General features: G+C 38.5%; 1 protein-coding gene, 1 non-coding gene and 1 pseudogene across 2 annotated transcripts; 2 read left to right on the top strand and 1 right to left on the bottom strand.

Annotated features, from left to right (window-relative positions):
- The first annotated feature begins 68670 nt into the window (after nucleotides 1-68670).
- Nucleotides 68671-68752, top strand: trnas-gcu (transfer RNA serine (anticodon GCU)). The gene has a single exon. It is a non-coding gene; the product is annotated as a tRNA-Ser (tRNA).
- Nucleotides 68753-98348: 29596 nt separating this feature from the next.
- On the top strand, nucleotides 98349-204803 carry chl1b (cell adhesion molecule L1-like b). The gene is made up of 26 exons (XM_055160493.1): nucleotides 98349-98422; nucleotides 159336-159515; nucleotides 163021-163129; nucleotides 163317-163507; nucleotides 164019-164141; nucleotides 164413-164583; nucleotides 164806-164838; nucleotides 164975-165086; nucleotides 165189-165370; nucleotides 165613-165744; nucleotides 166257-166397; nucleotides 168453-168564; nucleotides 169894-170060; nucleotides 170146-170311; nucleotides 170415-170539; nucleotides 172522-172623; nucleotides 172942-173139; nucleotides 175910-175980; nucleotides 176688-176910; nucleotides 179011-179126; nucleotides 180185-180389; nucleotides 180561-180683; nucleotides 186774-186957; nucleotides 199702-199823; nucleotides 202164-202236; nucleotides 204438-204803. Exons 2-26 carry the CDS (start codon nucleotides 159416-159418, stop codon nucleotides 204640-204642), a joined length of 3486 nt encoding a protein of 1161 aa, XP_055016468.1. The 5' UTR covers nucleotides 98349-98422; nucleotides 159336-159415; the 3' UTR covers nucleotides 204643-204803.
- LOC129411120 (5S ribosomal RNA) lies at nucleotides 157867-157984 on the bottom strand (annotated as a pseudogene).
- Nucleotides 204804-288358: the final 83555 nt, after the last annotated feature.

Genomic DNA, 288358 nt, shown 5'->3' on the forward strand with positions numbered 1-288358 from the left:
CATAGTGTGGACGGATGAGTGTCTGGAGAGAGAGTGATGTTCTGGAGTGAATTAATTGAATGATGATTTTTGATAAGGATGATGCTTTTAAGTAGCCTGATTCATCACTTTGTAGAATCCGTCTGACCTCGCAGTGTTAGAATTCATTCGCTTGATGGTAGGCAGGTACTTTTTTCATTTAACCAATCGCTGTTATTTGGTTGTGATGTATGTAATGTGCTGCTAACGGGGATAACAGGTATATTAAGCTTTTCCAAATCCCGTAGGAAGAAGAGCAATAACGTCTTTCCCCTTGATAAAATTCACTGAACATTCTCTTTGTTCCAGCTTTAAATCCTCGATCTTGGGAATCATCGCCAACACAGAATATATGGCTCTTTGCTGATTGGCTGGTGCCCGAACTTGCACTTCTGGAGTTTTTGCAAACCGTCTAGTCCAGGGGTGCTCAATACGTCGATTGCGATCTACCAGTCGATCGCCAAGGTGGTGTGGGTAGATCGCCATGTCTTAGTACTCCTCTCGGACGCGATTGCGTTATACTCTGTCTTGTCTCTCACTCAAGGTCTGACACTCAACAAGTGTGATCATATTTCATTACAGCCGTTGCTGTTGGTAATAAACTTGTAGCGGGTGCAGGAGCGTGTGGGGCGTCTCAGTGCAGCCTGTGCGCTCATTTGAAACCCGCGGAGACTCTACGGCACATCACAAACACACACGCTCCCTATGCACGGCTCGTCTGCAACAGCGTGTGCCCTCGTGTACCAGCGTGCATCACAGGGCAGGTTCAACTTCCTAAACATCCTACCTGTCCATCTGCCTCACGTCAGCACGCCGCCCCTCGCCTTTTCACGCTCTCGCTCCTTCCTGCGTACAGCGAACACAAGCCCCTCCCACAGTGCGGCTGATTAGAAGAGCAAGACCAAACGTGAAGCAAAAACCAGTCTAAATTTGTGTTCCAGTGTTGGCACAAAGCAGGTCTACAGCATAGAGCGGATCTACAGAACAGACCTACTGCCACATTTGGCTGAAGTTTGTCTAACAAAAGTGCACAAATGCATCTGTGTTTGTCACGATGTGCGTTTGGTTTGGTAAACGTGCAGAGGCTGGTAAATATCACTGCAAAACCAGAAAGAATGTAACTCCAGTTTGGAACTTTAAAAAACAGGTTTAAAAATCTTCCTTCACTTTTTTCACAGTTTTGTGTAAAGTGCCAGAGGAAGTTCTCTTAAAGAAGAGGTTCTCAAACTGTGGGGGAGGGTCCAAAAAAGGGGCACAGAGTGTTTCAGTGCAGTTTGCTTGACTTTGTATTAGGTAGATCATTTTGACTTGGTCATTTTGTAAGTAGCTCACATGATGAAAAAGTGTGAACACCCCTGGTCTAGTGTATTCTGATTCCTGACCTAGTCGCTGGAGAGAAATGAAATTGAGCAAAGGCACTAGGTGACGCCAGCCTGGCTAGTTTTTAAGATGCTGAGAGAATTTGGTGTGAATGATGATGCAGAATTGGTTTGATGCTCCAGACATTATAAAAACATTCTCTTTGTATGTTTGATTTTATGAACTATAACATCAACCTGCCCACAGACTACAGGTGGAAATTTGCACTGGTGCTATAACCTGCTACAATGCATCTTTCCTGTTAAGGTTAATGTATATTGTGCACTGTCCCTGTCTCAGTGAGTGTGTACACATGCACATCAGTATCCCGGTTATTAGCCATATCCCGGTTATGTCAGTGTTCGTGTTACTGTGTTTACTGCACTGAGAAACCGGGACACTCATATCTGTGCATACATGATCAAATGGAGTATCCCGGTTTCTTGACATAATCTTACAAATACGCAAGCGCAAAAATGAACTTAAATCAATTTCATAAAACAGGAAAAATACAAACCGTGAGCTCCTTTAGCATAAGAAGCTAAGGAGCTACGAGATCTCCCACAATCCACTGCACACATCAAACCAACAGATTCTTCATTAAAATCTTCTACATAAATAAACTCAACTTTACAACATATAAACCAGAACCACTGTAGAGCCACATCAGTCTGTTTGATCAGATCATTCAGCTCTGATCACATTTGTTTACGTTTTACAGAAACCAAACTTAAGACTTAAACTGTTAGCGGTGATAAAAACACTTGCTCCTTGTGCCGCTGATGCAGTTCAGCTTCTTTCGGACTAAAAGACACGACTCAGTGGATTATGTGTGTTCTTTTTGTGACAGAAGAGGTGCTGATGATGGTGAGTCTGTTCTGTGCGTGTACAGTATAGGAGATAGTTCATGTTTTAGCTTTTCAGCGATCACACGAGTGCAGGTCGTACGAGTTCAGATTGTAAGTTTAGCGCAGCTCTTAATTTTACAGTCATTTCACTCGTTTGGTCACTTTATTTATCTTGGTCAATTTATTTATGTCGCTACTGTTGTGGTGAAAAGACTGGAAAGTGTCTTTTGGACGCATGCACACTCAACTTTATGTTGCAGTAACTGGGATACTGTGTATACATGCCACAAGTATCCCGGTTACTATCGGAATAAACCAGCTACAGTATCCCGGTTTCTAATAACCGGGATACTGCCATAACCGGGATACTGAAACCGCGTTACTGTGTTTAAATGCACCATCAAGAAACTGGGATACTCAAAAAACCCGATCATAACTGGGTTATTGATGTGCATGTATACGCACTCATTAAATAAATAAACTAAACTAAACGCAAATAGACCAGAAGTTACTGCACCTTTAAAGGAGCTATATTATGCTAATTTGTGATCTATGCTATAATGTTTCCTCATCAAAATCATACCTGGAGTTACAGTTATGTGCTCTAGGACCTTTAATATTGCCACATTTTTGCATTTTATTGGTTAGAATTATATATCCGATTTTCATTAGAGCTAGAGGAAGAGTTGAGTGCTGTAACAAAATCACCGCCCAAGTGAATGTTTTGATTATTCGCATTTTTGCACATGTATCTTCTCCTGTATGTAAACTGTTTCTTGTTGTCAACCAATTAATTTGAGCCTGAATGCTCGCAGATTCAAATCGATGCCTTGTCAAAACCCAACAGCCAATGAAATATTAATGGAAACTTTGTTGGACTCAAGCAATGAATTGATATGAATGGCAATGAGGGGAAAGAAGCTTCTCATTGAGTTCCTTTTTTGTGCAGATGTTGTGGAGAGCAGTTCCGAGAGAAACCCGATCACTACATTCATGCAAAGGAAGGAAGGCGGTAAGGACATTAATTGGAGTGATTCAGTGAAGCACAAAAAGCAGCTGTGTTTTTGCTTCCTGTTCATGGTGTTGCACACTTGGGAGCTGGCCTGGCTGTAAGCAGAGCATCTGTCTCTCTCATACCTGTGGCGTGCATTCGAGATGGGGGCTATGAAGATGTTCCTGTTGTACTTTTGTGAGAACCTGCCAACCCAAGACTTTTGTTCCCAGGGAAACAGCGTCGACCCGCAAAAACCACCGCCGGAGGAAGAGTGTCAGGTTTTTGGAGACGACTGACATGCAGAAGCAGTTTTATTTGATAGCAGTGTGGCAGAGATTTGAGTGGCTGTCAAGAAAAGTTACGCTCATGTTATACCTCTGTTTTATAATATTGTGTCATATGTACTTTTTTTTATCTAATACTTGCTGATTGCACACTGGTCTGATGCTAAAACTGGATTTCATTGTACAAGTGTATGACAACTAAATGAATATGAATCTCAGTCTTAAAAGTGCACTATGTACTATTTTGGTTGGAGATCTGTCATCTTCTTGTTTCTGTGGATATATCATAGCTCTGCTTCAAATATTCCACAATATGACATTAAACAGCTCTACTTTACATTTATTCAATTACAAGTGGTTTTATTGCTCAAAATCACAATAACAGGGCCATACTGTTAAACATGAAAGACCAAGCAATAACATCTCAAAGGAGAAAAGCAGATGGCGGACCCTCCACCAGAAAAGTTACACAATGCACCTTTAGGAGTAGATTTGTTGTAAAAAAACAAACAAAAAACAACAACAAACAAACAAACAAACAAAAACTGTACAATTTTAACAGGATAAGTAAAGATGCACCACATGACCTTTTGCTGGAGGACCTGCCATCCACTTGTCTCCATGGAGATTGCATTATTTTTCTTGGAATTTTCCACAGTGTGGTATTGAACATATCTGTCTCCACAGAGACAGAGCAGAAGATGCCACGAAGCCAAGTTACAGGTCAGTTCTGTAAGAAGGCGAGCCCCTCACAGTAAGAATGCATGTTGTCAGAAGTATATTTGACAGATTCAAACACCCATAATAAAAAGAAAAAAACAGAATGCACTTTATTTTAATATCATCCAGGAAAATAATCCAAGAGAGGCTATAACATCTCCAGTGTAGTGGAGAAATGTTACACAGTACACCTTTAACTAACTACTTAATAAAAGCCCTGGAGTTTTTTCTGTAATTGGTATCCTGCTCTGCCTCAGTTCTCCCTTGTTGCATAAAACTTATGGATCATAAAAGCATCTAAATAATTTACCAATAAACAATTGAATTTTAAATGTAGTTTGCTGAAAGTGAAATGCCATGGTAGACAATCATTAAAGAACAAACCAAATTGATTTTGCAAGCCAACTCAATACTGCAAAGCTCGACACAAAGGACCAATCAAACAGACTGTTCTCTGAGCTGCTGAGTTTTCACTGGGCACTGGTGTAGAACCCCACTTTTACTTGTCTGTTACAGCACACGGCACAGGCATTAGAGTGTGTGCCACTGGGTTAACAGCTAAACAGCCCCTTCACAGATGTTTACTTCAGTTTGTCTAATGACCCCCGTCAGGTGCTCAGCTGTAGACTTAACCCCGCCCCCTCCCCGCTGTGTACAATCACGCAGGTATAACACACCGCAACATTAATCTCTATAACAGTAATGCAATGGAACAGCTGACTGCGCTACACTTGCACATTTGTCAGTTAAGAAGCAGTCCGGACCCAGGAGGAGAGCTGAGCCAAAGCCAATACTATGAGCTAATTACTGGGTAACACATTATAATACCTACAGCTTATTTAGCCTTAATAAAGCATGAACAAAGACTTAATTAATGATGATTCACGCTTAGTAACTACTTAATTACTATCTGAATTAGCACTTAACTTGCACTTAATTTGCCTGTGCTGTAAAGTCTTTGTTCATGCTTTATTAAGGCTAAATAAGGTGTTGTTATTATAAAGTGTTACCTATTACAGAATGAAGGAGCATGTTCCTGGGTACCACTTTATAATAACTGCACATCAATTAACCTTAATAAAGCAGGAACATTGGCTTAATTCATAATGGACAAATATGGCAGATTTATCAGCCCAAGTGTGAAACTGTGAGTACAAACTAAAATATAGAGAGTGCAGTTTGTAGTGTGTTATAAGTGATTTATTGGGAACTCTCTGGAGCCCTTTTACTGGTTTCAAATGTAGAATAAAATTTAAAATCCTTGGGTTAGGTTTAGGTGTTAGGGTTAGGTATTAGAGTAAGGTTTAGGGGAGGTGTTTGGGTACACCGCAAAAAACAATATCTAGGTAAGTTATAATGACTTAAAATAAGAACAGTTAACTTTATCTGAGTACATTCAACTTGACAAGTAAAATGATCTACCGATGGAATAAGTGTGTTTTTCTTAATTCAAGTCACATTAGATTTAGTTTTTTTTCTTTCTTCTTTCTACCAAGACTTTAGGTACAAAAAGTCTTGTTCCATTGGCAGATACTTTTACCTGGCAAGTGAAATTGACTCAAATCATGATCAAAGTTTCTGAATTCGAGGCATCTTAACTTGGCAAGAATTTAGTTTTTGCTGTGCAGGGTTTCAGTTAAAGGTAGGTTTTAAAGGAAAATGGCCACATGTTTTTATAGTTTTCACCTACAAGGGGCTTTATATCGAGGAACCACTCACCCGTTCACACACAGCATTCAGTGTATACAGTGTATGCAAACACTGGGGGTTAAGGGTCTTGCCCAAGGAACAGCATTCTTCTGTGGGTGGTGATAAGTGGATATACGCTCTACTGGGAGTTGGGGTTAGGGGGTTAGGGTTTGTGGTTGGGTTAGGGGTAATTTGGTGCACAAATTAAAGCAGTGTTGTCTGCATAAAAGTTTACACCTGCTTCACCAATGTCCTAAATCTTCTCACAGTTTATGCCGTCCTCGTCGTGATAAATCAGACAGCGTCCTCTAAAGAACACGATTTGCATTTCCTCCGCCTCAATTTTTGTGCATTGTGACAAAACTGCCCCGTTTTGCATATTCATTACGTCTGCAAATTTATGAGGTAAATTTGAGGCCTTTGCAAGACGCAAATCAAACCTGCATCTGCTTTTTGCTTTTACCACATGCTTTTTTACCACAGGTGCAAATTTTCTTAGTAAATCTGGCCCATAGTCTCGTCAGTTCAGGCATAGTAACTGTTTAATTAAATTAATTTAAAATAAACAGTGAGGGTTGGAGTTTGAGTTGTGGCGTCAATTAAGTCACTACTGAGTAGCTTTTTACTTTTTACTTATTTATTTATTTATTTTTGATTGATTTATTTTATATCACTTTAATTGTATCAATACTCATTTAGATGAAGAAACTAATTTGAAAAAATATTATTGGTTTAAAGTATCAAAATGTCATTCAGTGACACGGGTCACACAGAGAATCAGTAATAACATTTGTTTGCACAAATTATAAAAAATAACAAAATCATAGCCTTGACTTGAACATATAAAACTATTTTAAAAATGAACACAAAACCACTACTTCTAATATCTTAAATAAAGTTGTAACCCAAAGCCTATTTTATCAATGTCATTCAGTAAAACAAAGTTAAAGGGCCATTTTGAACAATAATGTGAGATCTTTCCTCATGCGTCCTGTGATGACGTCACTCTGAGGAGCCTGCAGGACTCTAAAGGGGAAACAAGATTCAGATTTGGCTTTTTTAGTTTTTGCTGGTAATGCCTACAATTGACATAATTTTGGATGTTCAAAATGTGCTTAAAACTGTTAGAATTTTAGAAATGATCCTAATGCTGATGCTTTTGTTTCTCTTTGATGGATAAAGTAAGAACCAGTTTAGAATGAAAATGTATGAAAAATGTCATTTGGTATCACAAAATGTGTGGTTTGGTGAAACAGAGTTTGTCATTGGGTGAAAAAGACCTGTGACTGTTATAGGTAACATTAAACATTTAAGTCAGAAATATCTGAATTTCTATTAAACTATTTTATTTGTATTATTTACCATACAAATAAAAATATTTATTTTGTATTTTAAATGTAAAATAATCACATAAATAAAGGAAACTAGGTTTGGTAGATTGATTTGTAATAATTCAAAATGCAATTGGACAAAAAGGTGGTTAGATAGATGTTGTTGATTTGGAGTTTTCATAAAGTTTGTTTCAAAAGAAAAGCCTTTTTTTTTTTTTTTTTGCATTTCAGCTGAATAGTTATTCATTAACATGAGAGATGTTGTGGAGAAATGCTGATACTACAGTGAAACGTATCAGAAAAAGTTTGGTGTTTTTTTTTTTTTTTTACAGATTTTATATAAGAACTTAAATTTAAAAGTAAATAAATAAAAGTGTAGTTATAATAAAGCGCTATGTGTGAAGAATCCATCAGTCGTCCAGGTAGAATCCACAGGGAGGAGAAAATTCAGTGAGTTAACTCCTCCCTGCAGACAGATGTAAGGAAGTGTCCACCAGCCTCTGACCAGAACTGAAGAAGCAGCTTGGATGAGCTGCAAAAAGTCTTCAACCAAACTAACTTGTCCAGTCGACAAACTGAATTTTCTCCTCACTGATAAAGTGCTATCCACTTTCCTAACTCATTGTAACAGTGATTCAGTTGTAGCGTTTTTTTGGCAAAGTAAAAATCAATACACCATTATATACATGCACACTAGTACATGAGAGGGGAGGCTGAATTATGTGTTGACGTGAACACAGACGTACACATGAATGGGTCGTGTAGCACTTTACACTCATGCCCAGTGGTACCTATTAAAAAGCAGTGAGCACATCACAAGTCTGGCTCAACCCGATCCTCTTCAATTAGCTGCCATACAGACTGTGTTCACGGAGGGCTCTGGGGTTACACATATGCACACACAAGAATTCCAGAGAGGCCTTGGTGTTATTTGTGATGTAGCATGCACAGTTCTGTGCAGCTGTGAGAGAGCTTTTCATCTCAACAGTCTACAAAGAGGAGGAGAAGAGTGCTGGAATTACATTGTACATAGACACAAACTGTTTTGGCAAGACGAGACACTTCAGGTGAATAAGAAAAGAAAAATCTTTCAATATAGCTTACTTATAGAAATGTAAGAAAGAAAGAAAAACATATTTTTTATATAATTTAATATTTTTATATAAAAAGGGCAAAACATATTTTGAATATAATTTAATCTTTTTTTATATAAAAAGGGCATAATAAATGGATAGAACCAGAGTTAATTTCTTTATTTATTTGACAAAAAATGACAAAAAATACAGAAAGGGTTTGAGATATCTTATTTCAGCAAAATATATTGTACTGAACATTTGCAAAGATAAATAAAATAAAAGCAAAAATTAGAAGTACAGTGTCTGACACAAACCCATTACAGTTTTTCGCTTTGGCACATTTTGTGAAACTTTTTTTAAAAATCTGGCAATTATTTATCTTAGCAAAACCATTCACACAAGACACAAGACAATTCAGAAAGCTTGAAAATTAAACTTTGTGAACAAAACAAACAACTCTTGTAAAAAGGACACTTTGTGCTCAAAATACAAACACAGTCGTCAGATTTATAAACTCATGCTCCCAAACCTCTAGATGTGGGGGAGTCAGAGACCTGTGTCACACTCTTTCTGTTGGTTTGAGATTGAGGTTTATGCTCTAAATATGTGTCAAATATTGCACAAATATTTAAAGAACAAAGAAAGCACAATTTTCAAATCTGTATCTAAACTGTGTCACACTTGGACCTTGAAGTCTCTGAATGAAAACCTTGTTCAGACAGAGTTTCACTACAGAAGTCTTTTACATTGTAGTTTCTAGTGCTGTCTATGAAATCTATTCATATTCTGATGTCTGTGTGTTCAGTTTCATCCTTTGTGTCTTTGGTCTATGGACTTTGGTTTGAGTGTGCAGTTTTGAGGTACACAGATTATAGTGCGTGCAGACAGAGTTGGATTTCAAAAGTTTATCATTGTGTTCTAGGTTCTGCAAAAAAACATGTTTTGGAGTTTTGATCCGAGAGTCAGTGCTTGAAAAAGGACATAAGACTGTGCTATCATGAGTGTTTGCTCCTTCAGTGGCGAGTCTTGAAAATGTGTGTCGAAGTCATGGGAAAAACATCAAGCTATGGTCTTACATTTTGTAACACTACACTTACACTCATGCAGGAAAAAGAACAGCCCCCTGTGCATCCTAAAATACAAACAAAGCTGGAAACTTGATATTTCTATATGAGCCACGTTGATTGAGAATTTGGTTTACTTTAGAGTTTTGCAAACTCAATGATGTACTGTGAGAACAAATACTGTGTTATTTAAGGCTCACTCTCAAATAGCTCTGCACAACACACATGACTGCAGCTACTAATTACAGAGTGAAGTGTGAATGAGATGTGAGCTCTGTGTGCTCTTTATCAAACTATACCATCTAGTCTGAAAAATACCTCAATAGACCCATAAACTTGTGATTTGAATGAAATAAGGAGACTGAAATAGTTCCTTGTGCAATCAATCTTTTTCAAACTATTATTGATTAAGATTCATAGATTAGATGAAAACTGCCCATTGTCTAATCAGTGCAAAGCAATTCAGAGCTGTCGATGTGAGACGGCCTAGTACAGAAGAGGTGAACCCGGTGCTTTTGAAGGATGGACGCAGTTGTACCAGATAAAGACAAAAGGATTTTCAGTGTAAACATCTGCCAAATCATGTGTGTTAGGTTTTCTATGACTGCTCTGACAAAAAGAAGTGTCTATGGAAAGAAATTGTTAGCTTTTACACATGAAAAGGAAGTACTCGAAAGCAGTGATCCTCGAGATTTTTTTTCCTCATTTAAAAAGTAAAAACATGAAACATTTTTTTCAGAGACTGTCAAGGGGAGCTTGACTAGTAACAGCGCAAAAGAAAAAAAAAAAAAAAGCTGAAAAAAAGATCTCACTGCTCATGTTTGCTCATTACGAGGTTAATTTACACTATATTTTCAGAGTTGTAGCCGTAGGCAATAAATCCAAAATACAACATTTCAAAACATATAGAAGGTTTTCCTCTGGGCCCAGTAGTAGATGGCCTGTGGCTCAGATTTGGGCTCTGGGCGGCTGGTTGGGGACTGCTGCTCCAAAGAATTGCAAACTATGACTTCTGCAATTTTCAAATGAGCAATGTTGTTATGTAAAAGGTGCACTGCGCAACTTTTCTGGCAACGGGTCTGCTATGTACATATCTCCATGGAGATGTTATTGGGCCTGGTCAAGCAGAAGTAAACAGCAAGGCCAAAAATTCAAGTTAATGCATCTGATATAAAAATGTATTGAACAGATACATATGTACTCTAGTTTATGAAACTGTTGACCTTTTTTCTGTACCATTTTTGGTTCTAAAGTTCCATATGTTTTAAACAGACCATGTATGAAACATGGAACAAAAATGATTTCCCAAATTTCAAAGACCTGAAAATCATGTCAATAAATGGATGTATTTCATCATATCTTGTGTTATTCCATCTTTGAACTGTTGATGAAGGGACATGATTAAAAAGTTGACAAATGATGTAAAATCCTGCACCTTCTACTTGTTTGCACAATTTTCCCTCCGTTACTTTTCCCTCCGTTACCATGACCTTTCTTAATAAAAAATCTCATTAGTCAAAAAGTAAGAGATTTTTCAACCTAATCTTGTACCATATGGTAGAAAACTATATGAAGCAAATATTCAAACCAGTTTGTTAAGGATATGGAAGTGAGAACCACTAGTTATCACTGTTTGGATTTATTGCCCAAAAAGTGCTGCATATTTCATTCCCTCCGTTACCAACATGAGTTTTTTAATTTTTTGTCAAAAACTTGAAAGAATATCACAGGTTTAACTTGACCCTGTTGGAGTGTAACTCTTTCCTACATTCTGATACTTTACTTATTTCAATAGTTCCTCTAGTTTCTGAATAAGAGACATTTGAATGTCAAAAATCTGCCCCTGTTTCCCTCCGTTACCACTTGACCAGACCCTATTACTTTCCAGGGAATGTTCCATGGTATGACATTAAACATATCCATTTAGTACTTATTCATTACAGGTGTTTCTATTGCTCAAAAATACATCAATTCTTTCTATGAAAAGGGGAGACTCTCCACAGACCTGAACTGTAAGGTAGTGTAGTGCTGTAACTTGTTTGTCTCCTTCGTGATAGGTTTAATCTAAACTGTGGAACATTCTAGAAAAAACAATAATATTTCAGAGTACACCTTTAAATTGTAGATACAGAGGTGGTGCTACCATTTGGCAAAAGTAGGTGGCTGCCTAGGGCCCCTAAACCTGGAGGGCCCCCAACCAATTGCCCTCAGTGCCACTAATAGTGGAGGCCTGAGAACAATTAGATTTTCTCTCAATATGACATTAAATGAGTTGTTTACTTCAAAACAAACAAACAAACAAAACGATAAAATAAAACTACTTTCAATTCTGGTTATCTCGTAGGCTACCTAACTAATAAGAGATTTTTCCACTCCACCATAACTCAAATAAATAGAGATGTGAATGTCCCAAGAACAACAGGGAAAAACAAAAACAAAACAACTTAGTGAGAGCTCCAAACTCAAGTTCACCTAAGGCCCCCAAATCTCTAACACCACCACTGTGTAGATACACGCGTGAAACTGCCACTGTCTTATGTCTGTCAGTGGGAAGTGATTTTAAACTTAAATATAAAAGAGATTGTCGAATCCCATCTCCCCCATTATCACACAAAATTATTTTTAATGTAAAGAAGAGTGTGACAGAAGAGACAAAGTGCCGCGCTGTTAGACGGGGCGTAGGCTGCAGGGAGGCAATATGTCCCACAGCTTTCAGACAGCTCTGTTATTTTATACACTGGCACGCAACAAGGAGGGAATTAGTGAATAAAAGAAGTAGAAGTATTCCTGCGGCCTAACTCTTCACAACTAGCAGTACCCAAAAAGCAGTGGTGGAACTTAAAAAAGTAAAAGTCGTGAAGTAAGATGAGTAAAGATTTTAGATATCTGTACTTAAAGTTTGTATGGAGGATTTTATTTTTTGTTGTTTGTTTCAAATCATCAGTGATAGATTATAGAGATGCAGTAGCCTTGTAATTATGATGACCCAAAAAAAGAGAATAAAAATTCATCAACTCTGGACGTGGTGGGGCTAAACATTTGCCAATAGATAACGACACTGACTCGTTATCTGTGACCTGACAGGCTGTCAATCTAACTTCTTAGCGGCTTTTTTGACCTATATCTTCCTCGCAGTTTGCACAAAGTTTGTTGCAGTGGCGACAAGAATCCAGGAGAAGTTCGCCACAAAAGAAAGTCCGTTTTTGAGGTCGCTGAAAGAAGAAGACAAGGGGAAAAACAGCGAAGCCAAACTAAGGTGATTCTTGGAGATTCATTCCAGCGATGGCGCGCACTCAGTGTTGGGGAGTAACAGATTACACGTACCTGGATTACATAATCAGAGTACAAATTATGAGTAACTGTATTCAGTTACAGTTACTGTTTCAGTGAGTGGTAGTTGAATTACAGTTACTTTGTTGAAATAAATGGATTATATGGCGGTATTTTCTTGTTTTCACATTTTGGGCTAAATCAGGACTAAACCAGGACTAATCCAGGACTAAAACCAAGACTAAGACAGGTCTAAACCAGGTCTAAACCAGGACTAAACCAGGTCTAAACCAGGACTAAACCAGGACTAAACCAGGACTAAACAATATGACACTAACAGTAGGTGGACATAATTTAAAGCAGCAGTGATCTCATACAGAAATCATTTCTCTATCAATAATATTTTTAATATGGTTAAGGGGCTTTTTATTTTCTTTTACAGACAAAATATCTTATCTTCAGATCCTCGTCTTTGCTTCTCTACACCAAACAAAATCTTCTTCATGGAGTCTTACGCTCAACAACCACTTTGAAGAGAACAAACAAGAATTTTCAGGATGTGGTTGCTTCATTCATGTAGTTTTAAAAAGCATGACAATATCAAGTAATCCAAAGTATTCAGATTATGTTACTCACTTTAAGTAATTTAATGGATTAAGTTACAAACTACATTTTGGGGTCTGTAATCTGTAATCTGTAGGGGAATACATTTTAAAAGTAACCTTCCCAACACTGCGTGCACTGAAGCAGACGAAGGGTCTAAAGACTGACGCACTGGTCGCCAAATTACTTCTGGACAGGAAACTTCTGCTTATTATGAAAACTTACTTTATTTCCAAGAGCTGGACAAACGTTTTTCAGGACACGAATGCGATATCTATGTCTGAAAACGTCATATTCAATGCAAAGAAAGAGTCCGATTGCTGCTGTGTGTTGCAGTAGTAGCAAGTTCATTCGCACGGAATCTCCACGCACCCGTCTCTCCTCTCCCCGCTACCCGTTCCGCTCTTCCCCTTCTTCTCCGCGCATGAAATACGAAATGTCCGCGCACCCCCTCCCCCGCTCCTCACTTCTCCATCTTGCCTAACCAACACTGTAGTCCGTTGTTTACAAGTCATGAGCAGAGATGAGGACTTGTTTTCTAGAAACAAACCTGTTTGTGGCGTAAGGAGGAGGCGGGAGGAGGCGTTTCTACGTAGGAGCTGTGGGGGAGGGGGGGTGGTTTCATGCATGAACAACATTTGAAAACGACAAACTGTTGCTGGATTTCTCCTTCCTTGGAAAATCCTCTATACAACCTTTAAATGATGGGTGAGGTGAGAGCTCCATGAATTGCATTGGAACACAGTAATCTACTTACTATACTGACTGTATTTTCCTTATTTCTGTATTTTATTTTTACTTACACATATACTTATAAAATGATTCCTTATTTTACACCAATCTCTATTATTACCATTTATATTTTTGCTCTTTGCTCTTATTATATATTGTGATATATTTCAAATTAAAGGTGCAGTATGTAACTTTCTGAGAGATAGGTTCGTCGCCTCCTTGTCTCCATGCAGATGTTATTGTTTTGCCCAGTTTAAGTGGATACTTATTACCTTTACTTTACTTCACTACACTTGAGAGCAGGTATCTGTTCTTCCTGCTCCGCTATTTAAACCTTTTTAACATGACTGAAAAGTAAGTATTGTTAAATAACTGTAGGAGACCTGCTGAAAAGGCTGTGGGGTTTATTTGAACACATTTCTAGTTTGAACAAAATAATAATAATAATTAAATAAATTAATACAAATATTCTATTCTATTCTAACTCTATCTGTTCAATTGTGATTTCAATTTGCTGAACAAAATTCTCTAAACTCTCTACTAAACAAATACTTTTTATATCTTTACTTAAGTATCTTGTTTTATACTTTTTAGTTTTACTTTTGCTTTGGTGTCTGTGCTTTTACTTAAGTAACAAAATTGAGTACTTTTTCCACCACCACTGAAAAGAGAAGTATATACTGAAAGCAAAACAAATATATATATATATGTTCCCAATGAATGGCCTCAGGGTTATTTTTAGAGGCCTTGTCTTGGAACTGAAAACACAAGATTCAAATCAAAAGTAAACTTATAAAAGTAATCAATAATTCTCATATGTCCCTACAAACTTTGTTCAAAGAGGTCTGTACATTCAGATTCATGATACAACATTTGAGATTCCCCTTAGACAAAAAGAAAACATACGCATTAGAATATACTTTGCATATAATTGTAGTGATAATCCATATTTATACAAAACCTATAAATGTGAACTACTTCTGCCGTGTTTTTAGAAGTATATTGTATTTCAAGAAAGTTAAGTCTTAGTAGTAGTAGTAGTAAAAATGCTGGCTGCAGTTCAATCGCAACACTTCCCTCCGGACACAATACTAAACTGCAGTTCTTTAGCACTGAGAAGAAGTACATATTCCACAGTCTCAAAGTACATTCAGATAATAAAATACTTACTCTCCTTTTTACCACTTTTCAAAAAGTGATATATGTACATCCTCCCACCTTGTTATGCCCAGTGGGATCCAAGTTTACCATTTTCCTTTTGCACTTCAGACAAGTGCCAGAGATAGCTGCAACATTTTATGTCACAGTATGCTACAGCCCGGGGCGATGTCAAGATATGGGGTTATAAAAGTATCAGATTTATTCTTTCAATACTTACTGACATGTCTGGTGTGATGAGAATACTGGTGGGTCAAGTCATCACTCCTGCCTCCTGCAAAACTTTCACAAAGATTCAGAAACTTAACCTGAAGCTCTGAAGCATCCATCGTATCTGGGAAACGTCAACGTGCAGCCAGTGTCCCATTCGTGCACAAGAGAGGATAAAACTAATCATCAATGCCCCATTACCCTTTAATGAACTCTGGCTACATTCTCGAGACGGAGCTGTTTGAAACTCCCCTTACTCAGAGGTTCACTCTTTTTCTCTTTTTTTCTACGGGGTTGTCCAGGTCAACAAAGACTTTAGTGTGACAGCATCAACTCAAATGTAAAGAGAGATTATATACTGCAAGCAAGCAGCACGGAAATGATCTTCAATTTGAGAAAAAAAACAAAAAAAACTTCTGTAACCAAATAGTGGGCTTCAATGTTGAATATGGAGAGTTCTTGGACAGATACAGCGAGATGCTCGGGTCAGTGAGGACAGGGCTGTAGTGACAGGTGCTGTAGACAGCTGCATAGAAAGAAGTCAAGATGATTTTGGATATCTCTGTGTCCTATATCACTGACCGTCACTCTTCTCTAGTCCTGAACTGACCACATTAATTCAGCCCCTGCTCTGTCCTGGCTGGCACAGGCCGAGTGCCCACCTCTATGCAGAGTCACTCTGATGAACCTGGGCAGAGTCTGGAATAGACAAACATTGCAGCACTGAAACCATGGCACCCATCTCCACAAGTCTATTTGTTTGCAAACTCAGACACATCCACATCAAAGAACTGCACACTGAGCTGAGTGCAGTTCTTCGCCTTCACTCAGGGTTGTTTGCTGCTGTTGCTCCCTAAATCTCACAATCCAGCTCCCAGCTCCCCCTATGTCCAAGTTCTGTCCAAGTCTCCCCCGTCCCCATATCCTAGCCAAAGTTCTCACAAATTTGTCAGTACAAATATATTAGAAAATATTATCTAAATGAAATGTTATTCCATTAGTTGTGTCGCAAAATGTATTGTGAAAATATGTCATAAATGGATATCATAATATCATGTCTTCATATCTTATAGGTAAAAATAGTATTTAGGAAGAAGTTTCTTAAGCAAATGGAACAATAAACAGGTTACATAAACTATAATCCCCATGTCTGGGAGCCAGTCACCAGTCACAGCAGCTCTTTCTGCTGTTTGACTGAAGGTTGATTGATGCCTCAGAGGGACTATGCAGTGATTTACAGGACGCTGCGTGCCCGGCTGCTCTCCACAATAGAGCTTCTCCGTCATGTTGTAATAGCTGCTTTTGATGTTGATGAGGAATTGTTTGACTCATAAAGTACACCCACATGTCGACTGTTTCGATGCTAATTATGTCTGCTATATTTTGATGTCTCTTACACAGCGGGTCGGCTCTGTTCACCGCTCCATCATTCACTCAGTACCTGGGAAATGCTCATAGTTTTCAAACTCCACAGCCTTGTCTATTAGTGATGTAACAGTGTTTATTATCATAAAACAATTCCAGGTGACAACATCACTTATATTTTACAGTATCTTATATCTGGGGAAGACCCAGGACACGCTGGAGGGACTATGTCTCTTGGCTGGCCAGGGGATGCCTTGGGGTCCCCCCGAGGAGCTGGAGGAAGTGTCTGGGGTGAGGGTGTCTGAGAGTCCCTGCTAAGACTGCTGCCCCCCATCACCCAGGAGTGGATAAGTGGAAGAAAATGGATGGATGGATGCCTTTAGAATAGTTTTTTTAGATGATGAAGCGAGACTTGGGTGGACCTTTCAAGAGCACTGCTTTCAGGTCAAAAAGAAATCTAAATACTAAACATTAATTAATAGCTGCAGACGTTCTCATTTTGCCACAAATGCTGCTTTCATCGTGTACTTGTTGGGAGAAAACACACAATTGATTTATTTATAAAAAATAAACAGCTATAAGGTCTACTTTATTTAGACCTCCACTCTGACATTTTTACCCTTGGGCTGTTTTGTTTGGTCAGGTGAACTGTGACCAAAAGCTCCAGCCTTGGCTTTTAACAAAATACAAGTCTGTCTGCAGTCAAGTGAGCAACCAAGCTAATGATGTATCTGACAAAAAAAAAAAAAAAAGAGCTGGGTCTCATTTCTAACACTTTACTTGTCTTACAAAAAGTTTGCCTGGCAAATCCTGAAACTGCATCTTTGTGCATTTAAACAGATTGATATCAGTCTTGTCCTCATGCCCTCCAGTGTGTCTCAGTCAGCGGTGGAGAGTACTGTATTTAAGTAAACATTTTAAGTATCTGTATTTTTCTTAAGTACATTTTAAAGTAAATAATTTACTTCACTACATTTGAGAGCAGATATCTGTACTTCCTACTGCAATATACTTTTAAACTGGACTGAAAAATATTTTTCTGAGTGTTTGAGACCTACCGAAAAGACTGAAGAGTTTATTTTTAACATGTCCGTAGTTTGAGCAATAAATAAATAAATACATAAAAACAGCAAGAAAAACAGACTGAACTGATTCTGTTGAATAAAATCTAGCACAAATCTTAATCAAAATCAACAAATTTGAAGCCAGATGTCAAAATATGTGTGAAATACTTTTTTAAAGTACTTTTTTTTTTTTTTTTTTGCTCTAGTATCTAAAATTATACGTAAAACAAAACTGAGTACTTCTTCAACCACTGGCCTCAGGCCTGGCCAAATGTGATCACACAATCACATTTGTGTGTTTCAGTGACACGTCAAATAAAGAAGCTCACTGGTCACTTATCTTTTCAAATAAAAACAACAAAACAAGAAGAATGTAATGTCTAGCAAGTCTTTTATAGGTGTCTTCCAAAGCTGAAAACACCAACATCAATAAATCACAAACTTAATATATGTATAATATATGACCATTTTACACTTTGTCGACACAATCTGTTGCAGATGCTTTTCTTAACCACTGTATATTGTATACATTCTGATGCCAAGACCAGAGAGTGAAGTCAACATTTTTATTAAAATAACTTTGACAACTCTCTTTGATCTGAGCAGTAACTCTTCATACACTGAAGCCAACAAGACGAATGGGTCGTCTACTGCCCGATGACAATTCTGAGAGACCAACATGAGGAGAATCGATGTTATAAAAAAGTAATAAACATGGCTGTGACTAAATATAAATATTACATGTAGCAATAATACTTCGGGGTGACAGATCATTCTGTTTCCAGCTCATCACCCGTTTAGTTGTGTCTCTTTAAGTGTTACTTCGCTAGCCTCAGTGACTTTAGTTTTCTTTTTAATTTGTTAATTCATTCCTTTGTAAAATCGTATCTATTATTTTGTAGAAAATATTAAAACTAATATAATATAAATATTAAAAATATACATTTTATCACCTATTTTTTCCTGCCAATTAATAAATTCAGTTTTTTAGTTAACCCTAACCTTGTCTGGTGTATTGTTCCTTCCCTCCTCCCAAGCTGAGCTGGTCCTAACATAAACAACAAGTCTTTTGCTTTAGCACTGACTGCTGATCTGCTTCTCTCTGTCTGTCTGTCTGTTTCCACGACATATGAGCAAATGTGTAAATACAAGTGGATTAAATGGAAATACGCAACCACTATTTCAATACTCATTGTGATGGGATTAAAAGCAGACAATAATGGAAGTGCCGTGTGCATGTGTGTGTGTGTGTGTGTCGCCAGAGAAGAGACCATGTGACAATGTGTCTGCTACATAAAGATGTGACAGTTTTGTCTTGTCTGCATTGTGGCAGGAGAGCTGACATGTGTCTGTTTGGTTTGGGGCGTAGCCTCTAATACTGACTGGATCCATTTAGAACTAATTTGACTGGAGCAAACAGCGGCTTGTGTATTGGTTGATCTGTTGTTTGTTACTTTGTCTAGTAGCTTAACTAGTTTCAAATCACTTCTTTGATGAAAGTCTCTCTGCCTTTTACAAGCTTGCTGGATTTCTACTGCATTCACACTTCACAAAAATAAAACAGTTGTTTGATTGATAAAGCAGTTGTAACCAAGGAGAGGCTCAGGTCCCCAAATTAAAAGGCAAAACAAAACAAAGGCAGCACATAGTGCTAATGTACAAAATGTATTTAGACAATCAAGGGTTTTCTTTCATCTATGAAATTTAAATAAATCAAATCAATGACAAATAAAAATCTATAATAAAATAAAATGAACTGACAGGTCTTGACGTATGAAGTGGTTAAGTGTAATTGTGAGTTGAGTTTTAAATGTTTAAAATGCACTGGTTACACACTATTAAACATATTTAGTACAAGAAACATAACAGCTGAACAAATGTCTGTGTGGACTCAGGCAAACTTCATTAATCCACAAGGGAAATGATTTGGACACTGTAGCTCACACATCACAGTATATAATCATAACAAAGAGCCACAATAGAACTGGTTATAAAATCTAAACAGGTGGCAAAATAACAGACTGGTGTCAAATAAGGCATAATTATATTTTTTAAAAATGTATAATTTTTTGCATAAAAACAAATATATATAGAGAGAAATATAGTAATACAGATATATCTCTCAGCTATATACAAGAACAATTTAGGAACTTGGTTTAGGAACAGAGAGCATGTAGTTATGAAGAGGTCTGAGAGAAGACAGGGACACAGCCATGGGAGACTCAAAGGGAAGAGTTGATAACCAATGCCATGGCCTCATCCAGCTGCACACTCATGTATGCCCACTGCCTGTGTCACTTTCTTCAGCATCAGTCAGAATGAGCAATGCATTTGTAACACAGAGCAGAGTTGCCATGGAAGGAAGTGGAGAACATTGTGGAAAGAGGATTTTCCCGAAACAGCTGGGCGGCATGCTGGGAAGAAATTCATATCGAGGGAAAACAGTGCCTTTGAGGACTATCAGCAGCTGCTCAAAGTGTTGTGAAAGACATCCAATTGGAAAGAGCCCGAATCCTCCAGTGGTTTTCACTAGAGGCAAGAAATGTGGCAGGTACCAATACTCTTCCACCAAATGACTTCAGAAATGGCAAAAGATGAAGTGCACGGATGCAAATGCAAACATTTCAGTTGAATACTTTAAAATAAATAACTATATACATAAATAAATGACTTGTTATTTACCAAATGTAGCAAATATTGTCCCTCGACCTGTACTGTCTTACAATATTATGACACCCAAGAAACACAACAATGGTTTGATTCAATGGAAAACATTCAGAAGTATTAAACAAATGTGAATAAGATAAATCAAAGCACCAACAACTTCAGAAGATGATTAGGGACAGATATGGATGGCTCAAAGGCATGCTTTCCTCAGACTTTTCCAAGAGCAATGCAAGCCATGACATTCTCATACTGAGCACAAAGCAGCAGCTAGATACACAGAGGAGCATAAATAAATACAGATCATCATCTCTGAGTTTAGTTGTGTTGAGATCTGAGTTAGTCAAAAGAGAGTTTGTGCTGTTCCTTATCGTTTGAGTGTCTCTGCTGCCCTGGCTCTTGTAGCGTCTTATCTGCACAGCCCCAGCTCCTGCTATGGCTCATCCCCCCTGTGTGAATGAGACAAGATGAGTCTCATTTCTCTGTCAGGACACAGGCCCAGGTCCTCACACCAATCACCTCTGATAACTCACCAAAGACTCTTCCCCTCGTGTGCTTTCTCTCCAGCTCTGCGTAAGACGCCTCTCTGGCCTTTTATTTAAATGTGATAAATATTTAATCTGTGAACGTGTTGTGAGAGATCACACAAGCATGCACAAAGAACACTCAGCTGAATATGCAACACTCTGATTAATATTTCAGAACTCCATTTCCCCAACCTCTGCTTGACTCACCACGAACGTGGAGCGAAGCCGGCTGGGAATTAAACATGTTTTCATTGCAATATTTATTCTTTCAAAACCGATTGTGACGTACTGAGTCAATGATTGTAAGAGGATATTTTGACATGATCTGATTGGCTAAATACAAAGGCATGCATTAATTACAGGTCAAAAGGAAGTCACATGTGGTCTTCAAATAAAAGAAGCCATTGATGTTCATTTTGTCTTCTTATATACTTTAACTTCTTGGGTTCTTTTTAAAGACAATGCTGTAAAGTGGCCTCCTTGATCCAGCGTTTGAACCAGTTCAAACGCTGGATCAAGGAGGCCACACAAACACAGGACAGACAAACAATCGCAGTAAAAGAAATATATGGTACACATAAAATACAGCTACTAAAAACATAGAAAAACAGTCAAATACTCAACAAGAAATATACATGTCACTTATTAAAAGCCAGTGTAAAAAGGTGGAGTGAAGGTTTTAGAAGTGATTTAAAAACAGATACAGACTCGGCCTGTCTAATCTCTAATGGCAACTGGTTCCACAGCCGAGGGGCAGAAACAGAAAATGCACGGTCCCCATGAAGTTTATGTTTAGTTTTTGGGACAGCGAGCTGGAGCTGATCTGCTGACTTGAGAGTGTGAAAGGGGACATGAGGGTGGATCAAGTCAGTGAGGTAGGAGGGTGCTAGGCCGTGCAAACACTTAAAAGTAAATAAAATCATTTTAAAATGATATACGACACGTCACCACCAACACCGGTGACAGTTCTGAAGATGCTTGCAGCTAGCAGCCGAAACATGTCAACAAGGTAAATACACTTTACTGCATTGTCTTTAAAAAGAACCCAAGAAGTTCAAATAAAAGAAATTGTTGTGGTGTTCAATGGCACTTTGTCCACCTTACCTCTATAAAGGGAACTTTACATGAACTTATTACATGCCCTGAGTGTTGGGAAGGTGACTTTTAAAATGTATTCCCCTACAGATTACAGATTACATACACCAAAATGTAATTTGTAACGTAATCCATTAAATTACTTAAAGTGAGTAACATAATCTGAGTATTTTGGATTAATTGATATTGTCATGCTTTTTAAAACGACATGAATGTAACGACCACATCCTGAAAATTCTTGTTTGTTCTCTTTAAATTGTCTGTTGAGCCCAAATCTCCATGAAAAGACTTTTGTTTACTGTAGAGAAGCAAAGACGAGGAAATCTTAACATAAGATAAATCTGCTTAAAGAAAATAAGAAGTCCAGTCTTTACCTCACCGTATTACAAATATTATTGATAGAGAAATGATTTTTATATGAGATCACTGCTACCTTAAAGTATGTCCACCTACTGTTAGTGTCATATTTTTTTACACCTGGTTTAGTCCTGGTTTTAGTCCTGGTTTTATTCCTGGTTTTATTCCTGGTTTAGTCCTAATTTAGACCTGGTTTAGACCTGGTTTAGACTTGTTTAGTCCTGGTTTAGTCCTAGTTTAGCCCAAAATGTGAAAACAGAAAAATACCACCATGCAATCCATTTATTTCAACAAAGTAACTGTAATCCAGTTACCACTCAACTGTAACTGAATACAGTTACTCATAATTTGTACTCTGATTACGTAACTCCGGTGCATGTAATCTGTTACTCCCCAACACTGCATGCCCTTTCACATAGAATTTATTAACTGTCTTACCTGGCAAATCCACAATGATATTTTTTATTTTTTTATTTTTTTACAGAGATATGGTATCAGTCTGGTCCCCACGCTCTCTGTAGCATCTCAAACCAGACCGAATGCGATCATGTTTTTCAGTGACACATGTAAAACAATTCATTGCTCACCCGTCATTTACAAATAAAGTCAAATTTATGCTTCGCTCATTGATTCTGCAGAAATTCACATTGTTTTCCAGTCTCATGTTTTATTCCTTTATTTTTTCTAACACCAATGGACCAAGCATGCCCCTGATTGGCTTATCCGCTCGTCCACAATGTGCATCTGAAAACTGGAAGCTTCACCAGTGGATCAGACTCACATCTTTGTCAAGTGTTGAAGATGTGTGTATTCTGCATTCTTGGCAAGCGACTGTCATCTGCTTTTATCAAACCTGCCTCTCCGCACGTTGTTTATGAATATTTGCTCTTTATTTAGATCTAGGAAAGTGTGATTTTTTTTCCTTACAATGGCCACTCATCCCTTGCCAATCCAATGTGTTGCTCTCCATCATGTGAAATAAAATCATCAATAAAGCAATTGTTTAAGCTCCCAGTGGATTCCAGCCCTGTTTGTAAAATTTATGAGCAGCAGTACAAACAGACAGTGGATGGATGGAATAGGGTCCCGGAGGCAGCGGAAAGAGAGTCCTTAGCAATAACAACACAATCAATCACAGGAAGCACACGTCACAACCCCCCCCTGCAGCCCCCCACCAGCCACTCTCTATATCCCACTCTCACACCAGACGTGAGTCATGATCGGCCGCGATAATCAACATGCAGAGTGCTCCTGTGGCCGTGTGCTGGTGCAGGCTTTTATCATGTGGGCCGATCTGACCGTACAGCCACGCCCTGTAGAAACCCCCATTCATATTTACATATATTTAGATGACTTTCTATTTGTTGTTGTCTCTCTCAGTTGTCTCTGGAATGAAAATAAATAAATAAATAAATACATAAATAAATCAGAAAGAAGAAAGAATGCAATTATTTTTATTTATTTATTTATTTTATATATATATATATATATATATATATATATATATATATATATATATATATATATATATATATATATATATATATATATATATATATATTTTTTTTTTTTTAAGCACTTGGTGATGCTTAATGGTTTCACTTCGTGGAAACCGTCTGACCTCGCAGCATTAGAATTTGTTCGCTGGACAGTAGGCGGGTACTTTTAAAAATTAAATCTCTGCTATTTGGTTGTGGCGTTTGTAATCTGTCGCTAACAGAGCTAACTGGTATATTAAGCTTTTCCCAAATCCTGTAGGGAGAAGGACAATAAAGTCTTTCTCCTTTATAAAATTCACCAAACATTCTCTTTGTTCCTGCTTTAAATCCTCCATCTCGGGAATCGTTGACAACACAGAATATATGGCTCTTCGCTGATTGGCTGATGCCCGAACTTTCACATTGGTAGATGTTGCAAACCGTCTAGTGTATTCTGATTCCTGACCTAGTTGCTGGAGAGAAATGAAACTGACCAGAGGCAGTAGGTGGCGCCGGCCTGAGTTTGTGGTGGATGGTTTGCCACTTGCTTATTTCCATGGAGATGTTATAGCTTTACCTTTAATGTTAGTAAGACACTAAACTTAAATCTTACATTAATAATTAATACAATAATACAATTACAGGTGTTTTTTTTGCTCATAAGTTAAACAAAAAATGTGCATTCATACTGTAAGCATCTCCACAGATCTGACCTGTAACTTGGCCTGGTAGCGCCACATGCTTGTTACCATGGAAAGAGATATTGTCATACTGTGGAACCTAACAGGCAAGGCAATAACATCTCTATGGAGACAAGCAGGTACGGGGCATTCACTAGAAATGTTCAACGGTGCACCTTAAAATAAAGGGTAAACCAGGTCATTCTAGAAAGGAAATATATGCAACTGAAAGTAGGCAAACCCATCACCTTATTTTATGTTTTCTTTTCTTAATACAGACCAATGGGGAAATCTGCAGTTATAGTAAGAAACATGTTGTAATGAATCACACTGTAAAGCATGTTTTACAGTAATAGTTTCTCCTTCTGTCCGTTGTCACCCGTGGTAAACTTCATGCTTGCTGTATTAATGCTCAGAGAGACACACAGAGGGCACATTTGCCTGCAGCGTGCTCACAGCACCAGTCTGAATCTGCTCATTATTCTCGCCATACAACAGTCACAAGTGCGGCTCACATGAGATCAGCAGGCCTGGGCCGTCCACGAGCTGAGAGCCGGATGAGATTGCCTACTGATCCACACATATGAGCACAGACTGATGCTAGCACACCAGTCACACTCATCATGTATGCATCTCTATATAGCCCTCATCACGCTCACTTTCTAAAGAGAGCAGCCCCTACAGACATTGTGACAGCAGCACCACACCAGGGCCATGCAGGCAGCACCAGGGGGCAGCCCTAAACTAAGACACATGATAAAAAAGACACATATAGAACACCTGTCAGATGTTTTATCTAAGAAGGAAAAATGTTTGTTTTTATATATAACACTGTGTGCGCTGTTTCACATGTATACATTTTCAATAGAGAAACTCAGTAGTGTGCTAAAACAACTGAAAAAAGTTTCTGAATAGAGTTAGACCCATCCTGTTGACAGTCCCCAAGCACTGTAAAAGAATACCTTTACCTTCAGTTTCTTTGTCTTCAGTGCTCTAATCGCTTCAGTCTGCTGTATTAATCATCCACTGCTATAGTTTGGATATGAAATGCATTGTTGCACCAGCTCCTTTCTCCTCCCTGTGGCCACATCACTGAGAGATACAGTTATCACACAAGATTCAATTCAGCTAAGACTGCTTCAATAAAGAGATTAGAATAAAAATGCTCACTTCTAATGAAACACATGCGGATGAGGGAACAGGTTTTTAGGGGGGAAGGGGGGTAGAGACCTCTGTCACTTCAGTGTGAACCAGAGAAGTTTTCATATTCCCTTTAATATTAGTTCAACACTTTGAAACTGCCAAACAGGAAAAAGTCATTATAACAAATAGTTTAGAGCTCTATACACATACTGTGTGGGTATGATTTGATCTACATAAAGCAGGTCACTATAATGATGATTAGTGATAAAAGCAGGTCAGACAATCAGAGCAGGTCAAGACCAAATATAAACATAATGAGAAGATGTCCCATGTTGACTCCAAGACTCCAACTGACTAAAAGTTTGGAATGGTAGTAATGTGATTATACTGGTTATTACCAAAAGCAAAATGCCAAAAGTACATACAAAAATCACAAAGTTCTATCATTAGTGGAAAAACAGAACAAGTCCACATTGTCCTCTGTGCACGTCCCTGGAGGGCACCTGTCAGCTGAGCTGCAGTGGAGGCCCAGGGCTGAGACAGAGAATGCCACTCCTGATGGAGACTAATGTGAATGACAGGGCGACAGCCACACCTGCAGCCACTGCTCCTGTCTACTCACACTTCAGCAGGGCCAACTGCTTTGCAGCATGCACATCTAAACTGCTATTAGTGTAGGAATAGTACATTTGGTAAAACAGCACTTACACAGTGTATTATCTTCAAAAAATAAAACGCATCAGGCGTTTGTACTGATTTAGGTTCTCTCCAATAATACAACCACGTGAAGTGAGAACTTGAGCTCCATATTCTATTTTGTAGAAACAGCAAAAGCCCTCGACATTCTACCAAACTGTCTAAGAGTGTGTTCACATCTGTCAGTGGGGCTAACTGCTCTGATTGGAAAGTAAAAGTTAAAACGTTGTTGCAGTTTCATTTGGTGTGGATCACGTTCTCACCACACTGCAGGTCAAATGAACTGAACCAAAGTCAAATCGACTTTTCCCCACATCTGGGCTGGTGCTACAGGTGAAGGGCTAACAGGCACAAAAAAGTGAAGGAAACAAGAACTAATTTTCGACTATTGAAGGGGTCAGCACTCATTATCTCCCACCCACTATCTCATGATCTCATCTACTTTTGAAAGACTGGGTTGGCTCTTTGATTTTTACATTTTTTTTCTGTTAAAAAAAAAAAAAAAAGAAAAGAAAAAAGACAATTCTATTATTCATTATGTTTGCATTACAAATTTGCAGCCATTTACAATGTACATAGCATACTAAAGATGTATCTATCTCTCCATAAAATAATTTCTAGAGTGTCTCGTCTGTTTGCACTTGTTTGATGATCCACATCTAAAAACTCCAGAATGCAAAAATGGCATATATTTGACTAAAGGTTTCCTGGAGGAGAGCCGTCCAGCTGTGAATGGACTGACCCCACAATATTTCTGTCCTCCCAAGTTCAGTATGGACTGGTGGAGGTGGATAGATGATCATTTATTTACATCACTGTTGTAAATCTCTTTGCCTTGACCGTGGGGCAGTAACCTGCTGAGACTTTACTAACATTATTTTGTTTGTGAATTTGCATTAAAGTATAACATGTGTCACCTACTGAATAGCATTTGTTCTCGCTATTTTCTCCGCTTTGAATGAATTTTTAACTGTGGAAAACAAAAGCAAAGAGCACAAAGGTTTTTGTCCCTGCATGCTTTTAAAAACATTACGCGCTGCATCCAAAAGCTTTCATTAAAAATTGATAGCCCACTGGGAATAACAACACTTTCAAAACTGCAAAAAATGGATGAAAAAGTAGCCCCTACGTTAGTAGGGTGTATAAATAGTCTGGAGTTGGGAGTATTCAAATGCGAACAGAGAATTGCACCTGCATGTTAACTCCAGCAAACAAACAATACAATACAACCAATCAAGAAGAGATGAGCTGCTGCTGAACAGACAGCATCACAGAGGGAAGAGGCCCTTGATACATTTCAATCAATCCTCCCCCCGTAATGATTTGGATGAAATAAATAATTAGAGATGGGAATTGAAGCTCTCTTTTGCAATTAGTCATTCCATTTCTAAATATAATGCGGCTTAGTTAAAATGCCATGGCAGAGATTCCAAAAGGCTTGTCTTTCCATTCTAGTTCATATCTCACCAATGATGGGTTAGCTGGATAACTGAGAGATAGATGACTGGATAAAACCAACAAATTAGAAGTTTGTGATTGTCAATAAACACAACCCTTAAAGTCATGTCTTTTTGTTACCGTACATGGAGATCTGAAGCTTTAATATTCGGATATACTCACCTTGATGCCTGGAAATGTGACATGGATACAGTGCATTTGGCCATGGAGGTTAGATTTGTATTTTACCGATGTCTCTCAATGGCTGCCCACATGGTTCCATCCAGTCTGGCTCTGAAGCCTATCCCCTTACAGTACAGACAGGACATGACGGAGCTGAGGAGCTGTCAGGTAATACAGCCATGATAGATATAACTATTTTACAATGTACAGTACGAGGCAGTTCACCGCCACCCAAAACGCAGAGTGTAAAGGTCCTACATTACACAACAATGAATACAGTGAGCTTGAAGTCATCTTATAATGTTGTTACCTGCAACATGCCTGCTGTTCTGTTGTATTTCATTCACACATGTTTGAGAAATCCTTTATTATTAGTCTGTCTGCATCTCCAAAGGTTAAAATGCTCTGTTCCATCTTTATTCATTTAGTAGTAGTTTTTCAGTTACACCTGGGTCTGGTCAAGTGTTAACGGAGGGAAACAGGGTCAGATTTTTGACATTCAAATGTCTCTTATTCAGAAACTAGAGGGACTATTGAAATAAGTAAAGTATCAGAATGTAGGAAAGAGTTACACTCCAACAGGGTCAAGTTAAACCTGTGATATTCTTTCAAGTTGTTGACAAAAACTTTAAAAACTCACGTCGGTAACAGAGGGAATGAAATATGCAGCACTTTTTGGGCAATAAATCCAAACAGTGATAACTAGTGGTTCTCCCTTAACAAACTGGTTTGAATATTTGCTTCATATAGTTTTCTACCATATAGTACAAGATTAGATTGAAAAACCTCTTACTTTTTGACTAATTATTAGTCATTTTTTATTAAGAAAGGTCATGGTAATGGAGGGAAAAGTAACGGAGGGAAAATTGTGCAAACAAGTAGAAGGTGCAGGATTTTACATCATTTGTCAACTTTTCTCTTCCAAATACTTTAATATTACTTCAAAATGAAAGGAAACTATTTCTATAAAATATGTCAGTCCTTCCAAGCTAATTTTTATTATTTTAATTTTAATTTTTTATTTTTTTAAATCATGTCCCTTCATCAACAGTTCAAAGATGGAATAACACAAGATATGATGAAATACATCAATTTATTTACATGATTTGCAGGTCTTTGAAATTTGGGAAATAATTTTTGTTCCATGTTTCATACATGGTCTGTTTAAAACATATGGAACTTTAGAACCAAAAATGGTACAGAGAAAAGGTCAACAGTTTCATAAACTAGAGTACATATGTATCTGTTCAATACATTTTTATATCAGATGCATTAACTTGAATTTTTGGCCTTGCTGTTTACTTCTGCTTGACCGGGACCACCTTTTATCTTTAGAAACTGGAAATTCCAGGGCTGAAATTACCCAAATGATTCTAGTGAAGCTATATGGAGCTGAACTAAATATGCAGGGTTTGTGTGCTAAACATATGTGAATGAAGCAAAACACAACTCCAGGAAACAACATTATAACACAAATCAGGAAATATGTGTATGACATGGGCCCTTTAAGGAGCGGCACATCACTAGTGTTCATACAGTATTTGGAGTTTGTGCACAGCCATATTGCCATTTTGACAATATGAGTTATCAGAATCTGAATCACTTTTCTTCAGCCCCAAGGGCTTTATATTTAATAATGCCTGAGGAGTGGGCATGTACAAAATTTACTCTCACAAGAAAGAAAAAGGTGGGAACTCCCAATAAACTATTTCAAATCTATAAGAGGACTTGATCAACCGTATAGCATATTGCTTCATTTAGCCACACCACAACTATTCAGCAACACAAAGAAAGTGAAGTTAGAAAATGTCACCTTTCACAGAGCTTCTAACACAACCTTAGTTTTACTGAAAGGTATTTCTTGAAACAAGCCACAATAAGGCTCTTTGAAGTGAAAACGCTCCTCTGTTATTGTAGTGGCTTTAGAATGGTGCAGGGATTACATGCTTGTACCCTCTCAATGGTCGCTGTGAGAAACAATTATCTGATTGTGACTCAGCCTGTAAGGGGTTCAAGTTCTCCAGAGAAGTCTTTTAAAAAGCTCACGCTAAAGCTACATCACCATCCTATAAGCTGGTCCACTACATCAACAGAGTAATGATCTGCTTTCATACTATAACCAAACATTTCAATAGGTCTGATTAAGCTTAAGCTACTCAAGCTTTGGCACACATCTACAGTGTGTTGGCGTGTTCCAGTTGTAGAAAATAATGACTGGAATCGATGGATTGAAATCACAAAAATGTATTCCCTATTCAATACAATTCTAATACAGAGCTCTGGGTCAAACCACTGTCCCTGATGGCCTATTCTACACAGGACTTACAATCAGGTAATCTGACGCCTGCGTCTGTCCCTTCACCCAGTATATATACATTCACAGAAATATGCAAATGATAAGTTGAGCAGGTACATGCCTTGGATCCTCCTTGAAGCCTCTCCATTTATGGGAATGACCACCAGATTTCAATTATAGCCATGTCTATTTAGGTTTGGTGCCAGCCAGGATGACCCCCACATGAGCTGCTCTGTAAAGAATTTCCTTAAAAAGACACAACCTACACAGCAGTTTCTTTAAACACATATTGGTTAAGCATTAGCTATTCAAACAAATATATAATTGTAGTATTTAATATATGCATGCAGTACACTCACAATACTTTATTACTTGTTAAGGCCTTCAAGAGAAAGAATACTACTGACAGTTCACAAACACAGGTCATAGCTCTCACAGACATGGATTCAACCTAGAACTGTCCAACGAAACACAGGCTGTGTCTGATATTTCAGACACTCAAAATAAGTTTGTAGCCCTCGCCTCCACTAACTAGGAGGCTGTAACAGTAAATGACACCTACAGTTTGACAAACTTTTGGTCATAGGCACAAATTGTAAAGTCCTCAAGTCTTGTAGTGCGACATTAAAGATAAAAATATGCCATGCAGTGGACACCGGACTTGGAAAATAATCAATTCAGCTCAACGAAGAACTTTTGGACTCAGCTGCATTGTATCCATATTCTATGTGTGCGCTCCTCACTGAGCTGCTGGTTGCTTTATTTATATAAAATCAATGTAAAATGAAAATGCTGTTTCTCTGTGCTTAGCGTCTGGCAGAGAAGTGATGCAAATGCAAAAAAAAAAAAAAAAAGAATTCTGAAGAAGCCAACAAACTGAGGCGGTATGTGCAGGAATATCATCATGCAGCCAGACATACTGACTCAAGGCTGTGGAGCTGTTCACATGTGGTATTAGTTATTCAAAAACATTAGCCGTAAAATATTCATCTATAGCCAGCTTTACCCTCACTGAGCTTCTGCACCAAACTACTTCAAACTTTACACTCTACACTTTTATGCCAGGCTGTAGGATCTAACTCAATATGTAAGAAATATCACACACATTCTGGGTAGTATCATGGTAGTTAAGCAAGATGCGTGTAGTCTAGCAAGATGGATTATAGCCCCTTAACGCCTGAATTTATATAAATGTAAAAAAAAAAAAGAAAGAAATTTGAATATGTTAAGTATGCAAATTTGTGACAACTAGAAACAAGTGCTTGCCAAAGGTTCCTACATCTGGTTCTGCATATGCACTAACCAGCTTTCGGGGAATGCAGTCAGTATCTCGCCTTAAGTCTTAATCCAAACGGTTTGTTGCATATTTATGATGGTCCTTGTTGAGGGGTAAAGCTCAGTGTTGGGAAGGTGACTTTTAAAATGTATTCCCCTACAGATTACAGATTACATACCCCAAAATGTAGTTTGTAACGTAATCCATTAAATTACTTAAAGTGAGTAACGTAATCTGAATACTTTGGATTACTTGATTTTCTGTAGAGAAGCAAAAACGAGGAAATCATAAATTAAGATGTTTTGTCTGATAAAAGAAAATAAAAAGCCCAGACTTTACTGAACCATATTAAAAATATTATTGATAGAAGAGGAGGAGACACGTCCACACGGCATGATTTAGTCCTGGTTTTAGACCTGGTTTAGTCCTGGTTTAGACCTGGTTTAGTCCTGGTTTAGACCTGGTTTAGATCTAGTTTTATCTCTAATTTAGACCTGGTTTAGACCTGGTTTAGACCTGGTTTAGTCCTGGTTTAGTCCTGGTTTAGTCCTGGTTTAGACCTGGTTTAGACCTGGTTTAGATCTAGTTTTAGCTCTAATTTAAACCTGGTTTAGTCCTGATTTAGACCTGGTTTAGTCCTGGTTTAGATCTAGTTTAGACCGGGTTTAGTTTCCGGCAATGAGTGGAATTACTGAAAAAAAAAAAAAGGGGGGGATAATCCAATTACCACTCACTGAAAGAGTAACTGTAACTGAATACCGTTACTCATAATTTGTACTCTGATTACGTAACTCCAGTACATGTAATCTGTTACTCCCCAACACTGGTAAAGCTACACTATGTAACTTTTCAGGTGGAGGATCCATCATGTGCTTGTTTTTATGGAGATTGTAATGCTTAACCTGGAGTTTTTCTCAGTAAAATTTTAAACCTATCCACTAAAAATAAATAAATACATTCTTGCTCTGTGGGGACTCGCCTCTAGCCTGATTCTTCAGATGGTTTCTAAGTGAAACCGTCTGACCTTGCAGCATTAGGATTAATTCGCTGGGTATTTTATTTAATTTTTTTATTTAACCAATCGCTGCTATTTGGTTGTGACTTATGTAATGCACCAAATCCCGTAGGAAGAAGGGCAATAACGTCTTTCCCCATGATAAAGGGGAAAACATTCATTCACCAAACATTCTCTTTGTTCCGGCTTTAAATCCTAGATTTCAGGAATCGTTGCCAACACAGGATGTATGGCTTCGTCTACATCCATCTCGACCCCTTAGGCCCCTCTGTCCTGAAGGCCTTTTACAGGTGTGCGGTGGAGAGCATCCTCACCTCCAACATGACTGTGTGGTTCAGCAGCAGCACCGTGACAGAGAGGAAAGCTCTGCAGAGGATAGTTAGAGCTGCGGAGCGCGTCTGCGGCTGTGGTCTGCCCTGCATTGAAGATATTTACATCAGCAGGTGCAGGACAAAAGCCCACAGCATCATGGAAGACTCCACCATCCAGCACATGGACTTTTTACAGCTCTCCCATCAGGCAGAAGATTGCGCCACCTACAGGCCAGGACCACCAGACTACGGAACAGTTTTTATCCTGATGCCGTGAAACAGATTAATTCTGTCAGAAAGCCCAGACACTAATGCACCTTACAAAACAGCACTGACTTGGAACACACTTTAGAAAACGGGGGCAGGTGGGGGCTGTGTTTTTTAAAGACTGTATTTGACATACAATATTTTTAACTATTTATTTGTATTATTATCTATGCTGCTGTTGACCTGGACCTGAGTGCAGTGTTTCGTTTCTGTGTATTTTTTATATAGAAATGACAAATAAATTTTGATTCTTGATTCTGATTCTGACCGCTTTGTTTACTGTTGTGCTGTACCACAAAAAGGGACCCAGTCATGGCTTCACAGCTCTTCGCTGATTGGCCAGATTCTGGGGTTCTTGCAAACCGTCTAGTATATTCTGATTCCTGACCTAGTCGCTGGAGAAAAATGAAATTGAGTGAAGGCACTAGGTGGCGCCAGCCTGGCTAACACAGATCTGACCTTTAACCTGGCCACCATTCATGCCTCCAGAGAGATAGATGCGTTTAATGCCAAAATGTGGAACGGGGCAAAACAATAACATCTGCATGGAGACAAGGAGGCGACGAACCCATCTCTCAGAAAGTTACATACTGCACCTTTAATTTGAAACTGATGATTCACATATGACAAACTTTACTGATCAACAAGGTAAATGATTTGGACACAGTAGCACATCACAATATATAATAAGAGCAAAGAGCAAAAATATAAATGGTAATAATAGAGATTGGTGTAAAATAAGGAATCATTTTATAAGTATATGTGTAAGTAAAAATAAAATACAGAAATAAGGAAAATACAGTCAGTATAGTAAGTAGATTACTGTGTTCCAATGCAATTTATGGAGCTCTCACCTCACCCATCATTTAAAGGTTGTATAGAGGATTTTCCAAGGAAGGAGAAATCCAGCGACTGGGGGAAGAGCGGAATGGGGAGCGGGGAGAAGAGAAGGGAGCGGTGCGCCGAGATTCCATGCAAATGAACTTGCTACTACTACAACACGCAGCAGCAAGCGGACTCTTTCTTTGCATTGAAAATGACGTTTTCAGACATAGATATCGCATTCATGTCCTGAAAAATGTTTGTCCAGCTCTTGGAAATAAAGAACGTTTTTATAATAAGCAGAAGTTTCCTGTCCAGAAGTAATTTGGCAAGTAGTGTGTCAGTCTTTAGACCCTTCGTCTGCTTCAGTCGTGCCATCGCTGGAATGAATCTACAAGAATCACCTTAGTTTGGCTTCGCTACTTTTCCCCTTGTCTTCTTCTTTCAGCGACCTCAAAAACGGACTTTCTTTTGCGGCAAACTGCTCCTGGATTCTTGTCGCCACTGCAACAAACTTTGTGCGAACTGCGAGGAAGATATAGGTCAAAAAAAGCCGCTAAGAACTGTTGCGTTGGTGGAGTAAACAGCGTCTGTGCGTCTTGCGTCTGTGGACTGCGTGACAGGCGTATGTAAACCACGTAACGGCAGCGCGCAGGCAAGTCAGTTACACTAGAAACGTAGGGAGTTTGATTGACAGCCTGTCAGCTCACAGATAACGAGGCAGTGTCGTTATCTATTGGCAAATGTTTAGCTCCACCACGTCCAGAGTTGATGAATTTTTATTCTCTTTTTTTTGGTCATCATAATTACAAGGCTACTGCACCTCTATAATCTATCATTGACAATTTGAAACAAAAAAAAAAAAATCCTCCATACAACCTTTAATTTCTGAAACTTTTAAAATGCCCAAAACTCAGTACAAATTTCACCTCATAATACTTGGCTCCAATTATCGTGTTTTGTAACCCTGCTTACACGCACTCATTTTTTCATGTGCGAGTTCCGTAATCTCAGCAGAAAGTGAACTGAATGCTCAGATGTAACACTGGGGATGCTGAGGACAGCAGAGATTATATGCGCCGTGTCATTCTGTTTGCTAAAACCTACTATAAATGTGCCATCTGGGACAGGGGAGCGTGGGAGGTGTGTGATCTCTTCTCCAGTCATTGCTTGGATCCCTTTTGCCATTGTCGTTCTTCTACCAAATAATTTTCATTTAGCGTCATACAGTGGCAGGCGTAAATTACTTCAGAATCAATAGCAACAGTTCAACGCCTTTATAAGTATATGGGCAGAAAAAGGCTTGATGTGGCATGGGAGAGTACAAATAGCAATTACCAGGCTCAGTGAGTTGTGGCAGGCTTTAACAAGATTTAGGACAGAAAGGACGGCGCCAGCACAATTCTGACAGTTTAGCTTTGTAGAGGCTATCATGACAGCAACACAACAAATGACTTCTCTGTGAGGAAAGGGCTTTAAAGGTCCCTAGAAACTTCCCCCGTTACAGAACAATCTTAGAAGACCTGATCTATTCAAAGGTTTCAGCTTCTAACATTTTGAGGACTTTTTCTTATTCAAGATATAATAGTTTGTGTGAATTTGTTAATCCCTATGGCAGCAGTATTTTTTCAACAATTCAAGGACACAAACATAGAACCTTGTGTAAAGCAGAAATAAATTGCTACTATACAACTAATTGCTGAAATACTGACCTTGTCTCGTGATTTACTGCTTGATATATCACAGCTGTTGCCATGGTGATCACCCCGTGTTAATTGTGGAGCAGTAATGATGCTACACAGGTCCAATGAGGAAACCACAGAGCACTGATTGATTAACAGTTAAAGGGGCATTGATTTCCTGGTCTCAGGGTGGATCATAAGCAGTGCTGACACACACTGACTCCAGGATGCTGTCTGGCTCCAAACATAAACAGTGCTAATCCTATGGCTCCAGAGCTAATGCTATGGTCACAGCGACAGCCTGGTCAGACTGGAGAACACAGCGGGCAGTGAGACTGGCACCAGCAGATCTTATTTCATGTGAGTCTCCCCAGGGTGCTGTGTTCATCTGCGTCTGCAAGAGGTGCCAATGGGTTTTATCATGTGTAAACTCTGTAGCCTAATCAAACTGTCAGCAACGCTGCTCTATCATTGTGTTTTATGCAAACTTAGACTGCTTAGTGTCACCATGTTTAGTTATTGAGGGATGAGAAAACATGAATATACCTAAAGGATTATAGATATTTGGTATTACATACACAATGAATAAATGACTTTGTGTGTGTGTGTTTTTTTGTCACAACTGATATTGAAAACTACCAGCCTATTATCCAACGTGTTTATGCTTAGACTGGGTCATCAACATTTGTTGACTAATTATGTACAGCAGCACTTAGTACCTCCCATACCCACACACAGATGTATAGTGAAAGAGTGCCTGTATGAGCTTGGGTTCAGTGTGTTGGCTGCAGAAGCAGCATTTGGCCTGTGCTGTGGTGGGCTCTGCCAAAGTGCAGTGTCTCTGTCATTGAGCAAATCAAAGAGTGGGCGCTGGGATTAGGATTTAAGCTCCAGCAGGAGGAGCGCTGTTTTCATTTCAAACACACAAGGGCATTTTGAACCAACAATACCATGACATAGTCATCACTTTAACACTACTGCTACTAGTACTGATCAAACTTTTACAAGAGCACTAAAGCTGAAACTTTGTGCTGTGCACAGCAAAATAAAGTTTAGAGCTTACATTCAAAGTTTTAGGTATAACATGCTTACTGATCTTATGCACTCAGGGGGGCTTCAGTGACACATTGATACACCAGTATGTGAACTTTTCAAGTAAAATCTAGGAAAATCAGCAAGAGTTGATCAAAATCACCTGTGCACAATCTGTGTGACAATAGATGGAAAATAGCCCATGAAAGAGACTAAATAAATAATAACATATTTCTTGAAAGTAGTAGTAGTACTGAAGTAGTGCATGCAGATGGTTTTTATTCATCTTGGTTCTATTTAACTTGATAAGTTGCTGTGATGTTGATAATGAAACAGTTTTCATGATCATTTGCTAAGCCACATTACTTATCTTTGTAAGTTTTATCGAAGTTGCCTTGTCATATGTATTTTGACAAACAGAAGCCCAGAGGCAGCCTGAGAGCCACACGCATCAGTCAGTATCATATTTCTCTATGACACATTAAGTGTTTTGTTCTACACTGTCATATATTGCTGGAGTGGGGACCTCTGTATAATACATCAGCCTTCTCTGGCAGCACAGACTGAGAGCAAAACCTGCAAAATAAATATTTTACCTGTTGTACGACACTGTGCAATGCATCAAACTCTCACTGGTGCCTGGGGGATAATAAGTCTATGGAGAGGTACTGGTGCATGGTCAGTGTGAGGCGCAGTATTAAGACTGTGGGGCTTCTGGGTTACAGGCTATTTGTAGTATTGGGCTATGACTATGTCCATCTCCCTCTCTGTAAACAAACCAGACATGCCAATGGAGCAGAGCCGATACTGTGGGCTACTGGTCTCCATTTGCCTGCACTAACAAGGGCTTGGAGAAATCCTTCTGCAGTATGATTTGAACATATACAAGATATTTGATTCCCCCTCCATGTTCCACATGCATTTTACTGCAATAAAGAACTTTTTTAACATATTAACCAATAAAGTGAGCTAATTAAGAGCAGTTTAGAGCCTCATTGATTGCGGAGATTACACTATAAATCTGAGTCATCTGACAAAAGTATTTCATTTACATATTTAATCAATTAGACTACAGATACAATACCCCTCAAAATACTAACATTTACTGTTTGTTTGTTTATTGTATTATTTTTAGCAGGAAAAACAAGCATGTTTAAACAAAAATCTTGCATTTTCTTTCTTTCTTTTCTTGTCTTTTTTTTTTTTTTTTTTTTTTTGGCAAGATTAAACCAAAATGTCCTTAATCTTCATAAATGTTTTGTAAACCAATTGGGCCAAAACTTAGCTCTTTAACACCAAACTGAACTCGCCATTAGAGAAATGAGCTGTGAAATTAGCACTGGATTACTTGATATCTGTATTTTCTTATTTCTCCATTTTCCAAGTGACATTTGAATCCACTGTTAGAAATGAAGTACAATTATAGCTCTAAATTGGACTTTGGACTCAGTGGTTGCTGCTGAATCATATCTCAGTGGGCTTCATTTTCACTTGTGTTCTTTGTACTTCACAGTTGAAGGTGAGAGTTGAAAACCTGAACAATTTGTAAAACATGCACTGTGTGTGGGTTGGTGTGACAAACCTGTAACTGCTGTACACCATTCTCTAAACCGGTGGTCTGCTCCTTGTGACTCATGGTTATCTTCCTGCCATTTTTACTGCTCACAGTTCTAGCTCCAAATCGCATGGATGGAAGCAGTCGGGCTTGAGGTGGCAAACCATAGCTCCTCAACTCCTGCAGAGACTCATTTCACATGTGTGCTATTGTCTTAATATAAAACTACATGCAAAACTTAAATGTAAAGAACTGGCTTCCTTCAAAAAAATAAACAAAAAAAAAAAAATAAATAAATAAATAAATAATAATTTAGATGTAGACAGACATAATAATACAGGATTACTCAAACATGTGTGAAACAAAACACAACTTCAGGTATGTTTTTTTAATGATGTGAAAACACATTGACATGGTTTAAAGCTCATAAGAGTCAGTTTTGCTTAACTACACCTTATTTAGCCTTAATAAAGCATGAATAAAGACTTAATTAATAATGAACAAAGACGTAATTAATAATGATTCACGCTTAGTAAATGTTTAATAAAGGATAATTAGTCTTCACTTTAGAAAAGCTCTCCAAAAGTCTTAACTAACAGATAACAGCTGCCTAAATGATCATTGCATTGTATTGTTAGTCAATCATCAACTATGAGACATAGTTTACTAATGATTAATAAATGCTCAAATAGTTAGTCCATGAGTAATTAAGTATGAAATAATTATGAGTAACTATTTACAGCACAGGCAAATTAATTGCAAGTGCTAATTAAGGTAGTAATTAAGTAGTTACTAAGCATGAATCATTATGAATTAAGTCTTTGTTCATTATTAATTAAGTCTTTGTTCATGCTTTATTAAGGCTAAATAAGGTGTAGTTATTATAAAGTGTTACTGGATCTTTAAACCTCATCTTTATTTGTCATGCAAAACACCGATCAATAGCAGAGCAGGATTCCAACGCTTTACTTACAGAATAAGCAGACAGGATATGATGTTGTATATAATCAATAATAAAAACAAGATTAAAAGCCCTATATTACACAACACTGAGTGCGTACACATGCACATCAATAACCCAGTTATGATCGGGTTTTTTGAGTATCCCGGTTTCTTGATGGTGCATGTAAACACAGTAACGCGGTTTCAGTATCCCGGTTATGGCAGTAGCTGGTTTATTCCGATAGTAACCGGGATACTTGTGGCATGTATACACAGTATCCCAGTTACTGCAACATAAAGTTGAGTGTGCATGCGTCCAAAAGACACTTTCCAGTCTTTTCACCACAACAGTAACGACATAAATAAATTGACCAAGATAAATAAAGTGACCAAACGAGTAAAATGACTGTAAAATTAAGAGCTGCGCTAAACTTGCACATGTACAATCTGCATTCGTCTGACCTGCACTCGTGTGATCACTGAAAAGCTAAAACATGAACTATCTCCTATACTCTATATGCACGGAACAGACTCACCATCATCAGCACCTCTTCTGTCACAAAAAGAACACACATAATCCACTGAGTCGTGTCTTTTAGTCCAAAAGAAGCTGAACTGCATCAGCGGCACAAGGAGCAGCTGTTTTTATCACCGCTAACAGTGTAAGTCTTAAGTTTGGTTTCTGTAAAACGTAAACAAATGTGATCAGAGCTGAATGATCTGATCAAACAGACTGATGTGGCTCTACAGTGGTTCTGGTTTATATGTTGTAAAGTTGAGTTTATTTATGTAGAAGATTTTAATGAAGAATCTGTTGGTTTGATGTGTGCAGTGGATTGTGGGAGATCTCGTAGCTCCTTAGCCTCTTATGCTAAAGGAGCTCACGGTTTGTATATTTCCTGATTTATGAAATTGATTTAAGTTAATTTTTGTGCTTGCGTATTTGTAAGATTATGTCAAGAAACCAGGGATACTCCATTTGATCATGTATGCACGGATATGAGTGTCCCGGTTTCTCAGTGCAGTAAACACAGTAACACGAACACTGACATAACCGGGATATGGCTAATAACCGGGATACTGATGTGCATGTGTACACACTCACTGACTCTTCTGAACTTTTAGCCTTGTTATAATGCGGTTACCTCCTCAAACATACACCTGATGTTGTGTTTTGTTTCATTCACACACACGCGAGTGATCCTTTAGTATTAGTCGGTTTATGTCTTGTAGTTAACAGCTACAGTACCTTTCATCTTTTGTTCAGTAGAGATTGACAATTCCCCGTCTGGAAATGTCCAAATGATTTGAGTTAAGGTGCATTGAGTTTAAAAACACAATGGAGCACTTCCTGTATTACCATATGACATCACATATGGAACAGAGTGTTTTCTGTCTGAGAGAACAAACTCAGCGTTTATGTGTTAAACATGTGTGAACGAAACAGTTATGTCTGTGATGAGGAAACAACGTTATAAGATCAGAAAATAGCGTAATGGGTCTTTAATTGCATTCTAACAGCTTTCTAAGGTAAAGACTATGTTCTGGAGCAGAAGTCAGTGTTACAAAGGAAAGGAATAGTGTCAGGAGTTGTGTGAGACCAAAATGTATTTGTAGGTGCAACCATGCTGATTTTTCTCACTCCCAGAGCCAGCACCTTCTCAACTCCATCTACAGCCTTTCAACTCACCACAAGTTGTGAATCGCACAAACACATTCTACTGAAGGTGGTACTGCAAATATTCACGCCGTAATGCCCAGATGGGTTACTGCACATTTGTGTTGAAGTAAGCAGAGTTCAAAATTCTGTAGGTTTGATAATACATTTTTAGGAGAGATGTAATGACTGGAAAACTAAAATCCAAATCTTGTGAAATGTAAACCAAGGTCACACTCCGATGGTGGTTTAGCATTACTGAAGGATTGTAAAAGATGAATTGTCTAAAAGCATTTTAATGGCACTTGGCGATGATGTTCACTGCTTTTTAAATTTGCGATTTTAATTTTAAGATGCTTCTCACCACCTTGAAACTTGTGTTAGGATTTCTTTTTGTGTGTGCTTTTTGCCTTTGAAAACTGCAAATGAAAAGGGATCTCAAGTGGTTCTGTCATTTCCTACTTCTTATGTGAATGCATTCAATTAAACAGGGGGTATTAAGCAACATTATGCATGAAGATGTCATCCATGCATGTTTGAATAAATGAGCGATCTCTCCCAGGCTCTATTCTAACAATCCTAATGGTTGACTGTAAGATTCTGTGTAACACTCAGCCCACAAGCCTACGTCATCCATGCTCCCACGCAACAATTCTCCATAAATACACAAAAACACGATACAAAACTGTACACAGCAACTTGACAAACCTGATGCGATGTGCAGTAGTTTCATTAGGAGGAAGCACGCTGAGAGAGGAGACTCAGAGCATCAAAAACAGAAATTCATAAAACAAGTGAATACACTGTTTTTTGGCATTTGGGCTCGGTCAAGCAGAAGTAAACAGCAAGGCCAAAAATTCAAGTTAATGCATCTGATATAAAAATGTATTGAACAGATACATATGTACTCTAGTTTATGAAACTGTTGACCTTTTTTCTGTACCATTTTTGGTTCTAAAGTTCCATATGTTTTAAACAGACCATGTATCAAACATGGAACAAAAATTATTTCCCAAATTTCAAAGACCTGCAAATCATGTCAATAAATGGATGTATTTCATCATATCTTGTGTTATTCCATCTCTGAACTGTTGATGAAGGTACATGATTTAAAAAATAATAATTATTATTATTATTATAAAAATTTGCTTGGAAGGACTGACATATTTTATAGAAATAGTTCCCTTTCATTTTGAAGTATTCAGAAGAAAAAAGTGACAAATTATGTAAAATCATGCACCTTCTACTTGTTTGCACAATTTTCCCTCCGTTACTTTTCCCTCCTTTACCATGACCTTTCTTAATAGTAATAGTAATGACTAATATTTAGTCAAAAAGTAAGATATTTTTCAACCTAATCTTGTACCATATGGTAGAAAACTATATGAAGCAAATATTCAAACCAGTTTGTTAAGGATATGGAAGTGAGAACCACTAGTTATCACTGTTTGTATTTATTGCCCAAAAAGTGCTGCATATTTCATTCCCTCTGTTACCAACATGAGTTTTTTTTAATTTTTTGTCAACAACTTGAAAGAATATCACAGGTTTAACTTGACCCTGTTGGAGTGTAACTCTTTCCTACATTCTGATACTTTACTTATTTCAATAGTTCCTCTAGTTTCTGAATAAGAGACATTTGAATGTCAAAAATCTGCCCCTGTTTCCCTCCGTTACCACTTGACCAGACCCATATATAACATTTTCAAAACAATGAAAACTAACATGGTGATCTTAATATGTTCTGTGTTAGCAGCACAGAAGTAAAACACAAGTTACAGTGTCAGTACAGGTGAGAGGTACATTAAAAAAATATATTACAGTTGTTGTTTCTGATACATGCAAAGTAAAAATCAAGTGTATTGTCTGAGCAGTAATAGAGTAATTAATAAAAGCACATAATAAAAGCAGATAAAATCCAATCAATCGTTTAATCTTTCAAATTAGTGTATTATTAGTCTGCTCAATCTCAACCAAGACATTTCCACATGTTTCTGATGGATTTCCATTATACTGTTAAAATACCTTTCATGATACTGATATATGCATTGCTCAACCTTAATTTTCCTGCAATTGTATTAAACCAACCAAGATGAAACCTGGCATTTAATGAGACGTTACATCATGCATCCACAATAAGCAGAAATTGCCAGTTTGCACCCACATACTGCACACAGCAGGAGATGCATATTTGAGTCCGTTTCAATTTTCACTGGACATTGTCAAGATCCGATCCATCTGTCCACAAAGCAACAGACTTCATACAATTCAGAAATGTCCGTGCCAAATACAAAACTTACAAATTGTCATCCTTTAAGTTTTAAAAGAGGCCTTATGTTTTAAAGCTTTAAATTCCATCACGACTTCAACTGTGTGATACCAGCCACTTCCTTCCTGCATCCTCCCACATGGATTACACTGACCACGCCGCCCACCTGCTGCTCAATATGAAAGACTATCCTAGACTGTAACTTTAAGAATGGCTGGAAGATACCATTTTAGGCTTTTCTGTGTTGTACTTACAATATTACCAAACCATTTTCTTAATTTAACTGAATCATCTTGTTCGGCCAAGATGGGGATCAACAATATTATTTGACATTTGGGTTCCATATACTGATGATTATTGGTCTTGGCATCTCATAGACAGATTTGACCTCAAGTTACACGTAACAATGATTTTAGTCGTAGCCTTTTGTCGTTTCTGGGTGCGGGTGATCCACATGTTTCAGAGTCAAGGTTCTGATATACTTAAAAATTTGAGGAAAATTCAAAGTTATATAAATGATGATTCTCCAGGATAGGGATGGGCATGATAAGTCGATTAAACGATAATTGATCATTAAGAATTTCATTGATTACGTTCATTTTAATCGACAAACCGAATGTAGGTTGCTGTGTGTAGTGTGACCAAACAGGGTCTGTACATGTGTCTCTGCATCAGAAGGAGCGAGACACAAACAGTGGGTCAGTCTGCAACGTACTGAAGCACAAATGTGTATTTAACGATGATTTGTACAAGAAATTCCACGCTTTCCGTTGCGTTCGGGACAAGTGTGAGTCCATGTGCACAGTGTATAAAGCAGCACATATGTTTCTGTGTCCAGTGGGAAAAAAGTTTTGCCAGGTGAGAGTCGCACAATGTCGATGACGAGTCCCCACCTCCCTCCCCCCGTACGGTGTCCTGGTTTTGACAAATGCAAATATGTTCACACTAACCTGTGTTCCACTGAGTCATGTCGCATCAGCGCACAAGAGCTGTTTTTTTTCTTCACTTAATTTATACAAATTAGCCATGCGGTTTAAAAGGGATAGTTCAGGAATTTGACATGAATCTGTATGTCATCCCCGTGAGCAGTGTCGTGCATCCACACTGACTTACCCCCGACAGCGTCCAGTGAGCCCAGATACTGGCCGTTTTCGGTGCTGATGAAAGTAGTCCGGCAAGTTGGCTGGGGACTGTATAATAAAGTGTTTTTCTTCTCAAAACAACATGTGTTCAAAAGAGTGATACATTTGCATCACAAAACCATCGTCGCCTCAAGTCAGACCTCATAATCGATTGGCACTATTTTCTGTTCGTATCACTGCGCGCTGCTGCCAGGTGACAGCCACGCACAGATCCATCACTTTGTTCAGTTGTTCTGCAGTGTTTACATGCACAGACCACCGCCACGTGAGAAAGCTAACGTGAGAGCTAGAGCCATAAGTATATAAGCTTGTATAAGATACATATGAATATATCTAAAAATGGTGTGAACTCTTGATTATCCAGACTGGAACAACAAAAATCTGTCTGAATCTCCACACACATGTCACCGTTTTCCTGTCACAGACTTTGCGCTGAGGAAACTTTGGCTTCTTGCCTTAAGCTTCAACGTGGAAACCAAACCAGGTAAGAACGAAGAAATGCCTGCTAACTTTACAAGAGAACAGACTCAAGAATCAGCTGTAACTCTGTGTGCAGTAAATCACTCAGTGTCATATCACCAGTGAAGCTTCTACAAAACGTAACTTTATAAGTCGACTGTTATTACTATTGTAAATGTCTCGTACACTGTTGGCAGCAGCTACGTGGACGTGTGGATGATTCATGTTTCTATTAGTCGTCCATGCATCAGTCACAGTGTAGACTCTATGTTCACTGTATACGAGTTTGTAAATGACGTGATGGTGATTGTCGCTCACTCGGTCTCTCACGGCTCCAGCTTCAACTTGTACCACTTCTCTGTCTCTTTTCTCTTCTCTCTCTGCCCGTTCTAACTCCATCTGGTGAATTTCAGCATCAGTATATTCGGGGTCATAAAGATCTCCCTTTGGCTTTGTGGTAAAGGCAAAGTCTTTGTCTGTCGTAATCAGACATGTTGTCACTAACATTCCAAGCAGTAAACACAGTGAACCAGGCGCGGCTGTCACCTGGCGGCAGTGCACAGTGATACGAATGGAAAGAAAATAATGCCAAGCGATTATGAGGTCTGACTTTTTTGAGGTTGATGGTTTTGTGATGCAAATGTATCACTCTTTTGAACACATGTTGTTTTGAGAAGAAAAACACTTTATTATACAGTCCCCAGTCAACTTGCCGGACTACTTTCATCAGCAACGAAAACGGCCAATATCTAGGCTCACCGGACGCTGTCGGGGGTAAGTCAGTGTGGATGCACGACACTGCTCACGGGGATGACATACAGATTTATGTCAAAAACCCAAACTCTCCCTTTAAGTTTAATTTCTGTGAGAGTTGGGCTGATGTGGCTCTAGAGTGGTTACGGTTTATATGTTGTAAAGTTTAATTTATTTATGCAGATTAGTAGTGCAGATAGTAATAATAATGATGATAAATTTTAATAGAAAAAACATTAATGATTAATCGATAATCAATCGTTAATTCTCCCGACGATCAATTAAGAAAAATGTATCGAATGCCCATCCCTACTCCAAGACCAGCTACACGGCAAACGGGGATGGATGCATTTGCTTAATAATATGGAAAAAATGGAACAGTGGAGGCTAATGTGCAGGCTTGATAGAGCAATAAAAACATGTGACCTCCTGTCACCCATGTACCCATGCACCAATGTGTTCATCACCCCGCCCCCTCATGGCCAAACCAAATATAGGTTGCTCTCAGATGTAAACAGTGACCCAAATTCACCCCAACCCAAAAGAAACAGGACGGGCTCCTACGTGATATATTTAGGCAAGTGGTCTGGATGTGACCTCTGCAATTTCTTCAGTCATGTTCACTTCACCAATTAGGTCGTCCCTTTATTGTTACTAGCCAAAAAGTTAAACTAACTTTTCCTTGACTTCTGTTTGAGAGTAGGTGTGTCTTAATGTCCACTGCGCTCTCCCTCCCGCAGACAGCACTACTTGAGTTCTGGTGAGATGTGTGGATGGCCCAGGACTGGTGAGAGGTGGCAGAGTCGTGAGCCCTCTGTTAACCGCACTGTCACTGTTAGAACGAGACAAGTGCTCATTTGTGGACATTAATTATTGCTGTTCAGTAACTGCATCCAAGAGCTGCCACAGTCACTGTACTGTGTAAAGTCAAAAACAAATTATTGTGTGACAGCGTGGTAATAGCTCTAACAAGTCAAGCATGATTATTATTGGACAACAAATTAAGAGAAGATTAAAGGAAAGAAAGACTTGCTCAAAGTTGCCAAGTGTGCAACTACAGATTTTTTGGTTTTGTTCTTCTGTCATTGGCTAATTGCTCGTAACATCCAATCAGCCACAAACATGCTCAAATGTAACAATTAAACATGCTCTAAAACAGTGTTGGAGAGTAACAGATTACATGTACCGGAGTTATGTAATCAGAGTACAAATTAACTGTATTCGGTTACAGTTACTGTTTCAGTGAGTGGTAATTATATTACAGTTACTTTGTTGAAATAAATCGATTACATGGCGGTATTTTCCTGTTTTCACATTTTGGGCTATATCCCTTTATTTATTTTTTTCCCCCAGTAATTTCACTCATTGCCGGAAACTAAATCAAGTCTAAACTAGATCAAAACAGGACTAAACCAGGACTAAAACCAGGACTAAAACCAGGACTAAAACCAGGACTAAAACCAGGACTAAAACAGGATTTAACGTGTCTCTTCCTCTTCTATCAATAATATTTTTAATACTGTTCAGTAAAGTCTGGACTTTTTATTTTCTTTTAGCAGATAAAACATCTTATGTGAAGATGTCCTTGTCTTTGCTTCTCTACAGCAAATCAAGTAATCCAAAGTATTCATTACTGATTGATTACATTACTCACCTTAAGTAACTTAATGGATTACATTACAAACTACATTTTGGGGTCTGTAATCTATAATCTGTAGGGGAATACATTTTAAAAGGAACCTTCCCAACACTGTCTAAAAATCAGGTTTGGATAAAAACGTTTGTATTAGATCTATATGTACTGTCAACGTCAGCAGAAAATGTGTGAAAGACAATAATTACACATTATAGTTAGTTTTATGATAGAATCTTATGTTACATGATGTGTCATTTCCAAATGGATACAGAACAGATGTGATTTGATCCAAGACAAAACACTGGTGGTTTACATTTTGAACTCAGATTTGAGTAGTGAGTTTCACAACTAACTCCTGTTATAAGACAGGACTGCTGTTTGGTCTCTGAATAAATGCACTGAAATAATGAATAAATCTGATCTAAATGTATTTTTTAAAGAACATAAGTTGCCAAACTGTTTATCAATGAATTGCACTTCTTAAGAATGTGGCTGTTGATAAAACACACACCTTCCTCACATTTCTATCATGCTCACTGGTGCATTGTGCTTTCTATAGTGCTCAGGCTGCGTTTGAGTCGGGCTGTTCTGTCACACTGAGTCCACTGTGGCATATTGAGCGTTGTCTCTCTCTCCATCTGGAACACTGACTTCTGATTTCACTGTGGCACCGCAGCGACAGGAGCCAGATGACTGGGGATGACTCAAAGCCCAATTGGTTGATTCCTCTGAAGCTGCCGTCTGAGCTGTGGGAACGCGGCTCTGGTTCCATAGGCTCCATCTGTGGTCCTGGAGGAGGCAGTGGAGAGGTCTGGCTGGGGCCCAGAGAGGGTCTGTGTTCTGCCTGGACCCTTCCCCTCTGCCCTGGGGCCTCTGCTCCACGTGTTAGGAAGACCTACCCTGTGGCCCCATGCCAGACACACGCTCAAAATACCCCCCCATCCATCATGGAGCCTGCCAAGGGAGGGAGCCCTGCTGCATAGGCACTTCTATTCATTTTGGGATTGTCTAGGGGTCACACAGAGCCCGCCGACAACTTCACTAATGCAATTATATCAAAATGAAATCTGGATTCATTCTCTGTCCTGCCCATCACATTATTTCACTTTGTATAGCAGGAACAGAATTAATGTGATTTCACTGCATTAAGGTGCACTATGTTACTTTTCAGGTGGAGCTTCCACCACCTGATTGTCTCCATGGAGATGATTATAAGCCTGGAGCATTCCACAATGTGCTCACTGAATTTCTTACTCATGAAAGATGTTTTATTGCTAAAACAATATCTTTTAAAAAAAGGTCATCTCTCCATAGATCTGACCTGTAGCTTGTTCGTTTGGTGACATCTGCTTGTCTCCCTGGAAACTAAGAAATATACCACACTAAGGACCATTACAGGCAATATTTCAGTGGAGACAAGTAGGCGGTAGGTCATCTACCAGGAAAGTTACATTGTGCACCTTTAAAAGATTTGCTATAAAAATCTTCTTTTTTTTTTTTTTTTTTAAATACAACCCAATTTTCCTACAAATCATCCTTTTCCTCCAAAAATGCATTCCTAAATTGGTACATCACCTGTCAAGGCTGTACCCCCTAAATGAACATGGGCAATGCAATAACCAAAGTACTTCCTCAAAGTGGGTTAAGTTTTTGTTTGTTCACTTTATTTCCAGACAGATCCTAGAACTGTGCTCTCCTAAGGCTGATGATGTCTGACACCACTGCTGCAGACAGATTAAAAGTGTACTGTTAGACTGTCCATACCTGAGACAGGACAGGCCCTAGACCCAAAACTTCACTCATAATGATGGGCCTGTCTACTAACAGTCAGCAGCTTTGAGCTCTGTCTCCAAGTAAGACATAAGACACCAGCCCCTTCTCCTTGCATCAGATAAGCTTGAGCAAACTCTAAAAACTGTGTAAAGATTAAAAAGGCATGCAAAATGTTATGGCAAAACATTTAAAGGTCCTACATTACACACATTTCTTCAAAATTCTTGTGAGCGTTAAGCCATGTTAGAATGTTGTTACCTCCTCAAAAACATACCCAGAGTTGTGTTTTGTTTCATTCACACATGTTTGAGTAATCCTTTATTATTAGTCTCAGTCTTGTCCCATATGGAAAAAAACTGGAATTTTTTTTTTATAAGAATAAGAATAATAACAATTTACCAGTGTCTTTGTAGTAAATCTTTATATAAGGTTAATATGTGTCATGTGTGGTTTACTCCTGAAAGTGTCCCCCTTTTACATTTTTCTCATACAACTATATTATGAAAAACTAGTAAAGATAAAGTGAACATTTTGCATGACATTTACAGGTAATGTGCATGATAAACTACATTTTCTTTGTATGTTCCATGTAATGTTTGTATTCTTTAATTATATGTTGCAGAAAAAACAATCAGAGTCTGAAGGGGGATTTGAACCCAGGTCTACCATGTGGATCCAGTGACTCAACAATTCCAGAAGGAACAATAGCAGATATTGAGGACAGTTACAAGTACCTTGGTATTTGTAAGTGATATGACGTCTTGTCAGTTGAGGCATGTGAAAAAAACATAAGTGTATAGCTGCTTTTTGGAATATTACAAGTCAATATAGACCTTTGTAATAATTAGGATTTTGCAGAGTAAAAATTTTTTTACAGCCTGATGTTTGTTCACTGTGATATCAGTGGAAGATGTTTTTTAAGGTTGTAATGCAATATTTGTATTACTGTGTTTACCCCCATACTGCCAACACACACACACACACACACACACACACACACACACTGTGATAATTTTCTTTCTCACTCTCATACACACACAACACTCCAACACTTGTGAGGACATTGTGTGTGGGATTAATGTCATATTCAGGCCTTGCAGGTTACAAAGTTTTATATGTTTCATGCTGCACATATTTACCAAAGATCTTGTAAGTGTTTTCACTGTCATATACAAATATTTTAAGATTCATATAAAGCATGTTAAAATGGTGTATGATTTGTCTGTACCTTTTCCATATGGGGTGGTAGTATTCACTTTAACAGCTACGTTTAACCTTTTGTTCAGTAGAGAATGGCAAATCCAGGCTGAAATTATCCAAATGATTCAAATGAAGGTGTATTAACGTGTATGAGCTTAAAAACTAAGAGGAGCACTTCCTGTATTAGCACATGAGACACAAAAAGAGGAGAGTAGAAGGTAGAACAGAGTTTTCAGTTTGAGAGAAGAAGTAAATATGCAGGATTTGTGAGTTAAACACGTATGAATGAAGCAAAACATCCAGGTATGATTGTGATGAGGAAACAACATTATAATAGATCCGACACTAAGATATGGTTCACTAAGATAACCATATTTGAGCATGACTCAAATTCCACATTGATCAAAACCCACTTCAAAGTCCAACTGATACATCTGATACTAAAACCTTGGCTGACTTAAGTCCAAACCACAGTAAACAAAGAAAAAAACTAGAATGAAACCCAAGAGCTGTTTCATAAGCAACTTTTTCCGGTAAATGAATCAATACAGTCTCAGAAGTCAAATATCAACCACAACAAAAAAATAAACCACAAACAACAAAACCAGACATATATCCATCAAATACGAGAAACTGCAGAGATGTTACCAACAATTTATGTATTTATTTTTATCATTTTTGTCTGTTTGCATGTTTTTCTGTTGGCGTTACTCTTCCTTATTACAGTGTCTGCTACACTGAGAGACAAGTGTGAAGGTATGTACTGTATTTTCAAAATCTAGGTTAGTCGTATTGGTTTGGTGCCTAAAATAACCTAGTCATCCTTTATCCAATCAATGAGAGGAGCAGCCGATAATAGAGCATGCACCGCGGTTGGTCCAGGTGTGCAGTGGCCAGATGGGTGCGAGGGAAAGGTCACCCACACTTTATTAAGATGTCAGCCAGACTTTATCAGGATGGAGCACGTAGGAGGGAGGGCCAATGTGGAAAAAAATGACAAAATAGGTCTTATAGTCTATAGTGAAAAGGATCGTGACAGGCCCAGATGACCTTCAAATTACTTTAGAAATGAGTGGATCAGTGAAGTAGCTGGAAAATATATCCAGAGTTTTACTATTTGAAAACTCCAAGTGGTGGAACATATAGAGGAGTTGCATCAGTTTTGTCCAAGGGCATTCGGGCTCTTTCTCCAATTGTGAAGGCACAGTGCTGCTGAAAATGACAGCTCATTTCCAGAAAGTTTGTCAGTGACGTGACCATTGTAAAATCACATACAAATCATATCACATAATTTCAACCTATTAAATAAACTAAAAATCAGTTTTTCTAAGTATCTATAATATTCTACTTAGACTGGTTAGATATAATTCTAGAGTTTTTAAATGGATCCATATTACTATTTTCTCAATTGTGTTATAATGTTATAATGGAGTTGTGTTTTGTTTCATTCACACATGTTTAACACACATGCCCTGCATATTTAGACTGAGCTCTTCTCTCAAAGAGAAAACACTATGTTCCACCTTGTCATGTGGTAATACAAGAAGGGCTCCACTGTGTTTTTAAACTCCATCCAGCTTTACTAGAATCATTTGGCTAATTTCAGCCCTGGAATTGCCAATCTCTACTGAACTAATGGTAAAAGGTAAGTGTTAATTTGACTCAAAGATATAGACAGACTGATAATAAAGGATTACACAAACATGTGTGAATGAAACAAACAACAACAATGCATAAAGCTCACAATATAGAACCTTTAATACAGATTTACATTTTTTTATTTATTGTTTTTTTTAATTGCATTGGTCTCTTCTTAAAGTATGTGTCGCAATACTTGGATTTCCTTACTGTGGGACAAACACTAAATGTCTTATCTTACTCAGGATCAATTGTTACTCCTTTTGTCATGAAAAGGTGTCACAGTTCGGGTGAAATTTTATTAATGGTTCAACATAAAATTAATAAGGTTTTATTTTATACAAAGTAAAATCTTACAGGTAAAAAACAAACAAAACAACAAACAAAAACACCAGTGAAAAGGTCAGTTTTCTGTCCAGTTCAGTACAAGGTCTGAGTAGATAGAGAAAAGTATTTATGGACTATGATGTAGCCAGTCCGTTTAAGATTCTAGGCGGGGTTTTCCTCTGATACTAAGTTGCCAAATGTGCACATTTGAGCACGTTACAATACATTATAAATGCCAGCTTTTACCTGTCCGCTGACGCCCTTGCTCCTCCAACACTGCGTGACTTCAGCCAAACCGAGCCACTGTTTCCTGGTGGTTGAAATAGAGGCTTTACACCATCACGTGACCCCTATATCAACGGTACCTATGACACTGGGCACACTATGTCATTAACTTCAGTAGCATCAGAGGAACATGGGCAGGTTTTGTTGTGTATTTGATTGTTCTAAACGCTCTGAAAGGGATAAAACACATCGTTACTTCACTGTTCCTCTGGAAATGACTCATCAGGAGCTCAAACAAGGAAATTATCAAAAAAAAGACACAGATTATGGCTAGAGAACATAAACCGTGAAGAGATTTACCATCAAGACACCTGACGTTTCATCAAGGTATTTGCTATTTAAATTGTTTCATAGTTTATTTAATGAAAGAAGCACATTTACTGAACTAAAATGTCATTCATTTATCCAGGAAAACCCGCACTAGTTTACGATTCAACGAACCCACACTGGGCTCCTATGATCAACATGACGCACGAGTCAAAGAGTCTGTGAGCCGAACCTCGAAAGAATCGGCCATGAAAAGATCCTTGTGAACTTTAAAAAGATCCGCTCACAAAAAGTGATTAATTCTAGAAGACATAGTTGTGGATAAGCAAGACAATAAAGAAAACATGGTCCTACGACGAGTGACATGTTTATATGTGCTGGAAGATCCAGTTTCTACTGCCACTCACACTGCAAATGTTTTCTTTTTACATTTTAGTTCAGTAAATGTGCTTCTCTCATTAAATAAGCTATGAAACAATTTAAATAGCAAATACCTTGATGAAAGTGACGTGAGTGTGTCTTGATGGTACCTCTTCAAGGTTTATGTTCTCTCACCATAATTCCCGTTTTTTTTTTCAATAATTTCCTTGTTTGAGCTTCTGATGAGTCATTTCCAGAGGAACAGTGAAGAAACGATTAGTTTACTCCCTTTCAGAGCGTCTAGAACAACCAAATACACAACAAAACCTGCCCATGTTTCTCCGATGCTGCTGAAGTCAATGACATAGTGTGTCCGGTGTCATGGCAGCGTAGGTACTGTTGCTATAAGGGTCACGTGACGGTGCAAAGCCTCTATGGGCGCTGTTCCCGCCGCCGTGTTGATCACATGATGCGTATTATGTAACCCGTTTTTTTACAAAGTGCTAAACCCTTATTTTTTTGTGGTTTATTGTGTATTATTACAATTTTGTAAATGAAGAATATGTCGCACAGGTTTATTATAAACTAGTTTATTCCTACAGTGATTGATGTATTTTGCTCAGTGGGAGGAGTGAGTGGGGTATAAAGGGGAGCCGTTTCTGGCTGTCAGTCAGTCTGCTGCCCTTTACAGAGCAGGTAACATGGGTGCGCTGTGTGTGACAGAAGCTGAATTTGAAGGGGCCTGAGATGAACCCAATCTGTTTACTTTGGCTGTATATGTGTTTTTGGACATTTTTGGTCACAGTAAATATTTTTCCACTGTTTTGGATGCTTGAGATTTTTGACACTTTGGACACTGACACAATAAATTCACCTGCACTTGGAAAATCGATCGGTTTTTATTTAATTTTTTTTCTCATAGTCTGACAACAGTTGGTATGTACAATATCTGATACAAAAGATAGTGTGAAAAAGTTCTTCTCTAATTAAATGACTGACAATGCACACTTCTTTGTCATTCAGCTTTAACAGGAGGAATATCTGACACATCCAGTCAGCTCACTACTGGTTGGTAAGTGTGCTTCATGTCTAATTTCAGCCTAATAGCATGTGTAATTGAATGAAATTGGTGTGGTATTGGTACAAATGATGATGTAGAAGCGGAGCAGCTGCTTTCACAGTCACACACCACTGTGGGACAATGATGCATGATGAGATGTGAGCGCTCCCACCTTTCTTCAATATGTTGTGCATTGCTGTTATCACACACCCATGATGCTTTTACCAGATGCTTCAAATGCATTCACCCATAACCATGATGTAAATGTGAAATTGTTCTTCAGTTATTATGTCATGCCTAAAATACAGCTTAAATAAAATAAATCTCCATACACAATAAATATCATCATTACTTACTAGCACAAAAATCTAAACACAATTTGTTTTATGTATGCATGTAATAATAATCCTTTGATTTCACAAAATAACTAGTAGTATACAATTTATTTTGTGAAATTCCCCATCTTTTGTCAAAGAAACATCTCAAAACTTCTCTCTTCATGTTAATTTTATGATGATGATTCATGTTTTGATTTGTTTGGATTTTGATTCTAATATCTTTCTGCAGTGAATACCCTTGGGAAACGAAATTTTCCAATGTAAAATAAAAAAATAAACTGCTTATTTTCCCAACATTGTAAAAAAAAAAAATAAATCATCACATACACGACAGAAGGCACTAGACATCTATAAATATATTCAACATGGAACAGATCGTGAGGTTCATGAGTTCTGAAAACTGATAATCTGACCTTTTGGCTCTGGATTGATTTGTGGCAGAAGGAATTTCACAGTGATCTCAGATTTGACTGAGTCAGGCCTCAGTACAGTCTGTATATCATATTTTTATTCCAGAGAATAATGCATTATTATAGTATTGAGTGACTGATATTTAAAGCATGCGTGCAGTTGAGCCTTACTCACTGATTTCAAGGGATATCACATTTGTCTTCTATTTTCTTAGACCACAAATAATTCTGTCAATCTGCCTCTGTTGTTGCTTTTTTCTTACACACCATTTGTTGTTTACTGTGGCGTATTTCTGCCATGTGCTCAAAGGGAATAAAATATGTTAGGAGTAATTTTCTTTCCAATGTAGCTCCATCTCGTAATGGGACTGCACCGGCGAGTTAACCATGATTAATCAGTTAGATTTAGAGAAGTGAATTTATTTATTTTGGCGCGCTTTTCTTGTCCTCCACCTCCTCGTCTCCATGGAAAAGTTACTACTTTGTTTCAGATGTTCCAGTATGGCCCAAAAACTTACAACTACAAACAGGTGACTCCACAAGGCAAAGTTCCAGGTCAGATGTGAGGAGAGGTGACCCCATAAGAATGTTTTTCAAGGTATTTGTTTTTTTACAATAAAGATTATACACTGAAAAAAATGGTCCGAGAGGGGTTGCTCAAATTGCAAAAACGAATAACAATAACATGACTTTTTTACATTTCTCTGTCCAGCATGTTTAAATCTTACAAAGGTCACATTGATTGTGGTCGATGTTAGATCTGCATGTTTTAATCAGGTTGAGGAAGCATGACTTTATTATAATCTGTGGTGAGGCTCCTCCCTCTGGAATTCTCCTCACCAAAACTTTTGGAGGGAAAATTCAAATGTAACAGGACACAGGACAGTTCCAGGAGCAGAGACACACAGTGTGGAGCAGGAGGATTATGAAGCTGATCTGGAGGTGAGACTTTTCAAAGATTTTATATGTTTCTCTGGACTAGAATGTCGTCATTGTTAAAACATGTTTGTGGTGTTTTATTTGAAATTAGAGTTAATGTAAGGACTGTTTCCATGAGACAAATTGTATTTGACTGTCCATCTACAAGAGTGTGACACTTGTACTAAGATGTGAATGTGTTTGTTCCAGAGTCGTCTACAAACAGAGAGTGACGTCCAGAGCTCTGCTGGAGCTGTGGGGAAGTTCATGAATGTTACAGCTGATGTTTCAGGAAAAAGGAAGATGTTTGAGAACCAACAAAACACAGTGCACAGATGAACAAAGTAAGTAAACCAACTAAAATGATTTTATTGAAACAGTTGTTTCAGGGTGATGTGGCACTAGGAGACTTTATACCAGATGCCCTCCCTGTTACTGCGTTTAGAGGAAGAAAAGCAGCACACGGTGAGTTTTGTTTCTGCAGATACAGTTCTAATGTTCATGTGATTCTGTTTTGGTCCATTATAGGTACTTTAAATGTATTTAAACATGTACAACAGAGTAGATCATCAGAATGTGATCATCATGTGTTATTCTGTGTCCACAGGCAGAGACCAGAGCTTCTTCACTGGAATAAATCTTCACACTGTCCAGCTCCAAACTGTGTGTCTCTGTACTTGTGCTCTCTGTGTGTTTGATTCTGTTTAAGACAAAACAGAACTGTGGAAAACTAAAGACTGTTTTTGTATTATTTTACAGAATTAGATCAATTAAATTAAATTATACAGACTTATACATTTCACAATAAGGTAACATGAGATAAATCTGCATATTCAGCATGATTTGATCAAATTTCATCAACATGAAAAAGTGATATTGATGTTCTGAGAAAAATATGTGTAGAGGGGATCGAAATAAGTTTCAAAGCCTAAACATCATTTTATTGCATGCAACCGCTTTCCATAACTTTTTTACGCAAATCCAGCAACCTTTTTTTTCAGCGTATGTTTTATATTACGTAAAATGAACTGTTGTGAGCTTTAAGCCAGGTTATATTGTTGTTACTTTATCAAAAACATGCCTGGAGCTGTTTTGTTTCATTCACACATATTTGAGCGGCCCTTTATTAGTCTGTTTATATTTCCAAAGCTCAAAATGTTCTGTTCCACCTCATAACACTCCATGTCATGTAATGATAGTTTTCAAGGTAACAGCTACCCTTTACCTTTTAGTCAGTACAGATAAGCAATTCCATGGCTGAAATCATCCAAATAATTCTAGTGAAGGTGCATAGACTTAAAAAAAAAAAAAAGCAGCAGAGCTCTTCCTGCGTTACCACATGACATCACAAAGTGGAAGAGTATGTATTTGATGTCGAAACAACATAACATCCATCAGCAAATAATGTAATGTGGGCCATTTAAAAACATCAATGCCAAACTGCAAAACATTCAAGGCTGGGCAATTATTTGGACCCATGTAGGTGCCAGAACACTCCACTAGAGAAGTTACATAATTCACTTTAAATCTCTAAGTAACAAAAGTCCTAACCTGAAAAATCCAGCCTGTAGTGAGCTGAATAAGCCAGTTTCCAGGATGAGAGTACCATTGCACCCGAGCCTTAGGAGTATACTTTATAACCATGCCATAGGAACACCGTGCTGTAATAAATCAAATGTGTTGGCTCGTAATTATTGCATCTGGCCTCGCAGTGGAAACCGGGGACTTCACTCATGAGCCTGCACTGGTCACACTCTCCAACACTAGACCTTGTGTGAGCCCAAAGACAAGTGAGGCTACAGTCAGTTTAATTGGTGTGTTTTCTGCTCTCCGTGCACACTCGTCCAAAACTGCAAATTAGATGTGGTTTTGCAACACAAGGACAAAAAGGGCTTGACTCTTGATTCAAGCACATAAGCATGATCTGCCTAAGTGATACTGCAAGCTGACACTTATAATGACTTACAATTCATTATAGAGGCCAAGTTGTAGAGCTACAAGTTTCAGTAACTCAGTATTTTTCTAAGTAGCCGATTTAGTACTATTTCCTGACATAGGCGAAATGTACAAACTTATATTTAATCATAAGGCAAGCTCATACTAAGCAAAGTGTGTGAAGTGTCTTGCCTAAGGACACAACGACAGATGATGGCCTTCGGATTGGGGACCACTGCTGTAACCACTGAGACACTGTCCACTGTCCAGTTGAATTTTCTATATATTTTCCAGTATGTGTTAGTAGAAAGCAGAGGTGAGACCAAGTTGTTGTTTTGCAAGTCTCAAGTAAGTCTCAAGTCTTTGACCTCAAGTCCGAGTCAAGTCCCAAGTCAAATACAGGCAAGTCCAAGTGGAGTCTCGAGTCAAGTTCAAGTCGTCTGCTTTGAGCTTCAAGTTATTTCAAAATAACAAATATAGCTTAAATTTTTACAATTTATATGAATTTTATATATTATATAAATTGTACTTAAAAAAATCATAGTATATTTATATATGAGTATTTGTAGACAGTGTTGGGAAGGTGACTTTTAAAATGTATTCCCCTACAGATTACAGATTACATACCTCAAAATGTAGTTTGTAACAGAATCCATTAAATTACTTAAAGTGAGTAATGTAATCTGAATACTTTGGATTACTTGATTTGCTGTATGAAGCAAAGACGAGGAAATCGTAACATAAGATGTTTTGTCCGATAAAAGAAAATAAAAAGCCCAGACATTACTTAACCAAATAAAAAAATAATATTATTGATAAAAGAGGAGGAGACACAGTCCATGCAGCATGATTTAGACAGAGTTTTAGTCCTGGTTTAGTCCTGGTTTAGTCCTGGTTTAGTCCTGGTTTAGTCCTGGTTTAGGGTCCGGCAATGAGTGGAATTACTGGATTAAAAAAAAAAAAAAAAAAAGGGGATATAGCCTGAAATGTGAAAATAGGAAAATACCACTGTGTAATCCATTTATTTCAACAAAGTAACTGTAATCCAATTACCACTCAGTAAAACAGTAACTGTAACTGAATACAGTTACTCATCATTTGTACTCTGATTATGTAACTCTGGTACATGTAATCTGTTACTCCCCAACACTTTTTATAGATTATATAAGAGTTGTAGAAATGCTAAGTTTTCCTTTTTAAATGTCTTGACAAGATCTCTGTGTGAATCATTACAGTCAGAATAGAAAGAATTCAGATTTAAAAGTGCTTCTCAAGTCTTCTCAAGTCACAGGCCTCAAGTCCAAGTCGAGTCCCAAGTCTTAGTCCATTTTATCAAGCCAAGTCTCAAGTGCTAAAAATAGTGACTCAAGTCTGACTCGAGTCCAAGTCACAACTTGCAAGTCCCCACCTCTGGTAGAAACTATCTACTTTGAATGAATAATTAAGCCAATTAAGACAAATAGCAGCCTACACACTGTTTCTGATGGAATGTCAGCCACCTGCTTGTATCCCAGGAAATGGTATGCTTTCCTTGGAAACTGTTGAACATATTTTATCTATTTCCATGGAAACAGGCAAGTGACTCCACCAGGATAAAAGGATATATATAGAGATGATTGTGATAAAAAAAAAAAAAAAAGGCAAGGCAAAGCTACACGGAAACTATATCAAACATTTTATTTTCAACTTTTTCTTTTTTTTCCTTTTAACTTTTGCATGACTTAATTGATCATTTAAAAAACACAATTACCAACTTATTCATGTTTAAACAAAATGACTACTGCACATTCAGTCAGTACAATCTGTCTGTACACTTTGTTAGTAAACATGAGAGTTAGCAGGAACGCATTATGGGATAACATATTATTCACTGGCCTTGCACCTCTCCAGCCATGATACCAGTACAGTGCACCTCATACTGGAGTCTCTTTGTGCTCCTTACTGTTAGTGTAGCTGTATTTTTACTTCTGCTACTGACTTTTGACAGCCATGGCTACGAGACCTGTACTTCAAACACTAGTGTCCAGGAGTCCCGCGATGTTGAATATTCCTTTTGTGATTTCTGAACTGAGCTGGAGCGAGGTGGACAAGCCTGGTGCAGGAGAGACTGAAAAAAAAAAAAAAAAAAAAGACTTGTCCTGCAATGCTCTCAGTGTGGGATCCTCCATCTTGATTTTCTTTACGGCGACGGGAGACATAGGGCTGTTTGCATTCATCGGCTGTATTGGAAGAGTGATTACGTGGACATGCATAAAGTGGTTATCTTACAGGCGCAATGATGAGGAAGTGTGACAGGAGCAGAGGCTGGGAGGGCTTTCAGGTAGCTTAAATGTTGGCAAACAGAAATGACAAATGATGCAGGTCTAGTGTATAGTGCAAGGTGGCAGACTGGTGCAACCACAAGTAGAACTGCAATATGACACTGTTTTTTTTATTTTTTTATTTTTTTTTTTATAACAGATAATTTCATTCTTTTTACTCATGGACGACACCTTTTTTCTTCTGCTAAAAATATTTTGGACTGACCTTATAACTTTCTGTTCATTCATTCATGGTATTTTAAAGGGTTTTCTGGCATATTTAGTCTGAGTGCTTTTCTCAAATGATGTCATACGATAATACAAGTGCTGCACTGTGTTTTTAAACTCTGTACACCTTCATTAGAATGATCAGTGTTGGGAGTAACAGATTACATGTACCGGAGTTACGTAATCAGAGTACAAATTATGAGTAACTGTATTCAGTTACAGTTACTGTTTCAGTGAGTGGTAATTGGATTACAGTTACTTGGTTGAAATAAATGGATTACACAGCGGTATTTTCCTGTTTTCACATTTTGGGCTATATCCCTTTTTCTTCCGGTAATTTCATTCATTGCCGGACACTAAACCAGGCCTAAACTTGGTCTAAACCAGGTCTAAACCCAGGTCTAAATCAGGTCTAAAACCAGATCTAAACAAGGTCTAAACTAGGTTTAAACCAGGACTAAACCAGGACTAAAACCAGGTCTAAACCAGTTCCAAACCAGGTCTAAAACGAGGTCTAAAACCAGATCTAAACCAGGACTAAACTAGGACTAAAACCAGGACTAAAACCAGGTCTAAACTGTGTCTCAAACAGGATTTAACAGGACTTAACCATGCTGTGTGGACCATGTCTCCTCTTCTTCTATCAATAATATTTTTAATTTGGTTAAGTAAAGACCAGGCTTTTTATTGTCTTTTAGCAGACAAAACATCTTATGTTGTGATTTCCTCGTCTTTGCTTCTCTACAGTAAATCAGATAATCCAAAGTATTCAGATTACGTTACTCACTTTAAATAATTTAATGGATTACGTTACAAACTACATTTTGGGGTATGTAATCTGTAATCTGTAGGGGAATACATTTTAAAAGTCACCTTCCCAATGATGCGGATGATTTCAGACCTGGAATTGCCAATCTTTACTGAACTAAAAATAAAAGGTATCTGTAAACATGAAACTAGCGCTTGATGACATCGTAAGGTGTCTCAGAGCATTCTGACCTTTGGAGATGTAGACAGAATAATAAAGGATTAGTCAGACTTGTGTGAATGAAACAAAACACAGCTTCATTTTAACATGGCTTAATGCTCACAACAATCAATTTAGTGTTGGACCTTCAATGAATTTGTTTCAGAAAAGGAAAACGTATATGTATTTTCTACTTCACCCATTGGTAATACATAATTTATAATATAATATACTTATTTTCCCTCTCTTTCCTGATCCTTCATTCAAAGGCATCATCATGTATTTCTCTAGCCAGGCTGGCCACCACCTAGTGCCTCCACTCAATTTAATTTCTCTCCAGCGACTAAGTCAGGAATCAGAATACACTAGAGGGTTTACAAGAAGCCCGGGAGTGTGAGTCCGGGCACCAGCCAATCAGCGAAGAGCCATACGTTCTGTGTTGGCAACGATTCCCAAGATCGAGGATTTAAAGCTGGAATAAAGAGAATGTCAGGTGAATTTTATCAAAGGGAAAAAAGTTATTGTCCGGGATCTGGGAAAAGCTTAATATACCAGTGAGCCCCGTTAGCGACACATTACGTCACGACCAAATAGCAGCGATTGGTTACATTTTTTTAAAAGTACCCACCTACCATCAAGCGGACAAATTCTAATGCTGTGAGGTAACATAGTTTCTACAAAGTGAAACCGGCTGATGAATCAGGCTAGTATTTCTCTTCACTAAAAAAAAAAAATAAAATAAATGTTTTTGTTAGTTTCCACAGAAAATACTGTAAAATTATATTTAAAATAAAACTACATATTCTATATTTCGGCTTTATGTGTCCATCCAGGAACAGGGGAGGCTTCATTTCGAGCTTCACTTTAATTACAAGCAGACAGATTTCTTATCTAGTCTTTCCAAACTATCTCACCTCATCAAGTCATCGGTGTGCAGAGTTTTTGCATATTGATTTTATCAGTGACTGGATGGAAGGGAAAATAGTTAAGTAAATACATGAGGTCACGCCACATGGCAGGGAAATTACTTTTTGGATCAATAACTTAATTTTTCCCTATACATTTGGCTTCGCAGTGTTGGGGAGTAACAGATTACATGTACCGTAGTTACGTAATCAGAGTACAAATTATGAGTAACTGTATTTAGTTACAGTTACTGTTTCAGTGAGTGGTAATTGGATTACAGTTACTTTGTTGAAATAAATGGATTACATGGTGGTATTTTCACATTTTGGGCTAAACTAGAACTAAAACCAGAAATAAAACCAGAACTAAGACCAGGACTAAACCAGGACTAAACCAGGTCTAAACTAGGACTAAACTAGGACTAAACTAATACCATATGACACTAACAGTTGGGTGGAAATATTGTGATTTCATATAAAAATCTTTTCTCTTTAAATAATATTTTTAATCTGATCAAGTAAAGACTGAACAAATGAGAATTTTCAGGATGTAGTTGTTACATTCATGTTGTTTTTACAATATCAAGTAATCCAAAGTATTCAGATTATGTTACTCACTTTAAGTAATTTAATGGATTACGTTACAAACTACATTTTGGGGTGTGTAATCTGTAATCTGTAGGGGAATACATTTTAAAAGTAACCTTCCCAACACTGTGGATTCGTAACACCAAATATACAAATACACGACTATATACACTTAGATTTCTGCATTTCATTCTCACACAGTAACTGACATTTTTGATATCCTCAAAGCAAGAACTGAAGTCAGAAAGACAGATTTCTTGAGTCTGGCAGTTAAAAGATTTGTCACTGGTGAGTGCAAAGGAGGTTACATACCTTTAGTAATTGCACATTCTGCTGCTTTATTGGTTGCCCTGACCAACCTATTCAGATTTTATTTCCAAAGACCTCAAGGACACTCAAAAGACAAGCTATTAACCAAAAGTCTCATACACTCCAAGTCTCTGTATAGCCTTGAGGACACTCCAGCAGTAAATACTTTCTATAGATATTTCTTACCTCTGAATCACACAATTAAGGTATTTTACATCAACTAATAAAACAACAAAAACAGGGGAAACTCTCCATGCAACTGTTATGGGATAATTTGAAGTGAACCCATACTACAGGTGGGTTCTTTGTTTATTCTTTTACCTACTAGAAAACGTCTCCAAACTGATGGATAATACCTGCTTTCTTTATTGTTGTGGTTGTTAATTATGCTGTCCGTCTGTCTATCCCAGGCCAGCTGTTGCTATGGTAGTATTTTACCACCACCAAGCGTGTAATGAATGAAAAATGCCATAAATTCTCAAGTGCCTGTTTTTTGCAACATTTGGTAACACTTTATAATAACTACACCTTATTTAGCCTTAATAAAGCATGAACAAAGACTTAATTAATAATGATTCACGCTTAGTAACTACTTATTACCTGAATTAGCACTTAACTTGCACTTAATTCACCTGTGCTGTAAATAGTTACTCATAAGTATTTCTTACTTAATTACTCATGAACTAACTGTTTGTGTGTGCATTTGTAAATGTATATTTAAGTACAAATATGAGCATTTATTAATGATTAATAAGCCATGAGAGAATGATTTACTAGTAATGCATTATTGTTTCTCTGGAATTTGACCAACCTTAACAAATGTTTAATAAATCATAATTAGTCTTCACTTTAGAAAAACTCTCAGAAAGACTTAACTAACAGATAACAGCTGCCTGAATGATCATTGTATTGCATTATTAAATCATTAATCATTCTCTCATAACTTACTAATCATTAATAAATGCTCAAATGTGAACTTAAATATGCATTTGTAAACATGCAAATGGTTAGTTCATGAGTAATTAAGAAGTATTGAGTAACTATTTACAGCACAGGCGAATTAAGTGCAAGTTAAGTGCTAATTGAGGTAGTAATTAAGTAGTTACTAAGCGTGAATCATTATTAATTAAGCCTCTGTTCATGCTTTATTAAGGCTAAATAAGGTGTATTTATTATAAAGTGTTACCCAACATTTTTATTTGCAATTGTTCCTCTCTCCTGGATAGCCATTTGTGTTTTATTGTTTTAAAGATCTTATACTACACATAATTGACTCTTGTGAGCTTTAAGACATGTTAGAATGTTGTTACCTCATCAAAAACATACCCGGAGTTGTGTTTTGTTTCATTCACACATGCGAGTAATCCTGGTTTATTGGTCCATCTTCAAAGCTTAAAATGCACAATTTCACCTTATGATGTCAAGTTAAAGGGATAGTTCGGGGTTTTTGACATAAATCTGTATGTCATCCCCGTGAGCAGTGTCGTGCATCCACACTGACTTACCCCCGACAGCGTCCGGTGAGCTGAGATACTGGCCGTTTTCATTGCTGATGAAAGTAGTCCGGCAAGTTGACTGGGGACAGTATAATAAAGTGTTTTTCTTTTCAAAACAACATGTGTTCAAAAGAGTGATACATTTGCATCACAAAACCATCAACCTCAAAAAAGTCAGACCTCATAATCACTTGGCACTATTTTCTTTCCGTTCGTATCACTGCTGCCGCCAGGTGACAGCCGCGCCTGGTTCACTTTGTTTACTGCTCGGAATGTTAGTGACAACATGTCTGATTACGACACCGACAATAAAGACTTTGCCTTTACCACAAAGCCAGACATGTAAGACATGTGTGTGGAGATTCAGCCAGATTTTTGTTGTTACAGCCTGGATAATCAAGAGTTCACACCATTTTTTAGATATATTCTTATGTATCTTATACAAGCTTATATACTTATGGCTCTAGCTCTCACGTGAGCTCTCTCGCGTCGCGGCGGTCTGCGCATGTAAACACTGCAGAACAACTGAACAAAGTGATGGATCCGTGCGTGGCTGTCACCTGGCAGCAGCGCGCAGTGATACAAATGGAAAGAAAATAGTGCCAAGCGTTTATGAGGTCTGACTTTTTTGAGGTTGGTGGTTTTGTGATGCAGATGTATCACTCTTTTGAACACAACTTGCCAGACTACTTTCGTCAGCACCAAAAACGGCCAGTACCTCAGCTCACCGGACGCTGTCGGGGGTAAATCAGTGTTGATGCACGACACTGCTCACGGGGATGACATACAGATTTATGTCAAAAATCCCAAACTATCCCTTTATTAAGTCACCTTTTACCTTTAGTTTAGTAGAAATTGGCAATTCCAGGGTTTAAAATGAACCAAATGATTCTAGGGAAATTGTATGGAGTTTAAAAACACAGTGCAGCACTTCCTATTTTACCACGTGACATCACAAGGTGGAACAGTTTTCTGAAGAACTCTAAATATGCAGGATTTGTGTGTTAAACTTACGTGAATGAAACAAAATATAACCCCGGGTATGTTTGTGATGAGGAAACAACATTATAACACAGATCAGGAAATATCGTAACATGGGCTCCTTTCATGTCTCATATTTATTGTGCTAGCATGACTTTTCAAACTAAGTAATGTTCAGATTTATGGAGCAGTCCCATTGATTTGCCACACCATTCTGTAGCGTTTATATGAAACCTTCCATCACAGTTAGCACCGCAGTAACATGCAGTGGAGAGCTGGTGTTTAAGAGCCCATGCCTCTGCGTGTTGCTACTCTGATAATTGCTCCTCGCGTTGCAATCGTCCTGGCTCCCATAGGAGAGTGACACAGGCTGTTTTTCAATGCACTACTTGGGACCGAGCTGCACTGTAAATACTGTAATATTCCTCTGTCTGGGAAGGGCTGAAGTGTCAATGTATTCTTTACGGAAGTCGAGAGGGGTCACAACAAACGCAAACGCCTCAACAAATACAAATGCGACAACACAACAAAATGCCACAACACACCAAAAAAAGACCGCGAGTCTCTATTTTAATGCAAACGCCGCAACAAATACAAACGCCAAAACACAAACGCAAATGCCGCAACACATTAAAAAGCCACAACACATTAAAAAGCCACCAAACATTAAAAAGCCACAATGGAAGTGACCGCGGGACTCTATTTTAATGCAAACGCCGTAACAAATACAAATGCCACAACAATTACAAATGCCGCAACACATTAAAAAGCCACAACACATTAAAAAGCCACAATGGAAATGAGCGCGAGACTCTATTTTAATGCAAACACCGCAACAAATACAAATGCTACAACATAAACGCAAATGCCGCAACACATTAAAAAGCCGCAACACGTTAAAAAGCCACAACGGAAGTGACCACGGGACTCTATTTTCCGACAGTAAAAGTAATTTTTTGTTTTATCATTATTCGTTTCACGTTGTAGTTCTTCTTCTTCACTTGCCGCTTGATCGGTCTGTCGGAAAATAGAGAAAATAGAGCGGTCACTTCCGTTGTGGCTTTTTAAATGTGTTGTGGCTTTTTAATGTGTTGTGGCATTTGCGTTTGTGTTGTGTCATTTCTATTTGTTGCAGCGTTTGCATTAAAATAGAGTCCCGCGGTCATTTCCATTGCGGCTTTTTAATGTGTTGCGGCATTTGCGTTTGTGTTGTGGCATTTGTTTATGTTGTGGCGTTTGCATTAAAATAGAGTCCCGCTGTAATTTCCGTTGTGGCTTTTTAAATGTGTTGTGGCTTTTTAAATGTGTAGTGGCTTTTTAATGTGTTGTGGCATTTGCGTTTGTGTTGTGTCATTTCTATTTGTTGCAGCGTTTGCATTAAAATAGAGTACCGCGGTCATTTCCATTGTGGCTTTTTAATGTGTTGCGGCTTTTTAATGTGTTGCGGCATTTGCGTTTGTGTTGTCGCATTTGTATTTGTTGCGGCGTTTGCGTTTGTTGTGACCCCTCTCAGCTTCCATAATTCTTTCTATCACAACACTAGAGAGAAATGAGAAAGTTTCATTTCAAACTCATATTCTCTCTACTCTATTTTCTGATCTTTGTTATAATAATGTTGTTTCTTCATCATAAACACTCAGTAGTTTTGCTTCCTTCACACATGTTTAACACACAAATCCATCCAATTCTTCTCTCAAACAGAAAGCACTCTGTTCCACCTTATCATGCGGTAATGCAGGAAGTGTTCCATTGTATTTTAAACTCCATATATCTTCAGTAGAATCATTTAGATAATTTCAGCTTTGCCAATCTCTACTGAAGTAAAGGTAAAAGGTAGCGGTCAACTTGAAAGCTTCATGAATGTAGCAGAGTGACGTAATTTTTATTGGACTTCAATGTAGCAAAATTACCAACAACGCCACCTGGTGAAACTAGGACACAGTATTGTCTCCACCCACTATAGGTACACAGGTACGAGACTTGAATATACTTTACAATATACTTTACATATATTGCACCTCACAGTAGCACTTCCCACAAGACGAAGATTTCAGATAGCGAGTTCTTTCACCAAAGGCCACGACCAAAGAACAGACCAGGTTCACAGAAAAAGAAAAGGGGAGACTTCCCGCCAGCAGGAACCATATAGATTTCACCGCGGCACACCACCCAAACACCCGAGGACCGCCCAGCGCCGAGCCACAAAACACCAACCCATGTTAACCTCGCGCACGGCGTTACTGGGCCAAAAAGACGATTTCCCCTCTTACCCCTACGATGCCTGCACACTCTCCGCAAATACTGAGCTGGACACCTCGCAACAGTAATCTTTAATGCACCTAAACGTGGTCCACTCGGGGCCTTGCGTCTTGTGGCCATAACAGCTTGGCTCCACCAGCGTGTGACGAGGGGCCAACGTAATGCATAGCGCCCCTTTTATAGGCGGGTTTGTGACCAGTAAACCCGATACTATACAATGACATCACAAGGGGAAACAGAGCAATTTGAGTTTGGGACACGACCCCAGGTCTGTTTTTGAAGAGGTAACAACATTCTAACATGGCTTAAAGCTCATAAGAGGCAAGTTTGTGTAATATGGGACCTTTAATTAAAAAGCAACAGGTGTAGTGTGCGCTCACATGTTGGCAGGAGCAGCTCAAATCCAGTTGCTTCTTCGGTATTTCCAAGCAACACAGCCCTTGTTTTCTACTGTAATAGTGAAATGTGCAATAAATGTGCTTTTCCCATCTGTTCCTTTGGATTCACTTCATCCCTCGCATCTGCTGAAGGAATCTACCAATAATATAGTGTTGTAAATTTAGTATACTTATATTATACTTCACCTGAGCGACACAGTGTCAACAAAGGCCCTTTTTTTTATGCTCACCCTATTCATTATTTGTCTTTTGACATACACAAGTACAAACACCTAATTCATAATGAACAAATGGTTTATAAGAGTGATTCTGGCTTAGTAATTACATAAAGACCCACATCAGATTTTTTCATGTATTTGAGCAAAATTTGTCTGTCCCAGTATATAGGTTCTGGTCAAAATTAGGGCCCAACTGATATGGATTTGTGGCCGATATGATACAGATAAAATGGGAGTTGGAGCTGCCAATAGCTGATATAAAAGCTGATATATTTAGTGATGTAAAAATCCACTGTAAATCTTCAGCTGATTATAAAACTTAGGTCTGGCTCTACTGAATTTTTAAAAGCAGACGAGGTGACCGAGTGGTTAAGGTGATGGACTGCTAATCCATTGTGCTCTGCACGCGTGGGTTCGAATCCCATCCTCGTCGTTCTTATTATTAAATAACAAGTGTGGATCTGTGTGTGTAAACACAGCATATAAAGCATAACCAGTTGTCTGCTACCACTTCCTGTGCACCACCGAAGACCTTCAGAATGGACACAAGGGCACAGAGCCACAGTTTTGGAGCACATGCAGAGCCCCTGTAGTCAACTCAGGAGATCTAAGGAGACACCTTCAGACTCACTAAACTCTTCAAGAAGAGGGGGATTAGCTTAAATGGTAGAGCACTCGCTTAGCATGTGAGAGGTGCCCCTCCCTCTTCAGCTTCATTTCTTGTCCTGTACCAGTCTGGCGTAAAAGCCTCTTCCCAGTCAATCACCTATTGAACACCATTGATTCACTGTTTCAGTCCAATGCCAAACTGAGAGGCACTGTCACTGGGGGTGTAGCTCAGTGGTAGAGCATATGACTACAGATCAAGAGGTCTCTGGTTCAAATCTAGATGCTCACTGTGGGTTTCCCAAATCTATATTTATGTTTCTTGAAAAATAATACAACATTCACATTTGTCAGGCCTCAGACTGCCCAGTGAACTCACCTGAATTTGTCTGAATTTGAAGGACATGCTTTCTCAGGTTTTGGACAAAAAGAGCACTGTAAAAACAGTGGGCAAAGGGATAACTCCTTTCAGGGATAATGTAACATCCTGTGAGACAACAGTTTTTATTACAATTGTTTAAATAGGGTTTGTTTAGGCGACATTTATTGGCAGATGGACAGGTAGGATGTTTAGGAAGTTGAACCTGCCCTGTGATGCACGCTGGTACACGAGGGCACACGCTGTTGCAGACGAGCCGTGCATAGGGAGCGTGTGTGTTTGTGATGTGCCGTAGAGTCTCCGCAGGTTTCAAATGAGCGCACAGGCTGCACTGAGACGCCCCACACGCTCCTGCACCCGCTACAAGTTTATTACCAACAGCAGCGGCCGTAATGAAATATGATCACACTTGTTGAGTGTCAGACCTCGAGTGAGAGACAAGACCGAGTCCAAACGCGAGTCCGAGACGAGACACGGCGATCTACCCACACGACCTTGGTGATCGACTGGTAGATTGCGATCGAACGTATTGAGCACCCCTGGGTTAAATTATAAAAAAGTATCCACTTACCATCGAGCGAACGAATTCTAACACTGCAAGGTCAGACGGTTTCTACGAAGTGAAACTGGCTGATGCATCAGGCTAGTTAGAATTACCATGATAGAAAATCTCATTGTGGTGAATAATTAGGGCGCTCAAAAATCCACACAAAGCAAGAGAGGAACAGCTTTGGACCACTGCAATCTGTTTAAAACTAGAGAGTAAATCAGGTACAGTGCCTTTAATTACCCTAACCCGTTAATTAAGTAGTTACTAAGCCTGAATCATAATTAGTGTTGTTGGTTATGAATTACGTGTTTGCCGCTTTGTTCATATTAACCCTCTCAGGCTCAAATTAAATTTTAGTAACAGGAAAAAATCTGATATTTGGGGGAAATGATCATATGGGGTAGTAATATACAATCCTGACTTTTTTTGAGAGAGACCTTCACCAGTGTGTCTGGGATGTTGCAGATTTGCAGCATTGGTCCAGTGTGGTAAATTAACACTGAAGACTGAAAATGATGCTAACTTTATGTGTAAACCACTTTTCATAACAATGAAAACATAAAGCACAGTGTAACAGCTTTACAGTGGCAGAACAACATCACTTTTTCGTGTGGTTCTCCAAGAAACATTTTTTATCCTTTGTAAACAACAAAAGTACTTTGCACTTCTGGCAGGCAGTTTGTGTGTAGTCATTCTTGCACAGTCTGCATCGTCCACGTTTATCAGCATGGATGGAAAAAAGGCTCCTGAGTAAAAAAAAGCTCATAAAATATGGATTTGGAGTAAGTAGGTAATTGGTATTTAGCTGTTGTAAATCTGCAATGCCTGCCTGGAGAGGGTTAAGGCAAATTTATTTACAAGTTATTAAAAAGCGACACCAAGGCTCGTCTCGATCTGCATCCCTAGAGCTAGAGCACCTCTGCACTCGTCCGGAGCGAACCCCACCTCACAGACATACGGCGTTTTGACGTAAAGACCGAAGCGCGACGAGAGAGATCTTAAAAAACACAGATGTGCACGTTACAAGGTTTAAAATCCAAATTGAAACTCCTCTAAATGACTGTAAAATGAGTGTTCTGTGCGGTGGAAGCCTGCAGGCAGTTGGAGGATAATTAATGTCAAACTAGTGCACTGGTACACGGGGACTTTGGCCGGGCTCTCGCGGCTGTGGGCTGGAATGGCTATAACGCACCAGCGAGCTTCATAGTCTTTGGGGTGGACACACATTCCAGCACACAGCACTGCATCAAGCCTCCTCTGGCCGCTAATGATGTTTGGGACTGTCAACTCTCTCTCTCTCTCTTTTCCCCTGTCTCTCTCTCTCTCTCCCATTATCGCTCTCCCGCTAACTCCCTCTCTCACTCTCCTCCCCCCCCCCATTAATGCCTCTTTTTTCTCTTTTTCTCTCTTGTTATATCTCCCCCTCCTGCTCTCTCTTTTCCAATATTGCTCACTCTCCTTCGTTCTCTTCCTGTCCATCTCTCTCTCACCCTCTCGTTACCCTCGTCCTTTTTCTCTCTTTTCTCTTGTTATCGCTCTCCTCTCTATCACGCTCTCTTGTCCTCCTCTCTCCCTCGTTCTCTTTCTCTCTCTCTCCCCTGTCTTTCCTCTCTCTTCTCTTTTTGTTGTTCTCCTCCTCCTCTCTCTCTTTCTCTCTCCCTTTCCTTCCCTTTCCCGTTTTCCCTCTTTTTCCCTTGTTCTCTTTCTCTCTCTCCCTCCTGTTATCCCCTTCCTTTCTTTCTTGCCCTCTCTTTTCTCTCTTTTTATTGTTCTTCTCCTCCCCTCCCTCTCTCTCTTTCACCCTCACTTTCCTTCCCATTATCCTTCTTTTTCTCTTTCTTTCTTTTCCCTTGTTCTTCCTCTCTCTCTCTCTCCCTCACGCTCTCTCCTCTTCCTTCCTCTTTGTTCTCTCGCTCTATCCCTCTTTCCCATTATCCCTCTTTCCTCCTTGTTTTCTTTCTCTCTCTCTCTCTCCCTCCTGTTATCCCCTTTCTTCCCTGTCCCCTCTCTCTCTACTTCCTTGTTATTCCTCTCCTCTCTCTCCCTCTTTGTTCTCTCTTTCTCTCGCTCTATCCCTCTTTCCCATTATCCCTCTTTCCTCCTTGTTCTCTCTTCCTCGGGGACATGCCACACTCACACTGGCAGTACTAACCATCAAATAAGACTTTCTGATGCATATTTTAAGGGAGCGAGGGTCCTGGCAGTGTTAATAAGTTGGGCCCCTGCTGACCACCTTGTTAGCAGAGCGAGAGCGTGTGACCCAAGTCGTGTAGAGCTGCTCCTGTGTATGCTTTTCCTGCATAAATAGTGACGTTTACAGCGTATGAAACAATAGACAGAACATAAACAGTAAATCTGTATTTCAAAGCAGGTGTTTCTCAGTGCTTTTGATCGGCCTGCTGAGTCTGTGAGGAACACTAACAGAGGCATACTGTATACTAGGGATGGGCATGATTAATCGATAATTGATCATTAAGAATTTCATCGATTACGTTCATTTTAATCGACAAACTGAATGTAGGTTGCTGTGTGTAGTGTGACCAAACAGGTGTGTACATGTGTCTCTGCATCAGAAGGAACGAGACACAAACAGTGGGTCAGTCTGCAACGTACCGAAGCACAAATGTGTGTTTAACAATGACTTGTACAAGAAATTTCACACTTTCCGTTGCGTTCGGGACAAGTGTGAGTCCATGTGCACAGTGTATAAAGCAGCACATATGTTTCTGTGTCCAGTGGGAAAAAGTTTTACCAAGTGAGAGTCGCTCAATGTCGATGACGAGTCCCCACCTCCCTCCCCCCGTACGGTGTCCTGGTTTTGACAAACACAAATATGTTCACACTAACCTGTATTCCACTGAGTCATGTCTTTTAATACGACAGAAGTTGAACCACATCAGTGACACAAGAGCTGTAGTTTTATCTTCGCTTAGTTTATGCACATTAGCGATGTGGTTTTAAGTTTAGTTTCTGTGAGAGTTGTGCAAAACTGAATTAAACACATTATAATGTCAAACGGGCTGATGTGGCTCTAGAGTGGTTATGGTTTATATGTCGTAAAGTTGAATTTATTTATGCAGATTAGTAGTGCAGATAGTAATAATAATGATGATCATTTTAATATAAAAATGTTAATGATTAATCGGTAATCGATCGTTAATTCTTCTGACAATTGATTAAGAAAATTTCATCGAATGCCCATCCCTACTGTATACATTATCTTGCAACGCTTAGTGTCTGCGTCCGGATTATTTACTACATCTTGTTTGGCATGTTATTTCAAAAATGACTAGACTCAGTCAATTTAAATCACAAAAATGTATTCCCCTGCCAGTACAATTCTAATACAGAGCTCTGGGTCAAATCACTGTCCCCGATGGCCTCCACTTACGCAGGTCTTACACCAGGCAGTCTGACCCCCTGCCTGTCCCTCCACCCAGATAAATAACACAACAGTATAAATATGCATATAATATGTTGAGCAGGTTCAGCATTTCTTCTTTGGGGGAAGTGACAACCCCCTCCAAACCATTGTAAATCACACCCAGTCTTCTTAGATAACTCCAGCCTGGGTTATCTCCACAGTCCCAATTCTGTAAAGGAATGTCCCTAAAAGCACACATCTGTTTCCCATTATTTAGGACACACAGAGCATTACCTTTGGGCCCAGTCAAGCAGAAGTAAACAACAAGGCCAAAAATTCAAGTTAATGCATCTGATATAAAAATGTATTGAACAGATACATATGTACTCTAGTTTATGAAACTGTTGACCTTTTTTTTTTCTGTACCATTTTTGGTTCTAAAGTTCCATACGTTTTAAACAGACCATGTATGAAACATGGAACAAAAATTATTTCCCAAATTTCAAAGACCTGCAAATCATGTCAATAAATGGATGTATTTCATCATATCTTGTGTTATTCCATCTTTGAACTGTTGATGAAGAGATGTGATTTTTCAAAAAAAAAATTATTTAAAATGATAAAAATTTGCTTGGAAGGAAATACATATTTTATAGAAATAGTTTCCTTTCATTTTGAAGTAATATTAAAGTATTTGGAAGAAAAAATTTGACAAATGATGTAAAATCCTGCACCTTCTACTACAATTTTCCCTCCGTTACTTTTCCCTCCGTTACCATGACCTTTCTTAATAAAAAATCTCATTAGTCAAAAAGTAAGAGGTTTTTCAACCTAATCTTGTACCATATGGTAGAAAACTATATGAAGCAAATATTCAAACCAGTTTGTTAAGGATATGTAAGTGAGAACCACTAGTTATCACTGTTTGGATTTATTGCCCAAAAAGTGCTGCATATTTTATTCCCTCCGTTACTGACATGAGTTTTTTTTTTTTTTTTGTCAACAACTTGAAAGAATATCACAGGTTTAACTTGACCCTGTTGGAGTGTAACTCTTTCCTACATTCTGATACTTTACTTATTTCAATAGTCCCTCTAGTTTCTGAATAAGAGACATTTGAATGTCAAAAATCTGCCCCTGTTTCCCTCGGTTACCACTTGACCAGACCCCTTTAAACATTAAACCTTGTTCAACTCAATGTATACCTTCATTAAACAGTATTCAAACCACCACTTGATACAGCCTTCAGTGTACACTTTTGCATAATACGCTATAGGAAATCTTTGGTTCGATTTCAAGCAGCACATTGCAACAGAGGTTTAGCACAAATAATCAATGCTCTCAATAAAGCGAGACGAGACTGCCTATGTCCTCTACAGCTTTTGTTGTTTGCATATTCTCTCTGCTGTCTGTCCATTATCATGTGAGCGAAGGCGGTTGTTTAACATTTTCATTCCTATATCAAGCTGTCTGTGAACAGAAAGGCAGGGGGTCTCCTTGATGTGCAATGCTTTTTTTTGAAGAGACACATCAAAAACTATTGGCTATAACAACAAAGAATCCTTTTCACTTCTGTGTGTTTTACAGACATGAGCTACACATTTTTTGGTAAGCTCCTTCTGAAGCCACAGCTGTCCCGGGGTAGACTGATGGGAGAAGAGGCTGCCAGTGCTCCCCTTCCGACTACCACCTATCACTCATTTATACCACATAGGCGAGGTGTTTGAAGTGTCTTGCCTTAGGACACAATGGCAGAACTTTGTCCAAGTGGTCGGGGATAAGCGAGCGTTCTATCGCCCCCAGTGTTGGGAAGGTTACTTTTAAAATGTATTCCCCTACAGATTACATGTCCCAAAATGTAGTTTGTAACATAATCCATTAAATTACTTAAAGTGAGTAACGTAATCTGAATACTTTGGATTACCTGATTTACTGTAGAGAAGCAAAGACGAGGAAATCTTCACATATGAAGATTTCTGGTAAAAGAATATGAAAAGTCCAGACTTTACTGAACCAAATTAAAAATATTATTGATAGAAGAGGAGGAGACACTGTCCGTGCTGCATGATTTAGTCCTGTTAAATCCTGTTTGAGACCTGGTTTAGTCCTGGTTTAGACCTAGTTTAGACCTGGTTTTATACCTGGTTTAGACCTGGTTTAGAATTGGTTTTAGTCCTGCTTTAGTCTTGGTTTTAGACCTGGTTTAGACCAGGTTTAGACCTGGTTTTATACCTGGTTTAGACCTGGTTTAGTCCTGGTTTAGACCTGGTTTAGTCCTGGTTTAGTCCTGGTTTAGACCTGGTTTAGTCCTGGTTTAGACCTGGTTTAGACCTGGTTTAGACCTGGTTTAGACCTGGTTTAGAGTCCTGGTTTAGACCTGGTTTAGTCCTGGTTTAGACCTGGTTTAGTCCTGGTTTAGACCTGGTTTAGTCCTGGTTTAGACCTGGTTTAGTCCTGGTTTAGACCTGGTTTAGTGTCCCGCAATGAGTGGAATTACCAAAGAAAAAAAAAGGAATAGCCCAAAATGTGAAAACTGGAAAATACCACCATGTAATCCATTTATTTCAACAAAGTAACTGTAATCCAATTACCACTCACTGAAACAGTAACTGTAACTGAATACAGTTACTCATAATTTGTACTCTGATTACATAACTTCGGTACATGTAATCTGTTACTCCCCAACACTGATGGCCCCTATAAACAGACTGTTCACATTTGAGACTACATCTCTCTCAGAGGCTGTACTGCAGGGCGTCTCGATATGTACTTTTTAATAGTGCACATGTTGGCCGTGGATTCACATTTTCTAGAACATTATTAGCCTGGCTGCTTTCCCAACCATATCTGCTTGTAGCGTTTGCCTAGTGGTCTATGCTCAGTCTTATGAACACTTTATTAAATGTTTGCAGAAGCTCCAGCATAAAATGACATCTCCCACAGCTCTTTCTGGACCCAGCCGCAGCACAAAACTGCACTTTTTTTAAAAAAAAGGAAATTAGCTTAGAGCCAAACAAGCTGTTCAATTAGCACAAACATTTAGTCTCTCCAGGCAAAAAGCTAATATTCACTTTAGACAAAACACTGCATCACGTTCAACTGTCCCAGTATACCCAGATCAGGGTTTGGTCCCACTTCCTTTTTTAATCTTTGTAATGCTCTTGTGTTATTAAAATTAAATATTAAATATGTGTGTCTGTTCTATATGGTGTAAGTAACAACAGTTAAAGAATAAGGTAGTAAGTTTAAAATTATTAAAACATAAAAACAAAGTACTGCACATGTTAGAATGGTACGATGGCCTCCACGATATTAAAGAAATGAAGCGTACATAAGGGTGAAGTTGTAAACACTGAACAAATAAGCATTTTTACTTCAGTAGCTCACTGATCTGAAGGTTGGCGGTTTGAATCCAACTCTCAACATAAACATCACAGGTTGGCTGGTGTGATTCCAGCTCCCACAGATGAATGCTGCCGTTATGTCTTTGGGCAAGACACTTAACCCACCTTGCCCACAGTGTCTGCGTACACTGGTGTATGAATGTGTGTGTGAATGGGTGAGTGGTTCCTTGTTGTAAAGCACTTTGGGTGCCTTGAAGATGGAAAAGCGCTATAGAAAAATGTGACCATTTACTTCATCTCACTTCATATTTTCTATATGTAGTAATGTGTTAATATATGATATAATATGTATGTATGTATGCTATGCAAACTGAAAAATGTGTATGCTTCTTTGTGACTTCCATAATCTGCTCAAAATAAGACACATTATCATCAATTTACATAAATATAATTGGATTGCTACACCATTTAGCATGAATTGACTTAAAGCCATGTTATTCATAGAGTTCACAGACAATATAACTACCTTCACAGAATTCTCTAAGGGGGAAATGCAATTCTTTTTGGAAGGAAAGATACATCTTAAAAAGAAGACAGTAGCAGGGTTGCCAGATTAAAAAAAAAAAGAAAGAAAGAAAAGAAAAGAAATAAGGGATAAAGTGTTTGAAAAATAGCCCAAAAGAAGTGACAAAAAAATGAAGAGAATGTTGTGTGTCACCACTGAACAAGTGCTGAAGATATTATTATCATATTATCTGTCATCATTAAGAGCTTTAAAAATGTTAACAGCCTCCATTTGAGTCACTAATGACTCTTGTAGCACAAAACACAACAACAAAAAGCTCAAAAAGTGCCAACAATTGAGCAACTTTCCAAAAAAAAGACGTCCAAAGTTGCTATATAGAAGCGGATTTGGCAACTGTGGACAATAGTGTGTTGTTTGTTTATAGAAAAAAAAAGAAAAAAAATGAGAATTGAGTATTTTTCAGTTCAGAACACAGCAACATGCAAGGAGCAGTGCTGTGTCTGTAAAGCCCTTCCCAAGGCTTTCTGTACAAACAAATGGGCGAGACAATGTTTTTTTGTTTTTTTTCCTCCATGTGCGTCATCTTCTTTTTTGGGTTGGAGTCAAATATTGCACCCATCAGAGTTTTAGAAGTAGTCCAAAACTGGTAGCCAAGTCATTATTGTGAAATTACTGTAGCCGTAGAGACGAAAGAGATTCACTCACTTTAGCTCAAAAATAAACGTGAAGCTGCATGTATTGTTCTGAATGACACACAAAGCATGAGATATTTTATAGTCTTGTTTACTTTCTTTTCTTTACTTTCATCTTTTTTTTTTTGGAAACGTGCTTCTAAAATTGACTTACAGCTACCATTCCTATTCATCTGTGTCCTCTGTTGTATTTCGATGCTTATTTATTCATTTTACTGTGTCTTGGAGTGACTATGGCACTGGCACATGTACACAGACTGATGGAAAAGTCCTGGTTGTCACTTAGAAACCAATTAGCCAATTAACAACTAATACTCAGTGTTGGGGAGTAACAGATTACATGTACTGGTATTACATAATCAGAGTACAAATTATGAGTAACTGTATTCAGTTACAGTTATTGTTTCAGTGAGTGGTAATTGGATTACAGTTACTTTGTTGAAATAAATGGATTACAGGGCGGTATTTTCTTGTTTTTACATTTTGGGCCAAACCAGGACTAAACCAGGTCTAAACCAGGTCTAAACCAGGACTAAACCAGGACTAAACCAGGACTAAACCAGGACTAAATCAGGACTAAACCAGGTCTAAACCAGGACTAAACCAGGACTAAACCAGGTCTAAACCAGGATTAAACCAGGACTAGATCAGGACTAAACCAGGACTAAACCAGGATTAAACCAGGACTAAACAAGGATTAAACCAGGTCTAAACCAGGACTAAACCAGGACTAAACCAGGTCTAAACCAGGTCTAAACCAGGACTAAATCAGGTCTAAACCAGGACTAAACCAGAACTAGATCAGGACTAAACCAGGTCTAAACCAGGACTAAACCAGGACTAAACCAGGATTAAACCAGGACTAAACAATATGACACCCAACAGTAGGTGGACATAATTAAAAGGTGAGTTCTGGTTAAGGAGGTCTTTTGAAGAGAACAAACAAGAATTTTCAGGATGTGGTTACTGCATTCATGTCGTTTTAATGGATTCTGTTACAAACTACATTTTGGGGTATGTAATATGTAATCTGTAGGGGAATACATTTTAAAAGTAACCTTCCCAACACTGCTAATCCTGGAATGGAGTGTGTGAAAATGTGAAAGAAAATAAGAAGAATCACTATATTGTGACTAATCGTACAGTAATAATATCTCCCTCACCCACACTGTTTATATAAAAATGCTAATAAAAAGATTTCAAATATATTAATCCTATGAATAATTCTTCTTCCGCTTCATCCCTCTGAAATTTCAAATCTGGCCATTTTTACAGCTCTGTAACTAATTCATGTTTAATTTCTATGCATGCAAAACTGTATAGCCCCAAAGATGATTCCACTTTACTTCCTGCTCTCCCCATGGACCAAAGTCTGCTTCTACTTTAGTTTAAATATCACTGCATGAATCACCAATGATTACCAACCAAGCCCACTTTGCATACTTTTATTTTTTTCCTCTGGCTGCAATTTTAGAGTAAACATCCTGACAAATCCATTGGTCATATATTGTACGAGTTTGTAAACTGTTTTTTTTTTTTTTTTTTTTACTAGAGGAATTAAGGACAAGATTGTGGCTCAAGGGCACGGAAACACGACTCTGTGGATTCGTGTCCCGAGGGCTACAGCACTGACCCCCGCTGACACATTGGGGGGAGGGGGGAGGACTTAATTATATATTCAAGCTGGAATGGTGGGGGGAATAATGGGATACCCCACTGGCAAGGGGAGCTGAAAGTCAAAAACAGGCTCCAAAAGAATGTTAAATTAAACACTATGAACACAATCGCCAATTCAGTCAGTATCTCTAAGGTGAGTGCAGTAATAAATGATAATGCTGGATCATAAAGTGGCTTTTGACCAACGTGGAGCCGGATATGCAAGTGAATATTGAACATAGCCAGAAGATCAAAGCTTGTTCACTGGCAAAGTAACCCACATGTGTCACTTCAGAGCAGGCACATACAAGGAGATGAAGATATTTTGAATTGAAATAAAATACATTAATAAATAAAATGAAAAAAATGTCTATGGGTTTAACATAATTGGAGATTGGAAAGTAATGAATGGATGATTTATTTATTTATTTATTTTTATTATAATTTATTTTATTTTTTTTAAATACAGCAAATCATGTATAGAATAATAACACAACTCCAAATAAGGTTTTGTTTTGAGAAAGTCATGTTGTCAAACTTGATCTTAAAAATAATCTTTTATTTATTTATTTATTTATTTTTTATTATTATTATTATTTTATTGATTTATTTATTTAGTTAGTTAGTTACACAACTCCAGATAATGTTTTGGTTTGAGAAAATCATTTAGTCAAACTTAATCTTAAAAATAATATTTTATTCATTTGTTTATTTATTTATTTGTTTGTTTAGTTAGATAGTTCATTTTTTTTTAGAAACATTACACAACTCCAAATAACGTTTTATTTTGAGAAAGTCTTGTTATCACACTTGACCTTAAAAATAATCTTAACTTTGGTAACACTTTATAATAACTACACCTTATTTAGCCTTAATAAAGCATGAACAAAGACTTAATTAATAATGATTCACGCTTAGTAACTACTTAATTACTACCTGAATTAGCACTTAACTTGCACTTAATTCACCTGTGCTGTAAATAGTAACTCAATACTTCTTAATTACTCATGAACTAACCATTTGCATGTTTACAAATGCATATTTAAGTTCACATTTGAGCATTTATTAATGATTAGTAAGTTATGAGAGAATGATTAATGATTTAATAATGTAATACAATGATCATTCAGGCAGCTGTTTTCTGTTAGTTAAGTCTTTCTGAGAGCTTTTCTAAAGTGAAGACTAATTATGATTTATTAAACATTTGTTAAGGTTGGTCAAATTCCAGAGAAACAATAATGCATTATTAGTAAATCATTCTCTCATGGCTTATTAATCATTAATAAATGCTCATATTTGTACTTAAATATACATTTACAAATGCACACACAAATGGTTAGTTCATGAGTAATTAAGTAAGAAATACTTATGAGTAACTATTTACAGCACAGGTGAATCAAGTGCAAGTTAAGTGCTAATTCAGGTAATAATTAAGTAGTTACTAAGTGTGAATCATTATTAATTAAGTCTTTGTTCATGCTTTATTAAGGCGAAATAAGGTGTAGTTAGTTACTTAGTTAGTTAGTTCATTTTTATATACATAATTTTTTTACTTCTATTGCAACCACTAGAGGGCGACGTAAACATGGTAGATCTAAAAGAGTCTTTTGCCTCTTTTGTTTCCTGCACTTTTGCCTGCGTCCAACAGATAGCGCCAGAGAGCTGTTTTCAAAAGGGTGACTTTAGTGGATCAGTTTGGTGAATGGAGACTCTCAGCGCTCATAAAATTATAAGTTTATTGATGATAAATTTCCATTTTCTGTAAACATGATGTGCTGTATATTTTAATGCAATATTTGACAAGAACTTCTAAACACAAAACACACTGAGGCCTAAAAAGCACAGATTCATCTGCTCTTGGCTTCAATACACTTTTTCAAACTGAAGATGGCTGTTATTTATGATTGACAAGCTTTTAATAAAAAACAACCCTTTTAACAGAGAACATAGATGAAACTTGTGTGATAAATATTCATTATGTGTACTGAAGTGGCAAATAAGTCGACAGAGCGCACTTTGGGGGAGTGTAGTCTGTAGTCTGCACTGAGATGGGGACTGGTGGAAGTGGGACGGGGGGGGTCTTCATCAGAGCTTCATGCGAGCACAAAGAGCAGAGACAGAAACTCAATTACGAGGGGAATGGAAGTCCCCCGTGCATCGTGCGACAGTAGCGGTGTGTGGTGGGGGGGTGGGTGGGGGGGGCTGCCGCTGTCATGATACCATCAAAGTCCTTCTTTATTTGGGCCGATGAGGCAGAGATGGCACGTCCCGAAGCGTCTCGAGACCCCGCTGATGTCATCTGCCTGTCACACACGCTGACAGGAAGCAGGAATGAATGAGAGGAGTGTGTGTCTGTGTGTGGGATCGTCAGGTTCTGTATGGTGGGACCGGGGAGGAGGGGGTGCAAAGAATGGACACCGGACACATTACCATATTCAGATAACTCCAGGCCTATGAGCTCTGCTGTTTTCCTTTATTACCGTCTCTATGACCTTATAAGACCTTGAGGATTATTACAGGGAGCGGGCATATATTGCTTGAAAACCAGACTACAGTCTAACTAAAGGAGCACGGTTTAACTTTTCTGGTGGAGGGTCTGCCACCTGCTAGTCGTCATGGAGATTAAACCTGCGTAGAGAAAAGCAGGTGATTCTGACAGGTCAGATTTGTGGAGACTTGTCCCCGTTCACAGGAAGGGTGTGTGGTGTTAAAATACATTAAACAGAATATATGCACAAAAGATAAGTTTAATGCCATACTGTGGAACTTTCCAAGCTAAGCAATAACATCTCCAGGACACAAACAACTGCCGCATTCTCCACAAGAAAAGCTTCATCCTGCAGCTTTAAGCGTGTGTCCTATATACAGCAATGCCATGTATAGGTAATGTCTTATATGTTGCCATCAAACGTTGTTGTTTTAAATCACAAACTGTCATTTAAAGATTTTTGGGGGGAGAGTAGAGTTATATCTGTGTGACTAAAAGTTACATTCTGTCAAAGACACAAACAACGGGACGTCGAAGCTCACACTGTACAATTTAAAGGTGCAAACTCATCTAAAGCTTAAATGTCTGGATGCAAGTTTTTGGATTATGGATGAGTTTGTGAGATGGCTGCCCTGACATCACTGCAATATTACTGTAAGTTTTGCCTAAGGTAGGTATATCCAAACTATGGCCTGTGGGCCAAATGTGACCCTCAGACACATTTTTTCTTGGCCCTCAGGCTTCGAGGTGAATTGGCCCAAATTACCTTGCATCAATTAAAAATTAGCTTTTTACTGCTGCTTTTCTAAGGTGTTTTTTTTTTTTTTTTTTTTTTTTTTTCTTTTTATCTACTTTGATAAGGCTAATATTTAATATTTAGTGTGTGGTTCTAAGGATCTTACCATGAATAAAGTCTGATGGCTCATTGTAACGTGTTAAACATACACATATTTCAATTATTCACTGTACTGAGCACCAGTCTACAGCCCTCGGACAGCCCTCTGCTCCGTCTGTGTTGGCCTAAGGTCAATAGACGGATTATCAGACAGTCTTATCTGATAAATTAAATGGCAGTAATTTGCCTCATAGCTACAACCGCTTTCACCTTACATGGCTTCACAAAAGTCTCAAAATCAAGCAAAGAAACATTCTATGTAAATTCCTCTCTGATGAATACGTTAATCAGTATTTATGACATTGTTCTTTCACAGCACTGATGAGCTGCTAATATTCCCACTAGGGGTTCTGAGCTGCTCCTGTGTGCTTGTGAATACTTAGACTCCACAGCTCCCTGCTCCACCCTTCACCCTCTGAGACACAAAGAGCCAATCTGCACAACAGACTAACGGGCAACTTCTCAGAACATTTTCAACACCTTTTTTGTGGCAGGGACAGATTTATCACCCTTGGCTCCAGAGCACAGACCCAGGACAAACACATGTGGTCTATCTAGATTATACCTCATTTAAGACGTACAATAGGCGCGTTAGGGCCCGTGAATGGTCAGCCTACAGACTGCTGACAGGTCACAGATGCTAAGATTGTTAACCCACCACTGCTCACTGGACCAAGGCACAGGATCAGACATTCATGAATGCTTCTAAGGGTTGTTCAGCCTGATAAAAATAAATCCAAGTCAATGCCACATAACAGTTAATGAGATGCGGGTAGATTGCTAATTTACTTCCTGGATTCCACGTAGCTTGTATCACCATGGCAACTTCAGCACCCAAGTCTTTTCATACAACCTCTGGTGCTCCGTGTTCTTTCCTCGTTCATGATAATGCATTTGTAATTACCTCTAATCTACTTGTGCATTAGATAATGTTATTAGAATAATATGCCTTAATCAATGCAACTTGTGATTATAGAGATTCTATCTGCAAGCATGAGATGAGGAGTATGTTTGGATGAAGAGGTTGTGAGATGAGGTCATCATACAGAAGATTCTGGGGGAGGAGGTATGACACTAACGTAGCCTTTACTGTTTCTTGTCAAAACGACACCAGACAGATCCTCTCGGTACGACTGGGCCCTGAGAATCTACTCCCCCAGCCCCCCACCCCTCCCTCTGCAGACGTGTAACAAGAACCAGGAGGTATTGTCCAAGTGCACGGTCAACAGGCCAGGTGAATTTGTGTAGATGTTTGGAGGAAGGGCATAGTGCAACTGAAATTTTGCCTGACCACCCAGTCCCTTCTACATCCTGTTTGAATCCAGAAGGGTCTGGAACCGGAACCATATTGCATGGAAAACCGTCATCCTAACATGAGACGATCCAACTACTAGTGTCTCTCAAATGCAGAAGAAACCTCCTCTCCAAAATTCTTGTAACATTCAGAACAAAATATAAAACGTATTTTAGCTGAGTTAAGTAATAGTTTAGTGCTTTGATAGTTGATTGTGCAAAAATCCGCACTGTTTCTCAGTCTTTTATGTTATATCCTTATATGTTAATCCTGTCTGTCAGTCATGCCTTCTGAAATCTGGGAGACACAGCACAGGTCCAGTTCCACTCGTTTTGTAAAGTTTTGTCAAAGATGTGGTTCTTGCTGGTCAGGTAAACAGAAATTTGCACCTGAATTTCAGTCGTATCATTCATGAAGGATAATCACCGCATATTCACTATCAGCTTCCAGTATACATGTCAATTTGAGGACTTCTGACCATTTAAAAATACAGTATTATGAGTTGTTCATTTCAGTTGCACCCCACACTGTTGTCAAACAATTGCCGCATTCTCCACAAGAAAAGCTTCATCGTGCAGCTTTAAGCGTGTGTCCTATATACAGCAATGCCATGTATAGGTAATGTCTTATATGTTGCCATCAAACTTTGTTGTTTTAAATCACAAACTGTCATTTAAAGATTTTTGGGGGGAGAGTAGAGTTATATCTGTGTGACTAAAAGTTACATTCTGTCAAAGACACAAACAACGGGACGTCGAAGCTCACACTGTACAATTTAAAGGTGCAAACTCATCTAAAGCTTAAATGTCTGGATGCAAGTTTTTGGATTATGGATTATATTTAAAGGTACAAACGTCTGACCATTTAAAAATACAGTATTATGAGTTGTTCATTTCAGTTGCGCCCCACACTGTTGTCTTGTGGATGCTGGTGGAGGCAGTTCTCTTGTGGGGTCTCTGGTAGATACTCTACAGAGTGGACAGTGCATTTCTCTCTTCATCCCTCTGCAGGTGTTTACAGCCCTGTCTGTATCTGACATACCACACAGTGCAGTGATGCAGCTGCTCAAGATGCATTCACACAGTGTAATGGGGGATCTGGGGAGGACTCCTCACGAAGTAAAGCGAGATGAGCTTATGTGCCAGCTGTGCTGATGACCAGGTGAGCTCCATCTCCATCTCTCAGATGAACAGCGCCTGAAGGAGGCTGCTCCTCCTCCTCCCCATGTTCCTTATGAAAGTGTCAGGATATGAGACATTTTAATATAGAAGAACACAGGATAGGTGCTGATTGCAATAACCCTAATCTAATCTCAAAAGTAGAAAATTCAATAGTCTCCCCCAGAGGCTTTTGGCTTTAGTGTATTACTGTGTTTAGTGATTATCACAAGTGCAGAATGGCTCTTTTGAGAATAATTTATCATTCCATTAATTATGTATGTAACATGGCATTTAAATTTAATTTTGCAGATGTAATGCATGGCTCATTTTCATCAATAAATATTTCATCATTTGTGACTTTGTAATCATTTATTCCAGAGCATATCTGTGTTTAGTCGCCAAAAGAATTCAAATCAGTGCCATTGTTTCTGGTGTCAACAAAAATGTCTATTAACCAGAAGCATTGCTTCAGTAAATCAGAGACCAAACAAAGGGTCAGAGTTCACTGAAAATCAAATCACCTCCAGCGACCTTTCACAATAGCTCTTTGGTTTGTCCTGGGGCTTTATCTGAGCCCTATACTGTATATATTAATACAATACTACTCACATTATCTGCTCTATGAACAACACACATGGATACACACTACATGACATAATACACTGTGTTTCACAAGTTTAAAACTTAGTAATCCAAATGTGATTAATTATCCTTTGTATCTGCTCAAGTTATGAGAGAGAGAGAGAGAGAGAGAGAGAGAGAGAGAGAGAGAAATAAATAAATAAATAAACATAATCAACAAAACCTGACAAATGATTTTTATCGATTCTCATTGTTTCTCTTTAATTAGCCCCAGGCCTGAAATCTAGATGAGATTGTGAAATGGCTCTAAACATATTGATTTGTTGGTACTCTGCAGGTTATTACCCATCCCCTCAGCTCCCTTGTGATGGCTGTTTGTCCCACAGCCAAACATGTAGTGCCCCCTTTAGATGGCTCCTGAGGACATCTAATTGAAACAGACAGAATAACACCCCTGTTATCCCATGGGCTCCATTCTATTACCTCCTTATGCAGCGCCCCCTGAGCACGCACTCACTGTCTGCAGGCTCAGACAGTATTACAGTGTCAATGAGGGACAGCAGTATTACTCAATATTGTTGTCTTAACATATAAACCTTTTATTTATAGATGCGTGTCTATTGATTATCATGTAGGTTTGTACTTGCATGAGAAAAAATATAATACCAATGAGACTTAATAAGATGTATTCTAATAATGTGTGCAAATATTCAGAAATTTGACAAATGTAAATGTGTCAAATCAAACAGAAAACACATATTGATGTGGACACATGCATTTACTTTGGACCATAGTACAAAAATCTAAATGTATTTAACTATAACAAGCTTAAAATAGAAAAAAGAACAAAAAAAACCCAAAACATTGACAGTCACCTAAACAAAAATAGCGTAAAACCTGTACCACAGATCACAGCAGAAGCCTGGATCCTTGCTGTAATAATCCCACCAGCCTAATGACTTCTTACTTATCCTAAAGCTGATTACAATGTTTACCCATAGCATCCATTCCCATGTTAATGAATAAATACAAACATATGAGCACACATGTCTATGGTGTCCCAGGAGATCTTAAATAAAATAAATAAGACCAGGCATGTCGACCTTATACCACCTAATACCAGCAGAGAGGCAATTATGTGCATGATCACACCGTCATTGTGTTGCATCCAAGCAGAGGAATGTAATTATCTAATGGAGGATTCTTTCACAGAGCAGACTGAACCTGTCGTCTATGATGAGCTTTATTTATGTGTCCCTGTGTGAAGGGTGGAGATAAACTTGACACAGGTTAAGTCATATACAAGAGAAGGGCTTCAGCAGAAACATGTACATGCATGAATATGGTGATAGAGGTTCTTGCTTCACAAAGTGATCTATAATTCATTTATGCTTTGCCTTTATTTATACAGAAGAACATAAGTGAAAAGTGGGTGATTACTGTAAATGTTTTAGGTTGATCAGGTGCAGGGTGGAAACCCACCCAGACACAAGAAAACAAATGGTAAGGTAAGGTTTAATGGTAAGCTACACTTTATTGTCCCTGTAGGGAAAATTGTCCTCTGCATTTGACCCATTCTTTAGTTCCACTGGGGCATCTTGCCAGGAGCAGTGGTTGCACTGTCCCCATGCTTGGGGACCCATCTCCTTGAACTTTTTGCTAGGCTTGGTCAGGACTATTTCAGCTGGAGGATTCTACCTATGGTGCATGTTTTAGGCTGATGGGGGAAACCAAAGTGCCAGAAGGAATCCCACCAACCTGACAAACAGGCAAACTCTGCACCAAAAGGCCTGGGATTGAACCTGGAACCTTCTTGCTGTGAAGTGTGAGTGCTATCCACCACGCCCCATAGATAACTCCTCTGCCCAGGAGTAAAACTACAAACCCTCCTGTTGTAAGTGTTAGTCACTCAGTCACCATGTTTATGCTGTATGAAAGTTTACTTGAACTCTTCATCATGTGAAATGACTTTGAATGAAACCTGTTAAGGCTTACACAACTGAAACTACTACTACTACGAAACTACTGTGAGCGTTCCGATAATTTGGTGTATTTTCTTAAAGACATTCAAAATAGTTTGTTAGTTTTCTTTAACCTCTGCTGTATAAATATTTCATTGTTTTTCTTTGATCTTCATCCACACTGTTGTAGTGTCAGGATTTCATTTAGGAATATTTGTGATCACATCTGCTCCCCATTATCCTGATTTGTATGTAATCTTTTCCAATAAAAGAAGATGAATTTACTCCATAATTAATTTTGATACAGAATATGGCAAAACCAAGCAGCTCATTTCTGTGCATACAATAGACGGATGTACAAACCGACAATTATCCCGTGCACATCTCCCAGCAGCACACAAAGCTCCATGTAATGATAACACTTCATCTTTATCAAGTGGCTATGGCCGATATATTACTTGTGGAGAAGCACAAAGCCATATTCCCCATTTCCTCCTTTGTTAAATGACTGACTGTCTTTTGGCACCTATCCCCCCATCTCCACTCTTGTTTCATACTGCAATATTTGGATTGCTATGGAAACAGCTTTCAATGGGCTCCCCCCGCCTGCCGCTCCACAGACACCTTAGGCCCCTCCCGACTTTTATTGGCCAAGAAGATCCTTGTCACCAGTGTAAGGAGTGAATGATTTCTCACTAACAGAGCTATATGGAGTCTCTGGGGGATCGCCGGCACGTAGTGATCCAACGAAGAAGACGCCCTCTGCGAATCTGGCGCTGGTATTAATTATGAGAAGTGCGTATGGTGATGCCTGGGGGTGTGGGTTGGAGGGGGGTCTACCATTGGCGAGCCCCGGCAGGATACAGATGTCGTGTCTTATATGAGTGCTATAGTAGGATGGGAAGATCGTTTACATGTATTCATCCTCTCCAGTGTTAGCTGCAGGTGGATTAGTGGATTGTTGAGGACTGAGCCACTGGAAGCCATGAAAGTAATAAATCACAGCTGTCCTTGGTAATCACACGACATGCACTCAGCCAAAGAGGCCCCAGTATTCACTCAGTGTGAACGCACAACAGCTTCCTCTGAGTAGTAAATCGGATATATTGTTCTTCAGTTTAAGCACTATAATGTTGAGCACTAATTAAATTCACAGATATGCACTGTTTAGTAACTCTTTTCTTTTTAGATTGTTGCATAGTGTGACATTGAACTTATTTCACTTGCATCTCAGTTGCAGATGCATTATTGCTCAAAATTGTCTAAAAAACAGACTGTTATGTGAGTGGGCTTGTCTGTTGCACTCCCTGTTTGGCTTTGGAGATAGATAAGTATGCCAACATTCAGCAGGCACAAGCAGGTGGCAGACTCTCTTCCAGAAAAGTCACATATAATGTGCCTTTAAGGATTTAATCTATAACTCCTTTAACTTAAGAAAACGTCAAGTTCGTTCCTTTCTGCGCCCCCAGCAATATTTTAATCAGGAATAATCCAGTCTATGTGTATTTCAGACCCACAGAGGTGCAAGGGCACATTAAGTTATGTTACACATGCTACAACATTAGCAGTAGCAGTACTGCATTGCATCTCCACTCTCATAAGCTGCTCCATGCTAGGGGCAATAACAGACCATGTGAATAATAATGAGCCATAATAAAATAAGCTAAAGATGAAAGTGTGTATTTTTATTTGCAGGATAAATCACATTATCACTGTTATATTCACATTTTAGGAGCAGCAGCTGCAGGTGACACACACACAGCAGCATATTAGATTCACACTTGAGAAAGGGGGCTGCTTTCTCTGCATGGACTATAAAAACAAGTCACTGTCGTGCAACATGGTAATGTTTGTTGATATTTACAATGTGTATGTTTAGCTCATGTGGTCTATCATTTTTGGTGAACTTCCCAATAAACTGGGAGGTTCAGTTGTTGAAGTTTGGAGAAAGTAAGTTTTAGGAGTGTGTGTCTGGAGATGTCACCTCATGAACTGAGGAGACAGATGGAGGAAGGAGGCATCCTAAACAGCAGCCTGCTTATTATTGTGTAACAGAGGGTCCTTTCATGGGCCGACATGACACACAACAGGAAGTGGCTCTCGCTTTAGGGGAACTCGTATAACAATATGCTGCAGTCCTGCTGTCAACAAATGTGTCTCTATTTTAAAATGTTTAAAGGGTTATTTGAAAAAATAAAAAATAAATATATCAACACTTAAACTTAAATCCTAACGTGTTTGGGCATTTACTGTCTGGTCGTGAGATGGCTTATATATATTTTTTATTATATTGTAAAATGTGTAAAATGCACCAGTCACAAATGAGGCTAAAATAAAACATAACCTGATGTCATTATGTATTCCTACAAAGTCTTTCAGCATAGCTCACTGCCTGACACATGTTTAGTACCCCCATGTTCTGAAACACATAACATATGCTCTGCTAATTTGAAATAATAAACACAAGTGCTTTGACTGTGAAGTTAAACATCAACAAAAGGAAATCAGAGCAAATGTTCTAGTTTTGAAAAGATTATTTGAAATGCTCTTTGATTTTCACTTTAGATAAATAAAACACTGTTCTGTATTGTATTGTGCCTTTGGCAACATAATCCATCTTCATTTTTGATGAAAGCCCATAGGCTTGCTGGTGTAGAGCGCGAGTACTTCCAGAGCCTGCATATTTACTTCCAGCTCATTTATTCTCATTATGCAGCCCACAGACGTCAATGAGGGGATTTCTGCCCCACACTGATATTCCCTGGTACAGAAGGAGCAGAGGGACACACTGAGGGACCGAGCAGGCTGAGAACACACCAGGGTAAACAAGACGGAAGGCGCTCCACGGGGGGTGCCTTCATTCATGCTCTGTCCATGAACTTTGACACCTCTGACAGAGGTACCCTCTGTCCCACAGCACCCAGTGACAGCACCAGCTCATTCTTTCACTCTCTCTCAGTCTCCATTGGAAATACCATATTGAGCCTCACGTAATGAGGCACTGCCCAGTCTGACTGGGGCGGTGCCCGCCACGGTGGGTGTAGCCCCTTGCAGTAATTATGGATCTTTTGGCCAACAGCGTGTCACTAGAGGAATGAGATTGGCTCAACATTCATTATTTGTAAAGGTGAAGAAGATAAGTCAGACGATGACATTCAGAAAGGCTTTAATATAGCAGGTATTTTCATTTGAGCTACAGCCTGACCCAAACCCTTAACTTCAAAATACAATACAATTCACTTATTGAAATGTAGAACTTTTTCACCGTTTTGAAGCAGACAGCCAGATAACAGATGGGTAGCCAAATAAACGAAAGCAGCAGAAGCAGCAGCTGAGAAAAGCACCTGTACAGTTCCACAGTTCCACATTTCACATACCATATGTTATGTAATATGTATATGTGTATTTCATGATACATATTTTATTGCAATCAATGTCACTAAAGTTCTAAATCTGTCTGTGATTCTAAAATGAAACCATTTATCACTGTGACCTTCCCTTCAGGCTCTCAGTGTTAAAGCCACTGTAACAGGTTTACCCGTGATAGATCAGACACTGCTGCTGGAGGAGGAAGCAGATGTTTCACCAAATCTCATTTGACTGGACGAGAGCACTCACTGTAACATAGAGCACCTCCAGAACATATCTCGTTACATTTATTGCTCCGTCAAGCCTGAGTATAATCTATTCAGTGTTATTATGGTGGACTAAATCAGGTTATTTGGACCCCAGTCAATCTGCTCATTTTTAGCCCTGTGTAACTGACACGACACTTTTCTTCCTCTGAGGTGCCAGCTGGAGCCAGAGGAGCCAGAGGAGCCAGCTGTGGAGCGGAACTGGACCTATGGCACCTTGAAGCCCTAATCTGTCACCTCTCAGTAACATGAGCTCTCTCATCCTGGTGCGTACAACTCACATCTACTCAAAGCACTTTTCAAACACCAAGTGGATTATTATGCAACCGTGCAGAGATTCCTCACAATTAAAACCATTTCACTTGTGGTTGTGGTTACATGTATATATTTATATTCTGTCAGCATTTTATACAATATCCTATTTCTGTAAATGTTGAAATGTCTTCCACTTTGAGATATAAATACAAATATAAATCTCTTAAGCGATCACCAACATGTGAATAAATCAAATCAAGTGCTTGGCTTTTTTAACACTGTACATGAGCTTGTGCATATGTTGGGTTCTAGTATTTGTAATGGTATAAAACTAAAACCGTCCATATATAGCTCCACTAATAAATGTACATTGGTTTGAGGGTGAGTGCAGTCTGTCTCAGAAACTATTATCTTAATGGATGGCACTCTCCAGATAGGGCCCTGCTTGTTTCTGCTGAAACATCCATGGACAGACCATTCATTCACTATGGAAAAATTACAACTCAGTATGTAAAAACGATAGGGAGCTATAGTCTGACACATGCGGAGGTCCATTCAGAGTGATGGAATTCTCATGGATGGATCGTCACCAACACGACTGAACAATTTGCATTTTTACATTATGCTGTGTCCGTCCAGTATGTTTCTGCAATAAGAATATGGAGATCTCCTACAATATATGAGAGTTAATATTGTTCTCATTATCAATGCACTATCATTGTTATTATTATTTAACTTCAAGGGCTCATATTACCCTGGTTTGTGATCTATTTTATAATGTTGTTTCCTCATCAAAAACATACCTGGAGTTGTGTTTTGTTTCCTTCACAAATTTAACACACACATCCTGTATATTTAGGCTTAGTTCTTCTCAGAAAACATGTTTCCACCTTGTGATGTCATGTGGTAATGTGGGCATGCTCCACTGTGTTTTTAAAGTTTATACATCTTTACTAGAATCATTTGGATGATTTCAGCCCTGGAATTGCCAATCTCTACTGAACAGGTAAAGGGTAGCTGAAAACTACCACTCCAGGACATCACAAGGTGGATCTGAGCATTTTGAGCTTTGGAGATGTAGAAAAACAAAAACACAACTCAACACAAGGGTATGTTTGATGAGGAAAACAACATTATAACATGGCTTAAAGCTCACAAGAGTCAATTACGCATAATACAATTTAAACTTAAATGAAAGGCGCTCGCCGGTGGTGTGCTGTTTTAAAGCACTGCACACACTAGTTTGTTGTTGAGCGTCTGCCCTGCCCACTACAGCCTTTGGGATAAAACATCTTAAAAATAAATACATAAATATAAGCAGGAAAATGAGGACCGTCATACGACTTTGTTATTAATAAATTTATTTAACACCATATCTTTTACCCCTCTCCAGGCAGGCGTTGCAGATTTACAACAGCTAAATGCCAATTACCTACTTACTCCAAATCCATATTTTATGAGCTTTTTTTTACTCAGGAGCCTTTTTTCCATCCATGCTGATAAACGTGGATGATGCAGACTGTGCAAGAACGGCTACACACAAACAGCCTGCCAGAAGTGTAAAGTACTTTTGTTGTTTACAAAGGATAAAACAATTTTCTTGGAGAACCACACGAAAAAGTGATGTTGTTCTGCCACTGTAAAGCTGTTACACTGTGCTTTATGTTTTCATTGTTATGAAAAGTGGTTTACACATAAAGTTAGTGTTCATATCATTTTCAGTCTTCAGTGTTAATTTACCACACCGGACCAATGCTGCAAATCTGCAACATCCCAGAACACACTGGATGTGAAGGTCTCTCTCAAAAAATAGTCAGGATTGTATATTACTGCCCCATATGATCATTTTCCCCAAATATCAGATTTTTTCCTATTACTAAAATTTAATTTGAGCCTGAGGGGGTTAAGAAGTGGTTGGACCAGAGTTGTGTTTTGTAAGTCGTCACTACATAGCGATGCCATAGCGACAGGCGTCCACTCTCGCTGACATCCATTCCGTCACAGATAAGACTGGCAGGAGTGGTAAAAAGACATAAGCCAGACATCAATCTCCTGACCATCTTTCGCGTGTGGCGCAATAACAATAACAACGTAATAAAAACATTGACACTGCAAACATCAGGGACTTATAACTTCACAACTGACGTGATGCAAGAGACCCCGCTTTGAGTATATTTCAAAATAGCACCAAATAGCTTTACTACAGCACAGAGACGCTTCCCCACTGTCGTCATTTCCAGGTAGAAAATCCACTCTATTTCGGTGTACAGCTTGGTGGTTATTGGATAAATTGATTTCTGGCTGACCTTTGGAGCCCACTCCTCTGATCCAAAGAGTTCTTAATGATCTGCTGCTGTCAGAGGTGCTGAAATCACCCATCTCCACTGAGACCATTAGCCCATAACGCACAAGGCTGTTTTATGGTGAAATATTTACAGCTGTGAAAGTACCAAAGCAGCACCTGTTAACATTCAATCTACTGAGGAAGAGTACAAACAAATGGTTTGCTTTTGTTCCTGAAAGAGTCTAAATTTCAGTAATGCACATTCGTATATGCCAGTAACAATTAGGGAAACAGTATATAAGCCAAATGGATGAAGCTGCAACACATTAATTTATATTACTGATAATGGAGCATAAAAGGTTTTTATGATACATTATGCACTAATAGCCTGTCCATTTGAGGCTAAAATTATGTTCTGTACAAATAGAGTCCTTGTTGTTTTGCTGCCTGTTCTGGTCTTTACCATTTAAACTCTCAGCTACATTTCTCTTTTTTCTTACTGTCAGAAATTTTTTTTTATTGTTTTGCTGTTCTATTAGTTATGCTTATTTCGCTTATGTACCATTCTGGAGGTAGAATATCAACCTGCAGGATTCCATGGAAATAGAAAGTTAACATTCTCCATGAAGATACATACTGTATGTTTTAAGTCATGCTGTGGAAGTTTATAGTCAAAGGAATAGCAATTCCATGGACATTTTTTTCTTCTTTCTATTTTTTATTGCAATAATTACAAATATATCAAAGATATGCTTTTATTTGTGTTTATTCTATGGATAAAAAGTTATATAGTGTGGCTTTAAAGTTCCTAAACACGATCCTTTAACTGTCATCAGTTGAATGTGTTGACGTTTCTGATTTCTGATGTATTCCCCCTTCTGCTTGGGGCTGCACAACAACTCGCTAATAACACTCGCTTGTAAAAACAATACATAATAATGATTTGTCTTTTGTACTCGTTAAAAGCAAACCTCAGCCGCCCCCTCGTTGATCTGGGTCCCTCCTGCATCACGGGGGGCTATTTCTTTTCTAGGTTACTGGCAGAATCCATATTATTGAAGACAAGACGAATGGACCAATGTGCCAGCAAATTCTTAAGATGAATCAGCTGCCCTCCACCAGACAGTACAGAGGCACAGCTGGTCTCGCAGGGCAGGACGCATCCAATACCACGAAGAGAAAGGATGGCAGACGACACCTGAGTACAATCTACAGCAGGTAGTTTCCCCACTAACAATACAATCATTGGTGTGCCTGTCATACCCTTATATTCCAAATAAACAGACTGGATTTTCACTAGACTTGGGTTTGTGTTTTGGTTATACTGCACTGAAAGAAAACACAGATTAACATAGATATATATAGAAAATAGATCGAAAAATACAGACATGTGTTGTAAACAGTGTTGGGGAGTAACAGATTACATGTAACGGAGTTACGTAATCAGAGTACAAATTATAGTAATTGTATTCAGTTACAGTTACTGTTTCAATGAGTGGTAATTGGATTACAGTTACTTGGTTAAAATAAATGGATCACACGGCAGTATTTTCCTGTTTTCACATTTTGGGCTATATCCCCCTTTTTTTTTCTTTCAGTAATTCCACTCATTGCCGGAACTAAACCAGGACTAAACCAGGTCTAAACCAGGACTAAACCAGGACTAAACCAGGACTAAACCAGGTCTAAACCAGGTCTAAACCAGGACTAAACCAGGATTTAACAGGACTAAACCAGGACTAAAACAGGATTTAACAAGACTAAACCAGGTCTAAATGTTGCTGTGTGGACGTGTCTCCTCATCTTCTATCAATAATATTTTTAATTTGGTTCAGTAAAGTCTGGGCTTTTTATTTATTTTATTTTATTTTTAACAGACAAAACATCTTATGTGAAGATTTCCTCGTCTTTGCTTCTCTACAGCAAATCAAGTAATCCAAATTATTCAGATTACGTTACTCACTTTAAGTAATTTAATGGATTACATTACAAACTACATTTTGGTGTGTGTAATCTGTAATCTGTAGGGGAATACATTTGAAAAGTAACCTTCCCAGCACTGGTTGTAAAGGACATGGGGTGTCGTACACAATTAGGAGACAGTTCTACAGTATTATCAAAGCAGTGAGACCTTTAAAGGTGCACTATGTAACTTTTTGGTTGGGGCTCCATCGTCTGCTTGTTTCTATGGATATGTCATTGCTCTGCCTGGAATATTCCACAGTATTACGTTCACCAGCTCTGCCTTCCATTTATTACACTGCAGATGGATTCATAGCTCAAAAATATAGAAAAACATGCATTCTGACAAGCGGGGTCGCCTCTCCACAGATCTGACCTGTAACTTGGTCTGGTCTGGGCTCCATGGAGACAGAACGGTTTAATACCATACTGTGAAACATTCCAGACAAAGCAGCAACACACAGTGCACCTTTAAGGATTATTTATTGATATTATTCCAGACCCACACAGTTAAATTACTTTTAATTACGCTGTGTATCATATAATGCAGTATATCATTTTAATGTTCAACTCTCATGATTGAAAGAAAGCAAAAAACTAAACAAAAAAACTTTGCTGCGGCACTGATATTACTAATTCTGTATTCTAATGTTCACATAGTGTAGGGTGGCCAAACGTCGTTTTTCCCCGGACATTTTCATCAGGACATGTCCGGGTTTTCATTACCGTTCATTGGGGGCATTAAACTGAGCGTCTCTCGTAGCGTCTGTGACTCAGAAGGAGTGAGACACAAACAGTCGGTCAGTCTGCAACATGCCGAAGCGTAAATGTGCATTTAACAATGACTTGTACAAGAAATTCTCCGTTTTCCATCCCGGTCGGGACAAGTGGGAGGTCATGTGCACAGGTTGGGAGGTGAGAGTGCAGTGTCCCTCGTTTATCGTGGGGGTTACATTCTAAAAATAACCTGCGACAGGTGAAATCCACGAAGTAGTCAACTTTATATTTTACAAATATTCTATCTGTTTTAAGTCTGTAAAACCCCTCAGCACAAACTTTATACACTTTTCTCACACAGGACAGGTGCAACCCTTTTTACTTCCTTCTTAAAACTTATTGCTGCTGTCGTCCTTTTGTTATTTTCCTCCTTCTTTATGTAACAAACTGAAGATTCATTTATTCCGTAATGGAGCCTACAGCGCAGAGTCCTGCACGGGTCCATTTTTAGAAACCCGTACCCGCCCCTTAACTCGTCATTATAGCAAACTTTTGCGCTTCCTACACCACGGACTGAACTATGACTGAACCAGGACTAAACCAGAACTGAAACAGGACTCACTGTCGGGACGGGCTCGGAGGTGACCGCAGGAAAAAGGACCGATGGAGAGTTCCGCACTTCACGGAGGTAAACGCGGCAATTGCCCGATCGCGGTTTGCAGACAAACTGCTCAGCATTCTCTCTTTTAAGTCCAATATTAGTCCTGGTTTAGATCTGACCCACCCGTGTGTAAAAAAACAAACAAACAAACAAACAAAAAACATGCAAAACTGACACACACACACACACACACACACAAAATAAATAAATAAATAAATCAGCGAAATGGTGAGACCGCGAAAGGTGAACCGTGATATATTGAGGCACGACTGTAGCTCAATGTCGAGGCCCCCACCTCCCACCCCCGGTAAGGTTTCACAAACGGGGGGCTCTACACTGTTATGCACTTTTAAAATACTATGCTGTCTGTATGATGCTCTAACATCATTCTGTTGTTATTTTATTTGACAATGACAATAAGGGAATTGAACTGAAAAAATAAAAAGTCTATTGGAAAAAAAATAAATAAATAAAAAAAGGGGTGGGGGGTGGGTTAAACAGTTAACTCAGTGGCTCAGCGAGTTAATTGGCATATTAAGTCGTGGCAATGCGTCAATTACGCACTGGCCTGGTACATTTAACAGCGATTTCTCCTCATTCATATTTTAACAGCGTCCTCAGTAGCGCAGTATATAGCCCCCTCCCCACCTCCCTCCCGCTAGAACCTGCTCGTTTTCAGGCTTGGGGGGGAATAATGCCGCTGTCACTGTTTGGGGGCTGGGGCAGAGGGAGCGCCTTAACCCGGTCACAACGTGGGGAAGTTGCGCCGCGTTGCCATGGGATTTCCTAAAACCCATTGAAGTGCGTTCGGGAGCCCGCTTTTATTCGAGTCTGTCTTTGTGAAGGAGGAGGGAAAAAAAAAACGCTATTACTTTTTTTTTTCCCCCTCTCTCTTCTTCCAGAGGTTGAGGCAAAAGGGAGGGGGGCGGTAGAGCATCCGAGCGAGGGGTGGTACTCCTGGTTCACAACCGAGAGGCGAAAGCGGCAGAGCGGCGTGACGTTCCCGGCGGTCGAACCACTCACTTACCTGCGGAGGAGCGGTTTCAACTTTTCCAGCAGCTGCCGTGGCGTGACTTAACCCCTGATTTGAAGGTAAGTTTACAAATGACATTAATTCCACATCTGGCACCACTGGCGGTGCTCGATTTTGATGTCGGTGTGCGCTTTTATTTGGCTAGAATTTTTGGCCGCGGACTTGACGCTCTGACGCGCGCTTTACACCTGCGTGGACACGGCATGGCAGCCTCTCATGCAGGTGTTCCGAAGTGCGGGTGAAAAAGAAATGCTGTCACGACACTGAAATATCAAGAAATGTTTGTGAATCGGTGATCAACTTTATTTAAAAAATGTGTCTGAATAAGCTGTCTCTACTAGTTGCGATAGAATTTGATGGACAATTTTGGTCACTGCTCAGACCTGACTGACGTACGATTTGCGTAATTTTACTGCCACGATAACGGTGAGCTTCGTTCTAGCAATAATCTGTGACTGCTTATCAGTGCTCCTCATGATGAATACTAACCACTACTGAATCATACCTTGTATAATAATGAAGGGAAGAAAAAGAGCTGGTGAGCAGAATACCAAAGTGGACTTATCTTGGTTTCTCCTCTCTATAAACTTTATTTTTTTTACATTTTACTTCCAAAATAACCATCTACTTAGCTTCAATTTACAGTAGGCTATGTGAGCGAACATTAACCTGTGTGGTGAAATTAGATATGTGCATAATAAGGAAGCACTTTTCTTATTTTGAAAGGAAACTACATTTTTGAATGGTAAGAATTGAATTGCTTCATTCTTTTGGTTACTCCACACAATAGGTTTGGATTTGCCTGGACATTATCTTGATTAGGTTTAAATACGCCACATAGACTTTTTACAATATGTTTTAGAGCCAAGCGTATGTGATTTAGTTTGAGCTCTGTCCTTGTTTATCTCTTATTCTGAATGCTCTGTTATGATCCCATATTTATCACGCGTTCTTGTCGGGTAAGAATGTATCTTTGGATCTTTATTTTGTTTTTACCGAGATACATGTCCAGTGTTGGGAAGGTTACTTTTAAAATGTATTCTCCTACACATTACAGATTACACACACCAAAATGTAGTTTGTAACAGAATTAATTTACTTAAAGTGAGTAACGTAATCTGAATACTTTGGATTACTTGATTTGCTGTAGAGAAGAAAAGACCAGGATATCGGAACATAAGATGTTTATTAAAAATATTATTGATAGAAGATGAGGAGACATGTCCACACAGCATGGTTTAGTCCTGTTAAATACTGTTTTAGACCTGGTTTAGTCCTGGTTTAGATCTGGTTTTAGTCCTTGTTTAGATCTGGATTTAGTCCTTGTTTAGTCCTGGTTTAGACCTAGTTTAGACCTGGTTTTAGACCTGGTTTGGACCTGGTTTAGTCCTGGTTTTAGTCCTGGTTTAGACCTGGTTTTAGACCTGGTTTGGACCTGGTTTTAGACCTGGTTTGGACCTGCTTTTAGACTTGGTTTAGACCTGGTACAGCCCAAAATGTGAAAACGGGAAAATCCCGCCGTGTAATCCATTTATTTCAGCAAAGTAACTGTAATCCCATTACCACTCACTGAAAGAGTAACTGTAACTGAATACAGTTACTCATAATTTGTCCTCCAGTACATGTAATCTGTTACTCCCCAACACTGAACATGTCCAATATTTTGGTGTCCCCCTTCACACTTGCCTTTCACATGTACGACCAGGGTGACACCGTATTACACTGACTGATGAGACTTGAATGAGTGTGATTAAAAACACATTATGGTGCCATTTAAATCAGAAAATCACTGTTGCTTGCGGTTGTTGCTTCTTCTTGTAGTAACCAGTGGGGGTGTTTCGTTTTTAGATCAAGCCCGGCTACACTTTCATATTCGCAGTGATTCCCCCTAATATGAATATTTAGTGCGATGCAAATCAGCCCACACTGGCTTACTCCAAATGTTGATTTCTCACTGTTGTTATCCTGCCTTTGAGGAACTCCCAGGAAGCCACTTGTGTCTAAGTTTAAACCCGAGTTGGATATTCATATTCTTTTTGATGCCATTATTTCTTTATTCATCACATCGTGGTCCGCATTGTTTGAAGCCAAATTGTGGCATAGTTTGTGCATAAAAGCGCAGGGGTGTCCTATTTTCTCTGCAGCATCCTGTAGCTACAACTCTTGGGGCTGTTTAATGCTATCCAAAGACTTCTTGAAGGTCATGCAGTGATTAGAAGACAATCTTCTCACGCTGGACCTCTTAAGATCCCAGTGTCTTTTTTTTTGTGATCATTACCAACTTATCCACATGCACCACACGTAACCATCTCATGCCTATCAAGGTAACATGCCGGTATTCATTTTCAAACAATAGACAACTTGTCGCAAGCAATAGAAATTATAATGGCTCATGTCACAATTTCATGAGTGGAAATAAATGAGACACCGTTGTCAAGTGGTGTAGGAATATCCAATTTTATATTTCAGTGGAACATATATGCACATTCTGCACAGTAAGATCCCATGTGGTCTGGAAAAGCGTGGTATAAGCACCTTTATCCACCTGTATTTTTTATTTTTTATTTTATTTTATTTATTTTTTTACCTTTTGTTTATTGTGTGTGCTGTTTAAAGAACATATGTCAAATCTGCTTACATTTTCTCTGCAAGGGCAATGCTAAAACCTTTGTAGCATGACTTAAAGCAGGACTGGATGACTGTTCACTACAGTAAACTTCAAGAATGTAAATGAAAACGTATAACATGCAAGTTATATCAGTCATTTTAACTTCTGGACAAAACTTACTGAGTGCAATTAATACACAGCAAAAAGTGCAATGTTAAAATTGACTCTCACAGAATCAATTTTAACATTTTCTCAGAGTTTATATGAGGCCCATCTGTTCTAGAGTTAATTTAACATTTTTGGAAATGTTCATTAAGTAACACTGGACCAAAGTTCTTGTTTAACCCCGAAATCCAGAGTTATATTCATGTTTTGAGAGTAAACAGATAACACTTTGTAGAGTTATCCTGATTTAGCTAAACAACACACAGAGACGTTTTATTTTATTTTTACACTTAATTTTAGTTAATTTAAGATGAAATTATGTACAAAACTGGTTCAAACTGGTCTTCTCTCACAAGAGTTTGAAGTGGTGAATTGGAGGAGTTAATTAATTAACATTAAGAGAAGTTGAATTAACACTAAGGGAAGTTGAATTAACACTAGAGGAAGTAGAATTAACCTCAACCACATCAACTCTGACAAATAACCCCCACTTGAACCCCCATTAAACTTTCAAATAGTTAAAATAACACTTTTGGTGTTAAAAACAACTCTGAAATATTTTACCCTAAAATTTTAACCCTGCAGTTTTTGCTGTGTAGCTGATAATGCACCATATACACTCCTAATAACTTGTGCATTGTGTGTGATCCTGGTGGACCTGCTTGTTTCTATAGAGGTGTCATTGCTCTGCCTGGGATGTTCCACAGTAGGACATTAAACAGCTCTACCTTACTTATTTATTTAATTACAGGTGTTTTTATAGCTCAAAAATACATAGAAATACAGACACTCTGACCGTGAGCAGGATCGCCTCTCCACAAATCTGACCTGTAACTCGACCTGCTTTGGTTTCCATGAAGATCAAAAGGTTTAATGCCATACTGTGAAACATTCCAGACAATACTATATCATTTCCATGGAGAAAAAAACATTTAACAGACCCTCCACCAGAAAAGTTACACCATGCACCTTTAAGATAATATTTTGCTTCTCACATCACTTTTCCAACTTATTCACAAAAAATGCACCTCATTGCTAAACAGACATAGAGCTGCCACACTGCAAAAAGACAGAAGATGCCTAAAATTAATTTCTAGGCCAAAGACAAGAGGCTCTAATGGGCACTTGTCATCACACGTGGTCCCGCAGCTCCTCCGTATTCAGGCCAGTGGTGCTTTGTGTCCAGAAGTAGGTCGAATGCTTCTCACCAAACAATTTGAGCGATTGCCAGTAATTGGACAAGCAAAAAGTGGCGCACCATCTTGCCCGTGTCAGTCAGCCAAGCAGCCAGGGCAAAGCCAGCATTGGTTTTGCAGCTACTTAATATGCACGGCCAACCTGGTCACATTTCATGGACCCTTTTCCTTCCCCTTTAATCATCAAGATGACAAAATGGTAAGGAACAGACTTGCTTTTGTAGTTGCGGTCTTGTTTTGCTTGTTTTGAATTCCGATCATGTGGATTTTTTTTCACCTGTAAAGCTTTCTGTTTCTTGTTCCACGTTGTTTCTCCTTCTTCGCCTTGAAACAATGCACTGAAACCCGAACAAAAGAATGTGCACAGCATGGGTGCATATCAGCCTAGATTTGATCAAGAGCTTCCCATATGTACATTGTTTTATCTTCATGCATTTCTGTATCTACTCACTGGCACCTGTATCTAAGCAAGCTCTCTGGAGGTATAGATGTATTGCTGTTTTCTTTATCTATTCAAACAGGTGTGTGGATGGGTGACACGTGTGTGCAGACTTTGAATATGTGTGTAGTTTGTGTGTACATTTGCATTGTGTGTTGTCCAGAAAACTGCACAAGGGAAAGAATGGTACTCTTTGGAGAGCATGAGCAGAATGAAATAGAGAGTCTTTTATATGGAGCCAGGCTGTATTCACCTGGCCTTCATGAGTGCACAGTGAATGCAGGTAGAAAAACGTGTAGACTGACGGATGTAGTTTTCACATAAGTTTTAGTTACATCCAAAACATGATGTGATGGCCTCTGCTGGGGGTACTGGCCTTGTTGCTCCCATTGGTATTTCATCAATGACTCAAATCCTTACCACAATCATTGCCATTCAGATGTAGTCTAGTATTCTTTTTGCTTCTATTCTCAAAACCAGTTGTTTACTAAATTCTAGGGATACACCAATCCAGCTTTTTCAGTTCAGAGACTGATACTATAACTCTAACGATCTGCTGATACCGGTCAAAGGTCAGCTTAAAGGTCATTTGATACTAGTACAGAGTCTAAAAACTGCATTTTTTTCCCTTTAAACAAAAGTGATATAAGATAAAAAAAATAAAAAAATAAAACTGATCTCTTAAAGGTTGTATGAAGGATTTTTTTGTTTTGTTTCAAATTGTCAATGAAAGTTTAAAATACCATTACAGAGACGCAGCAGTGTTGTAATCATGATGACCACCGCAAAAAAAAAAAAAAAAAAAAGAATGAAAATCGATCAACTGTGGACGTTTTGAGGCCAGATAAACATCAGCCAATAGAAAACGAGACTACCTCATTTTCTATTGGCTGTTAGGTTGTCAATCAAACTCCCTTCGTTTCTAGTGTAACTGACTCACCGGCACGCGGGGATTACGTGGTTTATGCAGCGGTTCTTAGAAGTTTTTTTTTTTAACTGTAGGTTCTTCACACTTTGCACAAAGTTTGTTGAGAATCCACGACCAGTTCGCCGCAAAAGAAAGTCCGTTTTTGAGGTCTCTGAAAGAAGAAGAGAAGTGGAAAAGGAGCGAAGACAAACTGAGGTGATTCTTGGAGATCTCTTCCAATGATGGCGCGACTGATGTAGACGAAGGGTCTAAAAACTGATGTGTCGGTCGCTAAATTATTTTGAGACAGGTCACTTCAACAGTAATTCTGAACACGCACTGGATGTAAACAAACGTGATTTCTAGAGTAAAGAGGCGAGAGATGTTTCTACTGAGGAGCTGTGGAGGAGGAAGGTGGTGTCACACATGCACAACATTTGAAAAAGGACTGTCCTTGTATTTCTTTTCCCTTAAAAAAAATCCTCTATACAACCTTTAAGTCACTACAGAACAGCTTGAAATAAATAGTGAATAGTCTTATTACATCATTTCATATGTCCAAACAGGATATAGTTTTAACCGATATTTGGAAGCTGATATCTGACCCAGTAAAATTTTCAGTATCAGTGCCAATATCCAATACCAGTATCGTATCGGTGCATCTCTACTAAAACTGAACAAATTGCAAAGATATAACGAACTAATCTCTGACAGTATGAAGTACAGAGCCACATTCTTTGTTGACTGATTCAGTTCAGTCTGTGTTTTTTTTTTTTTTTTTTTTGTCCAATTACTACACAATTAGTTCACTACTGTGGCAAATATACAAAGGAATTTTTAATTTGCAAGCTGGCACACAGTCTCAAAGCAAAAAATGTGGGGTCCCAATGGGCTCCGGCTTTGCTCTACCATCCAGTGATAAGATTTGGAAAATGTAATTATGTCATAGCTATGAAAGAATGCATTGTGAATCGTGTACAGTGTATGTGTCCAGAAAGTCCCCAAGTGAATGGCAGTGAATAATTACCAAGTCATTATGTGTCATTCTGCATCATACTGTAATGTGGAATATGGTACACAGTTTATTGAAAAATATATATCATAGAGAGAAAAGTCAAATGTGGAGCGTCTGGAGACAATATTGTATTTTTTTTTCTTCAGCTGCAGGGAATCAGAGAAGACCGTAAGTCAGCAAACACAGTGGTCTGTGTCATCACTTCATATGTCTATTTTTGTCCTTGAATCTACCCATGTGTTGTGCAGAGGGACTTCCACACTCTTTTCAGCTCTGGATCCTTAAGTATTAAGTATGCTCGAGACAAATTTATCAGTGCTACAAAATACTGTAAGGGCTGCTAGTATTTAGTCACTTAGTAGATTTTTGTTGTTGTTGTTTTTAGTCAACCATATGATGTATTGGTTGAGTTATTTAATATTATAAGGATTTACATGGAGAAGGCATAACGTGAGCTATTCAAAGATTTAATCTGCTTTTGTACTTATAAATACATTGGTTCTTACTTTACTGTATAAATAGTGTGTTTGAACTTTCTTGTCATTGTAGTTGTGTGAGTGCAGTTTGGGTCATAGTGCAGAAATCTGTCATAAGCATCGATGGACGCCAAATCACCCTTTTCAACCCCTACAAAAGGTGGACCAAACCAAATTTCTGGTCAGAATCTCCAACTACCTGGACAAATATTCACTTGGGCGATATCCACAATGACTTGGTGGAAACTCCTGGGCCATTCACAGCAGAAAAGATGAAAACCTCCAAGAGTCTCAATGTGTTGTTGAACTTGTTGGGGTCCACGGTTTGTTTGGATCTTCTACATTTGCTCTGCGGATGTTTGAAAGTCATTTAATTCACCGTTAGTGGTTCTTTTCACTCGGAATACGAAAAAGACATTTTCCTTCTTCCGTGCTTCTATTTGTGCATTTGATAATGCAGCAGGAATTTTCCATTATCGGGGATAAATATGTGAGGTTATGCACTGTGTTTGACCACTACTGTGTTTCTTGCCTCCGACCAAAATATTTCCCAGCATGCAACGCGGGCTTTTAATAACAATGACGTCAGCTGAAACTCGCCTGTAACTTCTCCATGGAGACAAGCAGGTGACAGACCCGCCAGCAGAAAAATTACACATTGCAACTTTAAGATAACTATTGCAGTAGCACTCCATAATACCTGTTAATTCACTGTATCATTACATTGCTCGCTATCAGGATAAGGGTGTAATTTCCTTGTTGAATTTGCTCTGTCAGGTATAATCTAGCCTATCAGATGGCTGTTGTAGATAAGAGGCAGCAGTTTGCTACAGTGAACAGACTGGCGCTGTAGCCATCTGTAATCCTCATTTTATCAGACTATCTCTGTGTCTGGTTCTGGTGTGATCCCGGTGCAGCAAAGCCCATAGTCTGATGATCGAGATGTTGTTTTGAGATGTTACAGTGTGTTTTCAGCAGAAGGTTTTGAAATCTGTAGCAAATACCTGGACTGTAATTGAGGTTCAGCTCCGGTGTTGTCACTACAAGCAATTACTATGACGCCTGGGTGATGGCTGCTGGCGCACTTGAGAAGGCTACAGCGCCAGTCTTTCATGTTTGTCACCTCACCGACAGCTCCTGGAAATGTCTGTGCCCACATGAAATATTAATATCTTTTTGCCCGCTTCCTGGAAATGTGCATATATTTATTTACCAAATTTTGCGAGATGCGGTGAGGGTAGAGCGTGCCTGGTGTGCCATGGCTGTGTTGGGGGATGGGAGCCAGTGATAAAAAGATGCTGATCGTGAAGAATCCAGGTTTAGTTCTTATTTAACACCCCACTGCATCATGGGAGCTGTAGGGCGAGAGTGATCAATGGGTTCTGGGGATGCAAGGACAATTCATCAGTAGTTCACAGTGAAGGACGAAGCCAGGGTGAGGTCAGTGCTATAACATGTGTGCAGGACTTTAACACAGAATGGTGTTTGAATGTGAAAGGATACAGTGTAGAGGTAGGCCATGTGTGGGGCTATCACTAATATTGTGAATGTTGGTATAGAATTTGAATTTCAGGTACATTCTTAAAAAAAAAAAAAAAAAAAAAAGAAAGATAATGTGTTTGATAAGTGGGAAGTAAACAACAAGGTCAAGAATTCAAGTTAATGCATCTGATATAAAAATGTATTGAACAGATACATATGTACTCTAGTTTATGAAACTGTTGACCTTTTTTCTGTACCATTTTTGGTTCTGAAGTTCCATATGTTTTAAACAGACCATGTATGAAACATGGAACAAAAATGATTTCCCAAATTTCAAAGACCTGCAAATCATGTCAATAAATGGATGTATTTCATCATATCTTGTGTTATTCCATCTTTGAACTGTTGATGAAGGTACATGATTAAAAAAAAAAAAATGTATTTAAAATGATAAGAATTTGCTTGGAAGGACTGACATATTTTATAGAAATAGTTTCTTTCATTTTGAAGTAATATTAAAGTATTCGGAAGAAAAAAACTGACAAATGATGTAAAATCCTGCACCTTCTACTTGTTTGCACAATTTTCCCTTTGTTACTTTTCCCTCCATTACCATGATCTTTCTTAATAAAAAATCTCATGAGTCAAAAAGTAAGAGGTTTTTCAACCTAATCTTGTACCATATGGTAGAAAACTATATGAAGCAAATATTCAAACCAGTTTGTTAAGGATATGGAAGTGAGAACCACTAGTTATCACTGTTTGGATTTATTGCCCAAAAAGTGCTGCATATTTCATTCCCTCCGTTACCGACATGAGTTTTTATTTTATTTTTTGTCAACAACTTGAAAGAATATCACAGGTTTAACTTGACCCTGTTGGAGTGTAACTCTTTCCTACATTCTGATACTTTACTTATTTCAATAGTCCCTCTAGTTTCTGAATAAGAGACATTTGAATGTCAAAAATCTGCCCCTGTTTCCCCTGGATGAAATAAAACACAGCTCCAAATGTTTTTGATGAGGAGACATTATAAAAGATGAGAACATAGCGCAATATGGGCCCTTTAAAGACAGATTTGAGTAACTTGTCCATCTCTTCAGTGTGGTATGCCATGATCAGAGGTTGCTTTGATTTTGAGTTATTGCTCATAAAATTTCTCAAGTTCAACTGAACTTGTACAAAGCTGAAAATTAGGTATTGATAAATGTATTCTCTATGGTAGTTAATTAAATAATGAATACTCATTTTATAACATAAAGACTGGAGCATGCTGTACAGTACTGAAGATTTGAATAATTTATCATATACTGTTTGTATTAATTGTATTGACTTCACCATAAGGGCATTTGCTGATCATTATTCTGTCCATTAAACTCAACATTTGTGTTAGTATCTTGTGCCCTGGGCTGTTTTTGCAAATGTGATTTCATGGGAATTTGCCATCCTGCTTTTTAGAACCCAAAGATAGTGATACATACTGTGATTTGGCCTGTGGCTTTGGGTAATTATAATTTTAGTGTGTAATTAATCATTTTGATTGTACATACTTAAAAACAAGAGATAACAGAGATACAATAGAATGTTATGGGCTGAATTACTAATCCCGCTGTGCATGGCTGTCAGCTTCAAACTCATTTTCAAATATAATTGTCTTGCTTCTCATGTGTGGGCTCATATTTATGATCCTACTACGCATCACAGCATGGATACTCTGGAAAACCCAATGTTTATGCTTTAAAAAACCACCATGTTGAAAAGGGCAACCCAACCGAAAGAATCTCAAAGGTACAGCTAACATGACAGCTATGGCTCACGGAGCTAGAAGTTATTGCCCCGAAGACACTCGGCTACAGGGCCTATTTCCATTTCAATTGGCGGTGGAATTTGGGATAACTCATGCATACGGAGGTGGGATGAACAAAGAGCACAGGAATAAAAGTGACAAATGTAGAGAATGGAAGTGCAGAGAGCACTATCACCGGCTTTGTGTCCCATGAAGGGTATTGTGCAGGCTGTGAGGATAAGGTTACATGGAGCACCCAAGGGACCTGGAAGCGAAGGGCAGTAGGATGAGGGAGGACACAAGTGACAGGCAGAGGACACCGCCAGAAGTCAACCAGTCAGACGCCATTTTATTTAATGAAATTGCCCATCATAATTTGCATGGGCCGAATGTGCTGTTGTCTAATTGCCTTGTTTTGTACAAGCAGCAGAGCACAGCTAAGAGGGTTAAGTCTTCACCCAAATATCCACATCAGCCAGCCATATGAAGAAAGGGTGAATGTGGCACTAATTCCCGGTTGTTTACCTGCTTTGAAAATGCATTGTGGGTAGTTTTACTGCTGATCTGCGAAACCCAATTTTGAAGTCATTTCTTTGGTGTGGTTCGGTGGTTGGCTCTTACTTTCCCTTCATTGATTTTCATTGCACATGTGCCATTTAAAATATATAATTGCAACCACCTTTTGTACAGCGCTACAGGCTGATCTCATGAATATAATACATATAAAATACACTTTATAAACTATACTCTTTTTACTCATTTTATGTCATTTTAACCTGGTCTGTAGAAGTGTGGCTTGTTTAAAGCACACCTGTTATGCTAAATTGCCTTTTTAGAGTTTTTAACCATGTTATAGTTGTTTCCCCTCACCATTTACTCACCTGAAATTGTATTTGTGCATGTTTGAGCAATCTTTAATTGCTTATTTTCAAGATGCCATTTTGCAGTTCAACCCCCATTTTCACTGCCACCGGCATACGCCCACTCTCTACTTAATACGTTCTCCGGTGTATTTTCTTAATCGGTGATGCATGTACGACTCGCCAGCGTTGCATAGTCTTTTTGGTACAAATGCAGTTTGCACAGAAATCAGTGAACTTGTAATATTTATACCAATATTGTAATTTAAAATGTGCAAATGATAATAGGGGCTATATATCACAGCAGACACAAGCACAGTAGGTCTTCTTTAAGAGCTGTCACTATGTGGAGTGACAGAAAAATACAATCTGTTACAAAAATCTGAAGAAAATGAAAAATGGTTAGTGTTAGCCTGCAAATCAATTCTCTATTTTATGTAATGCACATAATTATGAATAACAAATGATGTCTTATTTTGGCTTATGGCTTATTTGGCTTCTTTCTTCCCACACACTCACTGGTGATGAGTGACTTCTGGAGTCACCACTCCCCTGGGGCGGACTGAGGGAAACATGGCGCTGCCTTTCATTCACACATTTATACAGGCAAGTCGAATGCTTTCTAAGTGTCTTGCCCAAGGGTGAATGCCAAGTCCAGTAGTTGTCCAGCTGTTACAGTTGTTGCTGCAATGCATGCAATTTAAAGATCCTGTGTTATTTTTTTATTAGTCTGGTCCACATCTCCAAAGCTCAAAACACTCTGTTCCATCTTGTGATGTCATAGATCAACATAGATCAGAAAATCGTGTAATGTAGTTTCTGATGGTTAGTCTGTTTTTAGCTCTAATGCCATTTATTGAACCACCTGGAGTTTATGCCATTAGTGTGCTGGTGACTAGAGTACCACAGAATTACCCCATTTACAGTGAGAAAAACCACATCCTGTTGTTTGGATCTTTTAACTTTCATGACACATGTTTTAAATGGCTCACATGCACGGTCCAAACATGACAACCCCCCACCTGTCCATGTAATGGTAATCCCTTCCAGATTGCAACACATTGTGTATTTAAATCTGATTCTATTTGATTTCAAGATTGAGTAATTATTCCCCTTTGGATTCATAGGTTTTGTATTCATAGCTCAGCGTACCAGATATTTACAAAACATGCTCCAAAGTTATTCCTCACTTACCCTATACTTTCCACATTAAGCACAATGTGTTAATATGCATATTTCACAACTTTCAGAGTCCAGAAAAGAGTTTTGCCAATAAACCTAACAACAACTAGCATGCTAATGTGTACGCCCTGATAATTGAACAAAAGAATCTTTTATAATTAGATGCAGGCAGTACACAGTGGACTTACTTTAACCTCAAGAGCTGCTTATACAATATACTGTATCTGCAAGGGCAAGACAGATTTAGCTCAAATACATAGGAATAAAAATCGGGTACAGCCTATTTTGTTATTATTTCCCAACACAGAGTGAGGCATGAAATGTCACCTTGTAGAAACATGTCACATCTCAGGTAATGGTTTGTGAAATTCCTGGCGTGCTTTTAGAAGAATGAGTGAGATCGGGTGCCATACGTGCTAACATCCTGCTTCAGGGCTCTAACAGGCTGTCTGGGAATAGTTGAGTAACACATGTCTGTGTGACAGGGTCTGCTGAGGGCACCACGCACACTGTCCACAGAGTCTCATGGGAGCTCATTACACCGACTGAGTCTCTGGTGGGTGCTGTAAGTAGACCATAGGGAGTGCAGCTCTGTGCATGTTCTTATGGGGCAAACATGTGAAAGAGGTGTCTGCTGTGCATAGTAAAAGCCTGTTTACTGGCACAGAGAGGCCCCTCCAAGTGCGACACAACACTATCTCCAAATGGAAGATTAGAGAGAAGATTAAGTTCAATTAGAATCACAAAATACGACAGGGTGAGTGAGAGTTGCTGAGTGGTCAGTGTGTTAAGTGGACTGAGAGCGAGAATCTATTTTGGCATCATTGATTGGGTCTGCCCCAATTTGTCCTTTTTGTGGTTTGAACAAAGATGGCAGGCAGCTGTGTTTATATTTAACTACACTGTTCTATTTCAAGGAATGGTCAAGCTGAAGAAGTGGCTTTATTTTTATGACCAACATCTTCTTTTATGGTGTACCTGATCTCTGTAAAGCAATTTATGATTTGTATCTGTGAAAAGTGCCATATAAATAAAGTTTAAAGTTGTAATGTCTACAAAAGAAAAATGTTAATTTGTGAATTAAAGGTGCATTGTCTAACGAAATCATATTGAACCTCCCCTGTATATTTCCTTCTGTAAAAGATGCATGCTTTTAATTGTTGCTTATTGCCATGTATATGCCATCTAGTGAGGGTGTATGGAGTTTAAAAACACAGTAGAGCACTTCTTGCATTACAACATGACATCACAAACTGTAACAGTGTTTTCTGCCTAAATATACTGGATTTATGTGTTAAACATGTGTGAATGAAACAAAACACAACTCCAGGTATGTTTGTGATGAGGAAATAACATTATAACCTAAATAAATAATAATGTATCATGGGTCATTTAAGGTCATTTTCTTTTTTAGTGGATTCATTGTTTTCTTTTTCTGTAAGAGATAATCATAAACATTACGCAGGGATTTTTGTCATCCACATTCCACATGTTGCTTTGATAACTGCAGTATAAGAGTTTTGGATATTGTTCAAAAGTCCAGTTCACATTATCCAGATCAAAGCGCTGAAAATCTGTTTTTATCTACTGACTTGTGAGTTTCATCTTGGTTGTTGTCTGTTATATTTCAGTACAAAACTCCAACACTCGCCACGGTCGTTTTATAATGTACTCACCCCAAGACCAAATGTTGACCTGAGGAATGTTGCCAAGCTGCTGAGAATCCAAATTAATTCATCAGAGTGGGGGAGCTGTGTGAGGCATTTTCTTTACAAGGGTGACCCACCGACCACAGGCTGCGGACTATAGACACATTTGACCTCATTATTTTTTAACAGCCCTGCAGAAAATCTTGGGCTGAAATGAAGGATTTTTTTTTTTTTTACAAGCTGGAATTTTATGGTCACACCAGGGGTCGTGGCTTATCTCACCTCGCAACTCAGTTTAGAATGAAGTCATAATGAGGATTTAGGGAATATATTACAAGCAGAACGTGAGAGCTACGGGGTTTAGTAAAGCTATGACAAGATTTACAGAAAATACTTAAATAGCCATGTTAGTCACAAATTGACTCATCCAGCACTCAGCGGTAGTGGCTGGTTTAATTGCTGTTTATAAGCATTGGCTAATCAGTGTAATGCAGATGTTCCTAATACTACACTGATGTACTCATTATACCCCTATTTTATCTAAATGGGATTTTCATTAAATTAGGGTGACCAAATGTCCCTTTTTCCTCGGACATGTCCGTATTTTGCGTCTTGTCCAGGGCGTCCGGGTTTTTTTTCATAAACTGATGCAAATGTCTGGGTTTTCATTACCGTTCATTGGGGGCATTAAACTCTCGTAGCGTCTGTGACTCAGAAGGAGCGAGACACAAACAGTCGGTCAGTCTGCAACATACCGAAGCACAAATGTGCATTTAACAATGACTTGTACAAGAATTTCTCCATTTTCCATCCCGGTCGGGACAAGTGGGAGGTCATGTGCACAGGTTGTGAGGTGAGAGTGCAGTGTCCCTCGTTGTGGGGGTTACGTTCTAAAAATATCCTACGATAGGTGAAATCCACGAACTAGTCAACGTTATATTTTACAAATATTCTATCTATGTTAAGGCTGTAAAACCCCTCAGCACAAACTTTATACACTTTTCTCACACAGGACAGGTGCAACCCTTTTTACTTCCTTCTTAAAACTTATTGCTGCTGTCGTCCTTTTGTTATTTTCCTCCTTCTTTATGTAACGAACTGAAGATTAATTTATTCCATAATGGAGCCTACAGCGCAGAGTCCTGCACAGCTCCATTTTTGGAGACCCCCAGTACAGGACCGCACCTGCACAGTACAACACCACACCTGCCCATTAACCCGAGATTATATCAAACTTTTGCGCTGCCTACGCCACAAACTGAACTAAGACTAAACCAGGACTAAACCAGAACTGAAACAGGACTCACTGTCAGGACGGGCTCAGAGGTGACCGCAGGAGAAAGGACCGGCTCAGCTCCGCACCACCGATTGCGCTTTGCAGACAAAGTCCCACCCATGTGTAAAAAGAACAAAAAAAAAAAAAAAAAAAAAAAAAAAAGCAAAATTGACACAAAAAAAAAAAAATCAGCGAAACGGCGAGACCGCAAAAGGTGAACCATGATATAGCAAGGGACGACTGTAGCTCAATGTCAAGGCCCCACCTTCCACCCCCCGTAAGGTGTCCGGGTTTTCACAAATGGAAATATGGTCACCCTACATTAAATAGCACTGTTTTCTTTTTTTTTTTCATTTTGGCAATTATTCACATGGCTCTATAGACCTTAACCATGTTTACCACAGGAATTAATCGCATTTTGATCATAACACCAGCCATATTGGAAACACAGCTGCCCGTCCAATGTTGGATTAGCCATATTTATCTGATGTTCAGCATTAGTTTGTCTCCATGGTGATTTTATTGCTTTGCCAAGAATTTTCCATAGTCTGGCATTAAACATATCTATCTACTAGGCCTATTATGATAATAACTGTATCGACATATTGTTCAATATATGAAAGCTAACATAATATTTGGGGGCAGTATTTATCATGTGTACAGATTTGTTGCACTTCTAGAAAATTGTTGGAGATTTTTAAACTATATGATATGATTTAAGGTTGAATTAATAACTTCTATGACTCATTACAGATGCAAACTAACAACTAAAGTCTTTTATCGTTTATCAACTATATTTACTTCAACAATATATCACACCTCAAATGTTGTTACAATGACTACTATCTACTAGCCTGATTCTTCAAACGGTTTAACTTCGTAGAAACCGTCTGATCTCTCAGTGTTAGAATTCGTTCGCTCGATGGTAGGCGGGTACTTTTTTTAAATTTAACCAATCTCTGCTATTTGGTCGTGATGTATGTAATGCACCGATAATGGGGCTAACTGGTATATTAAGAGGAAGAAGGGCAAAGTCTTTCTCCTGGATAAAATTCACCAAACATTCTCTTTGTTCCGGCTTTAAATCCTCGAACTTGGGAATCGTTGCCAACACAGAATGTATGGGTCTTCGCTGATTGGTTGGTGCCCGGACTTGCACTTCTGGGGTTCTTGCAAACTTGGAGAGAAATTAAATTGGGTGGAGACACTAGGTGGCGCCAGCCTGGCTAACTATCTACAGATCACCAAGCCAAGTTACAGGTCAGGTCTGTGGAAAGGTGACCCAACTCACAGTCAGAATGCATGCTTTCCAGAGCATTTTTGAGTAGTAAATGTGCATGTTAAAAATAATCTGCATCAAAATGTTTAATGCCAATCCTTCCAGGCAAAACAATATAACTAGTGCTGTCATGCGATAAAAAAAATTGAGAGATTAATTAATTATGATCTGTAATTAATTAATCTTATTGATCTCTTTTTAATCTCACCTAAAAATTGCTGAGAAAAGCCTTCAATTTGAGGTATTTTCATTTAAATTCATTATTACATTATTGTGGCAGATCAAAAGACTGATATAGAACAAAAAAAGTGCCTTTATAAAGTCATTTATTGTTTAACAAATCTCTCCAAATTGGCTGTTGAGCCCAAGTCTCCATGAATAAGAAACTGTTTGTTGTAAAGTAGCAAAGACGAGGAAATCTGAACATAATAACTTTTGTTTACTTAAAGACAATAAAAAGTCCAGTCTTTCCTTAACCATATTAAAAATATTATTGATAGAGAAATGCTTTATATGTGAGATCACTGGTTTTAGTCCTGGTTTTAGTCCTGGTTTAGACCTACTTTAGTCCTACTTTAGTCCTAGTTTAGTCCTGGAATGGGTTAGTCCTGGTTTTAGTTCTGGTGTTAGTTCTGGTTTAGTCCTGGTTTAGACCTGGTTTTAGTTCTGGTTTTAGTCCTGGACTGGGTTAGTCTCGGTTTTAGTCTTGGTGTTAGTTCTGGTTTAGAGGCGCACAGGAGGAAGCGTACGGTTTACGAAGCGGTTTACGCAGCGAAAACGTACGCGGCGCACGGGAGCACGTCGGTGTCGGTGTTTTACCTGTGCACTGCTGCCTCTGTTCTACTGGCTCTTCGACCTCGTCCATTATGACTGACGCCGCCAACGTTAACATGACGTTTACGTCGCTCTTACTGCGCGCGTTTTGTGTGGGTTTCCGGCAATGAGTGGAATTACCGAAATAAAAAAATGTATAAATGTGTTTTTGTGTGTGTGTGTGTTGTTGTCCCAACAACACATAAAAACAGATTTTATAATAAAGCAACTCGCATATAGAAACAGTAAAGTTAGAGATTAAAAATGAGATTAACACAATTAAAAAACATAACGCGCTAAATATGACTGTAATTAATTAATCGCAATTAACGCGATAATTAGACACCCCAAAATATAACCTCTATGGAGATGTCCTGTCCCTCACCTCACCTGGAAAGTTACACAGTTCACCTTTAAGTGTTAAAACTACACCATGCTTTGTTCTTATCTCAGAGGAAGGATTTCATGCATCACTTTTTACGTTACTCTCTTGAAATAGCTTCCTTGGTTCTTTCCTTCCTTCCGATACACATACAGCTGTGGGCTCTGTCTATTGCCATAATCCCAGGTGTGTCTAAACAGTGTATTTTATCTCTTTAGAACAGTTTCTTCAAAGCTGCCAGACAAATACAGTGTGCATGTATTAGGTGCAAATAGAAAGCACCCTCTAGTATGGAACAAAACCATGACGACACCATTTGAAAGTTCCAGTTTGCTGATATTTTAAGATTGTATGGACGTTTTAAAACTAAACGTTAATCTATTTCCAGTTATGAACAAAAAAATGCAATGTTTTTGAGTTCGGTCAAAGGATTATTCCGCAGTTGCAACCTTTCACTCAAAGTACTTTAGCAATTTGAAATGGCTTAAAGGCTTTAGAAAACAAAAACAGATCAATAGTGGTGATTGTGGAGAAATCCCACTTTGATTTCCTGGTCTCACGCCTGGAAATACTCCTATCAATCTTTCTAAGTGACAAGTTGTGGGCTGTGGCTTTGTACTGCTTGGTTACTTACTGTGCCTTTTCAACTTATATATCTATTTCCTGTGTGTTCATACTAACCTCACAGTGCGTCAGTTTCCAGGTAGCAGTGAGTGGCAGGAGGTCTCGTGCCTGATGAGTCACTTGTCGTTCCCAGACTCCTTGAGATAAAGCCACATCGGCAGTTTGTTGTCTTTCCCATTGATTTGCATTTAAATTGACTTCATGGTGCTGTGATTTATTTCTCGAGAGAGCCGCAGAGTGGTGTAGACGGCTTTGCCTCTAATTCCCAAGCCTCTGGCACACGTATGATAAAGGGGCCAAGGCTTGTTATTGGGAGAAATCACACTTTTATAACCTGCCCAAACTTCAGCTACAGACACTCAACTTTTACACAACCACAGATTAGACACTCAACCATGCTTGACGGATTTTCTCTCAAAGTAATTGACGAAATTTAAATTAACTTTGAGAGAATCAGAAAAGGCAGCGAGTCAAAGTTTGCTGTATGACTTTTTCAAGTAAAGACACAGATGTGTTCACCAGGTGATGTACAGAATCACTGATATTTCACAATGCAAAAAAACAAACAAATGTGATTTCAAATATAGATTTGTTACTTTTATTCCCAACAGATTTTCTTATTACAATCCATGTGTTTGTTTATTTGCACAGATAACATCTGACATAATTGAAGTTAAACTGTATATTTTGATTTGAACATTACACTTATTTAAAATGGTGGGTATAACATTTATGGCTGCGTTCAGACTGCAGCCTGAAGTGACCCAAATCCGATTTTTTGGCCTCTATGTGACCTGTATCTGATCTTTTAATGACAGTCTGAACGACACAGATCCGATTTTTTCAAATGTGACCCAGGACACTTGGATATGTGCTCCTGAAACTGATACATATCTGATCTTTTGACATGCGACTTCAGTCTGAACGGTCAAAGTGCATTCATCCACCTACACGTTATCAACAAGACACAAACGTCACTATTCTGCGCTGTAGTTGGCGAAAATTGTTAACGAACTCCATGTCACTGAAGCGAAGCACATCACCACTCACCACTCTTGGCTACGTCTCCACATCCACACGTTCCTTTCAACGGACGTCGCTGCCGCTGCTCCACAAAACACCACGACCAAAAACTTCGTCCTTCTCCTTCTCAGTCTCCTCCTTAAAACGAGTAAGTGTTCTGCTTCGGTACGAGAGGAACTTTAAAATCTCCAGGTGCTCAATGCTCGCGTCCATGTTTGGACAACTTCCATAAACACAGAGCACGCTCACTGCGGTTGACATCGTTATGTCCAGTGCACATGTGGGACACTTTCAGGCCGTTTAATGTTCACACTGTAGTTCACATAGAAGTCGCATTTAATTGGAAATGGAATTGGAAACATCGGATTTCACAAAAAAATCAGAATTGAGCATTAAGCCCTGCAGTCTGAACGTAGCCCAGGTTAACTGCACTGTGTAACTTTTGTAGTTGAAGGTTTGCCACTTGCTTGTTTCCATGGAGATGTTATTGCTTTTCTTTGTTCTATAGTATGGCATCAAACTTAAATCTTACATTTAATAAAATTACAGGTGTTTAGACTTAGACTTAGACAAAACTTTATTGATCTACAAGGGAAATGATTTGGGCACAGTAGTTCACACATCACAATAAATATAATAACAAAGCAAAAACATAAATGGTAATAATAAACTCTATTTCTCATAAGTTATTTTTCATAAGTTAAATGAAAAAAATTGCATGCATACTGTAAGCAGGGTAACATCTCATAGATTGTAGGAGCTATTTGCTTATTTTGTTGATTCTAAAATTAGTTTATTATTTTTGTTTGTTTAATTAGCTTACTAATTTAGTTTTGTTAATTTGCATAATATATTTTTGCTATGTTAATATTATTCTTGCTAATTTCTTAGTCTAAGTTGGTATTATTTACGTTAGCACTTTTTTGTTTTTGGTTTAATTTGGGTCACCTAGGGGATAAAGGAGGGTGGTACATGTAGACCAGAGTGCACCTGGGTGGGCCTATGGTTTTTTACCAGTCACGAGGAGGAGTAGGCCTTAAACATGTATTCCTTGTTGCTTGCCAAAAAACTGGAAAATAAATCTTAGAAAATCATCTCTGGTCATGGACATTGATTTTTACTGCGTAAACCGGTGCCCAAAGGTGATTATTTGAGTTATCTGAGTTTGCTCACCGCTTTGACTTTTACAAATCACGAGAGATGAACTGTAAATGTCACTTTCAAACATAACGTCGACAGAGCAAACGTATGCTGGGAAGAAGATACAAACTAACAAACCGTGGACTAGAAGCACAAAACAAGTTCAACAACACATCGAGACTCTTGGAGGTTTTCATCTTTTCTGCTGTGAATGACCCAGGAGTTTCCACCAAGTCATTGTGGATATCGCCCAAGTGAATATTTGTCCAGGTAGTTGGCGATTCTGAACAGAAATGTGGTTTGGTCCAGGCTTTGTCGGGGTTGAAAAGGGTGATGTGGCTCCATCGATGCTTATGACCAATTTCTGGTCAAATGGTCTTGGGTCCTCTGCCGTTAGAGTGGAGAAATAACCGGGATCAATACCCTTTACGTGCTTTCTCACTCCATCCGTCATGTTGCCGCCGACCAAAATAATTCCCAGCATGCAACACACACTTTTGTCAACAATGAAACTCGCCTGTACTGTGCACCTTTAATGTCTTAGCTTGACCGGAACTGTACATACTTGCGTTTTTTTATATGCTGATCAGGATCCTTCCGCATGTTAGTGAGAGATCTCTCTGTAAAAATGGTAAATTTATTCAAATATTAGGCTATTTTGATGGGATGATCTCAGTATACACATCTTAAGTCACTTCTGAATACAGCGGACTCTCTCTACCCTAAACTTATTCATATATCAAAACCACTGTAAAAGTAAAGGACAAGCTTGTAACACAGTCTGACAAACGCCCCTCGTTTTATGGTCTTACCTTTATTCGAACTTGTATTTCCCACTGCCACTAAAGCCAAATACCATCTGTTTATGCTTATATATGTTTTCACCCTGACACCGTAACCTCTTTTAAGCCTCGGTGATGTAATTCTCTTGTTTTACCCTTTTTACCAAAATACTGGTAACAGGAGACTTTTGCTCAGCGGGGTTCATGATAATGCAGGAGGCGGATGACAGTTTGACACTAGGTACCCAGACCTGACATAACGCTAGAATAATTGACAGCATTAGCCGTGATTCGTGTCAGTTTTTGTGACAGTTGAAGACTTGCTGAAGATAACTAATTCAACCTTACAGTTTTTTTTTTTCAACTCTTCACACCTCAGTAAACCTGTTCTACCAGCTGAGCCACACTTAGCATCTCACTCCATACGTGTGCTATTTTTCTTTTTAGACTGCTTAGCACCTCCCAGCATGCCCTTGTGAAAGTGTGTCCACATGTTGTTCTCACCCCCAAGGCCAGTATCCAGGACCTCTTCTCGTTGGTGGTGTATGGGGCCCCTTTGGCTCTGTTGGATGGTATAACTCACCTGCTGCTGGAACATTTGGAGAATATCCCAAAGCAATCCCCGGTTCGTGATTTTGTTGCCAGACCAAAGTTGCAGATGGCCTCTCTTTTGCCTTGCTATTTCTGCAGGGAAAAGGATGTCGAGATGGTTTGGTTAAAGGGCTCATATTACACTATTTTTTCATCTATTTTATAATGTTGGTAGGCCTGTAACGATAACAAATTTTGCAGGACGATTCATTGACTGAGAATTTATTGCGATAAACGATAATATTGACATTTTGAGACCAATTTCAACTTAATATAAAGACCATGGAATAAAAATGCAAATACATCCTCTCAATGATCAATAAACTTGACTTTCTAAAGAACATTTAACACAGAAACTGTAAGACAAACAAAAACAATAGGCCTAAATAAAAAAGACTTAACACAGGACTAGTCTAATGTGTCTGGCTGACAGCGAGGACTTGTTCACAAAAATGCACTTGAATAAACCACTGCTGAACCAAACACGACCAAAGCAATAAATAAAATGGATTATTAAGTCTCTGTAACAAAATTGTCCTTAAAAGTGATTTTAGTGATTGACTTACATTGGAATATTGTGTCTCGTCTCTCGTCATTTTGGTCTTGAAGTGTTCGTATGAACCTGCGACACAGGATGCTGTTTCTCTATGAGGGAGCCTCTGTCCTGTCTGGTGTCGTGTCGGTTCGGTTTCAGGATTTCAGTAGGCTAGTTCCGTCGGTTTAGGTGTATATCGGCTCTTGGGGTTTGACATATTTCTTCTCGTCGTTTTCGCGCTCGCTGCATTTGACGCACGTGGCTGTTGAGACGTGTCCCGCTCACTCATGTTGATTCGGCATCGTGACTTGTTTTGTCACTCCGCGATGAACTGTTTTGGTTCTGACAGCGGCGCTAGCTTGTGTTTCTGCACTCAGACAACGCGACATTCCGCTTGTTAAACGAGACGAGTCAGAGTGATAGAAGCTTCTAACATTCAGTCTCTTTGAGAGCGAGAAAGTGCGAGAAAGAGCAAGAGAGAGCGAGGAAAACAAACAAGCATGCAAATAGAATTTATCGTGGATGGAAAAGTTATTGAGCTCGTTAAAAGTTATCGTACGATTAATCGATTTATTGGTTATCGTTACAGGCCTAAATGTTGGTTCCTCGTCAAAACGTACCAAGATTTGTGTTTTGTTTACAACACAAACCCTGCAAATTTAGGCTGAGTTCTTCTCTCAAACTGAAAACTCTCCTGTTCAACCTTGTGGCATCATGCCGTACTACAGGAAGTGCTCCACTGTGTTTTTAAACTGCATACACCCTCAGTATAATCATATGGATAATTTCAGACCTGGAATTGCCAAACTCTACTAGAATAAAGATAAAGGTAAATTAAACAATTAACCACAATTTTATTTCTGTTTTTAAATGAGGAAACAACATAATAGCATGACTTAAAGTTCACAAGAGGCGTGATAGGACATAATATAAATGTAAGAACTTAATAATCATAAGTATCGTCAGAAGCCAGAATAGGTCATTTCAGTTCAATCCATCATCAAAAAAGTAAACCTCCATATTAAGTGCTATTATCTGGGTGCTTATGTTACAATAGATGTATTTTTCAATTCAGAAATATAGATTTGATGAGGCCAGTAATTTACTAGTAGAGTGGTGATCTATTAGACTACCAAAAAAAAAAGTGAATTATGGGCTTCACTGTTGTTTAGTCATGGTGTCCACAAAAATTAAATTAAAAAAAATTGAATACTTCATCTCACAAGAATCATAAATGCAATTTGATATTGTGACATTCCTAGTTTAACAGTTGGACAATTCTTGTACTTTACAGGATAAAGTCCATTTTATCAATAACATCCTGGTTGTTTAGTACTATTGTATTTGTTCACCTGATACGTTTTTGGCAAAATTTTAAACTTTCGTGAATAGTAGCAAGTAGCTACAGTATTTCACGTGAACTTCACCTTTTGTATGGACACAGACATTACACGGCAACGTTATTTGTTCCTAAACAAAACAGATGGCCCCTGTGTCTGTGCACTTACGGGGGGTAGAGGTTACAGGTTCTTTCTTATAGTTTTGTGTTGAATGTCAGTGCTCAGACTCAGAGGCCCCTTTAATACCGGATCCCCTCTGTTCTACCTCCTGCAGTGCAATGGGATTTCAGCCGGGGTCCAAAGTGTGCCAGAAAGACTGCTATTAACCCTCCACATTGTGCTGCTCTATGAAGGGCAGTGCTTTGGCAGACTTCAGCAGGTCAAAATGGAGTAGACTACATTTCTCCCAGGCCTGAAATTTGTATAGTGTTCTTTTTTTCTCTGTATGCTTCTAAATTTTTAAAAACTTTGCTTTGGTCAAAGTTGCTCTGCTTCTATCAGCTATCCTTGTCATAAACATCAGCTGTTCAGTTGCTAACTTGACCTGTATGTGTGGAAATATTCTGCAGAGAAAATCTGTCTCAGAATGTGTAGGAGGATAGCTATTATTTTCACTGTGTAAAAGAGGTTTTAGCGGGAAGGACACAAATATATAACACTTTTGTACTCACAAATGATGGGTTGGTATTTTGGGTACATTCACACTGGTTTGAGCCTAGTTTAGAAATGTTTTTCTTGGTTTGTTTCTATTCTAGTCCTGATTTAGCCCTGGTCTAGTTCTAGATTGTCTATGTTATTTGTAATATGAAAAGAAATCTTATGTTTTGCATTAACATTTATGACACCATATGATGTCAATACAGCATGTTTAACAGTCATAACTTAAATAGTTTATTTTAGTTATAATGTTTTAATGTAAAATGTAAGTTGGTTTGCCAATGTTGAGCTGTAATCAGTTAGTCCTTTGTGCTTGCAACTTTGAAAGCCAAAGTCTCCTTTAAACTGGAAGCTATCAATCTTGAACTTGTTGAATAGAGGGCATATTTAAACTGTTTTGTTGCTGGTTCAGTCCTGTGATTTGAAAACGCTTCACCCAAAAGAAGTTGTGACTACTATTCTAAACCATATGAAGGACCACTGGGGGTCTGTTTTACTCAGTAGGTGTTAAAATTGTGTCAAATGGATTCCCGCTGCTGGTTTTTGTGATTTATTCCTCTTTGTGTTTCCTGTTTCCCTGGTGCTGGCGGAGAGAGGGAGGTTGGGTCATTAAACCTGATGGTGCACCGCTGCTTCCATGTCACTTTCAGGAAAAAATAGCAATCACGATGAAGGCTGTGGGCAACCCAAGCCCACCTCTGATTTGTTCAATCTGCTGTTTCCATTAAACTTTAACAGGACATGTTACAGCTCATTCCTTGAGAGAATTCCCTTTTGATGTACCTATATAACCCTGATACATGGCTAGGCAATTTTAAAGAGCATAAATTATGTATTTGATTCAAACCTATAGGTCATAAAATAATCCTATGCAGTATTAATGTTGTTTTGTGTCTGAAAGAAATAATAAACACCAGTGTTATTAGTCGCAGTGTTAGAGTGCAATATTCAGTTCAATCGTATATGCATACTTGCCTTTCTGTTGAAGTTGAAGAATTTTGTTTTGGATGACCATGGGAATTGCAGGTTATTGTGAACAAATAAAAGCCTGCATTTTGTCTTGTTTGAACCAAAAACACTTGTACTGTTTCCAGCATGAATGTGGGAGCTTCTGTAATGCACAGCACAGCAAGTCCATGGCCATCATCATTACAGCCACACCACTGTGGACACTAATGGCCCTCCCCATTCTGCTGCCTCGGCACATTCACCAGGCTCATCTGAGACACCAAGCAATACATTAATTCAACAGAGATGAATTCAGTGCTCTTATAAATCTAGACACATGTACAAGGCCTTACAGTAGAAAGCCTCTGCAGATGCATTAGTGGTGGTGACTTCCACTTTGGAGCCATTCAAATCAAAGATGGCTAATTGTGAAGTTTTTTCTGCTCACTTGAAGCCAGGAAAGGAATGGTGTTTATTCTCCTCAATACTGGGGGTGGAGAGTGGAAAGAACACTGGTGGTAGTGTTATAAAGGGGGGGATGGTATCTCAGGGCTCCTATGTAATTTATTTATTTTTTATACATGAAAGCCAAATGAACAGTGGAATTACTTTATAAAAGAGTCCATGTGAATATTGCAGTGCATGATTTATTACTCCTATTTTAACATGGTGTTAAGTGCAGTTTTTGGAAATCAATATAAGGTCGTGACAAGGCACATTCATCAAGTTTGTTTATTCCTTTAGTGGTCGTGGTGCTTCTTTTACATGGCCATCTTTTCTCTATTACATGCTAAGGCGGATATAATCAAACCCCCTAGTGCTGTTTGGGCAGCGGCAGTATAGATTTTCAGCCGTCCCAGTGAACCCTGCACCAATTGGCCCATAGTCTGTGCCTTCCTGCGTAAAGGCACCCCTCCTCCTCCAAATGTACACTTTGCAAATCAATACATGCTTGCACTAATTTAACCGTGAGTGCCCCAGAGAACTTGTCCTACATCCACTGTGCATCAGTGGTGAGCTAAAATCATTTGTGGTTGCACTGGTGTCCTTGGGTGACTAAATGTTGTTTTATTTTTAATTATTGGAACATACCAAAAATCAGAAAGCAGTGATGGAAAGTACCTTGGTACCTTTTTAGTAAAAAAAAAATGCTTTTAACATATTTTTGGTGGATATAGCTTTATTTCTGCTGGCAGCTGAATATGATTAAGCTCAGGGAAAAGGAATGTAATCCGCTGAAATTATTTATCAACAAGTTTGAGTAAGTAAAGTGAAAAACGAAAGTCTTAGCACATTCTAGACAGTCAAAATACATGGAATTATTCAATCGAATGTCACAACAACTGCCATAGATATTGGAAGTTGTAATTCCAGCAGGTGTTAGTCATACCTGCTCAAATGATTAGGAAAAGGCATAGTACTTTGCTTTTCTTGAAGGGCCTATATTATGCTATTTTCTGATCTGTTATAATGTTATTTCCTCATCAAAAACGTGAGTGGGGTTGTGTTTTGTTTCATTCACGCATGTTTAAAACACAGAAACCCTGCATATTCAGGCTGAGTTCTTCTCTCAAACAGAAAACACTGTTCTACTTTATGATGCGATGTCGTACTACAGGAGGTGCTCCACTGTGTTTTTAAACTCCATTCGACATCACTAGAATCATTTGGATCATTTCAGTCTTGGAATTGCCAATCTCCACTGTACTAAAGGTAAAAGGAGCTGTTAACTTGAAAACTATACCACTACATGACATCGCAAGGTGGATCAGAGCATTTCGAGTAGAATACTTTGGTGATGTAGACAGACTGGATTACTCAAAAATATGTGAATGAAGCACAACACAACTCCTGATATGTTTTTGTGGAGGTAACAGCATTATAACATGCCTTAAAGCTCACAAGAGTCAATTTTGTGTAATAAAGGCCCTATAACTTAAGCATGTGTGAAAAATCTTTCCCCTTTCAATATTTCAGAGATGGTGAGGTTACTGCTGATGATAGTGCTCGCAGTACAGTCAATAGGGCCCCGCACTGGAGACTACAGAAACTATCCTACCTGAAGTTGATCAATACTCATTCTGTCCGATCAATTTGCCATGTAGGAAGCCCCGGTGCTGCTTTTGCAATCGAACTCGGCCAAAATTGGTCTTCTGAGGCCAGCGATCAAAGTTGTTAAAGGTATAGTCCTTGCCGTATTAAATAGGGTGACCATATTTCCGTTTGTGAAAACCCGGACACCTTACCGGGGGTGGGAGGTGGGGTCTCGACATTGAGCTACAGTCGTGCCTCACTATGTCACGGTTCACCTTTCGTGGTCTTGCCGTTTTGCTGATTTTTTGTTTTAATTTAAATTTTTTTGTGTCAATTTTGCATGTTTTATTTGTTTTGTTTGTTTGTTTTTACACACGGGTGGGTCAGGTCTAAACCAGGACTAATCTTGGATTTAAAAGAGAGAACGCCAAGCAGTTTGTCTGCAAAGGGCGATCGGGCAAGTGCCGCGTTTACCTCCGTGAGGTGCGGAGCTCTCCGTCGGTCCTTTCTCCTGCGTCACCTTCGAGCCTGTCCCGACAGTGAGTCCTGTTTCAGTTCTGGTTTAGTTCTGGTTTAGTCTTGTTTTAGTCCTGGTTCAGTCCTGGTTCAGTCCATGGCGTAGGCAGCGCAAACGTTTGATATAATCTCGGATTAACAGGCAGGTGTGGTGTTGTACTGTGCGGGTGCGGTCCTGTACTGGAGGTCTCCAAAAATGGCGCTGTAGGCTCCATTACGGAATAAATGAATCTTGGGTTCGTTACATAAAGGAGGAAAATAACAAAAGGACGACAGCAGCAATAGGTTTTAAGAAGGAAGTAAAAAGGGTTGCACCTGTCCTGTGTGAGAAAAGTGTATAAAGTTTGTGCTGAGGGGTTTTACAGACTTAAAACAGATAGAATAATTGTAAAATATAAAGTTGACTACTTTGTGGATTTCACCTGTCGTGGGTTATTTTTTAGAACATAACCCCCATGATAAACGAGGGACACTGCACTCTCACCTCCCAACCTGTGCACATGACCTCCCACTTGTCCCGACCGGGATGGAAAAGGGAGAATTTCTTGTACAAGTCATTGTTAAATGCACATCTGTGCTTCGGCGTGTTGCAGACTGACCGACTGTTTGTGTCTCGCTCCTTCTGAGTCACAGACGCTACGAGAGACGCTCAGTTTAATGCCCCAATGAACGGTAATGAAAACCCGACATTTGCATCAGTTTATGAAAAAAAAAAAACGGACGCCCAGGACAGGACGCAAAATACGGACATGTCCGGGGAAAAACGGACATTTGGTCACCCTAGTATTAAAGCTTTAATTATTGCTATGTATTGAGCCATAATGCAAGTGTAGAATATAGGAACAAAAGCTTGTACTGACCAACAAACTGAAATACTATTAACCATGTGTCTTCATTGTGTCAATATCTGCCACTGCTCTCAGCCCTCTGATTCACCAGATTGCCAAATTGGGGTTTAATTATATTACTCTTGATGAACCAGTGAGACTAATGCAATTACAGTCTTATCCTGACGTAATGCAGCGGCTTGGAAACGGAACACTAACATTAGTGGAAAAGATTTTTAGGAGTAATTTTTTTGTATTGCTAAAAATACACAAAGATGATATGCTTGTGTGTAGTGAAAGAGGATATGAATGTAGTAAAAATGAGTGGAAGAGAGTATGATTGCATGAATGATTCAGTTTGGCAAGCACTGAATGAAAAGTATTACACATGAGTCTTCATTGTTGTCACAAAAATTATACACAAAATAGTCCAGTATAAAAGGGAAAAAAAAAAAAAATCTAAACATTATTGCAACATTGACCAAAAGAACCAAATCCATTGACTGGCGTTATAATGGTTTGCATAGTTTGTACAGTTTCTAGTTCAGTGCTCTGGGATCAATTGTATTTGCCAATATGCTCACCGTGGATTAGCTGCAGAGAGCTCGGACACAGCGCTGACAGCTGGTGATACAGAATCATAGATGACAATGGAGAGAACCATCACTGTGATACACTGTACCTCCCTTTGTTCATCAGTGTCCCATGCATTATACATGATGTTGTCGCGGCAGATGTAGCACATTTAGACAGGAGATTTGGAGATGAAAGCTGGGGTGTCAAACTGAGATGAGATTCCCCCGGACTGACCAGAGCTCCAGCTGTGAACACAGTGGGAGATAGACTCATGGATCAATCTGTGCTACAGCTAATGGAACGAACATAGACAGGAGTTCTGCTGCTTCCATTAGACTCCAAAAGGTGTAGCCAACTAATGTCAAGTCCTGTGTCTTCTGACATATGAAAGTGCCTATTAAACAGTCCTCTGTGTAAGTGTCTTTACGATTGTTGAGCTTATTATAATGTGTGTTTGACAAAAGCTGTACACTGGGGCTTTGGAAAATAACTCATCTTTCTTTAAAAGCAGAAGTAAACAACAAGGCCAAAAATTCAAGTTAATGCATCTGATATAAAAATGTATTGAACAGATACATATGTACTCTAGTTTATGAAACTGTTGACCTTTTTTCTGTACCATTTTTGGTTCTAAAGTTCCATATGTTTTAAACAGACCATGTATGAAACATGGAACAAAAATTATTTCCCATATTTCAAAGACCTGCAAATCATGTCAATAAATGGATGTATTTCATCATATCTTGTGTTATTCCATCTTTGAACTGTTGATGAAGGTACATGATTTTTTTTTTTTTATGTATTTAAAATGATAAAAATTTGCTTGGAAGGACTGACATATTTTATAGTAATAGTTTCCTTTCATTTTGAAGTAATATTAAAGTATTCAGAAGAAAAAAGCGACAAATGATGTAAAATCCTGCACCTTCTACTTGCTTGAACAATTTTCCCCCCGTTACTTTTCCCTCCGTTACCATGACCTTTCCTAATAAAAAATCTCATTAGTCAAAAAGTAAGAGGTTTTTCAACCTAATCTTGTATCATATGGTAGAAAACTATATAAAGCAAATATTCAAACCAGTTTGTTAAGGATATGGAAGTGAGAACCACTAGTTATCACTGTTTGGATTTATTGCCCAAAAAGTGCTGCATATTTCATTCCCTCCGTTACTGACATGAGTTTTAATTTTTTGTCAACAACTTGAAAGAATATCACAGGTTTAACTTGACCCTGTTGGAGTGTAACTCTTTCCTACATTCTGATACTTTACTTATTTCAATAGTCCTCTAGTTTCTGAATAAGAGACATTTGAATGTCAAAAATCTGCCCCTGTTTCCCTCCGTTACCTCTTGACCAGACCCAATAGTGTTACCTCATCAAAAACATATCTGGAGTTGTGTTTGTGGTAGGGATGTAACAATAACCGAAATATTGTGATATAGTATCGCCAGAAGTCTCACAAGAATACAATGGGGCGCCACAATATACCAAATTAATTCCTTTGCTTAAATGCATTTTTATAGTAGTTTGTTAGTGCAGACAACATGAAGTTATATGTTTTTTCGTTAGAATTCTTGGTATTATGACAGTAATAATCCACACCAAAATCTTGTCAGGGTATTTTAAAAGCAAACGTGTCCTATCTACAATTATATCAGCCTCTCCAAAATATCGCAATTAATATCGAACCGTGAAATGCATATCGTGATAATATTGTACAGAGAGATTTGGATATCATTACATCGGTAGTTTGTGGAGTTGTGTTGTGTGTAAAATAAAAACAGCAACAGAACAAAATGCAACAACTGATCAAGCCTAGACTATTCGCACCAACATATCTCCGTTTCTTTAAATCCCTCTTGTGGCAGGAGAGGGTCGCCCACTCAAGGGAAACCGTTTACCCCACTACAATCACTGCATATACGGCCAATCTGTCCTTGATAATGACACCTTACCCCCTTCAAATTATGTATAAATGATATTGTTTTTGAATGTTCGGAGCCCCATATACGTAAATCCCAACATTATAAAATCAAGAACCTCCATCAAGCCTACACAAAAAACAGATTTCAGCATAAATCATTGTAAATAACACTGATTCCTAAATGCAAACAAAATGTTGTTGAGGGAAAAGTGCAGTCAGATGTTGTGTCCCTGCTGCACCAGTCCAAAACAGAGCAATTCTAAAACGTCCCTTTAATAGAGTCTTTCAGGGAGGCACAGGAAGAGGAACAAATGCCCCTATTCAAGCCCGTCCAAAATGCTAATGCCTCCGGCTCTTAACACGTTTATAAGAGTTCCCATGTCACGACACGGCATGGTCCGCCCTAATGGTGGTCGTGGCTTGGGATCGCTCCAGAAAACCAGACGTATTAGGGAACATGACAAATATGACAACAAGGGCCATTGGTTTCCGTGGCGATGCCTGAATGAATGTTCTATTTTTTTCCTCTTGGCGTTTACTCCAAAGCATGTTATGTCACACTCGTCATTGGCATTTTGCTAGAATGGTCTTGCTACTCCATGAATTGAACCAGACTGACATTTTAAATATCTATAAAAAAGTTACTAGCAAGCCATGTGCCTCTGTTGTCTCTTTTTTTTTTTTTTTTTTTTTTAACAAACAGACTGATAGTGGGGCTTCTGTTGAGGTCATTGTGGTGGTGTTTATTGAAATCCCGTAACTGTCCTCTTATGGGTCCAGTCAAGTGGTAACGGAGGGAAACAGGGGCAGATTTTTGACATTCAAATGTCTCTTATTCAGAAACTAGAGGGACTATTGAAATAAGTAAAGTATCAGAATGTAGGAAAGAGTTACACTCCAACAGGGTCAAAGTTAAACCTGTGATATTCTTTCAAGTTGTTGACAAAAAAATAAAAAAAACTCATGTCAGTAACGGAGGGAATGAAATATGCAGCACTTTTTGGGCAATAAATACAAACAGTGATAACTGTTGGTTCTCACTTCCATATCCTTAACAAACTGGTTTGAATATTTGCTTCATATAGTTTTTCTACCATATGGTACAAGATTAGGTTGAAAAACCTCTTACTTTTTGAATCATGAGATTTTTTATTAAGAAAGGTCATGGTAACGGAGGGAAAAGTAACGGAGGGAAAATTGTGCAAACAAGTAGAAGGTGCAGGATTTTACATCATTTGTCAACTTTTTTCTTCCAAATACTTTAATATTACTTCAAAATGAAAGGAAACTATTTCTATAAAATATGTCAGTCCTTCCAAGCAAATTTTTATCATTTTAAATACTTTTTTTTTTGTTTTTGAAAAATCATGTACCCTTCATCAACAGTTCAAAGATGGAATAACACAAGATATGATGAAATACATCCATTTATTGACATGATTTGCAGGTCTTTGAAATTTGGGAAATAATTTTTGTTCCATGTTTCATACATGGTCTGTTTAAAACATATGGAACTTTAGAACCAAAAATGGTACAGAAAAAAGGTCAACAGTTTCATAAACTAGAGTACATATGTATCTGTTGACAGTGTTGGGAAGGTTACTTTTAAAATGTATTCCCTTACAGATTACAGATTACATACCCCAAAATGTAGTTTGTAACGTTTGTAACATTAAATTACTTAAAGTGAGTAACATAATCTGAATACTTTGGATTACTTGATATTGTCATGCTTTTTTAAACGACATGAATGTAACAACCACATCCTGAATATTCTTGTTTGTTCTCTTCAAATTGTCTGTTGAGCCCAAATCTCCATGAATAAGACACTGTTTGCTGTAGAGAAGCAAAGACCAGGAAATCTTAACATAATTGTCTGCTAAAAGAAAATAAAAAAAACAGTCTTTACTTAAGCAAATAAAAAATATTATTGATAGAGAAATGATTTTTATATGAGATCACTGCTGCCTTAAATTATGTCCACCTACTGTTAGTGTCATATTGTTTAGTCCTGGTTTGGTCCTGGTTTTAGATCTGGTTTGGTCCTGGTTTAGTCCTGGTTTAGTCCTGGTTTAGTCCAAAATGTGAAAACCGGAAAATACTGCCATGTAATCCATTTATTTCAACGAAGTAACTGTAATCCAATTACCACTCACTGAAACAGTAACTGTAACTGAATACAGTTACTCATAATTTGTATTCTTATTACATAACTCCAGTACATGTAATCTGTTACTCCCCAACACTGTCTGTTGAATACATTTTTATATCAGATGCATTAACTTGAATTTTTGGCCTTGCTGTTTACTTCTGCTTGACCGGGTCCTTATATGTAACTTATGGAGATGCAAGCTCCTCTACTGATGTAACCTGGCAAATAAATGAAGGGTGTGCAGGGTTTAGCGATTGCTCCAAAAGTCATTACTTCTTATCTGTGTATGGGGAGTTGGAAGACAGACGCATTGGCAGCACCCACTGAGCCGCATTGTCAATATAGAGCCTTGTTTAAATGCTTTTCTCTCCTGACATTCTGCTCAACCTGTAAAGCGCGCTCAATATATCGACCAGTTTGAAAGATCAGGCAGCTCACTGCGTCAAACTCCTCTGTTGAACCTGTAATTCTCCTTTCAATGTTATTTTCTGATGTGAAAGATTACTGTTGTTTTAGAGTGACATGCTGACAGGACAAGCAAAATATTGGCATTATTGAACTCTTTAGTCAGACATGCAACGGCGTACGGAGAAGGCCACTTGTGAAGGTCTCCCACTGAGACTGGGAGTGAGAAGATAAGGCAGCTTCCAGTTTCAAATTTGGAATGAGAGGAGTCTGTTTTGTTGCCATGTGCGCTATTTCCTTGCCAAAATTGGATTGGTGGCCTGAACATGCACCAGCTTTTGTTTACCCATCATGTTTATTTAACATCTATTTGCTATAATTAGGTTTATTGGAATTAATTATGTGTACATAGTAAACGCTTAGAACATCTAAAACAGGTTGTGTGGCTGGAAATCTTGTTGTGAATCATTTAATGTACGCAGATGATTTGGTTATTTTCAGTCCGAGCACCTCTGGTCTCCAGCAGCTCCAACATCTGTTCAGCTTACGGTGTGGAGCAGGATCTAAAGTATAATGCAACCAAGAGTCTGGTCATGATCTGTAGGACCAAAGAAGATAAGCACATGAGATTTCCTGACTTTTGCCTGTCAAATGTTGTGTTGTCTATTACAACAAAAATTAAATATCATCAGTGCGGACATGACAGATGATGATGATATGTACAGACAGTGTAGGACGCTCTATGCTTACGCAAATATTCTTATGTGTAAGTTTGGTTCTTTTACAAATGATGTAAAGTTGTTATTGTTTAGATCTTATTGTACACCGTTGTACACAGCTCACCTCTGGACTCATTATAAAAAAGCCAGTTTGTCAAGACTGCAGGTGCTTACGATGATGCTTTACGGAGCTTTTGAGGAGCCACGATGGACGAGTGTGACTGAAATGTTTGTTACTGCTCGAGTGAACACTTTGCAAGCTGCACTAAGAATTTTAATGTACAGTTTTATCTGCAGACTGAACAAATCAGACAATGAAATAATAATGTCACTCACAAATCTGAGATTCAGTGCAATAAGGTATCAGTCCAACATGTGGAGACACTGGTATGACTGTCTTTTAAAAACATGAATGTTTATTGTTTTGTATTGTCACTGTCCTTGTCTGTTTTTAAATGGACCATGAGTCCGGAATAAAAATGATGATGATGATGATGATGATGATGATGATAAAGGCTAATGCAGCTTTTTCTTTGCATTAGGTCATCAGAAATCTGCATTATGTGAAAGAAGGAAAGATGGGCAACCGATAATTTGATGATTAATTATGCCAGTCAGTTTATCCATTTGATGCGCTGTACTTTGCCCATATTATGCTGTTTTCTGATCTTTGCTCTAATGTTGTTTCCTCGTCCAAAAACATATCTAGAGTTGTTTTGTTTCATTCATTTTAACATGTCTTAAAGCTCACAAGAGTCAGTTTTGCGTCATATACAAACTTTAAGCTTTTGGTGCATGCGTAGATGAACGTTAAGGATTGCAGTAGAGATGGATTCTTTTCTTTAGGACCTCAAATATTTGCAGATGTTGTCATGAAATAGACTACCATTGACTCCTGACAAACATGACTTGTATTATGGTCAATGGCACATCCTTTCTTGTGAACTGCCATTGTAGCCTTTGTTCCATGGTCCTTCACAAGCGCGGCATAACTCTGTTTTCATCATTTAGTCAATCCTTTGGAGATGTGGGTTAAAAGGCATAATTAGATTGGGGTTTCTGGTTGCTATACGTTTTGGCTCGGTCTTTAGATGTCCCTTTGCGGCTCTTTCAATACATTGTTTTCAGTCAGCAGTTAACCTGATTTTGTGGGAGCTTCATGGTGCTACTGAGAGGTCAGTGCTATGGCGACGGGTAAACCACAAAACAAATCTATAATGAGTTTGTGTTAGCTAAAGTACCTTTGAGCATTTCTTCCACTGATACAGATCTCCTGCCACTGCTAATGATTTCTATCTCCATTTCCGGATCGCCTGTAAGTTCAATTTATATTATTTGATTAAACAAATTTGATTTTTCCCTACTTAGCACAGATACCCAACCGCAGCAAAGATAGTGCAGCCATGCTTGTCCTAAGACTTAACACATGAATAGTGTTCAAGCCAGTTGATAGTGTTGAAGATTTTAATCTATCCCATTTATACAAGTAACAGTGTCTCAGTTAATAAGGTTAGGAAGATATGAAAAAGATATTTTGTTTTTCAGTCACCGCAATCATTTATGGGTTTCCAGTCCTCATTTCTTGGGAGAGCCATACAGTATGTCTTGATTTTAAAGGTTCTATATCACGCAAAATTGACAATCAAAAACATATTTGAAGTTGTGCTTTGTTTCATTCACACATGTTTGAGTCACCCTTTATTGTTAGTCTGTCCAAATATACAGGGTTTGTGGATTAAACATGTGAATGAAACAAAACAAAACAAAAAAACTTCAGGTACGTTTCTGATGCGGAAACAAACAACATTACAACTTAGCTCAAGAAAGTCATTTGATGATCAGTGACTTATATAAACCAGTATTGAAATTTTCCAAAATGTATTTGCAAAATTTAACAAAGTGATTTGTTCAAGTCATTTTCTTCCGTGACCCAGCCCCAGATAATTAAGTCATTAAGATAGCAAATATGCTAATGAGCGGGACAAGCTGAATAATGTAACTTCCATGTGCTCCACCTCCTCTAAAGAGATTTTAGAGTCTTGGCCATGCCTGGGTGATTGGTCAAAATGAGAAATTTGGTAAAGGAAGCAAAGCCAGTAGCTGTCCACTTGCCTGGTACTTTCACAGTGGAGCATGTTATGATGAATAGCTCTGTAACAACCCCATGCAAGGTCACCATAATGAGTCATCATGAAGATGGAAATTACATAGATTGTTCTTTTTAATAGAGCAATAATAAGCCTCACTAATGATTTGGAACTCTCCGTGACCTTGTTCGCATTAGCAATCATCTTGTAATGGTCATGCCCCTATGCTCTCCATTTTGGCTGCACCTACAGCAGTATCAGTAACAGTGCGGTGTTTGCTTTCGGCTCTCCTGGTGAAGACTTTTACTACAACAAACAGCAGACCTCCACCCACACAAACACACAAAGCACTAGTCTGTCTTTAGGCTGAGCTTTTGAAGTTGCACTGACAAAAAAACTCCAAAAGCTCCTTTCACTGGATTTTAAATAACCCACATGTCCTTTTAACCCGTGAATAGATTATTTCTAAAGCGTGCCTCAGCTGTGCCCTGACATTTTTTCATGCATTTTGACAATTTTTTAAGTGATTTTCTACAATTATTTGAAGGCCATGTACCTGATTTCCCCCCCATATAGTTAAGCAAAAACTGTCTCTGGGCTCTTGAGGTCAAACTAATTATAAAGCATTTTATTGTTCAATCATCTGGAAATGCCTTTTAGCCTGCTAGTTGTAGGTTTACAATGATGGCAAAACTCTGCTCTGGTCTGTGAGAGTTGTGAAAAGTGCTTATGACAGGGAATAATTAGGATGCTCTGAATGGACGAGGAGTAAGTTTGGAGCACTGCAAAACACTTAAAATGAACTCAAGTTTTGTGCTTTTACATTTAGTGTAAATGTCATTCATGTTTGAAGCTATACTTAAAAAAATACATTCATTAAAACAAGATAAACAAATTTTTCTAAGTATTTCACCCTGATTGTATTTCCACTGCACATGGTTTTGCTCAGGTTATGTTGAAACTCCAGTACACCTGTTTGCCCCTGTACTTCACTTTACCTAATCCCTTCCACATGCAGCTTGGCCACTGGTGCACATAAACTCTACAAGAGTTATGGAACACACTGATTTTTATTATGGGCTATTCAACATTTCACCGAATAATGAAACTGTATCTGCCTGACTTCACCTGTAAATCCCTGGTTATTTATAACATGGAGAGTGTCGATCCCCTGCTTCGTACTATATACCTGTTTGTTACACTTCTTGACAGGTCCCCCAGTAACTTAAATAATGCATGTACTGCTTCGAAATCTTACGAGCCCGCTCAATGCCCCAAGTATGGTACAGTGTACAAAATCCCGAGACATATGTAGCAGAAAACTAGATACTCGTATGATTTTAAACTGTCACGTGATGTTCCTGATCTTCTCAGTGTTGTGCCTGTGGGTGCTGCACCTGACGCTGGCTAATTAGATATCAGGAGAGAATCTGAGAGTAATAAGACATGAGCTTTCCCATTGCATTTGCTCACTCTGGTAAAACTCTTGGTTAGTACACCTAAGTACAATGAGAGCTTACAGTCTTAAACAGCCCATGGCAATTTGTTTTCTTTCCTTGACATTGCATCTCCTGTGTCTCTGGTGGGAATAATGTTTTCATACATTTGAATTGATCAGTATCTGTTCAGTCTAGTAAACAGTGTTGAATTAAAGTGACACAAAAGTATCGTGGTTAAGTTTGTACATTGCAGCAGTTCATTATTAACATATCCAACAAAGCCTTACCCTACTGCATGGGGCCTCATCTCATTAAGACTATAGTGAATAAATAAACAAAAACAAAGTAGGTCTGCTGAATTTTAGACATTGGGTAATATTGAGGAACCATTTCCTTTGTCTGGATTTTGTCAAAGTAACAAAGAAGTAAGACAGTTCTCAGCCCACACACATGCCTCAAGTGGAGCCTCAGTGTTCTTTTTATATGCTGGCTGAATAGCTGTGAGGATGAAGCCTGAAAAGTTGAGCAGCCAGCCTATTGAAGGGCGTTTCTGTGTAAAAACACACAGTGCCTGCACCTCAGCCCCCCACCCCTTCCTCACGCCTTTCCTCAGACAGACAACTCTAATTCTTCTCAAATATTGCTCTCCCTCCACAGCTCTTGCGGGGCAGCCAAGTGAGACGGATCCCACCAACATTTTCCACCGCAGGATTAAGTGTGCACCGCTTTGCCCCAGTGGTCCTAGAGGTCTGACCCCCCCAGACGTCTCGGCCTTAAAAGGTTGCTAGATCCTCACTGCTTATTTTGAGTGGGCGTGAAACTGACTGATCGTCCCTTGTAGATGGGCAGAAAGCTTGTTTTCTGGATGGAATTAATCCAATTTTGTTGGCAATATAATTTCACGGCGTGCTTGGTGGTAACGCCTTGAGTGTGCACAGAATGGGCGGTTTCTCTGACAGGTGGCTCCCGCTGATGAAGTAGATCGTCTATTCATTTAGCTCATCGCCTCCAGGACTTTATGATTGAATTAGAATTGAGTCACACTGTGGAGTTTTAGCCTATGTTATGAATGTGAAAGGCAATGAAGTGAGACTTCCAGTTAAAATGTGCATATGCAATCAGTTTTAGGTTACCTCAGCATATATGGGTCAAAGCTTACTTGAAACACACTTGTTTTAGCTGTGATCAGTATCATTATATGTGTATGTTGTGACTTTATGAGTCATTGATTTACATAATGTTGCATTAACATGCTGGTAAATGAGTTGGTATTGAGGTGTGAACATATTATATTTGTGCTTCGTTCAGTGAACGAGAACAATGGAAAAACAACAAATAGATCTGCATGTAGAAAGTGTCAGTTCACACCCACACTCCTCGTTCATTAGCTTTGATTTTACTGAAGTCCATAAAATCTATAAATCACTTTGGAAACTGATGCAAGATGATGAATAGAGCTCAGAGAATGGAACTTTTTCTAAATTGACTCTAGGTCTCATAAAATACAGGTTATATTTTTCTTCAAGGAAACGGGACATCAAATTACTTTCTGGTTGGCCTAAACATGAGTCATTCATTTTTGTTGTTGCACAAAGCATTTGAAGGCTGATGGTTCAGAGTGGAACCCACTGAACTTCGGTTGCCATGGCCACATATTTTAACACGTCACCTTAATGAATGCATTTTCAAGCTTTTTGTTTGCCTCTGTATGTTCTGTCAGCTATACACACAAACCAAATAGCTGGAGACTAGAGCCCCTTTTCTCATTGCATAAAGTGACCTGAAGGGAATAGCTTATTGATTCTTGGGGCTACCATGATTAAGTCTGCTTCTAAGTAGCCACTTCATCTGAACTTGTCTACACAGGCCACGATAAGCGCTCGAAAGATCCCTGTTCTTTATTGCTGTCGAATCTTTCATTTGAACTCTGCCCTGCAATGAAAACTTGGCTCCTCTTTGCTCTGTGTGTGGGTGCATTAATCGCAATCAGGTCAAGTTTTGTGAAAACAGAAAAAAAGAGCATCACACGTTTCTTTATCTCCAACTAATATAAAGAACTGCACTGTAAGATCAATAGCTGCCTCACTCTTTCTTTGTTGGCATAGCAACATGTGCGCTGACAAAAGCAGAGAAGCAAAGGTCAACAATTGTATCTATATGAGAAATGATTTGTACAGTGGCATAACACAGTGGTTATCCAAGTAACTGTGATGAATGTGTTGAATGACTTGCCATCAGTCAGAAATATTTGAAGTGGGGTTTGGGGAATAGTGGAAGGGTGGTGCTGCTTCTTAGATGGAAGCCCTATGGTTTTGTCACGGAGCTGATATCCCTTTACACACTAGCATTTTCACAATATATTGAAATATTTATTGTTGGTTTCAGCTGCAATTTGTGTCGTATAGCTCCTAACGTCTGTCTTTCCTTTGGATTTATTTACAGTATTCATTACTCAAAGACCATAAACATTTGAGACTGAAATATGAACTGATAAACAAAACATCATGAATTTTCAAAGATGTTTTCACAGTTCTAAAATAAGGCTATGTTCAGACTGCAGGGCTTAACTCTCAATTTCGATTTTTTTGTGAAACCCGATGTTTTTGCGAGGTCGTTCACATTTCCAATTAAATGTGACTTGTATGTGACTAAAGTGTGAACGTTAAACGGCCCGAAAGTGTCCCGCTTGCGCAGTGGAGACACGACGACGTCAACCGCAGTGAGCGTCTCTGTGTTTACAGAAGTTGTCCAAACATGGACGCAGCATTGAGCACCTGGAGATTTTAAAGTTCCTCTTGTACCGGAGCCAGAACATGAACAACTTACTTGTTTTAAAGAGGAGATTGAGAAGGAGAAGGACGAGGTTTTTGGTCGTGGTGTTTTGTGGGACAGCGGCAGCGACGTCCGTTGAAAGGAACGTGTGGATGTGGAGACGGAGCCAAGAGTGGTGAGTGGTGATGTGCTTCACTTCAGTGACATGGAGTTTATTAACAATTTTCGCCTACTTCAGTGCAGAATAGTGACGTTTGTGTCTTGTTGATAACGTGTAGGTGGATGAATGCACTTTGGCCGTTCACACTGAAGTCACATGTCAAAAGATCAGATATGTATCAGTTTCAGGAGCACATATCCAAGTGTCCTGGTTTGCATTTGAAAAAATCAGATCTGTGTCATTCAGACTGACATTAAAAGATCAGATACAGGTCACATAGAGGCAGACTGAACGCAGCCTGAGAGAGACATTTTGTTCTGTGCAGAGGACATTGTGTAATCTCAATAATTGCCATCTTTGCAATTTAATACTTGTGTAAACTCAATTTAGTTGATTTGATTGCAATATATTGTGCAGTTCTAGTTTGAATGTCTTTTAAATGGAGAACTCTTCTGTATTCTGAGCACGCTTTTATTCAGAATGTTTATAGCCACAAATATATTTAATGCACTTCACCACACACACTCCCAATGATTAATATTCTCATGGAAAGCTCCTCTCTCATTGCGCTTTTTATTTGTTAGCTTTTGATTGTCTAGCCATCTATTTTGTATTTGTAGCATGCAACTGGGCTTACAGCGACAGGGACCAGACGCTGCGGTACGCTCGGAGTTGAGCTGGTGTGTTAATCAGGACTGAATATCGGTGTTTAGTGCCATGATCACTGCTGTAGACCATCTGTGAATCGGCGACCTGCTGCTCAGACTGGCAGACCTGGATTAACCCGTGACTGGCCCCAGTATACTTCCCTCTAACTCCAGTGAGCAGAAAGGAGCTGCCCATTTACACAAACTAACATACAGTTTATGAGAAATTTCTTGTCTCCCTTAGTTTTGATGTATCGGCTGTTACAGGACTCGTGTTTGATTGTATGCTTTGTAGTGTGCAGCGCTGGATAAATCCGACGTCAACTTGTATCTGGAAATAATTGAGGAAACTATTAAAGTGCCACGGTTAGGGATAGATAGACACGGCCAATTTCAACGTTGGAATTTTTCACTTGCTGTCAAAGGTCTTAAGCAGAAAAAGTCCTTACAAGAAAGTTGCAAGCTTTTATTTAGTTCAAATTGAGCTCTTAAACAAATAAACGGACATCCACTGTTACGAGACATCTGTTCGCAGATGTATGACGTAGTGAAAATGCTAAACTTTTCTGCAAGTGATCAGCATGAAGATACACTTGTTACTATGGCAACTTGCAAGAAAGCAGCACGTTTTTGTATTGATTCGGAGTGTCACAGAAATGCTATCGGCTCAAGGCAGGCAGCTTATATCAGAAGTGCCAGGTTGGAGAGGTTTTGACCGTTTTCTGACAGACCGGAGGAACAGACGATTTTCGGGTAAATTGGGCCGCGTGCCTGAAGTTCAATTAAAAGCTCCACACTGTGTGCAGACAGCATATTTGCCAAATGGTGCAAAAAAAAAGTGTAAATCAATCATTGCGCGATATCAGCAATCTGCCTGTCCTTCAGCAAAATGAATAGCGCAAACCTACTTCATTTTTAAAAGAAATTCCCATTAGTGCAACAGCATTTATCTTAAGCTGACTGGTGGATGGTGATTGTAAGGGATTGTGAGCACATAGGCATAGATGCATAGCAGTTACACAGGTTTTAGTGGGGCCGTGAACCCCCAACCACCTGCATTTCTCTTCCTCTCGTGGTGAAGAGTCAATGGGGCATGGTTAGAATGGTTTTTGTTTTTTTCCCCAATCCCATCCACTCGGGTTGCCTAAGGGGGGTGGTGCAGGTCAAGAGAGCATTATTTTAATTCCACTGACACGATACGCTTGCAGGCCTCCATCTTGTAGTGGTCAGATAACATTTGGCGATTGCTGCTTGAGGCTGATAAGAGAAAAAGTCTCATAAATTAGATGTAAACATTTGCTGTTAGGGCACACAGCATCATTTCTTTTCTTAAAATTGAATTTTTCCCAAGAGTAAACTGAAGCATGCAGGACGTGAGGAATTATAATTGAATGTATAGCTGGGAAACTATTTTCTAGTTTATATTTGCTATGTGCTTCACACCTACCCATACTGTGTCTACATTTCCTATATGATTTATTTTTATCATTTTTTTGCAGTTCTTTCTTGACATTGAGGCTTGAACTTGACAGTGCAGGTACTTTTATAAAGGCTTTTCTGGCTAAGATCATTGTGTAAAAGATGAGCTAGCTGTATGTCTAAAGCAGATATTTATTAAGTTGTACCAAAGGCTTGACATTCTCTCTTACTTTTCCCAATTGGTTGGAAGGGTGAATAAATGTTTGCCTTTTTGCTCACTTAACTCATGTCCAAATCAGTGAATCAACTGGACGGAAAGTGTGAATGAGTCGAGCGAGGGACAAAGGGGAAGAGGCTTTCCCCGGGGCAGTGCCCAGGACAATGTCAGGTTTGTCTGGCCTGAGTGCACCAACACTAAGCCATTCGGAACTGGCAGCGCGCCCCCAGGTACCTACCCATCTACCCCCGGCATGCAGAGCCGTCCAGCCCGGAGCACTAAGCATTTGTGCAAAGTTCATAAGGCTTCCCTCTATTTGTGTGGCCATAATGGCTGCTCCATCCTGCTGTAGCTCAGAGAGTGCTTCTGAACCATGAGGGCCTGTGTGAGTGTTCTCACAGACTGACTCTCGCTGTGGGTTTGAAAAGACCAGTGTCCCAGCAGCTTTAAGTCGCCACTTCCAATTGACTTTCTCTCAAGCCGCTCGACATAAATGGAGATTCAAAACATTAAAACTAAATCTTTTTTTTTTTTTTTTTTTTTTTTAATTAGAGGAACATACACTGACAGAAGCACTTTCACTTACAAAGAAGAATATGTTTTTTTTTGTAGCATGAATAGTTTAATAAATAATTTACATTTCCAGGTTATTCTTGTGTCACGACTTGTATCGGATTAAAAGGCTCAGGCTAAAAGACATGCTTCTGTGCTTCTATAAAGGTGCACTCTCACCTCCACAACTGTCACAGTTAGTGGGGCCTGAGAGATAATAACCTTGTTATAGGTGGTTGTAAGTCTTGTGGAAGCAGCCGTGCCTTTGGTTGGTTTTTCACCGTGGTTCCAGCCCACATCAGCATAATTCAAGCATGACTCTCCTCCCCCTTCTCATTTTCTGCCTTTCTCACTGTTAAACCCCAGTCTCAGTTTAGGGTCTACACCATACATCATCCAGGGCAGGCCGCCTTCACTTCCCTCCCCCCATGTGCCGTGGGAGAAAGGCTGTTTCTGCTGCCGGAGTCTTATCAACAGTCCGAGCACTCTCTTGTGAATGGTCATCCAGTCAGAGCCTGGTCCATTTCTATATAGTGGAGAAGTCTGCTCTCTGTTCAGCGAGGTGTGACAGCACTTTTATCGAACCTGAACGGTAATCAAACCCCGATTTCCCAACTCGATTTCCCCCCTAAATGACAAGAGCACTCTTCAAACATTCCGCATGCACTGAACTAATGCTTGATGACAATGAGTAGCATTAAGGAGATTGCAGTGGCTGACAGACAAAGATTGCAACCGAAGCAGCTCTCCCTCGACAGATTTGCACACAGCGGGTGAGCTATGGTCCCCGTGTCCACTCCGGCTTGTCTGTTTAATGTTACAAATAAATGCTTTTCAGGTGCACCAAACATCTTTCATGGTGGACCCAGAGGGGGGTGAGATAGAACTTGCATTCCTACACTTTCCTTTTGTGTACATGCAGTGAATGGGCTTTAGATCCAGCTTTGTGTGTGATTGTTGGCGGTTTAATGAGCGTCTTTGCCAAGGCTTGAGGCTTTGGCAACATATGTGACTACAGTGGCCCCCGTCTGCATGACACATCACTAAGGGGCTCATTCCCTTTTGCATTGCATGGATGAGATTTCTACTCACACGTGCTTCTCATTGCTTCTGGATGTTATTACCTGCAGAGGAATAGTTACTGCCCTCATGGGGACTGATGCTGAAGATGGAGTAAAATCTTGTAAGTATCCTCTTCTTTCTAAGGATCACTGTAAAGCTGTGGCGGCACATTTATGTGAAGCATGCTTTGGTCCCATGAGTAAGAAAACCTCTCGGCAACATGTTCCTATAGAATGAAATCTAGGCGTTCTTCTGTGTATATCTGGTGCTTTTATTGTCAAAGAAATTGCAGTATTTTTTACTGATTTAAAGTTACTGTAACAATATATTCTATAAGTGAAATTTTATTCAACAAAAGCATGGTTTTGTTGTCAACAGAAACAAATAAATAAAAATAGTTAATTTGATGTCAGCAGTACTTCAGTTCCAATATAATTACTGTGGTTTTATTTATTTTGTAAACATAAATTACTTTAAAAGAAATCTTTCACTGCTTCGCTGCTTCTAAAACATTTTCCAAATAGTTGCGTTGTCTTGCACTGCTGTCCAAGAAAAAATATGTTTGAAAATTTCTTCTTGTAAAGTTTCTTTGAGGTTGAAATATGAGCTTTTTCTTTCACATGCCATAACACAGTTTGGTGTTGATGGGCTATTCTATCCTCTATTCAAGGTCAAAGAGATGCCTTGGCATCAAGTTGATTTACCTGATTTGGCATAAACCCTTTGTTGCCCGCCAACAGTTATAGGATATGCTCCAGTCTTTCTTGGCAGGTTGAGTATGGGTTGGTAAAAAAAAAAAAAAAAAAAAAAAAAAAGCTTAAAAGAAAGTTGGGATGTTGCTTGTATCTGTGAGATGCAAGGAAAGATTTTAAGAGTGAAAATATAGAGTATAAACACATTAGTAGTCAAGCTTTTGGAGGTTGCTCTGATGTGGTATTAAAGTGAATCAGCTTTACCTAAAATTGAGTCATAACCTCAATAAATCAACTGCATTTGGCCCTGTGGAAGATCCAATCTCACAGTGTGTTATATTTTGGAACATTTCATCTTGAGTGTCTGGTCTTCACTCCATGTGCTCTGTCTCAACACAACCTCAGTCCGACCCTGGAAGTGACAGAGAGCCACCGGTACTGGGCCACATCTCCGACAGCTGCGTCAAACAGCCTCTGCTGTAACACTGTCCAGATGTTCAGTGTAGCGCGAACAGGAAACTCACATCCTCACCCTTCCACTTCACCATCTGAAATTAGGATTACACCAAATTTATATGTGACACCTGAAGCAATGACAAAATGAATGAATGAATCTGAAATGTGATTGGTTTGCTCTCGGGTACTGTTGGGACGTCAGAAATTGGAAGTTGCTGGCAAAAATAAATTGCCTGAAGGTTTGATGGAGGTAAGGATTTGGGATATAAGAGCCATCGATCATGTCACGTAGAGGCACAGTCGCGTCTGGGGAAATTGCCATCAGTCAGAGCGAGTGAATGAACACGGAGAGAGGCAGGCTGGGTTGCTTCACACAAAATAATCTGTCCGTCCCTGCAGTCCAACCTGTGAATTTGTCTCTCTGCCAGCTCCACTGCCAGGATCACACACTAATGTGATTATTGTCCCGGGCAAGGGCCACTCCTGAGGGACTTCAAAGGGAGCACATCAGAGGAAATATGAAAGTGGAGCTGTAAGCCACGCTGCTGCAGGTGCACTGTGCCTCAACCACCTCACTGTCATTGTGTGTGCAGGTTCAAAGTCTACAGCCTGTGATGACAACTGTTGTGTGGCTGAGGCAGGCAAGGCTCACGTGGCATCACTTAATGTCTTGTCATGAGGCGTGTTCTGGCATTAGCTGAGATGTGTAGAAACAACTGTAAGAAATGGTTCTGCATTTTAATGAAACGCTTCTTAATTATAGTAATTATATTAAATCTGATGAATTAAATGAGAAAAGACTATTCGGTTGTTATTAAATGGCCCATATTACGCTATACCTGGAGTTGTGTTTCATTTCATTCACACGTTTAAACACACAACCCCTGCATATTTATAGGCTCTCTCAAACAGAAAACACGCTGTTGCACCTTGTGATGTCATGTAGTAATGCAGGAAGTGCTCCACTGTGTTTTTAAACTTCATTCACCTTCAGCAGAATCATTTGGATTATTTCAGCTATGGGTTTGCCACTCTATGTAACAAAAGGTATAGCGTAGCTGTTAACTTGAAAACTACCACTTCATGACATCAGGAGGTGGAACAGAGCACTCTGAGCTTTGGACATGTAGACACTAATAATAAAAGGTCACTTAAATGTGTGAATGAAACAAAACACAACTCCATGTATGTTTTTAGCATTCTAACAGACTTAAAGCTCACAAGAGTCAATTTTGTGTAATATAGGACCTTTAAAGAATTATGGGAATTTAATGAAAAAGAACTACTAATTAGTTCTATATTGTGTCAGAAACACCAGTAACTTAGGCTACGTTCAGACTGCAGGGCTTAATGCTCAATTCCGATTTTTTTGTGAAATCCGATGTTTTTGCGAGGTCGTTCACATTTCCAATTAAATGCGACTTGTATGTGACTCCAGTGTGAACACTGAATGGCCCGAAAGTGTCCTGCATGTGCACTGGAGACACGATGACGTCAACCGCAGCGAGCGTGATCTGTGTTTACAGAAATTGTCCAAACATGGATGCAGCATTGAGCACCTGGAGATTTTAAAGTTCCTCTCGTACCGGAGCCAGAACATGAACAACTTACTTGTTTTAAGGAGGAGATTGAGAAGGAAAAGGACGAGGTTTTTGGCCGTGGTGTTTTGTGGGACAGCAAAACAAGTAAGTTGTTCATGTTCTGGCTCCGGTACAAGAGGAACTTTAAAATCTCCAGGTGCTCAATGCTGCGTCCATGTTTGGACAACTTCCGTAAACACAGAGACGCTCGCTGAGGTTGACGTCGTCATGTCTCCAGTGTCACATGTGGGACACTTTTGGACCATTTACTGTTCACACTGGAGTCACATACAAGTCACATTTAATTGGAAATGTGAAGGACCTCGCAAAAACATCGGATTTCACAAAAAAATCGGAATTGAGCATTAAGCCCTGCAGTCTGAACGTGGCCTAAGATGTTAAAGAAAAAGACACATCTATCCACGACATCTATACAGCACCGAATTTCCTTTGGGTCCCTTTACTAATGCATCACGAAATTCAGACATGTTTGGTTTGTCTTCAACAGCAGCATCTATCACCGTGAAAAACACTGCATTGAAATGTATAATAATTACATTCCCTTTAAAATAAAATCATATTTTAAAGTGACAGCAGGTTTTACACACAATGCTAATGAGCGGCTGGGGAAAACCTCTTTGCTGGTTTGTTAATGAAAACAAATGAGTCGCTTTTAGAGAAATCCAGCCTCTTGACAGGATGGGTGATTGAGGGGCTCTCGAGGTGTGCAAATGAAGCGCACTTGTTGGAGGGGGTCTACTGGCTGCTCTCGTGTCCTGAAATAGAAGAGTGCGTGTGGAAGTACAGTGCGTTTGATTGTAGTGGAAGCAGAAGGGTTCACGTAGGGTCGGCGGGTGAGTGTTCATTAGGAGATATGGAACACGGGGGGCGCTGACCTCACAGTTCATCACAGCAGCTGCCCTGTATCTGTCTGCAGCCCTAATCTTGCACATGTGAGAGGCTGGACCCATTCATCTATCATGTGCATGTGACTCTGCTCCTCTCTCTTCCCTCTTCTCGTCTGTCACTTCTGTCCTCCTCCTTCTCGGCCCTTCATCCAGACTGCTGAAAAATGAACCTGCATTGAACCACCTCGGCTTCTTAAGTTCATCAAACACAAAAGATCCCATTCAGTAGCAAATCAAGTGAGTAATAGTTCTTTAGCAATGCCCAGTGTGTCTCATGTTTCAAATTGAAGTGTTTTGTCAGTGCAAATGACTACAGTATTTTTATTTTTTTTATTTTATTACTGTATTACCATCATTCTTTTAAGTGAGTGGATTTAACCATTAAAGTGTGATGTTTCTGAAGAAGCCAGTGGTTTTATTTACTTCTTAAAAGCAACAAAGAAGTGTCCGTTAAAGGTCCTATATTATGCTATTTTCTGATTTATTTTATAATGTTGGTTCCTCATCACAAACAGACCTGGAGCAGTGATTTGTTTCTTTAACACAAGTTCAGTGTTGGGAAGGTTACTTTAAAATGTATTCCCCTACAGATTACAGATTACACACACCAAAATGTAGTTTGTAACATAATCCATTAAATTAGTGAGTAATGTAATCTGAATACTTTGGATTACTTGATTTGCTGTAGAGAAGCAAAGACGAGGAAATCATAACCTAAGATGTTTTGTCTGATAAAAGAAAATAAAAAGTCCAGACTTTACTGAACCAAATTAAAAATATTATTGATAGAAGAGGAGGAGACACATCCGCGCGGCATGGTTTAGTCCTGTTAAATCCTGTTTTAGTTCTGGTTTAGTCCTGGTTTAGTTCTGGTTTAGTCCTGGTTTAGACCTGGTTTAGACCTGGATTAGTCCTGGTTTAGACCTGGTTTAGACCTGGTTTAAACCTGGTTTAGTCCTGGTTTAGACCTGCTTTAGTGCTGGTTTAGACCTGGTTTAGTGCTGGTTTAGTCCTGGTTTAGACCTGGTTTAGACCTGGTTTAGTGCTGGTTTAGTCCTGGTTTAGACCTGGTTTAAACCTGGATTTAGACCTGGTTTTAGACCTGGTTTAGACCTGGTTTAGTCCTGGTTTAGTCCTGGCTTAGACCTGGTTTAGGTCTAGTTTAGTTTCTGGCACTGAGTGGAAAAAAAGAAAAAAGGGGGATATAGCCCAAAATGTGAAAACAGGAAAATACCGCCGTGTAATCCATTTATTTTAACAAAGTAACTGTAATCTAATTACCACTCACTGAAACTACTGTAACCGAATACAGTTACTCATAATTTGTACTCTGATTACGTAACTTCGGTACATGTAATCTGTTACTCCCCAACACTGCACATGTTTAACATGCAGACCATGCATACTTAAATTCTTCTTCTCTCAAACTGAAAACACAGTTCCACCTTGTCATTCCATGTAGTAATACATGAAGTGCTCCACTCTGTTTTTAAACTCCATAAACCTTCACTAGAATTTTGGATAATTTCAACTCTGGAACCGCCAATCTCTACCGAACAAAAGGTCAAAGATGCAGTAGCTGTTAACCTGATAAACACTGCTTCATGATGTCACAAGGTGGAACAGAGTGTTTTGAGCTTTTGAGATGTAGACAGACTAACAATAAAGGATTATTCAAACATGTGTGAATGAAATAAAACACAACTCCAGGTATGTGTTTGGTGAGGCAACAACATAATAACATGACACAAGAGTCTGTAATACAGGACCTTTATTTGCGATAACATTGAAACTGTGATGCCTCCAAGAAAACTGTCAATATATTTCCCACCCTTAATAGCATCTAACTTGGCTTGTGTGATTTTTTTGTTGTTGTTGCTGAATAGTGTCAATTTAAAGTGAACTATTTTTTGCCCCAAATCATTCTCCTTTTCTTTCCTGTAGTTTTTCACTCATTTCTTTTAAACCGAGCCTACAGTGCTTGAGGAACGCTTCAGCACAGAATTACACTCTCCATGGGGTAAATACATTTAAACAAGCCATTGAAATGCGCCAGGAAGGAAACTATTTCACAAAGAGCAAATCCAAGCTTTGTTTTGTTACTTAGCGCTTCTTGTGAGCTAAGCGATCCAGAGAGTGAACCAAAAGAAACTAAATGCAATGTACTCATTACCACACATCAGACGCCGCTCCAGTCAATTGGTGCTTAGTGTTAATCGGCTGTTTTAATTGCATCTGAATGATTAAATGCGTTTCAGTGTGGAGGCATTAACAGGACTATGTGAAGGGGAGTGGCGGGTCTGCAAAGCGAATATTTTAATCCAGCCTGACAAGACTTGGATCTGTGTAATCCTTTTAGGGGCTTGCACAGTTAACATATACAGTACAGAGCCTGCCTGTTGTCTTTGTGTGAGCGAGAAGCAGATGGCAGCCGCTCAAGAGACTACTGGAGTGAATGGAGCCCAGACCACACCCGCCCACTAAAGCAGACATCACAGGAGAGCACTTTTCAGGAGAAAGCAAGTTTATCCTGGATTTGGTTTTTATACCAGTCTTGAGAATGTTCACAGTCAGGGAGAAGAAATTTACTCAAAGGTCAAGTGCAGGTGTAATGGCTGTCCAGATGTCTACTGAAATTTGAGAGTCGTTATTACGCAGAGGTTGCAAAGATGAGATTGAAAGTGCGCCAGAAAGAATTTTAATGTTAATGAACTTTGGAGAATGGGGTAATATAAAGGCAGTGTCAGGGAGTAACAGATTACATGTACCAGAGTTACGTAATCAGAGTACAAATTATGAGTAACTGTATTCAGTTACAGTTACTGTTTTAACCCTTGTAAGGTCTTCGGGTCTGTGGGACCCGTTTTCAGTTTTTAACTTCATAAAAATTATACAAAGAATTATTTTTTCAGCCTGAGATTATTTAGCTTTGGCTCATTTTGAGTGAGGAACATGAATCAGAAAAAAAAAATGTATTGACCCCCCCTTGATTCCACCCCCTTCACACTTATATTACATACAGGGTCTTCGGGTCCACTGGACCTGGAGCTACTGAAAGTAGAAAAATCATAGCTCCTCATTTCCCCTTTCTCCTCTTTGGGCCTGTGTGTGTAAGTTGTGTTGTGTGTGTTGTGTGTTGGTGTGTTGTGTATGTGTGTCGTCTATTGGTTGTGTGTCATGTGTTGCGTGTGTGCGTTGTGTGTGTCATGTGTGATGTGTCATGTGTGGTGTGTTGTGTATGTGGTGTGTGTTGTGTGTGTTTTGTATGTGGTGTGTGTTGTGTTTTGTATGTGGTATGTGTGTTGTGTGTGTGTGTGTGTGTGTGTTGTGTGTTGTGTGTGTGTGTGTGTGTGTGTGTGTGTGTGTGTTGTGTGTGCACCAACACTATCTGCACCCACATCTCACCCTCTGTCTGAATGAATAAATGAATGAATCTTGTGGTCCCCATAAACATCTCTGTTAGTGAGAATCCCAATCACAGCTGATCATGATGGTGATGAACACCATGATGGTGATGAACACCATGATGGTGATGAACACCATGATGGTGATGAACACCATGATGGTGATGAACACCATGATGGTGATGTCAGACTGCGATGGAACTGATTCTAGAAGAGACAGAGGGTTTTGATGGTGCAGCTGAGGAAGATGTCTCTGAGAATGAAGATCAAATTTGTGAAAATTCAGGGTCAGAGAGTGAGTTTGAAGAGGACAGGAGACAGGAGGGTGAAGATCAGCCAACAGAGCCAGGAGCCGGAGCAACCATGAGCAGCCAGCAAAACACAAGCAGACCTCAGCCATAGGCCCAGTCTGCCAGCAGCTGGTCCAAGGACCAACTTATGAGAGGTGAGCTGGTGAGCAGCGAGACATAGGAGGGAACAATGTATGATTGAGAAAAGATGGAAAAATTCAATGGTGTTCCACTTGAAGACAGGGCCTTCACACGGCTGCCAACATGATACTGAAGGCACCAGGGCCTAGACGCTCGGCAGTCACACATGTAGATGACATCAGGTCTTCTTTTGACATTTTCATGCCACCCCAGATCAAGAACATGATCCTGGACTGCACCAATATAGAAGGAAGGAGTGAGGAAGAGAGGAAGGTTTTTGATGAAACTAATTTAGATGCCTACTTTGAGATTTTTATCCTTGCCAGAGTTTTCCTTGTTTTTCTGCTATTTCGTGCACTTTTTATACTTGGTGTTTCACCAAGTGTAAAAAGTTCATCTGCAATAGACACAGTGAAACTCTGCCCCTCGTGTGATATAGTCTGTCATGAAAGTGTCTGTGTTCACTGGAACTAATGTGTTGTTCAGAGATGTTGTGTAAACTCACCTGTGTAAGTTAAATTTCTGCTGAAACTCAAATGAATAGTTCACTATAGTGTTGTGAGAACTTTTTCATTTGTACATTGCTTGATTATTATCCAGTCATGACTGTTATATGATGCATTTCTTGATTTTGTTCTATTTTATAACCCTAACCTCTACTAAAAACGAAGTGGCCTTTTTATTCATAAATGTAATTTAACAAAGGTAAAGGGAGCAAATTTAACAATAAGTTGTTAATACTACTTCCAAATGAGATGAATTAAGCATCTGCTGAGAATTTCAACAAAAAAAGGTTTAAATATGATGATGTAAAAGCCCCAAAGTGCAATGGGTCCACCAGACCCAGCAGGACTCCCTGTGTAACAAAAAAACGAAGACCTTACAAGGGTTAAGTGAGTGGTAATTGAATTACAGTTACTTGGTTAAAATAAATGGATTACACAGCAGTATTTTCCTGTTTTCACATTTTGGGCCTATATCCCTTTTTTTTTTTTTTTTTTTTTTTCGCGCGGTAACTCCACTCATTGGCAGACACTAAATCAGGTCTAAAACCAGGTCTAAACTAAGTCTAAACTAGGACTAAACCAGGTCTAAACCAGGACTAAAACCAGGTCCAAACCAGGTCTAAACCAGGACTAAAACCAGGTCCAAACCAGGTCTAAACCAGGTCTAAAACCAGGCCTAAACCACATCTAAACCAGGACTAAACCATGTCTAAACTAGGACTAAACCAAGACTAAACCAGGACTAAACTGAGACTAAACCAAGACTAAACCAGGATTAAAACCAGGTCTAAACCATGCTCAAACAGGATTTAACAGTTTTTTTTTACAGAAAAAAGGTCAACAGTTTCATAAACTAGAGTACATATGTATCTGTTCAATACATTTTTATATCAGATGCATTAACTTGAATTTTTGGCCTTGTTGTTTACTTCTGCTTGACCGGGCCCATGTGTAAATGAAACAAAGCACAACTCCAGGCATGTGCGTGATGAGGAAACATTATAACATAGAACAGAAACTACCTTTATATGGACCCTTGAAATTACTGATGGTGTTTTTTTTCAGTCTGCTCCACTTTTACTAAAACTATTATTTATCACATGTGGACCACAGCACCCTAAAAGGATCTGTAAGACTAAATATGTCAGAATCTGTTAAGTGACTTCTTCACAGCTAATGACAGTTAATGTGCCCAAAATTAGGTTACAACAGCGTTTCTTGTACATCAGAAATAGATTTTTTCTTGTTGACAATGCGAAAATGCTCTACATATGTCACTCAAAGCGACTGCAGTGAAGAAGGGACACAGAAATGCCCTACATCTCTTCTTCCTTCCCTCTCCGGCCCCCCACATTCTGCCATCAAAGTTCCCCTGCGCTGTGACTTTAAGTGAGGTGAGGGTTCATATCGACCTTCCCACAGCGACCAGCTTTTAACCTCCTGCCAACTTCATCAATCTCACACTGCTGTGATCGCCGCTGAAAGGGGCGGGATCAGGACCAGTCTGGTACTCTTTAAATCAGCCTGAGGGGAGGGGGGGCCTATAGACTCATGTGATATAGATCCACTGGGCGAGTACACCCCCTGACTTCTCCACGGACAGAAACCGCCACTCCCGCTAAGCCCCGAGCAAGTGCACCAGATGGCGAGTGTCGTCTTCACTGAGTGTTTAACCAAGGGCGAAGAAATGGAATCAAAAGCCAAATGATCAAGCGCAGTTGGAGTAAAGTGTAATCTGTTTACACTGGGGTCAATGTGATGAAACAGAACATAATGAAAAGTGTTTTGGAAAGGGTAATAAATATGAGTTGATCCATTTAGTGAAGGATGCTAGAAATTCTATTAATAGTTTCAAATGCTGTCTGTAGTGATACAAATATAAACATTTGGGGCTTTGAATGTTGTAAGATTTAAATATGTCTGTCAAGATGATTACTATATTGATTTATTGTTCAGTATATGTTAGATTGAAGAGTAGTTTTGGGGTCAGTATTTATTGTGCATACTTTTTCTTTGTAGTAGTTTGGAATTTTTTTAGGTATTTTTTCTGTGCTATAATAAAATGAGTTGTAGAGGGTTGAATAAATAACTTCTATGACTTGTTATAGATACAAACTAACTACTAAAGCAGCTGTGTCAAACTCAAATTGACAGAGGGCCAAAATTAAAAACTGGGCCAAACTAAATATTTATTGAAAAATTTCAACAACATCTGCATGTTTTCTCTTCTTTCAAGATATGGGCTCAGTCAAGCAGAAGTAAACAGCAAGGCCAAAAATACAAGTTAATGCATCTGATATAAAAATGTATTGAACAGATACATATGTACTCTAGTTTATGAAACTGTTGACCTTTTTTCTGTACCATTTTTGGTTCTAAAGTTACATAAGTTTTAAACAGACCATGTATGAAACATGGAACAAAAATTATTTCCCAAATTTCAAAGACCTGCAAATCATGTCAATAAATGGATGTATTTCATCATATCTTGTGTTATTCCATCTTTGAACTGTTGATGAAGGTACATGATTTTTCAAAAAAAAAAAAAAGTATTTAAAATGATAAAAATTTGCTTGGAAGGACTGACATATTTTAGAGAAATAGTTTCCTTTCATTTTGAAGTAATATTAAAGTATTCCGATGAAAAAAGCTGACAAAATATGCAAAATCATGCACCTTCTACTTGTTTGAACAATTTTCTCTCCGTTACCATGACCTTTCTTTAATAAAAAAATCTAATTTGTCAAAAAGTAAGAGGTTTTTCAACCTAATCTTGTACCATATGGTAGAAAACTATATGAAGCAAATATTCAAACCAGTTTGTTAAGGATATGTAAGTGAGAACCAAGAGTTATCACTGTTTGGATTTATTCCCCAAAAAGTGCTGCATATTTCATTCCCTCCGTTACCGACATGAGTTTTAAAAAATTTTGTCAACAACTTGAAAGAATATCACAGGTTTAACTTGACCCTGTTGGAGTGTAACTCTTTCCTACATTCTGATACTTTACTTATTTCAATAGTCCCTCTAGTTTCTGAATAAGAGACATTTGAATGTCAAAAATCTGCCCCTGTTTCCCTCCGTTACCACTTGACTGGACCCATATGTAATATTAAACCTTTTCTTATTAAAATAAATGTTTAATAATAGTTTTGCTTAAACACTGAATCCAGAACAAGCAGAATATAAAATAATAACAACATTTGAAATAAGTAATGTCTCTCTAGCCTATCTGTAGACGGCGGGTCAGCTCTTGTACATATTTGATATGATCTTGTGGGCCAAAATGAATTATATCGCGGGCCAAATTTGGTCTGCGGGCCTGAGTTTGACATGTCTGTACTAAAGTGTTTTATTTTGTGATTTACATGTTTTAGAATAGTTTTTTTAGGGAATAATCTTGTTTAAGGGTTATGTGTCATGTGTTATGTGTGGGTTATTGTGTCAGTGGTATAAATTAGTTTCAGTATAAGCATTTATCACCTTTATTTTTTTCTTAAACGTTCTAAAATTTCATATCATGACAGGCCTACTCACTATCTGTATATTGGTAGAGCTGTTTATCCATAAAGTCTTCAGCATTGTACATTGCTGTAGTGATTGTTTATCAAATTATTCATCCTCTGTTGTATAATACCTGTGATTATGTGTTGATTAGTCACCCGATTGGCACAGAAGGGTTCCAATGTTTTGACCACACCATTTTCTCTGTAGCACCTGAAAGTCAATTATGCATTTTATTCCATTCTTAACTATTATCCCTTCACAAATCTCTGCTTTATGAGAGTACAGAACATCAAGCAAAGTGGAGATCAATACATCTACAATAAAACAAAGTAGAATTTGATCTTTTTTATCTAGTTCTATGTTGTAGCTTCAAAACAAAATATGTATATTTTCCCAGGGCAGCTTGTTAAAAATGCCGAAATCTCCTTCAACACATGGCGCATCAAGGGGATAAATGGTAGACTGCATTATGGAGATTGTTCCTTAAAGAAGCCAATCTCATGCACAAAGCACCAGCCAATTAGCCTAAAGCACTTACCTTTTGATTGAATCTGTTTAGGTTCATAAATCAGCATGTCTGGGAAACACAAAAACAAAAGCTGCCCTCAGGCGTCTCCCGTATAGATGACTTATAACACCAGGCCACTAATCTGCTATTTGAAAGTAAAGTTGATTGGTTTGAATTGTGATTGAGTACTTACGATTATAGTGCAATTTATTTGAGAGTCTTTTGATATGCTGCAGGTGGGAGGTCAGGGGTGAAAGGTCATAAGTCACCACTATTAGTCATTGGAGGGTGCACTCTGATCTGAAGGCACATGCTGATGAACTGGGATCACTTTGTCCAATTAATAAATCAACAGGAGTGGAAAGTAAACAGTAACAAGTGTAATTTAGTCTGTCTACATCTCCAAACCTCAAAATGCTCAGTTTCACCTTGTGATGTCATGTAATAGTAGTTTTCAAGGTAGCAGGTACCTTGACCTTAAATTCAGTAGAGGAGCAGTTCAAGGTCTGAAATGATCCAAATTGCATGGGTCAAAATGCAGGGTTTGTGTGTTAACATGTGTGAATGAAACAAAAACATGTCTTTGATCAGCAAACATTATAACAAAAAAATGGCATGATGTCGGCTCTTTAACCCTCTTGCAGCCCTCGGTACATTTTTGTACATCTCAGCTTTTCTTTTTTGCACAACTTTGGCATTATTGCACCAAATAGCACCAAAATTGTCCAGTTTGAGTGTTTTGTGATGATTTTTTTATTTGTCTTTTCTTTCAACATCACATTAATTGAATGGTTTATAATCAAAATACTCACACCCGTGGTGCTTAGGTACATTTTTGTCCCAGTAACTTCCATTAAAATGGCTTTTTTTACTGGCATAACTTTGCCAGTATATATTTAATTTTTTATGTATTTTTCATTCTTTGGTATTGAAAATCCTTGAAATAGTTTTGTTTAAGTGTATTTTTGAATTTTTTGATATTTTTCTTTTTACTGTCTATCTTCTATTACAAGGTTATACCAACAGAAAGACATTTGTACATATTAGTTCACACTGAAGTTCAGAGACGTAGATATTTGAGGTTAAAATGATATGGGTGTGTTCTAGAGGAGCCTCCAGCCTCTGATAATCCCAGCACCAACACATTAAAATTCCTTGAAAGATATTGAATTGTTTTTTTATTAATTAATTTTTTTTTTTTTTTCATGCACATAATTTTTACTTTTGCTGTCAAAAATGACATTCAAGGGGTTAAACTTTCAAAATATGATATTTTTTGATATGATTAAGGCAGAAGTAAATGAAGACATTGATATAAAAAAGACGGACAAAAATCTGTACTGCATAAAAATATTGTGGTCTTCTTTTCCAGTGTAAAACAGGTGTGATTATTTTAAAGGGGTGCAGAAGGGTTAAAATGGATAGCTACAATATCACATTTGCATAATTAAATCAATGTCTGTATAATCTAAGACAGCAATTTTAATCCCACTGTGAACCCAGTTGCACATACAAGTGTTACTATAATTTATCTGTCACTGCTGAGAAATAAAACATGTACCCAAAACCACAAGTCTTTTGACACCAATTAGATGTCCCCTCAATGCTGATTTTATTATTGCAAATGTGGGCTGTGTTATAGTTGCAATAAAACATTTCTATTCCATGACTCCCCCTCAGCCTTATATTGTAGCTTTTTTACAATTAAATCCTTTTATGCTGTTGAGCTAATTGCTCCTTAGTGACCTGGGGAGCTGGGTCATAGCCAACAAGAAGAACTAATGACCTGATACCGCAGGGGTCCTCTGATGAGACGAGCCTTCCCCAGACAATGCTTTTGCAGCTCTCACTTCTTCCACGCACCGAGCAGAGGGGCCAGTTTCTCAAAGACCATGGAACCGTTAGAAGTTTAGGGGCCCCTTTTTAAAGGAATTTAAATGGCTGTTAAATGGGTTATGCCACGGTGGTGAACAGATCTTGAGGTGACTAAGTTCTCCTAGCGTGGTTACCAAAAGACGTGCTGACCGGATACTGACCTGCTCCTCTTGAGGTGAATCATAAAGTCTTTAGGAGAGATTAGCCTAATTTTACTCTTGACATCCATTCTTTTGGGCTTAGCATATCTACTTGAGGGAACGTTACTTGTATGGAAATTAATGCTCATGCCAAATCTTCAGTTTTATCAGCTGAAAAAAGCTCAAAACTCACCCAAGATTTGTTTTTTAAAGGTCCTATATTACACAGAATTGACTATTATGAGCTTTAAGCCATGTTAGAATGTTGTTACCTCGTCAAACACACATACATAGGGTTGTGTTTTGTTACATTCACATGTGTTTAAGTAATCTTTTATTATTATTAGTCTGTGCATCTCCAAAGCTCAAAATGCACTGTTCCAACTTGTGATGTCATGAAATGGTAGTTGTCAAGTTAACAGCTACTTTTTACCTTTTAGTTCAGTAGAGATTGTGGCAATTCCAGTGATGAAATCATCCAAAGAATTCTAATGAATGTGTACAGAGTTTAAAAGCACAGTGGAGCACTTCCTGTATTGCCACATAATAATAATGCATCAGTTTTATATAGTGTTTTTTGGACCCTCAGAGACACTTTACAGATCATTATTCGTTCACTCCAGACCCAGTGGTGGTAAACTACTGCTGTAGTCACAGCTGCCCTGGGCAGACTGACAGAAGGGAGGTTGCCATTTTGCAGCATCAGCCCCTCCAACCACCACCATCACACACACCACTTTCATACTAGGCAATGAGGGTGAAGTACCTTGCCTAAGGACACAACAACAGTTTTTTTTTTTTTTTTTTTTGTTTTTTTAAATGACTGGTGCCCCCATGTGGCACCTGATTTTCCCAGCGGTCTCCCATCCAAGTACTAACCAGGCCCAGCCCTGCTGAGCTTCTGAGATCTGACAGGATCAGACTATGACAAGCCGGTATGACCACATGACATCAGAAGGTGGAAGAGATTGTTTTCAGTCTGAGAAAAGAACCAAGAACAAAGATGCACTGTTTGTGTGCTAAATATGTGTGAATGAAACAAAACACAACTCCAGTTATGTTTTTGATGAGGATACAACAGTATTGATATCGAGGGCTGCTATATTGATACATTGATATATTGATTGATGAAGAGTATTTTTTGGTAAAATGTACTCATTTATTTTGTGACAGTGCTACAGTTTATGTGACACATTTGACATTTTCACTGTTTTGATGATTAACATGGGTGTATTTCATATTAACATTGCACAAGAAGTGTTTTAGACTTTTAGTATCACAGCCATGATTTAGCTGTTATCTTGTATTGAACCATATCGAATCAGTTTGAAATATATTTGAATCGAAAGCTCACTGTATGTACCATATCGTGGCCTATGTATCGAGGTGTGTATCGTATCGGCAACTTCTTATTGATACCCAGCCCTACTGCAGATCATGGTAGTTCTGAAATATTGTAGAAATCTTGATCAAACTATTGATAAGATGTACAGAAGATAACCAGGAACAACAATAAATTAATAACTTAACAAAAACATCAGATAGAATCCTGTTATTCTAAAATTGACTGTTTGACACAATTTCCGTGAACTACAATGTGTACAACAGCTAAAATTTGGTCCAATAGCTACAAAAAGACCCACAGTTACTTCACAGAGAGTGCAGAGTGCAGTACAGCATTCTATCTGACTGTTAACTATGTATGCAATTTCTCCTTCATGCACCTCAGGGACCGGTATTAGCACCCATAATGTATTCCTCTCCTACATTGTTAGGTTTGCTGTTATTTTTATCAGGAACAAGCAGGCACCCATGTACGATTACACAGCCGTACCTCAACTTTGATGCTTATTTTGATTTGAATCTTGGCTTGCATTTTAGAAATAATTCCTTCCCCATTTCCCATACTCTGAGTCTGAAACAGCGATCACCTGCTATGCATTATACCACAGGCCCCTTTCATTACAACTGTTATTTATTTATTTAGTTATTTATTTCCATTGTTGCTCGGCTTTTCTCGCGACACACATCTGCAGAGATCAAACTGCAAAACTGCTTATGTCCCACGGGATCTCATGATAGGAGTCCTTTAATGTGAAGCCTGTTGATGAGAAGGGGAAAGTGTGCAGTGTTCCTGTTATGGCTGGCTGAGCTGAGAGCAGGCTCCAGTCACGAGGGATTTGTTGTGTTTGGGGTTTTTGCCATACTGTCTGCCAGCGTGTGGGTGGATTCGTGGGGTATTCACCGTCTGCTTTTTTCACATTTTTTTTCTTTTTTTTTTTTTTTTTTTTTTCTCACAGGTACCGAATATTCAGCGCCGCACCACAGAAATGAACTGAAGACTTGGGGATCTTTCTGGAAAACATCTGACACCTGAAGCATGGGTCCACAAAGGAGAGGACATCCAAGGGTGGCGTTCGGCCTGGTCATCTGCGTGGGTGCCTTGTATCTGGCGTCAGCCTTTGAGATCCCACTAGAAGGTGAGCAATGGCTAATATCATGCAGCATAGATGGACGCAAACAATGGAAACAGGTGCATATTTTAATAACAATAGGCTCGAAGCTGTGTACGAATGGAGATGCAGATATGCTACTAAATATGTATTACCTAATATTCAAACACTATGTAATGATTATTTTAGGTTTTTTATTACTATCAAATTTACTTCTATTTACATTTTTAAGCCGAGAAAGGTGAACATATACTATTAAAGGCAAAGAAACTTACGCATCTGTAGCATCCTGATCACAGAGATCACACCTGTTCACAGAGATTTTAGTTTATTAGCACTTTTCACAACTTTCAGAAGCCAGAGCAACAACAACAAACATGCAAACTGTGCACTCCCTGATTGTAGTTACAGTAAATCATTTTAGATTTACAATTAGTACACAGCACTTATTTTGACCCAAGAGCCACTTATATGGTATATGTGTACTTTTTTTTCCATTTGATTTAATAATTCCATTTCATTGTTATAAGATGCCATGCATCCTGTGTTTTAGAGCCTATATATGAGTAGTCTGGTTGTATAAAATCAGTCATCCAGGTAGAATCCATGGCAAAGGAGAAATTCAGTTTGTGAAAAATCTTTTGTTTAGTTGACAAATTGAATTTCTCCTTTGCCTAGTAGTCCAGTTAACAATTACCCAAGTAGTCAAAAATGATTTGAGTAGTCGAGAAGTCACAAGTTTTCTAATTAGTCATTGCAACCCCCCTGCCTCAGTGTGAAAGTAAAGTTTTGATTAGTTTTACTTCCAGTAATTTCAAGGTAGAGAACAGCCCACATATAGTCTTACAATAGCTTAAGAAATAACAAGCCTTACAATGAAATTGCTGTTATATTACTTTAGTCACTATTACCCCAAAGAGGGAAATGCACCAAAACTAATGGCGCTTTATATTTGTACTCAATCTGAGTTATGAAAGTAATGTTATGCCATTTAATAGAGGCTGAATCCCACAGGAAGACATTACAACAATCTCATTTGAAAACACATTTCACAATAGCATCATCGGGGGATAAATGGATGCTGTAAATTCACTGTGAAATGAAGGAATATTGACATAATGGCCAGTAAACAACACATTAACAAGAAAGGTTAAATGTCCAAGTACTCACTCTCTGAAAACATCTCTTCAACTTCAAGAGCTTCATAAGTCTTGAATAATTTATGGTTGAATAAATCTCGCTGGTGAACTATTACCGGCATAGGAGCTTGGGTGAATGGAATATATTTACAGCTATTATCATGTTTGAATCTCATGTTTCTGCTGTTTCTTTTGTGCCGAAACTGCTCCCATCCCTGTTTCCGTAGTAACGCATATCAAACCTCTGCTTTTAAATTATTCACCAATATCTCTGTAGGGCTGGGTAAAAACACATCAAACAGTGTCTTTTGCAGACACTTATGCATTTTAGACTGTCTGAAGTTGGAAATGTAATTGAATATGCTCATTTATTTGAAAGGGGTTTGTGGTTCCCAAAGTGCTGACTGATTCTGTTGTTTTTCTCCCCTGATGCTGCGGGCTGTATAGTTTTAGGTCATGTAAACAGTAAGTGGACTCAGTTGTATTGTAGCTGTATTAGAGCTGTTAATCTCTCTCGCTCTCTGGCTCACTGTTGGGCAGAGCGGCGGCTTTACTTTCCACCATATGTGTTGGATTTGATTCTCATGTGTCATCAGTCATAGCCCCATAATATTCCAGACTTCCAGCCTCATTTGCATTCTCATTCAGCACGTGCTATCTCACAGAACTGTTTAGTGCGTTTAGTGCCATTCCATGCTACATTTAAATGATCATATTTGCAAATATACTTTACTTAAAGGTTCACTATGTAACTTTTCGGAAGAAGGTTACATCATCTGGTTGGAGGCCTGTCACCTGCTTGTTTCTATGAATATGTCGTTGCTCTGTCTGGAATTTTCCAAAGAGCATGACGTTAAACAGCTCTATCTTACTTTTATTATTTATTATAGGTGGTTTTATAGCTCAAAAATCCCTACAAAAACAGGCATTCTGGGTTGCCTCTCCACAAATGTGACCTGCAACATGGTCTGGTTTGGTCTCTATGAAGATAGAAAGGTTTATAATGCCATACTGTGAAACATTCCAGACAAAGCAATAACAACTCCACTGACGGATTAGACGGATCCTCCACCAGAAAAGTTACACCATGCGCCTTTAAGCAGGTATTTTTGAGCAATACCTCTAATTAAATAATTTGCAAAAGAGATCATTTAAATCGGCCAACAACATACTGTACAACATTTCAGGCAAAACCGTAACATCTTCATTGGTGCTCAGGTGCCAGACCTGTCACCAGAAAAGGCAAGGCAAGTTTATTTGTACAGCACAATTCGTACACAAAGTAATTCAAAGTGCTTTACAGAATAAGAAATACATTAAAATCATAATAAAAACTAATCCAAACATAAATAATCATAAAGATTAAAATTAGAAAAGAGAGACATAAATTAGAGAGAAGAGTGCAGAATGAAAACCTTTCAGTTATTTGCACAGTTAAACAGAAATGTTTTGAGTCTGGATTTAAACAGCGTCACAGAAGAGTCTGTCTCACATGTTCAGACTGTTCCAGGTTTTAGCTGCATGAACCTGAAACTTTGACTCCCCTTGTTTAGTCGTGACTCTGGACACCAGCAGGAGGCCGGTCCCTGAGCTCCTCAGAGTGTGAGATGTTCATATGACACTAACATGTCACAGATGGACTTTGGTGCTCGGCCATGGAGACACTTGTACAAGCAGAGCTGCTTTAAACTCTATTCTCTGAGGCCACAGGAGCCAGTGCAGAGACCTGAGCACAGGACTTATGTGCTCGTACCAGAAAAGTTATATTGAGTGTTTTTGTAATAAGTTAAATCTTACTCCAGCATCTATGTATCTATCCTGTGACTGTCATAGGGCTGATACTGCGTGTCAAACAAAATACATTTTTAGTGCAAAGTATTATTTGAAGTTGAAGGTTTAGGACATTTTAAAGTACTTTCTGTGCTTCCATTCAAGTAGTGAAAACAGGAACAAACTTTTACATAAACGCAAGTCAAAATGAGTAAATAGCTAATACTAATCAATATGTAGCTTTACTTTTTTCTGCATTGCAATTGCATTTATCTATTCTAATCAGGATTAGGACTCTGTTCAGAGTGCAAGTTGAACATGAGTGAACATGATGTAATGTGATAAATGCAGTTTTTGCCTGGAATTTGCAGTTCATTTGAATGTTCTTTGGACAGCATCCTTCCCTCTAACAGACATCTATTCACCAAGTCTCTCATCATTCTTTCCTTGTTTAGCCTGAGCAGACATAACACCATCCTCCTTGATTTTGATTAATTATGTGCAAACACCGTATAGTTTAATGTAGTCAGAAGCCATTTAGGGTCATGAACTTGAGTTGTAGTTGCATTTGAATATGTGAAGGCTGTGTTTTGATTCTCACCATTTGTGTGTCTGTGGTGCAGTCGAGCAGCTCCCCACCATCACAGAGCAGTCTCCCAGCTCCCTCATCGCCTTCCCTTTCGATGAGAGCTTTTCCGTGACATGTGAAGCCAAAGGGAATCCTGCGCCGGAGTGAGTACACAGTCTAGCATCCTTTTACACGAGTAAGCGAGGATGAACACTTGTTAGCAGCCACATGCCTTCAACACTCTCAATCAACTTGTTGCACTAAACTTGTTAGCGACCTGTTGAGCATGGCCTGAAAAATGACCATGCTGCAGACCACTTTTAACATGTCAATACTGGCTTTGTTTTGTAGATTCAGATGGACAAAGAACGGGCAAGAATTCGACCCTTTTCAAGACCCTCGGCTCATGAAAGAGGAGAATTCTGGGACTTTTGTTATCCCCAATAATGGAAACCTTACAGAGTACCAGGGCATGTACCGCTGCTATGCCTCCAACAAGCTCGGGACTGCCATATCAACGGAGATTGAATTCATTGTACCTCGTGAGTACTGAGGAGATGTCTAATATATATGTTATAATGACCTGCCTATTGTGAATTCCATATTGTAGTTCATTTGATAGAAAGTCAGTGAGCATATCCACTGCGACTCATATATCTCTGTGTTTGACCAAAACTGATCCAGCACTCCAGCCTCTCCATCATTTTCTTTGGTCTTTTTTTTTTTTTCATTTTGTGCCCAGCAAACTTACAATATATATTTCAAAGAAAATCCTCTCCAGAGGGGACTTTGACCAAATTTGGCTGTGCATCAGCTGCACTGACAAGTCATACATCGTATTAACTGTGATGTCTGCTTTATTTCTGCTGTCAAACAACTCAAGAAAGAGGATGAAAAAAACTAACAAAAAAAAAAAAAACATATTCTGTGCTTCTGGGTTCCACAATACTGCAACACCCCGCCTCTGCTGCAAGGATACATAAAATGGTTATACTGCCATCTACTGGACATCACTTCAAATCAGACAATAATCTTTTTTTTTTCTTTCAACAGATGTCCCAAAGTTTCCTAAAGAAACAATGGAACCACTAAAAGTGGATGAAGGACAAGCTTTTGTACTGAAATGTAACCCACCCAAAGGGATACCTCCTCTGCAGATCTACTGGATGACTATTAGTGAGTAATGAACATGATTTGTTTCAATATTATCTTTTGGTATTCTGGCATTTTAACATGTTTCTGATTCGATTCTTTCATTCAGCATAATATACCTTTCTATATGCACATTTATTTATTTTACCAGGACTGAAAATAGTTAAATTACAGGTCGCCTACTTAATATGAGCCAATTTGCCTCAAGATATGTAGTTAGTTTAATTATCTTGTTATTTATTGCACGCTAGAGCAGTATCCAATGTAATAATTTTGTGTTTTCCCATGTGTCCAGATCTCCAACATATAGAACAGGATGAGCGAGTGTCCATGGGTTTGAATGGAGACCTGTACTTTGCTCACGCGGAGGAGAAGGACAGCAGAAGAGACTACTGCTGCTTCGCCGCCTTCCCCAGGATCCGCACTATTGTACAGAAGACCGCCATGTCGGTCAATGTCCAGACAAGTATGTATGACTCCTCTCGAATACTCTCTACTACAATTACAGAAAGTACCATTTTTATCATCATCCAACATCCTCATAAGCATTCTGGTGAACAGGGTGTATTTGCTGTCTTATGTTTCCATATTGAGTTGTTGTTGTTGTTGTTGTTATTTTATTGTGTTGTAAGTCATTCATCCGTATCATATTCATGGTTTTGTTTTATCCCATTCACCTCCATTTCAGATAAAGCTAAAAGTGGCCTATTTCCAGAGGCAGGTAAGATGTACAGTGGAACACATCTATTGTTATATAAATATTTCACCTAACCACTAAGTGAAGCTTTTTTCAGAATAAATCTAACACTGAAGTTTAATTCATTTCATGTAATTAATGCACCAATCTCGTTTTGCAGCAAATGCTATCCGTGAGAGAAGGCCCGCTCTTCTGACGCCCTCTGGTGGCAAATCAGAAATAGTGCTGGTCAAAGGAGAGGAACTGAATTTAGAGTGTATTGCTGAGGGATTGTAAGTAGTTTGAATATGTTAGACTGTTGTTTGTATTATAAACTGTACATAAATTAAATCTTTATTTTATTTTATTTATTTATTTATTTTTTTTGTCTCTAGTCCAACGCCACAGGTGGAGTGGTTTAAAATAGGCCATGAACTACCTGAGAAAGCCTCAGTGGAGAATCATGGGAAATTGTTAGTTGTCTCCCAAGCTGAGCAGGAGGACAGTGGGAAGTACATGTGCAAGGCCAAGAACACGCTGGGAGAAGTCATGCATTACTTCACAGTCATAGTGGAAGGTAAAGTTACATTATAGGTACTTTCTCTTTTCTTTTCAGGCTTCAGGTTGCCATGGGAATAAAACTGATGTAATAGTTAATGTAAATCATTCAGTGACTGTACTGGCTACAGACTGAATATAACAGTGAAGTGGTTTTGGCCTCTCAACAAACTGATCTGCCAAGAAGCAAACACAGAATAACAGCAGAATACTTGCTGTCACTTGCGTGACATTTATGATTCACTGTTTCTGTGTTTCCAGAACCTCCAGAGTGGGTGTTTGAGCCAGAGAGCCAGCTCAGCATGGTTGGATCAGACGTGATCTTAAAGTGCTCCGCCAGTGGGACCCCTGAACCCACTGTAACATGGAGAGTGAACGGAGAACCTCTTGATGGTCAGTCTGTAGATGAAAATATTCATGTGATGAAAAAAATGTATTTGCAAATTAAGTAGTTTAATTTAAAGTGTGAAGATTATACAATTATTTAAAAATTAAAACATTAAAGATTACTCAAAGTAAAACCTATTAACATGTTTTGTATTTTATTATAGGCCTCAACACTTAAAAAATATAATAATAATAATAATAATAATAATAATAATAATAATAATAATAATAATAATAATAATATAATATAAAAAAAGGGACCTAACTACTTCTCTTATACATAATATAGTATATGTTGCAATCCAGTGAGATTCTTTAACCCTCACATATTGAGCATATCACATTCATACAAATTATGTCTTTTTCAAACTAGAATGTATTCATAAATCATAAATATTTAAATGATGATCTCTGAACTCATACAACTGTTTGCATGCTGGGAATACTGCCTAGACGAACTGACTGAGCTTAACTACAGAACTCCATGCACAATAACATGATAATTTGCTTTCTTGCAGAGTCACCATTACCCAACAGAAGAGTTATTGGAGACACAATAGTTCTCCACAACACTAAAGAGTCGGACAGTGCTGTGTACCAGTGCGAGGCTTCGAACAAACACGGCAGCCTGCTGGTTAACGCAAACGTCATGATTATGAGTAAGTATGCGCGTTATCTACTGTATAAATATATATGTATATATAAACCTGTTGGGCCTATTAACACTTAGCTCATAAAACACATTTCATTTTTAAGAAAGAGGCAGACTTTGCACTTAGTCATCAGGGACACCACTGCTGAGTCACATCAAAGGAGAGAGCTGCTGTCGATGTTGGCATATGACCACAAAGTAGCTGGGGGCCTGGGGAAGGTTGGCTGTCGAAACGCTATATGCATACTTCATTTTCTCTCTCTCCCCCTGGAACAACAAGACCCATTCACAGCCATTTATATGCTAACAAGTTTTCTCCAAATCCAACCTCATTTCATTGCAAAAGACTAGCATATTGGTGCTTTACACCAAAAAAACAGATAGATGCAATATATGGCTTGTGTGTTGCACCAGTGTGTGAAGTCTGACACTGGGTTTAATTGAGCTGGACACTCACTGAATGCCAAATCCAAGCTGCTTCCTTTGTAAACAATTATGAGAGACAGTGTATTTTAATAAGGGGAAGTGGCTGAAACTGATAAGGAGCAAGCGCCTCTGTCTCTCAGTATTATGCAGTTTTATTCTTTTGTTTTCTTGACATAACAGCTGTCTAACAACTTTAGTGGTTATGCTGGGTATATTATATGAATGTAACAAAGAGTCTAAACACATAATATAGTGAGTGTAATTCAGGAGAACTAGCCCAGTAAGTGTATTTGTTTAATTTATTAGCAATATATTAAAAAAAATGACTGAAGTTACCAGTGTTGGGAATGTTACTTTTAAAATGTATTCCCCTACAGATTACAGATTACATACCCCAAAATGTAGTTTGTAATGGAATCCATGAAATTACTTAAGGTGAGTAATGTAATCTGAATACTTTGGATTACTTCATTTGCTGTAGAGAAGCAAAGACGAGGATATCGTAACATAAGATGTTTTGTCTGATAAAAGAAAATAAAAAGCCCAGACTTTACTGAACCGTATTAAAAATATTATTGATAGTTTAGTCCTGTTAAATCCTGGTTTAGTCCTGGTTTAGACCTGTTTTAGACCTGGTTTTAGTCCTGGTTTAGTCCTGGTTTAGATCTAGTTTAGATCTAGTTTAAACCTAGTTTAGACCCGGTTTAGTTTCCACAATGAGTGGAATTACCGAGAAAAAAAAAAAAGAAAAAAAAAGGGGGGGGGATATAACCCAAAATGTAAAAACAGGAAAATACCACCATGTAATCCATTTATTTCAACAAAGTAACTGTAATCTAATTACCATTCAATGAAACAGTAACTGTAACTGAATACAGTTACTCATAATTTGTACTCTGATTATGGAACTCTGGAACATGTAATCTGTTACTCCCCAACACTGGAAGTTACAATGGGAGTCCAGCTGGATTTTGACCCCAGAAGGATCCTGTTGCTCATATTTTTGGCGGTAAAGATCTATTGACCTCCTCAAAGAAATCCAAAGAGTGTATTTCTTTATACTCCATATATAGGGCTGGGTATCATTAAGAAGTTGCCGATACGATACATACCTCGATACACAGGCCACGATACAATACATATCTCGATACAGTGCACTTTCGATTTAATACGATATATTTCAAATTGATTCGATACGGTTCAATAAAAAATAAAGTCTAAACCATGGCTGTGATACTAAAGTCTTTGTTAAACCACTTCTTCTTGTGCAAAGTTCATATGAAACACAAACATTTTAATCATCAAAACAGTGAAAATGTCAAATGTGTCACATAAATGAGTTTCCTTTCACTCCACAAGCAACAAAACTGTAGCTCTGTAACAAAATAATGTAGTAAAACACATGTAAAAATACTCTTGCTGATATATCGATAGAGCAGCCCACGATATCGATACTGTATCATCACATTAAACGATACGATATATCGATATTCTGATATTTTTGCACACCCCTATCCATATATACGCTTTATTTTCTAACTTCACATAAAATCACCTCACTGCATTTCACTGAACCGAAGTATAATAGAACAATTTAGAATCTTTCCATTGTATTTGGTGACCTGTTTCTGTGCAGATCTTCCTCCCATGATTCTGACCAATGAGGGAGAAGATTACTCCGCTGTGGAGGGGAAGGGGGTCATTATGCACTGCAACGTCTTCAGCTCTCCTCCGTCCACCATCACTTGGTAAGTGTTTAGCTTGCACCAGCAGAGGGCACTAGATATCAACTGACTGCAAATGCTCCTTCTACAGACAGGATTTCTCGTTATGGCTCCGTCTTGTTCAAATATGTTTCAGCACTTTACTCTTATTCAGTTGATACTCTGCAGCTGATGTGATCAACTTTCCCTGAGGGTGTGATGCTAACTAAAGGCACTACTCTGTTTGAAGCTCTGTTAGACTTTAATCTGATCTTTAATTTAACACAATCTGACCAGAAAGAGATGGCTTAGTTGGAACTACAACAGGTCATCTGATATAAGATGAGCTGACTTAAAACAGTTACTCACACGCACCTGTTTTTGTTGAAAATCAAACACCTAAGCAAGACTGTGAATGCTGGAATTGATCACAGGCCTGAAAATGTATTGTTTAAATCAATTTTGTATTTTTTTCTTGCGTTTGTAGACTTTCAGATGTTCAGATGTTCATATTGTGTCTGAACTGAAATGTAGTGTTTTGAAATGTTTTAAAGTAACTATCGATGTTGATGTGTCGTCTTGAATAGGGAAAAAGGGGGCAGATAACTTAAGATTACTTTTCTGTCTGCTCCTTTTCATTCATTTTTTGTATGTTGACGTCTTTTTTATACTTGAATGAATAAATGAAATAAACAAAACAAAAAAAATTATACAAATCTTTTTTTAAAAATCAGCAATGTTTTTCTAATGGTAATCATTATGGTAGCTGCTTAACATTCCGCCATAGGCATATCTGTAAAACATCCCCAGTGTGATGTCACTGCATAGTGTCAATATGATTCATCTACAGGGAGTGGTCCTCTGAACAACTGGAATTAGATGTAATATGTTTATATGATAAGCACTATTTTAATACATACCATATTACAAAATAAGTAAAACTATTCTACTACTTTTTATTATTAATTATGTTTTTTTTAAATGACCTATATTGCTGATGAAAATTGTGTTTGAATATGTAAAATTGTCACTGTATTTGTGTATTATTATTGTTTATTTCATATGACATTTTGTTTTGGTTTCATACTACAAAGCCAAGTTGCTGAAAATGATTGTGAAGCTAAGTAGAAAACACACCCACACACACACACACACACACACACACACACACATATAAACATCTATATTTCCTACGGTCAACTTCACCTCCCCTGAAGCCAGTTTTCCTAACCTTGCTCAATTTGTTTAACCCATTTTACCCCCGCTGTTATGAAAAATGTCACCAATTTCTGCTCTCACTGGCACCTATGTGAGTTATTCCCGGACGTTTCAAAACATTTCTAAAGTGTTTCACTCTATTTCTTTTGCCCGCAGGAGCAGAGACGACTCCTTTGAATCTGTGCAAGGCCCTCGCTTCTCCATACACGACAATGGCTCTTTGGAGATCTATGAAGCTGACAAGGATGACGCGGGGCAGTACACATGCCTCGCCAAGAACATTGAGGGAACTTCTGCGATTGAGGCAAAGCTCTCTGTGAAAGGTAAACTGTTTTGAAACATATGTTCAAGTATTTGCTTCAACTCACAGTCCTTGGAATGTAACTAATGCTGCTGTGCCTATGGAAGATCCCACAAGAATAGTGGTGGGCCCAGAGGAACAGCAGATCTTAATAGGTACCACGGCGCAGCTCTCGTGCCTGGCAGAGTACGACAAGTCCTTCAGCAATGACTTTGAGCTCCTTTGGGAAAAGGATGATATGGAGATAGGCCTGAACTACACTGAGAATCCAAGGTAGGAGAGAGGAGTTTTCGCGCGGCTCTTTCAGTCTCGGCTGGATTGCGGTTTCGCGTTTGTCAATCAATACTGCGTCTGTCTCCCATCTTCCTGTCAGCAGATACTTAGTGGAGGAGGGAGTTCTTCATATTATCAATGTGAGCCACAAGGACCAGGGTCTGTACAGATGTGTGGCCAGGACGCCCCTAGACCAGGATGCGGCGTCGGCCTGGCTCACTGTCCTAGGTGAGGAGATGCACCCCTGAAATTCATGTTCTAAATCAAGTTTGTTTGACCTCACATTTACCATTTTACAAGTATTACAAGTATTTTACAAGTATTATTACAAGTTTTTCTGTGATAGTAGAAGTTATTGATGTCATAATCTGGGAGCTGACCAACCAAGAGTCTAAAGGTGGACTAACTAAATTTTCAGGCGGAGGGTCTGCTACCTGCTTGTTTCCATGGAGTTTTTATTACTTTTCTATTATTATTTTTTTATTATTATTATTTTTTGCGTACACAAATCAGATGCCCCCCCCCCAGAAAAGAAAAATAAATAATAATACCAAAAAAAAGAAAAAATCTGTGGTATGGCATTATTATTATTATTTATTATTTATTTATTTATTTATTTATTTATTTATTTATTTATTTATTTATTTATTTACATCCATGGAGACATGCAGCTGCCACCACCAGGACAAGTTAAAGGTCAGATCTGTGGAGATATGATTTGTTTTCAAAGTAATTTTGGCAATTAAAAACACCGACAATTGAATTAAATGCAAGACAGAGACAGTCATTTTAGTGACATACTGTTGGGAATTCTAGGCAAAGTATAAACATCTCTAATGCATCATTAATGCTGTCATAATCTGGGATCTGATTAACCTTTATAAATACTTAAAGTTGACATCAAAGCAAGAAGCATTTTTATTCTTTTCAGTAACTTAATACACTTTAATAGAAATTAAAAGTACTGTGTTTAAATGGGTTGGGTCATCTCACAATAGGTCCTTTTTTTTTTTTTTTGCTTTCCTTTGTAACTTTCTAACACAGATACCAGGTCATAAGAGGGTCTGCTCAAGGTTAAAAGGCAATTTTCCCTTGCCACTTTTGCCAAGAACATGCTCATGGGGGAAATGTTTGATTTTCTCTGTAAAGTATATAGTCTGGGTGTACTTAACTTTTACTGGGAAGTGCCTAGAGACTTTGGAAGGTCTGTCAGTGTTCCCCTTTGGACATATTTCATTGGACCACTTATCAAAAAGTTGCCCTGCTCGCTCACATATAAGATTATAGCAGTACTGTATTGAGTTTCCGCTGTGTTTTATTTATTCTGTGTTTTGTCCTTTAAACAAATATTTGTAATATTTGTAATAATTGTTTTTGTTCTCTTTTTTTTTTTTGTATGCTTTTTTAATCACTGATCTAGGTCATCAAAAGGAGACAAACACAGATTAAATTAGTATCCAAACTAAATACTCACTTAAGTGGAAAAAAAACATATAACTGAATAAAACATGACTTTTTCCTCTTGACATTTATCAGAACTAAAGTAAAACCACGTGGTATAATGGCCAGATACTATTATTTTGTCTTGAAAATTACAATAATGTATTCAAAATTTTAAATGATCTTTTGAGCTTTAAAATTAGTATTGAGTCTGTTAAAAGGGGCAGTAGTAGCTCAGTTGGTGGAGCATTCACCCACTGATCTGAAGGTTGGTGGTTCAATTCCAGCTCTCAACATAAACATCACAGGTTGAGCGGTCAGATCCACTGACCCACAGGTTGGCTGGTGTGATTCCAGCTCCCACAGATGAATGCTGTCATTGTGTCCTTGGGCAAGACACTTAACCCACCTTGCCCACAGTGTCTGTGTACACTGGTGTGTGAATGGGTGGGTGGTTCCTTGTTGTAAAGTGCCTTGAAGGTGGAAAAGTGCTATAGAAAAATGTGACCATTTACCAAAAGTGTGACATTTTAGTTTGAAATTGTAGTATCATGATAACTGTATTTGTTATTACAGCAGCATGTGATTCTTTTCACTGTGGGATCAATAACATCGTGTCTTGTTGTTTCATCCTAGTCTACCCTTGACAATTAAACTTGGCTTTCTCCTCCTTGTCATTATAACCCCTCAACATGTCTTCCATTGCTTCTTTTCTCTCTGATAAAAGTTGTTGTGTCAGATTATTTTTTCTAAGACCGTGTTGTTTGCAGACGTACCTGATGCACCTGAGAGCTTGGTCCTGTCTGAACACAAGGGGAGAAATGTGAAACTCAAATGGATCCCTGGAGACGAGCACAACAGCTCCACAACAGGTATAACCGCATCTGCAACACTGCGGATGTGACAGTGCATCTAATATGAGTCATTCTGGTCAGCACAATTAGTATGCCAGGCACTGTTTTGGCCCCATAATCACAATTCTGCATGTTAATACAACAGTTTGATACCATCTTGTACAAAATTATTCTATTATTGATTCACCCGTGCATGAATTATGATTAGCCCCCCGCTGGATTACACAGACCGAGAGCATGGTTTGAGGGAGTTTTCGGCACAGCTGGTGGTTAGATAAGCAACCTTCGGCATAAACAGCCGGAGAGGTGGTCCTGATTGTCTTTTGCTGTCTACAGAGTTTATTATCCAATTCGAGGAGAGTCAGTGGGAGCCGGGGAAATGGAAGGAGCTGCTCCGAGTACCGGGGAATCTTCACTCCACCCTGCTCAAGCTCCATGGTCACGTCGACTATCGCTTTAGAGTGGCGGGTGTGAATGCAGTCGGCACGGGAGCCTACAGTGAGCCCACAGAGAGATACAAAACCCCATCTGCAGGTTTGATGCTTTCATTGCATATTGTTAATTACTTGGAAACACTCACTAACCCTCCTATATTATTTTTGGTACAATAATTCAAAGCAATGTTCCTTAAGGAATTTGTCCTCCAATAGACAGAATAGATCTGTCCTGGCCAGCCAAGACCACAATACTTAGGCATTTTAGTTTGTACAATTACAGATGGTATGATTGACAGCCAGATTAACAGCTAATCAGAGAAACACATGGTCCATTTGAGCCAAAACAAACATGGTGGCTTATGAGAAAAGAAGCAAAACCAACAAAAAACTCACATAACGGAGAAACTGATTTCTGCAGAACAATTGAAGCACAAACTGTAAATCTGAGGTGAAATAAGTCATATATTTTGTTCAGAATGCTGGATATTCAAGAAGACATGTCTTCCACATTTGAGAGACACTTGCTACAAATTAGCGGCTGTGATTGACACGTCCCAAAAAAGAACACTTATCTACTGCACTCTGTGGCCTGCTTCCAAACCTTTTGGCAATCGAATAGAAAGTAGACTGACCAAGTAAGGAAAGACCAGGGGTTTAAATCCACAAGCTAATAATAAAAGCTCATTTCAGTTTATTTTGGTAAGATACTAATTACTTTTTTACTATAAGTCATTTTATTGTTAAGTGTATATACTAAACTTACATTAAAGATTCTATGTTATGCATAATTGACTCTTGTGAGCTTAATGCCATGTTAGAATGTGGTTACATCCTCATAAACCCTCCCAGAGTTGTGGTGTGTTTCATTCACATGTTTGAGAAACCCTTTATTATTATTATGTAAACATTTCCAAAGCTTGTAATGCCATAGTTTTCAAGTTAACAGCTCCTTTTACCTTTTGTTCAGTACAGAGGATTTTCCAGGACTGACATCATCTAGTTTCTAGTGAAAGTGTATGGAGTTTAAAAACACAGTGGAGCACTTCCTGTATTACCACATGACCTCACAAGGTGAAACACATTGTTTTCAGTTTGAGAGCATGCCTAAATATGCAATAAGTGTGTGAATGAAACAAAACACAACTCCATGTATGTTTTTGATGAGCAAACATTAAATCATAGACTATACTGCCAGAAGTATTTGCTCACCTGCTTTAAGTCACATAGTGACATCTCATTCTTAATCCATAGGGTTTAATATGATGTAGGTCCACCCTTTGCAGTTTAGGGTTAGCTTCAACTGTTTTGGGAAGGCTGTCCACAAGGTTTAGGAGTGTGTTTATGGGAATTTTTGACCACTCTTCCAGAAGCGCATTTGTGAAGTCACACACTGATGTTAGATGAGAAGGCCTGGCTTTCAGTCTCCGCTCTAATTTATCCCAAAGGTGTTCTATCAGGTTGAGGTCAAGACTCTGTGCAGGCCAGTCAGCTTCATCCACACCAAACTCTTTCATCCATTTCTTTATGGACCTTGCTTTGTGCACTGGTCACAGTCATGTTGGTGAGGAAGGGACCATCTCCAAACTCTTCCCACAAAGTTGGGAGCATGGAATTGCCCAAAATCTCTTGGTAAACTGAAGCACTCAGAGTTCCTTTCATTAGAACTAAGGTGCCAAGCCCAGCTCCTGAAAAATAGCCTCCCACCATAATCCTCACTCCACCAGACTTTACTTCACTTGGCACTATGCAGTCAGACAACTACTGTTCTCCTGGCAACTGCCAAACCTAGACCCGTCCATCAGATTGCCAGATGGAGAATCACAATTTGTCACTCCAGAGAACATGTCTCCACTGCTCTAGAGTCCAGTGGCGCTTTACACCACTGTATCTGACGCTTTGCATTGCACTTGGAGATGTATGGTTTGGATGCAGCTGCTCGGCCATGGAAACTCATTCCATGAAGCTCTCTATGCACTGTTCTTGAGCTAATCTGAAGGACACATGAAGTTTGGAGGTCTCTCTGTTGGGATTGACTCTGCAGAACGTTGTCGACCTCTGCGCATTATTGTGCCTCAGCATCCGCTGACCCCGCCCTGTCAGTTCAGTTTATGTGACCTACCACTTCGTGGCTGAGTTGCTGTTGATCCCAATTGCTTCCACTTTCTTATAATAGCACTGACAGTTGACTGTGGACTATTTAGGACTGGACTTGCTGCAGAGGTGGCATCCTATCACAGTACAGTACATATTCTGTCAGAAATGTTAGTAGAAACAGTCTGCATGCCGAGGTGCTTTATACACCTGTGGCCATGAAAGTGATTGGAAAACCTGTATGAGTATTTGGATGGGTGACTGAATACTTTTCTCCATAAATCAGAAAATAGTGTAATATAGGCCCTTTAAACATGGAAAACTATAATACTGTTGTTTTGAGCTTTTGAAAAGTAGTATAAAAGTATATTAGTATTTATTTGCATTTCCATTATAATAAAGAACATGTGGTAATATTACATCTTTACCCTCAGATGAACTAAGTGATGTCATATAAGCAGCACAGCAGATGGCTTGTTATTGAGCTTTATAAAATGATACGGTGTATATAACAATGCTGATTTTGCCATATAAAAGTGTCAGAGTCACCTGCTGCATATTGTTTAGCACAAACCAGACTTTCAGGGACTTTCTGGGCCACTCGTCTGGCCCACTCCGCCGTACTGTGAACTTTAAAACACTCGGCCCTGCTACATAATTGATTCCCCTCTGGTTGAAAAATCTGCTCTCTTGTTCGCCTTTTCCACTTGAGATTTCTTCCCTAACAATGCCGGCAAAATCTATATTGCTTCTTTCTTTTTTTTCTCTCTTTGCAGCACCTGACAAGAACCCCGAAACTATCAAAATCGAAGGTCATTTGCCACATGAAATGGATATCAACTGGGAGGTGAGGTGCAGAGATAGGCTTGTGCTTATCAGACAGCTGTGCATTGTGTTATATGGGCTGCCTTTACAAACTGAATTATTCACAGAGCCTACGGTACTCAAGGTGGGGAGGTTTTATCAATACGGTGCAGGCAATTATCAATGAGAATTTTGCAATGAGAAACTGCCGCTTATGACATTTCCATCTGCAGTGGTAATCTTTAGTCTGGCCCTTATTCATAACTCTTAGACTATTGTACAATGACAAATGCTGTGAAACCAAACTCCTCTTTAAGACGCAATATATTTGACTTCATTCTCCTCTGGCCTTATTATCCAGCTTCTCTGTCATCCTGCGCAGAATTCTAGATCTATGTGCTCCCCGTCTGCTAATGATTTGCTTTTGTATGTAATGGTTTCTCATCCCATTTCTCAGCAAAGGGCCGGCCTCTGTGGTGAGATAGATCTTTTCATCCACGATGCCTTTGCAAAGCCCGTATCAAAGCAGAGCCGGGCTGTAAGTCGGGGTCAATTGTTCCATTGTTTTACTAGATAGCGAGATAAAACGCTACTGTTCCAAACACAGTTCACTGGGTCTGCTTGTCACTTTAATCCCACAGAGGCGACCGCTGAAATACAACAGACGTCTTATGCAACTGTGGATGTCTCTATGAAACTTTCAGCTGTTGTTCCCTTTTTTACTATGTTTACCCTGTATTGTATCCGCAGCCTTTATTGCCCATAGAACACAACGGGCCCGGGTTGGAGTACAAGGTGAGCTATAGGCGGCAGGATATTGAGGAGGACTGGCATGAACACATGGTGAAGAGGCATTCCTTTTTGGTGAAGAACACGCCGACGTTTGTTCCGTATGAAATCAAGATCCAAGCCAAGAACAATCAGGGCTGGGGACCGGAGCCCAAGATTGTGACAGGATACTCAGGAGAGGACTGTATGTACCTTCTTCTGCTTTTATTATATTGCGTTCTAGTGTAATTGTCATGAAAAAATTGAAAAATAAACCGTCTAGATAAGCGTTTTCACTTTTTAGATCACTTTTTTTCTGGGGATCCATATTTTAAAAGTCGCAAACCTTCGCAACCCAAGTCAATAGACATTATACGTAAATCAACTGAACATTAATGAGGATATTTTATTGTTGACTGACTGATCATGTCTCTTTGAACAATTAGTATTACTCAAGTTTTAAACAATGAAAAACAGTAATTGAACTAGTAATAAAAGGATCTATAATCAGTGTTGGGAAGGTTCCTTTTCAAATGTATTCCCCTACAGATTACAGATTACATACACCAAAATGTAGTTTGTAACAGAATCCATTAAATTACTTAAAGTGAGTAACATAATCTGTGAATACTTTGGATTACTTGATGTTGTCATGCTTTTTAAAACTACATGAATGTAATAACACATCCTGAAAATTCTTGTTTGTTCTCTTCAAATTGTCTGTTGAGCCCAAATCTCCATGAACAGACTTTTGTTTTACTGTAGAGAAACAAAGACTAAGATGTTTTGTTTGTTTAAAGACAATAAAAAGACCAGTCTCTCCTTAACCAGATTAAAAATATTATTGATAGAGAAATTATTTCTATGAGATCACCTTTTAATTATGTCCACCTACTGTTGGGTGTCATATTGTTTAGTCCTGGTTTAATCCTGGTTTAATCCTGGTTTAGACCTGGTTTAGTCCTGGTTTAGTCCTGGTTTAATCCTGGTTTAGTCCTGGTTTAGTCCTGGTTTAGTCCTGGTTTAATCCTGGTTTAGTCCTGGTTTAGTCCTGGTTTAGTCTGGTTTAATTGTTAGTCCTGGTTTAGTCCTGGTTTGTTTAGACCTGGTTTATCCTGGTTTAATCCTGGTTTAGTCCTGGTTTAGACCTGGTTTTAGTCCTGGTTTAGACCTGGTTTAGTCCTGGTTTAATCCCTGTTTAAACCTGGTTTAGTCCTGGTTTAGCCCAAAATGTGAAAACCGGAAAATACCGCCGTGTAATCCATTTATTTCAACAAAGTAACTGTAATCCAATTACCACTCACTGAAACAGTAACTGTAACTGAATACAATTAACTCATAAATTTGTACTCTGATTACATAATACCGGTACATGTAATTTGTTACTCCCCAACACTGTCTATAAGTCGCCTATTTGGACATTAAATGTAACCCATTTCTTTTTCTTTTCAACATTTAATTGAACCAGCAAAACTGGAACAAAATTAAACTTATATTGCAGACCTACATGCAGATCATGACAAGGCGAACCCCCCCAAAAAATCTCTGATGGTCCCAACCCAGTCTTTGGGAAACAACGGTCTAGATGACTTAGGCAGTGGTGGTTTTCACTGAGCTGAACCATTTACTCTGTTTACTCTCTTGTATTGGTGGTTTTCAGATAGTACAGAGTAATGATGTCATGCTCCCAGATGGGGGACAAGAGTCAGTTTTCCCTATTGATTTCATTGTACTTTGCCATAAAGTATCCAAATGTTGAACCTGATCATTTCTATCAGTGACTAGACCCAAGAACTCACTGTATCACAGCAAAAATCTGCATTTCATCAATATTAGTTTTAGTCATCCACATTTGTATAGAATGTTGTTATTTCATCTGAAACCCAGCAATTCAAATGATGTGGTTTTGTGTACGCATAATGTGGATGTCAACAATACAAAGGTACAGTTTAAAAACTTGTATATGATAAACAATTTGCCCAATAATTGTAGAAGAAGCCAGTGTTCAAATTTCCAGAAATACTAGTAATTACAAAAGTCACCGTAACAAAGTGTACTTCCTGTTTAGCTTTCTTCTGGACATGCCCTCAAGAGTTCAACACAGGTCATAATCCGTACCCCACTTGTCTTGTCCGTGGTTTTAAAATATATATTTTAGCATGTAGTTTCCCTAGCAACAGTTTATTCCCAGTAAGATAACAGTAGCTTGGCAGTCAATGTAAATGTTGTGTTGCCATTCTTATTTTAGTCCAGTAATACTTCTTGTCCCACTTCTGGCAGTAAGATGTCCATTTGCCTTTTGCAGTTCCCTCCGCTGCTCCGGACGATGTTGGCGTAGAGGTGATGAACGGCTCAGTGGTCAAGGTTACCTGGGCGCCGGTGCACAAGGACAAGTTGCACGGACATCTGGGCGGCTACAGGGTAATGCCTCACAAACACACCTTTGGCTTTAGACACAGTTTAAAAGGAAGGGCCTGACCATGCGCCAAACATTTACTTCTTTCACCCCTCTGTACCTCCTTCACTTGGCCTGCTTAATGTTCTGCACACATAATTTAGTAGTTGACATTGGTTAAAGGAGACATATGTTTTTTTCTAGCATCTAAAAGTGGGTCCAGCTCTTCACAGTTGCATTTTTCACTAGCGAGCAGTGGGTTTTCATCTGTTTTTGTTGTTGAAAAATGGCTACACATTTCTGAATCCTACACGTATGACCCTAAGTCTGCAATTTACAGGGGACTAATGAGGTAAAAACTGAAATTTGGTTAGTCAAACACACATGGACCAGTCTTTGTGTAAACTAAGGGAACAATGTTATAACAAGGCTAAAAGTTTATTAAAATTTTGCATATGCCTGATTGGGAAAGATTAAAATGCAGATAATCTGTTGTGTGTAGTTGGAAGTTGAGAAGTTCCAATGATTAACTGGGGTAATTGAGATTAATCCACTATGTGTTTAACCATCTGGACTATATTTATCCATCAAAGAAATACTTAAAATATTTGTTTTTGAGTATATCAATTCCCAGCATGTCTTGTCAGAAAAATTGCTAGTTTGGGGAGTCAGCCCCTCCAACTTTCTGTTCAGGTGTGTTTGAGTGTGATCAGGCACACAGCACAAAGTTTCTCCAAAAGTTCTGTAGTCTTATCTGAACAAAAAAAAAAATGAAATGAGATACGCTTCAAAAGTTATATGCCCAAATATACCCATCATATAATTTTCAGTCATCTATAATTCAATCGAAATACATCTGAGAACTGTAATGAACCAATTCTTCCCTCTGCATGATTTCTGCAGATTGGGATTTAAAAACCAATGTACATTTTAAATGGCTTCCTTTCTCTTCCACAAGGCTGTATCGATCCAAAACAGACAGTCCACTGCAACATTTAACACTTTTTCTTTACTGTATAAATATTTTAAACTTTGCAGTCAGTCTGAGAATAACTTTTGCCTCTTTTTGCTCTCCCACCTTCAGATAAACTGGTGGCGTCTGCGCAGTCTGGTCGACTCAAAGAAACAACATGGGGACAAGCACACACTCACAGTCCCAGGGGAGAGGTCACACGCCACAGTACCTGGGCTCACCCCATTCTCCGAGTACAGCCTCATCGTCATGACCTTCAACGGGAGGGGCAACGGTCCCGGCAGCCACCCTGTCAACTTCAAAACCCCAGAGGGAGGTAGGAAAGCTGGCAAAAAAAAAAAAAAAAAAAAAAAAAAAAAACAGCATGGAGTGTATCGATTCACAACTTCTAAGGGGGCAATCTAATAATAGGAAAGTAGGGATCAGTGCTGCTGGTGAATGCTAGTACTTACTGTGTGTGTGTGTGTATTGTTTTCTTTTTCCACAGTCCCAGAGAAGAATCCCGTTTTCAGGGTCATGGATGTACAGAGGCACAGCGTGTCTTTGGCCTGGGCCCCGCCGCTGGAGCCCAATGGGATTCTCACTGGATACCTCCTGGAGTATCAGCTGAGTACGTGCTTGTGCTTTTATGCTGGATTTTCAGTGTTAACGTGTACGACACAAACGAGAACATGCATTTTTCGAATGCAGCTGTGATAGTGTCCGGGTTATTGTCATCTTGCAAGTACACTGTAAAATTAAAAGCACTCTACTTGTGGTTACATGGTATGAGGTTAAATGTATCTACTTTACATCAAATAATTATAGGGGTTGTATAGCATAGAACACCATGACAACAACAACATGCATTCTTACTGAGGCAAGATTGCCTCTCCATAGATCTGCTGTAGACAGTGTTGGGAAGGTTACTTTTAAAATGTACTCCCCTACAGATTACAGATTACATACCCCAAAATGTAGTTTGTAACGTAATCCATTAAATTACTTAAAGTGGGGAACGTAATCTGAATACTTTGGATTACTTCATTTGCTGTAGAGAAGCAAAGACCAGAATATCGTAACATAAGATGTTTTGTCTGATAAAAGAAAATAAAAAGCCCAGACTTTACTGAACCAAATTAAAAATATTATTGATAGAAGAGGAGGAGACACGTCCACACGGCATGATTTAGTCCTGTTGAATCCTGTTTGAGACCTGGTTTAGACCTGGTTTTAGTCTTGGTTTAGTCCTGGTTTAGTCCTGGTTTAGACCTGGTTTAGTTCTGGTTTAGTTCTAGTTTAGTCTCGGTTTAGTCCTGGTTTAGTCCTGGTTTAGACCTGGTTTAGACCTGGTTTAGACCTAGTTTAGTTCTAGTTTAGTCTTGGTTTAGACCTGGTTTAGACCTAGTTTAGTTCTAGTTTAGTCTTGGTTTAGACCTGGTTTAGTCCTGCTTTAGTCCTGGTTTAGTCCTGGTTCAGACCTGGTTTAGACCTAGTTTAGTTTTAGTTTAGTCTTGGTTTAGACCTGGTTTAGTCCTGGTTTAGTCCTACTTTAGTTGTGGTTTAGTCCTGGTTTGGACCTGGGTTTAGACCTGGTCTAGACCTGGTTTTAGTCCTGGTTTCAAGCAACAGAGACAAGCATCACTTGCTTGTCTCTGTTGAGCTAGATACGTTTGATGCCATATTGTGGAACATTCTAGGGAAAGTAATACTCTCTTTATAGACACAAGCAGATGGCAGACCCTCCACCAGTAATATTCCAAAATGCACCTTTAAGAACTGTACGTTTCATTACTGAATTTGTGTAGGGTAAATCTTACATTATTTTCCCAATTCTGGCCAAATTATCTCTGAGTGAAGATCATTTCTGAACTGAAGATTGCATTTAGATTTGATTTTCATAGGAATTCTTCACATACACAACTGCCTCTGACGGTAAACCGATGTACACCACTGCAGTCTTTCATGGGTGGGTGGATATATGGCTCATTGGGTTTGGTCTAACCTCTCAGACCCTGGGTGCAGCTGGGGAAATCAAGGTGGTCTGAGTTAGGGTGAGGTCACGCTGAGGTCACGGACGGGGTCGGAGCAAAACCACCAACTCATGTACACAAAGCCAGCAAAGGTGATGTCCACAGAGCTGTTTTGTGTTGTCTTCTGACCCTATCCCGTCTTCACCTCTGCTCTACTGGGACACCTTGCTCTTTGCTGTCCTTAAACACAAGTTCGAACAAAGCTAATGACTCCCAACTTCCAGCAGTATCTTAGCGGCACATTTCCTGGCTAATTGAGTTTGATTTGGCAACTGCACAAAAGGGCCAAGTGTCTAGCAGTCTTTTAGCCGAGGACGTTTTGATTGTGGCGCTGCAATAAAGCCGATGGAGCCTTTGAAGTGTGACTTTTTTTTTAAAGTTCCCTTGAAGCGAGTCATGTGCGAAATGTAGAGGATAATGCAACCAGCTGTCAGCGCGGGGTCTAAGCGGTGCGTTTGGAATCTCAAGATGTTGCACAGATGCTTCAGGGGTACGCCCACCACTACAACAGCCTTTAATGGGGCCTGTTTTGAAGATTTTTCTTTTTTTCTCCATTAAATAGTTAATAAATTGCAGTTGTATCCTTGCTTGTGACTTCCATTTAACTGGCTTTGCTTCTTTGCAATGAGGGTGAGAAATGCATGTTCTAGCTATGTTGGAACGTTAAAGGCACTGTTACAGATTTTTACTGTCTTTAAAACATGAAAAAGAGAAGTAGTTCATTTTAAAAGTTTGCAGTGGTCCAGAGTTATTCCTTATTTATTTTATGCGTTCAGAGCATTCACTGTGATGAGTTTATAAGCACTTTTCACTACTTTCAGATTATGAATTTATGATTTATGATCAGTGTTGGGAAGGTGTGGGAATGTATTCCCCTACAGATTACAGATTACATACCCCAAAATGTAGTTTGTAACGGAATCTATTAAATTACTTAAGGTGAGTAACGTAATCTGAATACTTTGGATTACTTGATATTGTCACGTTTTTTAAAACTACATGAATGTAACAAACACATCCTGAAAGTTCATGTTTGTTCAGTCTTTATTTGACCATATAAAAAATATTATTGATAAAGAAATGATTTTTATATGAGATCACTGCTGACTTCAGTTATGTCCACCTACTGTTAGTGTCATATTGTATTAGTTTAGTTCTGGTTTAGACCTGGTTTAGTCCTGGTTTTAGTTCTGGTTTAGTCCTGGTTTTAGTCCTGGTTTAGACCTGCTTTAGTCCTGGTTTAGTCCTGGTTTAGTCTTGGTTTAGTCCTGGTTTAGACCTGGTTTAGTCCAAAATGTGAAAACAGGAAATTACCGCCCTGTAATCCATTTATTTCAACAAAGTAACTGTAATCCAATTACCACTCACTGAAACAGTAACTGTAACTGAATACAATTACTCATAATTTGTACTCTGATTACATAACTCCAGTACATGTAATCTGTTACTCCCCAACACTGTTTATGATTATATATATGTTTTGACCTCAAGTACTGCTGATACAGTATAGACAAATTGTGCTCAAATACTTCATAAAAATCAGTTACAGGGTCTTTAAATATCTGCCGTATGAAATGTTTTATTTTTAGTTATAGTAACAAAAATCATTGCAATGTATAATGTTAGGAGACACTTCAATTCATATGCAAATGACCACAAAGGAGACGGAGTGAGAGTGGTCAACACTGTACTCACTGTTGGCCATTACTCTCCCTTTCAATGGTGTCTGCAATCCGATACAATAGATTCACTTTGGCTGCAGTTGTCCCCCAACGCAACTGTAGACATGCATTTAAAACAGTGATTGAATGTGACTGTAAACTCCTTTGACCCTTGCGCAATTATCTTGAAGTGTCTCTCTGTAGCACATAATTGCTTGGATCGACAATGTCCCTCAGTTGTAATTCAAATAAGTTGAATCCACCGTAGCTTGTAGTTGGCTCGCACTGATTTCAAATATTGTTGTGATGAGTGGGAGTTGGAAGTAACCTTGTTTTTTATTTCATTTTGCTTCTCTGCCATTTGAGTTGGCTGTCAGGTCATTGGCAGATCTTTGTTGGTCTGTTAGTACTGCACAAGGCCAGACGCTTTCAGCCCAGCAGCCCCGAAGCATTTGAAAATATTATGGCCTGCAAATTGCTTTAGGAGCCAAAGTGCACAGCTTTTACTGGTTTACCCTTTGAGACCATGTTGCCAACTGCCAAGCTTGGGCATTTTTGGAAAAGCAAGAAAATAGCTATGCATGTGATCCAACTACTGTACAGCTTCAGAATAGCAGAGTTAAATAATTCACCAGCAAACGGCCCTTTTTTGTCCTTGGGAACAAAACAACTACAAAGCATTGTGGTGTGATAACAGTGGGTAGTTTCTATGCAAAAAAAAAAAAAAAAAAAGCCAGGCAAAAACATATTTGTCTTTGTTGCGATGGCTTCCAAACAGCGAGATGTGGCACCTCTTTCATAGCAAAGGTCACCAGAACACCTGCTGTGTTTGTTTGTGCTGAAAAGAACATAAATGCCACCTCTCCACCAGCACTGACGCTTTAAGTAATAAAAATGACATCCTTTCACTACAGAGGCAGAGTGCAGCCCATACCATTTATCTCCAGTCTAGTACGCCGTGTGGGGTTAATGCATGTGACCCCTGCAAGTAGTATTGTATTTGACATTTTTACACTACGTCTTCAAGCGTGTAAACAGTATCCTTTTATTAGAGAAGATGTATATCATTACAATTTGTTATGTATTATCTTTAAGTTATATTTGAATGAGACAAAGAGATAAGAGATATTTCTGACAAAGCTGACATCTTCGTAATCCCTCCCATATGGAAAAGTTATAGACAAATCACACACCATTTGAACATTTTTTATCTGAATCCTAAAAGATTTGTATATGACAGTGAAAAAAAACACTTACAAGATCTTTGGTAAATATGTGCAGCATGAAACATATAAAACTTTGTAACCTGCAAGAGCTGAATATGACACTGATCCCACACACAATGTCCTCACAAGTGTTGGACAAAGGTCATTTAATTCATAGAAAAACAAGTGAAATGATGATTGTTTCCTTAAACTTGATTGCTGTGTGTGTGTGTGTGTGTGTGTGTGTGTGTTGTGCAGCATGGGGGTAAACACAGTAATGTAAATATTGCTTTACAACCTTAAAAAACATCTTCCACTGATATCACAGTGAACAAACATCAGGCTGTAAAAATATTTTTACTTTGCAAAATCCTAATTATTACAAAGGTCTATATTGACTTGTAATATTCCAAAAAGCAGCTATACACTTATGTTTTTTTCACATGCCTCAACTGACAAGACGTCATATCACTTACAAATACCAAGGTACTTGTAACTGTCCTCAATATCTGCTATTGTTCCTACTGAACTCAACAGCTGGTTACCTCTATTGATAAGTCACTGGATCCACATGATAGATCTGGGGTCAAATCCCCCTTCAGACTCTGATTGTTTTTTCTGCAACATATAATTAAAGAATACAAACATTACATGGAACATACAAAGAAAATGTAGTTTATCATGCACATTACCTGTAAATGTCCTGCAAAATGTTCACTTTATCTTTACTAGTTTTTCATAATATAGTTGTATGAGAAAAATGTAAAAGGGGGACATTTTCAGGAGTAAACCACACATGACACATATTAACCTTATATAAAGATTTACTACAAAGACACTGGTAAATTCTTATATTTTTTTCCAGTTTTTTTCCATATGGGCTCAGTTGTCCAGGTATACTCCATAGCATAAGAAAAATGCACTTCTGTCAACTGGACAGAAGTTTTAGAGTTAAGACATTTTGCTGCTCATCCAAGTGGCTTCTTCAGTTCTGGTCAGATTGCTGGTGGACACTGCATTATATCTGTTTGAAGGGAGGAGCTAACTACACTGAAACTAACCTATTTGTCTACAGTTTCTGTGCGTTAGTGTGTGTGAGTCATATTTTGCATAATCGTTCAGGGCCCTAATAGGTGTTCTTACACCTCTCACCTATTAGCATACAGGCTATCACTATTGTTTTCCTTGTTTTGATTTAGGAGTTATAAATAGGAGATAAATGATGTCTAAGACTCCCATTCTGGCACAAAGATGGATTGCCTTTCCTAACAAAACTGCCTCTTTAACTCCCCTCTCAACTAATGTATTTTCTTTTGCGCTATAGACAAAGCTGACATTAAAATCATCTCACATGAAGGAGGCAGTAGACCTTTAAAACTTGTCAAGATAAAAAACAAATAAAGCAAAATAAAAATATCTTTTTGCTGAACTCATATTTTACAGACATAATATTAAAGCACAGAATCCAATAAGAACATCTTCAATGTAATAGTCAATATATTGTGATAACAAACTGTATGCACAAAGAGTCTGGGAATATTTTTGTCGTGTAGACACTCAAAGTCGCTTAACATGCATTATTCAGTCACTGTCTCCACACACCCGGTGTTGGTAAGTGGTATGTAGCTATGGTCTTTTCAACTACCAGTCACACACTTGCACACTCATACATACACAACAGACCAGGGTGAAAAGTCTTGTCAAGGACATAGCAACACTGTAAGAATTCAGGTTAGTTTTTGTCTGTCATATTTTAACCTTTTACCTCTCCAAAGCCACTTCAGATACCGTTTATGTATTCATCAGAATTTTTCTTTTGCAGTAAACGACACAGAAGAAGCTGGCCCACTGCAGACAGTTGACATCAGCACCCCAGACACCACCAAATGGCTCTTACGGGACCTGGAGGCTGTGAGCAAATACAAGTTCTACCTGCGCTCCTGCACCACCATGGGCTGCGGTCCGGTCGTCAGCGAGGAGTGCACCACTACTCTCGAAGCAAGTGAGTGACAAGTGCAGCACAAAGCAATCGAGTCGGTGCAATAGGATTTAGATAGACTTTGGGTGCTTTCAAACAATGGGTTCACAGGCACAAGTTTAGAGGAGGTGAAATTGAACCCGAGTAAAAGCTGTCACGCTATTTTAAAGGGCTCGTATTACTATTTTCTAATCCCAGTTATGTTGTTTCCTCATCAAAAACATAACTGTATTTTTGTTTCATTCACACATTTTAACATGCAAAATCAGCATATTTAGACTCAATCAGAAAACATTCTGTTCCACCTTGTGTTGTCCTGTACAAGAAGTGCTCCACTGTGTTTTTAAACTCTTTACACCTTCACTAGAATAAAGGATGACCATGGATGCTTTCAGATCCGAAATGACCTATCTCTCCTGAACTTACTGTAAAAGGTAGCTGTTAACTTGAAAACTACCACTTAATGACATCACAAGGTGGAACAGCACACGTTGACTTTTTGAGATGTAGACAGACTAATAATATAGGGCTACTCGGAGTAACTGTAATGCAAAATGTAAAGGATTTCAGTGGTTTTCTGTCTAGGAAAAAAAAAAAAAAAACTACTGAAATCCTGAAAATGTGTACTCGATACGTATGTGTATTCTCAAATGTACTGTATGAATGTGTAACCTGACTGCCTCCCTTTTTAGTTACTAACTTATTATTTCTTTATTTTATACTTGTATGTGTATATGTAGGTATGTGTATGTATATGAGTATGTATATATGTATATGTATGTGTATATGTGTGTGTGTGTGTATATATATATATATATATATATATATATATATATATATATATATATATATGTATGTACCTGGTACACATTTTGTATATGTTGTATACGTACATATATAATCCTTTTCATTATTAAGTATCATCATCATTATTATTGCTATTATGTTATTTATTTTATTATTATTTAGTTATTTAGTTAATTTTTTATTTTTATTTTTTCCCTTTTTAAAAAAAAAACAAAAACTACTTTCTACGTTTATATTGAGTTTATGTGTGTGTGTGTGTACTCAAACACGTGTGGATGAAACAAAACACAATTCCAGGTATGTGTTGATGAGGTAACAATGGTATTACATGGCTTAAATTTCACAGGAATCCATTTTGTGTAATATAAGACCTTTAAAATGGCATCAAACGGGCGAGATATGATATACACCCAGGCAGCTTTTCATATCTCTGTGTAAGTAATTTTTTTAGTGGATAAACAATTTTATACGGACAAAGTAGGGGCTTTTCATTTGTCACTGTCATGGCCAGGCAAGTGCTTATTGATTGGACAGAGCCCAAGTTCAATGAAACAATCAGTTAAGAGAGAAAATTGCTTTGAGCAGGAGGAAACTGTGGCCTTTTGTGCTATACCGAAAAATTATGAATGAATCAAATCTAAGTGATGCTAATTCTGTGGTTTGTAGCATGTAAAATTCTGCACCATCACCTAACATGTATTGTCTTATTAAAAGGCAAAAACATTTTTATGTGTGCAACTTTCTGAATAGTCAATACTGGATGTATTTTAATTTGGACATATTCTCCGTACATACAGTAGTTATATAAACCAGCAGGATTTCTTGATTGTTCAAAATGAATGGCATATTTATAAAAACAGATCTAAGGCTCTAACACACCAGACAGCATATTTGCAATCACAGAAAAACATTTATTGGGTCTCAGTATTTATATATTGAAGAGAGAATAAATGAATACTTATAGCAAGGCTTCGCTTTTATGAACTGTATGAATGTGCTCACTTAAAATGGTATAATATTTAGTAAAAAGTGAAAAGCATATTTCTCATGTATTTTTTGCTTAACTGGCCAGTGATTTCAAGTTGGTCATAATAGCACCACTCTTATTGCTTTATATAGCATCATCGAACCACTTTCCCTGACCAACCTTGCCCGATGTGTCGTCTATAACTCTTTCACACTTGTGCACGGGTTTGGGCGGGGGAAACCAGACGCTTTATCTCCTGTGATGCTGGCTGTGAACTGTGGCTTGGCTAGTTCCAATAGTCACTGTGTCTTTGTCTGTGCCACTAAAATATACTGCTTTGATTTATTTTTCATTTGATTTATTTTTACAGCTCCCACTTTGGCTTCCACGCTTGGCACCAGTATGTAGAGTAGTAATAATGTACTAGACTAGTGGCATGCTTAACATTAGTTCTTGCAGACTTTCTAACCCAATAGTTGTAGTACATATTTTAGTAGCCTTTGAATTTGCCTGTTTAGAAATGTGCATGTGTTGCTGAGTATCCACTGTGAGAACTCAATAGGCCACTATAATGCCAGGGCCGGATTACAAACAGTGAGCTCCTCTGTGCATAATTGACCTTGTCTAATGTTTGCCCTTGCCATCAGCGGAGAGCACTCTGATGCCTCCTTTCATTAGAAAAATGTCAACTTCCTCTAAGATAAAGTTTGTGGCATCCTCGCTAATCACAATGCTAATGAGTAACCTAATTATAAATTCATATTAATCTTGGCTCATTAGTAACTATAAACGAATATTGACTTTTATCCATGTGACTCCAGAGTCAGAGCAACAAGCTGAGAAAAAAAAAATCCATATTATATCCCCTATTCCCATCAGCACAAAACTGCTTTCATAGTTTCACTTCAAAATTTTGCACCTATAAAATGCTGTTTTGTGTAATTTTGTTAACTAGTACGGAAGCCCTGAGAGGCAAGAGAAAAAAAAAAAGACGCAGGTCATTTGGGCTCTATTTTCTAAGTGTTAAAAAAAACACAAGTGGAAAAAAAAATGTAGAAAAAAATAAATTTTTAGAAAAAAATGGAAATTGTAGAAAAAAAAAATTTATAGATTTTTTTGGTAAAAAAAAAAAAAAAAAATCTAAAAAAAAAAAATTTTTTGTACAATTTTCATTAAAAAAAATTATATATATAAATTTTCTACTTTTTTTTTCTCTTGTGTTCTTTTTTTTTTTTTTTTTTGCTGTTGATGTGGCTGACGAAAAAAAAAAAAAAAATGAAAAAACTATTCAGCTAGAATCAAAACACACAACCCGTACCAGGTGAGTTTCAAACCCCGGCCTCCCACGTCCCAACCTAGAACCTAACGCCATAAGTCAAATCTCCAATGACTTGCTGAAGCTAAAGTGTGGTACTTATAGGAATACACCAGGAAAACACTTAGGCTCTGAGTGGTGTTTTTTTTTTTTTTTTTTTTTTTTTTTTTTTTTTTCATCAGCCACATCAAGAGCGAAAAAAAAAACAAAAAACACAAGAGAAAAAGAAAAAAAAGTCGCAAAAATATGTAGATTTTTTTTTTTGAGAATTTTTTATTTTTTTTTTTTTAAGTTGATGAAAAAAAAAAAAAAAAAACACTTAGAAAATAGAGCCCGAATGACCTGCCTCTTTTTTTTCTCTCTTGCCTCTCAGGGCTTCCAAAAACTAGAACAATTTGCAGAAATATAAATAATGTTTATACAATAAATCAGACTTTTTTTTTTTTTCTTTAAATACAAAATATACAGGTCAAAAATATGACTATAGGTAACTGATCATAACATTTGCAATACAGTGTAGTACTTTGTAAACAAGTAAACCTATATAGTCAATATGCAACCTTCTCCCATACTTCATGTAAGTATTCATAAACTTTAAATGTGCACTATCGACCCCTTTGTGTAGATATATACATACTAATTTTCACCCTTAGTTTAAAATAGTGCTAACCTTAGATTGTAGTTCCTCAGAGATCTCTCAATTGATAACCGCAAGGTCTGTTTTTCTTTCCAGGCAAGTCAGCCTCCCCCTCACCTCCGAGCACTACCAAGTCCCCAGCCACCAAACCCACACGTTCTGTTATAGGTAGAACTGCAGCACATCTCTGCATCACGCACACAACTCCTTTAAAAAGCAGCCACAAAAATCCAAATGGTAGAAGGCTACAGTGTTTTTTTGTTTTTGTTTTGTTTTTTGCAGAACATGTAGTTTATTTTAGTTTTGCTCAATTTTTTTGTATATTTCTTTTGGTATTATCCTCATTCTGAAATGTGCTGAAAAACAATACATTTTAAAAGATTTGTAGCGTTCCTCAGTTCCCCTGCATTTACCATTACTGTAAAGCTAAAAACAACTAGCATGCTAACCACTCTCTTCCTGCTTCTCAGAAAATATAAGGAGATACAGACTGTAAACAGCTTACACAACTTATTTTTTTCATACAGTTTGTACTAGCACAACAATTTTGCCCAAATACATGGAAAAAAATGGGTACAAATTGGATATAACTAATTTTCATAACAGTACAATACATTAAATTACTTTCAAAGTTTTGGAAACAAATCTTAGATTGAAATGGAATGCAATATGAAGTTCATTTTCATTTTGTATAGGATAGGCCTACCTGGTTTAATTTCACTGCAATGCCATTGGGGAAATCTGCAATAGTAGATCTATATTGGGTTCTGCCAGACTGGCTCCAGTCACTTAAACAGCACAAACACATCTAATTGTCAGTGATTGATTTGTTGGGCCCCAGTTTCCACTTGTATGTGTTTGTGTATTGACCCAACAGTCGCCTGACATTTCCATGTAATCTTCAGCAACACTGCAGCCTGTGAGTGGACAGAAAAAAAAAAAAAAAAAAAAAAAAAACAGTCTTCCATGGGTACACCAGAGGGGGGTGATCTCAAAGGAGGATGGTATTTACAGCACACAGAGATAAGTGGATAAGTGGAAATTGATAGGGCCTATATTACCCGTCTTTTTCATATAGTAAAAAAGCATGGTGACTTTGAAGGGGGTGTCTTTCAGGGCGCGGACCCCCCGCTGGGCTAGCATCTGCTTTATACAACATATAATGGCACGCTAAGGAACGCTAGTGACAAACACACCAACCCTGCCGCCTCTGGAAATCAACCCGGCTCTGAAATTTATTCTTTAAAGTTTTGTTCAGTATGACCACAATACAAATGTACTACTTACTGTTGCATTTTAGTTTCATAAAACTGAAATGTGATTGCCCTGACTCTGGCCACAGGAGGCCAGGCCCTGCGGTCCTCAGTGTTAATTATTATGGCACCAGTCCCATTTTTTCCACCTCTCTGAAACACATGGATGAGCATGAAGGGACAGTAAGCCAGTCATGTGTTCACCTTTAAGGAGACATATTAAGAATTTAACTTTTATGATCTTATAACAATGTTTTGGCAGTTATCCCACTATCATTAACTTACTCTGAGTAATATTTTTGATTGATTCTTGCATTTTTGAGTAACCTTTTACTGTCCAGCATTTGAGGCTTGAGAGCTCAAAAACTTGAATTTCTACCTACCACCTATTTCAGCCCACTCCTCTGTACTTATTTACAATTGTGCAAAAAATGAGACTTTAGACCATACATGTGGGGTTCAAAAATGCCACATAGTCATTTTTCAACAAAAACACCTTGAAAATCTACTGCTTTCACTATTGGGGGGGTGGAGCCTCTTCTACAATTTTGAATAGGAAATAAATGAACCTTTTTTTTGTTAAGAAGCTGTTACAATGAACAAACTGTAAAACAATGATTTATACTACAGTATATGTGGTAGTTTGATACTAAATATCTTCTTTATGGATTTACTTTGTATTTGTATTTTACTATAATAACAGTTGTTGTTCAAGTCATCACACTTCTTGAATAATTAGGAGCTAGCAGAGTTGCAGGCATATCCATCAGCATTAGTGCTAGTGTCATTAGTGGTGGGAAGGACAGTGCAGATGATGCAGATGCAGGTGTGCGTGTGTGAGCTAATATGGCACCTGAGCAGGAGGCCGACTGGGAGATTTGCATGTTTGCCGTGGGGAAATGAGCTAGACATAGTTTGTTGACCGGCCTGAGGCAGCTGCTGTCAAAGCAGACTTTCCACATACTAATGATCCTCATCATTCACTCCATTATTAATTCTCTTATATTTGCCCCTGCTGATTATCAAAAGCCTACATCATTAGCATTCAATCTTGACAAGTATGCATCATATTGTGGATCCACATGGGGCTTTGTCCAGACATTACCAGAAAGGAAAAAAAAAAAAATCACCATAAGTGAAAATTACTGAACAATTTCAGCTTTTAATTTACATATTATTTTACCATCTGCCTCCTGGTGAGATTTTGAACTCACCACGAAACAAATGTATGCAAATATCTGCTATGTTCCTGGCAAGAAGGCAACCATCTCTGTGGAAATGTGTCAGCCTAAATTATGAAAAAGAATCAGAAAATGTGGAACAACTCCACGAGTACTTTTGTCCCAGTTGGTTTAACATGCTATGGTACTTTATTTTTAATCAGATCAGCACCCCACATTTTCCCCACATTGTTATCACATTGTTATCCACAGTTGTGTTTTGTCAACCCAAATGAATTATGTTGGAATAAAAATATCTCCCAAGTTGCAAAAACACTCCCAGTCAAAAGTCTGAACTCCCCCTATTAAATTTTTTTTCTGTATGTTTACCATGTTTCTACATTTTATATACATACTTAAAACAACACATATGTGAAATAAGATGTATGGAATTATGTAGCAAAGAAAAAGAAAAGTCAAATATTAAATGTGTAAAAGTAAACATATTGGAAAAACATTGAATGAGAGGTGAGGTAAATGTATATATTGTGTCTTACACCAAACGTGTTCAGTGTAGTTACACGTTTGAGTCTTTACTTCAACTGTAGTTCGCTGACTCTAGTCATCACCCTCCTGAGCCTGCTTTACTTTTGAGGATGAGTCACTTCTTCTACCTGCATTTACCACAGTCTGCATTGTAACACGTAATGACAAGTAATCAGTGAACTGGAGCTGTGCGGATCTGGCAGCTCCTCCGCTGATACATTTCCAAATGAAGAATTATATGCTGTATTGCGCTCTCATCACATATTCCAGGTATCTCCCTCTGAAACCTATGTAGATTTCCATTTAACTTTGCGAGTGCCACCTGCAAATCCCATTTCCATAGACACATCATTCTTGTCGTGATTGGTACTGAGAGATTCACCCATTGTCCCCCGCTGTCAGCATGTAATTGATGCCTTCACGATAGAGTTTGGAAACAGAGGAGAGTCTAGCCTCTTTGGTCGAGGAAGATCCCCTCACTCTTAGAACTCTTTTAAAACTACTTTGTATTTTACTAACCTTTGCCCATGCTTTTGTTTTCCTCTCCCGGCGTCCCCTCTACGGAATATTAGCGTAAATGTTAGCAACTGCTTTGTAAAGATCAGCTGGATGCCAGATAGAGACAGAATGGAGCTTTAATGTTGAACTAATGTTTTGTGTTTTTGTGGGTTACTGGTAGATTTCAAACTGATTTGTTTGGAGTAGATCAGACAGCAACAATAATATAAATGGTGACATACATTTAGGTATTTAGCTAAACCTAACCCATTGTATAAACTATACATGCCAAAAACAACATATTAACATGATGTATAAGTTACACTTTCATTTTTAAACTCTAAGGCTACGTTCAGACTGCAGGGCTTAATGCTCAATTCAGATTTTTTTGTGAAATCCGATGTTTTTGCGAGGTCGTTCACATTTCCAATTAAATGCGACTTGTATGTGACTCCAGTGTGAACATTAAACGGCCCGAAAGTGTCCCACATGTGACACTGGAGACACGATGACGTCAACCGCAGCGAGCGTCTCTGTGTTTACGGAAGTTGTCCAAACATGGACGCAGCATTGAGCACCTGGAGATTTTAAAGTTCCTCGAGTACCGGAGCCAGAACATGAACAACTTACTTGTTTTAAAGAGGAGAATGAGAAGGACGAAGTTTTTGGCCGTGGTGTTTTGTGGGACAGCGGCAGCGACGTTCGTTGAAAGGAACGTGTGGATGTGGAGATGTAGTCAAGAGTGGTGAGTGGTGATGTGCTTCACTTCAGTGACACAGAGTTCATTAACAATTTTCGCCTACTTCAGAGCAGAATAATGATGTTTGTGTCTTGTTGATAACGTGTAGGTGGATGAATGCACTTTGGCCGTTCAGACTGAAGTCACATGTTAAAAGATCGGATATGTATCGGTTTCAGGAGCACATATCCAAGTGTCCTGGGTCACATTTGAAAAAAATCGGATCTGTGTCGTTCAGACTGACATTAAAAGATCAGATACAGGTCACATAGAGGCCAAAAAATCTGATTTGGGTCACTTTAGGCTGCAGTCTGAACACAGCCTAAGTCTCTTTCCTTTCCTCTCCGCGCTAAGTCTTCCCCCCTTCAGAGCGATATCACAACACAATGAGTGTGTATCCCGCTTAATGAAACTACTACACATCACAGGTTTATCACGTTGTTGAGCACAGTTTTGTATCATGCTTGTGGATATTTATGGAGAATTGTCCCATGAATGACGCAGGATTGTGAGCTGAGCATTGGACAGAATCTGACAGCTAAACACAAGGAGGGTTTGAACAGGACTCAGAAGAGATTGTTTAATTACTGGAACGTGCATGAATGACATCTAAAATGTCTTCAGGCATGTTTTTGATGAGAGAACAATGTTAGAACACGGGAGAAAGCTAAGTAAAAAAAAAAAAAAATCATAGTACTCCCTCTTTAACCTCTGTTACACAATTGCACTGACTAAACCTGCCCAAAATCAGCATGTGCACAGGTGAGGGTGAGTGGAAGGTTTCAGAGACCACTGCAGTGTTTGATGATGATGAACAATAGTTGAACAAGACAGCAAGGAGGTCTTGAAATGGGTTATTAGCAGAATTGGAGGAGAGTTTTTTTGGCTTTGTCAGTCAATGTGATCCATCACTGAAATTAGTTAAAACTTCAGACAAAACGAAGTCCAAGCTCTCCATAAAAGTAAAAGTCGCACAAGGAATAGTAAAGTCAAAAGGACAAAGCCAAGGTGTTGGCCAAAGCCAATGAGTCATTAAAACTGAAGCATGGCCTTTTAAAAATCACCAATCAATAGTAAGAACAGAAGTTCATTAGGGGCAGACAAGTATAGTATAAATAGTATAAATGATGATCATAATACTATTAATAATATCAGTACTAATGTAAAGATGAATATATTTTAACAGTACAAATAATGAGAAAATACGTATTACATTTATACATTTACAAGTCCTTATTAAGACCAGGATGTACATATGGTTCATATAAATGTTCTTCCAGGTAATTCCATTGTAGCTTAGTGTCACCATAAGAAGGTCACAGGTTTGTATACTAACCAGTGTGGTCTTAATGTTCTAATCTACCCCACCTTCTGTGCTCTTGCCCTTTTAATCTAAAATATTTAAGATGGATCCTTAAGATAAACTTTCTAGGTTAGGTCAGTCCATCTTTTATTCATAGATTGGAACCACATGACTGAACTTGAATAAAACTTGCAATGCACTGTTTTTGCAGAGCCACAATATTTGCAATTATCCTCAGGATATTGACCTATTGTGTGTTTGTACAGCTCAGCAGATCCCTCCCTCTCCTTTCTGTGGTTTTAGTATGTTGCAGCTGTGCCTATGACTCAGTGGTATTGGTCTGGAATGTGACTTGTTGAGCCATGTCCTTGAGCCCCTGTGTGCGGTCTTTGATGGTGTGGCTCGGATTTAATTTAGCCAGCAAGGAATCACAATTTGTACAGCGTTCCCCACTTGATTAATTAGACAAGCGGATTAGCTGTTTAATATTAATTTTGGATCCCTTCCATGGCTGCGCAGGCCCTGCATCAGATAGGCTGTGTCGACGTAAACATTCAATCAAGTGTCCCGATGAAAAGGCCAAGGTGTGTCAAAGTCAGACACTATTGTTCTCCACAGATCTGGCTAGCATCCATACAGCAAGATTCACTCAGGGCTGTCTTATCGGCTGAACCATCCATAAGAAAATGCACTCTTGGGTTTTGAAAAGTCTTGAGTGAATGAGATGTTAATTATTTATGTATTCAAACAAGACGTGGCATTAAATAAAAAATAATTATTGGGGTCGGTAAGGGCATGTGGGATATGTTTGACTGGATTCTTTATTATATTGTATCATCTGTTTTTCATTTTCAACCCAATAAGTTTGAATTGCTGCCAAACACATAACCGTGGAATTGTCAGCCCTCCGTTTTATCGACTTTGCAGATAAGTAACGGAGTATAAAATTAGCTTGGAACTTTGGAAGCAATAATGTCCTTCTAGAATTATATTTTTTAGATAACTATAACTGTAAAAATGATGTGAAATAATCTGGTCATTAAAAGAGTTTTAGGTTAGGGAAGGTAGGTGTTTGGCATAAGATATGATATTGTAAAGGTCACTATTAAGGGATATTTTTAATAACTTCCATGGCATAAAGTAAAATTGAATTTTGTCTGAAATGTATGGCATTACATTTATCTATGGTCATGGATAGGGCTGGGTATCATTAAGAAGTTGCTGATACAATACATATCTCGATACAGTGACCTTTTGATTTGATATATATTTCAAATCGTTTCGATATGGCTCAGTAAGACATAATGGCTAAATCTTGACTGTTCTGACCAGTTCTTCTGCAAAGTGAATATGAAAAACATCCATTTTACTCATCAAAACAGTGGAAATGTCAAATGTGTCGCATAACCCATATGGAAAAGTTATGGACAAATCATACACCATTTTAACATGTTTTATCTGAATCTTAAAAGATTTGTATATGACAGTGAAAACACTTACAAGATCTTTGGTAAATATGTGCAGCATGAAACATATAAAACTTTGTAACCTGCAAGAGCTGAATATGACACTAATCCTACACACAATGTCCTCACAAGTGTTGGAGAAAAGTCATTTTTACCACAGAATCATAGAAAAACAAATTGATTGTTTCCTTAAACTTGATTGCTGTGTGTGTGTGTATGAGAGTGAGAAAGAAAATTATCACTGTGTGTCTGTGTGTGTTTGCGTGTGCGTGTGTGTGTGTGTGTTGTGCAGCATGGGGGTAAACACAGTAATACAAATATTGCATTACAACCTTAAAAAACATCTTCCACTGATATCACAGTGAACAAACATCAGGCTGTAAAAATATTTTTACTCTGCAAAATCCTAATTATTACAAAGTTCTATATTGACTTGTAATATTCCAAAAAGCAGCTACACACTTATGTTTTTGTCACATGCCTCAACTGACAAGACGTCATATCACTTACAAATACTGAAGTACTTGTAACTGTCCTCAATATCTGCTATTGTTCCCCTGGAGTCAGAGACCTGGGTTCAAATCCCCCTTCACACTCTGGTCATTTTTTCTGCAACATATAATTAAAGAATACAAACATTACATGGAACATACAAAGAAAATGTAGTTTATCATGCACATTACCTGTAAATGTCCTGCAAAATGTTCACTTTATCTTTACTAGTTTTTCATAATATAGTTGTATGAGAAAAATGTAAAAGGGGGACACTTTCAGGAGGAAACCACACATGACACATATGAACCTTATATAAAGATTTACTACAAAGACACTGGTAAATTCTTATTTTTTTTCCAGTTTTTTTCCATATGGGTAAACAAGCTTCCTTTCTCTAAACAAGCAGCAAAACTGTAGCACTGTAACAAAATAATTTAGTAAAATATACCAAAAAATAGTCGATACAGCAGCCCACAATATCAATCTTGTATCATCACATTAAACGGTACGATATTTTGATATTTTTGCACACCCCTAATTATGGAGGCTAAACCAGGCTAAGTTACTGTTTAGATCTGTGGAGAGGCAACCCTTCTAAGTATTTTTGAGCTATAAAACCACCTGTATTTTAATAAATATAAGTTAGAGCTGTGGAACATTCCAAGCAGGGCAGTGGCATATCCATAGAAACAAGAAGGTGACGGAACCCCAACCAAAAAAAGTTACATAGTGCACCTTTAAGCAGTGTTGGGAAGGTGACTTTTAAAATATATTCCCCTACAGATTACAGATTACACACACCAAAATGTAGTTTGTAACGGAATCCATTAAATTACTTAAAGTGAGTAATGTAATCTGAATACTTTGGATTACTTGATTTGCTGTAGAGAAGCAAAGACGAGGAAATCTTCACATAAGATGTTTTGTCTGTTAAAAGAAAATAAAAAGTCCAGACTTTACTGAACCAAATTAAAAATATTATTGTTAGAAGACGAGGAGACACGGTCCACACAGCAGGATTTAGTCCTGTTAAATCCTGTTTGAGACATAGTTTAGACCTGGTTTAGACTTGGTTTAGACTTGGTTTAGACCTGGTTTAGACTTGGTTTAGACTTGGTTTAGACCTGGTTTAGACCTGGTTTAGACCTGGTTTAGACCTGGTTTAGACCTGGTTTTAGACCTGGTTTAGACCTGGTTTAGACCTGGTTTTAGACTTGGTTTAGACTTGGTTTAGACTTGGTTTAGACCTGGTTTAGACCTGGGTTTAGACTTATTTTAGACTTGGTTTAAACCTGGTTTAGACCTGGTTTTAGACTGGGCAATGCGTGGAATTACAAAAAAAAAAAAAAAAAAGGGATATAGCCCAAAATGTGAAAACAGGAAAATACCGCCGTGTAATCCATTTATTTCAAGAAAGTAACTGTAATCCAGTTACCACTCACTTAAACAGTAACTGTAACCGAATACAGTTACTCATAATTTGTACTCTGATTACGTAACTCTGGAACATGTAATCTGTTACTCCCCAACACTGCCTTTAAGGTATGTGAAAGTCACCTAGTATTGTTCTCCTCAGGTCTGGCCAGTATCCACGGAGGAATCTCCACGCAGGGCTGGTTCATCGGCCTCATGTGTGCCATCGCTCTCCTCACCCTCATTGTGCTGGTCGCCTGCTTCGTCAACAGAAACAGGGGCGGCAAATATTCTGGTAAGCTCACTTGCACACTCTTCACCTGCTCCGCTGCTAATCGCTTCAAAGAGCACAATTTCAATTTTATTTGTAGCTATAAGACAGAATTAATCAAAACAACCAAGAAGCCATTACTGGAATATGTCAGGGGATATGTCAGGATTTTTTCATGCAAATTCTTACATAAACGGGATTTGTGTTGATAGGGAAATGAGCTTTTCGCAAGTCCGGCATTTGGATATCGCCTTATTTAGACGCCTTTTTCTAAGCGACAATGCAAACAAGCCCGCAAGCCAGATGAAATGCAAATGCGGCGCAGGGGAGAACACAGCGGGAATAATGACATAAGCTCTGTGCCATCTCAATGTTATCCCTCCTGTCGGGCACCCCAGAGTCTGTACAAGGTTTGATTATTCACCGCTAATGGGCAGCGAGGGTGTAGCAGGGCCCAAGACTGCTCCACTCATCAGCTGAAAGGCGCAGTGCAGCCTCTGTCCTCTGTTTTCTCATTAACTCCTCATTACCCGTCCACGTATCTCCAACAGCCTTTACATCCGTTCATTTGCCCAAACTCATGTTAGTCCCGATCGACATCACAAGAGGCAGCAAAGACAGTGATGTATAAGGCAAGACACCGCAAGTTCATTTCAAGAGTGTGGGCCCATCTGCTATTATCTTTCAGTCTAAAATAAAGACATTATAATATTATTTTTTGTTTTAGTCTGTTAAATAACTGTTATCTTATGAATTAGTTTCCTTTTATAAGTTGCTTTAATATGAAGGTTATAAATGATGAGAAAATGATGTTTATAATTAGAAACATAACCTAAATATATTTCATTAAAGATGATGTACCTGTTTTAACTAGGGATGGGCATTCAATGAAATTTTCTTAATCGATCGTCGGAAGAATTAAGGATCGATTATCGATTAATCATTAACGTTTTTATATTAAAATGATCATCATTATTATTACTATCTGCACTACTAATCTGCATAAATAAATTCAACTTTGCGACATATAAACCATAACGACTCTAGAGCCACATCAGCCCGTTTGACATTAGAATGTGTTTAATTCAGTTTTGAGCAACTCTCACAGAAACAAAACTTAAAACCGCATCACTAATTTGCATAAACTAAGCGAAGATTTAAAAAAAAACAGCTCTTGTGTCGCTGATGTGGTTTAACTTCTGTTGGATTAAAAGACATGACTCAGGTGAATACAGGTTAGTGTGAACATATTTGTGTTTGTCAAAACCAGGACACCGTACGGGGGGAGGGAGGTGGGGACTCGTCATCCACATTGAGCAACTCTCACCTGGTAAAACTTTTTCCCACTGGACACTGAAACATATGTGCTGCTTTATACACTGTGCACATGGACTCACACTTGTCCCAAACGCAACGGAAAGTGTGGAATTTCTTGTACAAATCATCGTTAAACACACATTTGTGCTTCAGTACGTTGCAGACTGACCCACTGTTTGTGTCTCGCTCCTTCTGATGCAGAGACACATGTACAGACCTGTTTGGTCACGATACACACAGCAACCTACATTCGGTTTGTTGATTAAAATGAACATAATCGATGAAATTCTTAATGATCAATTATCAATTAATTGACTAATCATGTCCATCCCTAGTTTTAACATGAAAAAGCGGTTTGCTGTGGTTCAAAGTTATTCCTCACTGCACCTCATTCCTTGCATCTGATTTATTCACCATGATAAGTTTATAAGTGCATTTCCCAAATTTCTGAGGTCAGAGCAGGGTTTGATGTCACAGCAATGCTAACAGCTAGCATGCTAAGTGTGCACTTTCTGAATCACTGTAAAAAAGTTTTATAATTAGAAACAGACAGTTCACACCGAGCTGCTTATGCAATACATCTGTAGTGGAGCAAAACAAATGCTGTGCAAATACATGGAGAAAATCAGGTAGAGGAACATCAGGAACATTTATTTTTAGCCATTGCAAGATCTGGCCCAAGATTATGTTAGACAAAATCTAACAATACAAAGTTAAGGTTTGACATTGCAGATGAAACACTGTCTTTTGTTGCTTAAAATTGCACAATATTGACACTTTTATCATACAAATATGACAAGTGAAATAAAACAAGCTTAACGCAATGTTTTTGCAATTGTAGTATTTTGTGATTTCTTTGAAAACATCTTGCCTATATTTGTATTATTTCCTCCAAACTTTGAATAAGAACTCAAAGAGTTGTGGGACCAGGGGAATGGGTCTTTCTGGTAACATGAAAAGCAAACAGTCTGAGCACATAGTGATGTCAGCACTGTGTCAATCTCCATGGAGCAAATGACTGATATCATCTCTTCATTCTGTGAGCAGTGAAAGAAAAAGAAGACCTTCACCCAGACGTGGAGTCCCAGGGCATGAATGATGACACTTTCTGTGAATACAGGTAAGCATAAAACATATTTCAGCACCACATTTAAGGTCTGTTCTTCTCTGGAGATTTTTCAGCCATTTTCTTCTGTTCTTCTGTAACATTTACCCATTTCTCCTTTTGCCAAAAGACAACCTGACAAGCGCGAGGTTGAAACGGAGCCTCACACCACCGCTTTGGCTCAGCACATATGATTGGATGAGTACCAGAATTGTATGTGCTAAACGGCAGTAGCAGCTGTTTACACATGTCCGGAGTGATAGCACACCCTCCATATGACTGTTGTCGTAGATACTGTCATTGTGTGTCCTTCACCTTTCCTTTGCTCTTTGCACATGTCAGATGTTTTAAACAGAATGCCCAGCATTCAGCAGGAGGCCAAAACCAATCAGTGTAATTGAAAGTGGCTCATCTCCCAGGCTCTGATATCTGTCCATGTTTCATTAATCCTGTAGCGCTTCAATTCATAACAGCCTGGCACTGTACAGGCCCCAGTGCTTTTCTCTAATCAGTGAACTCTGCATGACATAACCCATGTCAGAGTGATTGAGACAAGAATTATCCCCCCTGTGAAATGTGTGAAAGTGCTAACCTCATATGTATCTTAATAAAACCAAATGTTCCTGGAAGATGTGACTGGTTGCTAAGAATAATGACTTTAATGATGCTGGTGGGCGTTGGTCACTTCTGACTGCTGAGTTCATTGATGAATTTCCCAAACTTCCTCTTTGCAAGTACTAGAGCAAAATAGATCCAAAAACATTCAACATTCAAAAACAGCAACAAAAAAGACAGACAGATAATAGAATGTAATTGTTCTTCATGCATGGTGTGTAAGAGGAGCTCAAAGCCCATGTGGAAATGTTGGACTTTGAAATTGCTTAGGTTAAGGGTCAATTCTTTCTTAACAAAGGAGATGTTCTGTAATAAATCATATTTAGTTTAGTTAATTTAGTAAATAAAACACATTTCACTACAACAATAATCCTTTGTTTGGAAAGACAGTGCTCCTCCAGCACCAACTTCCTACAGGTGAGAGCACCTCTCCTCTGAACCCCTCCAACCCAGACTATGTATACATTCATTTGTCTAGTTGATCAGGATGAGCAAAGTGTATCCTTTGAGAGTTAATTCATGTTTTATGGAAATGATAGTGCAAAAGATACAACAAAACATTGGCACATAAATGTTGCAATGTTGCTCCAAAGTCTTTGAATGAATGAAATATTCAAACAATATGCAAAAAATGTTTTGTTCAGTGGGGCTGGTTACTGAAAAAGTCCAGGTCATCTTTAGAACATGATTAGCAGCTAAACACATTTCAGTTTAGTTTAGTTTATATTGTTGACTAAATTAATTATATATATTTATTATTATTATTATTATTATTATTATTATTATTATTACTGTTCAGTCAGACATCAAATTTCATCTCTCATGGTGAACTTTGAGTGTTTTGCAATGCTTTTTCAGAGTGGTTTTTAACCACAAACGGCAAATAAATTCAACTTAAAAGTGCACTGTGTAACTTGTCTGGTGGAGGGTCGGTCACCTGTTTGTCTCCATGGAGATTTGCCAAGAATGTGCCAAAGTGTGGCCGTAAACTTAAGAATCTCCATGAAGACTTGCACACCAAATTACAGTTTAGATATTTTTTAAGATAATTTGGAGCAATAAATAACACCTGTAGTTGAATAAATACAAAACATATTAGTTTAATATCATACTGTAGACTGTAGTTTATACCAAAAGCATTAACATCTACAGACTCTCTCTCTGGAAAAGTAACACAGTGCACCTTTAACCTGAACCTTAATTCAGAATCAAGCGGTATTGTGTGACAAACATCCATGCAATGTAGCGGCACATTTTTCAGACTGTACAACATTAGAGTGGGTGAGTATTAATCTGGTCAGTACCACTGCATGGGGGTGACTTGTAGCTATTCCACAGATCCTCCATATCCCCTGGGCATGACTTTATCAAGCCCACTGATGTCCAGCAGAGAAGCACAATTACTGCTGGCTGCTGGACATTGCTCCTCACCGCAGCTCAAGATATAGGCCTCATGTTGATCCCAGAATATCACCGAGTCAGTGTCACCTCTCCCTCCATCCACCCCCCCCACACACAGCCCCCCAATAAGCCATAGTGTGAAGCCATGGGTGAAATGAGGTGCTTCTAAATCCACTGTCCCCATTTCTTTTCTCTCACAGTGACAACGATGAGAAGCCACTGAAGGGCAGCCAGCGCTCACTGTGTGGAGACATGAAGGGCGGGGACAGCGGGGACAGCCTGGTGGACTACGGGGACGAGGAGGGACAGTTCAACGAGGACGGCTCCTTCATTGGGGAGTACGCAGGACGCAAGGAGAAGAGGGTGTCCGCCGAGGTCAAGTCCACTGCCCAAACCCCAGCGTGAGGCAATCCGCTGGGGTGTTACTGCAGACATTGTACCCCACAGCGAGCACAAACGCGGTGTCAAATGTAACGCATCATCGCCAACTGCCATCCTCGTTTTATATACAACCTACTTTTGTCGAGTCGCAAGTTGGCTATTACTTATCAAGTTAGCCCAGGATTTAATTTAAAGGCACGTTATGTAACTTTTCAGATGGAGTGTCTGTCACCTACATGGCTCTGTGCTTGGCTTGCAGGTGGCTTTTTTTCCACCAGAAAAGTTACATAATGCACCTTTAAGAAGGTCTATGAAACACTTGAGGAAAAGGGAAACTTATTCTCCCCACAAGGTAATTGTCAATGCTTTGGTTGTTTGAAGCAGATAGATCAGATGTTGATGAAATTACCTTTTGCAACCATTTTTGTACAACATAACAAAAGATAAGTTTACAATGATGCAAGTGTGAATTCAAGTTCACTTTTTTACTCTAGTAAATAATAGTATTTTATGTGACATTACATAGGCGTTGCTCCAGATGCCCTCCCAGAGTCTGCACTCTCGATTTCTATATATATCTGCGTGCTAAATATTTGTAAAAAATAAAATAAAATAAAAAATTGACAGGTTTCAGGATTGCGTATACTTGAATGATTTATTTTGTTGGTTGGACACATTTGTCATGGGTTTGACTGAATCAAAATTTGAATGGTTTTAATTGGTCATAACTAACCAAAAGACCAAGCTACAACAGAATATTGATGTACATGATTTTTCACCCCAGTGAAGACAGCTCTGCTGAATATTTAATTTGAACCTGTTATCGCATAGTATTTCGAGTGTGACCTTGACTAACAGTTACCTGTTGTAGAGAATAAGTTACAGATTCCAGACCTCTTTTTAAAAGATCCTGGACTATCCCTTTAATGCTGTGTATATATAGTGTACATGTATGTGCAGAGTGTGTTTTGTTTTTGTTGATTATAATTATACTTTTTCATTGCCAATTCTTCAGCTCTTCTCTAAGTACCATGTTTGTTGACTGTCATTCCAATGGCACAGATTTTCTCTGATGTCATCTTTTAACAGCCAGAAAAGGCAGGGAACCCCACTCATGTATGCATTGAATATGATGTATGATGTTTACAAAGGAGGACTATTAACTTATTTTTGCTGAGGTTTCATACTGGACAAGTAACAAAGAAATGTCAATATTCTCACATATCATGCACAGTGTACTTTTTATTATGTTAGATACAATTATGACTTATTTAGCATCAATATCACCAGTATGTTAAAACTTATTTTAGATGTATACAAAGTACAGTGAGTAAAACAAAAACGTACCTTTGGACTTCTCCCTTTAGCTCAGGGGATCCTTAAGTACTCATAAATTTTATTTGTTTTGTTTTGTTTTCCACCAGATGCCCTTTCTAAAATTTTCAGAGTCCAGACATGGGACTTTTGTCTTTATGCTATGAAATGTTCCTCTACCAAATGCAGACTATTTCACAAATTATTCAAAAAAGAAGCCATCAAATAATCGTAGATCATTATTATGTTAGTTTACTCCCTGATTATATTTAGTATAGTGTTAGCAAATTTTCTACTTAAAATATATCCATTTTGGAGATATAAAAAAAAAAATGAACAATACATTTGTGACTTTCCTTGTCGATCTTGTAATACGATTTTGCAACATTTTATACACTTGTATGCTGTCATTGTGTTTCTACCAAGCTCTTAAGTCCGTCAAAATAGATTGATTAGGTCTCTCACAAGGGCTGCTAGCTATGAATATACTGTCACCCAATGCTGAAATAAAGGATAATCAAACTCCAAACCCCCTTTCTCATAAAATAATTTCAAAGAATGTTTTTAAGATAACATGTCTTCTGTGCTGTCAAAACATCCATATTTGATCACCGCCAAACTGAACCTTGTGGTGAAACTTGTATCAGTGTAACCTCAGTCCTAACAAGCCTTACTCGGTCCACTGTACTGCCATCTGCTCTGAAGCTGTGCAACAGTGCCCAGCCTCTGTGTTTTCTAAGGATTCTGCCTCATTGCATGTGGATAATGTTACTTGGTGTTTTTGATGTCATTAAATTGCTTTACTTTCTTACCTGGTGTCATTTTGTTATTTGTGAGTAGCGGGGAGTAACAGATTACATGTACTGGAGTTACGTAATATACAAGTACAAATTATGAGTAACTGTATTCAGTTACAGTTACTGTTTCCATGAATAGTAAATGGATTACAGTTACTTTGTTGAAATAAATGGATTACACAGTGGTATTTTCCTGTTTTCACATTTTGGGCTATATCCCCCTTTTTTCAAGGGGTAATTCCACTCATTTCTGGAAACTAAACAAGGTCTAAACTAGATCTAAACCAGGTCTAAACCAGGACTTAACCAGGTCTAAAAACAGGTCTAAAAACAGGAATAAACCAGGTCTAAACCAGGACTTAACAAGGTCTAAAAACAGGTCTAAAAACAGGAATAAACCAGGTCTAAACCAGGTCTAAACCAGGACTAAACCAGGACTAAAACAGGTCTAAACCAGGACTAAACCAGGATTAAACCAGGTCTAAACCAGGACTAAACCAGGGCTTAACCAGGTCTAAAAACAGGTCTAAACCAGGACTAAACTAGATCTAAACCAGGACTAAACCAGGACTACACCAGGACTAAAACAGGTCTAAAAACAGGACTAAACCAGGTCTAAACTAGGACTAAACCAGGACTAAACCAGGTCTAAACCAGGACTAAACCAGGTTTAAACCAGGACTAAACCAGGATTAAACCAGGTCTAAACCAGGACTAAACCAGGACTAAACCAGGTCTAAACCAGGACTAAACCAGGTCTAAATCAGGACTAAACCAGGTCTAAACCAGGACTAAACCAGGACTAAACCAGGTCTAAACCAGGACTAAATCAGGTCTAAACCAGGTTTAAACCAGGACTAAACCAGGAACTAAACCAGGTCTAAACCAGGACTAAACTAAACAGGACTAAACAGGACTAAACCAGGTCTAAACCAGGACTAAACCAGGACTAAACAGGTCTAAACCAGGACTAAACCAGGTCTAAACCAGGACTAAACCAGGACTAAAACCAGGACTAAACCAGGTCTAAACCAGGACTAAACCAGGACTAAACCAGGTCTAAACCAGGACTAAACCAGGACTAAACCAGGACTAAACCAGGACTAAACCAGGACTAAACCAGGTCTAAACCAGGACTAAACCAGGACTAAACCAGGTCTAAACCAGGACTAAACCAGGACTAAACCAGGTCTAAAACCAGGACTAACCAGGACTAAACCAGGTCTAAACCAGAACTAAACCAGGACTAAACCAGGACTAAACCAGGTCTAAACCAGGACTAAACCAGGACTAAACCAGGACTAAACCAGGTCTAAACCAGGACTAAACCAGGACTAAACCAGGACTAAACCAGGTCTAAACCAGGACTAAACCAGGACTAAACCAGGACTAAACCAGGACTAAACCAGGACTAAACCAGGACTAAACCAGGACTAAACCATGCTGGGCGAACGTGTCTCCCCGTCTTCTATTAATAATATCTTTAATACGGTTAAGTAAAGACTGGGCTTTTTATTTTCTTTTAGCAGACTAAACTTTCGTTACGGTATCCTAGACTTTCAAGTCAATAATCAAGTAATCCAAAGTATTCAGATTATGTTACTCACTTTAAGTAATTTAATGGATTCCGTTACAAACTACATTTTGGGGTATGTAATTTGTAATCTGTAGGGGAATACATTTTAAAAGTAACCTTCCCAACACTGGTGAGTCGTATCAATGCTGCTGCACAAGCATAAGTACTTTTTGTGTGATGTTTAAATTTTGATTCAAATGTGGGTCAGATTTGGGGAAATGTCCTTCTCTGTCTCTTCATTGATCTGTGTATTTTATTCTCAAACCACCCTAATAGATTAAAGGTCCTATATTACACAAAATGGATTCTTGTGAGCTTTAAGCCATGTTCAAATGTTGTTGTCTCATCAAAAACCTTTACCTTTAGTTTAGTGGAGATTGACAATTCCAGGTCTGAAATCATACAAATCATTCTAGGGAAGATGTATGGAATTTGAAGCTTTTTTCCTGTATTACCAAATCACAATGTGGAACAGACTGTTATCTGTTTGAGAGAAGAACTCTGCCTAAATATGCTTGGTTTGTGTGTTAAACATTTGAATGAAACAAAGCAAAGCAAATTCAGGTATGTTTCTGAGGAGGAAACAATATTATAACATCAGAAAATAGCGTAATATGGGCCAATAGCTGCTATTCAGACATGCAGTTTGTCATGTTTATTTGATTTCTTGGTGGTGGCAGTATCTACTAGGTTTAGTGCAGACAGATCAGAACAGCGGAGTGGCAGTCGTGAGTGAGCTATCACATATTCCACATTGAGGCAGAGGAGATGGGCCCATCCTCTGGTAGCTATATTCACTCACACTTGCAACAATGTGAACATCTGGGCAGGGTGTGACACACTCACCATATGTCAGTGCAAAATTACTTGGACTCTGCTGCATTAATGGACCTTGGAAAATGTTATTTCTTGACGCCATGATGAGAGTTTGCTTGTTATACAACACACAGAGATGAAAATCTAGGCCTAGGGGGCTATTCTTACTATTAAATATGATTTGTTTTTTAATTAAGTTTTGTCAACCAAATGTGATTCACAATTTGCATACCTATTTGGATAAATCCTGTTTCCACAAGTTAAAAATGTGGGGAAATAAATTGTTATTTGTAGAAATTATTCCATATTAACACTGTCACCCAGGCTAGAAACTAGCTACAAAGAGGAGAGTCAGCTTCAGCTGACACATGCACCCAGACTAGTCTAATGCCAAACGCCATGTTTGCATTTTGAGCCCAGACTTTAACATTGTCAGCAGAACACATTATGTGGGACACACTTGATGGCTTGAGGCATGACATAATTATAAAAATCCATTGTTACTCCATCATTATTTATTTGTTTATTTATTGACTTACTACATTTACGATGTCCTACTCATACAGCACAAAATGTAATCATTCATTCATCCATCTTCAACATATCAACTGGGGTGACTGTGGTTTGTGTGGACCTTTTGCAAAGACCTTTAGGTGGGGCACTCCTGGATAGTGGCCATTTTGTCTTCATTAAAACAAACATGCAATTAATGACACCGTGACTGACTCGACGGGCGTTTATACATTCATTTGAACTTTATTAGGCCTCTAGGACATTGATTAGAGCTCATGTGATTGTGGGGTAAACACTTGTGGACAGTCAGAGGCATCCAGAAAAAAACAAACAAACAAACAAAAAACCAATGTGGACTTTAAGTCATGGTCATTAAATGCAGTCATGCAAATGTATCTTTATCCTCTCTTGTATATTTTATGACTCTATTCATTTCTTTACAGCAGTACATGGTGTTTTTCCTACTTGCAAAGTCCACTCTAATAAGCTTCTAACCTTAAATATTAAAAACTGTATTTTCACCTACACCCGTCCCTTCCCACATCTCATCATAAAAACATGCAAATGACTTAGTCTGAATGGTTTTCACAGGTCAGATTACATTGCTTCATGTAAAAAGGACTTGTTGTTCCACATTTTCTATGAATAAACTGTACACAGGATAAATATAACATGATTTTAAGATGAAAAGCATTGCATGAGCAAAAGCTTTACTTTTCCATTTCTTTCCAGTACCCTGTGGTCACCTTTAAATACAGCACGGTGTGAAAATGGCTCCTCTGTGATACATTAGACAAGTGGTCACATAATTAATTTCTATGATGCACGCCTTTATACTCCGGCCATAGTGACGGGTGTGGAGCAGCACTTAAGCATAAAGGTGAAAGGAATCCTGCTGCTTGTAAAAAATAGACTATTACCGAGCTTTTATGTCCTATATCTTAGGTATCATTGTGTGGCTAGGGATCTACAGAAAGTCTCAGCAGGAAGTACAAGAACATATCTCTGTGGGTAGTACCATTTGTTGAGCAGTGAATAAACTGGAAGAAACAGTCAATCACTGTATGAGTAATGTGACTTTTAAAGGTCCTATATTACACAAAATTTACTCTTGTGAGCTTTAAGCCATGTTAGAATGTTGTCACCTCATTAAAACATCGCAGAGTTGTGTTTTGTTTCATTCACACGTTTGAGTAATGCTGCATTATTGGTCTAGCAACATCTCCAAAGATTCAAATTCAAATTCAAATTCAAATTCCACCTTGTGATGTCATGTAGTGGTAGTTTTCAAGTTGATAGCTACCTTTTACCTTTTGTTTAGTAGAGATAGGCAATTCCAGGGCTGAAATAATCCAAATGGGTCTAGTAAAGGTGTATGGAGTTTAAAAACACAGTGGAGCATTTTCTGTATTACCACATGAAAGTACAAAGTGGTGTTTTCAGTTTGAGAGAAAGAACTTAACCTAAATATGCAGGGTTTATGTTTTAAAAAACATGTGTGAATGAAACAAAACTTCTTTACTTCATCTTTACATGGAAGAGATAAAGAATAGATAAATACATATATCTACACTTACATAGTACAGTGATGATGTCAGACTCTCATATGAACGGAGAGAGACACATTTTCCTATGAATTCATTCTAGTTTGTCATGTAATATCTAAAATGCAAATTCACAAATGTTTAACCTGAACCTATCATGACTAGACCCATTCATGTTTTGTATTACAACATTTTAACAATATTCATTTGATCTGCTTCCCCATGTATATTATTATTATTATTAGTATTATTATTATTACTGGCCTAATGCTGTGACGTCGTCTGAAACCCAGCAGTAACAGTGATTGGTGTAAATATATTTATGTTTTGTTCCTGAACCCAACTATGCTGAACCTTTGCTTGGGGTTATCTTATCATTTAATGTGGATCTTTTTAACCCTCTCAGGCTCAAATCTAATTTTAGTAACAGAAAAAAATCTGATATTTGGGGAAAATGATCATATGGGGAGGTATTATACAATCCTGACTCTTTTTTGAGAGAGACCTTCACATCCAGTGTGTTCTGGGATGTTGCAGATTTGCAGCATTGGTCTGGGGTGGTAAATTAACACTGAAGACTGAAAATGATATGAACACTAACTTTATGTGTAAACCACTTTTCATAACAATGAAAACATAAAGCACAGTGTAACAGCTTTACAGTGGCAGAACAACATCACTTCAAGAAAAAATTTTTATCCTTTGTCCATCCATCCATCCATTTTCGTCCGCTTATCTGGGGCCAGGTCACGGGGGCAGCAGTCTAAGCAGGGACTCCCAGACTTCCTTCACCCCAGACACGTCCTCCAGCTCCTCCGGGGGAACCCCGAGGTGTTCCCAGGCCAGCCCAGAGACATAGTCCCTCCAGCGTGTCCTGGGTCTTCCCTGGGGCCTCCTCCCGGTGGGACGTGCCCGGAACACCTCCCGAGGGACGCGCCCAGGAGGCATCCGGAACAGATGCCCGAGCCACCTCAACTGACTCCTCTCGACGTGGAGGAGCAGCGGCTCTACTCCGAGCTCCTCCCGTGTGACTGAGCTCCTCACCCTATCTCTAAGGGAGCGCCCAGCCACCCTGCAGGGGAAACTCATTTCGAGTGCTAGTATCCACGATCTTGTTCTTTCGGTCACTACCCAGAGCTCATGACCATAGGTGAGAGTAGGAACGAAGACTGACCGGTAAATCGAGAGCTTTGCCTTTCGGCTCAGCTCCTCTTCACCTTTTATCCTTTGTAAACAACAAAAGTACTTTGCACTTCTGGCAGGTCGTTTGCGTGTAGCCATAGTCTGCATTGTCCATTATCAGCATGGATGGGAAAAAAGGCTCCTGAGTAAAAAAAGCTTATAAAATATGGATTTGGAGTAAGTAGGTAAATGGAATTTAGCTGTTGTAAATCTGCAACGCCTGCCTGGAGAGGGATACTGTAGTTATTCTTTATTGATTTATGTGGGGGACAGATACAATCATATTTAAGCCTATACTATAATGGCTTGAGGGGTATTCACAGTGGGATGGCAATATCAGGAGGAAGCAAGAAAGGAAACCAGCCTCATCACATAAAACAAATAGCTCTTTATACCTATTTTACTATTTTAAAAAATCTAACAAAATGAATAAATGAATATCTAACTAACTAAATATAAAAAAAAACTTCATATGAACAAGCATTTTGTCTGCCAATCCTCTCTAGCAGAAAAAAGATAGTGAGAGAGTTTGAGCATAGTGAGCAGCCTCTTAGTGCCCACTGCGCGTTTCAGAACATTTGAGAGGCCGATCTGCACATATCATAGTCACACTGCAAATGAATGGGCCCCAGAGGCCTCTAGAGCTGACAAGCCCTCACTTTGTATGAGAGCTTCATTCATCAGCTCTTTTCTCCCCGGCCGGAAGCAGACACTTAAGAGAGGAGAGGAATGGAAAGATAGAAAAGCCCTTCTTAGACATGTGTTTTTAATGTCACGAGCAGTGTCCGTTTGGGCTGAGTAAGGAGTAAATTCAACAGGGGAGCCAGTCACTGCTGCATTTATTATCTGAGGTGAAAGGCCCATGTTTTCAGTTATTTGGACAAATAGAGTAAGCCATTTTTTATTCTGCTGTTGCTATTAATAGGATATGTCAACACTGCAATGGGGTCTATGTGGTAAAATTGTCATAATTTTGCTCTTCTACCTTAAAGCACTGAAAGCACTTTACATTTAGGAACCACTCACTCCTTTCATACATATTCTTATCTTCTTATCTTATCTGATCTTATCTTATCCAAAGCTACACAGGCATGCTCATATTGGAGCTGGGATCAAACCACCAACCTGTGGACAAGGGGATCGGATGTTCAGTGTCTATGTCAGGAGTGGGATTCTAACCATTAACTTTTAGTTGAGAAGACTACCATTCCACCAACTAAGATACTGGATGACATAAAAAGTGCTGTGTTCCATTCCTGGTGGGCATACCCAGATTTCAGGCAGTATTCTTGATTATATTTTCAGCAAAACCTTATTGTGGTGTGATCATTCATCTTATCTGTGAAAAATCCTCCACTATACTCCTACACTCAACTGAGATGTTACTAAGTTTGGCGCTACTTCCACCAAACTTGAGGATCATTTTTCTGATGCTTGAATAAATAAATCACCCAATTTTACTTTGGATTGACACTACACTAATGTAGAAAACAGATCACAAGATACATTTGTTTTTAGAGCTAGCCCCACATATTACTCTTCCTGTGTAGGAATCCCTGGGTATCGTGGAGTGGGCAAGCGGAGTGACGTATCTAGCACAGACAGCTGCAGAACGTGGGCTCGGGCTAGCTGAACCAGTTTGGTTATGTAGGCTACGGGGGAACCACATGGCAGGGCAGAGCTAGTGGAGCACTCAGGGGAGCCAGACAGATGGTCCAGTGTTACACATGTTTCATACAGTAGCAGTGCTTCTCTCCTTACTGCGGTCAGGGCGGGGAGGGGAGCAGCCACACCAGCCTCCATCTGAACATCCATGTGCCTCCAGGATGCCCTGACTCTCATGCACAGATTCACTATTGGGCAAAATACTTTGAAAATCTACTGTATGAATAAAAATTGTGTAACGCATTCCCTTACACAGTCACATATTATATTTTATTTAATCAAACATGAAATATGATTATAAAGTGCTTTATTTTTGTGGTACTATTTGTTGTGCATTTATTTATGGTAAATGGTCACATTTTTTTGTAGCACTTTTCCACCTTCAAGGCACTCAAAGCACTTTACAACAAGGAACCACTCACCCATTCACACAGACACTGCGGGCAAGGTGGGTTAAGTGTTTTGCCCAAGGACACAATAACAGCATTCATCTGTGGGAGCTGGAATCAGACCAGCCAACCTGTGGGTCAGTGGATCTGACCACTCAACCTGAGATGTTTATGTCGAGAGCTGGAATCAAACCACCAACCTTCAGATCAGTGGGCAAATGCTCTACCAAGTGAGCTACTGCCGTGTAATGTTTATGTCTAATAAAATATGTACTCATTCCAAGAGTGGGGTGTTTTTTTTTCTCACTTTTTTTTCTCACTTACACTGTGCATTTTAAAGCCAAAATTTCATGGTGAAGAAGTGTCATGTATTCCTTTTAATTTGGTCAAATAAGTATACTTTGAATACCATCAAATGAAACTGTACCAGAATAAGTTACTCAGAATGTGTGTTCTGTATTTATATTTTCTATGCATATATTCAACACTGTTAAGATCAAAATACATGTTTTGTATGATGCATATACTGTAATAGGATATTTGCATTTGAACAAAGGCACAGAAGACATCAAATATATAAGTAAGATGTACGGAAGTATGTAGTAAGGAAAAAAAGTTCACAAAAAAAAAAGCTGAAAAGCATTGCATAAGCGAAAGCCTTAGTTATTTCATTTCTTACATGGCTCCACTGTGATACATTAGGCCAGTGGTTGCATAATTAATGTCTATGATGCACACCTTTATATTCAGATCATAGTGACGGGTAGGAGCAGCACTTAAGCATAAAGGTGAAAGTTGAAAGGCTGTTTGTAAAAATTAGACTATTACCCAGCTTTAATTGACACTGTTTTTATAAGACTTTTCACATTCAACCCAAAATAAAATGGGAAATTAGTAAAATTTTAAATAGAGCTCTTACTAATTTCAATTTTGAGGCAATCAAATCGCTTTGCATCAAGAAACCATTCACACACACATTCACACACCAGTGTACACAGATACAGGGGGCGAGGTGGGTTAAGTGTCTTGCCCAGGGACACAACAACAGCAATCCACAGCGTATCTGTGGGTTAGTGGATCTGACCGTTCTACCAATTATGTGTTTTATGGTGACAGTGGAATATGAACTGGCAACATTCAGATCAGTGGACAATCACACAATACCAGCTGAGTTATATATTATTGCTATGTTTGTGTACAGAATATTAACCAAAGTGTGTGCATTGATAAGGTGTTTAAATGATGGATTTCTTTCAATTTTGAAACACAACACTGAAGGGGCATAATTCACCATGAATAAAAATGCTATTTCTAAGTTGGTTATATTAATAACTTACCGTGTATACAACAAATTGACTTTCTTGTGTAAATGACATGGTCGAAGAATAATGAATCTATGCCCTCTGTAAAGGACAAATAAAGTGGCCACCCTAAGTGTGGGCTAATACATATGTTAATAAACGGCATGAGCTGTCACAAGCTTTAACAGTTGTTCAATTTAACGGCCATCTGGGACAGCGGGATGCACATGGCTCCATTACAATATGGGCTATTGACGCATGTGTTAGCAGCATTCCTTCAAATCAAGTCTCTTTGCAGTGTTGCCAGGAAGATAACCTATTTCATCTCATATCATCTTGCATATTAAACAACTGACCAAACACATCTTTTATATTTCAGTCCACAAAATAGCAGTTGGGCTTGTCTATGTTCAAATATGTGTATGTAAGAATATAGTTAATGTCCTACAGTCTTCTCTTTCAGCATGAAATAACAAAGGTTTGAAAAAAAGTGTGTGTTGTTAGTTGATGATTTAAAGGCCCAATACTGGATTTCCCTCATGTATCTGAGCAAAACTGGTTTGCCCCAGTACAGGTATATTGTACAAGCAGCTCTTGAGGTCAAAATAAGTTTGTCTTTGCATCCAACATTGTATAGTCAGATATCAGGGAGTGCATGTTAGCATGCTAGTTGTAGTTCACTTTTCACATTGGTTTCTGAGAGTTATGAAAAGTGCTTGCAAACTTACTGCTGTGAATAATTGCTCAGGTAATGCAGAAGACAAGTGAGCAAGAAATTTGAAACACTGTTTTTCATGTTTTTTTTAGATGGTAAAAATAAGGTACAGCACGTCTAAAGCCACAAGATAACTGTGACAAATTTCTGGACCCAATCTCAAATAAATAATAATGATAAGGTCAAATGTTTTTTGCATTTTCTGTTTGAATAGTTCATAACAAAAGCCGTGATTCATCCCGTTATCGTCTCTGGCCCGCCATCGGTAATTATTATACAATCTGTGATGACTCGGATATGTGACCTCAAATATTAATAATATTATTCATATCTCATCCAACAAACAGCTCAATAGTGCAGTCAATCAGAATAAAGGCTATTTTTGACACTGGAACGCGGCAAGGCTGTTCCCTGGAGCCAGAGTGTGTGTTCAGGATAAGACAAATGACCCTCTGACTTGGTGTAGTACAAGCTTCTTTCAGGACATCCCCCCAGCCTCCACCTCTCTTAATTTCTGATCCAATCTTTAGAGGATTCATAGCCTTACTTTCACCTGTGTTGTGGACCACCTATATAGGTTTACTCACAGGGGGGTATGAGGTAAATACCCTCGCATACACCAGCCTTAGTACGGATGATCTATGGACCTTAGGCATCCTGTGTGGTATTATGGAAGTCTCTATACTTTAAGAGGATAAGTCCCAGTGCACCCACCAGCAATATAGGCTCTATTGCTTCTGACCTCCACCAGCAAAGAAACAGGATCAAGTAGTAAATGCAGTAATGTTAAAGGACCAATATTTTTGTATTTTCTGATCTATGTCATAATGTTGTTTCCTATGTATGCAAACATACCTGGAGTTGTGTTTTGTTTCATTCCCATGTTTAACACACAAACCCTGCTCTGTTCCATTTTTTGATGTCATGTGATAATACAGGACGTTTTCCAATGTGTTTTTAAACTCCATACACCTTCACTAGAATCAGATGGATAATTTCAGCCCTGGATTTGCCAATCTCTGGGTTCGGTCAAGCAGTAACGGAGGGAAACAGGGGCAGATTTTTTTACATTCAAATAGCTCTTATTCAGAAACTAGAGGGACTAGTACTAGTATCAGAATGTAGGAAAGAGTTACACTCCAACAGGGTCAAGTTAAACCTGTGAGATTCTTTCAAGTTGTTGACAAAAAATTTTAAAACTCATGTCGGTAACGGAGGGAATGAAATATGCAGCACTTTTTGGGCAATAAATACAAACAGTGATAACTCTTGGTTCTCACTTACATATCCTTAACAAACTGGTTTGAATATTTGCTTCATATAGTTTTCTACCATATGGTACAAGATTAGGTTGACTCATGAGATTTTTTATTAAGAAAGATCATGGTAACGGAGGGAAAAGTAACGGAGGGAAAATTGTACAAGCAAGTAGAAGGTGCAGGATTTTACATCATTTGTCAACTTTTTTCTTCCAAATACTTTAATATTACTTAAGAATGAAAGGAAACTATTTCTATAAAATATGTCAGTCCTTCCAAGCAAATTTTTATGATTTTAATTTTTTTTTTTTTGGGGGGGAAAAATCCTGTACCTTCATCAACAGTTCAAAGATGGAATAACACAAGATATGATGAAATACATCCATTTATTGACATGATTTGCAGGTCTTTGAAATTTGGGAAATACTTTTTGTTCCATGTTTCATACATGGTCTGTTTAAAACATATGGAACTTCAGAACCAAAAATGGTACAGAAAAAAGGTCAACAGTTTCATAAACTAGAGTACATATGTATCTGTTCAATACATTTTTATATCAGATGCATTAACTTGAATTTTTGGCCTTGCTGTTTACTTCTGCTTGACCGGGCACCTCTACTAAACAAAAAGTAAATACTAGCTGTTAACTTGAAAACCACCGCTCCACCACATCACAAGATGAAACAAAGAATTTTAAGCACTGGAGACGTTGACAGACGTATAATAAAGGGTTACTCAAACATGATGAACCAAAACACAACTGCACGTATATTCTGATGAGGCAACAACATTCTAACATGGTTTACAAGAGTCAATTTAGCATATTAAAAGATCTTTAAGAGATTGTATATGCTGACACAATATGCAAAATCATTTTAAATCAAAAGAGATCTTCCCAAAAAACGAACCATGGGATCTAAGGACAGCTTCATTGGAAAAGGTTGGAAGCCTTTCTGTCAAAAACACTGGCCCTTTGTGATAGATGTTGGCCATGTTGTTGCTGATATTAGCATGCAGCGGGAGCTTTATGGTTTATCTCACACATACACATTAAAATCCAATTTCTCTGCCCGACCTAAAATTTGTCATGCACACCATCTCCTCTCTGATATCTCCTTCTCTGCTGGCTGTCCAGACACATCCATTTGTCACTATGGATTAGCATAGACACGCATTGGTCCAAAAGTGTAATTATTCAGTGTTTAGGTCTATTGGGTTTATGTATGAGCTTGAACAAATCCACTAGTTATATCAGTTTAAGTACATGTTTGTATAGTGGACTCGTGGTTTGACATAGTTCTCAGGGGGACACAACGAGGACATCATAACATACTAACATACTAATAAGATGTAGCTGCAAAGAAGATCTAGATTTTAACAAGAAAATATTTGATTTTGGTAAGAAGAGTTCTGTCTGTTTAGATTACGCTCATATCTTAGGAACCCGAGATAGGAATATGTGCATTTCTTACTCACTAAAATGTTCATAAACGTTACCAAAACAATCTATATTTCATTTCATTATATTCAATATATCACTGAATTTATCTCTGCAGTTATTCCACAGGTGTTTTTACTGAAAACAAAACTAAAAGCAAATTAAATCCACAGATCTGACCTGTAACTTTTCCTAGTGGCATCACTGTCACCTCTGATTTTGAATACAACATATCGGTCTTTCTAAACCAGTGATACGGGGATGCTTGGGGGTATGCCAGCACTTGCATACTTGGAATGATGTTAGATTTTAATTAAAGGTGGCACTTATTATTATTTCTTCTTATTTGTTTATTTATTTATTTGTAAAGGGACAGCACATATTAATGAACATTTAAATGTAAATATGTAAAGATCATAACCAGTGTGGCTAATTTCCATCTTCAGTCTCTCAGCAGGTTGATGTGAAATCATCTACAGGACAGAGAAAAGAACAACAGCAATCACACAAAAGTACATAAAACCAGCACACTCACTATACATAAATGGTCACACTTCAAGACACTCAAAGCGCTTCACAACAATGAACCACTCACTCATTCACACACACATTCACACACCAGTGTACACAGACACTGTGGGCAAGGTGGGTTAAGTGTCTTGTCCAAGGACACATCTGTGGGAGCTGGAATCACACCAGCCAACCTGTGGGTCAGTGGATCTGACCACCTGTGATGTTTATGTCGAGAGCTGGAATCGAACCACCAACCTTCAGCTCTACCAACTGAGCTACTGCTGCCCCATACAACATACATACAACACATACAACCATACACACAGTGTTGGGAAGGTTACTTTTAAAATGTATTCCCCTACAGATTACAGATTACATAGCCCAGAATGTAGTTTGTAATGGAATCCATAAAGTTACTTAAGGTGAGTAACATAATCTGAATACTTTGGATTACTTGATATTGTTATGCTTTTTAAAACTACATGAATGTAACAACCACATCCTGAAAATTCCTGTTTGTTCTCTTCAAATTCTCTGTTGAGCCCAAGTCTCCATGAATAAGCAACTGTTTGCTGTAGAGAAGCAAAGACCAGGAAATCATAACATAAGTTGTTTTGTTTTGTCTGCTAAAAGACAATAAAAAGCCCAGTCTTTACTTACGCATATAAAAACAATTATTGATAGAGAAATGATTTATGTATGAGATCAATGCTGCCTTAAATTATGTCCACTCTACTGTTAGTGTCATATTGTTTAGACCTGGTTTAGTCCTGATTTAGTCCTGGTTTTAGCCCTAGTTTTAGTCCTAGTTTAGTCTTAGTTTAGACCTGGTTTAGTCCTGGTTTTAGACCTGGTTTAGTCCTGGTTTAGTCCTGGTTCAGCCCAAAATGTGAAAACAGGAAAATACCACCATGTAATCCATTTATTTCAACAAAGTAACTGTAATCCAATTACCACTCACTGAAACAGTAACTGTAACTGAATACAGTTACTTATAATTTGTACTCTGATTACATAACTCCCGTACATGTAATCTGTTACTCCCCAACACTGCACATACAACACACTCACTATACAAACACATTAACTTCAAACAGTTCATTTGAAGTGCAAAGTCAAGAGTTAAACCAACAACCCCTCAATATAAAAGAAAATGTCATTTGGTTAAACATGGTGACATATTTTGCTCTTGAAAGACCACAGTTTTAAAGCTTTAGAAAATGCTGCCAGTGTTGAAAGTTCTCCTATATGAGCAGGCACTGTGTCCCATGTTTGACTTGCTCAATAAGACAAAGAGAGTTGTCCAAAAGCACTTTTCCTAAACGGCACAGAGCAGTTGCCTCTACAGCTGCTCTTATTCTGCCATTTGGATTTCTGTTAACAAACTACTTCTTATTAAAAACTTTTATTATTAAAAACTTTATATGCCAAAATTAAATCTGCATATTCGATTGTGTTGTCCCAGTTGAACTGAATGGTAAATGAATGTAAAATATTCTTTAGAGTACATTTATGTAGAACAGGGGAGCTCACACTTTTTCATCATGTGAGCTACTTATAAAATGACCAAGTCAAAATGATCTACCTAATACAAAGCCAAACAAACTGCACTGAAACACTCTGTGCCCCTTTTTTGGACCCTCACCCACAGTTTGAGAACCTCTTCTTTAAGAGAACTTCCTCTGGCACTTTACACAAAACTGTGAAAAAAGTGAAGGAAGATTTTTAAACCTGTTTTTTAAAGTTCCAAACTGGAGTTACATTCTTTTCTGGTTTTGCAGTGATATTTACCAGCCTCTGCACGTTTACCAAACCAAACGCACATCGTGACAAACACAGATGCATTTGTGCACTTTTGTTAGACAAACTTCAGCCAAATGTGGCAGTAGGTCTGTTCTGTAGATCCGCTCTATGCTGTAGACCTGCTTTGTGCCAACACTGGAACACAAATTTAGACTGGTTTTTGCTTCACGTTTGGTCTTGTTCTTCTAATCAGCCGCACTGTGGGAGGGGCTTGTGTTCGCTGTACGCAGGAAGGAGCGAGAGCGTGAAAAGACGAGGGGCGGCGTGCTGACGTGAGGCAGATGGACAGGTAGGATGTTTAGGAAGTTGAACCTGCCCTGTGATGCACGCTGGTACACGAGGGCACACGCTGTCGCAGACGAGCCGTGCATAGGGAGCGTGTGTGTTTGTGATGTGCCGTAGAGTCTCTGCGGGTTTCAAATGAGCGCACAGGCTGCACTGAGACGCCCCACACGCTCCTGCACCCGCTACAAGTTTATTACCAACAGCAGCAGCCGTAATGAAATATGATCACACTTGTTGAGTGTCAGACCTTGAGTGAGAGACAAGACCGAGTCCAAACGTGAGTCTGAGACGAGACACGGCGATCTACCCACACGACCTTGGCGATCGACTAGTAGATCGCGATCGACGTATTGAGCACCCCTGATGTAGGATAATTGTGGTATAAATGTTATTAAAACAAGATAATATAATAGTTATGAATGGCAATGTACTAGTAAACAGATGTATAATTTCTAAAGAAACACCAGCAACATTTATAGAGGGTACTCAAAGTGTCAAACATACTTGGGGGGAATTTGGACAAAAAAGCTGAAAACCATTGCCATATACTGAAGGACATTTCATGCATACTCTTCATGGAGACAAGCAGAAAAGTTACACAGCACACCTTTAATGTACTTCTTGTTATAATATCCATAAACCTTGTCATATCTTGTTGCAGGCTTTTGAACTATACAGAATCAAAACACGATGTGAGGACATGTTTTGCTTTATCTGTAGTATTGTTGACAGTGTCTTCAGAGTTTTGATGTGGGCCCCTCGGCAACAGTAGCCCAGTTTATTTTCACCAATGCTGACCTCCCTGACATTGATTGGTGCAGGGGAGGAGACGTATGAGGAGAACAGGTGCCTGCTTATCTGATGTTGAGGCTGATGATCTGATTTCATTGTCCAACTGACCGGAATTCTGCAGCTTCAGTTTGGTTTGTGTGCAGCTCATATATCTTCACTTGATCTGGGTCTATAAATCAATGTGAGGCTTTTGTGGGTATTTTTGTGCCCCGAGAATGTTAAAGTAAAAGGTTAATCCATAAAGGAATAGGGACAAAATTTAAGATGAAAAACTTAAGATAAAAAGACGAAAAAGGAATGTATTTTGTGGTTTGACTCCAGCTATAAAAAGAGATACAACATTGGTGCTTGCAGGTCACAATAAAACAAATATAACAACTATTTTTTTCACATCTCACTCTAGTATTTTTCCAAGACTAAATTATTCTTAGTATGTTGGATCCAACAATAAAGATACTTTGAAATGCTTCAGATATTTCAGAGTACTACTACAAGCAGAAAAAAATAAAAATATATTTATTTTATAGTTCCAATATTAAGCAAAATTGACAAAAATGTTAAAAATGTTTCAGAAGAAGCGCTTCCTAGACCTCCAGAGGATAATACACAATAGATCCCTCTCAGTGGTGCTCTTTGAGAAGGGAAGTCAGTACAAAGATGCAAAAAAACCCAAGGCACTCACTGGTTAAAATAAAATGCCTTTATTAGTTTACGACATGTCTTATTGGACAATTTACAAAGTCCCGACACGTTTCAGCTTATGGCTTTTCCTCAGGGGACAAACAGAACTGAGAGCAAATCATCCACCTGGAAGAGGAGGAGTGGAGACTCACCTGTGGACACCCCCTAATAACGCCACAAGATGACAGTGTTAAAACAGTGGAACATCATAGAGAATATAAAAATGAATTATTTACAAAAATATAAAATATATTCAAAATATACCATGCAGTATAAAAACATCATGCAGTTATAAAAACACCGAGAAGTCCAAATCTTCATTAAACCCAGGATATTTTGTTGCCTGTAATTTATAGATCCAATAGGTTTCACATTGTTTGAGTTGAGCAATCCGGTTTCCTTTTCTCAGAGAGTCTGGTATATGGTCAATTCCTTGTATCTGCAGATTAGATGGGTTGCTGTCATGGAAGTCCGAAAAGTGTCTGGCCATAGGATAGTTGGTATTGGCTGTGTAGATAGCATGTTTATGCTCAGCCAAGTGCTCTTGTAGACGTCTTTTGGTCATCCCTACATAGAACACCTTGCAAGTAGGGCAAACAAGTCTGTAAATTACAAATGTTGTTTGTTCCCTGAGGAAAGCCATAGGCTGAAACGCGTCGGGACTTTGTAAGTTGTCCATTAAGACATGCCGTAAACTAATAAAGGCATTTTATTTTAACCAGTGAGTGCCTTGGGTTTTTTGCATCAATGTAATGTCAGAAACATACCTGGGGTTGTGTACTGTTTCATTCACACGTGTGTGAGTAACCTTTTATTATTAGTGTGTCTACATCTCCAAAGCTCAAAATGCTCTGTTTCAACTTATGATGTCATGAATTGGTATTTTTGAACTTAACAGCTACCTTTTTACCTTTTGTTCAGTAGAAATTGAGAATTCCAGAGCTGAAATTATCCAAATGTTTTTAGTGAAGTTGTATGGAGTTTAAAAGCACAGTGAAGCACGTCCTGTATCACCACATGACATTACAAGGTGGAACAACATGTTTTCCATTTGAGAGAAGAAATTGCTGTTTGTGTGAATGATGTGGGAATGAAACAAAACACAACTCCAGTTATGTTTCTGATGAGAAAATAACATCATAACATAGATCAGGAAACAACATAATATAGGCCCTTTAGTGTGATCATTTTCACAAAGGTTTACTCAGATGCAAAATACTTAATCTTACATAACCTGTCTCATAAAACTTTTAGTTGTGGCTATGTGATTTTTGGTTTGCAATTTGTAACAAAAGTAATCTGTTCATTTATTTTAGCCTTGAAACTAAACTGGAAAGGTCTGACTAGAATAAATGTGGTGATCATTGAAGCGTTTCTCTTGGTAAAGGTGATATTTTTTGGGAGCTGGGCTTATTAGCTCAATCAAAGTGCTTGATAAATTCTGTGAAGTAGGAAGTGAGTTTGCCAAGTCCCAAACCAGGACAAATCCCACACTTTAAGTACATCCTCAATCATCTCCAAAACAGGGTGTGTAAATGTGTGCATCGATATAGGGGACAAAGGCTATTATGGCTTTGTTGTGAAAATCAAATACTTTCCTCCAAGAAAGATGAAGTTCCGTCTCATTGCTGAGGTAATGATGTATGCCTGGGGTCAGACCGGTGGAAGCTGTAATGATCATAGTCATTTAACATATTTACTAGCGCACGCTGGAATAACATCTGCAATTTTATGGTTGATTTAGAATCACTTTATTCTATCCGTTATAGCAGAGATTTCACAATCAAATGTGCATCAGCTGCCCTTTTATCATTTGGGGTTTGCTGAGCCAGCACTGAGCACATTAGAGCCCTGAATAATAAGGAGGCATTATGGCCCAGTCCAAGTGCTTCCAAAAGATCCTCTCACCTCCTGGTCAGCTCCATTCAATGACCATCTGTGAATTAGAAACATGGGAAGAATGACACAAACTATCCAAGTAATTTTAATGGGATTATGCTGATATTATGATATGGACCTATAACCACAACTTCTTAAAGGGCTCATCTTACACTATTTTCTAATCTGTTATAATGTTGTTTCCTCATCTAAATCAGACCCAGAGGTGTGTTTTGTTTCATTCACACGCCTTTAACACAGTCATGCATATTTAGGCTGAGTTTTTCTTTCAGATGAAAAACACTCTGTTCCACCTTGTGATGTCATGTGGTAATATAGGGAGTGTTCCACTGTGTTTTTAAACTTCTTACATCTTCACCACAATCATGTGAATAATTTCAGCCCTGGAGCTTCCAATCTCTACTGAACAAAAGGTAAAAGATAGCTGTTAACTTGAAATCTACTGCTTCGTGACATGGTGGAAAAAGCATTTTGAGCTTTGGATATATAGACAGATATTTCAAGGTGACTCAAACAGGCAGGAAAGAAACAAAATACAACTACAGGTATGTTTTTGAGGAGGTAACAACATTATAACATGTCTTAAAGTTCACAGGAGTCAAGTTTGCATAATATATGATCTTTAATAAGCATTTATGGATAAACAGTGTGGTTTTCATCCCGGCTGCGGAACACTGGATCAGCTCTAAACTTTCCATCGGATGCTTGAGTTTGGAATTTGCCCAACCAATCCACATGTGCTTTGTGGACCTGGAGAAGGCATTCGATCGTGTCCATCATGGTGTCCTGTGGGGGGCTGCGAGACTATAGGGTAGAGGGCCCTTTGCTAAGGGCTGGCCAATCCCTGACAATGCAAACACAGCAGGAGCTGTGTTTGCATTGCTGGCAGTAAGTCAGACCTGTTCCTGGTGCATGTTGGACTCCACCAGGGCTGCCCTTTGTCACCGCTTCTGTTCATTATATTTATGGACAGAATTTCTAGGTGCAGTCAGGGGCCGGAGTGGGTCTGGTTTGCAGACCACAGGATCCATCGAACCAGGACTTGCAGCATGCACTGGGGCAGTTTGTCAAGCTATGTTCCTACCCTCACCTACGGTCATAAGCTTTGGGTAAAGACCAAAAGGACAAGATTGCAGATACAAGCTAAATGAGTTTCCTTCGCAGAGTATCTGGGTGCTCCCTGATAGGGTGAAGAGCTTGACTACACGGGAGGAGCTTGGGGTAGAGCCGCTGCTTCTCCACATTGAGATGAGCCAGCTGAGGTTGCTCGGGCATCTATTCCAGTTGCCTCCTGGATGCCTCCCTGGGGAGGTGTTCCAGGCATGTTCCACTGGACGAATGCCTCGAGGAAGGACCCAGAACAAACTGGAGGGACTATTACTCTCGGCTGGTCTGGGAACGCTCCGGGGTTCCTCTGGTGGAACTGGATAAAATGTTTGGGGTGAAGGAAGTCAGGGAGCCCCTGCTTAGACTGCTGTCCCCGTGACCTGGCCCAGATAAATGCAAGAAAATGGATGGATGAACAATGCACAATACAATAAATTGTTATAAAAGACTGCTATGTCATTGATCCTAATCATTACAACATAGATACTCCCATATTTTTCTATTGTATGACATGTAACTACATTTTTAGATCTTTTAATATTATTTTATAGGGCAGCGATGATATGGCCATATATATTCAAAGCATAAAAACTAACAAACCATAAACCATTAATTGGGGCATTCTGCTCCTCCATCATTGTTTGGTGTGACAAACTGTAGTAGTTTAACTGCCGTAGAAAAGAAAGAAGTGTAATTTAAATCAGATCAGCAATTTGTTTTGCAATGAAAGAAACACATAAAACCATCTTCTGGTGACATTTGCTGTAAATCAGGATCACAGCTATTTAAATGTCTCATCCTTTCAGTGCACATACATCTAGAGTAATTATGTGTTATATTTACTAATACTTTGTAATATGAGTAAATGTCACAGTGAAACCACAACAGCCTGAGATGATCAGCATATATTGAGCCCATACGGTTGTGAAGAAAGTCTGCAATCCTGGACGTTCAGATCTAGTCAAATGAAGCTCATCATGCTAGTATTATTGGGGCGAATTTGGAGCTAGTCTATATACAGTGTTGGGAAGGTGACTTTTAAAATGTATTCCCCTACAGATTACAGAATACATATCCTAAAATGTAGTTTGTAACGGAATCCATTAAATTACTTTAAGTGAGTAATGTAATCTGAATACTTTGGATTACTTGATTTGCTGTAGAGAAACAAAGACCAGGCTACTTAACCATATTAAAAATATTATTGATAGAAGAGGAGGAGACACGTCTGCGCAGCATGGTTTAGTCCGGTTAAATCCTGTTTTAGTCCTGTTTTAGTCCTGGTTTAGATCTAGTTTAGACCTGATTTTAGTGCTGGTTTAGTCCTGGTTTAGACATGGTTTAGTTTCCAGCAGTGAGTGGAATTACCGGGAAAAAAAATAAATAAATAAATAAAAATAAAAATAATGTGAAAACAGGAAAATAGTGCCGTGTAATCCGTTTATTTCAACAAAGTAACTGTAATCCAATTACCACTCACTGAAACAGTAACTGTAACTGAATACAGTTACTCATAATTTGTACTCTGATTACATAAGTCCAGTACATGTAATCTGTTACTCCCCAACACTGTCTATATATTAGGAATAGGAAAATGGTAAAATAACAACTTCAGCATCATCTAGAGTGGGTTAACAGGGACATTTTAAGACCAAAATGACAAAGCTCACTGAAGTAGTTACAGACAGAGGAGTGATCATTTTTCATTGTCGTCAATTGGAAATGAAGGAGTCAAAGGAGCTGGGAGCACCTCCATAAACACTTCCTGTTTGGAATGCTTCAAATGAGTTAGCTATGTCCATTTATATACATAGTCTATGGTTCACGTGCGTCTAATAATGAATTCATTAATTTAGGTGAATTAAATGGATTAAATTGAAAACTGTACAGTGTTTCCACGTGTGACGCAGTAATCTTGAGAAAAATCAAATCATGTATCTTCTGAGGTTCAGAGGCAAACAAAGGGTTACAGGGTTTACAAAGGATTAATGAAACCTGCATCAATGAATGAATGCAATATGTGATTAAAAGCTCAAAAATCTTGAATAATGTACCCTTTAAATACATTTAAAATTGCCATTAACTTATATGGCCTTTATCATGCACTGATAATTGTGGAGGTGATGCAGGACAAAGAGACAGTTCTTTCTTCATCCAATTTTTACATCAAGGACAGAAAGGGACTTAACCTTGACTCAAGTAAATTGGAGGCAATATTTTCCGCTTCAAAATATGTCAAAGTGAAACAAGAGTTGTTTTAAGTTGAAGGACTTTCATTAGGTGATCTCACTCGGAACAGAACGCTCAGACTAAACATTCACTACGGTTTCATGCACAGAAGCTCTTTATGGAATAGTAGTTTGATTACCTCAGAGAAAAGATCAGACCAATCTACTACACTGCAGGTTGGACAGTGTTGGGGAGTAACAGATTACATGTTCCAGAGTTACGTAATCAGAGTACAAATTATGAGTAACTGTATTCAGTTACAGTTACTGTTTCAGCGAGTGGTAATTGGATTACAGTTACTTTGTTAAAATAAATGGATTACATGGTGGTATTTTTCTGTCACATTTTCACATTTTGGGTCTATATCCCACGTCTCCTTCCGTACAACACCACTGTTCTCCTGTGCACCTCTAAACCAGAACTAACACCAGGACTAAAACCAGGACTACACCAGTCCAGGACTAAACTAAGACTAAAACCAGGTCTAAACCAGGACTAAAACCAGGACTAAACCAGGACTAAAACACAGTTGCTTATTCATGGAGACTTGGGCTCAACAGACAATTTAAAGAGAACAAACAAGAATTTTCAAGATGTGTTGCTACATTCATGTAGTTTTAAAAAATATGACAATATCAAGTAATCCAAAGTATTCAGATTACGTTACTCACTTTAAGTAATTTAATGGATTACGTTACAAACTACATTTTGGTGTATGTAATTTGTAATCTGTAGGGGAACAAGACAAGCTGAAAAACTGCTAACAGGGAATTTAGTATAAGTGCTAAATAAAATCTGCTAACATACATATAATGTCATTGTAGTAAATATGGATGAGCAACAGTTTATTTACTTTAAGCAATCCATTTGAGACAAGTTGGTGAATGAAAGATAACTACATTTTTAGAATTAGTTTTATTTTGTTTTGGGACCAACTTTCTTCTTTTGTCATTTGATTTCCCTGGAGAAATGCCTTGACTGTCATTTAAAATTCAATGTGCCTCAAATCCATACTCTTATATGAACACAAGCTCAGCTGACATCTTATTTACACACAGTATTATTAGTAGGTCTCTCGGGTATGTTTAGTACAAAAATAGCAGTGGCCATTTTGTGCAGTCTTTTACTTCCAATAAACCATAGTGCACTACTACTGTCTTTTGTGTACTACTTAGAATGCTTTTTGAGATTTGTTTCTCAAACCAACATCATATGCACATGACAAAAAACAATAGATCTAGGTAAGTTACAATAACTTAAATTTAGATCATTTAACTTTATAAAATATAAAATTATCTGGAATCAGTTTGTTTTTTTCATAATTAAGCAACATTAGACTTTTTTTCTTACTTTAAGTGCAAAGAGTGTAGCAAATATTTTCTTTTTTTAACTACCTCCCGCCCCAAGACCAGCTCGCTATAGAACTGTCTCACAGAAACTCCTTTGTTTATTGGACTTATATTTGAGAATGAAACATACATAACAATTCCATCATATGGGAAGATAATGTCATTATTCTCACAAGTGCTTTTCATTTGGATGCTAATTTGGTGCATTGTGATTTTGTCTTGTCACAGCTGCAGGTCCTGAAAGCAGATATTAAAATGACAAAAGCTGCTCTATAGCAGCCAAATGCTATGGCTCTATTCATTGCAGTCTAATTTCAGTGAGAAGTCTTTGATTCACATTGAGTTGATGCATTGGCGAGTGCAGCGGGTGTGGGCCTTACATCACTGGAGCAGTGCAGTGACAAATGAGTGTGGCTATAGTGAGTAAAGCACAGTAAACAGAGAGCCTCCACTAGAACCCCTCACACCATCCATCTCCTGTAGGCTCTGATCAAAGAGGAGCAGTGAGGTGCACTAGCTCACAGGACACTGTTGATTTTGGACCATCTCTGAAAAAATGTCTTTCGAACACGAATGTGAGTTACACCACGACTCTATAAAGAGACATGTTTGTATAGTATATGTAAGTTCAGGTTTCATATTCACACAGACACGAGTGTGAATTAGCTACACTGTTTTTAATGTTTTGACTGAAATATCTGTCTTAGGCCTATATACAGTCAAGAGCACTGCACGCTCAGCTATACCAGACAATATGTTTGTTGTCATGCTTCATGGTGTAATAATCTAATGTTGTCCTTTGTTTTCTTACTTTTATAAATATTAAAATGTGTACTCTCTGTGCAGAATGTGCCCAGGCGGGAAAGCCTCTGCGTCCTCCTGATAGGACTGGGGCATGGTCAGCTCCACGGCTTGTGCTGCTGGATAAGGTTTAGAGGAAATAGATTTTAATATGGCTGGAGTTATTGTTGCTAAGCAACCTCTTCTTTTGAAGCAATTTCTATTGCTTTTGTCTGTCACTTCTGCTTCAGTGGCAAAGTTTGAGTGAAACAACCATGTGATGCTGGAACAAACAGAGAAATATGTGGAAGTGCTGTGTTCCAAATCAAAGCCTGCCATGCGGCCGGAGTTAACTCAGCTGGAGTCACAGTTGCTGTCCATTGCCTTCAACAGTCACCAGAGCACACAGTACCAGAACCTGTGTGAAGCCTTTAGAATGGGAGCTGTGGTTCAGAGCAGATTCTGCTCTCTGGGGCATGGCCTCTCACAACAACAGCACATGTTAGGCAAAGATGAAGTCCTTTATTTCCACTCCAACTTGCATCACAAAAACGTTAGAAAATATAAATTTCAATATATATTCTAATTCAAATAAAGAAAACCAACAGACAAATAAAACCAACTTTACTTATGTGTGTACGAGTGACTGGTGCAGGTCAGAAAGTGGGTGATACCAAAAATGTAAACAATGTATTATTTATATTGGACAATTCATTCAATCAAAGAGCCACACTTCTAAAAAGGCAAACTGCTCTTGAGCTCTTAGTAGCAGGAGCTTATTTAAAGTGCTAACCCTTTCAGTTGAAGCTTGGCTGTTCACCCCTTCCACTTTGCACAATGGCCTTCAGCCTTTGGACCAGACATGTCTACGGTCCAGTGTCTGCTTGCACTTGTGTGAGTGAGTGCTCCTTTGATGTAAATCACTTACGAGTAGCAAACATGTTAATGTTACTATTAGCATATGTGCCTCATCCAGAGTCCATGTTTCTTTGCATTAATGCTAATGCTAATGCTAACGTTAATTACAAGAAGCCCTTGAACATCTCGTAGCCTCTAGTTTACCTTTCAGGAAATTCAACCTGCATGTAAAGTGGTGACTGAAGAAACAAGGCAAAAATCAGATAAAGAGCCTAGTAAGTGGCATGTACACATGACCATAGGAAAGAAACATAGATGTACTTTAAAGTCTAAATAAGAGACAAGAGTCTGAACTGATGTCTGTAGCACATTTAGCCAACATTGTGTAGACTCAGGAATTCCACATGTCTTTGTTTTGGCCCCGGTCTCAGTAAACAATATTTTGAAGCAAAGTTTTACTTTAAAATGATAGCGCGCTGTCATTTTTCACTTTTCTTATCTTGTGTGCACCTTCTAAGCTGCCACAGAGAGGAAGTCTGCACCTCCTCTTTCTGGGGCGGCTTCAGTGGTCTCTGGAGAGAGGAAAAAAGTATTCGTTTAATGTTCAACAGTCCAGTACCCATGGCTCGGAGGCCACTGGCTGCTCTCAAAACTTTCCATTTGGACTTTTTGTCACTTTCCAAACATGTTGTGCTTTCCCTGAATCTCTGAGGATATCTACCGCCTTTTTCTTGACAGTGTCAGCCCTTTGAATAGCTCACCCACATATGTCACTGGAGTGAAATTGTGGGGAATGAGATGACGGTCGATTTGAGAAGCAAAAAATGAAGAGAAATTTGTCTGGAGCGACTCTGTTTTTTTATGCAACTGACAGGAGGAATGTAAAAACACCTTATTTGAAGACAGATTTTGCTTTTCTTGACAATTTTCACATCATCTTAAGTAGGCTTCAACTACTTGATCAAAGTAGAAGAAGCAATTTCCACTGCCATGTGCAAAGTGGAATTGGTGATATATTCAGCTATTTCCCACAGAGTGCCACTTACAGCACTGTGTGTGTAACAATGCAGAGGTATGAGCCCTATACCCACATGGTTCATCTTGTGCAAGCTGTTAGTTTTGGCAGATTACCCAAGTGCGCTTTCATCAACCATGAAGCTATAGAAGGACTTCTGAAGATCAGCACTTTCTCAACAAAGGTCTCTATGGTGTAGTGCAGTGGAACATCTCTGTGACCCGCCATTTGAGACACTACAAAAGGCATCAGAAAGGCTCATGTAAGAAAACAAATCACAAAATAAAATATTGATTTTTTTTTTTTTATGTTACTACTAGTAAATTTATCCTAATTACCGAGCAACGCTCAGCTCCATTCATATGTGACAGTATAGCCTGTGGGCTCTGCCATTTGAAAGCTCCATTTACATTGGTCATTTATGTCAGCTGTCAGTCAAAATAAACTCTTTACTCACGTCATGCAGCCTCTGACCTCATACACATCTGGTTTCCTTTTGTTGTTGTCCCTCACCCTCGTATTCAGGTAGTAGAGAAAATCTAGTCTTGTCTGTAAGTTTTAGCCCTGGGAGCTTGTTCCATTCTTTAATGCCCTTGTACGAGAAAGCTATCTGTGCAAAGGCTGAGCTACAGCTAGGGAGTCTGCAGTCTGCAGTAACTTGTGGACCTGGATGTTCTAATGGTCTGTTCAGACCAAAACTGGACAAATCTCACAAAAAGTGGTGGAGGTGTAGCATTGTTTAAAATTATGTATTAATCACACATCCACATCCACAATAAAATGATCAAAGTTTAACATTTTATTTTTTGTAAGGATTTGACAATGATGATGTTAATGTTGTCCCACTTGCTTGAAACCAACTGAAATGCAGTGTTGTGCAAGTTCACACTTTTCATGAACTAGTTCAAAGTTCAGTTCACACTTGTTCAAAGTGAATAGTTCACGTTCATAGTTCACAATTTTAATTTTGAACTAGTTCAAAGTTCAGTTCATTTTATATTTAGATGAGATCTGTAAATGAAAGGCTGCTTTTATTTTTCAAACTGACTTCTAGTTTACAACAACTTTACAAGATCCACTGTTGGACAAGTGACTTTAAAACTGTAATGTTTTATTTATGACTTGTTCCTGTCATTTCAAAGTCATTTGTTACATTACAATATTACTGTATTTAAAATGTAAAACATGACACGACTATTGCAGCACTTTTAATTTACTCTCACCAAAAGAACTGTTAAGATGCTGAACTTTTGCGCCGTATATGGACTGAACCAGGACTAAACCAGGTCTAAACCAGGACTAAACCAGAACTGAACCAGGTCCAAACCAGGACTAAACCAGGACTAAACCAGAACTGAACCAGGTCTAAACCAGGACTAAACCAGAACTGAACCAGGACTGAACCAGGTCTAAACCAGGAATAAACCAAGACTAAACCAGGACTGAACCAGAATTGAACCAGGTCTAAACCAGGATTGAACCAGAACTGAACCAGGACTAAACCAGGTCTAAACCAGAACTGAACCAGGACTAAACCAGGACTGAACCAGAATTGAACCAGGTCTAAACCAAGACTGAACCAGAATTGAACCAGGTCTAAACCAGGATTGAACCAGAACTGAACCAGGACTAAACCAGGTCTAAACCAGAACTGAACCAGGACTAAACCAGGACTGAACCAGGTCTAAACCAGGAATAAACCAAGACTAAACCAGGATTGAACCAGAATTGAACCAGGTCTAAACCAGAACTGAACCAGGACTAAACCAGGACTGAACCAGGTCTAAACCAGGAATAAACCAAGACTAAACCAGGACTGAACCAGAATTGAACCAGGTCTAAACCAGGACTGAACCAGAATTGAACCAGGTCTAAACCAGGTCTAAACCAGAACTGAACCAGGACTAAACCAGGACTAAACCAAGACTAAACCAGGACCAAACCAGGACTAATCCTGGACTAGAACTTGGAATCTAGGACCGCCCCTGAGAGAATCCATCCTATTTTTTGATGCTCTACACGAGCGTAGGCGCATATCCCCGTCAAAATCCACAGAGAGCATGTATCTATGGTTGTATTTGTGCATTTACCATCAGCACATTGTGCTCCCTGGGCAGTTGTGTATCATGTGAAAGAGCCCAGATCCACATACACTGTTCATTAGTGCTTTGAAATGTACTTTTGAAATCCTTGCGTTTGCCGTGGTCAGCCTGTACAGAAGGTAAATACAAGCAGCTAAACGCGCCCAGTCAAGTTTGATTGACTTTCCCATTGAGAGACACAAGAGCCCGTAGGTTCCGCTAAAGCTGCCGGTGGAGTCGCCTTCACGTTGACACGCGGCTGTGGTTTCGCGAGGTGAAGTGTGAGCAGATCGTCACTCCTCAGGTGAAAACAAATTCCGACGTTTAACTGAAGCCCAACAGTGACGTACGTCGTTCATCTCACATAATTTGAACAAATTCACGTTCAAGTTCTTGATTTACAAAAGTGTTGCGTTCAGTTCAAAGTTCACTGAAAAATGAACGTGTTCAATGAGCGTGTTCTTTTGAACTCGTTCATGCACAACACTGCTGAAATGTAATAGTTGCTGCTTCATAGCCCCTAAAGATTTAAATTCCACCACTTTGATTTGCTTGTTTTTAACAAAAATGCATGGGAGGGAATTAGATTTTTTTTTTTTTTTTTTTAGTTTTTTTGTAAAGTACATTACAATTGTTTTACTAACATTTGAAGTAAGTGAGGCAGAGTTCAGCCAATTAGCATTTTTTACTCATAACATCAAAGTGTTTGTCAGCCACAGTGGTGTCATATGAATAACTTAAACCTTGCCTCTGTCCAGTCACTAACAGACTTGTGTGCCTCAGTTTAAGGGCCTGAGCCAATCTCAGGTGGCGTTGTTTAACAATTATATTTTGTTACAGCAGTAAAAAAAAAAAAAAAAACTATTACCCAACAGACCACTCTACCTCACCTGTACAGTATAAATTAGGTCAAATGTAGAAAGTAAGTTGGAACTATAAGTATGAGTAAAATAAATATAATAATAATAACAGATGATGCACTGAATCTCCAGTGGGTTTTCACTGAGTGGGTCTATAGCCTTACACACATCATTTCAAATAATAAGTGAACATAAGTTTGTTATTTGGATGTTTTCCACTATCTGCATGTGTCCAGCCTTGAACTGAATAGCTCTATAGAGGATGTTGATGTTTTCATTATGGACATTATGGTCTTAACTACACAGTGCGCTGCACACTCAGTCTATTACTTTCATGCCTCTCACCATACTAAAGATTTTACATTTAGGCCATCTTGTTTTATTTCATTATGTCATTAGAATATTGCCTGGAATTTAGAATATGCACTTCTCCAATACTTGAGGACATGTGTGTTTGGTCACCAATGAATCTCTGAGTTCAATTGGGCATGATTGACAGGTGAATTAGCCAATCAAGGACACGCATGGTCTGTATGTATCAAAACAAATATGGCTTGTTATGAAGACTGAAAACAGGGCGGATTTCTGCAGAATCAATGTTTATAAATGATGGATGACTAATGAGATCCTTCGTTTCTTATGCATAAATGAAATAAACAAAACTGATTGCATGATCATGTTTGGTTCTGGCTCGAGACGAGCTGGAGTGGGACCAGACTGTATCTCCTTCTGTATGAAAATACAGAGAGATTTTTCTGGATTTGCTATAGGCCAGCTCTGTGCACAGACCTCAATAAAACCATGAATCATGGGTGATAAATACATTTGCCTTTTTTCTTTTTTTTTTTTTTTTTTGTCTGAGTGAATAATGTGTATTTATTGAGTCCAAGCATAATGCTTCTGTGTAGCAGCAAGTCTGAATGCATCAGTGGTGAATCATGGCTGTAACGTGTCATTCAGCAGTCATAAGAAGAACATATAGTCCCATGAACAAGCTCTGTAAGGCCCTGGATGCAGTCTCTTTATATCTGTGAACATGAGGGACCCTGACCTCTCTGTGGTAGTCACTCATCACTCCAATGTCACTCAGGGGATTAGATAGTGGCGCCCCCAGAGACCATAGTGGTTACAGCACATTTCCATCCAATAATTGTCAAAAAGAGAATGAAACGTATATAAGACTTTAACATTAAATAAATATTGTTTTGTTTATACCACAATCACTCTATAACATGCTACATTTTTGGTAAGCAGCGGTGCAGTCCCTATGGTCAGATTGGTCTGTCTCCTCCAAAGTCAGTATTTTCATGTTATTTTCCTCGGACAGGCCTGGACAGTTTTGATTCTTCATTTCTGTTGTACATTTTTGGGGAGTGTTTTCTTGCAGATTCTACTTTCAGTTGATAAATTGTGTATGGAACTTAAAATGGCAAGGTCTATTTGAAATTCTCTCTCAGAAAAAAAAAATAAAAAAATCTATCAAGTTTGTGATTTTATATTGTTGTGAGCTGTCAAGATTATGCACTACTGCTATTTTGACTGCTTGAGTTCACACCCAGAGATTCTGTTTGTGTTATTGAAAACATTTCAAATTCAAAGTTGCCGGTTGCTGCAACACTAGCCACACGGCTGACTGCTGGGGAATTTTCCCCATCACGGGACGTGTTGTGGGACTGCCTGTCAAAACATGATCACATCACGGAGTGAGGAGTGCAATCCTGGCCACACTGTATGTGGATGAGACATTTCCATACAGGAGAGGGCATTGGTACTATATGGAAATTCTATGGCTAACATTTTGCTTTGCATCATGGCTGTGATGGAACAATTGTTCTAACAATAAACACACTTCTGGGTCCAGAATGGGTTGTTTCATTTTGACAAGAGGGAAAATGAAGTTTAATAAAAGACATTTTGACAGTGAGAAAGCTGCTGTAGCCACTTCTTGTCTTAAAATACATTTGTTTGGTCAGCTCATAGGAAATGTATTATTGTAGCTTAATTAAATCCAGTGATTTATCATTTGACCTGATAATCAAGAGTGGAGTTAATGCAGATAGTTCCACATATAGTTCTCACTAAAACAAAATTAAAAGTAACTGACGATAATCAAAATACAGATTATTAGTCAAGAAAAAGGAAGAAACTTTATGCATTAGAGATTCTGAGAATTTGCTCGACATTTTTGTTGACTAAAACAAGATTCTATAAAGAGAAAAACTAAACATCTCAAAATGAAGCTGAAATGATTAGCTGATTTCTCAAAGCAAATGCACAAACAGACTCTAAAAAACATCAGGGTAAAGTCAGGACTGAACTGCACTGCCCCTGTCCCGTGTTCCCATCCCCACTGTTTCAGGGGACAGTTAAAATCCACCAAAACTTGAGAAAAAAATCCTTGACCTCCAGTGATTCACTCAAGGATGTCTTTTATCTCTGCTTGTTTTATTAGTACAATTATTAGCTCAGATTAATGCCCGACCACATGTTTACTCCATATTTATGTCCAGATCACATTCACAGAAGGAGAAGTTTCATAGGACCCTACACTCTGGCCCCTTCTTATTCAGTTTGGCTCCATCCATCACAGAGCCCACTGCTCTTCATTTATGTGCTATGAGATATCACGCCCAAGGTGAGCTTTCATCTGAGCCGGTCGTCCAACCCTCATCAATGATTTGTGGAGCGGGCGCCATTTTCCCTGGTCGCCCCCTCTTTGTTCTGAGGTCTGAGTTTGTGAGCAGGGGCCGAAGGAAGACTGTGAGGTGGTGTTAGCGGTGTGCACAGGGCTGTTGGGGCATAGCAGAATTAATGAGACATGCATAGGTAATGAGATTATACACAGGACCGCTGCAGGGGAAGCCAGCACAGGATTACCTGGTGTGTGCTTGTTAGAGGAGGACTGCAGTCTGAAAAGAGCACAGACACACCTGTACAAACATACACGACAGCACCAGGGCTGTGCAGGAAATGTCAACAGGACACATGGATGTGCCCACAGAAGTGGTTACAAGCTATAAACACTTTTTCTGTTGGAACATTTACATTGTCATAAGAGACACTTGCAACAGGTAAAAGTTTTCCGTTTTGAGAATTATGACCCCTTTACTCCCTTAAAATTGTACTAGGAATGGTTTTACTGTACATTAACATTTTTGCTTTTGCTTTTTGTTTATTTTAAATGTTTGCATTATTTCCTCTGCAGGAAAAGCTAAGCCTTTTTATCCAGAGACATCAGTTGTACCTGGCATCCCCAGCTCTTATTCTGCCAACAGGAAATATATTATTACTGCTACTTTGTCATTCACAGACAAGCATTTGTTACTTCTTGTATGAGAGTTTGCTCAACATCTCAAATGGAAATACAACACCAATCCAGCGGATCATTACACACAGGAACACTGTGTGATCCATGTCTGTGTGCAGACAAAGGTCGTGACCTTTACATATTGCATCATTAACACATTAATAATGCATCCACCAGCACTTTCCCCAATGCCTGGCCTATGTTTCATACTGCATCCAACAACAACAACAGCTCCTTCTCCTGCTTTGCTCTCCAGCTTTGTCTGTCAAGCAGACCTTAAGGGCCTGTTTAAAAATGAATGAGCAGTGCTTACACTGTAAATAACTGCTGGTAATGCACCACGGGTTATTTGAAATGTAAAACCAACTGTCATTCTTTGATAATCTATGTGTGTGCTCTGAGCGCCCATCCGAGCGCTGGTCCATGCAGGCTGCTTGTGGATGACTTATTAGCAGTGTGTCATTCATGAACACTTCTGCAGAGTCGTGAAGCAGTGAGGTTGTGGCATTGGTGTTTGAGGAGCTCTCCTTAGAGACGCATTGTACTATGTCATTAAAAACACCTTACTTTAGTTTTTTTTTTTTTTTTTTTCTTTTATTGTTCCTTAAGCCTGCATACAGACATCAGTGTGTTCAACAAAGAAGATCAGTTATAAAGTCACTGCCAAATTCAACGTGCAGCTCTGCCACCTGGATGGATTTCTATGCTGTTAAAATGATTAAAGGTGTTTGTGGGAATAGCTATTAAGCAAGTATTTAAAATTATGTATATATACTGTATACTGAATAAGTCTTGTTTTAAAATGTTTTCATTAACTACTTTTTAGCTTAGTGTCATCATATCCCAAAATTAATTTTATTTATTTTACCTTTATTTTACCAGGCAAAACATTAAGAACAACTTCTTATTTACAATGTTGGCCTGGGCATGCCAAAGCAGCCAAGGGAAGGGGAAGGGGAGTTAAAACAATTAAGCAAAAAAGCATTGTAACATGTCTCTATTCTCAATTCTGAGATTTCCTAAATAATTATTTTTGGCTAAATTGTATCTTTTATGATACAGTCCCATGGTCACCCTTCTATTGAGCAGTCTGTTTTCTGCCCCATATAAATTTTTCATATGTAGCCACTGTCCTTAGGGGACCAATGTCATCCCAACACTGGATACAAGTTTTCACTCCCCATGGCATTACATTGACATTTCCTGGACTCTGAGGGATAAGAAAGAAAAGAGTTGCTTGTTCTGTGATCCTACTCCAAATCCTGTCCTACTTTTACTGTGCTTTTCATCCATCATTGAGTTGTATAAAAAATAAAACAATAAAACATATATTAATGAACCCAAATCTTCTCCTTTTGACTGACAAGAGATCTCAAAATTATTAAAGCTCCTATATTACCCAAACATGATTCTTGTGAGCTTCAAGCCATGTTAAAATGCTGCTAGTTGTGCTTTGTTTCATTCACACATGTTTAATTAATCTAGTTTTATGAGTCTGTCTACATCTCCAAAGCTCAAAATGCTCCATTCCACCTTGTGATGTCAAAGTAGTGGCAATTTTCAAGCTGTTTTATACCTTTAGTTCAGTAGAGATAGACAATTCCAAGGCTAAAACTATCCAAATGATCGTAGTGAAGGTGTATGAAGTTTAAAAAAACACAAGGTAGACCAAAACGTTTTTTGTTTGAGAGAAGCCCGTTCAGTCTCTAATCTAGTTGTCTTTGCTAAATTGTGCTGCAAATCTTCTCCACAGCAGCAGAACCATCAGCCACCTCAGAGTTTATTCTCTTTCCATCCTCTTTACCACCACCAATGTCTGTGCCATTGATTTATGGGAGGGAAATTTTCCATTAAGTCAAAAAAAAACTATAATACCATTGCTTAAGATAATATCTCTATCTAAGTGCCAAAAATGATCCAAGCTGTAAAATTGATTAATTCCTGCTCCTTATTAGATACAGTAGATATAATGTGACAAGCACCATTTTAATATTTTTGTATCTCTCAGCACAGATTTACAGCACAGCATTTCTTGACTTTAAACTTGAACAATGTCTCCCATGAGGTGGCTTCTTTTTTTTTAATCTAATTTAGTAATCTAGGGCATTAAAAACTAGCAGACCAGCAAAATGTATCTTCATAAGTGACCTTGTTTAGTGTGTTTTATTTAGTTCATATATTATTTGCTAAAATGTTCTTTATTTTTAACAGAAATGAATGGGGCTGCATGCCACTGGTATTATTATTGGTATTTTTTTCTGTGATCTAAACTGATGCAAAAGCTATATACAGTGTTGGGGAGTAACAGATTAAATGTACTGGAGTTACGTAATCAGAGTACAAATTATGAGTAACTGTATTCAGTTACAGTTACTGTTTCAGTGAGTGGTAATTGGATTACAGTTACTTTGTTGAAATAAATGGATTACACGGCGGGATTTTCCTGTTTTCACATTATTTTATTTATTTATTTTTTTTTTTTTTTCAGTAATTCCACTCACTGCTGGAAACTAAACCATGTCTAAACCAGGACTAAACCAGGACTAAAACCAGGTCTAAACTAGATCTAAACCAGGACTAAAACCAGGTCTAAACTAGATCTAAACCAGGACTAAACCAGGACTAAAACCAGGTCTAAACTAGATCTAAACCAGGACTAAAACCAGGTCTAAACTAGGTCTAAACCAGGTCTAAACTAGATCTAAACCAGGACTAAAATCAGGTCTAAACTAGATCTAAACCAGGTCTAAACCAGGACTAAACCAGGACTAAAACCAGGTCTAAACTAGATCTAAACCAGGTCTAAACCAGGACTAAACCAGGACTAAAACCAGGTCTAAACTAGATCTAAACCAGGACTAAAACCAGGTCTAAACTAGATCTAAACCAGGACTAAACCAGAACTAAACCAGGACTAAACCAGGACTAAACCAGGACTAAAACCAGGACTAAAACAGGACTAAAAGAGGATTGAACGGGACTAAACCATGCTGCGCAGACGTGTCTCCTCCTCTTCTATCAATAATATTTTTAATATGGTTAAGTATCCTGGTCTTTACTTCTCTACAGCAAATCAAGTAATCCAAAGTATTCAGATTACATTACTCACTTACAGTAATTTAATGGATTCATTTTAAAAGTAACCTTCCCAACACTGTAGGTTATATATATATATATATATATATATATATATATATATATATATATATATATATATATATATATATATATATATATATTTTTTTTTTTTTTTTTTTATTTATTTTTTTTTTTTTACAATATATTACCCATGTACAATTAACCATGTACAATTTGACCCGATGCTCATTTGTAATACTCGACAGTCTGAGTCAGACTGGTGCGTGTTCTGATCATGACTGCACACCGTGAGGTCTGTATCTGCAAATAGCTGTCTGGCCCTGTGTCCTACATCTTTTGTATAACACACAGTAGGACATTTGTTTCGCCAAATAATCACTTTCCACTTGTGTTACAGGGGAAAATACAAAGAAGTTGATAAGCAAAAATCTTTCCCTCTCACTCACAGTTAATGTGTGTAAATGGAGTGGTTAAAAAAAATAATTATTAAGGTTACATTTTTAATTAACAGGTTCAAGACTGTGAAGGTGCTGACAAACTATCTTCAGCTCTCAGCTAGTGTGATTTTCTAAAGTTGCCTACATGTTAGTGCTTGTTTTGTTTCATTAGTGTGTTGGTATATTATTTTTTATTAAAATGGACTTGCTTTAAAAAGAAATGGGAGATTTATTAATACGCTATAAATAAACTGTCAAACTTACTCTTATGAATTAAATTAAAATATAATCAGTAGTGCATTATGTCCAATCATTGAATTTCCTCAGCATTTATTGTAAACAGTTCTATTCTGAATAAAATGTGGGAGAACCAAGTAAACCTCACTGGACTCCTCAGTATAATGAAAGGTTCACATTATTTCTGGGGGTACAGGAAGAAGATTCTGGGTCTTTCTGTCTGGGTGGGCTTCCTCTGAGCACTCCGGTTTCCACCACCAAACCCAAATATGCACCACAAGTCAAATCTTACAGCCAAGGTACAAAGGACAAAGCCGAGCTCCAAATCTGGGAATGTGTCCCTGGGTGCTCCTGGCATGTTGCAGCATCACTGAAGGATGGGTCAAACGCAGAGACAATAAAGTGAACCTTACCCTTAACGTGTTCATGCTAGGGATGGGCATTGGATGAAATGTTCTTAATCGATCGTCGGAAGAATTAACAATCGATTAATGATTAACATTTTTATATTAAAATGATCATCATTATTATTACTATCTGCACTACTAATCTGCAGAAATAAATTCAACTTTACCACATATAAACCGTAACCACTCTAGAGCTACATCAGTCCGTTTGACATTATAATGTGTTTAATTCAGTTTTGAGCAACTCTCACAGAAACAAAACTTAAAACCGCATCGCTAATTTGCATAAACTAAGAGAAGATAAAACTACAGCTCTTGTGTCACTGATGCGGTTCAACTTCTGTCGGATTAGAAGACATGATTCAGTGGAATACAGGTTAGTGTGACCAGATTTGTGTTTGTACCGTACGGGGGGAGGGAGGTGGGGACTCGTCATCGACATTGAGCAACTCTCACCTGGCAAAACTTTTTCCCACTGGACACAGAAACATATGTGCTGCTTTATACACTGTGCACATGGACTCACACTTGTCCCGAATGCAACGAAAAGTGTGGAATTTCTTGTACAAATCATCGTTAAATACACATTTGTGCTTCGGTACTTTGCAGACTGACCCACTGTTTGTGTCTCGCTCCTTCTGATGCAGAGACACATGTACAGACCTGTTTGGTCACGACACACACAGCGACCTACATTCGGTTTGTCGATTAAAATGAACGTAATCGATGAAATTCTTAATGATCAATAATCAATTACTCGAATAATCATGCCCATCCCTAGTTCATGCCTTAAACCACTTCAGTTCTTTTCACTCAGAATACGAAAAAGACATTTTCCTTCTTCTGTGCTTCTATTTGTGCATCTGATAATGCAGCAGGAATTTACCATTATCGGGGAGAAATACGCGAGGTTACGCACTGTGTCTGACCGCTATCCTGTTCTTGCCTCCGACCAAAATATTTCCAAGCATGCATCGCAGGCTTTTAATAACAATGACGTCAGCTGAATCTTGCCTATTAGAGCAAACCTTGCCTTGCCACAGTATTAGTTAGTATTAGTAAGCAGCTATTGAGGTAAAACGTTATGTAAAAGCACTTATTTGCTCTGAATCCACTGAATTCATAAATGGGGAATACGTTTGGACAGATGTATATAGTTTAAAATGACCTAGTTCTATTATTTTCACAACAATAAAAATCAGGTAGAGTGCCTTTTAAGTGTGTAGTTCCTTTTTTTTCTTGTATTAAAACAGAAGCTCATAAGAGGAGGTAATATTGTCTTTCTGAAGCATAAGTAGTTTCTTCAAAATTGTTGAATATCAATATCACTCAATGGTTCTTCTTGGTTTGATGCAAGTTGGACACTCCTACAAAGGTAAAGTGTAATTCTTTTAGTAAATCTTTATTCTCATTGAATCTTTTATGACTTATGTCTTCTTCTGTAATCACATTATCACTGAGTCGTATCTGCCCCTGTAAGACAAAGAACTCCTGGTCCCTGGTGAAGCAATTTGTCAGAGCTGTTCATGGATGACAGAAGTGAGTTTGAGGTCAGCTCCTAAGGATAGGTCACATCCAAATGAAAAGATTTCTATATAAAAAGCCTGGCTGGATTCCTGTCACTCTGTACTTTTCCTCACAGCAGGAGGGCTTGAATCATTGGAATCAGCCCATAGGGACCTCATCAGTGACATCGGCACAGACATCTTAGCAATTATTCCTTCCATATCTATACTTCTTTAGTACAATAGAGGAATATAATGTCATCTGAAATCTACCCAAGATGATGTCAAGGCTGTACAAAAACCTGTAAAATGTTTTTTAATGCCCTGGGGAGTAGAATTGAAAGATCACCCCCATCTCAAAATTATTACCAGAAGTCTCTAAAAGAGTAGTGTCATATATATGATCAGTTATTGAAACAATGTACAGTGCCCTCAGTGGGAATGAAAGCATGGGAAGGAGAGATATCAAGTGAATTGTTCAAACCTGATTGGGAATTAACTTGGCGTAATATTGAGAGAGCATCCAAAAATCCCAACCACCGTTATAAACATTTGAAGTACTGCTATAGAGCATACCTAACCCAGGTTGTGAGGCATAAGATGGGGGTAGCACCTGATCCTTACTACTCTTTGGCTGCGTTCAGACTGCAGCCTGAAGTGACCCAAATCCGATTTTTTGGCCTCTATGTTCCTGTATCTGATCTTTAATGACCACACAGATCAGATTTTTTCAAATGTGACCCAGGACACTTGGATATGTGCTCCTGAAACTGATACATATCTGATCTTTTGACATGTGACTTCAGTCTGAACGGCCAAACACATTACAACAAGCCACAAACGTCACTATTCTGCACTGAAGTAGGCGAAAATTGTTAATGAACTCTGTGTCACTGAAGTGAAGCACATCACCACTCACCACTCTTGACTACATCTCCACATCCACATGTTCCTTTCAACAGCTCAATGCTGCGTCCATGTTTGGACAACTTCTGTAAACACAGAGCACGCTCGCTGCGGTTGATGTCGTCGTGTCTCCAGTGCACATGTGGGACACTTTCGGGCCGTTTACTGTTCACACTGGAGTCACATACAAGTCGCATTTAATTGTAAATGTGAACGACCTCGCAAAAACATCGGATATCACAAAAAAATCGGAATTGAGCGTTAAGTCCTGCAGTCTGAACGTAGCCTTATTGTCTCCCGGGGACTGTAGGTTAATTTATTCATGTTGTATAGGAATGCCCAGCAGTTCAAGAATTTTGGGGAAAAGTGGTGAATTACCTTAGTACATTAACAGGAGTCAATCTACCAATAGATCCAACAGTACACATTTTGGATGATGACTCACAAATATCTCTCCAGAATAAGACACGCAAAATTTGGCTGGCAGGTCTCACAGCAGCGAAGAAGATTATTGCTCAAAGATGGAAAAGTAATGACGTGTCATTTACTCATTGGCTTCACTGTTTTATGGACATTGCTTACATGGAACTGTCTTCAGCACGGACTAACAATGCAGCACCGAATACAACTGAATTATGGACTCAACTAATAGGAGATCTGGAAAAAATGATGTCAAAATGATACTGAACTCACTCTGTTAGTGTAAGATATATTTGTGTCAGTAGGGGAGGGGCGGGAGGGGAAGAGAAGGAGGGAGGAAAGGGAGGGGAGGGAGGGGGGAAGTTGGGTTAATGGGAAATAAGAAAAAACACATGATATGTTCAATGGAATGTATATGATGTATTGTTCTTAATAAAAAATAAATGATAATAAAAAAAAAAAAAAAAGCAATGTAAAAAAAAAAAAAAAAAAAAATGTATTTGAATAAGATAGACAAATGAAATTCCCAGAGGAACACTCCATGGAGAGCTGCAGGTGGTTGACCAGAAAAGCACTTTTAATTGTGTTTGATTCTGAGGCTAACTCCAGCCAGTGGAGTGAAGGAGTCTGGCAACAAGCTGTCACTCACAACTGTCAAACCTTCCATTAGCACTGACACAATCCCAGGGACTGTTGGCCTGGCAGCACTGTAAACACCCACTTGACATCCAGGCCTTAACTATTTTAACTGTTTAAAAAGAGCTTTAGTACGAGTGATCTGAAACTGTAGCAGTAAGAGTGCATTGTCTATGTTTCCTAAACCAGTATTATGCAAAATCAATTTTTCTGAGCTTTCTACAATGTTATAACATTGTCCAAAACATGTCTGAAGTGGTTTTATGATCCAAGCATGTTTGAATAATCTTGCGATCTCTCTCAGGCACTTAAACCCTTAGCGGTATAAGCCCGTACAAGGCTCATCCCACAAGTCTACATCACCCACACTCCCATACGAGCCTAGCCTCAATTTCATTTCTCTCCAGCAACTAGGTCAGGAATCAGAATACACTAGACCAGGGGTGTTCACACTTTTTCAGCGTGTGAGCTACTTACAAAATGACCAAGTCAAAATGATCTACCTAATACAAAGCCAAGCAAACTGCACTGAAACACTCTGTGCCCCTTTCTTGGACCCTCCCCCACAGTTTGAGAACCCCTTCTTTAAGAGAACTTCCTCTGGCACTTTACACAAAACTGTGAAAAAAGTGAAGGAAGATTTTTAAATCTGTTTTTTTAAAGTTTCAAACTGGAGTTACATTCTTTTCTGGTTTTGCAGTGATATTTACCAGCCTCTGCACGTTTACCAAACCAAACGCACATCGTGACAAACACAGATGCATTTATGCACTTTTGTTAGACAAACTTCAGCCAAGTGTGGCAGTAGGTCTGTTCTGTAGATCCGCTCTATGCTGTAGACCTGCTTTGTGCCAACACTGGAACACAAATTTAGACTGGTTTTTGCTTCACGTTTGGTCTTGCTCTTCTAATCAGCTGCACTGTGGGAGGGGCTTGTGTTCGCTGTACGCAGGAAGGAGCGAGAGCGTGAAAAGGCGAGGGGCGGCGTGCTGACGTGAGGCAGATGGACAGGTAGGATGTTTAGGAAGTTGAACCTGCCCTGTGATGCACGCTGGTACACGAGGGCACACGCCGTTGCAGACGAGCCGTGCATAGGGAGCGTGTGTGTTTGTGATGTGCCGTAGAGTCTCCGCGGGTTTCAAATGAGCGCACAGGCTGCACTGAGACGCCCAACACGCTCCTGCACCCCGCTACAAGTTTATTACCAACAGCAGCGGCCGTAATGAAATATGATCACACTTGTTGAGTGTCAGACCTCGAGTGAGAGACAAGACCGAGTCCAAACGCGAGTCCGAGATGAGACACGGTGATCTACCCACACGACCTTGGCGATCGACTGGTAATCAGGATCAATGTATTGAGCACCCCTGCACTAGACGGTTTGTAAGAACCCCGGAAATTGTAAACCGTGCACCGGTCAATCAGTGAAGAGCTGTGAAGCCATGGCGTCAAACTCAAGCGCCTGTCTGGGTCCCTTTGTGGTGCAGCACAACAGTAAACAAAGAGGTCGAGATGGATGTAGACGAAGCCGTACATTTTGTATTGGCAACGATTCTCGAGATCGAGGATTTAAAGCCAAAACAAAGAGAATGTTTGGTGAATTTTATCAAGAGGAAATACATTATTGTTCTTCTTCCTACGGAATTTGGTGCATTACATACATCACACCCAAATAGCAGTGATTGGTTAAATAAAAAAAGTACCCGCCTACCGTCGAGTGAACTAATCCTAATGCTGCGAGGTCAGACGGTTTCCGCGAAGTGAAACCGGCTGATGAATCAGGCTGCTCCCATACGTCTATTTTCCATAAATATACAAAAACAGGATACATAACAATATATTAAACTTTACAAACCTGATTCCATGTGTAGTGGTTTCATTAGTGGGGCGTTGTGTTCAGGTAACACTTCGATCTAAATCTGTTATGTGTTAACAGTTAATCCTCACTTTAACAGTGTTTAAGTACATTTTTTTCTAACTAAATCACCTCTGCTTTGTCACTTTTATTCCCCTGTGTAGCATCTATTGTAATCGCAAATTACAAATCACAGTGGAACATATATATTTTACCACATGCAGTGTTGGGAAGGTTACTTTTAAAATGTATTCCCTTACAGATTACAGATTACATACCCCAAAATGTAGTTTATAACGTAATCCATTAAATTACTTAAAATGAGTAACATAATCTGAATACTTTGGATTACTTGATTTGCTGTAGAGAAGCAAAGACGAGGAAATCATAACATAAGATGTTTTGTCTGAAAAGAAAATAAAAAGCCCAGATTTTACTGAACCAAATTAAAAATAATATTGATAGAAGAGGAGGAGACATGGTCCACACAGCATGATTTAGTCCTGTTAAATCCTGGTTTAGACCTGGTTTAGTCCTGGTTTAGACCTGGTTTAGACCTGGTTTAGTCCTGGTTTAGACCTGGTTTTAGACCTGGTTTAGACCTGGTTTAGACCTGGTTTAGACCTGGTTTTAGACCTGGTTTAGACTGGTTTAGACTGTTTAGACCTGGTTTAGACTGGTTTAGACTGGGTTTAGACCTGGTTTAGTCCTGGTTTAGACCTGGGTTTAGACCTGGTTTAGACCTGGTTTAGACCTGGTTTAGACTTGGTTTAGACCTGGGTTTAGACCTGGTTTACACCTGGGTTTAGACCTGGTTTAGACCTGGTAACTGAATACAGTTACTCATAATTACGTAACTTCGGTACATGTAATCTATTACTCCCCAACACTGACCACATGACATCACAAGTTGGACTGTTTTCAGTCTGGAGAATTCCAGACTTAAATATGCCGGGTGTGTGTGTGTGCTAATCATGTGTGACTGAAACAAAAAAACAACTCCAGGTATGTTTTTGATGAGGAAAAAATATTACAAAAGAAAATTAGCATTATACGGGCCCTTAAAGATTGGTGCACATTTCTCTGTTGTAATTAAATAATGTAACTGTTTTTAATCCCCTACACATTATGAATTAAATTGAATAAAGTAATACAAAACGCCGGGAGTAATGGGTATTTTTGCAACCATATGCTTCTCTGATAAGCGAATGCAAAGTGCCGGGATCCCACAGGGAGCAGACCGGGGTGGCCCAAGGACACTTCAGCAGTAAGTTCAAACTGCCAACCTTACACTACAGTGAACTACACGCCTGAGCTCACAAACACATATCGTCACATGAGCACTTTCAGACATACATAAGGTCTTTGCACAGGGCATAATGTCTGCTGTGTCTGTGCTAATGTAACACCAGCTATGTCATCATTCAGTTACAGTTTGAACTTTTTTGGAAAACAACTAAATAGTGCATCATGAATTGTATGTTAATAACAGCTATTATAATTGTAATTCACCTCCTCTAAAACATACCTGCAGTTGTGTTTGGTTCTTTCACACGTTTAAGTAATGCTGGATTATTATTTGTATGCTCATTATGATCAGTGTTGGGGAGTAACAGATTACATGTACCGAAGTTACGTAATCAGAGTACCAATTATGAGTAACTGTATTCAGTTACAGTTACTGTTTCAGTGAGTGGTAATTAGATTACAATTACTTTGTTGAAATAAATGGATTACACGGCAGTATTTTCCTGTTTTTACATTTTAGCCCAAAGTTACTTTTCATCTGTAGTCCCTGGCAGGTCAGAGAGACAGAGACATAAAACATAATACATAAGAACATAAAACGCGTCACAACAGACAAACACACAAGCCTGACATACAACACTGACATTTACATTAGGAGCAGAACATTAGTGGTTACAGATCTGGTTTCTCTTAAGTCATCATTTCAGATTAGTTTTAAATGAACTGAATGTGGTGGAGTCTCTTCTAGCAGCTGGATGTTGTTCCAAATTTCTGTTCCTTGACTGATAACACCTGTTGACTGAAAGTTGTGCGTCTATAGGGTTTTGCACAGTCTTGTTACCCGACCACGAGTACTTGGGCTTAATGAACTCACCCAGAGGTGGTGGAGCAAGTCCATTTAAGACTAAAAGATTTGTATATGACAGTGAAAACACTTACAAGATCTTTGGTAAATACGTGCAGCATGAAACATATAAAACTATGTAACCTGCAAGAGCTGAATATGACACTGATCCCACACACAATGTCCTCACAAGTGTTGGACAAAGGTCATTTTTACCACAAAATCACAGAAAAACAAGTGAAATGATGATTGTTTAGTTAAACTTGATTGCTATGTGTGTGCGTGTGTGTGTGTGTGTGTGTGTGTGTGTGTGTGTGTGTGTGTGTAGGTGTGTGTGCGTGCCTGCAAAATCCTAATTATTACAAAGTTCTATATTGACTTGTAATATTCCAAAAAGCAGCTTATGTTTACTTATGTTTTTGTCACATTCCTCAACTGACAAGACGTCATATCAGTTACAAATACCAAGGTACTTGTAATTGTCCTCAATATCTGCTGTTGTTCCGTATCAGTAGTTAGTTTGCTCAATTGGTGAGTCACTGGATCCACATGGTAGATCTGGGTTCAAATCCCCCTTCAGACTCTGATTGTTTTTTCTGCAACATATAATTCAAGAATACAAACATTACATGGAACATACACAGAAAATGTAGTTTATCATGCACATTACCTGTAAATGTCCTGCAAAATGTTCACTTTATCTTTACTAGTTTTTCATAATATAGTTGTATGAGAAAAATACAAAAGGGGGACATTTTCAGGAGGAAACCACACATGACACATATTAACCTTATATAAAGATTTACTACAAAGACACTGGTAAATTCTTATACTTTTTTTTTTCCAGTTTTTTTCCATATGGGTTTGTAGACTAAGCAGACGAGTTTAAATTTTTGAAAATTTCCAAAACTTAAGTTATTATACTTCTGTAGTATAAGACAATGATGAAACGATAAAGATTTCCTATCAAATATCTTTAACGCTTTTTTAAAAAGTGATTCTATTATTTTTAAGGTTGTCATGTTTGTCAGTGACCAGTTAGTAATGCAGTATTCAACATGAGAGAGAATCATGCTGTGGAGAAACATTTTAGCTGCATTTTCTGGCAATGATGATCTAATTTGCCTAAAATTGTGAATATTAAAATGAAAAATGTTTGATATGTTTTTTACATGTTTTTTAAAAGTTAAAGTGGAGTCCAAGGTAACACCAAGATATTTAAATTCATCTATTTCCCGTGAGAAATACACTTTGAGAAATACACTTTGAGAAATACACTTTGATAAAATAAGACAAAGAATCATCTACACAGCATTTAAAAAACTCTTTAACAGTTTTTTATCCTCAGTTTAACTCTTCAGTTCAGTTGAGATTGCAAAATAGGCCTTTTAACTTAGGTCTATTTTTAAGTTACTCAAAATTTTGTGTTGAGAAAGTTATATAACTATCAAAATAAACATTTTTGTATTTTACAGCTCATACAATGACACTTTTATTTTCGATTTCCTCCAAGACCCCCTCCTGTACCATCATCTGATTGAATCCTTCTAACATTACACCACACAGCAACACTCTCCAGGTTGTTCAATATCAGGAAGTCCATAACGAAGCAGTGGCTGTCCCGCTGGATTAGGCCATAATTACATGAAATGAATACTTTAATTATGTAGATGCTTCAGATAAGTACATATTTGCCCTTGGTGCCGTTTGTATTCCTGGATCTGGTGCACATTCTCCACAGATCATCAGACTGAAATCTACCCTTGCCACTTCCTTTGTTATTTTCGGGGGTTGGAGAATCGCAGGGGACTTGCTATATTGATAATGGTGTTCGTACTGCAGGCGTAGCTTCCTCTGGGATTTGCCCTCACACCAATGGCCCCTGGAGTTATTATAGGTAACGCTAATGACTTCTCCCTACATCTACTGAGCAACGGGCTGGGGTCACTAGAATGAGACCGCTCGCTGAATGTCGGCTGGCCTCTTTGTCTGAACATATCCTAGTTTCACACCTCTTTTATACAGCTGCACTTCAGGGTGAGGAGCTGCAAGTGAAATATAGGTTTCATGTAGAATGAAACATTGCAACTACAAGTTTACTACAAGTTGCACTATGTAACTTTTCAGGGGGAGGGTCTGCTACCTGGTTGTCACTACGTCTCCATGAAGACGAATATATATATATATATATATATATATATATATATATATATATATATATATATATATATATATATATATATATATATATATATATATATATATATATATATATATATATATATATATATATATATATATATATATATATATATATAATATATATATATATATATATATATATATATATATATATTGTTTTTTTTTATTTAAGATTTTGAATTATTCTTTATCTAACCAGGACAGTCCCAGTAAGCTTTGGAAGCTCATTTTCAGGGGAGTCCCGGTGCCAGACAGGACCCTATTTTAGGCTACATGTTTTAGTAGGGAAATACCTCAGGGAAACTGACACAGGCACAAAGAGAGCATGCAAACTCCACATATGACACATGGCACCACACTGCCCAGACGTCCAAACCAGGACCTTCTTACCGTGAGGCAGAATTGTTAACCACTGTGCCACATAATTTTTTGCAAAGACACACCTGGACATGAGTCATGCGTGACTTTCACACAAATCACGACATTGTGTAGGTGACTACGACTGGAGATAAACTGGCCAAATCCCTCAGGACCAACCTGAAAGTAGGGCACGCCACAGCAGACCCCATGCAGCGCATTTCCATCAAATTTGAATCTGTCGCCACAAACCTTGATGTAATATTCAGTTATGTTGCATATGCATTCACTTTGAGGGGAGGAAAATATACTATGATCACTAATAGTTACTTGGTTAGTTAAAACAGACGGGAAATGAACATTTTCAACATTGTGGATCTGCAGACTTTGTATTCTGTTTTCATTTTCAGAATGATGAAAATGCAACTTGTTTACCATTCTAAACCTATAAACCAATGTGCCTGTGCGTTTGAACACAGATCCAAGGGCACTTCCCTTTCTTCTTTATGGCAGTCTACTTTTTAATTAACTTGAGTGCCTTTAACTGATTTGCTTATATCTCTTTTCAGCAATATTTGTATGGTGTTTTCTTGTTCCTTTCATTTAAAATAGTTTGAAGCTCAAAGGCATTACCTTGACTTGAAAAGCGCTACACAAAATAAATACATACAAATGTGCGCCCAGAGCAGAGGATTTTGTTAGCACCAGCACTAATGGATGAGCTGTAGCTTTCAATTCACTTTGGGGCCATGTACAAAGAATATGTTTATTATAGTGGCGTCGTGGAAATAAAATTAATTCGGTTTCCAGCCCACGTGCCTTGTAGCTATTCAAACGCACTGCACAAATGTATGCACGCGTCAAGTCGGATAAACATTTGAAAATAGTTTCACGTGGGAGGGGAGTGGTCTGAGTCTCGCAGTCCTTTCGTGGTGTGGAGGGGGGGAAAAGCACACGCGGCGCTCTGGAGTTCACAGCCGGGACCTAACGAACGAACGAGGCGCTTTCATCCCCGCTGCACCTCTTCGTCTGCGCCTCTCGCACCCCGGCTCTTCTCCTGAGCAGGTAAGGCATTCCTTCAAGTTATTTTGTCACGCTGAAGCTTTGCCGTGCGTGGTTTTGAGTCACGATGGTCGCAACTTGACAATAAAACAACCCACTGTCGAGCGTAAACGTGTCCCAAAAGGCAATGATTTTATGCTACTCTTTTGTGTGTGTGTGTGTGTAGAAAACGTTGAAAATGCGGGAGATTTATGGAAAAAAGGTTTGCTCCTGTGCGTAATAACGAGACTGCGTGTGATCTGCGTAGACACAGCGTTGACCAGGAGATGAGCAGGTGCACAACTAGGGGATGAACTACAAGCGCCAGTGTGAAAGATCGTGTCTCTCTACGAGCGCGAGGATGGCACGCGTGTTTCCGTACTCTCCGCGAACCAAAAACGATGCCTTTAGACTCCTGCAACTCTGGAATCTTCTACAAATGTATACGCTGAGTTATAAACTAGGAGAACTGTTTAACCCTGCAGTTCACGCTTGAAGGTTTAGGATCTGATGTGACAAAAATAAATACAAAATAAATAAAAAATCACCAAGTATGAGTGTGAAGAGTGAACGAGGGGGACAATAACCAAACTTTGCTTGGTTTGTGAGATGTTGTCTAGTGGTGATTGGCCAAAACGTTGACAATATAAAAGCTGCAAATATTCTTTTTTTTTATATATTCATTAAATTACAGTTCACTCCGGTTTTTTTTTTTTTTTTTAGAAAGTGTCTTATTCAATTATGTTTTAACACAATTGAGTTCTCATGTATTATGGAGGAAGGGCATATTGATATTGTGAAATTCCTCAATCGTCCAGGTAAGATCCACAGCGTATTCAATCAAAAAAAAAAAAAAAAAAAAAAAAAACCTTGTCCAGTTGACATCTTTTAATTTCTCCTTTGCAATCAGGATTCTTTTTTGTGTTATGTTTTACTTTACTGTTAACAAGACAGAGAATTTGCATTAGTATGGATGTAACGATATCCAAGTCTCACGGTACGGTATTTATTGTGATATTTTGTGGAGGCTAACAGAATTGTAAATATGTTACTTTTTCCTCTTAAAATACAAAGAACTAAAATTTAAAAGTGCTTAGAACTGTTATTTCTTTATGAGTTTGCCCCAAAACGGAGCAAAGAATTATGGTCTATGTAGTTCCCTCAGTTTTCTTTTTTTTTTTTTATTATATATATTTTTTTTTTAGCTATTGCTGCGCCATAACAATGAATTTAAGCAAAGAAACTTGTGATTTGATATATTGTGATGGTCCACGATATTATTGAGAGACTTTTGATGATATATATCGCGATATTTTGGTTATTGTTACATCCCTAATAATCAGTCTTCTGTTAAAGATGGAGGGTCTGTCAAACGCTTTTCTCCATGGAGATGTTATTGCTCTGTCTGGAATGTTACACAGCATGGCGTTAAGCAATTCTATCTTCATGGAAATCAAACCAGACCAAGTTACAGGTCAGATCTGTGGAGAGGCAACCCTGCTCACAGTTAGAATGCCTGCTTTTCTGGGTATTTTGATTTGTAATTTGATAAATGTAAGGTAGAGTTGTTTAATGTCATACAATGATACATCCACGCAGAGCAATGACATCCATATAGGCGAGTTTCAGCTGACGTCATTGTTATTAAAAGCCCGTGTTGCATGCTGGGAAATATTTTGGTCGGAGGCAAGAACAGGATAGTGGTCAAAAACAGTGTGTAACCTCGAGTATTTATCCCCGATAATGGTAAATTCCTGCTGCATTATCAGATGCACAAATAGAAGCACGGAAGAAGGAAAATGTCTTTTTCATATTCTGAATGAAAAGAACCGCTAACGGTGAATTAAACGGCTTTCAAACATTCGCAGAACAAACGTAGAAGATCCTAACAAATCGTGGACTCCAACAAGTTCAACAACACATTGAGACTCTTGGAGGTTTTCATCTTTTCTGCTGTGAATGACCCAGGAGTTTCCACCAAGTCATTGTGGATATCGCCCAAGTGAATATTTGTCCAGGTAGTTGGCGATTCCGACCAGAAATGTGGTTTGGTCCACCTTTTGTCGGGGTTGAAAAGGGTGATTTGGCTCCATCGATGCTTATGACCAATTTCTGGTCAAATGGTCTTGGGTCCTCTGCTGTTAGAGTGGATAAATAACCCGGATCAATACCCTTTACGTGCTTTCTCACTCCGTCCATCATGTTGAATTAGTGTTTTTTGCCGCCGACCAAAATAATTCCCAGCATGCAACGCACGCTTTTGTCAACAATGAAACTCGCCTATAGACACATAGAAACAAGAAGGTGACGGACAGACCCTCAATCCTCTCAGGCTTAAATACATTTTTAGTATCAGGAAAAATCTGATAATTGGGGAAAACTATAATATGGGGTAGTAATATACAATCCTGACTTTTTTATCCTTGGTAAACAACAAAAGCACTTTGTACTTCTGGCAGGTCGTTTGTGTGTAGTCATTCTTACACAGTCTGCATCGCCCACGTTTATCAGCATGGATGGGAGAAAAGGCTCCTGAGTAAAAAAAGCTCATAAAATATGGATTTGGAGTCAGTAGGTCATTGGCATTTAGCTGTTGCAAATCTGCAACGCCTGCCTGGAGAGGGTTAACCAAAAAGTTAAAAAGTTACATACTGCACCTTTAACCTAATTACAGTTCCACAAAATTATTTAGCAAAAGTAAAAAAAAAAATAAAAAAAAAGCAGCAATGCAGTTGGAAGCAGCAATGTTATATATTGGCTGACTGACAATGTCCACACATCATTAGAACCACAAATGATAACAACACACACCACAAGAGCCACACATTCACACAAACCCCGTCCCACCCACAGAGATACCCAGGCATCATAAATACACCATTAGCCATTCTTATTCAAATGCACTCCTCCCAAATTGTATTAAATGGCCACTCTCCACTGTCATTTAGTCCAGTGGAATGATGATTAATACTCCACTTTATAGCTTAATTTCTGAGCACTGACTTAATAAAGCTGCCACGTCCATGTAGCTGTGCCGATTACTCCCCCGAGAACCATCAGCGGAATACATAAGGGCTCATCACGTCACAGCCAGTGAATGACACCCAGTGCACACCACCAGTTTCATCTCTCAACAGAAACAAGCCAATGCATACACTATTCCCCTTAGCAGTAATATATGTTATTTCTGTCTCCAGGAGCAAGCCTACGTGGTCTGCATCATGTTCCAGCAACATAATGTCACACGTGAATTCATTCAAGGACTGGCAAGAGCGTGTTTTAGATTTTCATTACCACAGAGAAAGTAATCATAGGCTACTAGAGCTCTAGGTCTTTAGTTGCAGTCTTGGTTTACCAGACACTGTATCGGTGGAGTAATCATTATATTTAGATTATATGTTTTTAAATGAGACAACAACAGAAAGGGAAAGTTAGGCTGTGTTCAGACTGCAGCCTGAAGTGACCTAAATCCGATTTTTTGGCCTCTATGTGACCTGTATCTGATCTTTTAATGTCAGTCTGAACCACACAGATCCAGTTTTTTCAAATTTGACCCAGGACACTTGGATATGTGCTCCTGAAACTGATACATATCTGATCTTTTGACATGTGACTTCAGTGTGAACGGTCAAAGTGCATTCATCCACCTACACGTTATCAACAAGCCACAAACGTCACTATTCTGCGCTGAAGTAGGTGAAAATTGTTAATGAACTCCGTGTCACTGAAGCGAAGCACATCACCACTCACCACTAGGGATGGGCATTCAATGAAATTTTCTTAATCAATAGTCGGAAGAATGAACGATCGATTATCAATTAATCATTAATGTTTTTATATTAAAATGATCATCATTATTATTACTATCTGCACTACTAATCTGCATAAATAAATTCAACTTTACGACATATAAACCGTGACCGCTTTAGAGCCACATCAATCCGTTTGACATTATAATGTGTTTAATTCAGTTTTGCACAACTCTCACAGAAACAAAACTTAAAACCACATCACTAATTTGCATAAACTAAGCGAAGATAAAACTACAGCTCTTGTGTCGCTGATGTGGTTCAACTTCTGTTGGATTAAAAGACATGACTCAGTGGAATACAGGTTAGTGTGAACATATTTGTGTTTGTCAAAACCAGGACACCGTACGGGGGGAGGGAGGTGGGGACTCGTCATCGACATTGCACGACTCTCACCTGGTAAAACTTTTTCCAACTGGACACCGAAACATATGTGCTGCTTTGTACACTGTGCACATGGACTCACACTTGTCCCGAACGCAACGGAAAGTGTGGAATTTCTTGTACAAGTCATCGTTAAATACACATTTGTGCTTCAGTACGTTGCAGACTGACCCACTGTTTGTGTCTCGCTCCTTCTGATGCAGAGACACATGTACGGACCTGTTTGGTCACGACACACACAGCAACCTACATTCAGTTTGTCAATTAAAATGAACGTAATCGATGAAATTCTTAATGATCAATTATCGATTAATCGACTAATCATGCCCATCACCACTCACCACTCTTGACTACATCTCCACATCCACACGTTCCTTTCAACAGACGTCGCTGCCGCTGCCCCACAAAACACCATGACCAAAAACCTCGTCCTTCTCCTTCTCATTCTCCTCTTTAAAACAAGTAAGTTGTTCATGTTCTGGGTCCGGTACGAGTGGAACTTTAAAATCTCCAGGTGCTCGATGCTGCGTTGTTTGGACAACTTCTGTAAACACAGAGCACGCTCGCTGCGGTTGACGTCATTGTGTCTCCAGTGCACATGTGGGACACTTTCGGACCATTTAATGTTCACACAGGGAATCACATACAAGTCACATTTAATTGGAAATGTGAACGACCTCGCAAAAACATCGGATTTCACAAAAAAATCAGAATTGAGCGTTAAGCCCTGCAGTCTGAACGTAGCCTTTGTGGATCAGTGAGTTAGCTGAAGATTTGTACATTGTTTCCTTGTACTTTTTTCTCCATAAATAGTTGTTTTTGCATGAACTGCTGTACTGTTGTGGTCTTGTGAGTAGTTTGCGTCAGATGTACGCCCCTGTTTTAGTTGACTAATCGATCGGCAGGACTTTTGTTGACCAAGAATTTCTACAGCATTAAATCCAATCCACTTTATTTCTATTGCACAGTTTCCAAAGTGCTGCACAAAATAATAACAACAGTAATAAAATGATCAAATAAACTACTAAAATAATCATACTAGTCAAAAACAGTGTTGGGGAGTAACAGATTACATGTACCGGAGTTACATAATCAGAGTACAAATGACGAGTAACTGTATTCAGTTACAGTTACTGTTTCAGTGAGTGGTAATTAGATTACAGTTACTTTCTTGAAATAAATGGATTACACGGCGGTATTTTCCTGTTTTCACATTTTGGGCTGAACCAGAACTAAAACCAGGACTAAACCAAGACTGAAACAGAACTAAAACCAGGACCAGGACAGTTCCATAAACGAGGGCCGTAGTACTGGAACTCTCCGTGAGTGTGTGTCCTGACTTTGGGAATGACCAGGAGCTGCTGTCGGAGGAGCGCAGAAACATCATTAAAACTATTCAAAACGCACCATGAAAAGTTCGTATTTCTGGCTTTGCCAACCAGTTTATAATGAAATATTTCTTCAAGTATTCTCTGTTAAGACTGGTATGGCACTTGTAGCCTATGCATATTGTAAACTGAATCTATAGCTGAATCCCCTAAACACGTGACATATGGGCCTGGTCAAGCAGAAGTAAACAGCAAGACCAAAAATTCAAGTTAATGCATCTGATATAAAAATGTATTGAACAGATACATATGTACTCTAGTTTATGAAACTGTTGACCTTTTTTCTGTACCATTTTTGGTTCTAAAGTTCCATATGTTTTAAACAGACCATGTATGAAACATGGAACAAAAATTATTGCCCAAATTTCAAAGACCTGCAAATCATGTAAATAAATGGATGTATTTCATCATATCTTGTGTTATTCCATCTTTGAACTGTTGATGAAGGTACAGGATTTAAAAAAAAAATATATATATATATATATATATTTAAAATGATAAAAATTTGGAAGAAAAAAGCGACAAATTATGCAAAATCCTGCACCTTCTACTTGTTTGCACAATTTTCCCTCCGTTACTTTTCCCTCCGTTACCATGACCTTTCTTAATAAAAAATCTCATGACTCAAAAAGTAAGAGGTTTTTCAACCTAATCTTGTACCATATGATAGAAAACTATATGAAGCAAATATTCAAACCAGTTTGTTAAGGATATGGAAGTGAGAACCAAGAGTTATCACTGTTTGGATTTATTATTATTTACTTATTATTTTATTATTAGTGCTGCATATTTCATTCCCTCCGTTACCGACATGAGTTTTTTTATTTTTTGTCAACAACTTGAAAGAATATCACAGGTTTAACTTGACCCTGTTGGAGTGTAACTCTTTCCTACATTCTGATACTTTACTTATTTCAATAGTCCCTCTAGTTTCTGAATAAGAGACATTTGAATGTCAAAAATCTGCCTGTTTCCCTCCGTTACCACTTGACCAGACCCATATACTACATATATCAGCGTGAGTGTGAGTATTCGAGTTAACCTGACTTCTCTTGTTAAGTAGTAGTCTTGGAGGTAGTCCAGATGTACAGGGAGACTGTGTGGGCTAATGAGATAACAGTGATGTGCAGCGGATGGGCAGGTTCAACACTCACAGCTGATGCCTGAGATGTAACACAGCTCACTGTCGCTGCTGCAGGCGGAAACGTGCGTTAGTGCCACCTGTCCGCCCTGTAATGTGTGACAGATTCACACCACTTTATACCATTTGCATTTTTTTACTTTTACATGTTATTTGAAAAAAAAAGCTTTAAGTTCTTTCAGCAGATGTTAAGTGTGAGGGTGCAGAGTCAAATAAATAGGTATTCTTCTTGTTCTAACATGCGTGAAACATTTTAAAACACTGTATCTAATTTTACCGTCTTAAAATCGTGAAAAACAGTGTATTTTAAATATCTTGCTGTAGTTGCTATTCGTCACTTAAATCTTATGCGTTCCAAGCATCCTTTTCACAACTTTCAGAAACTAGTAGAGTTTTCTTGCCATGGTAAAGCTGATGACAACTAGCAGGCTAACAGCGCATGTCCTGATTATTGGACAATTAAAAACTTAATAATTAGCTACAGACAGCAAACAGACTTATTTTGACCTCAAGAAATCCTTACAATATATATCTGCACTCGGATACGTGGAACTACAGAATCCAGCCACTTTAAACAGTACACTGCACTTTAGTACAAAGTAATAAGACTTAATAGTAAAAAGAATCATGCTAATTCTGTGTTTCTTTTTAATTCTTTGTTATTTTAATAGTGCACAGCAAAATTTGATATCTTAAACGGTTCCTAACTTTAAAAAAGGAACTCATGTAAGCCATTGTAACATTACACAAAGCTTTAGAAATCATGGTGATGAAAGCTGTTGATTTTACTGTAATCATTTTATTCTGCCGGGAATAACGCATTGTAAATGATGCCGCTCTGTTGCTGCACACATGAGTAATGGATTTTCTGAGGCCACACCCCTACCAAAGTTGTAAAGAGATACCCATTTATGAAACATTATTTGACACAGGGGGGAAAATGATTAAATTAAAACTGAAATTAATGCAATTTAATGTCTATCTAATGCATAATTTCTAAAAATGTACAGTGTAAAATTGTGCCATGTACTTGCAGTTATGTACTCTAACTGGGGGATATTTAATGCAGCTCTGTAATGGTAAAAAAAAAATAAAAAAATAATAAAAACACTTTCCACCATTAGGGATGCACTAATCTGATTCTTTCTGGTCTGACTGGTATTGGCACTGATACTGGAAAATGTGTTTGATTGGACAAGAGCCTTCTGAAACATTTGTTCAACCGATATCGTGGTTGGACATATAAATTGATGGAGTTAGAGTATTTACTGGGCTCATAATGTTTGAATTTGTATTGACATATTTATTTGTGTTGAAAGGAGTTAAATACAATCTTCAGTCACTGCAGTATTATCAGCAGATACCATATATCTGAAGCTATATAAGAAGATATCTGTGCATCTATATCTACCACACACTATTGATCAGATTCCATCATGCACTGAGTGAGTGACAGTGATTACTTTTGTTACCTCTTAAAGATTGTACAAGATACTAAGAAAACATGAATGGTGATCAAATCGAAATGGTGGCTCTAAGAAAATCATTATATGAAAGTTGGGCATATCTCCCTTTCCTAACTCGTCTACAAGTCTAAACATGCAATAGGAAATTGTAGCTATAATGATTTCCACTCAACCTACACTTAAACCTTTCCATTATCTATCTAACACCGTAACCTAGCAACAGCAATTATAGCCCTAACGTGTGTTCAAATTGGTCTTTAAGGATAACAGCCGAAGTTCACGCTACTGAAGTTACCCACTACACCTGCCTTTGATTCTGTTTGATTTGCATTTTGCTTTCCTAACAGTTAGCTTTTAGTGATGCACTTTTGAATGATGCCCAATGGCAGGAGACTTATGAATAAATCAGAGCTTCTTTTTGTGTTCTTGGAGGCTAGTGAATGGAATTACCTTGTACTGTACTACATCAAACCACAAGGTACCTTCATCTTCTCCGCTACTCTGAGCTAAAAATAGTACTTTCTACATGCGCGTCGTCTATACGTTAAGAAAACCTATGTATGATTTCATAAATTATTTCTACATTTCTTGTTTCTGCTACTCAATAATTTAACTGAACCTGACTGTGAACCCATCATTTCCTGTAGGATTTTTTTTTTTTAAATGAACTGACTTTAATTGCTTATCACATATAGAGGGAGACCACCTTGGCTCCACTCAGACACACGTGATTTTTAAGGCTAATCTTCTTAGCGTGGCCGTCAGATTATTTCATGTTTCACTGAGGTTGCTCATCTGTCAGAAGAGTGATTTCCTGATTAATTCTGGCCAGAAAGCAGACGCTGTTTCAGATTGTGTGGGTGTGTGGGGACCTTTTACTAATGTGAACTTATATGATTTACAAAAAAGTTATGATCCAGAAATGAGCTATGTGATTTCTGGATTGAAATGTTAATACAGTTTTTTTTTCAGGGCAAATACTTACTACTGACATCCCAGCGTTCAGAGCTCAGTCTTGTTTTGTGAGTTATTTTGTCCAAGTATTTGAAGTTCTAATTGGGACTGACATGTAACCAATAAAGGATTTTTATAATAATTCCGACAAAGTGCCTCAGACATTTTGATTGCTTTTTTAGTCTGTCAAAGTAAGTTTTTTATACTACAAGCACAATCATCTTCACTGCTTCTTTGCTTTTGAGCATTGTCCTTCAGGAGCACCTGTTCTGGACTTTTAACTAAGAAAAAAATCCCTTGAAGCGCTCAGTCCTTCTGTGTTTTTATTTTGAAAAGTTAGTTGAAAAGTTATAACCATGTTTACCCTGAAAGACCATCCAAAATACAAATAATAACAAAATAATGTTTTTTGTATGATCACAGTGAGTGCGTATACATGCAAATAATATCCTGATTATTAGCCATATCCCAGTTATGGCAGTATTCGGGATACCGCGTTTACATGCGCACTGAGAAACCGGTGTACCCATATCCCTGTATACATGATCAAATGGAGTATTCTGGTTTCTTGACATAATCTTACAAATACAGTGCAAAAATTATATACTTAATAAAAAAAGAAAAAATATAAACAACCATGAGCTCCTTTAGTATAGAGGCTTTGCACCGTCACGTGACCCCTATAGCAACGGTACCTACACCGCCATGACACCGGGCACACTATGTCATTGACTTCAGCAGCATCAGAGGAGGTTTTGTTGTGTATTTGGTTCTAGACGCTCTGAAAGCGATAAAATGATTCGATTCTTCACTGTTCCTCTGGAAATGACTCATCAGGATCAAACAAGGAAATTATCAAAAAAAAGACACGAATTATAGCTATCAAAAATAAACCACGAAGATATTTCCTATGGTACCATCAAGACACCTGACGTTTCATCAAGGTATTTGCTATTTAAATTGTTTCATAGTTTATTTAATGAAAGAAGTACATTTACTGAACAAAAATGTCATTAATTTATCCAGGAAAACCCGCACTAGTTTATGATTCAACGAACCCACACTGGGCTCCTATGATCAACACGATGCACAAGTCAAAGAGTCTGTGAGCCGAACCTCGAAAGAATCGGCCATGAAAAGATCCTCGCGAATGTTAGAAAGATCTGCTCACAAAAAGTGATTAATTCTAGAAGACATAGTTGTGGATAAACAAGACAATAAAGAAAACATGGTCCTACGACGAGTGACATGTTTATATGTGCATTGGAAGATAAAGTTTCTACTGCCGCTCACACTGTAAATGTTTTCTTTTTACATTTTAGTTCAGTAAATGTGCTTCTGTCATTAAATAATCTATGAAACCATTTAAATAAATACCTTGATGAAAGTGACGTGAGTGTGTTTTGATGGTACCATAGGAAATCTCTTCGTGGTTTATGTTCTCTAACCATAATTCTCGTCTTTTTTTTTTCTCGATAATTCCCTTGTTTGAGCTCCTGATGAGTAATTTCCAGAGGAACAGTGAAGAAACGAACCTTTACTCCCATTCAGAGCGTCTAGAACAACCAAATACACAACAAAACCTGCCCATGTTTCTCCGTTGCTGCTGAAGTCAATGACATAGTGTGCCCGGTGTCATGGCGGCATAGGTACTGTTGCTATAGGGGTCACGTGATGGTGCAAAGCCTCTTTAGGAAGCTCAGGAGGTTCCTAACCAGCGGTAAAGATCCACTACGCAGGTGAAACCCAATGTTTCCAAGCACACTGCAACAGACTCTGAATTAAAATTTTCTGCATAAATAAACTCAACTTTAGAGCATATAAACCATAACCACTGTAGAGCCACATCAGCCCGTTTGATAATATACTTCAGCTTTCACTTAAAACCACATGTACCTTTTGCATAAACTGTTAGCGCTGATAAAAACAGTTCGCTCTTTGTGCGCTGATGCGGTCAACTTCTGTCGGGCTAAAGGACATGACTCAGTGGAATATATATGTTCTTTCTGTAACAGAGGATGTGCTGCTGATGATGAGTCTGTTCTGTGCATATATCGTATAGGAGAAGGTTCATGTTTAACTTTTCAGTGATCATACATGTGAAGGTTTAGCGCAGTCATTCCACTCATGTATGGTCACTTTGTTTATGGCTACGTTCAGACTGCAGGGGTTAATGCTCAATTCCGATGTTTTTGTGAAATCCGATGTTTTTGCGAGCTCGTTCACATTTCCAATTAAATGTGACTTGTATGTGACTCCAGTGTGAACGTTAAACGGCCAGAAAGTCCCGCATGTGCACTGGAGACACGACGACATCAACCGCAGCGAGCGTGCTCTGTGTTTACGGAAGTTGTCCAAACAAGGACGCAGCATTGAGCACCTGGAGATTTTAAAGTTCCTCTTGTACCGGAGCCAGAACATGAACAACTTACTTGTTTTAAGGAGGAGATTGAGAAGGAGAAGGACGAGGTTTTTGGTCGTGGTGTTTTGTGGGACAGTGGCAACAACGTCCATTGAAAGGAACGTGTGGATGTGGAGACGTAGCCAAGAGTGATGAGTGGTGATGTGCTTCACTTCAGTAACACGGAGTTCATTAACAATTTTCACCTACTTCAGTGCAGAATAGTGACGTTTGTGGCTTGTTGATAACGTGTAGGTCAGATGGATGCGCTTTGGCCGTTCACACTGAAGTCGCATGTCAAAAAATCGGATATGTATCGGTTTCAGGATCACATATCCAAGTGTCCTGGGTCGCATTTGAAAAAATCGGATCTGTGTGGTTCAGACTGTCATTAAAAGATCAGATACAGGTCACATAGAGGCCAAAAAAATCGGATTTGGGTCACTTCAGGCTGCAGTCTGAACTAACTAACTAAGTTGGTCAATTTATTTATGTTGCTACTGTTGTGGTGAAAAGACTGAAAAGTATTTGTCTTTTGGACGCATGAACACTCAACTTTATGTTGCAGTAACCGGGATACTGCATATACCTGCAGCATGATGAAACCAGAATACTCAAAAAACACAATCATCATAACTAGGATACTGATGTGCATATATACACACTCAGTGAAGTCACGTGTGTTAATGTCTTGAAACTCATGTTATGCCTTTCACAATTAGACTGACATAGATTTGAGAGATTCTTTAATGTGAAGTGGCTGCAACATTTCAATTTCTATCAGACAAAGAGAGTGTGAATATCAGTGATATCAGTGATCAGCCTAGTCCCTGCCAACTACAGCATTAAAAGTACTTTTTCTTCACTCTACAAAGGGAGGTGAAGCCAAATTGATATACATAAATAGCACAGCACAATTACCCCTCAAGCCTATTGCAGCTTTGTTTATCATTCATAATATCTCTTTACTTCCAAGACCAATATTTCATTTTCTTTTTTTCCCTGTTATCTTTACACAGTATCGTTGGTGTTTATACTGCCTGTTTGTATTCACAGCAGCTAAAATAAGTGAGAGGAAATGCCTTTGCCTTTGACGTATCCATCCATCAAAGCTGCTCAATCTGATGCTGTCGAACAATCTGTGATGTTTATGAATCCATGCACTCAGGAACACTGGCTCATATACAGCACGTCAATATGTATTCAGTCATTCGGTCCTTGCCCAGGCTACACGCTGGCTCCCCACTGATCAACTGTGATGTACACAAACTTTCTTTAGGTGCTATGGTTTAGGTCAAATGTATACATAATTATCTAATGAGCCCTCTGATGTGTACAATATAGGACTGTTTCTTCTTGAGAACATTACTTTTTATTATCCACGTATCCATCCATTGTCTTCTGCTTGTCCGGGGCCAGTCCGCAGGGGGAGCAGTCTAAGCGGGCATTTTTTATTACGCATTTTATTATTCAATTAATCAATTTTGATGGACAGATCATGTACAGTAGGGTGTAGATACAGTATTTCATTCTACTTAAAGGTGCACTATACTTTTTTGGTGGTGGCTTTATAGCGATACTGGCATTGGATATGGGCATGATACTGACTCTTTACAGGCTGATTTTGGGCTAGAACGTCTCATAATGTTTGTACTTTAATTCAGACAAAGCTGTTCTGTCGTCATTTGAAGGATAAATAATAGTTACATAACACAATCAGATGTCTTGTGTAATAAGTTAATTGTGTTTTAAGGAAATAAGTGCCATTTCCCTACACAGGAATCAATATCAGAACTGAAAAAGTTAGATCGGTGCTTCCTTATATATCAGTGCAGGATGTTGGTTATGGGTCGGGGATGTATCAAAATTCAATCAAGAACTGCAAATCTGGAAAGATATGTTGTAATTCGGTGCTCCCCTGATCTGATCTATGCATGCTTTTTCCCAACCATTAGTTCTGTTGGTTCTTTGACTGAGTGACAGGTGAATTTAGCCAATCACAGTATAGTGTAGAAAAAGTGGGTGGGTTTATTTATCTCGTACAGAAATGAAAAAGCTTGCAGGTAAAAGCGACATCGTGGAAATGCTCCAAATCTCATCAACAAAAACATGTTAACTATAAGATCATTATAGTCCTAATCATATAACCTTAAAGGGATAGTTCCAGATTTTTGTCATAAATCTGTATGTCATCTCCATGAGCAGTGTCGTGCATCCACATCGACTTACTCCCGACAGCGTCCGGTGAGCCTAGATACTGGCTGTTTTTGGTGCTGACGAAAGTAGTCCGGCAAGTTCATCATCCACACATCCACGTAGCTGCTGCCAACAGTGTACGCGACATTTACAATAGTAATAACAGTCGACTTATAAAGTTACGTTTTGTAGAAGCTTCACTGGTGATATGACACTGAGTGATTTACTGCACACAGAGTTACAGCTGATTCTTGAGTCTGTTCTCTTGTAAACGTAGCGGCATTTCTTCGTTCTTACCTGGTTTGGTTTCCACGTTGAAGCCAAAGGCAAGAAGCCAAAGTTTCCTCAGCGCAAAGTCCGTGACAGGAAAATGGTGAAATGTGCATGGAGATTCAGCCAGATTTTTGTTGTTACAGCCTGGATAAGAGTTCGCACCATTTTTTAGATATATTCTTATGTATCTTATACAAGCTTATATACTTATGGCTCTAGCTCTACTTAGCTCTACTTATCTTATATCTCTTAGTTCTAGCTCTCACGTTAGCTCTCTCATGTCGTGGCGGTCTGCGCATGTAAACACTGCCGAACAACTGAACAAAGTGATGGATTCGTGCGCGGCTGTCACCTGGCGGCAGCGTGCAGTGATACGAACAGAAAGAAAATAGTGCCAAGCGTTTATGAGGTCTGACTTTTTAGGCGACGTTGGTTTTGTGATGCAAATGTATCACTCTTTTGAACACATGTTGTTTTGAGAAGAAAAACACTTTATTATACTGTCCCCAGCCAACTTGCCGGACTACTTTCATCAGCAACGAAAACAGCCAGTATCTCGGTTCACCGGACGCTGTCGGGGGTAAGTCAGTGTGGATGCACGACACTGCTCATGGAGATGACATACAGATTTATGTCAAAAATCCTGAACTATCCCTTTAAAGCCCCTATATTACACAGATTTGATTCTTATGAGCTTTAAGCCATGTTATAATGTTGTTATCTCCACAAAACACACCTGGAGATGTGTTTTGTTTGATTCACACATGTTTGAGTAACCCTTTATTATTAGTCATCTTTTTTAGTATACAATGTTTTTTAGATCTTGATTTCAGAAAAATATTGATGCAATGCCAGTTGTGTGAATGTGATTTGTGCATGGGATCATCGTCTGTTAGCTTTCAGAAAAAAGTTCTGCTGTCGTTTCAAAGGGTGGCCTTGAGAGCTGATAAATGGGTGACTGGGTGTTTGTCAGCTAATAATATTAACAGATGCTTTGTAGTGTCAGAAATGATAGTAAACGTCATAACTGTGTCCTCACCATTAAGCTGAATTTCCAGGTGCCCTCTGGTCTAATCTAGTGAGTCGCATAAATGGTGAACCTTGGCAGCCGCGAGCATGATTAATGCACTGCACACTAAATGGATTTGCAATGAACCGTCATGTGATGAGCTGCTTACTCTGGCAATAAACCTGTGCACCAATCTCCCGGCACTTTCACACGAGAACTGGAAATACAAATAGCCAGTGTAATGTCATTGACTGAGTGAGTCATTCTTGTCTGATCAGATATTGTCATGGCATTTGTCATAAAGCATGTGATATATTTACTTTTTATTGAGAGTTATATTCTTCAATTAATCTATTTTGATGGATAGAAAATGTATAGTTGGGTGTAGATACAGTATTTCATTCTACTTAAAGGGGCACTATGTATCTTTTCTGGTGGTGGTGGTGGTGGTAGCCCTGTCACGATAATTACTATATCATACTGTATGATAACTGCAACAATATTTATTTTTTGCTCAATATTTATTGTGTGTGTGCATTTTCTTGGGGAGCTTTTTGTTATTTTACTTGTAATACAATAAGAATTGTATGGGGCTTGAATACGTAACTTTAATGGTGAACTATTAGTACATTTTACTATTTATTTGTTACAGCTCAGACTTTTAAATTATATTGTAGATTAAAAGCATAGTATACTGGGGCTATCCTGCTTTATTGTCGTTGTGTTAGTGACAAAGGCGACGTTCAGACAGCAGGGCTTTTTTGTGAAATCCGATGTTTTTGCGAGGTCATTCACATTTCCAGTTAAATGCGACTTGTATGTGACTCCAGTGTGAACAGTAAATGGCCCGAAAGTGTCCCACATGTGCACTGGAGACACGACGACGTCAACCACAGCGAGCGTGCTCTGTGTTTATGGAAGTTGTCCAAACATGGACGCAGCATCGAGCACCTGGAGATTTTAAAGTTCCTCTTGTACCGGAGCCAGAACATGAACAACTTACTTGTTTTAAGGAGGAGATTGAGAAGGAGAAGGACGAGGTTTTTGGCCGTGGCGATTTGTGGGGCAGCGCTAGCGACGTCCGCTGAAAGGAACATGTGGATGTGGAGACGTAGCCAAGAGTGGTGAGTGGTGATGTGCTTCACTTCAGTGACTTGGAGTTCATTAACAATTTTCACCTACTTCAGCACAAAATAGTGATGTTTGTGGCTTGTTGATAACGTGTACGTCGGATGAATGCGCTTTGGCCGTTCAGACTGAAGTCGCATGTCAAAAGATCAGATATGTATCGGTTTCAGGACCACATTTCGAAGTGTCCTGGGTCGCATTTGAAAAAATCAGATCTGTGTAGTTCAGACTGTCATTAAAAGATCAGATACAGGTTACATAGGGGCCAAAAAATCAGATTTGGGTCACTTCAGGCTGCAGTCTGAACACAGCCTAAGTAGTTTCAATATTATCATTTATTGCAATACTTCTCTGTAGATATATGTCATGTTTCAAAATGTGTTACCGTGACTAGTTACCCATTTGTGTCACCTGCTTGTCTCCATGATTCAGAGAGTCAAGGTTTTGTCATTGCCATAGAAGCAGAGCATCAAAAGCTGCATAGTTTTGCTATAAAGTTACTCTCCACCAGAAAAGTTACACAGCGCACCTTTATATGACCGTACTTGTGTTTACTTTTGTAGCAGATTAAAATCCACTCATTTGTAGACGGCATCACCGAAGGCCTGTCTCCATGGGCTTTCACATTGACAGTTCGTATGACTCACTCCACAGTGTGATCAATCTCTCAACCACAGCTTCTCAAGACATCATGAGTTCAGACAGTCCTATATGCCTTCAGTGTAAAAAATAGCTGCTGACACTGTGCGATTATTCCAAACCTTTAAACTGTCTTTCCTTATTACACTCAGTCCACTGTGATAGATTAAGTTTTATCTCCAGGGCCACATGGTACTTTTTTCAAGTAGAATTGTTTATGTTTTTGACTTTGTGGAAAAGCCTATCCCGGTAGGAATCCATCAATAGTAGGGTTATATCAGTGCAGCTCCAGCAGCGTGGCATAAAGAATGGTTCTGATGGATTATGGACATTCTTCAAAACAAGCCACAGATTGTAAATTATGATTTTAATGCGGAAAAAAATACTAAATTGAGGACTGTGCTGGGCCTGTCATAATAACACATTTTGAAGTCCGATATATTGCTGAAGTAATTGTGGATGATAATACTGAAACTAATTTATGCCTCAGACGCAAAGACTACAGAACAGATTTAAACTACAAAAACAATTCTAAATGTACACTATTGTAAAAAAAAAAAAAGAAGAAGTAGAAGTCTAGCCTTTCCCAAAAGTGCCTTTCTTTCATATTTGATTGTGTGGTTGTGTGTGAAATAAAAACGAAAATATCACATCAGAATTACTATTGACAGAACTCTGAGAAGTGCTACAGTCATGAGGCCTATTCACACTGGGCCAAAAATAGTCTTGTAATAGTAATGTAATTATTATAGTGTAGTTTACCCGCCAGGTGAACTCAGACACTGTTCTGAACTCTGGAGCTGTCCATGGTGCTGAAACTGAAACCATTGAGCTGGCCATTTAAACTTTTTCTTTTTTTTTTTATTAAATACAAATTGTATTTTATTTTTATTATATATCTATATATATTTATTAATTGTGGGTCTTTTATTTATGTAATTTGTTTTTTTAGAATTTGAATTATTTTTGTTTAGCTGTAGTCCTGAGGGTTGGCTGGTCTGTTTCTATGTCATGTGATAAAAATCTTTTTTCATAAAACCATAAATGACTAATATTTCCCAATGTTCTACTAATACTACTACTACTACTACTACTACTACTACTACTACTACTAATAATAATAATAATAATAATAATAATAATAATAATAATAATAATGTCATTCCAAAAATAAGCTTGCCAACTGACTTTTTAATTTACCCAGTGTGTACCCTACATCTGACCACCAGAGGTCACTATGTTTGGTGGGCATAAGGGTGCTAGGTGCTTGTGTCACTGGTCCGGTCTGGAGTGCAGTCTGGTCTGGCCTGTCTGTGCACTGCAGGATGGATGGCCCTGGATTCACTGTGAGTGCCCAGTGTGTCATTAGGGAAAAGCACAAGATGATTTGCTTTCAGCTTCACTTCACCAACGATGATCTCATTACTTCCTGGCGAGTGGACAGTTCCAGTGATGAGCAGGTGGACAGAGCCACCAAGCCCCCACTTTTGACAAGACAATTCATTTCTCTACCGTTTATTTATGAAAAAGCAAATGCAAATAGATTCAAGTCAATATGATGCTTTAGGGATGGGCAATATGGAGACAAAAACGTTATTGTGATCTTATCCCTGTGATTATATGCTATTTTGGTGAAATTGTGACATCAAAATTCAGAGCTTTTCTGTTAAATGTAGTTCAGTGCCATTGCACAAACACTTTCAGCTACCTACCCATCCTATAAATCAGCCTTTATGCTTTGAGTGTCAGGTGAATTGAGTGTTGAGTGTCTGGAGAATTGAGTGTCCAGTAATTGTAACTGAAAATTGTGGTCTTGGCTCTAGAGCACTTGTAATTTGAACTTCTTAGTGGCTCTTGGCAGTAGCTCATTTTGAAACAAATTAATTTTAATTAAAATCCACACTTGTTCTTGCTGTACTTCTTTATGACACATTGTGCTGTTATTACTGAATTGTTCTAATTCTACTTTTGAATAAAAATGCTTGCAATTTTCAGCTGATTACAAATACACGTTTTTATTTGTCTGCAAAGGCAGTTTAGTTAGTATTTGGTTAGTTTTGTTGATGTGTTGTAGAAAAACTGCTGTAATTATTTTCAGGCTACATAAGTGTTAAATAGAACAATGGAACTAGTTTGCACTTGCAGTCTGCAAAAAAAAAAAATAAATAAATAAATAAAACAATAATAATACAGTAATATAAATGGAATGATGCAGACGCTCATTCTGCCACAGTCTTCTTCTGCTTCTCTAATTCCTTCATGCCTTCTGCTTTTAAATTGCTCAACTCTGATGGTAGTGCTTTTTAAGTTATTTGCATTATAATATATTATTGTATAGTATTATTATATAGTATTGTATAATTCTACCTGTATACTATAATGGACCGACACACTGCATGTGTTTATGTGAATGGGAGGACTACTTTGAGAATGCTGCAAATGAATTGACCTCTGGGACCAATAAAAACGTCTGCATCTGAATCTTGCTGCTCCGACACCTGCCTGTCTCCACGGAGATATAAATATTGATGCTATACTGAGGAACATTTCAGGCACAGCAATAACATTTCCATGAAGAACAGCATTAGGCAAACCCTTCACCAGAAAGATTTGCAACTTTAGGTTTTGACTAGTTTATGTTCTTTGTCTTTTTTTCTTTTCACTAGTAAGTCACAGGGGCCCTATTCTCACCTGCATATACGCCATGAGACAATCCATACATGCTGTAACACCTGGATAGCATCAGGTAAGACTTAATGCGATTATGTTGTTGTACATTAGCTATAACTAAATCACATTTGACCTACCATCAGTAAGCTCTCTGTAATGCTGTTTAGAATAAAGCTTGCACCTGGAACATGTGTGAACCGACAGTGAATTGAGATGAAGTGCCCTTGGCGTTTGGCGTGTCCAGATGGTTATGAGAAATAAACAGTCAGGGTCAGCGCAGTTCACCAGGCTGACCACATGGCGTGCCTCTCTTCTCTCCAGCCCATAATGGCACCATGAAAGGTTGGTGTTTTTTTAATCACATCAAAAACATCCTCCAAAGTCAACCGTCCATTAAAAGTGTCACATTTTATTAGCGGTTTTGTTGAGCGGATCGCCATGACGCAGTGGTCTTTATAGCTCCATTTATAACTGACAATGACATGCATAATAGTTTTAGAAGTGAATTGAGTTGACATTGAAAAGTTATGTTTACTGTACGTCACCAGTCATTGTAACACAGCAGCTCGTATTGATTAGTAGTCCTTAAGCCTAATTTGTTTACCTTGGTTTTAGTTGGTGTGGGTAATAAGAGGAGGCAGAACGTTGTAGTCAGCTCTTGTTTAAAGCGGGTCGGCCATGTTGACTTTGCCAACATGACCTCGATGCATTGGCTCCTGATGGGAATGACATGCGCTCTGCTGACACTGGCTTTGATGTCTCCTAAGTGACGCCAACTGGAAGTGCGACTCAGCAGCGTCACTACAGCTGTGCAGGGCCACTCTGCTTAAAGGTCCATGCCAGTGCCGTCGTCAGGGACACATGCTGGTTTAATCATTACTGCTTCCACAGTGCAAAGGAGGCACATTTACACAACAAAGACAATGCATTGTGACAGAACTATAGCATGGATTAAGCGATAGTAATATCTGTGTTTAAAAGTCTTCAAATGTATTCATTAATGTAAAATAATGAACAAATAAAGAGTTAAGGCTAAAGTAGACATGTCGACATTTCTCAGAGAACTGGATAAACACTCTCCAAGTTGCATCAGACACCCCACTTTCATCAATCATGTTGTGTCAGCCTCATTACTTTGCCCACCAGAAATGGTTAGCTATCAAGTTCAGTAAATATTTATTTATTTATGTTTCCTTCTTTGTACTGATCAGGCTTATTTCATATTTAACGAGTCAAATACATATTTATGTTCCATGAATCACTAGCATATTATATGGCGTTTACACTTGTTTTATGAAGTCAGCTGGGGAATTACTCCAATGGAGGAATGACAAAGTAAAAAATGTAAAAAAGTGAAAGTAACTTAATAATCGTGAATGCATTTCACAAGTTGTACTGTGTTATTTTGGCATGAGAAAAATGCACTATAGGGACTTTTTGGAATTACATACACTCTTGGCGAGTGTGAGTGTTTTGTTTATTTTTGACTCATCTTATTGGTTACCTGGAATCTTTGTATTGTTATTATTGTTGGTGTAGTGAATATGAATTTCCAGGCGATAACCTGAGTCTGGGTAAATCTTCTAGGAAATGGCCTGCTAGTTTGCCAGGCTAACACTGTTTTTGAGACGCAGCCTATGCTCATTAATTTCACATATTCCTTATTCTGTGACAGAGGCACTAACTAGAATACAGTACAGTGCCAGTGAAATCTCTTAACCTCAGTATGAGTTCATGTAATCCAAATTTCTATAAGACAGAATCTCAAAGGTCTCAGCTTTCAGCAGCTTGAGTAGGTTCCAAAAATATATCCAGACAATGACGTACAATCTAACTTTGAAAATACTAAAAGTTTCATAATCACTGTCTACTTTGAGAGTTTAGAGCCTTGCATTTCCCCAGAGCTTATTAATAATCACATCATACTGTAGCATATACCGTGCAGTGGTGTTGTCGCCGAAGACCGGATATAGAAGTTCCAAACTCTGCATAACTACAGCATGCCAGATGGGATGAGGTGGATACCATCAGATGAGAAACTGTAGAGTTGGCTCCGCTTCTCTGTACACGGCTGTATTTCAGGAAGCGCCTGTCACTTCAGCCTGAGCAGATGAGGATAAATCCCCTCAGTATGCACAGGCAGCCACACCTGTACATGTGATCTATTCAGCTTATGTGCAATAAGCTCACTTTCATTGGGACTGTCACATTGGCACAAACCTGTTACCAAGATATATTAGAAATAGAAATGGTATTTCAAATCCAACCTAACCTAAGCTGTGTAAAACTAAGTTTTGCCATATTTTACCAAAGTGAGTTATCCTCATCTTCACTTTCAAGGATGCCTTCCCACAGCAGAGCAGTCATACATGCTTGTCCTGGGAAACAGATATACTTCTGTTTCAATCAATACAGCCGTCTGCACAGGCCCGGTGTTTATAGCTTCATATTTTGCTTGGGTCCCAATGAGGCTGGTGTTTAAATTACTTAGAGCCCGGAGAGACGCAGCGCTGCCTGGGCTTATTGCACCAAATAATGGTAATAAATATACCACGGCTTTGGATGACAGGCCCTAGAATTCACTTGTATAGGAGGTATTTTAGGTTGGGATGAACTAGATGCATGTTGTGTGGCTTTCATAAAAAAGCTGAATAAATTTGTGGATTTGGGATATGTCATGGAAGTTTAGTAAACTGAGAAAAACACTTGAATGTTTTCTGTTGATGATCTAAACTTTGAACTTAAACAAAGCACTGTGGAAATATATCAGGCAGCACATTAGGGTGTCAATTAGAATGTCTTGGAAAAGACAAACAGATTTGAATGGAGTTAGTACTGAGTGCACCAGCCTAGTTGTAGCTGCTCCTGGTCGTAGCTGCGTGTACACAAGAAAGAGATTAGACTAGAGATTCCGTGTTTGTTTCCTGAATGCATCAAAGGTCCTTCAGGTGCACAGTGTAAATAATCTAATGAAGTTGCAGTATTAGTTTATTAAAAGGGATTGCATAAACTAGTTGTCAAAAATTAACACATTTCTCATTGGTGCTATGGTCATCTTTATTTGTTATTTGCACAGCATTAAATGACTGTCTTTCATTGTCAGACCTCATAACTAAGCTAACTGGACAACACACACACCTGTATTTGTAAGTGCCACAGGAAGTGTTTAAATGCCATTAGCAGAACCTTCAGACATGGTGGAGGAACTTCAGTCTTTCAGTTTTGCTGCAGTCTTGGATTATTTATGGTTTGTTCTACTAATGTGACAGAAGAGTACATTTGTGTACAGAGTTTGTGATTATACAAGTTGTGAGCGAGAAGCTGCAGCACTGACAGAACACTGGAGAGTGCGGGGGAGTCACCACAGCCCCACTGTAACACCTGCTTCACACTGAATGTAGCAGATCATAGTGCTGTACATACAGATAACACTGATGTATTTACAAAAAGACTGTTTTCAAGATGAAGGTTAAAATGGTAAACATTACGGTGCTTTGACACATTTACAGTAATCAGAATGATGAAAATGTTTGGAATTGCTTAATACCAAATGAGAAGTTGTTCATGCCCTCTTCACAGATGTATCTCAAAGTATTTGGCAGATTTTTCCTTTTTATTTTTAAGTAAAAATGGGCATACCTGACTTAGAATGATACACATGCGAAAATGTGTTGAAAGTATATTCCACTACTATTCTGTAGGGATGCACAAAATATTCAAATTAAATCAAAATTGAGCAGGTGCAATTATCAAATCTCATATCTCATGTACAAACATGTTCTGAAATGCATGGAATTATTGGATTAGTTTACCAGTTCTGATTCGTCTTTTCTCACATGCTAATACTCCTGGACATGTTTGAAATAGAATCAATTACTTTTTTCTTTTCTTTTTTTTTATATAACATAAACAATATAAATCCCAAATCTAATTGCAAAACTGTGACTCTTTTCAAAAAAAATTGTGCATCTGTATGTTTGGAAATGAGAAGCCCAAAGTGTGGTCTTTCAGCCTATCTCGATTATATGGAAGCCAGTGAAGCAGTGCTGAGAGAAAGTAAGATCCACCAAGTGAAGTTGAGATGCTCTTTATTGTCCCTTTGGGAAATTTATTCTCTACATTTAACCCATCCATCATCGTGCCACTGGGGCAGACTACCACTGAGTTGTGCCCAGAACCAGCTCCAAATTTTATATATCTTCTTCAAGGTTAAAGCAGATCCAGACTGAGGACTCTCACTCAGCCTGAAAAATGAATATACATTCCAGACACATTGAGTTTTTCAATTAGGGTGGCTGTTCCTAAAATCCTGACAATACAGCTGAATGAATAAAATAACTCTATCTACAAATAATATTATACATTATATATGCATACAGTATATTATACATATATGGTATACATAAAGTCACAGAAAAAGAATGCCAATGTATGCAATGAATTAAACAGTCAGACATCTTATGTTATCACAAAAAACAACAACAAAATTACATTAAATTTTTTTTTTTTACAAAACAAACAACATTTAACAAGATGTAACAACAATATCCACTGACGACCAGATTCACATCTCAAAGTGTTGAAGAAGTGTGTTTCCTGGATCCCAGGCAAGCCTTCTCTCTGTTATTTACATGTTGTTCAAAACAGGTAATGAAAAAGAAATTATTTGTATTTTTTAAAACAAGAGAATCTAAGGTTAAAATGAAAAGAATGTTAGACTCAAGCTTTCGAAAAAGAACTACTGACCTTGCTTCCCTTCAGAGACATACTCATTTTATTATTCACAACCAATCCTTTTTTCCCCAAACCAATAAACATTTTAGGAGCCGCAGTGGAATTTAGATTAGAAAGGCCAGTTCCCATTTGTTTCATTTTGATTTGAACCTGCTGTCTTTAATGCCCTTACCCAGACATGAGGGAAAGTGTTAGGTAGGGATGGTTAGCCATCGGGTGGGCACCCTATCTATTAATTATTCAACTGTTTAATTAAAAACAGAAAGTGCTTGGACATGAGAAAACAAAAGGCCAGTCTCTGTAAAGTACAAGCTTCTCTAGTGTAATCAGGATTGGACGCTCCTGCCTTTAAACTATTAAAGAACACATATTATGCATTCTTGTGTGTTTACTTCCCTTTTACCATGCTTTTCACTTAAAATAATGTCTATATTTGAAAAACACAAGAGGTTCAAGTAATTTCCCTTGTGGATCAATAAAGTTTAAAGTATGGAGGCATTGGAGCTCCCTCTGCTGCCAACAACATAAATGATCAGTGGGAAAATAAACAAATTAAGTTCCTAGGAGTGTTCACAATGCTTGGCTAATAGAGCCAAGCATTCATTCAGCATTCACAGTTTGACCACAGTATGAGTCCAGTGATGGTTTATGCACAGAAGTCTTTTCTTTTTTTTTTTTTTTTTTTTTTTTTTACCTGTGTTGCAACATTCTAGGCAAAATGCAAATTGAGCATTTTTGAGTGCTCAGAGATGACAAATTTGCAGGAATGAAACAAAATACAACACCAGGTCAGTATTTTGATGAAGGGACAAAAATACAACATGATTAAATGCGTCACAAAGTCAGTTTTGTGTAGTATGTGTCTTTAAGGGAGCAGCAAACTTGTGGCCTAATAGTCCAGGACACGGAGAGGGCCCTCCCTGCAGCGCAGATGACCTTTGGAGCACTTCTTCATGGCACATAACCTTTGGAAACATTTAAACATTCATGTGGTGGTCATTAGCGGTAATGCATGTTCAATCCTCTGATGCCAGAAGATCATTTTAGCCACTAGGCTGCGTTTAAGATCTCATTTTCCCAATAGCTCTATAATTTCAGCATAGATATTCAGATACTGCACTTCCAGTGAGATTATTTTTTAAATGATTTGTTTAAGAGCTTAATAGATTTGTTCAAATGCCTTCAGTAAAATTGTTCAATACATTAGGGTAAAATATTTTGAAAATGTATTTAGTTACAGAAGACTAAATATTTGTATTAAAATGTATTTTTTAAGGTATTCCTTTACACGGCCAAATCATGTAAAGAACATGACACACAATTACAACCAACTATTTTAGCTGCTATATTTTTCTTAACAATACTGTGCTGTACTGTACCAGAGTAGAGGTACTTCTAAGTATTCAGCATGCGTTACTTACATACTGGTGAGGTGTAAGTGTCGAAACACATACATGTTTCAAATATACAAAAAGTGCAAGTGAATCCTTTTCGCAAACATAGAGCTTTCTAACTTTTTGCATTGGCTTTGATGTCTGAAAGTTTCTTTATTCTGTTAGTTCATTATATTATTCCACACAGCCCAGGTGAGTTGTCATGTTCCGTGTCATCCCGCTGTCTGGAGCCTCCGGGTGTCAAAGGTTACAAGTTTTCCAGCTCAAACAAGCTAGCACAAAGCAAAGGTCACTGCGCCGCACTGCTCCCAAACCCAATTACCACATTGAACCAGAAGAGAATTTTAAATAACCCCATATTTGAGTAATCTCTTCCATTTTATACTAGTATATCTTCCAAAGAATTTGACAAGTGACAATAAAATATGAACAAATATAGCCATTAATAATTTGGATCTTGTATAGTTTTCTATTGACTGTACCTGTACAACACTTTGATCTGATCAGATTTCCTATAATCTAACTGGCCAGCTGTTCAGAACTGTATGTTCATGGGGCATAGTTCAGTAAAACACCATTTACATTAGTATGGTGGCTTAGTGGCTTGCACTAACGCTTTGTAACAAGAAGGTTTCAGGTTTTCGAGCGCTTGTATTCACGATCTTGTTCTTTCGGTCATTACCCAGAGCTCATGACCATAGGTGAGAGTAGGAACGAAGACTGATCGGTAAATCGAGAGCTTCGCCTTTCGACTCAGCTCCTCTTCACCACAACGGTCCGATACAGTGACTGCATCACTGCAGACGCTGCACCGATCCACCTGTCAATCTCACGTTCCGTCCTTCCCTCACTCGTGAACAAGACCCCGAGATACTTGAACTCCTCCACTTGAGGCAAAGACTCCCCACCCACCCGGAGAGGGCAAGCCACCTTTTTAAGGTTGAGAACCGTGGCCTCGGACTTGGAAGAGCTGATCTTCATCCCAGCAGCTTCACACTTGGCTGCAAACCGCCCGCGGGAGGAGCTCGGAGTAGAGCTGCTGCTCCTCCACGTCGAGAGGAGCCAGTTGAGGTGGCTCGGGCATCTGTTCCGAATGCCTCCTGGGCGCCTCCCTCGGGAGGTGTTCTGGGCATGTCCCACCGGGAGGAGGCCCCGGGGAAGACCCAGGACACGCTGGAGGGACTATGTCTCTCGGCCCGGTCTGGGAACACCTCGGGGTCCCCCGGAGGAGCTGGAGGACGTGTCTGGGGTGAAGGAAGTCTGGGAGTCCCTGCTTAGGCTGCTGCCCCCGCGACCCGGCCCCGGATAAGAGGAAGAAAATAGATGGATGGTTTCAGGTTTTGATTCCTGGGTTGTCAGGCCTTTCTATGTGAAGTTTGCATGTTCTGCTTGTATCTGGGTAGGTTTTTTCCGGGCATTCTGGTTTCCCCCATCAATCCAAAACATGCATCATAGGAACAATCCTCTAGCTAAAGTAGTCCGTAGTCTTGACCAAGCCTAGCAACAAGATTACAGAGATGGGTCCCTAGGCACGGCCCTGCAGCACCTACCGGAGTTGTAACAATATGAACCTCACAGGATGATATTTATTGCAATATCATGGGAAAGCTCCTGATATGGTGGGAAGGCTCACAATTAGGGATGTAACAATATCCAAATCTCTCACAATATTTACGCAATATTTTCACGATACACATCTCACTGTACGATATTTATTGCGATATTTTGTGGAGGTAAACAAAACTTTTAATATGCTCCTTTTTCCTCTTAAAATGCCTTGACAAGACTTAATCCAAAGAACTAAGACTTAAAAGTGATTAGATTATTTATTTCTTGTTGTGCTGCACTGAAACGGAGCAAAGGATCATGGTTTATGTAGTTTTCTTTGTTTTTTTTTAGCTATTATTGCGCCATAATTCTTAATTTAAGCAAAGAGACTTGTAATTCGATATATTGTGATGGTCCACGATATTATTGTAAGAACATTTATGATACGATATCAAGATATTTCGGTTATTGCGACATCCCTAGCATCTACTGCTCCTGATGAGGTGCCCCGAGCGGCACTGAACGATGGGTCAAATGTAGAGGACAAATTTACATGGACAATAAAGCGTACCTTAATCTAAGTACAAAACAGTTTGGTACAAGTAGAGATGAAGACTGTATAGTCCAGATGCTGGCAATCTACTGTGATATAAATACTGACATCAAATACATGAAGCAAAAGTCATGTTGACCAATTAGGTTATTTATTTTTACAGTCAGTTTTGTGCCTTAAATTCACCTCTGTGTCCCACATTTTAATGACTCAACAACAAAATGACTTTAAGCGGTGTTGAAATGACCCAATAAATTTCACAGCAAGAGTGATCATGAATAGGCACTTTGTAGTTTACAGGGTGTGAAAATGCTGTTCTCTTGCTTGGTAAATAGTCCGGTTTGTCCCTGGTCTTTAATGAAGTCTGACTATTAGGCTACATGTGGTGTTTGCACAGACAGTGTACTAAGTTAAAGGCACTGGACGAGATTTTTGCTGTTTTAAAAATTGAAAAACTGAATGTCACTTGCGCATTCGACTAACCACGATGACTTTACAATCTCTTTTCACAACTCTCAAAGGCCACTGAGGAGTAAACCTAAGCCATGACAGTAAAGCTAACAACAACTAGCATGCTATCACACATTTCCTGATTATCGGACAATAAAGCACTAGATGCAGACTGTACACAGCTTGCTTATTCCAATAGCTACTTGTAATGTTTATCTGTACTTGGGCAAAAATGTTCAAATACATAGAGGAATACACAGACAAAATTGGATGCAGGGCTTTAAATTATATTATAAGTTCATTGTATCATTTTTTTATATCACAATTTAGACCATAATCCAGCCATCTGCACAGACACACTGGCCAAAAGCAAATGTTTTCTTCTGAGAATGTTGTTTTTACAATTTACAAAAGTGTTGGTATTTTCTTAAACTGTTTTCTGAAAAGTTCTGCTCTCTTTTAGAAAAACAAACCCAAATAAAGAGATTCTCAGTGTTAACAGGTCTGCGGAGCCAAGTTTGGACTACGAAGTGCATGAGAAAATTCCTGATCCGCCTTGTGGGTCAGACTGGTTCTTTGCTATTCCTTTAACACTGCCACACATGTTTGATTGACGTTCCTTTTTACCAGAAACACTGTGGCTCTTGTTCTATTCTGTAGCTTTTCCATTCCGATAAGTCCTGCCACCGACCTAATAGGGCTTAGTGTGGAACTTCAAATTGTTCAGCGAGCTTTGACGGGCGACAAAAGAGTAATTGGCGCACTTGTATGTTCTTAAACAAAATGCAGCTGCAGTCGAGGACCTCAGCTTGTCACTAATGTTAGAAAGCTAGTGCTGGATTTATAAGACATTTGCTTAGCTTTTTCATGTAGTAGTTGTAGTAGTTGTAATCCTAAACCTGCGCACATGATCTTTATTGTTATACATTTCAATTATGCATCATACATTTTTGCCACTAACCCTGCTTTTTTTGTTAACTGGACCTTTTAGATAAAGTAAAGTCAGATATTGTGTTCAAAGATTAGCCACTTGTTTGATTGGAATTGTAGGAAATAGAAAACTGATTGTAGGCTTTGATATTTGTATTTTTTTTTTTTGTTTTTTTTTATATTTGAATGTAATAACAGTGCCATGTTACAGATAGAATCAAATTTGTAACCAGTCAATACAAACTTTTGCAAGACCAAAATGAATCTTGTTCATTCATCAAATTATTTATCATGGCATCTACAAGTCTTTTTCCTTCAAGTTAATCAACCGAAGACCGTCTTCCAAGCCTCAACAATTTGGGATTATTTGATAGTGAACAAATTCTTATTTCTGTGTTCACAACTTTTTTTATACAAGCTATGCAAGCAGCCAGTCCCTATCAGGGGCCACGAAGGAATCAAAGATCTTCCAATATTGTTTTTGTGCTCGCGATTATCTGCCTCTGCATTGATTTTTACACTATACGCACTTCAAACAATATTACCGTGTCTGTGAATGTGCACATGTTTAACCTGGTGTCACACGTACAATTGATTAGATTAGACTGAAATAACCTTCAGCTTCAAAGTCTCCAAAGCCACACAATGTAGATCAGCATCTCATCTTCAAACCTTTAAGTAGGACATTTTGTTTGTACAGTTGATAGAGAGAAAAGAAAAGACTTTCAACTTGACGTAACTGAATTGGGATCAGAGAGTGAGCATTGCTATAAACATATCCTCATATCTTTGCTTTGAATACAAATATACAATTCACTGGTTCCAAAGAGTGAGGTGATGCTCTAAATAGATACTTTGCACTGGTCAAAGCTGTTTTTTTGTTGAGCAAAATTAGTTTCTTTACAAAACAGCTCAAATAAAACAATGGGTTGTTTTTTTGTTGTTGTTGCTTTTTTTTCCAAATGGATGGAGCACAGTGGGAGGCTGCCCAGTGCTGTCTGAACCAGAGTCTGTGAAATGCAAAACAACCTTAGAAATGTTCTGGGAAGATGCTTTTGCACATTAAATTACCTTTTGGAAATTACTGGAGGTTGAGAACTGTCTGAACATAAACAGTTTTGTATTGTAGATATTCATTTTCTCTGTGTAATTAGGGGGTTGTATATTTCTTTTATGTATATATTTATACAGTATTTTTACACATATGGATATCAGTCTGGTCTCTACACCCTCCACTATGTCTTAAGCCCAACTGAACATGATCAAGCAATCAGATTTGTTTTTTTCAGTGACATGTTAGAAATGAAGGAGCACATAGTTATTTTTGTTCTTTACAAACTAAATTTAAAATGATATTTATTTTACCTCAGATTATGTTCAGTAGTTCAGAGAGTTCACAGATTCTTCAGAGATCTGTGATGTTTTCAGTCCCTTGTGATATTTTTTCCTGTCCTTTTTTCCTCGTACTCAGCCATATTTGTTGTGATACAGACGGACCATACATGTCCCCGATTACCTATTCCACCTGTCAATCATGCCCATCTGAAAACAGGAAAATTCACCGATGACCAGACTCATAAATTACTGAAGATGTATATTCTGGATTGTGGCTCTCTATTATCACACACTGACACACTGACTAAAAATTACATTGATGATAAACAAAATAAAATTTGAAGATGTCTCATGTTAAAAAGGTCACATAACTGAATGTTTACAATTCAGTAACAGTATTTTAATAGTTTTGACTTGGACCGTGTCTTGTGGGCACATAAACAAATGCGTTGCGTACTTTGCTCTTGTATTTTGTGCCATAAAAAGTTTTTCTTTATTCTATCTTCATATGAGACATTGCATCAGCATAAACATTGTTCATAATAGGTAGACTGAACAGCTATAACCCAGGTCCAGAATTACTTTCACATCATTAAGCAATATCAAAATGAGCATCAGAGAAAATGGCCAAATGCATTAGCATAAAGGAGGTACAGAGATGAACCCAAACAGAAAGCCTGGCTGATGATGAACGAGGAGCAGCCTTTTTCACAGAGCCACCTGCAGGCGCCCGGGCAGCGCTGTATATTAATGATCACCAGTGGCAATTCTGCCATCAATTAAAATGACAAGAGGATGTTAAAGGTGCCACCACAGGACGCCTGCGCTCTCTGGTGTAAGCTTCAGCAGGGAAGTGAAAATAAGCTGAGTGGTGCGCTGACTGCTCACTCCCTCTGATAGTCTGTCTAATGGGCCAACAACATAAGGAATAGGCTGCCACTGGCGCTGGGAAAGGTGCTAAAGTTTGTCTTCAAATTAATGTTAAGATAAATATAAAACAGGTATGCATTAAATGTTAGTTGTTGTTTTTTTTATTCTATTTTACTGCCTATCCAGGTTAAGGTAAACTTTTCTGATCCATTTCTCCCCATCCCTCAGTGTCTTGATGATACAACTATAGATACAAACTATTATGGAAAAAACAAACAAAAAACAGTACGTATGCACTGATGTAAAATATGTCACTAAATGAAAAATAATATTAATACATTAGATTTTTATAGCATCTTTCAAGACATCTTAAGTCATTTAGAGTGCATTATTCACTGACTGCACACTCTGGCCCCTCCGACCACCACTTACATTCATGCACACACCACATTTATACTAGGAAATGTGGATGAAGTGTCTTGCCTAAGGACACAACGGTTTTGTGCCACTGGCGCCCCATTGGGCAACCTGGTATTCCCAGTGGTCTCCCATTCAAGCACTAACCAGGCCTGTCCTTCCTTAGCTTCTGCAGTCTGATAAGATCAAGCTTTGAAAAAAGAGTATGTATTATATTATATTATATTATATATATATATATATATATATATATATATATATATATATATATATATACATACATACATATGCTGAATTCTGAATTTAAACTAGATGACAAAGTATATTTTAATGCTAGTATTGCTGCACAATGTTAATGTTAGTGCCTGTAGTAGACATGTTGGCGCTGGGCCATATACTGTATAATTGAAAGATCTTTGCTCATATGATTATTGTGTGAGAATCTCAGTGCCAGAAGCAGTCGTGTTAACACGTGCAAATATTCAAATATTCAAATATTATTAGACCTATACTGTATACAGAGGCCACTTGTGTCTGTCATATAGTTATCCACCTGGTTGATCTTTAGGTATTGATCTAAACAAACTTAGCTTGTGTTTTCCACAGATGTTTCTTCTTGAGTTAATTACTTTCTAAAGCCTGAAGTAAACCGAAATAGCAAGTATTTATTTTTACTCGTGCTGGGATTCAATCACCTGACATCTGCTGAGGTAAATGCAGCGCGTTACAAAGCATCTGCTCCATGTTGTTGAGAAAGGAAAGGAACCAAACTCAGTGGAACATGTGACATTTGTTTTAAATGGAAGAAAAAGACTGATCCAACAGTGAGCTGCATTAGTTTTGTATTATAATCATTCATGAGTTATTAATCAATCAGCCTTGAAATGAATGGCTTTTTCAGAATGTTGGGTATACGCTGACTGACATTTACTTTCACTGTTGGCTTAACACCATCTGCCCATTAAAAACTGACTTTGTTCTAGAAATGATGTGCTGAACAATGTGAAACGCAACAGTTGGTGTAAGATTAAAAAAAACCAACAACAGAAAACCTTTAGGTGTTTAGTATAGTACAGGGTCCTTCCGTCTTGATGTGAGTGGTGTAGTGTATGTGCATATGTGTAAAAGGATTGGTATATTTTGATGCTGGTGGCCCGCAAGACCTCAACTCTATCGACCATTGTTGAGTTAAGCAGCTTTCAAGCCTTTTTATCCTGACAAGTTTAATTTGAACTTCAGCGTTGCACTGGTTGAATCCTATAATCTTCCCCTTGTGACAATCACAGCTCTCATAACAAGTTAATAACATAACTGAGCAAGGTGCTCAAAGGCATTTAGAAATGAATGCTCATGAAAGATCTAGATTAAAGGTCTCATATTTTAACCATGGGTTTTATTATCTCTTGACATACTTTGCATTTCATAGCTCCAAATTATACATGTGTAAGTGAGGGACTAGCTCTTTTAGATGTGTGTCTTTCTACCCTTGTACCTTTGGGAAATGTTGAATTTGAGTGTAATAATATTAATCAGATGTATATTGTGCTCTACAAACTTGACAAATTCATGCATTAGGATGATTATAATAGCTTAAAAATACAGTTTTGCATAACATCGAACCTGAGACATTACAGTATTATCTTTATGTGAACTCAAAGCTGGAGCATATGGTGGTCTCTTTGGCCTTTCTCAGACTGACATGGTTATTCTCCAGAGAGCTAAGAGCAGACTTCTCTCCACATCAGCTGTCTACCCCGAAGACGCCATCAGAAGCCTTGAAAAGATTCGATCGTGGAACCATGAATTTTTCATACAACTGTACAGTGTATAGTGCAGTTTGGCCTTGTGTTCGAGTACAGCTTTCACTTCCCCAACTCACAGCTGCTTCGGTACCGCAGAGAGAGGATTTGCAGCCTTATTTCAACCATGTGTGTTAGTAAGAATGTACTTAATCAAACCTTTTTACGGCTCTTGCATGTTTCAAACACTTAGTTTTGCACAGTAGTTTAGTGAGAGGTTTGTGGTACATGCAGCATGTAATCATCTACCATTTATGGCAAAAGGAGAAAGTCCATTTCAGAAAAGTTTATTTGGTCAAATATGTTTCAGTTCGGGAACTGAAGAAGTAGTTTGGATGAGCTGCGAAATGATTGCTGCGAAAAGGCAATAACATTTACATGGAGAAAAGCATTTGACACATCCTACACCAGGAAAGTGCGCCTTGAAAGAAACCGGCCCTCATCGATGTGTCACCATAAATGCTCTTTGAAGTCAATGTAAATGTGATTGAGTTATAAAATCAGTTGGAAATGAATGTTGATTTACATTTCCAACAAATGAAGAAACATTAGTTTGACATTGTCCTGTAGAGGTGACTTGATTGAATATATTGGCTCAGTTGGAGAGGAAATGGAGGAAATGTCTAATGGCTAACTGCCTCGAAAAGACAATTTAGCCATTGTACAATGAAGCTCCAAATACAGCTATTTCATGCTTTTCTCCAACTGAAACTCAAATTGTTTTGTAGTTCTTTGAGGTGCAGAGCTGTCATAGCATCACCATGAACACTGTAATTTTGGTGGATGTTTCTTCTTTTTGAGAGCGGTTTGTTTCACGGATAAATTAGGCCTGTTCACTTGCAGAAATCTTTGAAGGAAGCAAACGAAAACACACAGTGTGCTTTGAAAGGTGTCATTGGAGCTCTGTTATTCTCTTGGCTTGAATGCTACATTCTTTTCAAGAAACAGGAGAAGCCTTCCAAAACTGTTTACACTAAAACACAGTCAACA

This window comes from Boleophthalmus pectinirostris, unplaced genomic scaffold (assembly GCF_026225935.1).
Source record: "Boleophthalmus pectinirostris isolate CB_2022bp ecotype Guang Dong unplaced genomic scaffold, ASM2622593v1 HiC_scaffold_3, whole genome shotgun sequence".
NCBI classification, from domain to species: domain Eukaryota; kingdom Metazoa; phylum Chordata; class Actinopteri; order Gobiiformes; family Gobiidae; genus Boleophthalmus; species Boleophthalmus pectinirostris.

Coding starts and splice junctions, on each gene's coding strand:
- chl1b (XM_055160493.1), top strand. CDS start 159,416: ATGGGTCCACAAAGGAGAGGACATCCAAGGGTGGCGTTCGGCCTGGTC. Junction 159,516..163,020: donor CTTTGAGATCCCACTAGAAG/GTGAGCAATGGC, acceptor TCTGTGGTGCAG/TCGAGCAGCTCCCCACCATC. Junction 170,540..172,521: donor GGCCTGGCTCACTGTCCTAG/GTGAGGAGATGC, acceptor TGTTGTTTGCAG/ACGTACCTGATGCACCTGAG.